The sequence below is a fragment of the Rhinoraja longicauda genome, chromosome 1 (genome assembly GCF_053455715.1).
Source record: "Rhinoraja longicauda isolate Sanriku21f chromosome 1, sRhiLon1.1, whole genome shotgun sequence".
Lineage (NCBI taxonomy): Eukaryota > Metazoa > Chordata > Chondrichthyes > Rajiformes > Arhynchobatidae > Rhinoraja > Rhinoraja longicauda.
Genome location: NC_135953.1, coordinates 96,721,862 through 96,986,634, shown reverse-complemented (window position 1 = coordinate 96,986,634; position 264,773 = coordinate 96,721,862). Strand labels below are relative to the sequence as shown.

General features: G+C 45.4%; 4 protein-coding genes across 7 annotated transcripts; 1 reads left to right on the top strand and 3 right to left on the bottom strand.

Annotated features, from left to right (window-relative positions):
• Positions 1-13,839: 13,839 nt before the first annotated feature.
• On the bottom strand, positions 13,840-76,557 carry LOC144595550 (tetraspanin-5). Its single transcript, XM_078403094.1, has 8 exons — positions 76,226-76,557; positions 31,274-31,324; positions 28,510-28,656; positions 24,933-25,103; positions 23,585-23,710; positions 22,498-22,545; positions 17,156-17,272; positions 13,840-16,112 (listed from the first exon to the last, which is right to left on the bottom strand). Exons 1-8 carry the CDS (start codon positions 76,304-76,306, stop codon positions 16,047-16,049), a joined length of 807 nt encoding a protein of 268 aa, XP_078259220.1. The 5' UTR covers positions 76,307-76,557; the 3' UTR covers positions 13,840-16,046.
• A 23,303-nt stretch (positions 76,558-99,860) lies between these two features.
• On the bottom strand, positions 99,861-132,731 carry LOC144600092 (eukaryotic translation initiation factor 4E-like). 2 transcript variants are annotated; one of them, XM_078411498.1, is made up of 7 exons: positions 132,600-132,731; positions 117,464-117,570; positions 110,477-110,572; positions 105,415-105,478; positions 104,636-104,749; positions 103,577-103,716; positions 99,861-100,959 (listed from the first exon to the last, which is right to left on the bottom strand). In XM_078411498.1, the coding sequence occupies exons 1-7, from the start codon at positions 132,615-132,617 to the stop codon at positions 100,845-100,847; spliced, it is 654 nt and encodes a 217-aa protein (XP_078267624.1). In that variant the 5' UTR covers positions 132,618-132,731; the 3' UTR covers positions 99,861-100,844. The 2 variants fall into 2 exon arrangements, with proteins under 2 accessions (XP_078267624.1, XP_078267635.1); XM_078411509.1 differs by lacking the exon at positions 110,477-110,572.
• A 6,322-nt stretch (positions 132,732-139,053) lies between these two features.
• metap1 (methionyl aminopeptidase 1) lies at positions 139,054-190,368 on the top strand. 2 transcript variants are annotated; one of them, XM_078403074.1, is made up of 11 exons: positions 139,054-139,238; positions 152,893-152,944; positions 156,614-156,720; positions 160,595-160,655; positions 166,187-166,278; positions 168,446-168,529; positions 180,001-180,139; positions 182,275-182,406; positions 183,675-183,818; positions 186,569-186,634; positions 189,225-190,368. In XM_078403074.1, the coding sequence occupies exons 1-11, from the start codon at positions 139,116-139,118 to the stop codon at positions 189,389-189,391; spliced, it is 1,167 nt and encodes a 388-aa protein (XP_078259200.1). In that variant the 5' UTR covers positions 139,054-139,115; the 3' UTR covers positions 189,392-190,368. The 2 variants fall into 2 exon arrangements, with proteins under 2 accessions (XP_078259200.1, XP_078259210.1); XM_078403084.1 differs by lacking the exons at positions 139,054-139,238; positions 152,893-152,944 and adding an exon at positions 154,589-154,710.
• A 4,316-nt stretch (positions 190,369-194,684) lies between these two features.
• Positions 194,685-223,184, bottom strand: LOC144595527 (alcohol dehydrogenase class-3). Of its 2 annotated transcripts, XM_078403052.1 has the most exons (9): positions 220,707-220,781; positions 217,857-217,958; positions 217,249-217,390; positions 215,537-215,624; positions 212,153-212,372; positions 208,879-209,139; positions 200,370-200,505; positions 197,307-197,445; positions 194,685-195,358 (listed from the first exon to the last, which is right to left on the bottom strand). In XM_078403052.1, the coding sequence occupies exons 1-9, from the start codon at positions 220,764-220,766 to the stop codon at positions 195,334-195,336; spliced, it is 1,173 nt and encodes a 390-aa protein (XP_078259178.1). In that variant the 5' UTR covers positions 220,767-220,781; the 3' UTR covers positions 194,685-195,333. The 2 variants fall into 2 exon arrangements, with proteins under 2 accessions (XP_078259178.1, XP_078259187.1); XM_078403061.1 differs by lacking the exons at positions 194,685-195,358; positions 220,707-220,781 and adding an exon at positions 223,110-223,184 and having other exon boundaries at positions 197,303-197,445.
• Positions 223,185-264,773: the final 41,589 nt, after the last annotated feature.

The following is a 264,773-nucleotide window of genomic DNA, read 5'->3' as shown; positions in this document are numbered from 1 at the left end:
TGTGCAAACAACAGAAAGTGCTGGAGGAACTCAGCGGCTCAGGCTGCATCTCTGGAGGGAATGGAAAGGCAATGTTATGGGTTGGGACCCTACTTCATACTGATGGACTTTGCCTGCCGGTTCAAGGTTTCAAGGTCAGTTTATTGCCACATGTACCAATTAAGGTACAGTGAAATTCGAATTACCATACAGCCATACAAAAAAAAAGGAACAAGACACATTAAGTACATAAAAAATAACATCAACATCCACCACAGCGGATTCCCCACGTTCCTCACAGAGATGGAAGGCAATAAAGTCTAATATTCTTCCACTTTATTCTCCCGCAGTTGAGGCAGTCAAACCATCCGCAGTCGGGGCGATCGAAGCTTCCACAGCCGGTGATCGAAGCCTTCTTCTCCCCATATCCCTTGGTTCCTGCCTTCTCCCCATATCCCTCGGTTCCTGCCTTCTCCCCATATCCCTTGGTTCCTGCCTTCTCCCCATATCCCTTGAGTCTGCTAGCCCAGTGGTGTCCAAACTTTTTTCAAAGAGGGCCAGATTTGATAATGTGAAAATGCCCAAGGGCCAATGCCCCCCCCCCCCCCCCCCCCCCCCGGACGTTTAACTAATGCGCTCCCGCCCACCCCCCCCCCCCCTGGACATTTAACTAATGCGCTCCCCTCCCCCCCAGACCTCACGTCTGACAATCCGCAGATCGGGCAGCGCTGACCGCCGGGAGGTGTAGTCGCCGTCGCCTCTCCCGCTGGGGGGGGGGGGGGAATGCGGAATGCGGCACCCGCCCGACTGGCAGGAGCGCCTGCCAATGAGCGTGCGGGGGTGAGGAGAGCTCAGCTGCTGCTCTCCCCCCCCTCCCCCGCACGCACTCAACCCCGCCGCCGGGAAGTGTAGTCGCCGTCGCCTCTCCCGCTCGGGGCGGGGGGATGGGGGAAAGGTTGGGCAGCGCTGACCGCCGGGAGGTGTAGTTGCCGTCGCCCTCTCCCCTCTCCCCTCCCCTCTTCCCCCTACCCCAACCTTCATTCTGTTGGACAGTGCTGGCGGGCCATAAATAATACATTTTAAGACGGAAGCTGCGGGCCGTATAAAATCTGACCTCGGCCGCGATTGGCCCCCGGGGCCGGACTTTGGACATGTCTGCGCTAGCCCTAAGACCTCTATATAACTCTCTTTTGAATGCATCCAGTGGATCGGTCTCCACTGCCTTCTGAGGCAGAGAATTCCACAAATTCACAACTCTCTGGGTGAAAAAGTTTTTCTTCATCTCAGTTCTAAATGGCCTACCCCTTATTTTTAAACTGTGGCCCCTGGTTCTGGACTCCCCCAACATCGGGAACATGTTTCCTGAATCTAACGTGTTCAATCCCTTAATCATTTTTTAAGTTTCCATACGAAACCCTCTCATCCTTCTAAATTCCAGTGAATACAAGTCCAGTCATTCCAATCTTTCATCTTGTCTGATGTTGTCTGACCTGCTGTTCCTCCAGTATGTGTTTTGCTTGAAGCTGGATGGCTCAATGATAATCATGTATTGTTTTTCTGCTGACTGGTTAGCACGCAACAACAGCTTTTCACTGTACCTCGGTACACGTGGCAATAATCTGATCTCATGTCAATAACTTACGGGCGGCACATTGGCGCAACTGTAGAGTTGCTGCCTTATGCCGCCTGAGACCTGGGATCGATCCTGACTATGGGTGCTGACTGTACGCAGTTTGTACGTTCTCCCTGTGACCGTGTGGGCTTTCTCCAGTTTCCTCCCATACTCCAAAGACATACAGATTTGTAGGTTGATTGGCTTTGGTAAAAATCATAAATTGCCCCGAATGTGTCGGATAATTCTAGTGTATGTGGTGATCACTGGTCGGCACGGACTCGATAGGCCAAAGGGCAAGTTTCTGCACGGCATCTCTAAAGTCTAAAAAGTTTAAACTCAACAGAAGCAAACCGCTCAACATGAACACCAGAGGGCAACCAAGGCACAATCACCAGAGACTTGAAATTAAACCATCATTATTGTCAAAATGTCTCCTTGTTACCACCTGCATTTGTGGGACCTTCTGTCTCATTCAATGTTTTGTTAAACCTATTACCTGCAACACATTACTTTAGAATATTTTACGAGAATGTTGCCAGGACTAGAGGGTCTGAGCTACAGGCCGAGGTTGAGTTGGCTGGGACTCTATTCCTTGGAGCGCAGGAGGATGGGGAGTGATCTTATAGAGGTGTATAAGATCATGAGAGGAATCGATCGGGTAGATGCACGGTCTCTTGCCCAGAGTCGGGGAATCAAGGACCAGAGGACATAGGTTTAAGGTGAAGGGGAAAAGATCTAATAGAAATCAGAGGGGTAACTGTTTCACACAAAGGGTGGTGTATGGCGAGTCTGGAAACTTGTTCTTTGTTGAAGAAGTTTATTGCGACAGCAATATTCGATTACAAAGTTTTCTTAACAAGATTACAGACAACCATTAAAACTAACTGTTCTCTTCGAAGACGTCTCCCAACTGACTCTTTTCGGGCGCCAAAAGCGCACATGACCACACTGTCCAATCAGCGGTGTCGCTCTCTGGACCAATCCCTACGGTCGCACCCACACGTGACCTTGCTGGCCAATCTGAGGATTCGACAACTAGGACCACTCTCTATGGTCGCTACATGACCCCCCCCAGAACCCGAGGTATGGAACCTAGCAGGGAGCCGGATTTCGCGACCAGAACGAGTAAGGAGAGGGGCAGCCTGAACCACAGGAGCGGGGGGTCCTGGACTGAGCGGAACTGCAGGAGGCCGACCTCGCCGAGGTGGTTGGCCGACCAGGACCGGGCGGTCCGGATCCAAATGCGCAGGTTTAAGCCTGGACACCGAGACGAGCTCACTCCTGCCGCCCACGTCTAAGGTGAAGGTGACCGTCCCCTTACGCAAAACCCAGAACGGCCCTTCATAGACCCTCTGCAACGGGGAACGATGGGCATCCTTACGCAGAAATACAAACTCGCAGTCTTTCAGGGCAGGCGGTTCGTGCACCATGGGACACCCATGACGTGAAGTCAGAACCGGGGCCAGGGAACCCACGCGTGCCCGGAGAGATGCTAAGACTGACTGAACTGGAGGCAGCTGGCTGGAGGGGTCCGGAAGCAAATCCCCGGGTACTCGAAGTGGCGAGCCATATACTAGCTCCGCGGACGAAGCACCGAGATCTTGCTTAGGATCAGTCCTGTTGGTGTGGGCTGTATAATAACAGGAGCCGTACACCTAGATAATAAACCTTAGACTTTATTAACTACATAGCAGGTATGACCTTATGCCTGCACGTCGCACTTACACTAACTCGAGTCACGCAAACAGCAGTCACTCTAAAGCCAAAGGGGCGTAACTACAAAAGCATGACACATAACATGAGTGACACCATTACACTAATCTACATCCCCCCTCTTAAAGAATCAACAACGATACAGACACATAAACTGAGCACGTCATGTATAACAATCGGTGACAAACTGGAGGAAAGTTAAACATAGTCCGGAAACTTCACAACCGGCCTGCAAACACGACCAGCACGTGTACGATAGAGACCATCTCCATTCCTCTTATCTGGGGAGAGAGCAGGTGATTCCACAGGCGAGGGAGACTGAATCAATGTCCCTGGAGACGAAGCAGCAAACTGTGGAACCGGCGATGAATATGGAGGCGAAGATGGAACAGGCAAGGGAGCTGTTACAGGCATGGATTGCCGTGCTGGCAAAAACATGCGAGTGCCAGTAGGCGCAAACGGAAGCGAACTTGTACCATCTGGATTATATTGAGGAGGAACTGGCTCGTTCACAGGCAGGATGTGTCGCCTGTTACGCCGGTAGGTACCGCCATCGGCACTAACGATATATGAGCGTGGCTCTGAAGCAATTCCAGAAATGACTCCGATACGGTCATGGCCTCTGTCAGTCTATAAGCGGACTACCTGCCCTTTGGTCAGCGGTGGCAGTGGCCTACTTGTCTTGTCAAACCATCGTTTCTGAATGTCACGCTTCTGTTGCAACCTGGATTGAACCTCCTCCGGTGGAAACACTTGTGGGACTAAAGCCTGATTGGCTACAAGCACTGTGGCACGGGTTTGCCTTGACAATAAACGTTGAGCGTGTCAACCCACGATGGGGTCACGGGGGATGTTGCGTAAGTTAAGCAGATCCAGGAATATGTCCGATTTTGCTCTGTGCGAACGTTCCATGAGCTGTTTAGCACTTTTAACAGCCCGTTCAGCCAGCCCGTTAGACTGGGGATATTCGGGGCTGCTGGTGATATGGTGAAAATTCCAGTGTCCAGCGAACTCCCTGAATTGTTGGCTGGTGAATTGACTGCCGTTGTCAGTTAGCAGTTTGACCGGGGATCCGTGGACTGAAAAGTGGCGAGATAGCTTTGAAATCACTCCGCTGGAAGTGGGGCTGCTGAGAAAATCAATGTCGAACCATCCTGAATAAGAATCCACGAGCACCAGGTATTGTTTGCCCTGCCAATCAAATATGTCAGCTGCGACTGTAGACCACGAGAGCTCAGGTACCGGATGTGGAAGAAGTGGCTGCTTTTGTTGGTGAGGGGCCAAACTGTTACACACTGCGCAGGATGCCACATTCTCGGTGATGTATTCAGCCATGCCAGGCCAGTGAAACATGCTTTTCGCCCGTGAGACAGTGGCTTCAGCACCCGGGTGTCCCGCATGGACAGCGTTAAAATACCGGTGGTACAGGGAGGCAGGAACCACGGCCTTGTGTCCTTTTAAAATAATGCCATCTTGCAGCACGAGCTCATCTCGGACAGCAAAGAAGGGCCGGACTGGCAGCGGAACATTGTAGTGCTTGTCTGGCCAGCCGCGCTTAATGACGGAGGTTAGGGACCGTAGTGTACTGTCAACAGCAGTGTGGGCAACCAGGTCCTCCATGCAGGACGAAGGGATAAAAGACACACTCATCACCACAAAGTCGTCATCCGGTGAGGGCGGACCCTCGCAGGTCTTCCGGGGTGCACACGAAAGAGTATCGGCCAGGTACATATCCTTACCGCGTTTGTGGATCAGCACCATGTCATATTTCTGAAGTTGCAGTAACATCCGTTGTAGGCGCGCTGGAGAGGTGTGGATAGGTTTTTTGACAATGCTGATTAGAGGTTGGTGGTCAGTTTCAATTGTGACAGTGTGGCCAAAGACAAAATCGTTAAATTTCTTGCAGGCAAAAACAACCGCTAACAGCTCTTTTTCAATTTGGGCATATCGTTGTTCTGTGTCAGTCATGGTGCGTGAAGCATAGGCAACAGGCTTATTGCCATTGCCATCATTCTGAAGGCATGCAGCGCCCAGCCCGTGTTGTGAGGCATCACAAGTAAGAGTAATCGGCAGTTTAGGGTCAAAGTAAGCCAGAGTCGGAGCATTAGACATCCGCCTTTTAAGAGTGTCAAATGCTGTCTGTTGTTGCTCGTGCCAAGTCCAAGCAGTGTCTTTGTGGTGTTTATTAAAATTAAGAAGGATTGACGCACGAAGAGCAGGGACAGCCGTAGGGTATGCAGCTTCTATGTAGATCGAAAAATCCTCTTCAAAAACACGATACCGCTCCGCAAGATCTGCATCAAACACCAAGATCTCCGGTTTCCTGAGAGCAGAAGCCATCGCACAGAGTAGAAAAATAACAAACTAAGATAATAACAAGAGGAAAACAATAGAATTTGGCGTAAGTTCGTCCACTTCTGACACCATGTTGGTGTGGGCTGTATAATAACAGGAGCCGTACACCTAGATAATAAACCTTAGACTTTATTAACTACATAGCAGGTATGACCTTATGCCTGCACGTCGCACTTACACTAACTCGAGTCACGCAAACAGCAGTCACTCTAAAGCCAAAGGGGCGTAACTACAAAAGCATGACACATAACATGAGTGACACCATTACACTAATCTACAGTCCGGATGCCCAGAAGGACCCAGGGAAGTTGGTCTACCCAGTCCGGGCCTTCCAGCCTCGCACTGAGGGCCGCCTTGAGTTGTCGGTGGAACCTCTCCACAAGCCCATTAGCCTGGGGGTGGTACGCTGTGGTGTGTTGCAACCGGGAACCGTACAGCTCTGCTAGCGTGGCCCAGAGGGTCGAAGTGAACTGTGGCCCCCTGTCGGTGGTAATAACAGTCGGAACTCCGAAACGTGCCACCCCATGGAGGGCCAAGGTCCTGGCACAAGAGGCAGCAGAGGTATCACACCAGACTTTTGTGCCTTCCGACCCGCAGGCTACCTGGGCCAACTTCAACCCCGAAGTGGTGGACTGGTATGCCGAGGCGGTATCCACCAGAAGCTGTGCCTCCGCAAGCTCCTGGGGATCCACCTCGCAGTCCACCGCTGAAATGGGGGAGAAAGCAGGCCGAGACAGGGTGTCAGCAACGGCATTAAGCTTACCAGCGACATGACGGACATCGGTGGTAAACTCGGAGATGGCAGTCAGGTGCCGCTGCTGGCGGGCCGACCATGGGTCGGACAATTTGGAAAAAGCAAAAGTTAATGGTTTATGGTCCGTAAAGGCCACAAACGGGCGGCCTTCAAGGAAATACCTGGTGACGAACAGCTAAATAGAGGGCCAGAAGCTCTCAGTCAAAGGCACTATATTTCAGATCAGCCGAACTCAGTTGCCGGCTGAAAAACACCAAGGGCTGCCAAAAGCCACCGACCTGCTGCTCCAAAACCCCACCCACCGCCACGTCAGACGCATCAACCGTCAAGGCCGTGGGGGCGGAGAGGCTCGGGTGGACCAACATGGTGGCGTCTGCCAAAGCCGCCTTAGCTGCTGCAAAGGCCGACTCCGCGGCCGGGGACCATATCAACTCTACCGGTTTACCCGCAAGGCACTGGAAGAGCGGGCGCATGACCCGCGCTGCTGCCGGGACGAACCTATGGTAGAAGTTAACCATACCTACGAACTCCTGCAGCCCTTTCAATGTGGTGGTCCATGGAAATGCCCGGATAGCCTCCACCTTCTCGGGCAAAGGGGTGGCGCCGGCAGGTGTGATTCTGTGCCCTAAGAAATCGAGAGAAGGGAGGCCGAATTGACACTTGGAGGGTTGGATAATGAGCCCGTGTGCCTGGAGCCGCTCGAATACGGCCCGCAAGTGGGCCCGGTGTTTCTGCACTGAGGGGCTGGCGACCAGGATATCATCTAAATAAATAAACACAAAAGGCAAACCCCGACCCACACGGTCCATCAGTCGCTGGAAAGCCTGTGCCGCGTTTTTTAAACCGAAAGGCATGCGCAACCATTCGAACAACCCGAACGGAGTGATCGTGGCAGTTTTTGGTAAGTCCTCCGGCCGCACAGGAATCTGGTGGTATCCCCGCACCAAATCGATCTTGGAGAACACCACCGCACCTTCCAGCCCAGACGAGAAGTCCTGCAGGTGCGGTATGGGGTAGCGGTCAGCTGTGGTGACAGCGTTGAGACGCCGATAATCGCCACATGCTCCCCACCCCCCAGATGCTTTGGAGACCATATGCAACGGCAAGGCCCACGGGCTGTCAGACTGACGGACAATGCCCATTTCCTCCGTCTTCCTAAATTCCGCCCGCGCCACCACCAGTTTGTCGGGCGGTAGCCTCCGGGCCCGAGAGAAAACGGGGGGGCCCTCGGTGCGGATGTGGTGGACCACGCCGTGCTTGGCCGAAGGGGCGTCGAAACGCTGGATGAGCAGCTCTGGAAACTCCGCCAGGACCTCAGCATACGAGTCGGGGGCCGCGACGACGGCCTGGACAGTCGGGCTGGGCGGGGTGGCGGTTGTCGGAGCGGCGGGCTCATCGTTGCTGGCGGAGGGTCGGAGGTCGTTACCGCGGACGTCGGGGACTAGTGAAAAGGCCCAGAGGAAATCTGCGCCTAGGATCGCCTGGCTGACGTCTGCTATAATGAATGGCCATTCATACGTGCGGAGGCCTAAAACCAGGGACATTTTCCGCGTACCATACGTGCGGATGGGGCTGCCATTAACCGCGATGAGGGTAGGGCCTGTCTTACCCGATCTGGTCTCGAGGTCGGTCGGCGGTACGATACTGACAATGGCTCCCGTGTCAACCAAAATTCTGTGTCCGTGAATCGGTCTCGGACGTAGAGGCGTCGGTTCTGGCCAATCGCAACTGCCTCTATGTACGACCGGCCGAGGCATTTCCCGAGAAGGTACAAGGTGAGCGACAGTTGCGGGATTCTCCACCCCATCGTAGATGGTAATAGCACCAGCCGCGCTTGTGCGGATCCTTTTGGCGGGCTTTTGGAGAAATGGCGGGAGACGCGGCGCCATCTTGATGTTGCTGTGGCGCGGCCGCTGATGTCGAGACCTTGTTGATCGAACCTCTTTCTTTCGATTTGGACGCCATGAGCGCATCAGCTTTTTCTGCATATGCCACGGGGTCCTTAAAAGAACAATCCGTGAGCATAAGTTTGACATCTTCGGGAAGCTTCTCTCTGGAATGCCTGCTCAAACATGAAGCAATCCGTATGTTCACCTGCTAGCGTTAACATTTCAGCCATGAGAACGGACGGCAGTCGATCTCCGAGATCCGGTAGGTGCATAAGACGCTTAGCTCGGTCATGCCTACTGAATCCGAAGGTTCGTAAGAACAGTGCCTTTATGGCCTCGTACTTGTTTTCTGCCGGAGGATTGATGATGAACCGCATCACCCGCGCGGTCGTCTCCGGCGATAGAGCGCTGACGAGGTAGTAATACCTTGTTGCGTCTGCTGAGATGTTTCTTAAGTGAAACTGGGCTTCGGTATGGACAAACCAAGAATGTGGTTGATGTATCCAAAATGACGGAAGGTGAACGCTGACTGCGCTTAGCTCCGGTGTGCTGGGCGTAGGAACCAACAACGAGGCGTTTGATTCACTCATGGTAAGTGATCGGCTGGATCACGTCGGAGTCACCAATATGGCGAGTCTGGAAACTTGTTCTTTGTTGAAGAAGTTTATTGCGACAGCAATATTCGATTACAAAGTTTTCTTAAGATAACGGACAACCATTAAAACTAACTGTTCTCTTCGAAGACGTCTCCCAACTGACTCTTTTCGGGCGCCAAAAGCGCACATGACCACGCTGTCCAATCAGCGGTGTCGCTCTCTGGACCAATCCCTACGGTCACACCCACACGTGACCTTGCTGGCCAATCTGAGGGTTCGACAACTAGGACGACTTTCTATGGTCGCTACAGGTGGATGTACAGTGTGGAACAAGCTGCCAGAGGAGGTAGTTGAGCAGGGACTACCCCAACATTTAAGAAGCAACTAGACAGATACATGGATAGGACAGGTTTGGAGGGATATGGACCAAAAGCTGGCACGTGGGACTAATGTAGCTGGGACATTTGGCCGGTGTGGGCAAGTTTGGCCGAAGGGCCTGTTTCCACACTGTATCACTCTATGACTCTACAACAAGTGTTTAAACGAGGCCAAAATCTAACTTGGTGAAGAAGGACCTGGAAGCCGCTGAGCTCGGCCCGCAGACCGGAGAGTCGAGGAGGAGGGAGCCGCTGGCGACGGCGTACGCGAGTAATGGGCCAGTTGGAGAGGGGCCGGGGGATTGCCTCCAGCACCTTCAAGGTCAGCTGCAGGAAGTGCCCCCAGGACACAGAGGCGGTTGGGCGAGGAGAGGAATGTTGGTTCATGGGCCGAGCCGGTCGAAGACGATGGAAGAGGCCCTACAGCAGCCTGGATCGGGAACCCCTCCAGTACATCAAGCGTGTGGACCGGAATTTGAACTTCTGTAAAAGTCGCCAAAATATGGCGACTCGTGCATTTGTGAGTTATGCAGAAAGATTTTCACCATGCAGTGATTGCACCATTGATACGTGTAGGCCGATGAGAGTTGGTCTTGGCATTATTTCAGCACTGGCATTGTGGGCCGCAGGGCCTGTTCCTGAGCTGTCCTATGCTCCGTATTCTCGTCAGGATGCACATAAGGCTTCATTCACACCTTTACTCCGACGGTTACCATTCTGAACGGCGGCAGGGTTACAGGAGTGGGTGAAGTTGCAGCTGCACTTACGACGTTTGTGTGCTCACCCACACGAGATTGACAAGACATTAGAATGTCAGTAACACTGGCACAAAAGCAGTGCAAACAGTACCAAGCATTTCGGTGTAGAACACAGCACAGGTCATAAGTCATAGGAGCAGAATTAGCCCCATCAAGTCCACTCTGCCATTCAATCATGGCTGATCTATCTTTCCCTCTCCACCCCATTCTCCTGCCTTCTCCCCATACCCCTTAACACTCTTACTAATCATGAAACTGTCAATCTCTGCCTTAAAAATACCTAATGATGGCCTCCACAGCCGTCAGTGGCAATGAATTCCACAGATTCATCATCCTCTTGCTAAATTTTTTTTCTTTTTCTAATTTCCTTTCTAAAGGTACATCCTCTTATTCTAAGGCCAAGGCCGCTGGTCCTGGACTCTCCTACTCGTGGGACCATCCCCTCCACATCCATTCTATCCAGGCCTTTCACTGTTCGGTAAGTTTCAATGAGATCCCCTCACCCTTTTAAACTCCATCGAGTACAGGCCGAGCTCCATCAAATGCTCACCATATCTAAACCTAATCATTCCTGGGATCACTCTCATAAACCTCCTCTGGAACCTCTCCAGCACCAGCACCAGCACATCCTTCCTCAGATATTGGGCCCAAAGCTACTCACAATACTTCAAATGCAGTCTGACCAGTGCCATATAAAGCCTCAGCATTACATCCCTATTTTGGTATGCTAGTCCTCTCAAAATAAATGCTAGAACCACCCTCTGGCTAAAGAAATTCCTCCTCATCTCCTTTCTAAAGGCACGTCCTTTTATTCTGAGGCTTTGCCCTCTGGTCCTAAACTCTCCCACTAAGTGGAAACATCCTCACCACATCCACTCTATCTAGGCCTTTCACTGTTTGCTAAATTTCTATAAGATTCTCCCTCATCCTTCTAAACTCCAGCAAGTACAGGGCCATAGCTGAACAAACAGAAATGGAAAAATGATGGGAGTGTAGTGTTGGGTTCCATCACAGCTTGGGAACAGCTCTGCCCAAGACCACAAGAAATTGCAGAGAGTTGTAGATGTAGTCCTATCCAGATTCCCCACGATTGACTCCATCTACACTTCACACTGTCTCGGGAAAGCAGCCAACAAAATCAAGGGCTTGTCCCAACCCAGTCATTCCTTCTTCTCCCCGCTCCTGTCCGGCAGAAGGTACAGAAGCTTGAAAGCGTGCACCACCAGACTCTGGAAGATCTTCCCCCTGTGTATCAGGCTTCTGAACAGTCCTTCCATAAGATAGTGTACTGTTCAATTCACCTCTACCCATTGCAGACATTGGACTTTGTCTATGGACCTGGTGTGCTACAACATTGAGAATATACACTGATGAGCCAAAACATTATGGCCACCTACCTAATATGCTGTTGGTCCACCATGTGCTGCCAAAACAGTGCCGACCCACCGAGGCATGGATTCTACAAGACCCCTGAAGGTGTCCTGTGGTATCTGGCACCAAAACATTAGCAGCAGATCCTTCAAGTCCTGTAAGTTGCGAGGTGGAGCTGCCGTGGATCGGACTTGTCAATCTAGCACATCCCACAGATGCTCAATTGGATTATCTGGAGAATTTGGAGGCCAGGGCAACACCGTGAACATTTCATCATGTTCCTCAAACCATTCCCGAACAATGTGGCAGGGCGTATTATCCTGCTGAAAGAGGCCACTGCCATCAGGGAATACCATTGCCATGAGGGGGTGTACCTGGTCTGCAACGATGTTTAGATAGATGACACATGTCAAATTGACGTTCACATGAATGGCCGGACCCAGGGTTTCCCAGCAGAACATTGCCCAGAGCATCACAATTGGGAACAGCTCTGCCCAAGACCACAAGAAATTGCAGAGAATTGTAGATGTAGTCCTGTCCAGACTCCCACAGTGCATCCTGGTGCCATGCCAGACTTGTCGTCTTCCCACAGTACATCCTGGTGCCATCACTTCCCCAGGTAAACGACGCACATGTAAACAGCCATCCACGTGATCTAAAAGAAAATGGGACTCATCGGACCAGGCAGCCTTCTTCCACTGTTCCAAGGTCCAGTTCCGACGCTCGCATGCCCAATGTAAGTGCTTTCGAGGGTGGACAGGGGTCATCATGGGCACTCTGACGGTCTACGGCTGCGCAACCCCATAGACAGCAGGGTGCGATGCACTGTGTCTTGTGACACATTCCTCCCGTAACCACCACTCAACTTTTCTGTGACTCGTGCCACAGTAGATCTTCTGTCAGTTCGGACCAGACGGGATAGCCTTCTTTGCCCTCGTACATCGATGAGCCTTGGGCGCCCAACATCCTGTCACCGGTTTGTGGTTTGTCCCTCCTCGGACCACTGTCAGTAGGTACTCATCACTGTTGACCAGGAGCACCCCACAAGCCTTGCCATTTCAGAGATGCTCTGACCCAGTCGTCTGGCCATAACAATTTGGCCCTTGTCAAAGTCGCTCAGGTCTTTACTCCTGCCCATTTCTCCTGCATCCAACACATCAACTTCAAGGACTGTTCACTTGCTGCCAAATGTATCCCACCCCTTGACAGGTGCCATTGTAACAAGATAATCAATGTTATTCACTTCACCTGTCAGTGGTCATAATATTTTGGCTCATCAGTGTATTCTACACTTTGTATCTTCCCTGTTGCTCTAACAATTGTACTTAAGTTTGATGTGATTGTATTTATGTCTAGTTTTATCTAATCTAATCAGAGAGCATGCAAAGTTTTTCACTGTACCTCAGTGCACATGACAATAATAAACCTAAGGATGTTGCCTGGGCCTGTGGACTTGAGTTATAGGGAGAGTTTGGACAGGCTGGGACATTATTCTTTGGGCATAGGAAGCTGAGGGTGACTTTATTGAGGTGTACAAGATCACCAGGGGCATGGGTAAAGTGGATGCTTAGTCTTTCTCCCTGGGGTAATGGATTCTAAAACCAGAGTGCATAAGGTGAGAGGTTTAAGAGGGACTGCAGGGCAGCCTTTTCACTCAAAGGCTAGCTCATATTTGGAATGAGCTACCAAAGGAAATTATAGAAGCAGCTGCAATTATGACTTTTAAATGATATTTAGTCAGATATGTGGATAGGAAGTATTGAAAGGGCAATGGGCCAAATGCAGACAAATTGGACCAGCCCAAAATGCCAACTTGGTTGGCATGGACCTGGGCGACCAAAGGGCCTGTTTTCTGTGCCACATAGCTCCGTGTTGTTAACCTGGAATGGGTGCAGAAAATATTTACAAACATGTTGCCAGGACTCGAGGGCCTGAGCAATAGGGAGAGATTGAGCAGGCTAGCACTTTACTCCTTGGAGTGCAGGGGAATGAGGGATGATCTTACAGAGGTGTACAAGATCATGAGAGGATTATATAAGGTGAATATAGGGTAAATGCTGACTCTTTTACCCCGTGTAGGGGAATCAAGAACCAGAGGACATAAGTTTAAGGTGAGGGGAGAAAGATTTGATAGGAACCCGAGGGGCAACTTCTTTTATACACACAGAGTGGTGGGTGTATGGACAAGCTGCCAGAGGAGGTAGTTGAGGCAGGTACTATCACAACGTTAAGAAACATTTAGATAGGTACATGAATAGGACAGGTTTAGAGGGCTATGGGCCAAATACAGGCAGGTGGGACTAGTGTAGATGGGGCATGTTGGTGGGAGCGGGCAAGTTGGGCCAAAAGGCCTGTTTCCACGCTGTATCATTCCATGACTCTGCAGTTGGTTTTTTAAAAAAAACTTGCACTGATATCCGTCAATATACAAAAAGGATCTCTTTTTATTTAAAAATCAATTACCACCATCCACAACCCAAATGTCGTCTCGATGAAAGTGCACCTTCACCAGTTGTGGACCTTGCTAGTGTTGTTGGCAGATTGGACGAGTCTGCGTTGTCGCCCCCGCGTGAGGGGAGGGGGGTGTTGTGCACTCTTCCCCCAACGCGAGGCGCAGGGGTCACGCTACCGTCTTGCGGGCAGCGCACATGCAACACTGCTCCGTCCGCAGATCAAGCATGCTGACTAAGCATTGAACGTACGGAAGCTGGGCGCAAGCAGGATTAACAAAGTGCAAGCAAAGTATCGGCAGCCTTTGACACAATAATACTGAGTGGTTTACCACAGGGGACCTCATTCATGTTACTATAAGCCCAACTGCTGGGTAACATTGCAAAGTAAAAAGGGCCATCGTCATACTGAGAGGCCAGAGAACAGCCAGGAGATAAGAGATCAATTTGTTGCATTTTTATAAAATACAGTGTAAAAATTACATTATTCGTACTTCAATATTTTACTATTGTTGTAGTATTTTACTTCTAATTATAAATCTGGAATATATTGGGTTTTTTTGTCTCGGGGATGTTGCCAGGACTCGATGGGCCCGTGGTACAGGGAGAGGTTGGGCAGGCTAGGACGTTTATCCTTGGAGGGCGGGAGGATGAGGGGTGATCGTATAGAGGTGTACAAAATGATAAGGGGAATAGATAGGGTGAATGCACAGTCTTTTACCCAGGGTAGGGAGTATTCTTAATTTCTGTTTAGTTTAGAGATATAGGCCCTTCAGCCCATGCTGACCATTTTATTTTGTTATCCCACTTTCTCATCCACTTCCGAAACACTAGCGGCAATTTACAGAGGCCAATTAACCGACAAACCCGCACGTCTTTGGAATGTAGGAGGGAAACCGGAGCACCCAGAGGAAACCCACGCGGTCACAGGGAGAACATGCAAACTCCACACAGACAGCTCTCGAGTTCAGGATTTGGGTCTCTGGCGCTGTGAGGCAGCGGTGCGTGTCACCAGAAATTGACCCTCTGGCGCAGGTTTCATGAAGACGTAAGGACACAGTGCTTGATTACCGCAGCGGGTCAGGCTGCATCTCTGGTGACCTTTCAGGTCGGGACCCGACTTCAGACTGAGTGTAGTGAGGGAGAAATTAAAAGACAGGAGTGACAGAAAAGAGCCTGGTGAGTGATAGGTGGATGCAGGTGAGGGGGGTTGATAGACAGATATTCGGACCAAGGCCAGATTTCTTGAAGAAACAAAGAACTGCAGATGCTGGCTTACACCAAAGATAGACACAAAGTACTGGAGTAACTAAGCAGCATCTCTGGAGGAAAAGGATAGGTGACATTTCAGGTTGGGGGATGGGATCCGACCCGCAACGTCACCCATCCAGAGATGCTGCCTGACCTGCTGAGTTACTCCAGCACTTTGTGTCTATCTGTGCCAATTATACACCTCTAACCATATCCACCTATCACTTGCAAGCTTTGTCCCACGCCCCTCTTTTCCAGCTTTCTCCCCCAGATTCTTTGCCAGATTTCATGACATTTTTTTAAATATAAAGGTGTGATGTTTGACCAAAGTATGATGTGGACACTGGACGAAGAAACAGAGTGGGGCACGAAAAACAGTAGATAAACACAAAATGCTGGAGTAACTCAGCGGGACGATAAACAGTTCCTGACACAGATACAAGATCACCAATGGTGTCCTGTGTTACTGATCCGATGAGAACAATTATATATTTATTTTATGAAGGACCGCTGAGGGTGAACGGTGTTTCCTCTGTGCGTTCCAGTGGAGGGAGAGAGCGAGTCTGCATGCATGGACCTTGGGCGCTCCTCAAACCAAATGGTGTTGAATATTGGCACCACAGCAACGCAGAGAAGAAAGGAGAATCTTCGGCAGGATGATGGTGCATCAGTCCGAATTTCCACCAGCAGTCTGCGATCCAGGGAACGACGCCACATTCTCCACCAGGGCCACAGGTCCAGGCGGCAGTGGGGACAAAGCGCAGGGGGTGAGTGAGGGGGAAAGAGGCCATTTCTACCGAGGGCTCTTTCCCGTGCGTGTCGCTCCCCTCCACGTCCCCTCCCCGGGGAGGCCTCGAGGCTCAGTGCACCGTTAACTGTCCGAGGGTCGGCACGTTCCCACACCGCGTCCCGCCATGGGTCGGGAGCCGGGCATCTAGTCACCAGCTGGCCTTCACTGCTTCAATGTCGCTCACCAGGTTCTGAGACAGGCAGATGCCAAATATCTGCACAGTGGAGAGAGAAAGAAATGAATGAATGAATGAATGAATGAATGAATGAATGAATGAATGAATGAATGAATGAATGAATAAATAAGTTTATTGGCTAAGTGTGCATATACAAGGAATGTGCCGTGGTGCTCTGCTCACAAATGACAACACAAACATGCAGTTAACAATTAAGAATAAAGCATAACCACATCAAAACAATAAGGATACAATATTACGGTCTAAACATGTGGGTGAAAATAAACCAGAGCAAAAGAGAGACTACAGACTTTGGTTATTGAGTAGAACTACTACTCGTGGAAAAAAGCTGTTTTTATGTCTGGTTGTGGCTGCTTTGACAGTCCGGAGTCACCTTCCAGAGGGAAGTGCTTCAAAGAGTTTGTGGCCAGGGTGATCCATTAATGGAGTTTAATGCAGTTCAGTGCAAAGGTGATGTTCTTTGGGAAGTCAAACCAGGGCAGGACCCTCTGGGTGAACGGCAGGGCCCTGGGGGGTGTTGTAGAGCAGAGGGATCGAAGAGTGCAGCTCCATAGTTATGAGGATATTGCTCAGACTCAAGGGTCTGAGGTATGGGGAGAAGTTGAGCAGGCTGGGACTCTAATCCTTGGAGCGCAGAAGAATGAGGGGTAATCTGATGGAGGTGTACAAAAAAAATCATGAGAGGAATAGATTGGGTGAATGCCTAGAGCATCTTACCCAGAGTAGAGGAATCGAGAACCAGAGGACATAGGTTTAAGATGAGGGGGGTATCTTTTTTTTTTACAGGAAGGGTAGTGGGTACATGGAACAAGCTGCCGGAAGAGATGGTTGAGGTACGCACTATAGCAAAATTTAAAAGACATTTGGACAGGTAGATGGATAGTAAAGTTTTGGAGGGATATGGGCCAAATGCAGGCAGATGGGACGGGACATGTTGGTCGGTGTGGGCAAGTTGGACCAAAGGGCCTGTTTCCATGCTGTATGCCTGTATGACTCACAGGAGACCAAGAGGGCCAGAGACGGATTTGAACACAGGGATCCATTGTGGGAATAATCCTCACCTGCAACAAAGCAATTCCAATAAATATTCCGGCAACCACTGTCAAATTCTCCTGCAGCCACTTCTCAAACTGCCCTACGCATCCTTTAGTGTAGATATAATTCTGCTGCTCAAGGACCTGCAACGAGATGAGCACAAGGTTCTATTTAGTTTAGTTTATTGTCACATGTATCGAGGTACAGTGAAAAGCTTTTTTGTTGCGTGCCAACCTGTCAGCGGAAAGACCATACATGATTACAATCAAGCCGTCCACAGCATACAGACACAGGATGAAGGGAATAACATCTAGTGCAAGATAAAGTCCAGATAAGTCTGATTAAATACAGTCCGAGGATTAAATACACTCCAGTGCGGTAGATGGGAGGTCAGGGCTGCTCTCCAGTTGGTGATTGGATGGTTCAGTTGCCTGATAACAGCTGGGAAGAAACTGTCCCTGAATCTGGAGGTGTGCGTTTCCATACTTCTGTACCTCTTGCCTGATGGGAGAGGGGACCTTTTTTTAAACCTTTTGTAAACGAATATGTAGAAGAACCGAATAGAGGACACACCATCCTAGACTGAGGATTGTATAACGAGGAAGGATTAGTTAGCGATCTTGTTGTGTAAAGCCCCTTGGGCAAAAGTGACCATAATATGGTGGAATTCTGCATTAGGATGGAAAGTGAAATGGTTAATTCAGAGACTAGGTTTCTGAACTTAAATAAAGGAGACTTTGAAGGTATGAGATGGGAATTGGCTAGGATAGACTGGCAAATTATACTTAAAGGGTTGACAGTGGAGATGCAATGGCAAAGATTTAAAGACCGCATGGATGAACTCCAAAAATTGTTCATCCTGTCTGGTGAAAAAATAAAACGGGAAAGGCGGCTCAACCTTGGCTAACAAGGGAAATCAAGGATAGTGTTAAATCTAAGGGAAAGGCATATAAATTGGTCAAGGGAAGGTCTGGGAGAAATTTAGAACTCAGAGGAAGACAAAGGGATTAAGTAAGAGGGGGGAAATAGAGCAGGCAAGAAAGCTTGTGGGGAATATAAAAATGGACTCTAAAAGCTTCTTTAGATATGTAAAAAGGAAAGGATTATTGAAGACAAATGTAGGTCCCTTATAATCAGAGACAGGTGAATTTATAATGAGAAACAAAGAAATGGCAGAACATTTAAACTAGTACTTTGGTTCTGTCTTCACTAAGGAAGACACAAACAATCTCCCAGAAATACTGGGGGACCGAGGATCTAGTGGGAGGGAGGAAATAAAGGGAATCCACATTAGTCAGGAAATGGTGTTAGTTAAACTGTTGGGACTGAAGGCAGATAAATCCCCAGGACCTGATGTTCTGCATCCCAGAGTACTCAAGGATGTGGCCCTAGAAATCGTGGATGCATTGGTTATCATTTTCCAATGTTCTCTTGACTCTGGATCAGTTCCTGTGGACTGGAGGGTAGCCAATGTAACCCAACTTTTTAAGAAAGGGGGGAGAGAGAAAACGGGGAATTATAGACCAGTTAGCCTTGCATTGGTAGTGGGGAAGATGCTTGAGTTGATTATTAAAGATGTAATGGCAACGCATTAGGAAAGCGGTCAAAGTCAGCATGGATTTATGAAGGGAAAATCATGCTTGACTAATCTACTGGAATCTTTTGAGGATGTAACAAGTAGAATGGATAAGGGAGAGCAAGTGGATGTGGTGTATCTGAACTTTCAAAACGCCTTTGACAAGGTCCCACACAAGAGATTGGTGTGCAAAATTAGAGCACATGGTATTGGGGGGTCGGGTATTAACATGGATAGAGAACTGGTTGGCAGACAGAAAGCAAAAAGTAGGAATTAACGGGTCCTTTTCAGAATGGCAGGCAGTGACTAGTGGGGTGCCGCAAGGCTCGGTGCTGGGACCCCAGTTATTTACAAAATATATTAACGATTTAGACGAGGGAGTTAAATGTGACATCTCCAAGTTTGCTATTGACACAAAGCTGGGTGGCAGTGTGAGCTGCGATGCGGATGCTATGAGGCTGCAGGGTGACCTGGATAGGTTGGGTGAGTGGGCAGATGCAGTATTATGTGGATAAATGTGAGGTTATCCATTTTGTTGGCAAGAACAGGAAGCCAGATTATTATCTGAATGATGTCAGATTAGGAAAAGGCAAGATGCAAGGAGACCTGGGTGTGCTTGTACATCAGTCACTGAAAGTCAGCATGTAGGTACAGCAGGCAGTGAAGAAAGCTAATGGCATGTTGGCCTTCATTGAGAGAGGATTTGAGTTTAGGAGCAAGGAGGTCCTACTGCAGTTGTACAGGGCCCTGGTGAGACTGCACTTGGAGTATTGTGTGCAATTTTGGTCTCTTATTTTGAGGAAGGACATTATTGCTATTGAGGGAGTGCAGCATAGGTTCATCAAGTTAATTCCTGGGATGGCGGGACTGACATATGATGAAAGAATGGGTCAATTGGGCTTGTATTCACTAGAATTTAGAAGGATGAGAGGGGATCTTATGGAAACATAAAATTCTTAAAGGATTGGACAGGCTAGATGCAGGAAAAATGTTCCCAATGTTGGGGGAGTCCAGAACCAGGGATCACAGTTTAAGAATAAGGAGGAGGCCATTTAGGACTGAGATGAGGAAAAACTTCTTCACCCAGAGTTGTGAATTTGTGTCATTCTCTGCCGCAGAAGGCAGTGGAGGCCAATTCACTGGATGTTTTCAAGAGAGAGTTAGATTTAGCTCTTAGGACTAAAGGAATAATGGGATATGGGGAAAAAGCAGGAACGGGGTACTATCATATCATATCATATCATATACATACAGCCGGAAACAGGCCTTTTCGGCCCTCCAAGTCCGTGCCGCCCAGTGATCCCCGTACATTAACACTATCCTACACCCATTAGGGACAATTTTTACATTTACCCAGCCAATTAACCTACATACCTGTACGTCTTTGGAGTGTGGGAGGAAACCGAAGATCTCGGAGTAAACCCACGCAGGTCACGGGGAGAACGTACAAACTCCTTACAGTGCAGCACCCGTAGTCAGGATCGAACCTGAGTCTCCGGCGCTGCATTCGCTGTAAAGCAGCAACTCTACCGCTGCGCTACCGTGCCGATACGTACCGTACTGATTTTAGATGATCAGCCATGATCATATTGAATAGCGGTGCTGGCTCGAAGGGCCAAATCGCCTACTCCTAAACCTATTTTTCTGTGTTTCTATTTTTCTAAGAGGGAGTGAGACTCTTCTCCAATTATGTTGGTGGCCTTGCCGAGGCAGCGTGAAGTGTAGATGGAGTCGATGGAAGGGAGGTTGGTTTGCCTGATGGTCTGGGCTGCGTCCACTTCTCTTTTCTCCCATTATCTCCAGAAGATACAAAAGCTCAGGAACAGCTCAGGACCAGACTCAGGAACAGCTTCTTCCCCTCTGTTATCAAGTCAAGTCAAGTCAATTATATGTGTATAGCACATTTAAAAACAACCCACGTTGACCAAAGTGCTGCACATCTGATTAGGAAAAAAAAAAAGAAACATTAGACTCCTAAACAGTCCTACAACGAGATCTGGGTGTCCTAGTGCATCAGTCACTGAAAGGAAGCATGCAGGTACAGCAGGCAGTGAAGAAAGCCAATGGAATGTTGGCCTTCATAACAAGAGGAGTTGAGAATAGGAGCAAAGAGGTCCCTCTGCAGTTGTACAGGGCCCTAGTGAGACCGCACCTGGAGTACTGTGTGCAGTTTTGGTTTCCAAATTTGAGGAAGGATATTCTTGCTATTGAGGGCGTGCAGCATAGGTTTACTAGGTTAATTCCCGGAATGGCGGGACTGTCATATGTTGAAAGACTGGAGCGACTAGGCTTGTATACACTGGAATTTAGAAGGATGAGAGGAGATCTTATCGAAACGTATAAGATTGTTAAGGGGTTGGACACGTTAGAGGCAGGAAACATGTTCCCAATGTTGGTGGAGTCCAGAACAAGGGGCCACAGTTTAAGAATAAGGGGTAGGCCATTTAGAACGGAGATGAGGAAAAACTTTTTCAGTCAGAGAGTTGTGAATCTGTGGAATTCTCTGCCTCAGAAGGCAGTGGAGGTAAATTCTCTGAATGCATTCAAGAGAGAGCGAGATAGAGCCCTTAAGAATAGCGGAGTCAGGGGGTATGGGGAGAAGGCAGGAATGGGGTACTGATTGAGAATGATCAGCCATGATCACATTGAATGGCGGTGCTGGATCGGAGGGCCGAATGGCCTCCTCCTGCACCTATTGTCTATTGTCTATTGTCTATTGTCCTCTCATAAGCTACGGGTGTAGTCCCGATCTTCCAACCTACCTCATTGTGGGTAATGAGCTTTTTCTCTGGAACTGTAATGTCAGAATACTGACATCTATTATATACTCTGGCATTTTCTCTTTGCACTCCGTGTTGTACTTGTGTTTGGCATGATTGTACTCATGTATGGCATGATCTGATTTATTTGGATAGCATGCAAACCAAAGCTTTTCACTGTATTTCAGTATTACCAGTTTATGGTATTATTGACTATTGTATATTTATTTGTTGTATTGTTGCGTTAAAGTGCCAGTAAAGTTGCAGCAGGTAAGGATTTCATTGCACCATTCCCGATGCATGTGACAATTCAACACAATTGACCCTTCACCAATCTGGTTCACTTATCCTTTACCAGGTCTGCTCCCCCAGCAAAATGTCCACATGCAGCCACTTGAAACGTCCACATTCTAAATGTACAGCACACGGAATCCAGCAGTGGACTTTAAAGACTCAAGTAACGATGGCTGGATCAGGCACTGCTCCAGAGACTGAGGAGGACGTTGAAAACGGCTGCAAAACTTTGCGATTCGTGCATCCGGTCGGTCTTAGTGGACCATTTTAGTTTCAGTTTAGTTCAGAGATACAGCCCAGAAACAGGCCCTTCGGCCCATCGGATCCTCGTCAACAGCGATTCCCGTACACTAACACTATCCTACACACTCGGGACAAATGACACTTTTTACCAAAGGCAATTAATCTACAAGTCTCTGGAATATGGGAGGAAACCAGAGCACACGGAGAAAACCCACACAGTCACAGGGAGAAGGTACAAACTCCATACAGACAGCACCCACAGTCTGGATCGAACATGGATCTCTGGCACTGGAAGGCAGCAACTGTACCGTTACACCAATGTGCAGAAAAGTATATTTCTATGCACTTTGTACTAATCAGGGATGCGCTTCGGCATGGCAATACTTTACTGAACTGTAGGCAAAAAAGAAACTCAATGTGCATCTGCACATGTGGCAATAAAGAACCATTGAACCATTCAGATCTTTTTAGTATTAGGTTGTCCCTTTAGACTCACCTCTTTCATTCTCACATCGTACCCACACTGGGTGTTAATGACATCCTCCTGAGGAAGAGAGAGAATGAGAGAAAACTGTTAGCCAACGTTAATGTTGCTGGTTAATTTACACCAAATTCCATCAGCACCACATCCCTCCTGTTCACCACATCCCCTCAATCTCTGAGAAAACAATCAGTCATAGAGTCATACAGCGTGGAAAAAGGCTCTTCGGCCCCACTTGCCCACACCGACCGACATGCCTCATCTACACTAGTCTCACCTGCCTGCGTTTGGCGCATATTTGGCCAAACATCACCTACTCCTTTTTTCTCCAGAGTTGCTGCCTGACCCGCTGAGTTACTCCAGCATTCACTCTACACCTTTCCTATGCATGTATCTGTCCAAAATATTATAAAACGTTGTGATATTACCTGTCTTAATACCTCCTCTAGCAGCACATTCCATACATCCACCACCCTCTGTGTAAAACAATGCCCCTCAGATTCTTATTAAATCTTTTTGCCCTCACCTTAAACATGTTGTCTGGTTCTTGATACCCCATCCAAGCACCCCATCTCCAAGCCCCCCCATCTCCAAGCCCCCCCCATCTCCTAGAGCCCCCCATCTCCTAGAGCCCCCCCTCTCCTAGAGCTCCACCTCCAAGCCCCCCATCTCCAAGCCCCACCATCTCCAAGCCCCCACATCTCCTTGAGCCCCATCTCCAAGCCCCCCATCTTCAAGCCCCCCATCTCCAAGCCCCCACATCTCCTTGAGCCCCATCTCCAAGCCCCCCATCTTCAAGCCCCCCATCTCCAAGCCCCCCCATCTCCTAGAGCTCCACCTCCAAGCCCCCCCATCTCCAAGCCCCCCCATCTCCAAGCCCCCACATCTCCTTGAGCCCCATCTCCAAGCCCCCCATCTCCAAGCCTCCCCATCTCTAAGCCCCCCAATCTTCTAGAGCCACCCCATCTCCAAGCCCCCCCCCCATCTCCAAGCCCCCCCATCGCCAAGAGCAAGAGCCCTGACCAAGACTCCATCACCCATGGTTTAAGACCTTCCCAGTTGAGGGGTCAACCAATGCCTTGCGGCTGTCTTGGTGCCTTACGGTAGGGTCCTTGGTGCAGCAGGAGAAGGGAACGCCGCAGCGCTCCCGGCTGGTGTTGCTGTCCGTACAGTTGAAGTAAATGTTCAGGTTCCAGTCGTCGGCACCGTGGGCCCCACAGCATTCCCACTGCGAACGGAAGAGGAGACAGTCACCGTGGCTGCAAACCACCAGTCCCACACTCTGCGCACCCACGCTGCAACGCAGGAGACGCGCATCTTATCGCATTTCAAATTGCAGTCAATGAGTAAAAATGCAACTGAAGCACCCTATTTATTACCAGCTGTAGAGCAGTCCTGAGTCACCATCTACCTCATTGGAGACCCTCAGACTATCTTCAATTGGACTTTATCTCGCGCTGAACTTTATTGCCTTTAACTTGTATCTGTGCACTGTGGACGGCTTGATTGTAATCGGTCTGAAGAATACAATACAATACAATATATCTTTATTGTCATTGTACAGGGGTACAACGAGAAGGTTCCCGACCCGGAACTTCACTAATCCATATTCTGCAGAGATGCTGCCTGACCTGACCTGCCCTTACTCCAGCACTTTGTCTTTTATTTTATACACACTAGCATCTGCAGTTCCTGGTTTCTACTTGATGTATTTTCATTAATGCAATTTCTTACTGACAGTTTCTTCCCAGCTGTTATCAGGCAACTGAACCATCTACCAACAACTGGAGAATGGTCCTGACCTCCCATCTACCTCACTGGAACTATCTTTATTTCTGGACTGTATCTTGCACTCAACGTTATCACGTTTAACCTGTACCTGTGCACTGTGGACGGCTTGGTTGTCATCACGTGTAGTCTTTCTACTGACTGGATAGCACGCCACAAAATAGCTTTTCACTGCACCTCAGTACAGATTGCAGCAACTGCAGTCTCCTGTGTCTCTACCGTTTTTAGTATCTGTTACCTCTTCACAATCTAAGCCACAATGTCAGGTCATCATTCCACAAACATGGCGCGCTCCTTTGAAAGATTACCCCTCGATGACAATGGGAACGAAAGGGCGTCGCTTGTAGGTGAGAGGGGCAACGTTTAAAGGAGATGTGCAGGGCAAGTTTTTTCTCAAAGGCAGAGAGGATGGTGGGTGCCTGGAACGTGTTGCCAGGGGTGGTGGTGGAGGCTGATACAACAGTGGCGTTTAAGAGGTTTCGGTTGGGCACATGGATATGCAGGGAATGGAGGGACATGGATCACGTGCAGGCAGATAAGAGATGGTCTTCACATCATGTTCAGCACAGACATTGCAGGCCGAAGGGCCTGTTCTTGTGCTGACGTGCTCTATGTTATGAGAAGACTCACGTTCAAGATCTCCCCGCAGTTTGACGACTTACATACTCCTGCGTGAAGTCGATGAGGTTTTGGAGATCAATGTCGTCTCGATAGGCTCTAACGTTCTTGTTGATAAAAAAGTTGAGCTGATCTCGAATCCAGTCCTTAAAGACGAAAGCCAGCACTCCCGCAGTAAGCTCCAGGAAAAATATCACTCCTAGGAACACTGAGAACTGTTTCACAATGAAGAGAACAGAGTTACAGAGATTCCACACACTGGCACCATTCTTCTACAAAGCTCAGCCACAAAGCTGCTGCTCAAAACAACCCAACCATCAGAATCTGTGCCCAACGGCGGTCAGCCTTGGTAGAGGGATTAGCGGGGACTTAGAGTCGTACACAAAGACGTGCGGGTTTGTAGGTTAATTGGCCTCTGTAAATTGCCCCTAGTGTGTAGCGAGTGGATGCATAAGTGGGATACATACAGTGCCCTCCATAATGTTTGGGACAAAGACCCATCACTTATTTATTTGCCTCTGTACGCCACCATTTGAGATTTGTAATAGAAAAAAATTACATGTGGTTAAAGTGCACATTGTCAGATTTTAATAAAGGCCATTTTTTTACATTTTGGTTTCACCATGTAGGAATTACAGCAGTGTTTATACATAGTCTCCCCATTTCAGGGCACCATAATGTTTGGGACACAGCAATGTCATGTAAATGAAAGTAGTCATGTTTAGTATTTTGTTGCATATCCTTTGCATGCAATGACTGCTTGAAGTCTGCGATTCATGGACATCACCGGTTGCTGGGTGTCTTCTCTGGTGATGCTCTGCCAGGCCTGTATTGCAGCCATCTTTAACTTATGCTTGTTTTGGGGGCTAGTCCCCTTCAGTTTTCTCTTCAGCATATAAAAGACATGCTCAATTGGGTTCAGATCAGGTGATTGACTTGGCCACTCAAGAACTGACCATTTTTTAGCTTTGAACAACTCCTTTGTTGCTTTAGCAGTATGTTTGGGATCATTGTCTTGCTGTAGAATGAACCGCCGGCCAATGAGTTTTGAGGCATTTGTTTGAACTTGAGCAGATAGGATGTGTCTATACATTTCAGAATTCATTATGCTATTACCATCAGCAGTTTTATCATCAATAAAGATAAGTGAGCCAGTACCTTCAGCGGCCATACATGCCCAGGCCATAACACCCTCCACCACCGTGTTTCACAGATGAGGTGGTATGCTTTGGATCTTGGGCAGTTCCTTCTCTCCTCCATACTTTGCTCTTGCCATCATTCTGATATATGTTAATCTTTGTCTCATCTGTCCACAAGACTTTTTTCCAGCTCTTTTAAGTACTTCTTGGTAAACTGTAACCCGGCCATCCTATTTTTGTGACTAACCAGTGGTTTGCATCTTGCAGTGTAGCCTCTGTATTTCTGTTCATGAAGTCTTCTGTAGACAATGGTCATTGACAAATCCACACCTGACTGCTGAAGAGTGATTCTGATCTGTCAGACAGGTGTTTGGGGATTTTTCTTTATTATAGAGAGAATTCTTCTACCATCAGCTGTGGAGGTCTTCCTTGGCCTGTCAATCCCTTTGCGATTACTAAGCTCACCAGTGCTCTCTTTCTTCTTAATGATGTTCCAAACAGATGATTTTGGTAAGCCTAAGGTTTGGCTGATGTCTAACAGTTTTATTCTTGTTTCTCAGTCTCATAATGGCTTCTCTGACTTTCATTGACAAAACTTTGGTCCTCATGTTGATAAACAGTAATAAAGGTTTCCAAAGGTGATGGAAAGACTGGAGGGAAAACTAGGTGCTGAGAGCACTCTTATACCTGCAATTAAACACACCTGAGCAATTACAAACGCCATGTGTCCCAAACATTATGGTGCCCTGAAATGGGGGGACTATATATAAACACAGCTGTAATTTCGACATGGTGAAACCAAAATGTATAAAAATACCCTTTAATAAAATCTGACAATGTGATTTAACCACATGTGATATTACAAATCTCAAATTGTGGAGTACAAAGGCAAATAAATCAATGATGGGTCTTTGTCCCAAACATTATGCAGGGCACTGTAGTTTGAACAAGTAATCGATGGTCAGCGTGGACTCGGTGGGCCGAAGAACCTATTTCAATGCTGTCTGTTTCAATTAAACCCATGCCCTCTAGTTCTTGATTCCCCTATCCGGGTAAAAGACTGTGCATTCACCCTATATATTCTGCTTATGATTTTATACACCTCTATAAGATCACCCCTCAGCCTCCTGTACTCCAAGGCATGGGTCTAGAGTTTTGACAACATCTTCATAAATCTCCTCTGCATCTTTTCCAGCTTAATGGCTTCTTAAAGAACAAAATGATTCACCATCTGAAAGGCACCCTGATGAGTTCTTGAAGCAAAAAAAAAAATCTGTTGGAAGAACCCTGCAGGTCAGGCAGCATCCATGGAGGCAAAAGGATCGTGTCGATGCTTTGGGTCACGAGTCTGCATGAAGACATTGATGAGCACATGGGGCAAGAGTTGAAAGCAACCGTTTCACTCAGAGGGTGGTGGGTGTAGGGAACAAGCTGCCAGTGGAGGTACTTAAGGCAGGTATTATAACAACATTTAAAAGTAACATTTTAGCAACATTACACATGTTCATTGGCAGGTGCATGATAGGACAGGTTAAGAGGGATATGGGGCAAACACAGGCAGATGGGGCATGTTGGTCGGAGTGGGCAAGTTGGGCCAAAGGGCCTGTTTCCATGCTGTATGACTCTTTACAGCATGGAAACCATATCCAAGGAGCGTTTGGACCCAAAACGTCACCCATTTCTTCTCCAGAGATGCTGTCTGTCCTGGTGAGTTACTCCAGCATTTTGTGTCTATCTGAGGAGCGATGTGTTGCTGTTGGAGAGGGTCCAGAGGAGGTTTAGGAAAATGATCTTGGAGATGAAGGGTTAACGTACAATGAACATTTGATGACTCTGGGCCTGTACTCACTGGAGTTTACAAGGTTGAGGGGGGATCTCATTGAAACTGACTGAAAAGCCTGGATAGAGTGGATGTGGGGAGGATGTTTCAGCCTCAGAATAAATAAATGTGCCTTCAAAATGGAATTAAGGAGGAAAATCTTAAGCAAAGGGTTGTGAAACTGTGGAATTCATTGCCACAGATGGCTATGGAGGCAGTCTTTCCCACATCCCAAAGATGTGCAGTTTGTAGGTTAATTGGCTTCTGTAAATTATATTTGTCCCCATTTTTTAGGATAGTGCTAAGGGGTGATCGCTGGTGGGCGTGGACTCGGTTGGCCGAAGGGTCTGTACCCACAATGTATCTCTAAACTAAACTATGGTGAGAAGATAGACACAAAGTGCTGGAGTAACTCAGCGTGTCAGGCAGGGTTTGGAGACGTTTCGGGACAGGGACCAGAAAAACTTTGTTTTACATGGCATCCGATCAGATAATATTAGCAATATGCAGCACGTTGTGTATTTTTTTGCTCTTTATTAAATGTTTATGTGCCTTACTTAAAATAGTTATGAAGTCATATAGCACGGAAACAGGCCTTTCGGCCCAACTTGTCGATGGCGACCATGATGCCCTGTCTCTAAACTTACTCTAGGATTCACTTACAAACTTGAGGAGAAAGGTGTTCTCTCGTAGAGCTCCAATGCACCCAGCAAATCCCAGGATGAACATCACTCCTCCGACTACGAGGAACAACCAGACAGGGTCAAAGCCCCCGAGATCCGTGATGGACGAGATGTTCGATAACACGCCCTGCAAGACAACACGCAGACACGACCAATCAACCAACGCCACACACACACACACCAACTCCGCAAACAACAACAACTCCAATCCTTCTCTACACAGTGGTGCTGCCGATAGAACCACTGCCTCACTGCGCCAGAGACCCGGGTTCGATCCTGACCTCGGAGTTTCTATGTTTACCCTGTGACCGCGTGGGTTTTCTCCCACATCCCAAAGACGCGCGTGTTTGTAGATCAATTGGCCTGAGTAAATTGCCCCCTTGTGCACAGGGAGTGGATGGGAAAGTGCGATAACGTAGAACGTGTGTGAACGGGTGATCAATCCTCGGAGTGGACTCGGTGGGCTGAAGTTTCTGTTTCCATGCTGTATTTTGCAATTAAATGTATACTCTCTAGTTCTTGATTCCCCTACCCTGGGTAAAAGACTGTGCATTCACCCTATCAGTTCCCATGATTTTATACACCTCTATAAGATCATCCGTCAGCTTTCTGCGTTCAAAGGAAGAAAGCCCTAGCCTGCCCAGCCTCACTTTATAGCTGAGGCCTTCTAGTCTTGGCAGCATCCTGGTAAATCTTCTCTGCACTTTTTCCAGCATAATTATGATCAATGGTTGGCGTGGACTTGGTAGCCGAAGATCTTGTTTCTATGTTGTATCTCTAAACAAAACTAAAACTAAGCACATCCCAGTTCTGTTTTTTTAGACGTATTATTTTTGCCCACGGTTTCAACTGAGGACCCGACGAGTTATGATAAATAGAAAGTCCTTGAAGATTTGGTACTTATAAACCTGGACCAAAATCCAGTGACACATTGTACAGTGACACATAAGAAACTGTAGATGCTGGAATCTTGCGGAAACACGTGCCAAAGGAAGGCAGTAGTCAGGCAGCATCAGCTGTTATCAGGCAACTGATCCATCCTATCACCAACTAGAGAGCGGTCCTGACCTCCCATCTACCTCATTGAAAACCCTTGCACCATTTTTAATCGGACTTTATCTTGCACTAAATGTTACACCCTTCAGCCTGTATCTGTACACAGTGGACGGCTTGATTGCAATCATGTATGATCTTTTAGCTGACGCAATAAAAAGCTTTTCATTGTACCTCGGTACACATGACAATAATAAACTAAACATCCATGGTAGAAATGAACAGTCAACATTTCAGGTCAAGGCCTAGGTTAGGCTGAAGAAGGGTCCCGACCCCGCAATGTCGTCTGTCCATTCACTCCACCGATGCTGCCTGACCTGTCGAGTTCCGCCAGTAATTTGTGTTTTGCTCAAATCTTTACATTGATGCTTCCCTTTGTATTGCACTTTTAAAGCAGTCTTAGCTGCTTCAAAACAATAATTCCGCACGGAACATCTAAGTGATGTTTTGTGCATCGCAAAGAAAATATTAAAGTTGGTAAAATGCAAGGAGTGTGATATTAAGCCCCGCTCCGAGCTGACTGCACAGTCCCAGGTAGGAAATGGCGACCGTGATAGACACTCAGGCAGCGCAGTGGTAATGTTGCTGCCTCACAGCGCGAGAGACCGGGTTCGATCCTGAGTGCGGGTACTGTTTGTATGGCGTTTGCACATTCTCCCCGTGACAGTATATGTTTTTTCTGGGTGCTCCGGTTTCCTCCCATATCCCAAAGATGTGCAGGTTTGTAGGTTAATTGGCTTCTGTAAATTGTTCCCAGTAGGATATCCCCGTGTAGCGTAGAACTAGTTTACGGGGTGATGGTTGGTCGGCACGGACGCGGTGGGCCAAAGGGCCTGTTTCCACACTGCGTCTCTATACTAAACTTGTACATTGTTGAAATGATCTAAATGATTTTTAGTGACTCAGCCTTTATCCCAACCCCCCCCCCCCACCCACCCCCGCTGGCTCGCCTCCCACTGCCCTGCATTTCACTGCAACAAACAGCCGCTTTGTTCTTTGGTTGGTTTCTCTTGTCCAAAGCAAAGCAAAAAAGGAACATTTCAGAATCCATTAACTGTTCATAGTCATAGTGCCGTACGGCATGGAAACAGGCTCTTCGGCCCACCTTGTCCGTGCTGACCAAGTTGGCATACTGGGCTAGTCCCAATTGCCTACATTTGGTTCATCTATATACTAAAACTCTCGTTTGTTTGTTTGTTTGTTCCTGAACTACAGCCAAAACGGTACACGATAGCGCGACAATTTTAGGCCCACCTCACTCACCGTCGTTCCTTTGATGCTAATGGAACAAGTTTCATTGAGATCGGTGTTATATTTTAAAAGTTATTCACATTTTAAAGTTTAACTCTATCTCCTAGGGAGGGAGGGGGTTGGAGGGAGGGGGGAGGGGAAGGGGACAGGGAGGGGGATGGAGAGGGAGAGGGGATGGAGGAGGGGGGAGGGGAAAGGGAGGGAGGAGGGGGAGGGAGGGATGGGGGGGAGAAGAGGGTGCTGCACCAATGCAGGAGAGGTTTGGGCCCAACGGGTCCACTTGGTAGCCTTCTAAATCCTACCTATCCATATATCTGTCCAAATATCTTTAAAGCTGTAATTGTATCCGCTTCGAAAGTTTCCTCTGGCTTCTCATTGCAGAGGGGGGTCTTCAGGCATGCACTTTGTGCAGTTCTGCCGGTGTGATCAGATACTCTTACCTTTTCATTCCAAGCCCAGAGTCCAACTCCTAGAAAGGCCACGCCCAAAAACTGGAAAACACAAAGAAATAACAAAATAATTGATCCTTCCAAAGCCAGTAGCTTCGTAATCAGTTGTAGACTCAAAGAAACACAGGTTAAGAGTGATTCAAGAGAAGTGCTTAGCTAGTTAGTTTTATTCATTGTCACATGTACACGAATGGTTCCTTGGAACCATCATCTCCAAGGATCTTAAATGGGGGGCGACAATCGACACCACAGTCAAAAAGGCCCAACAGAGGATGTACTTCCTGCGGCAGCTGAGGAAACACAATCTGCCACAGGCAATGATGGTCTAATTCTATACTACTATCGTCCTGACCTTCTTCATCATGGTCTGGTTTGGCTCAGCCACCAAGCACGACATCCGGAGGCTGCAACAAATCATTCGATCAGCTGAGAAGGTTGTTGGCTGCAACCTTCCCCCCCATTGACGAACTGTACACTGCAAGGGCCAGGAAGCGAGCGGGCAAGATCATCTCTGACCCCTCTCACCCTGGCCACAAACTCTTCGAAGCACTTCCCTCTGGAAGGCGACTCCGGACTGTCAAATCAGCCACAGCCAGACATCAAAACAGTTTTTTTCCCCGTGAGTAGTAGCTCTACTCAATAACCAAAAGTCTGTAGTTTCTTTTTGCTCTGGTTTATTTCACTCACATGTCTAAACCGTAATGTTGTGTTCTTAATGTTTTAATGTTTTATGCTTTATTCTTAATTGTTTACTGTATGTTTGTGTTGTTACTTGCGAGCAGAGCACCAAGGCACATTCCTTGTATGTGTACATACTTGGCCAATAAACTTATTCATTCATTCATTATTCATTCATTCTTTCATTATAAAGCATGAAATGGGTGCAAATCCAGGTGGGCACATGGAAGGGGAGGGGGGGCAGAAATAAGAGGGGGTAGTATTTATAGGTTAGTTACCTAATATTAGATCATTTTCCAATTTTATAAATTGGAAAGATACAAAATGCTGGAGTCTCACAAGTTCATGTCATAGGGGCAGAATTAGGCCATTCGGCCCCTCGGGTTTACTCTGCTATTTAATCATGGCTGGTCCATCTTTCCATCTCAACCTCACTGTCCTGCCTTCTCCCCATAACCCCTGACACCCCGAAACTCTCAGCCTGAAACATCACCTGTCCATTCTCCAGGGATGCTGCCTGACCCACTGAGTTACTCCAGCACTTTGTGTCTTCCAATGTTCATACCGTTGGGTTGGGAGCGACCCAAGCAGAATATGAGGTGCTGTTCCTCCAGTCTGCATGTGGTCGCGCCCTGGCAATGGAGGAGGCCCAGGACAGAAAGATATCCATGCAACCCAGTCAAACCCTACTGCATTGAGTGCAATGGATCCTCTTCTGGAGCAGTACGCAGAGTAGTCACATTCTCCAAGTCTTCCAAATCTCTGAAAAGTCCGATGGGATGTTGAGAAAAAAAAAAATACTTGTCCTTGCATTAAGAACAAGGCAAAAAAATAATAATTCAGACCTGGTCTCTTCAATTCTGCTTCCCTCAAATGACTTCTCTTTACGGAGGACGTTAATTCGTTGATTAATTATTGTCACGTGTACTGAGGTACATGCTATCCAGTCAAATCTGATCATACTATACACAAGATCAATCAAGCCACACACATGTACAACAGGACATGATACACAAGGAACTGCAGACGCTGGTTTACAAAATAAAACACACAAAGTACTGGAATAACTCAGCGGGTCAAGCAGAAGAAAGGTTGCGATCCAAAGTGTCACCTATTTTGGGGGCAGCAAAATAGTGCAGTGGTAGTGTTGATGCCTTACAGCGTCAGAGACCCGAGGTTCGATGCTGTCTGTGTGGAGTTTTCACATTCTCCCTGTGACTGCGTTGGTTTTCTCCGGGTGCTCCGGTTTCCTCCCACATTCCAAAGACATGCAGGTTTGTAAGTTAATTGGCTTTGATAAATTATCTCTAGTGTGTAAGATTGAACTAGTGTGTATGGGTGATCGTTGGTCGGTGCGGACTCGGGGGGCCAAGGAGCCTGTTTCCACACTGTGGCTCTAAATTAAACTATTCATATTCTCCAGAGATGCTGCCTGACCCACTGAGTTACTCCAGCACTTAGTGTCTTTACAAGAACAGGTAATGCAAAGGTAATGAAAAGTGCCGGAGAGAGTATGAATGAGGTTTTCTAGCATTATAGTGAACTTCCTCTGTAATTGTAACACTACCTCATGCACTGTTTATTTTCTCTTTGTGTACTACTTATTGTACCCATGTGTAGTCTGATTTATCTGGACAGTACACAACATTTTTTTTGTTGCTGTATCTTTGTACATGCAACGATAAAAACCAATGCCTGGTAGGAAAGGGTACAGAGAAGATTTATGAGGATGTTGCCAGGACCCAAGGGCCTGAGCTATAGGGAAAGGTTGAGCAGGCTAGGACTCTATGCCTTGGAGCGCAGGAGATGAGGGGTGGCTGATAGGGGTGTATAAAATCATGAGAGGAATAGATCGGGTGTACGCACGGAGTCTCTTGCCCAGAGTAGGGGAATCAAGAACCAGAGGACACAGGTTTACGATACGATAGAACTTTATTTACCCCAGGAGGGAAATTGATCTGCCAGCAGTCATAAAACACAAAATGCATGAAACATTAAATTAAAGTGACGAGTGGAAAGGATTGGGGATGTGCAAAGATTGGGGAGTGGGGGGGGGGGGGGGGAGTCAATTTACCCCACGACAGAAGGGGGAGGGGTTGTACAGTTTGATAGCCACAAGGAAGAAGGATCTCCCTGGCGAAGTGGAAAAGACTTAATAGGAATCTGAGGGGTCATTAAGGGTGGTAGGTGTATGGAATGAGCTGCCAGAGGAGGTAGTTGAGGCAGGGACTCTTGCATCATTTATATGGCAACATACTAATTCCTCTTCAGCCAAGATTTTGCTCATCTGAAAGATAAAATTTCTGCATATCACATTACAGGGAGCCATTTGGACTTAAGTCCATCCTCGCTCTCAAGGGAACAATCCCAGCAGTCCCTCTCCCTTCTCCTGCTAGGTCCTCCCCACAATCAAAGGGATCTACAGGAGTCGCTGCCTCAAAAAGACAGCCGGCATCATCAGAGACCCACACTACCCTGGCCACCCACTCATATCACTCCTGCCATTGGGAAGAAGTTCTAGGAGCCTGAAAACTGTAATGTCCGGGTTCAGGAACAGCTTCTTCCCTACAGGCATCAGGCTGTGGAACACTGCAACCCTCAACTAAACTCCAAACTATGAACTGTCTGGGTTGAACTAGTTTTGGACCTTGTTTGGTTTTTGCACTATATTGTTTTTTTCAATCAATTGATTTTTGTTTGTTTGTTTATTATATTATCTATTGGGTACTGTGTTTACATCTCTGTAGTGCTGGTGCTGCAATTGTTCCGTTCCAGTACATGTAACAATAAAACAGTCTTAACTCTCTTTATTTCCGTACATCCCAGCTATCTCATCTCTCACACATTTTATTTTGCCACTCACTTACCATAAGTCATTAAACTGGAAAGAAGTCAGAAAGAAAATTATGATGATGTTGCAAGGACTTGAAGGCCAAAGCTATTGGGAAAGATTGGGCAGGTTAGGACATTATTCCTTGGGGATGAGGGGTGATCTTGTAAAGGATTAGAGACCCAGTGCGGAAATAGGCCCTCAGACCCACCGAGTCTACGCCGACCAACGATCACCTGTACACTAGTCCTATCTTATATACGAGGGACAATTTACAGAAGCCAATTAATCTATAAAACCCGCAACTCTTTGGAATATGGGTGGAAACCAGAGCACCTAGAGAAAACCCACTCGGCCACAGGGAAAATGTGTAAACTCCGTACAGACTACACCTGGAGTCAGGATCAAACCCGGGGCACTGGCGCTGTTAGACAGCAGCTCTACCACACCACTGTGCCACCGCCTACTTTCCTTCAAACATCATCAGCGATGTGCATATAAGGTCACAAAAGGAAATAAATAGGGTCTCCCAGTGTAGGGGGATCAAGAACCAGAGGACATAGTTTTAAGGCGAGAGGCGATATATTTAATAGTTACTTGAGGGGCAACTTTTACACACAGTGGGTGGTGGGTGTGTGGATCAAGCTGCCTGAGGAGGTAGTTGAGGCAGATACTATAACAACATTTTAAAATTATTTAGTCAGGTTTTGAGGGATATGGGTCAAACGCAGGCAGGTGGGACTAGTGCAGATAGGGCATCTTGGTCGGTGTGGGCAAGCTGGGCCGAAGGGCCTGTTTCCGTGCTGTATGACTCTGTGACTAAGAGGGGATTTACAGTGGCCAGCTAATCTACCAGGCACATCACCGGATGTGGGAGGAAACCGGAGCAGCCGAGGAAACTCCTGCGGTCACATGGAGAGCAGATTAGGGATCGATACTGGTCCCTGGCACCTCGAGTTAGCAGCTGCAGCGACATTGAACCTGATATCTCCTCGTGAGGCTCAGTGTCAAATTCTGTTTGAAAACAATCCTGTTACAGACCTTGAGATGGTTCACCACATCAGAGCCGCTGGGTAAACATGTTGTATTAAATCACAAAACTGAGACACTTGCATCTTATTTACAACCTACTACTAACCGATGTCAAGGAAGAGCAGTCGGGCAGTGTCAGGAGAGTCAGAGAGAGCAAGGGAGAGGGGGAGAGGGGGGGGAGGGGGGGAGAGGGGAGAGGGGGGCAGGGACACACACACACAGACACACTCAAAACTATTGCATAATGGGCAGTACAATGGCACAGCGGTAGAGTTGCTGCCTCTCCGTGCCAGAGACCTGTGTTCGTTCCTGAATATGGGTGCTGTCAGTACGGAGTTTATACGTTCTCCCTGTGACCGCGTGGGTTTCCTGAAGGTGCTTCGGTTTCCTCCCGCATCCCAAATTCGTGCGAGTTTGCAGGTTAATTGGCTTTGTAAACGGCACCAAAATATGACAACTCGTGCATGTGTGATCTATGCGAAACGAATGTTACTGTGCAGTACACATGTGACAATAAAGCACCACTGAACCATTGAGTAAATAATTCCGTCAATTGTTCTTTGTGCAGGATAGAACCAGTGTACGGTAATTGCTGGTCGGCATGGACTCGGTGGGCCGAAGGGCCTGAACCCACGCTGTATCTCTAAAACTAAACAAAAAAATGCACGCGCACACACACCATCAGGGTCTTGAACCAAGCTGCACAATCCTACCTCTGCAACGCAACACTACAGACCATGCACCTCCTGCACTACCTTGGACTTGTTTACAACGTGGGTTGTTTTTAAATGTGCTATACAAATAAAATTGACTTGACTTGACTTGACTAGCTGTGTTTTGCACGAATGTCTTGTTTTGTTGGCTGGTTTATTTTGAAGTCATGAATAATTTATTTATGTATTCATATGCATTTCTGTCTGTTGCCAAAGTTTATGGGTGGTGGGTATACAGAATGAGCTGCCAGAGGAGGTAGTTGAGGCAGAGACTATAACAATATTTAAAAGACATTTAGGCAGGTACATGGAGAGGGCAGGTTTTCAGGGATATGGGTCAGACGCAGGCAGGTGGGACTACTGTAGATGGAATATGGTAGCCTGCATGGGCAGGTTGGGCTGAAGGGCCCGTTTCCTTGCTGCACGACTCTGACATGAAACTGGTAACGAATTACTTGAAGTCCCCACACACGAACTGCAGAGGGAGCTAAAGAGTCTATAAATCGAAATGTTCCTTCAAAATTGAAATGACTGGGATGGTTATTATTGATCTGTGTTTCTGATTTGATTGTTGAAATGTCCAAGAAAGTAACTAAATGTACTGCTCTGCGCTGTATGACTTTGTGTTGCAAGCTGCCATTAGACTTTAGACCTTCGAGCTACAGCGCGGAAACAGGCCCCTTGGCCCACCTAGCTCACGCCGACCAACGCTTACCCCATGCACTATCCTACACACTAGGGATAATTTACAATCTTTACCAAAGTCAATTAACCTACAAACCGGCACGTCTTTGGAGTGTGGGAGGAAACCGGAGCACCTGGAAAAAACTCACGCGGTCACAGGGAGAACGTACAAACTCTGTACAGACAGCACCTGTGGTCAGGACCGAACCCTGGTCTCTGGAGCTGTAAGGCAGCAACACTACCGCTGCGCCACCATTCTGCCTGTACTCTCCCCTTTCTCGTTGGGGAGAAGATACAAAAGCTTCTTCCCACACAATTCAGGAACAGCTTCTTCCCGGCTGCTATCAGACCACTGAACAAAACACCCACTTGTAAAGGTGTATTGCTGATCTTTTAAAAGAACAAGAATGGACAGGCACCATTTCAGATCAGCACACTTCTTCAATATGTAGAAGGGTCTGAATTCATAACACCGTCTGTCCATTCCCTCCACAGATACTGCCTGGCTGGCTGAGTTCCTCCAGCACTTTGTGTTCTGATTTTCACTTAATCAGGATCGATAGGTTCTCGACCTCCACCACTGGGACCACAGCGATTTTCTGGCTGATGAATCTGTTGTTGGCTCTGGTGGGTCTGTTGGAAGCCCGGCAAGTCTCCTTCGACTCTTTCCCAACTTCTAAAGATGTACAGTGGAAAGCATACTGTTGGGTTGTGTCACCGCTTGGTTCAACATTACTCTGCCCAAGACCGCAAGAAATTGCAGAGAGTTATGGATGGAGTTCAGTCCATCAATGGTCTCAATCTGAAATGTCACCTATTCCTTTTCTCCAGAGATGCTGCCTGACCCGCTGAGTTATTCCAGCACTATGTGTCTATCTTCGGTGTCAACCAGCATCTGCAGTTCCTTCCTACACACAGACCGAAGCCCCCACTACCGGAACAATTACATTCTTATTTACAGCAGTGCAACAGATATATTATGTTTTACTTTACATCTTACATGTCTATTTCTCTGTTGTCTGTTACATATACGTTATACAGGTCCGCCACTGATTTTCCAGCAACAGGTGGTCTGGAACCTCCTTTAATCTGGATAAAATTACAAGAGCACACTTCAAATCTCCACCGGAAAATGGGGCACCTCGGTCGGATGAGGCGGCTGATCCCGATCCGTGGCCGATCTGCCCCCTGTGGCCGTTGCTCTGGAACTGCAGCCCAGCCAGAGCCGGCAGATCCGTTCCCATAGCGCAGAGGCCAACGTTACGGACGGTATCTTGACTCCTCAGCGGCCGAGGCAGACCGTTCGACCCCTCGCTGTGGCCGTGACCTCTGTTGGTCTGACAAAATGGATAATCCGGCAAGGCTTTGGAACCAAGGGTGCTGGAAAATCGGTGGTGGACCTGTATCGCTTACATATTACGTTTACATATCTGTTGTGCTGGTGCAAGAAAGAATTTCATTCTTCCCCTTCGCGACAGATGACAATAAAACACCCGTGACTTGACACTTAACTCCATCTACACTTCACGCTGCCTCTGGTGAAGCCAAACATGGAAAACACTAGTTGCCTCATCAAAGCTAGTCCCATTTGCCTGCTTTTGGCCCATATTTCCCTGAACCTTTTCTATCCATGTACCTGTCCAAGTGTCTTTTAAATGTTGTTAAATTATCTGGCTCAACTACCTCCTCTGGCAGCTCGGTCCATATACTCACCACCCTCTGTGTGAGAAAGTTGCCCTCCAGCTTTCTATTAAATCTTTCCCCTCTCACCTTAACCTATACTGTTTAGTTCTCAATTGCACTACTCTGGGTGAAAGACTCATTCACCCCATCTATTCCGCTCATGATTTTATACACCTCTAAGATCATACTGCGCTCCAAGGAATAAAATCCTGGCTTGCCCAACCTCTCCTATCGCTCAAGTCTAGGAGTCTTGGCAACGTCCTCATAAATCTTTTCTGCATCCTTTCTAACTTAACGCCATTCTTCCTATAGCAGGGTGTCCAAAACCGAACACAATACTTCGTGCAGCCACTTCAACATCTTGTACAATTGTAAGATAATGTCCCAATTTCTATGCTCAATAACCTGACTGATGAAGGCCAAATGTACTGAAACCCTTCTTTACCACCCCAACTACCTGTGACGCCATTTTCAGGGAGCTAGTTTCGTTTAGTTCATTGTCACGTGCATCGAGTTACACTGAAAAGCTTTTTTGTTGCATGCTATCCAGTCAGCAGAAAGACAATACATAATTACAATTGAGCCATCAATCCACAGTGTACAGACACATGATAAAGGGAATCATGTGATTAACGTTTAGTGAAAGATGAAGTAGCATAGGTAAAATAAGAAATGTTGCTGTCGGAGTAGAGATTTAAAGGAGTGGAGCAATTGTAATGCGTGATTGCAGATCCACTCCTGTGGCTACCACACAAAGAGTAGCCTGGGTTGGGCACCATCTTGGATCCTTCCCATGATCCTCCAGAGTGTGGATCTCACTCACATGGGTGGTGGTAAGGTTGGCATTAGAACTACACATGGTGGGGAGTGGGATAAAGACTTGACCCCCCCCCCCCCCCAATCCCCACCTGGTCATTCCTGATTCTCCCCGCTCCTGTCCGGCAGAAGGTACAGAAGCTTGAAAGTAGCACCATCAGACTCAGGAACAGCTTCTTCCCGTCTCTTATCAGGCTTCTGAATGGTCCTTCCATAAGCTAGGGTACTGTTCGATTCACCTCTACCCCATTGCGGACATTGGACTTTGTCTCTGGGACTGAAGCGCTACAATGCTGAGAACTGTATTCTGCATTTTGTATCTTCCCCATTGCTCTACCTATTGTACTTGTGTTTGAACTGATTATATCTGTGCATGGTATATCTGATGTGTTTGGATAGCATGTAAAATAAAGCTTTTCACTGTACCTCAGCATTTGACAATAATAAACTAAACCTCAACATAACCCGACTGGCCTGTAAATATTGTGCAGTGATTTTCCCTGCGGCATCTGACCAAACCAGAAGCACCAAGAAGATTCACTAAACATTATACCCTTTATACCGTGACTGTACACTGCAGTCGGCTTGAATGTAATCAGGTATGGTCTTTTCGTTGACAGGATAGCACGCAACAAAAGCTTTTCACTGTACCTCGGTACACGTGACAATAAACTAAACTAACAACTTGTCTTTCTCACCAAGTCACACCGCCAACAGCCTTGGAAACAAGCTGCATTTCACGCCAATTCACTGCATAATAAGCTGACATTCCACAATTATGCCAAGTCTCTGCAGCCAACAATTGAGTACACTGCTCAGAATTAAATTCCACAAATTCCCTCAAAATCTCGAGGGGTTCAGACTGGATCAGGGCTGGCGAAGAATAACGCACACAAATCTTAATCTTCCCACGGAAAATACTTTGTTTACGAAATTACAGTACTTCACTCTCTTCCCCCTCATCTGCCCCCTCCCCCCCACCCCCCCCCCCCCCCCCCACCACTCGGCCTCCCAACTTCCATCATCTCCACTACATAAAATTATGAGAGGCACAGATAGACAATAGGTGCAGGAGGAGGCCATTCGGCCCTTCGAGCCAGCACCGCCATTCAATGTGATCATGGCTGATCATTCTCAATCAGTACCCCGTTCCTGCCTTCTCCCCATACCCCCTGACTCCGCTATCCTTAAGAGCTCTATCCAGCTCTCTCTTGAATGCATTCAGAGAATTGGCCTCCACTGCCTTCTGAGGCAGAGAATTCCACAGATTCACAACTCTCTGACTGAAAACGTTTTTCCTCGTCTCCATTCTAAATGGCCTACCCCGATTGGGTAAACAGTCCGAACCTTCGTCCCCAGGGTGGAAATGTCAATGGCTAGAAGGCAAAGCATTAAGGTGAGAGGGGCAACGTTTAAAGGAGATTCTCAGAGCAAGTTTCCTTTGTATCATAACCACAGTGTGATGGGTACCTGGAACACGATGCCAGGGGTGGTGGAGGAGGAAGATATGATAGTGGCGTTTGAGGCTTTTAGATCGGCACATGGATACGAGTGGGAAGGAATGGCTGCGGTAATGGCTTTGTTTTGCAAACTATCCAATCAGATAGTAATATATATATAAATACAAACAAGTCAAACTCAAGTACAATAGGTAGAATAAAGGGGAAGATACAGAGTGCAGAATATAGTTCTCAACATCATAGCGCATCAGTTCCTGAGACAAAGTCTCATGTCCACAATGGGGTAGAGGTGAAACGGACAGTACCCTAGCTTATGGAAGGGCCGCTCCTGCCTGCACATGATCCATACCCATACAATCCCTGCATATCCATGTGCCTATCAAGAAACACTTAAATGCTACCATCATATCTACTTCCACCACCACCCCTGGCAGCACATTCTATGCATCCACCACTCTCTGTGCAAAACACGTGCCCCATTCTTCTCCTTTATACTTTGCCCCATCGCTGAAAGCTATGCCCTCCAGTTTTTGATATTTCCACCCTGAGAAAAAGGCTCTGACTGTCTATCCCATCTATGCCTCTCATAAGTTTATATGCTTTGATCAGATTTGCTTGCAATCTCCAGGCAAAAATAATCCAAGTCTGTCCAACCTCTTCTCCCTGTAGCTAATTTCCCCTAACCCAGGACTCATTCTGGTAAACCGCCTCTGCGCCCTTTCGAAAGCCTCCACATCCTTCCTGTAATGGGGGCGACCAGATCTGCACGCAATACTCCAAATGCAGCCTAACTAATGTGTAAGATAGAACTGCAGATGCTGGTTTAAACCAAAGATAGACACAAAAAGCTGGAGTAACTCAGCGGGACAGGCAGCATCTCTGGAGAGAAGGAATGGGTGACGTTTCGGGTCGAGACCCTTCTTCAGACTGATTAGGGATAAGGGAAACGAGATATAGATGGTGATGTGGAGATATAAAGAACAATGAATGAAAGATATGCAAAAAAAGTAACGATGTCTGCTATCTTTACTCTGTTTATGCCTTTCATTATTCTGTAAGTTTCAATGAGGTCCCCCCCCCTCAGCCTTCTAAACTCCAGCGAGTACAGGCCCAATGCTGTCAAACGCTCATCATATGCTAACCCACCCATTCCTGGAATCATTCCTCTGGACCAGAGCCAGCACATCCTTCCTCAGATATGGGGCCCAAATTTGCTCAAAGTACTCCAAATGCAGCCTGACCAGCGCCTTATGGAGCCTCAGCATTACATCTCTGTTTTTGTATTCCAGTCCTCTTGATATAAATGCTAGCATTGAATTTGCCTTCCTTACTACCGATTCGACTTGCAAATCAACTTTTTGGGGGGCCTGCACCAGCACGCCCAAGTCCCTTTGCACCTCCGATTTCTGGATTATTTCTATGATACCACCCACATTCGTGTCACCTGCAAACTTATTAACCATGCATTGCCCATTCTCATCCAAATCGTTGATAGAAACCACAAACAGCAATGGGCGCAGCATCGATCCCTGAGGCACACCACTAGTTACATGTCCCCAGTCTGGAAAAACAACCTTCCACGAAGCCAATTTGCATGATTTCAGATCTGGCCTGTGGTTCCTTTTGTCTCCTTAATTATGTTGGCTGCTATCCCGAGGCAGCGTGAAGTGCAGATGGAGTCGCTGGTGGGGAGGCTGATTTGTGTGATGATCTGGGCTACATAAAATCTCTTTCATAGGTCAAGCATTGCACAATATACCGAATGGTCTCATCTTGAGCTTAAAAACTCTTTCACAAACGGACTCTCGTGCGGTTGACCTTTTACACAGCAGATGCACAAACAATTGTTGGATTCTAGAAGGAAACCCAACTTTTGGCCGCTCTGCCTTAATAACCATCTTAAGGGAAATCAAAACAAACAGCTTTCCACAGGAAAACCATATGCTCAGTTCAGGATGCAGCCTTGATACTTATGATTTGTTATTTTGGAACTAGTCCCAGTCTATTGCATAATTTCCAAACTATATTTAATAAAGAGGGCTCCAGATATCTTATGAAATCATCTGTAGGAGCGGCATAGTGGAGCAGCTTTAGAGCCACTGCCTTAGACCACCAAACACCCGGGTTCGATCCTAACCACAGGTGCTGTCCGTATAGAGTTTGCACGTTCTCCCCGTGTGTGGGTTTTCTCCCATATTCTAAAGATGTACAGGTTTGTACATTAATGATTTTTGTAAATTGTCCCTAATGTGTGGGATAGTGCTAGTGTATGGGGTAATCATTGGTCAGCACGAACTCGCTTGGCCGAAGGGCCTGTTTCCCTCTGTATCTTTAAACTAAACTAACATTGCTCCAAGCCACAAGATGACACATTGGTTACCTACCATACTTCAATCTGCTGACCCCCTCCCCCACCATTTCTAAACCGGCATCCTGCTTCTTCCTTTAAAAACATCAAAAAGTTCATTTTTTAAGATTTCCTGATATCTGCAGAGCAGGACAAACTTTTGTCTAATAATATTTTCTCAACAGCCTCTCACGGTACTAAAGGATTTTTTTTAAATGCACACGCTTGGACTTCTTCCAAATGATGGCTTATATTTATCAGTAGTATAGTTTAGTTTAGAGGTACAGCAAGTAAACAGGCCCTTCAGCCCACCGAGTACATACCAACCATTGATCACCCGTTCAAACTAGTTCTATTTAATTCCACTTTCTCTCTACATACGAGGGGTAATTTACAAAGGGCCAATTAACCTATGAACCCGCATGTCTTTGAGATGTGGGACGAAACCAGAGCTCTGGAGAAAACCCGCGTGGTCACAGGGAGAACATGCAAACTCCACATTGACAGCACCAAAGTGATCTTGGGGTCCAAGTCCATAACTGGCTGAAAGTGGCAACACAAGCAGATAAAGTGGTTTTGAAGGCATATGGAATGCTTGCTTTCATAGGTTGGGGCACAGAGAATAAAAGTCAGAAAGTCATGATGCAGCTTTATAGGACTTTGGTTCGGCTGCATTTGGAGTTCTGGTTGCAGGATGGATGTGGAAACATTGGAAAGGGTGCAGAAGAGGTTACCAGAGTGATGCCTGGATTAGAGGGCATTAGCTACAGGGAGAGGTTGGACAAACTTGGATTGATTTCTCTGGAGGGCGAAGGTTGCTGGAAGACCAGATAGAAGTATATAAAATTATGAGAGGCATGGACAGGGTAGAACCTATTTTGCAGAACGGAAAATCAAATACTAGAGGGCCCAGCCATAGAGTGATAGGGGCAAAGTTTAAAGGAGATGTGCGGGGCTAGGTTTAGTTTATACAGAGCGTGGTGGTGGGTGCCTGGAATGTACTGCCTGGGTTGGTGGTGGAGGCAGATATGATAGTGGTCATTTATGTGTCTTTTGGACAGGCACATGTATATGCAGGGAATAGAGGGATATGGATTATGTGCAGGCAGATAAGGGTTTTTCTTGGTATCATGTTCAGCATGGACATTGTGGGCTGAAGGGCCTGTCCCTGTGCTATACCATTCTATGAATCTTGGAAAATTATGACATGCAATTTTTCTCCCTGTTAGTAGCTCCAGGTGGAAACCATCAAGAGCTGAAGACTTAAAAATTAATTTCCCAATTAATTTTTTCTAATTATATACTTGGAGTTTCTCCCATTAATCTATTTTTAAGTTAGCTCGTGCCCCGACTGTTTTATTCCAACCCTCCACCTCACATATTAATCAGGGTGCCTTCACTATTAATCATCTTTAATATTCATTTGTCATCATTATAATCTGCGATTAAGTAGATTAGGAAACTAACATTAGAAAAAATTGTGCAGCGGCTGAATAAAAAATAAATAAATGTCTTTGGAGTGGCAGAGTGGCGCAGAGTTGCTGCCTCACAGCGCCAGAGACCCGAGCTCCAGCCAGACTACTGGACTATCTGTATGGAGTCTGAACGTTCTCCGTGACCGCGTGGGTTTTCCCCGGGGGGCTTTGTTTTCCTCCCACATTCCAAAGACGTACAGGTTTGTATGTTAATTGGCTCCTGTAAATTGTCCCCAATGTGTAGGATAGAACTATTAGAAACGGGTAATCACTGGTCGGCACAGCCCCAGTGGGCCGAAAGGCCTGTTTCCGCACTGTATCTCTAAACTAAACTAAATTTATAGAAATTGAACAAACTTGAAACATTGGAGGTTACAGGGAGACCTGATAGAAGTGTGTATAATTATGAGAGGCACAGATAGGGTAGACATTCAGAACCTTTTTCCCACGGTGGGCTAGCAAAGACTAGAGGGAAGAGTTGTATTTATTTATTTATTATTATTATCAACACACAGAAGGCGATGAATGCCTGGAACATGCTGCTGGGGTGTTGGTGGAGGCAGATACGATAAGTAGCACGCAACAAAAGCTTTTCACCGTACCTTGGTACACGTGACAATAAACTAAATTGAACTGGTTTAAGAGACTATTAGGTAGGCACGTGAAAAGGCAGGGAATGAGGGATGTGGATGATGTGCAGGTAGAAAGGATTAATTTAACTTAAATTAATGGCATCATGTTCGACATAGGATAGTGGGCCGAAGGGCCTGTTCTTGTGTTGCACTAATTGCCAGGAGCATCTAGTGCAAACCTCACAGTTACAAGCCTTAAGGCAGTACCTTTGAATGGCGGAGGTCTGAACAGATTTACTCTAGCCCTCTGGGCAAGTTGTACCGAATGGCCTGTGTCCACACCGTATGACTCCATGGCCCGCTGAGTTCCTGGCACTTTGTGCCTTGCTGAGACCAGAGTGCTGTCCAACGAGCCTGGGAACTAAATGTCGGATGGGGCAACTCACGTTACAAAGGACTGCAGATTAGAATTGCATCTCATCAAGTGCAGAAGATTGGGAGCGATTTAATTCAGTTGCTTAAGATGATTAAAGGATTTGATGGGATGCATCAAAACTGTTATGCTTAACAAAGTTGGGGGAGGGGTAACCTTCAAACAAGAGCCAGACCTCTCAATGGAAGTCCAGAATTCCCACACTGATACCTGCCCAGGTTGCACATCAGTTAAAAAAATTACGAAACCAAGGCTGATTTTTTTGTTGGACGGAGATTTAGAGGACACGATGATACAGCAGTAGAGTTACTGCCTTACAGCGCCATAGACCCGGGTCCGATCCTTACTACGGGTGCTGTCTGTATAGAGTTTGTATGTTGTCCCTGTGACCTTGCAAGTTTTCTCCGGGTGCTCCGGTTTCCTCCCACATTCCAAAGAAATGCATGTTTGTAGGTTAATTGACTTTGGGAAATTGGAAATTGTCCCTAGTGTGTAGGATAGTGCTGGTGTATGGGGTGATTGCTGGTTGGCACGGACTCGGTGGGCCGAAGGACCTGTTGGAAAGGCACATTGTATCCCTAAAGTATCTCGGGTAGTTCCACCACCTCCATCCATCCAAACTCCCCAACTATTGCTGGGCTTTCACAGCTAACAGAAAGTTAGAAAGTTGACATCGTTTAGCAGCAACAGAAAAGAGGGGAAAGAGTATGGGATGACCCAAGATAGTACTCAGACCAACAGATACATGGCAGCTCTGGGCCAAATGATAATTGGATGAACAGCAACTCATAATCTGCTTGGGGAGATTGCATCCCAATGGTATGAATACTGAAGGTAGCAGGAGTATCTCAGCGGGTCAGGCAGCATTTCTGGAGAATGTGGATCAGACTGATGGTGGAGTCGGGGAGAGGACAACTGGCAGTGAGAAGAGGCAGCACTGAGCTGATCCACGCTGCCCCAAGAATGAACTTAATTGTTCCGTTTCGGTAAATATGGCAATAAAACACTCTTGACTCCAGCAAAGCAGGCTTGAGGGCCAAGTAATTCATGTGAACCCCATCAATACATCCTCCCTTTCCTTCCTCCACGTCTTCTCCCTTCCTTGTGCTATAGTTTTATTGTCGCATGTACTGAAGTACAGTGAAAAACCTTTGTTTGCCTGTTAACCCAAACCCCAAACTCTAAACCTCAAACTCAACTACTGAGTATGGTCACAAGAAGCAGCCTTCTGGAAATTCCTCAAGAAAAATACATTTTGCTCAGACTAACTGGCACAAAACCTCTCTACCATGCCAACCGGAGACCCAAGGGTGAAACCGCTCCCCAAGCCCCTTGTGCTTAGATGGAGATGGGCTGTGTGAAGAGTACTTACAAACTCTTGATGATTAAAAAAAAGTGTTATTCGAGACATTCCAAATCGCTTCCAGACTCTTAAACCAATACGAGCACCAATGGGGTGAAATCGCAGCTATCCTTTCGGGTGTGGAAGGAAACCAGAGCATCCAGAGGAAGCCGCTTTTCCAGAGGGAGAATGCCTGAACTGCACCAGTGGCCAGGATCGAACTCTGGTCGTTGGAACTACCTACTGCACCACTGGACTGTTCAGTAGGGAGATCAGGACACAGGGGGAAAGTCCACTGTTCAAATAGGATGTTGAAGGTGGGGAAAGCGTCAGAGTTACAGGGAGCTGTAGATGTAGCCCAATCCACCCAGAGCAGACTCCCCAACATTGACTCCGTCTACACTTCACGCTGCCTCAGGAAAGCAGCCAACATAACCAAAGACTTGTCCCACCCCAGTCATTCCTTCTTCTCCCCGCTCCCGTCCAGCAGAAGATACAGAAGCTTGAAAGAGCGCACCACCAGACTCAGGAACAACTTCTTCCCCTCTGTTATCAGGCTTCTGTACGGTCCTTCCATAAGGTAGGGTACTGTCCGATTCACCTCTCCCCTATTGCGGACATTGGACTTTGTCTATGGAACTGATGCACTGCAATGCTGAGAACTATATTCTGCACTCTGTATCTTCCCCTTTGCTCTACATGTTGCAATTAAGTTTCACTTGATTGCATTTATGTATAACATATCTAATCTGTTTGGATGCAAAACAAAGCTTTTCACTGTACCTCAATAAGTACATGTGACAATAATTAACCAAAACCTAAAAGTGGTTTAGGGAGGAATTCCTGGGCTTGGGGTTTGGTTGAGCTACCAACTGAGTCAAAGAGATACAGAATCTCATCAGTACCTCGGCCCTCCCTCTTGAATTCTTAAAGTCATCTACACAGTCACGGCAGCACAGTGGCGCAGCGGTGGAGTTACTGCCTTACGACACCAGAGACCCGGGTTCGATCCTGACCGCGTGTGCTATCTGTGCGAAGTTTGCACCTTCTCCCTGTGACCACGTGGGTTTTCTCCGGGTGCACTGGATTCCTCCCATATCCCAAACATGTGCAAGTTTGTAGGTTAATTGGTCTGTAAATTGCACCTAATTGTGTAGGGGGTGGATGAGAAAGTGGGGTACTGTAGAACTAGCGTGAACGGGTGATCAATGGTCGGCATGGATTTGGTGGGCTGAAGGGCCTGTTTCTAAGTTGCATCTCTAAACTAAACACTGGGAGGAAATTTACTGTAACAATCAACCAATGGGTCTTTGGGATGTGGGAGGAAACTGGAGGGCCGGGAGGAAACCCACACACACGGTCACAGTGAGAAACCCACGCGGTCACAAGGAGAACGTGCAAACTCCACACCAACAGTGCCCGAAGTCAGGATCGAGCCTGGGTCTCTGGTGCTGTGAGGTAGGAGCTTTCTTAGCTGCACATTAAGCTACCAATGCAGAAGCTCTGGTCTGTGGTGAAGCTACGAACATCACAGAAAACTCCCCAGATTGGTGTAGTCATCTGTGTGGTGACAGCTTCCCTTTTCCCATACATTTTGTTTGTTCGCCATCAGTTCAAAGGGAGCACTGGATTCCCACAGCTGTGAAGTCACCAAACTGAGAACAGCCACTTAAGAAAGATCAGCCATGATTGAATGGTGGAGCAGGAACAATGGACCGAATGGCCTAATTCTACTCCTATGACTTATGAATGAGCTGCCGGAGGAGGTAGTTGAGGCAGGTACTATCACAACATTTAAAACACATTTGGACAGCAACATGGATAGGATAGGTTTAGGGGGATATGGGCCAAATGCAGGCAGGTGCGGCTTGTGTGGATGGGGCACCTTGGTCGGCATGGTGAAGTTGGGCTGAAGGGCACGTTTCCATGTTGTGCGACTCTGTACACAGGAATATGTTCCACAGTGTCAGAATGCAAACTGTACAAATCTGCACATCACAAAGTCCAATCCCTCATGAAACATAATGCAGCAACATTTGAAATTCTAATGAATTCCTCAGTGGCAACTTTTCTGGGCCTCCACCAGTGCCAGAGTGAAGTCACACAAACTGGAGGAACAACACCTCATATTCCACATGGGGTAGCTTACAACCCAACAGTATGAACGTTGAATTCTCCAATTTTAGGTAACTTCTACAAACACCTCCCTTTCCCCCTCCCCTTTCTCCCACAACATCCCCCCTCCCCCCCACTTTCCTTTGCCCCCTCACTCCCCTCCCCTGAATCCTGGGTGACCTTGTACCGTTTTCTCCCCTCCCCCCTCCTCCTCCATTTTTTTCCCTCAGCTACACAATTCACAACTTTTCTATCCCCGAACTTCACAATTCGCAACTCTTTATCCTTTTGGGTTCACACCTGTTTATTTAAAATCCCTGGCCCTTGTCCAACAATCTGGCCATCAGTAAACCCCTTTGTCTGTGTTCACCTATTACCGACCATGCTTTGTCCTCACCCTCCTCTCTTCCAGCTTTCTTTCCCACTCCCCTCTGCAATCGGTTTGAAGAAGAGTCCCGACCCCAAACATCACCTATCATGTATTGTGTGTAGGGTTGAAAACACATACCTCCAGATTCAGGTGTAGGAAGGAACTGCAGATGCTGGTTTAAACTGAATTGACACAAAATGCTGGAGTAACTCAGCGGAATAGGCAGCATCTCTAGAGAGAAGGAATGGGTGACGTTTCGGGGTGAGACCTTTCTTCAGATTAGTCTGAAATACCCAAGTATTGGGTATTTTTTAAGGCAGAGATTGACAGATTCTTGATTAATAATGGTGTCAAAGGATACGGGGAGAAGGCAGGAGAATGGGGTTGAGGGGGAAAGGTTGATCAGCCATGATTGAGTGGAGGAGTGGACGCGATGGGCCGAATGGCCTAATTCTGCTCCTGTGGCTTATGAACTAATGGGACGGCACTTTGGCACAGTGGTAGAGTTGCTGCCTTACAGCGCCAGAGACCTGGGTTCAATCTTGAATACGGGTGCTGTCCGTATGGAATTTACACACTCTCCCCATGACTGCGTGGGTTTTCTCCGGGTGCTCCAATTTCCTCCCATACTCCAAAGACGTCGGTTTTTAGGTTAATTGTCTTCAGCAAAATTGAAAATTGTCCCTAGTGTGTAGGATAGTGCTAGTGCACGGGGTGATCGTTGATTTGTGCAAACTAGGTGGGCCGAAGGGCCTGTTTCCACGCTGTATCTCTAAACTAAACTTATGAACTTTGTACCATTCTGCATTCATCATTGTATTTATTTTTGTTTTTTCGTTACCATGTACAATGTTTACTCTGTGAGCTTTATGCAAACAGGGAATTCCATTACACCCAAGAGTATATGGCAATAAATAATTTCAATCTGTTTAGAGGGAGAAACGGTTGTAGACACAAAGAACTACAGATGTTGAAATCTTGTGTTGAACACAACGTGCTGGAGTAACTCAGCGCGTCAGGCAGCATCTCTGGATATCCTCCTGATCTGCTGAGTTACTCCAACAGTTTGTGTTCTACGGGAGAAATTGCTGTAGTCGTCTCTGTTTCCATCACTCTTTAAGCCGACTCTTTGCTGCCACACATCGCATTCCATTTCCAACTCAATGACAGAGATTGTTGTCAACAGATTGTTGTCAGAGTCCATGAGTAAAACTGAAGAATGGATTACATTTATCCCTCTGGCTGACTACTCCCCACTTCACGCTGCCACAGGAAAAGCAGTCAACATAATCAAAGCCGAGTTAGATGTGGCCCTTGTGGCTAAAGGGATCAGGGGGTATGGAGAGAAGGCAGGTACAGGTTACTGAGCTGGATGATCAGCCATGATCATATTGAATGGCGGTGCAGGCTCGAAGGGCCGAATGGCCTACTCCTGCACCTATTTTCTATGTTCTATGTCTATGTTTCTAAGCCATGTCCCACCCCAATCATTCCTTTTTCTCCCTGCCCCCATCCGGCAGAAGATACAGAAGCTTGAAAGTGTGCACCACTAGACTCCAGCTTCAGCTTCTTCCCCTCTGTTATCAGGCTTCTGAACGGTGCTACCATAAGCTAAGCTACCGTCCGATTCACCTCTGCCCCATTAGAGGGATATGGGCCAAACACGGGCAGGTGGTACTAGTGTAGTGTGGCCATCTTGGTCGGCCAATGCAAGTTGGGCCAAAGGGCCTGTTTCCGTGCTGTATGATTCTACGACATTGGACTTTGTCTATCGAACTGATGTGCTACAATGCTGAGAACTATGTTCTGTACTCTGGATCTTCCCCCATGCACTACCTTTTGTATTTGAGTTTGATTTCATTTAGGTATCGTATTATCTAATCTTTCTGGATAGCATAGACTGTGCCTTGGTACACTTGAAATTAAAAATTGGTTTAGTTTAGTTTACGGATACAGCCTCTTTGGCCCAACAAGTCCACACCGGCCATCACTCGCCCATACAAGCGTTCTATCCTACACACAAGGGACAATTTACAGAAGCCAATTAATCTACAAACCCGCATGTCTTTGGAATGTGGGAGGAAACTGGAGCATCCCGGAGAAAACCCAAGGAGAACGTGAAAACTCCGCGCAGACAGAACCCATGGTCAGAATTGAACCCGGGACTCTTGCGGCATGAGGCAACAGCTCTGCGCCACTGTGATGGTCTGTTGGTCTAAACTGACAGACATTACTTGAAAAAAAACAGTAATGTCGTCACTTGTTTCCAGCTGCTACTGCAAATGAATTCGTTTCAATGAGTTGCAGAATTGGATAAGCAGTCAGCGTCACAGCAGTACAGTGTGCGGACAAGGCACCTCGCTGCACTTTCCCAAAAGTAGTCCAATTCGCTCTGCAATGGGAGCCTGCTTTAAGAAACATCGCTCCCACATTGTCGGCAGCTGCTCAAGGCACCCTCTGTTTTCAGGGACAATCGGCCCATTCTACCGCACATCATTTGAAACTCTCAGTGAATCTTGCAATTGAAGGCTGTGAACACACAAGGAATCATTGATCCGAAGCTTTCCAAAGCATCCACTTCAAAGGCACGTTTGATTAGTTTATGAGTAGGGACGAACTGCAGATGCTGGTTGCAGAACCAGTCTGCGGAAAGACAATACCTGATGACAATCGAGCCATCCATAGTGTACAGATACATGATAATGGGAGTAACGTAAATAATGTCCAGTAAAGATCCATGTAAGATAATGTCCAGTAAAGTCCGATCAAAGATAGTCCAAGAATCACCAATGAGGTAGATGGTACTTCAGGACTGCTATCTAGTTCTTAATAGGATGGTTCAGTTGCCTGATAACTGCTGGGAAGAAACTGTCCCTCAATCAGAAGGTGATGCCCTAAAACCTAGTTTAGTTTAGTATAGTTTAGAGATACAGCGCCGAAACAGAGCCTTCGGGCCCACCGAGTCCACGCCAACCAGCGGTCACCCCGTACACTAGCACTGGGATACACAGGAGAATTTACCATCTTTTACCAAAGCCGATTAACTTTGGAGTGTGGGACATAACTGGAGCACTCGGGGAACACCTATGCGGTCACAGGTTTCGTACAAACTCCGTACAGACAGCACCTGTGGTCAGGATCGAACCTAGGTCTCTGACACCGTGAGGCAGCAACTCTACTGCTGTGTCACCCGAGTAATTTCACACACAATACGGCACAGTTGTAGTGACCATTAGGCACTGACATCCCTGTCCCTGGATGATTGTCGGCTTGAGTTTACAATGAGTCCAATGTGTTTCCAACATGTACATCCTCAAGGGTCAGCTTCTAACTTGTATAGGACAATACCCTGGCCAAGAGCAAGGACAAAACAACAATGAATAGGTAGGGAGATAAAAGGAACTGCAGATGTGCTGCTGCACGTAAGAATTTCATTGTTCTGTTTCGAGACATACGCTCAGTCCGCCTTGGCCTACGTGAGCTCCCAGTTGCCAGACACTAACTCCCATTCCCATATTAACCTTTCTGTCCTGGGCCTCCTCCATTGTCAGAGAGAGGCCAAACGCAAATTGGAGGAACAGCACCTCATATTTTGCTTGGGCAGCTTACAACCCAGTCACATGAAATTGATTTCTCCAATTTCAAGTAACCCTTGCATTCCCTCCCTCTCACACTCTAGTCATCATACTAGTTTCATCGTTGTCTTGCTTAATTTGTCTGTTCCGTATCCCTTCATTATCACCTCTTCCACAGCCAACAATGGACCATTGTGGGCTCCACCTTTCCTCGATCATTGGTGCTGGCTTTGGTTTGTTCTTTTCCTACCTTTCATTCATTAGTTCTTTGTACCTTTTCATAACCCTAGTTTCCCTCTCTCCTGGTTCTCAGTCTGAAGAAGGGTCTCGATCCAAAACATCACCTACTCCTTTTCTCCAGAGATGCTGCCTGACCCGCTGAGTTACTCCAGCACTTTGTGTCTGTGTTAAGTCTCTATCCAACCCAAGCTGCGGCCTACCATTAACTTTTATTTCTATCTCCCTCACATACATGTAAAGGAAGACATGTAAAGCATGCATGTTCTCTTGCGCAGTTATTCTGACCGGTTACATGTCTTGGCTTTCCAATTGTGTTAGGCGGCTCACCTGCACTGGACAAATCACATCAGAAACCCTACAAGGCACGGCCATTGTTCTGACCACCCTCCCTCCTGACAGCCGAGAGAGCCGCACCACATGTTTTAAGCATTCTCAGGTGCCAACAATATTGTGCCCAAGTGCATCTTGGACGGTCTCTCTGGATCGAGAACTTACAGGTCCAGCTTCCGAACCCGAGGAGGTTTAGTTTAGTTTATTATTATCACGTGCACCAAGGTACAGTGAAATGCTGTTGTTACGTGCTACCAATCAAAGACTATACATGATTACAATCAAGCCATCCATAGTACACAGATAAAGGATAAAGGGAACAACATTTAGTGCAAGATAAAGTCTGATTAAAGATAGTTCAAAGGTCTCCAATGAGGTAGATGGCAGGTCAGGATCGCACTCTTGTTGGTGGGAGGATGGTTCAGTTGCCTGATATCAGCTGGGAAGAAACTATCCCAGAATCTGTTGTGATATTGCAAGGACTATTTTGTTATATCACAAGGACTATAACAGACGGTATAACAGATACCATGAAGTACAACAGAATCTAGAGATGAGCGTTTTCAAACTTTTATACCCTGTGTGACGAGAGAAAGGAGAAGGGAGTGACCGGGGCGAGACTGGTCCTTGATTATGCTGGCAGCCTTGGACATTAGTTATAGTCAGAAGCACAGGAACAGGCCCTTTGGCCCACCTCATCCATTGCCTTTGTCCTCTCACCTTCAAATCATCCCTGTACTTTTAGTTTTGGTTTAAAGATACAGCATGGAAACAGGCCCTTTGGCCCACCGAGTCCACGCCAACCAGCGGTCACCCATACACTACTCCTATCCTACACACCAGGGACAATTTACAGAAACCAATTAACCTACAAACCTGCATGACCTTGGAATGTGGGAGGAAACCAGAGCACCCGGAGGAAACCCACGCAGTCACAGGGAGAACATACAAACGCCGTACAGACAACACCGGTAGTCGGGATCGAGCCTGGGTCTCTGGCAACAACCTGGGTAAAACAGCAACTCTACCGCTGCACCACTGTGCCGCCCCTCTGATATTTCTAGCCTGAGAGAAAGATTCCGACCCAATCTATGCCCCTGACTGAGCTAACACCCAGTTGCAGACACACTCGATGGCAACACCTGATGCATTGCCAGCAACCTTCTGCTCTCTGCTTGGACTTCCTTCTTCCGGGAACTTTATGAGGCCAGCTGTTATTTTTAAGTAGTTGCACTTCTCGTTCTGCAAGGGTATAAATGTTAAAGAATTTAAGTGGCTGCTCAGAGCCTGAGATGAATGGCCAGTCTTGGGTTACAAGGTCATCCATTTGGTCTGGAATGAGGAAATGATTCTTCCCACAAAACTTTCCCCAGGATCGAGAATTCTTAAACTAGAACCTCTCTGGAATATCAGAGGTTATGGGGTGACCTGATTAGAAGTATATGAAATTATCAGAGGCAAAGATAGTGTGTAGACAGTCAGAACCATTTCCCCAGGATGGAAATGTCAAATACTAGAGGGCACAGCTTTAAGGCGAGAGGGTCAAAGTTTAAAGGAGATGTGTGGGTCAACTTATTTTTCTCACAGAGGGTGGTGAGCACCTGGAATGGTCTGCCAGGTACGACAGTGGCATTTAAGAGGATTTGGGGGAACCTGATAGAAGTATATAAAATTATCAGACATAGATAGGGTGGACAGTCTGAACCTTTTTCCAGGATGGAAAAAAGCAAATAGGAGAGGGCATAGCTTTAAGATGAGAGGGGCAATGTTTAAAGGAGATGTATGGAGTTTTACACAGAAGGTGGTGGGTGCCTGGAGCAAGCGGAGGGGTGGTGGTGGAGGTAGATATCATTGTGGCATTTAAGAGGCTTTTGGATAGGAACATGGCTATGCAGGGATATGAATGTTATGTTCAGGCAGATAAGAGTTGGTCTTGGCATCATGTTCGGCACAGACATTATGGGCCAAAGGGCCTATTCTTGTGCATTACTGTTCTACGTTCAACAGGCTTAAGGTGAGAGGCGAGACATTTAAGAGGGACTTTGGGGACAACTTTTTCACTCAGAGGGTGGTCCATATCAGGAGTGAGTTGCCAGAAGAAGCCGATACAATTAAGACTTTCAAAAGACATTTAGACAGATATATGTTGAGGACAGGTTCATAGGGCTATGGGGCCAAATACAAGCAAATGGGACTAGCCCAATATGCCACGTAGGTGGGCATGGACAATGAGGGTCGAAGGGCCTGATTCCGTGGTTCTCCTGGCACACTCTTAGGTCGTAGGGGTTGGGTGACGTTTACTACGGGGAGTGTACTCAACTAGTTCCTCTGGCAGGTCTTTCCATATACCCACAACAAAATACTCAGGTCAGGCAGGATCTTGTTGAATAAACAAGGACCTACAGATGCTGGTTTACAGCAAAGGACGCCAAACATCATTGAAATCAGCTCAATTCATATGAAAACCTTTAGTAATCTTTATGACAAAAAGCCTGAGGACAAAGTTTTATCAGCATAACAAATGTTTTAAACATGCCATTTCATGGTTCAACAGAAATTATTTCTGCTTATCCAGTATTTGTCAATTCTTTCAAATAGATATTTCACATGCTGCTTTGATACTTGGCAGCAAAGGAACTTTCAGCCCCATCTGGTCAAATTGGAAACATATGGACCTCTCTGGGATTAGAAATGAATCAACAATCTGAAGCTAAGAGTTTGAAACTGGGAAACAGATCGAAGAAGCTTTAGTAGTTTAGAGATACAGTGCCTAAACAGGCTCCTCGGCCCACCATGTTGACCGTACATTCCCACTATCCTACACATTTGGGACAATTCTACAATTTTACTGAAGCCAATTAACCTACAAATTTGTACGTTTTTGGAGTGTGGGAGAAAGCCAGAGCACCTGGAGAAAACCCACATAGTCACAGGGAGAATGTATAAACCGGGTGGGGCCGGCAACAGCTGCCTCGCCAACAGTCTGCCTGTCCCTTCCTTCTTTGTGTTTTAATAGTATGTGTTAAATGTATGCTTTTGGTGTTCTTTAGCTTGTTTTATGTGGGGGGGGGGAACGTTTTCTAATCTCTTACCTCGATGGAGATGCGATTTTTTCCGTATCGTATCTCCGTCCGCACTGCGGCCTGACATCGAGGAGTTGGCGGCCTTTGCTGGAGACCAACTTTTGGGAGCTCCACCATGGGGACTTTAACATTGCGGTGCCCGCGATCCGTTTGCCAGGGATCGACCTCTGAGTTCCAGCCATGGGTGCTTGCGGACTTAATATCACGGAGCTCGCGGCCTCTGGTCAGAGACCAACTTCGGGAGCTCCAAGCCCCAGGAGCTTCAATCGCCCCGACGCGGAAGCTTCGACCGCCCCGACATGGGGGCTACGATCGCCGGCTGCGGGAGCTTCGATTGCCCCGACCACGGATAGTTTGATTGCCCCGACTGCGGGAGAATAAAAAGGAAGCAGATTGGACTTTTTTGCCATCCATCACAGTGATGTGGGGAGTCTGCTGTGGTGGATGTTTATGTTAACTTTTTATGTAGTTGTGTGTCTTGTTGCTTTTATTTCGTATGGCTGCATGGTAATTCGCATATCACTGTACCTTAATTGGTACATGTGACAATAAAAGACCTTTGAAACCTTTGAACTCCGTACAGACAGCACACATAGTCAGATCAAACCCGGGTCTCTGACGCTGTTAGCAACTCTATCGCTGCTCCATCATGCCACCCAAACTTCTCAAGAACCCATCTGCATTCTTCTGGACACAAGAAAAAAATAATCTCCCGCTGCAAAGGCAAGACTGGAGTAGGAGTTGAATGAAATCTAACCTATTTGCCTCACGGCACCAGAGACTTTGGTTCAATCAGACACTCGGTGTCTGAACCGGTGCTGTATGTGTGGAGTTTGCAAGTTCTCCCTGTGACCGCATAGGTTTCCTCTGGGTGCTCCGGTTTCCTCCCACATCCCAAAGATGTGTGGGTTTGAAGATTAGTTGGCCCTCTGTAAATTGTTCCCTGCGTGTGGGGAGTGGATGGGAAAGTGGGATAACATAGAACCAGTGTGAACAGATGATCGATGGTCGACAATCCACTTAGCAATTCCTCACACTTAAGTGCATGTTTAGTTTAGTTTAGAAATACAGCATGGAAACAGGCCCTTCGGCTAGGATTTGCTGGAATATAGTCCATCTCTACAGATTCCTTTGGTATTCTTCAAGGTATTTTTAAAGTGGAGATTGACAGGTTCTGGATTAGTTTTAGAGATACAGCATGGAAAAAGGCCCTTCAGCCCAACGGGTCCGTGCCAACCAACAATCACCCCATACACTAGTTCTACCCTACACACGAGGGGATAACTTACAGAAGCCAATTAACCTACAAACCCACATGTCTTTGGAATGTGGGGGGAAAATGGAGCATCCGGAGAAATCCCACGCAGTCACAGGGAGGACGAACAAACTCTTTGCCGACAGCACCTGTGGTCAGGTGCAAACCCAGGCCTCTGGTGCTGTAAGGCAGTAACTCTACCACTGCATCATTGTGCCGCTCATTTAGTAAGGGCATCAAAGAGTCCAGGGAGAAGGCTGGAGAATGGGTTTGAGTGGTAAAGATAGATCGGCCCATGAGCTATTGGTGGAGCAGACTAGATGGTCCAAATGGCCTAATTCTGCTCCTACGTATCACGGTCTTATTCAAGCAGGCATTTCCGAAGGCGCATATCGGCTGGGTGGATGATGGCAGATCCTCGCCTTGGAGCAACACACAGAGTTACTTCGTTCTGCACCATCTTTTAGTGTAGTGTCACCGAGGTACAGCGAAAAGTTGTTTTGTTGCATGTTATCCAGTCAGCGGAAGGAATGTACAACAATCAAGCCATCCAGTGTACAGATGCAGTCTGAAGAAGGGTCTCGACCCGAAACGTCACCCATTCCTTCTCTCCTGAGATGCTGCCTGACCTGCTGAGTTACTCCAGCATTTTGTGAATAAGATAAAGTCTACTTAAGTCCAATTAAAGATAGCCCGAGGCAAACCTCACCCTAGTTGGTGAGTGAACGGTTTAGTTGCCTGATAACAGCCGGGAAGAAACTGTCCCTGAATCTGGAGGTGTGCTTTTTCACGCTTCTGTACCTCCTGCCTGATGGGAGAGGGGAGAAGAGGGAGTGACCAGGTTGAGACTGGTTGTCAATTACACTGATGGCCTTGCTGAAGCAGCATGAAGTGTAGATGGAGTCAATGGAAGTGATGCTGCTTTGCATGATGGCCTGGGCTGCGTCCACAACTCTCTGCAATTTCTTGGTGTCTAGTTGGAGCCGTTCCCAAACCATGCTGCGATTGAGGGGGGTGGGGAACAGATCCATCCAAGGCCACAAGAAATTGCAAAGGATTTCCCCACGGGGGGAAAAAGATCAAATTCGGCATGGGTTCTCTGTATCACAATGACTCACCACTGAATCTGCATACTGCACAACATTTGTCACAGTGCAACATAATAGACTGCCTCGCCAATTGTCATAAGCCACAAGTCCCCACAGACTGATAGCTAATCCATTTCTTTATATGGCCCAGTGATTTACCTGACAATGTCTGAAAAGTCAAAGCAAAACTGAATCATGCCCAAACGCTATTCTTTCAGACAACAGGGAACTATGTCAGATTACCAGCATCAACCATACATCATCCCAGGCTCACAATACATTTCAAGTACTTAGTTTAGTTTAGTTTAGAGATACAGCGGGAAAACAGGCCCTTCAGCCCACCGAGTCCGTGCTGACCAGCGATCATGCATTCGACTAGCACTATCCTACACACTAAGAACAATTTACAATTTTTATCGAAGCCAATTAACCTCCAAACCTGCACCTCTTTGGAATGTGGGAGGAAACCAGAGTACCTAGAGAAAACCTTCAGGGAGAACGTACAAACTCCTTACAGACAGCACCCGTAGTCCGGATCAAATCCGGGTCTCTGGCACTGAACTCGAATGCTGTCTGTGTGGAGTTTGCATGTCCTCCCCATGGGTATACTCCGGGTGCTCCAGATTCCACTCACATCTTAATGACGTGCAGGTTAAATAAGTCTGAAGAAGGGTCTCGACCCGAAACGTCACCCATTCCTTCTCTCCCGAGATGCTGCCTGACCTGCTGAGTTACTCCAGCATTTTGTGAATAAATACCTTCAGGTTGGTAGGTTAACTGGTCCTCTGTAGATTCCCCACTCCCCACTGTGTAGAAAGTGGATGAGAAAGTGGGATAACATAGAACTAGTGTGAATGGGTGATCGATGGTCGGCGTTGACCCAGTGGGCCGAAGGGCCCATTTCCATGCTCCAAACTCTAACGTGCCAGTAAAGTTGCAGCAAGTAAGAATTTCATTCTTCCTGTCCCGGTATACATGATAATTAAACACTCTGAACCCTTGCTGAGGTTTCCATAAGATGATGGTCAAAATACAGGAACAGCATCAAGAGGATAGCAGTTGGTCAAACAGGGAGAGATTAAGGGCATGGTGAGGAGGTGGGAATATGGTATTAAGATAGAAAATCAACCACGATTGAAAGGCAGAACGATTGGGTGTCAGATCAATTGGGAACTGATGCCTTTAGTGCACCATGGCTCAGTTAAACTCTGCTTCCCGGTCCGATATTGTTTTATTCATTGGGAGTCAGTTTAACTTACTTTAGAGATACAGCACGAAACAGGCCCTTCGGCCCACAGAGTCCAAGCTGATCATCGATCACTCGTACACGAGTTCAATCCCATGCACTAGAGGCAACTTACAGAAGTCAATTAACCTACAAACCCGCGCGTCTTTGGAATGTGTGAACCCGGAGAAACCCACGCAGTTACAAGTAGAATGTACAAACTATGTACAGGCGGCATCCGTGGTCAGGATCGAACCCGGGTCTCTGGCGCTGTAAGGCAGCAAATCTACCGCTACGCCATCAAGCCGCCCCTTTACCTGATCGGCTGAGTTACTCCAGCACTTTGTGTCTATCTAAAGATCACCCGTCATTGGATTGAAAAAACAAAAAACCTTTGGGAAAAAAAAATCTTCACTTGACCTAGCAAATCATCACTATAGCAACGGGGAACATGAGAACAGGAGGCGTCAAGACCCTGTTTTTTGAGAAATATTTACCATCACGTATTCAATGAAAGTGAAATAAAAAACTGTTTGGAACCTGGCCTGGTTTACAATGTCCTGTTTCCCTAGCAACCATTTACTCTCGCTGAGCTCCTGAAATGATCCCCTCCCCCTCCCCGGCTTTGGTGGAATGACAATATAGGCGATGTGTCAGTCCTCTTGTACTGCCTGAATCACCTGTCAAGCTTCGAGGACAGGGCAGACCATTCAGCCCATCAAGACAGATACTCAGTTTGAAAGGAAACACAATGAATACAAAAACGGGGATGTAATGCTGAGGCGCTGGTCAGACCGCATTTGTAGTATGGTGAGCAGTTTTGGGCCCAATATCTGAGGAGGAATATGCTGGCGTTGGAGAGGGTCCAGAGGAGGTTTATGAGAATGATCCCGGGGATGACTGGGTTAACGTATGATGAGTGTTTGACAGTCCTGGGCCTGTACTCGCTGGAGTTTAGAAGGATGAGCGGGGATCTTACCATCTAGTGAAAGACCTGGATACAGTGAATGTTTCCACTAGTGGCGAGTCTAGGACCAGAGGGCCTCAGAATAAAAGGATGTACCTTTAGAAAGAAGATGAGGAGGAATATCTTTAGTCAGAGGATGATCTGTGGAATTCATTGCCTTTAAAAGGCTCAATGCAACAATTTATTGAAAAAGTGCTTTATATATTTTTTTCTCAATGGCTTTCTCAACTGTGCCTTGCATCTTTCATTCAAAGGGATCTACAAGAGCCACTCCCTCAAAACGGCAGCTAATATCACCAGACCCATACCACCCTGGCCATGCTCTCATCTCACAGCTACCATCGGAAAGAAGGTACAGGAGCCTGAAAACCGTGACCTCAACAGCTTGTTTGTGGCAGCCATCAGGCTGTTGAACACTGCACCACACTAACCTCAACCCTACCTCAGCAACTGTAACTTGTTTTCACACAGAGCGAGTTGGGTAGATGGAACGAGCTGCCACATGGAATAGCTGAGGCAGGTACTATAACATTAAAGGACTTGTACAGGTGTATGGATATGAAAGGTTTAGAGGGATATGGGCCAAACATGAGCAAATGCGACCAGCGTAGATGGGGCATCTTGGCTTCTCATGGGCAACTCATGGATGATTTGGGCCAAAGGGCCAGTTTCCATGCTGTACGACTCTGCGCCTCTATGACCTACAATGAACTTTGCTATGGGTGCACCATATGCTTTGGTTATGTATTATGTTCTGGTAACCTTGCATTACCTATTATTAATTTATTGTATTGTTGATTATTGTATATTTGTTATGTGCTATTCCTTTTACGGGCCTGTAAAGCAGCAACAAGTAAAATTTTCATTGTTCCATTGCCGGTACATTAACCACGCTTGCGTATTACATCCACACTTGCTGTGCCTCCGTTTTATTCATTAATTTTCTCACCGAAGCATTAAGCTGCAATTCTCCGCATCAATGCTTCAATGGTTTCTTCATTATCACGTGTACCAAGGTACAGTGAAATACTTTATTTTTGCCTACAGCTCAGCCTGACTATCACCATACATAAGCACAATCCCCTGGTTAGTACAGAACGGCCCACTGAGCCATTTGCAGGAGTCGCCGGTTTGGCCACAGAGGCCCGTTGCAGCTGTCGCCTCCATTCCGGTCGTCTCTCTCCTTGCACGGCCACCTTCAACCTTTGTTCCCCGGGGGGTGCCTCCCACAGCCGGCCTTGAGGGCGCAGAAGGCAAGGCCCCTTCTTCTTTCCAGCCCTTTGTCCAGCGTCCGTCGCCATCTCCCTCCATCCTTCTCTCCGGTTCCCGTCTAATCATCTATCTTTCCTTCTCAACCCCATTCACCTGCCTTCTCCCCATAACCCCTGACACTCTTGCTAATCAAGAATCTGTCAATCTCTGCCTTAAAAATACCCAGCGACTTGACCTCCGCAGCGTTCTGTGGCAATGAGTTCCACAGATTCACCACCCTCTGAATAAAGAAATTCCTCTTCATCTTCTTTCTAAAGGAGCTTCCTTTTATTCTGATGTTGTGGCCTCTGGTCCTCCTGTATCCCTCCATTCCCTGTAATTCCATGCGCCTATCCAAAAGCATCTTGAATGGCACTATAGTATCTGCCCCCACCACCACCCCTGGCAGTGCAGTCCAGGCCCCCACCATCCTGGGTAAAAGGCTTGCCCCTCCTTTAAACTTGAACAAATGTTCCCCCTCTCATATTAAAGCTATGCGCTCTGGTCTTTGATGTTTCTTTTCCGGGGGAAAAGGATTCCGACTACCTACCCAATCTATGCTTCTCATAATTTTCTATATTTCTATCAGGTCTCCCCTCAGCTTCCGACGTTCCAGAGGACCTGCTCTTATTTCTGAGTCAATGTCAACATTGGCGCCAACTCACACTGCAGGGTGGATGTTGCTGCCAGGGTGCAGCCCCTTCAGCCCACGTGCCCATGCCAACCACAAGGCCCCATCTACACTACTTTAGTTGATTGTCACATGTACCGAGTTGCAGTGAAAAACTTTATTACCCCCAGTGTAACCTGCCGACATTTGGTCCATATCCCCCAAAACCTTTCTGTGCAAAACTGAGAGGTTTGCAGACAGAAGTGACAGGGGATTAGTGCAGGAACGCGAGGCTGGGTGAAGATCAGATGTTGAGCAGCAGAAGCAAGGGCTGAACTGTCCACTCTGCTGCTGACCGCACACTGACCACCTGCAGTGCACATTCTGGGCCGCAGGGTGCCCTGGATCTGGGGCGGGCATGTAGAACATAGAACAGTACCACAGCTATTTACAATATACATTAATGACTTGGATGAAGGGATTAAAAGAACCATTAGCAAATTTGCAGATGATACAAAACTGGGTGGTAGTGTGAACTGTGAGGAAGATGCTATAAGGTTGCAGGGTGATTTGGACAGGTTGTGTGAGTGGGCGGATGCAAGGCAGATGCAGTTTAATGTGGATAAGTGTGAGGTTATCCACTTTGGTGGTAAGAATAGGAAGGCAGATTATTATCTGAATGGTGTCAAGTTAGGAAAAGGGGACGTACAACGAGATCTGGGTGTCCTAGTGCATCAGTCACTGAAAGGAAGCATGCAGGTACAGCAGGCAGTGAAGAAAGCCAATGGAATGTTGGCCTTCATAACAAGAGGAGTTGAGTATAGGAGCAAAGAGGTCCCTCTGCAGTTGTACAGGGCCCTAGTGAGACCGCACCTGGAGTACTGTGTGCAGTTTTGGTCTCCAAATTTGAGGAAGGATATTCTTGCTATTGAGGGCGTGCAGCGTAGGTTTACTAGGTTAATTCCCGGAATGGCGGGGCTGTCATATGTTGAAAGACTGGAGCTACTAGGCTTGTATACACGGGAATTTAGAAGGATGAGAGGGGATCTTATCGAAACATATAAGATTATTAAGGGGTTGGACACGTTAGAGGCAGGAAACATGTTCCCAATGTTGGGGGAGTCCAGAACCAGGGGCCACAGTTTAAGAATAAGGGGCAGGCCATTTAGAATGGAGATGAGGAAAAACTTTTTCGGTCAGAGAGTTGTAAATCTGTGGAATTCTCTGCCTCAGAAGGCAGTGGAAGTCAATTCTCTGAATGCATTCAAGTGAGAGCTAGATAGAGCTCTTAAGAATAGCGGAGTCAGGGGGTATGGGGAGAAGGCAGGAACGGGGTACTGATTGAGAATGATCAGCCATGATCACATTGAATGGTGGTGCTGGCTCGAAGGGCCGAATGGCCTACTCCTGCACCTATTATCTATTGAAGATAGACACAAAATGCTGGAGTAACTCAGCAGCTCAGGCAGCATCTCTGGAGAACGTGGATAGGTGATATTTCAGGTCTGAACCCTTCTTCAGACCTTCTTGACTCTGGAAAAGGGTTCCAACCCAAAACATCACCTATTCTTTTTCTCCACAGATGCAGCCTGACCCACTGAGCTAGTCCAGGATTTTGTGATTATCTTCGATATGAAACCAGCATCTGAAGTTCGTTCCTACACAGAGAACAGCACAGGAACAGGTGCTTTGATCCACAATGTCTGTGCCAAACACAATGCCAGGTTAAACTAATCTCCTCTGCCTGCCTGTGATCCATATTCCACCATTCCCTGCATATCCATGTGCCTATCCAAAAGTCTCCGAAACACCACTATTGTATCTGCCTCCACCCCTGGCAGTGCATTCCAGGCACCCACCGCCCTCTGTGTGAAAAAACGGCCACATCTTCTCTAAACTTGCCCCTCTCACCTTGAAGCTATGCCCTCTGGTAGTTTTAATACAGGCACCTTGCGTTTAACATGTGGTTTTTTTGTTTTTTTTAGATTTAGAGACACAGCACGGAAACAGGCCCTTCGGCCCACCGAGTCCGTGCCGCCCAGCGATCCTCGCACATTAACACTATCCTACACACACTAGGGACAATTTTTACATATTACCCAGTCAATTAACCTACATACCTGTACGTCTTTGGAGGTACCTTGCTGTATGCATTCCTGAAATAACATGCTTGTTCCTTTAATGCCAAAGTCTGATTTACGCGGTGGTATTTTTGGAATAATGTGCTCAAATTTACTGCTGACAGCATAGTCGGGAATATGTTTACTATACGTATTCATATACGTATAGCGGTCTGGCCCAGAGTCAGGCCGGCTGCTGTAGATTGCTGGCCACTCTCACAGTGAGGCAAGAGCCCTCAAGCTCCCTGGTGCTGCAAGGGTTGCCGTTCCTGTGGCACAGCCTTGGAACCCGTGTTAATGCGTGCATGCTCTGCCTGCTAATGCATTCATTAATGCAGCAGCACAGTACGCTTGCAAACTGCCACCAAGCTCCATAGTCATACGTCACTGCAAACAATCTGCCCAACTTCAAACACCTCCCACACCTAAAAATCAACTGAGGAGGGCTCCGTTTATTATAGACAATAGACAATAGAAAATAGGTGCAGGAGAAGGCCATTCGGCCCTTCGAGCCAGCACCGCCATTCAATGTGATCATGGCTGATCATTCTCAATCAGTACCCCGTTCCTGCCTTCTCCCCATACCCCCTGACTCTGCTATCCTTAAGAGCTCTATCTAGCTCTCTCTTGAATGTATTCAGAGAATTGGCCTCCACTGCCCTCTGAGGCAGAGAATTCCACAGATTCACAACTCTCTGACTAAAAAGGTTTTTCCTCATCTCTGTTCTAAATGGCCTACCCCTTATTCTTAAACTGTGGCCCCCGGTTCTGGACTACCCCAACATTGGGAACATGTTTCCTGCCTCTAACGTGTCCAACCCCTTAATAATTTTATGCGTTTCGATAAGATCCTCTCATCCTTCTAAATTCCAGTGAATACAAACCTAGTCGCTCCAGTCTTTCAACATATGACAGTCCCGCCATTCCGGGAATTAACCTAGTAAACCTACACTGCATGCCCTCAATAGCAAGAATATTGTCACGTGTACCGAGGTTGTTGCATGCTAACCAGTCAGCGGAAAGACAATAAATACATGATTACCATCGAGCCATCCACAGTGTATAGAGAGATGAAAAAGCAAATAATGTGAACAACGTTTAGTGCAAGATAAAGTCCAGTATAGTCCGATCAAAGATAGTCTAAAAGCCTCCATTGAGGTAGATAGGAGCACAGGACTGCTCTCTAGTTGTTGATGGGATGGTTCAGTTGCCTGTTAGCAGCAGGGAAGAAACTGTCCCTGAATCTGGAGGTGTGTGTTTTCATACTTCTATACCTTTTGTCCGATGGGAGAGGGGTGATAAGGGAGTGACTGGGACGCAACCTGTCCTTGATTATACTGGTGACCTTGCTGAGGCAGCGTGAGGTGTAGATGGAGTCAATGGAAGGGCGGTCGGTTTGCAGTTTAGTTGGCGGTTGGTTTAATTTACAGGTACAGCATGAAAACAGGCCCTTCAGCCATCGATCACTCGTTCACATTAGCTCAATGTTATCCCACTTTCTCAACCGCTCCCGACACGCCAGCGACAATTTACAGAGGGCCAAGTAACCTACAAACCAGCACGTCTTTGGGATGTGGGAGGAAACTGGAGCACCCGGAGGAAACCCACATGGTCGAGGGGGAGGGGGAGGGGGAGGAGAGAGTGCTGCACCAATGCAGGAGAGGTTTGAGCCCAATGGGTCCACTTGGTCTAGTAACTCTCTAAACCTTTCCAATCGTGTCTAAGTGTCTTTTAAAGACTGCGGGAGAATAAAGAGGAAGCAGATTGGACTTTATTGTCTTCCATCATGTGTGGAATCCGCTGTGGTGGATGTTTATGTTAACTTTTATGTAGTTGTGTGGCTTGTTGCTTTTTTTAAGTATGGCTGTATGGTAATTTGAATTTCACTGTACCTTAATGGTACATGTGTCAATAAACTGAACTTTGAAATGTGACTCATTTTCTTTGATGTGTTTCTTGTTCTTGCATGTTCCAGTCAGATGCCTCTTCCAGCTAATCTGGTGACTGTAAATGACTCACTGTGACAGTCCAAAACCTCTCCAACCTTTTCACAAACTGAATGGTCATAAAAGGAATAGATCAGATAAACGCACGGAGTCTTTTACCCAGAGTAGGAGAATTGAGAACCAGAGGAGACAGGTTTAGGGTGAGCGGGGAAAAGATTTAATATGAACCTGAGGGGTAACATTTTTTACACAAAGTGCGGTGAGGTTAAGGAACGATCTGCTGGTGGACGTAGTTTGACTTTTTAATATATTAAGGGTGTCAAAGGTTACAGGGAGAAGGCAGGGGAATGGGGTTGAGAGGGAAAGATAGATCAGCCATGATTGAATGGCAGAGTAGACTCCTTGGACCAAATGGCTTAATTCTGCTCCTATGACATGAACGAGCTGCCAGAGGAGGTAGTTGAGGCACGTACTATCATAACATTTGATAGACATTTGGACAGGTACATGGAGAGGATAGGTTTTGGGGGATGTGGGCCAAAGGCGGGCAGGTGGGTCTAGTGTAGATGGGGCATGTTGGTCGGCAGGGGCAAGCTGGACTGAAGGGAATTGTTTCTGCGGTCTACCACCCTAGGAACGCTGCTTCAAGTAGCCCATTTAAACAAAACAAAAAAACAAGCAATAAAATGACATTGCAATTCTTGTCAAAACTTTTTATGTTTTAAATATTAAATGGCATCACCAATTTCCTGGAACACCAAGATTACTGGAGGGAGGAATGGAAGATCAAATGGTTTATCCAGGGATGATTCCCCAGAGCAATCTATTGCACACAGCAGATTTCAATGGATGTTATTCTGGGCTCCAGGAACCCATGACAAAAGTGGGAAATTGTACCACACAGAATAAGTCAATTAAGCCTGGTGGTATGTGCTGGCACTTCACAATCATGTTCCAATCCTACTCATAAGCAGCAGATTACTTAGAACACAGAACAACTGCGTGCAGTTCTGGTCACCGCATTACAGGAAGGATGTGAAGGCTTTGGAGAGGGTGCTGAGGTGGTTTACCAGGATGCTGCCTGGATTAGAGGGTTTCAGCTACAGGGAAAAGTTGGATAGACTTGGATTGTTTTCTCTGGAACGGTGGTTGTGGGGAGACTTGATAGAAGTATGTAAAATTACGAGAGGCATAGATAGGGTAGACGGGGAGAACCGGGGTGCAAATGCCTAACACTAGTGGGCATAGCTATAAGGTATGCAGCGTCGGAGACTCAGGTTCGATCCTGACTACGGGCGCCGTCTGTACGGAGTTTGTACGTTCTCCCCGTCACCTGCGTGGGTTTTCTCCGAAATCTTCGGTTTCCTCCCACACTCCAAAGACGTACAGGTATGTAGGTTAATTGGCTGGGCAAATGTAAAAATTGTCCCTAGCGGGTGTAGGATAGTGTTAGTGTGCAGGGATCGCTGGGCGGCACGGACCCGGTGGGACGAAGGGCCTGTTTCTGCGCTGTATCTCTAAATCTCTCTCTCTAAAAGGTGAAAAGGAGAAAGTTTAATGGAGATGTACGGGACAAGGTTGTGTTCACACAGAGGGGTGGGGACCTGGAACGCACTGCCAGGGGGGGTGTTTAAGAAGCTTTTAGATAGGCACATGGAATTGCAGGGAATAAAGGGATATGGATCATATATTGGCAGATGAAAAATATTTAACAGGGCATTGTGTTTGGCACCAACATTGAGTGTCAATGGGCCTTTCATAGAAACATAGAAAATAGGTGCAGGAGGAGGCCATTCAGCCCCGAGCCAGCACCGCCATTCATTGTGATCATGGCTGATCTTCCACAATCAATAACCCGTGCCTGCCTTCTCCCCATATCCCTTGATTCCACTAGCCCCTAGATCTCTAACTCTCTCTTAAATCCATCCAGTGATTTGGCCTCCACTGCCCTCTGTGGCAGAGAATTCCACAAATTCACAACTCTCTGGGTGAAAAAGTTTCTTCTCACCTCAGTTTTAAATGGCCTCCCCTTTATTCTAAGACTGTGGCCCCTGGTTCTGGATTCACCCAACATTGGGAACATTTTTCCTGCATCTAGCTTGTCCAGTCCTTTTATAATTTTATATGTTTCTATAAGATCCTGTGCTGGACTGTTCTATGTTCTAGAGGAGCACACGGACAGGCACTTCAGCCGACAATATATGTGCCAAGTATGATGCTAATCTCCTCTGCCTGCACGTGATCCATACTCCCCATATCCATGTACCCATCTAAACGTCTCGTAAAAGGCACTATCGTATCTGCCTCCACCACCACCCCAGGCAGTGTTCCAGGCCCCAGCCCTCTACTCTGTGTATAAAAACTTGCCCCGCGCATCTCCTTTAAATTTTGCCCCTCTCATCTGAAGGCTATACCCTCTAGTCCTTGACATTTCCACCCTGGAATGAAGGTTCTTCATTCCATCCCCCCTATTTGTTTCTCCAGCTTCTTAGAGTTAAACATAGGGAGATGGGACTAGTGTAGATGGGAGCTGTTTGGCGTGGGCAGGTTGGTCCGAAGGGCCTGGTTCCACACTGTATGACGATGTGGGGGAAGAACGGCAGGGTTTTCATTTAAGGTCAACAAGAGACACTTCATCACACCTGACAAAGGGTCCCTCACCTGAAACATTAACGCTGTTTTCCACTCTCTGTGGAAGCTGCCTGGCCCAAATATTTCCAACATTTATTTTGTATCTGACACATCTAGAGTACATTACACCTTCACACACATAGTCACAGAGTGGAAACAGCGCCTATGGCCCAACATGTCCACGCCGACCAACATGTCCCATCTACACTCGTCCAACCTGCCTGCATTTTGCCCTTATCCCTCAAAAACTCTCCTATCCATGCACCTGTCTAGATGTTTCGTAAACATTGTGATAGTCCCTGCCTTAACCACTTCCTCTGGCAGCTTGTTCCATACACCCACCACCGTTTGTGTGAAAAAGTTACTCCAAAGGTTCCTATTATATCTTTCTCCCCTCACTTTAAACGTATGACCTCTGGTTATCGATTCCCCTACTCTGGGCAAGTGACTGTGCGTTTACCTCATCTGTTCCTCTCATGATTTTGTACCCCTCTATAAAATCACCCCTCATCCTCCTGCGCTGCAAGGAATAGAGTCCCAGCCTACTCAATCTCTCCCCATAGCTCAGGCCCTCGGGTCCTGGCAACATCCTCGTAAATCTTCTCTGCACTTTTTCCTTAATGCTTCAACTTGTTCTAGAACATAGAACAGTATAGTACAGGAACAGGCCCTTCGGCCCACAATGTTTGTAGTGGATTTTCACTTAAATTGTTTTCATATGCCTTCACATATCATATCATATCATATATATACGGCCGGAAACAGGCCTTTTCGGCCCTCCAAGTCCGTGCCGCCCAGCGATCCCCGTACATTAACACTATCCTACACCCACTAGGGACAATTTTTACATTTACCCAGCCAATTAACCTACATACCTGTACGTCTTTGGAGTGTGGGAGGAAACCGAAGATCTCGGAGAAAACCCACGCAGGTCACGGGGAGAACGTACAAACTCCTTACAGTGCAGCACCCGTAGTCAGGATCGAACCTGAGTCTCCGGCGCTGCATTCGCTGTAAAGCAGCAACTCTACCGCTGCGCTACCGTGCCCATTTCTTGACTGCTTTAGAGAGCATGAATACATACTTTACACAGGTTTCATTTGATGACTGATCCCAATGGATCAATGAAAAGTGAAATGGATGTTTCAGTATGTGAAACAACACATTAGGTTCTCAAAGGAACAAGAATGAGCTTCGTTTAACATTTTCTTAAAATTCGCAATAAAGTGGCAGGGGGCGAGTTTCCATCCTATAATCCTCCATGCCCTTGTTACTGAGCTCAGACATCTGGTTACCACGACCATTGCGATCATGGAGTACATTGGTACCAGCCAAGAAGGAAAAACTTCCCTGAAACCGAAGGTAGACACAAAATGCTGGAGTAACTCAGCGGGTCATGATCCATACCCCTCCATTCCCTGCACTTCCATGTGCCTATCTAAAGCCTGGAACACACTGCCTCCGCCACCACCCCTGGCAGTGTGTTCCAGGCCCCGACCGCTCTTCCTGTACTCTTGTGGGAACGTCTCCCAAATCTGGCCCTAACCCTCACACACATTTTCTCCAAAGCAGCAGTAAGCTATAAACTTGCATCAAATCAAATAAAAATTGAAAACAGAACTTTACAAAACATCATGCAAATTCCCACCTCTCCTGCAACACTTAAATCCACACCCTCCAGCTGCAAAACTGAGCAATAGTGCCGAGATAATTCCAATTATTTAATGCAGAAGGCAGTGGAGGCCAATTCTCTGAATGCATTCAAGAGAGAGCTAGATAGAGCTCTTAAGGACAGCGGAGTCAGGGGGTATGGGGAGAAGGCAGGAACGGGGTACTGATTGAGAATGGTCAGCCATCATCACATTGAATGGTGGTGCTGGCTCGAAGGGCCGAATGGCCTACTCCTGCACCTATTGTCTATCGTTGAAACTCTGAACTGATGCATCAATTAAAAACAAAACTTGTTCTCACTCAATATGAACGCATTCACTGTAGGAAGCAGCCATGTTTCTGACCTCAAAGGGCATATACACAATGGTTTACACTGAAGAAAGACACAAAATGCTGGAGTAACTCAACAGGACAGGCATCTCTGGAGAGACGGAACGGGTGATGTTTCGGGTCGAGTCCCTTCAGCAGTCTCGATGAAGATGAGTTACTCCAGCATTTTGTATCCACCTTTGGTGTAAGCCAGCATCTGCAATTCCTTTCTACACAAGGACATATTGGACGGTGTGGGCAAATTGGGCCGAAGGGCCTGTTTCCACACTATATTACTCTATGACAATGGTTTATAGTTCATGACCTGCCTTACACAGAAACAGGATCACAGGACGATTTACACACACACACAGATGCCTGGCATGGATAAAGTCAACTGGATAGGGAGGATGTGGAGAGGATCTTTCCACTAGTGGGAGCATCTAGAAGCAGAGGGCCCAGCCTCAGAATAAAAGGACATACGTTTAGAAAGGAAGAATTTCTTTCATCAGAGAGTGGTGAATCTGTGGAATTCATTGCCACAGACGGCTGTGGAGGCCATGTCAATGGATATTTTTACGGTGGAGATTGACAGATTCTTGATTAGAAAGGGTGTCAGGGGTCATGGGGAGAATGGGGTTGGGATGGAGAGATAGATCAGCTATGATTGAATGGCGGAGTAAACATGATGCGCCGAATAGCCTAATTCTGCTCCTAACATCTCCAAGTTTGTGGATGACACTAAGCTGGGTGGCAGTGTGAGCTGTGAGGAAGAAGCTATGAGGCTGCTGGGTGACTTGGATTGGTTGGGTGAGTGGGCAGATGCATGGCAGATGTAGATAAATGTGAGGCTATCCACTTTGGTGGCAAGAACAGGAAGGCAGATTATTATCTGAATGGTGTCAGATTAGGAAAAGGCGAGGTGCAAGGAGACCTGGGTGCCCTTGTACATCAATCACTGAAAGTAAGCATGCAGGTACAGCAGGCAGTGAAGAAAGCTAATGGCATGTTGGCCTTCATTGCAAGAGGATTTGAGTTTAGGACAAGGAGGTCCTACTGCAGTTGTACAGGGTCCTGGTGAGACTGCACCTGGAGTATTGTGTGCAGTTTTGGTCTCCTAATTTGAGGAGGGACATTCGTGCTATTGAGGGAGTGCAGCGTAAGTTCACCAGGTTAATTGCCTGGATGGCGGAACTGACATGTGATGAAAGAATAGAACGACTGGGCTTGTATTCACTGGAATTTAGAAGGATGAGGGGGGATGTTATCTATATACTAAAACTCTTGTTTGTTTGTTTGTTTGTTTGTTCCTGAACTACAGTCAAAACGGTACACGATAGTGCGACAATTTTAGGCCCACCTTACTCACCATCATCCCTTTGGTGCTAATGGAAGAAGTTTAATTGAAATCGGTGTCATATTTTTTAAGTTATTCACATTTTAAAGTTTAAATCTATCTCCTCGGGAGGGAGGTATGAGGATAAGGGGGATGGAGTGGGAAGAGGGATGGGGGGGGGGGGGGGGAGGGGGGAGGAGAGGGTGCTGCACCAATGCAGGAGAAGTTTGGGCCCAACGGGTCCACTTGGTCTAGTAGAAACATCAAATTCTTACGGGATTGGACAGGCTAGATGCAGGAAAAATGTGAGTCCAGAACCAGGGGTCACAGTTTAAGAATAAGGGGTTGGCCATTTAGGACTGAGATGAAGGAAAACTTTTTCACCCAGAGAGTTGTGAATCTGTGGAGTTCTCTGCCACAGAAGTCAGTGGAGGCCAAGTCACTGGATGTTTTCAAGAGAGAGTTAGATATAGCTCTTAGGGCTAATGGAATCAAGGGATATGGGGAAAAAAGCAGGTACTGATTTTGGATGATCAGCCATGATCATATTGAATGGCGGTGCTAGCTCGAAGGGCCGAATGGCCTACTGCTGCACCAATTTTCTATGTTTCTATCATTTATGAACGCTCGCAGTCTTTTTCCACCCAGGGTAGAGAATTCTAAAACTAGAGGGCATCAGCTTAAGATGAGAGGGGAAAGATTCAAGAGGAACCTCATGGACAACTTTTTCACTCAGGGGGTGGTCTGTATCTGGAACAAGCCACTAAATGAAGCTATAGGCGGATACAATTATGACTTTTAAAATACATTTGGACAGATATATAGACAGGGTTTAGAGGGCTATGGGCCAAATGTTGTCAACAGAGAGGTTGAGCAGGCTAGGGCTTTATTCCTTGGAGTGCCGGAGGATGAGGGTTGTTCTTATAGAGGTATATAAAATCATGAGGAATAAATCCAGTAGATGCACAGAGTCTATTGCTCAGAGTGGGGGAATCGCAAACCAGAGATCATAGGATTAAGGTGGGGGGGGGGTGGGGGTGGGTGTATGGAATGGGTTGCCAGAGGAGGTAATTGGCCAGTCTGGGCAAGTTGGGCCGAAGGGCCTGTTTACATGCTGCAAGACTCTAAATGAAACTAAGCTCTAAATGCAGACAAATGCGACCAGCCAATTTGGTCCGCAAGAATAAGGTGAGCTGAAGGGCATGAATCCATCCTGCACAGCTCTACGCCTAAATGACAGCTAGAGAGAAAGGAATATAATGCTTCATATTTTCTTATAATGTAGGCTGCTCATCCCATAAAGTCAATACTAGTTCTCAGAGAAATCCCATCAGCCCCACTTATTTCCACCATACTTATTCCCCCTCACCTGCCCACACATAGAATGTATACAGTTATGAGTTGCATACAGATACAGTTGGTTAGTGTGGGAAACTTGGGCCGAACAGTGTTTCCACGCTGTATGACTCTATGGCGAATCAACATCTGCATCTGGGCGGCACGGTGGCGCAGCGGTAGAGTTGCTGCCTTACAGCGAATGCAGCGCCGGAGACTCAGGTTCAATCCTGACTACGGGCGCCGTCTGTACGGAGATTGTACGTTCTCCCCGTCACCTGCGTGGGTTTTCTCCGAAATCTTTGGTTTCCTCCCACACTCCAAAGCAGGCAGGTATGTAGGTTAATTGACTGGGTAAATGTAAAAATTGACCCTAGTGACTGTAGGATAGTGTTAATGTGCGGGGATTGCTGGGCGGCGCAGACTCGGTGGGTCAAAGGGCCTGTTTCTAAACTAAACTAAGCTATTCTCTCAAGGGATAGCTTAGTTCAGCTAGTCAGTTCTTCGTTTCTACATATTTCTACGTACTTTGTTGCCAGCATTTAAAGGCACTGGGCCTGTACTCGCTGGAGTTTAGAAGGATGAGGGGGGTGGAGGGGGGGGGGGGGCGGGACCTCATAGGTCCAGTGTGGTGAATATGTGGAATTCATTGCCACAGATGGCTGTGAAGGCCAAGTCAATGGACATTGTTAAGGTGGATATTGACAGATTGTTGATTAGTAAGGGTGTCAGGGGTTATGGGGAGAAGGCAGGAGAATGGGTTTGAGGGGGAAAGGCAGATCAGCCATGATTGAATTGCAGAGACTTGATGGGCTGAAAGACCTAATCTGCTACTAGAACTTATGAATTTACACAGAACGTCACCAGTTAAACTGGTAAACCACTGCCTCTAATAAACATCACAACCAAATTAACTTTATCTTTCAGGTTATTATTTAACTCACTCATGGTAAAGAACTGCAGATTTGACCATTTCACCATAAAAGTGCGAGAGACATGATTTATGTTAAGATGCCAGGGAACCTTGCATAATCTGCAGGTCGCGATTTGTTTTGGAGTCTGCAATGGATAACGGACACAAATAACTTCTGACGATTTTCACGCAGTGAAAAAAAAAAGACACTGGTGCAATTTCACAAAAAAAAATATTTAAAACTTTTTTTTGCACAAAATGCAAGAATGGGAATGCAGTGTTTGTGGACGGCTTACTCGCAGGCCCTGGGGTTCTCTGTGTTTCACACACAGACACAAAGACTCTCTTGTGCTCTCTCCGTCTCGGACACTGAATGCTGTAAATTTGCTTGTCAGACGCTTCTGTTTGTCACAGACTGTGTCGCCCGTCCTCGTTGATATACCTCCAGCGTCCCGTCCCGTCCCGTCCCGACACCCTGTTCTGCTGTTGCAACATACAAGCTACTCACCCAGAATATGATGTTAAAGCCGAATATGAAGTACTTGATGCAGCAGCTGACTTCAGGCCCTTTGTAATGTTTCCCTGACATCTTGGGCTTCTCTCATGGAGGCAGCGATGGGCTACGGACACAATGTAGCGGAGAGGAGCCGCTACACACAGCGTGTCTGGTCGCTGCTCCCACTGACCCGGGCAAAGGCAAAGGCTCAGGCACAGGCACAGGCAAAGGCTCGGGAAATCCCACGGTCTCCGCGACGTGCCAGGGCGGGACTTCCGGAGATTGGGCACTGGGAGGGAGGTTGATAGATAGATAGGGAGAGCGAGAAGGAAAGGGGGGAGGATGGGGAGAGAGATGATGGAGAGGGAGAGGGAGAGGGAGAGGGAGAGGGAGAGGGAGAGGGAGAGGGAGAGATGATGGAGATGGAGAGGGAGAGAGAGGGGAGATGGAGATGGAGAGGGAGAGGGGGGGAGAGAGAGAGAGAGGGGGGGAGAGAGGGAGAGGGAGAGGGAGAGATGATGGAGATGGAGAGAGAGGAGGGGGAGAGGGAGAGAGAGGGGGAGGGAGAGAGAGGGGGGAGAGAGAGAGAGAGGGAGGGAGGGAGGGAGAGAACGGTGGAATGAAGAAATAAACAGTGGAGAGAGATAGAATGAGACAGAGGGAATAGATGAATGAACAGTGGAGAGGGAGAGAATGAGACAGAGGGAAGGGCAAATAAATATGGGAAAAAAGACCGAATGAGAGCGTTGTCACAAGGGACTGCAAATGCTGGAATCTGCAGCAAAACCTTACTTGGTTTGTTGCTTTATTATTGTCACATGCACTGCGATACCGTCAAAAAGCCTTGCGTGACATCAAATTATACCATGCATGCTGCCGGAGGGGGTAGTTGAGGCAGGTACTACCATAACAGTTGAGACATTTGGACAGGTGCATGGACAGGGCAGATTTAGAGGGATATGGGCCAAATGTGGACCATGTGGGACTAGTGTAGATGGGGCATGCTGTTTGGCACAGGCAAGTTGGGCCCAAGGGTATGTTTCCATGTCGATGAGGACAATCAAGCATACATAAGTACAAAAGGTAGTGTCAAGAGAAACTGAACAAAGTGCAGAATATAATGAGATGGTGTTATGGTATTACATTTACAGGTTACAGGGAAGTGCAGATCAAGAAAAGTGTAAGGGATGGGTGACGTTTCGGGTCGAGACCCTTCTTCAGACCCGTCTCGACCCGAAACGTCACCCATTCCTTCTCTCCTGAGATGCTGCCTGACCTGCTGAGTTACTCCAGCATTTTGTGAAATAAATACCTTCGATTTGTACCAGCATCTGCAGTTATTTTCTTACAAGAAAAGTGTAAGGGTCACAACGTAGGTGGATTGGAGGATTGGGACTACACTCCTAGCTTCGGGGGGGAACCATGAAGTAGTCTGATAACAGTGGGGGAGAAGCTGTTCATGAATCTGGTGAAATGTGCTCTCAATCCTTTGTATCCTCTGCCTGACAGGAGAGGGAAGAGGAGGGGCGTGAATGGTTTTGATCACGTTATAGAATCATATAGCACAGAAACTAATCTTTTGGCCCAACTTGACCAACATGCCCCATCTTCACTAGTCACACCTGCCTGCGCATGGCCCACATTCATCTAATCCTTTCCGATCCATGTAGCTCTCCAAATATCTTTTAAATGTTATTATCGTACCTGCCTCAACTACCTCCACTGGCAGCACATTCCATATACCCACCACCCTCTGCGTGAAAAAGCTGTCCCTTAGTTTCTTGTTAAACCTTTCCCTTCTCACCTTAAACCTTTGGTTCTTGATTCCCCTCCCCTGGGTAAAAGACTGTGTGCATTCATCCTATCTATTACTGTCATGATCTTATCCCCTCTATAAGATCACCCTTCATCTTCTAGCATCTAAAGGAATAAAGTCCTAGCCTGCCCAATCTCTCCCTATAGCTCTGGCCCTCGAGTCCTGGCAACATCCTGGTAAATCTTCTCTGCACTCTTTCCAGCTTAACCACATCCTCCCTAGAGTAGGGTGACCAAAACTGAACACAGTACTCCAAAGGTGCTGCCAAACCGAGCTGTGATGCATCTTGATAGTATGTTTGCTGAGTACGTAGAGGCGTTGGTGTGCTTTCTTGGGCATGGCTTCAATGTAGTTGGTCCAGGACAGATTGTTGGCAATATTTACACCTAGGATTTGCACGTAGGGAAAGGGAGGGGCGGAGAGTTAGTGTTGTGCAGTGTTCAAGAGCCTGATGGTTGTTGGGAAGAAGCTGTTCTTGAACCTGGAGGTCATGGTTTTCAGGTTCCTGTACCGTCTTCATGAGAGTGTGGCCCGGGTCATGTGGGTCTTTAATAATATTAGTTGCCTTCTGGAGGAAGTAAAGTCTAAAGTTCAAAGATGTTGCCTGACCTATCGAGTTCCACCAGCATTTTGTGTTTTGTTCAAGATTCCTGCATCTGCAATCTCTCGTGCCTCTCTCGGACCATGGTTTCCTTGGCTTTATTTGTTCTGTCCTTTTGTTGGGCTTAACAGTCTTCCAATTAGTCTTCCCTCTACCCCCTCATCCCCTTCTATATCCCTCCCTCCAGCAGCACGGTGGTGCAACGGCAGAGTTGCTGCTGTACAGCGCCAGAGACCCAGGTTCGATCCTGACCACGGGTGCTGGCTGTATGGAGTTTTGTACGTTCTCCACGTGACCACGTCGGTTTTCTCCGGATGCACCGGTTTCCTCTCACATTCCAAAGACGTTCAGGTTTGAAGGTTAATTGGCTTCAGTTAATGAAAATTGTAAATTGTCCCTAGTGTGCAGGACAGTAGTGGTGAGCACGGGGTGATCGCTGGTTGTCGTGGACTTGCTGGGCTGAAGGGCCTGTTTCCATGCTATATCTTGCAATTAAACTCATACCCTCTAGTTTTTGATTCTCCTACTCTGGGTAAAAGACTGTACATTTGCCCTATCAATTCCCCTCATGATCTTATACACTTCGATAAGACCACCTCTCAGCCTGGGCCGAAGGGGCTGTTTTCATGCTGTATTGCTAAACTAAACTAAACTAAAAAGTTTAGGAAGACTTGGGTAGTTTGGCATGTCCCCAACAACTCTCAACAACTTCTACAGATGCGCCATAGAAAGCATTTTATCGGTATGCATCACACCATGGTTTGGGAACAGCTCCATCCAAGATCCCAAGAAATTGCAGAGTTGTGGACGCAGCCCAGACTATAACCCAGACCAACCTCCCTTCTATGCACTCCATCTTCACTTCACGCTACCTCGGCAGGGTCACCAGCATAATAAAAGACCAGTCTCCCCCCCCCTTTCACCCTACTCCCATCAGGCAAGAGGTACGGAGGTGTGAAAATGCACAGGGACAGAGGGTGGTGAATCTGCGGAATTCGTTGCTACCGATGGTGGTGGAGGCCAAGTCTTTGGGTGTTTTTAAAGCGGAGATTAATAGGCTCTTGATTAGTAAGGGCATCATAAGTTCATAAGTGATTGGAGTAGAATTAGGACATTCGGCCCTTCAAGTCTATTCCGACTAGGCTTATACTCGCTGGAATTTAGAAGACTGAGGGGGGATCTTATAGAAACATATAAAATTCTTAAGGCGTTGGACAGGCTAGATGCGGGAAGATTGTTCCCGATGTTGGGGAAGTCCAGAACTAGGGGTCACAGCTTAAGGATAAGGGGGAAGTCTTTTAGGACCGAGATGAGAAAACATTTCTTCACACAGAGAGTGGTGAGTCTGTGGAATTCTCTGCCACAGAAGGTAGTTGAGGCCAGTTCATTGGCTATATTTAAGAGGGAGTTAGATGTGGCCCTTGTGGCTAAAGGGATCAGGGGGTATGGAGAGAAAGCAGGTACAGGTTACTGAGCTGGATGATCAGCCATGATCATATTGAATGGCGGTGCAGGCTCGAAGGGCCGAATGGCCTACTCCTGCACCTATTTTCTATGTTTCTATGTTTCTATTCAATCTTTGCTGATCTATCTCTCCCTCCTAACCCCATTCTCCGCATAACATCTTACACCCATACTAATTAAGAATCTATCTTTCTCTGCCTTAAATATATCGACTGACTTTGCCTCCACAGCCTTCTGTGGCAGATTCACCACCCTCTGACTAAAGAAATCAAAGGTTATGGAGAGAAGGCAGGAGAATTTGGTTGAGTGGGAAAGGTAGATCAGCCATTATTGAATGGCAGAGTAGACTCGATGGGTCGAATGGCCTAATTCTGCTCCTGTAGGATCTTATGAACATCCACATCAACCTCCCTCACCTCACACCCCACATTAGCCCTCATGGACACACCTTCAAGCATTTGTTCCTCTGAGCCTTTTACAAATGTTTCGAACTTTTTATGCTTTTATTTCAGATTTCCAACGTTGCAATTTTCTTTTCATTACTACTCTTCACGGCAATGCCAGCTTTCTTAAAGAGTAAAGTTCCCTCGTGGCATGACCCAGTTTCTAAATGTTCTGCGTAAGCTTTGCAAAGAGTTTGGTTAATTCATGAGCTATAGTCAAAATACCCATAAATAGGTCTTTGTCCACACTCGTACAAGCCGACCACAAAGCCCCATGCATCCATTAAGTTCATAAGTCATAGGAATAGAATTAGGCCATTCAATCCATCGACTCTGCCATACGTTCATGGCTGATCTATCTTTCCCTCTCAACCCCATTCTCCTGCCATCTCCCCATAACCTTTGACACTCGTACTAATAAAGTACATATCAATCTCTGCCTCTAAAATACCCAATGATGCGGCCTCCACAGCCATCAGTGGCAACGAATTCCACAGATTCACCACCTTTTGACTAAAGAGATTCTCCTCATCTCCTTTCTAAAGGCACGCCCTTTTACTCTGAGGCTGTACCCTCTGGTCCTAGACTCTCCAACTAGTGGAAACGTCCTCTCCATGTTCCACATCAGACTGGACCATGGCACACACAGATGCCACTCTCTCGGTCGATGCTGTCTCCATAGAACAGAGGACAGAGTTTCCATGCTCTCTGACTCTATGACTCTAAGTACGCCGGCAAAATAGAAAATAAACAAAGGAACAAAATAATCTGAAATTTTGCCATTCCCGAGCAATATGTTTAAAATGTTATATATTAAATTCTTGACAAATCAAAGCACATTAAGGAAAGACCTAAGTCCTTAATGTGCTTTGATTTGTCAAGAATTTAATATATAACATTTTAAACACGATGCCTCAGAACACGATGCCTCAGAAAAGCCACCAGCATCCACAAAGACTCTTCACACCCCTGCAACAGTCTGTTCGAACTCCTTCCATCGGGCAGACGATACAAGACCTTCTACGCTGGCACCTCCAGACTCAGGAACAGCTTCATCCCCAGGGCCATAGCTGCTATGAACCGGTCCTGCTGAGCCGGATGGTCACATCACACAGTGATCCGGCACAGATCAACTTGCACTTTATCCTGTCTTAAAACTGTTACAATTTGTTTCATTGGGTTGTTTAAATTAATACTGACTAGCTAATTAAATTATTGCATCGTATGGGAGGCGCATTCCCAATCTCGTTGTACCCCAGTACATTGACAATAAAGATATATTGTATTGTATTGTATTGTAAACATATTGCTCGGGAATGGCAAAATTTCAGATTATTTTGTTCCTTTGTTTATTTTCTATTTTGCTGGCGTACTTAGAGTCATAGAGTCAATAGACAATAGACAATAGGTGCAGGAGGAGGCCATTCGGCCCTTCGAGCCAGCACCGCCATTCAATTTGATCATGGCTGATCATTCTCAATCAGTACCCCGTTCCTGCCTTCTCCCCATACCCCCTGACTCCACTATCCTTATGAGCTCTATCCAGCTCTCTCTTGAATGCATTCAGAGAATTGGCTTCCACTGCCTTCTGAGGCAGAGAATTCCAGATTCACAACTCTCTGACTGAAAAAGTTTTTCCTCATCTCAGTTCTAAATGGCCTACCCCTTATTCTTAAACTGTGGCCCCTTGTTCTGGACTCCCCAACATTGGGAACATGTTTCCTGCCTCTAACGTGTCCAACCCCTTAATAATCTTATACGTTTCAATAAGATCTCCTCTCATCCTTCTAAATTCCAGTGTATACAAGCCTACTTCTAAATTCCAGTGTATACAAGCATAGAGCATGGAAACTCTGTTCTCTGTTCTACGGAGACAGCATCGACCAAGAGAGTGGCATCTGTGTGTGCCATGGTCCAGTCTGATGTGGAGCCAGCTTCAGGGACAGCTTCTTCCCAGCTGTTATCAGGCAACTGAACCATCCTCTCACCAGCGAGAGTGTGGCCCTGACCTCCCATCTACTACATTGGAGACCCTTGGACTATCTTTAATCGGACTTCACTGGACTTTATCAAGAAATATGTTGCAATCAGTGAAGTTTTACCGATGTACAATTTAGTTTAGAGATAGAGTGTGGAAACAGGCCCTTCAGCCCACCAAGTGCGCGTCAACCAGCGATCCCCGGACCTAAACACTATCCTACACATTAGGGTCAATTTACAATTTTACCAAAGCCAATTAACCTATAAACCTGCATGTCTTTGGGGTATGGGAGGAAACCGGAGCATCCGGAGAAAACCCACGCAGTCATGGGGAGAACATACAAACTCCGTACAGACAGTTACCGTAGTCAGGATCGAACCCGGGTCTCTGGCGCTGTAAGACGGCAACTCAACCACTGCGCCACCGTGCCGCCCATATTTGTTCTGGCAATATGTAGGAAATGTGGCTGGCAATTTGTACACTTGAGATCGCAGAGTGACAAAGATCAAATAATATGTCTCGCCATGATGGTGTCGGAGCTAGGCGACTCTATGCTGGTCCAAGAAGTGGCTCTGCTGTCATTCATTACAATTGCTCCACTCTTTTAAACGTCTATTTCAACAGCAGCATTTACTATCTTTATTCGGACATTATCAGACTTTATCTTACACTAAATGTTGTACCGTTCATCATTTATTTGTACACTATGAACGGCTTGATTGTAATCATGTGTCTTTTCTTTGACTGGATAGCACATAACAAAATAGTTCAGGCGGCACGGTGGAGCAGTGGTAGAGTTGCTGCCTTACAGCGAATGCAGCGCCGGAGACCAGGGTTCGATCCCCACTATGGGTACTGTCTGTACGGAGTTTGTACGTTCTTCCCGTGACCTGCGTGGGTTTTCTTCGAGATCTTCGGTTTCCTCCCACACTCCAAAGGCGTATAGGTATGTAAGTTAATTGTCTTGGTAAATGTAAAAATTGTCCCGAGTGTGTGTAGGATAGTGTTAATGTGCAGGGAACGCTGGTCGGCGCGGACCCGGTGGGCCGAAAGGGCCTGTTTCCACGCTGTATCTCTAAAAACTAAAACTCTGAATATCAAATCCATTCACACCAAATGCATCAACTCTTCCATTACAGTAATGAGCTACTGGATTCACTCTGACTGCTGGACTGCGCTATAATTGAAATCTCAGTCCTAATTCGCACATTTTAGGCACTTAAAAACATTGGAAGGTGATATGTAACCACAAGCCCATTAGTGATTCCTTGTTTCCCTACATTGTTCCTTATTTTCTATTCCACCAGCCAAGCAACGCTAATAATCGTATGCAAGTGGATATAAAGCAGGTTTATCGTGTGCCATTGTGTGCGTGTGCTGTTAATTAGTACATTAATTATGCTGTTGAGTAAAGCATTGCCACTGACATAATTTCACCGATACTAAATTAGCTTTGTAGGATAATAATTGTGTTTCTGGACTAGCAGTCCAGAAATTTGCTGTAATAATCAAGGACCTGGAGTTCACCATAGCACAGGAGGAATTAAATTCAATTCATTAATAAAAAGCTAGTGTTGCTGACCATTAAATTAAAGTATTATTATAAAAGCCACGACTACCATGCTCTCATTTCACTTCTACTATTGGGAAGTAGATTTAGGAGTCTGAAAATCCTGACCACCGTTCCTTCTCAACCTCAAAGATAAAGAAGGGAATTTGTGCTTGGAGTCAGGGGATGTGGGCAAGGTACTAAATGACTACTTTGCATCTGTTTTCACCAAGGAAAAGGGCGTGGAGGACAATGAGATCAGTGTGGAGAATACTAATATGCAAGGGTATATTGCAGCTTTATAGGACTTTAGTTCGGCCTGCATTTGCAGTATTGTGTGCAGTTCTGGTCGCCCCATTACGGGAAGGATGTGGAGGCTTTGAAAAGGTTGCAGGGGAGGTTTACCAGAGTGGTGTCCAGATTAGAGGGCATTAGCTATCAGGAGAGGTTGGACAACCCTGGCTTGTTTTATCTGGAACGCGGGAGGTTGCGGGGAGACCTGATAGACGTATAGAAAATTGTGAGAGGCATAGATAGGGTGGACAGCCAAAACCTTTTCCCAGGATGGAAAAATCAAATACTAGAAGGCATAGCTTTAAGGTGAGAGGGGCAAGGTTTAAAGATGTGTGGATCAGGTTTTTTGCACACAGTGGTGAGTGCCTGGAGCACGCTGCCAGGGGTGGTGGTGGAGGCAGAAACGATAGTGGTGTTTCAGAGGCTTTTGGACAGGCACATGGATATGCGGGGAATGGAGGGATATGGATCATGCACAGGTAGATGAGAGATGGTCTTGGCATCATGTTTGGCACAAACATTGTGGGCTGAAGGGCCTGTTCTTGCGATGGTCCGTGCTACGTTCTATCCTGGAGGCCTCATCAGATATCATTTGACCTGGGAATACCCAGCCCTAGATTTCGCCATCGGTCACGGAGTGCAGGAGGATGAGGGGTGATCTTATAGAGGTGTACAAAACCATGAGAGGTATAGATTGGGTAAATGCACATAATCTTTTGCCCACGAGAATCGAGAACCAGAGGCGAAGGGGAAAGATTTAATTGGAACCTGAGGGAAAATGTTTATACAAAGGGTGGCGGGTGTACGGAACTGAGCTGCCGGAGGAGGTATCATATCATATCATATCATATACATACAGCCGGAAACAGGCCTTTTCGGCCCTCCAAGTCCGTGCCGCCCAGTGATCCCCGCACATTAACACTATCCTACACCCACTAGGGACAATTTTTACATTTACCCAGCCAATTAACCTACATACCTGTACGTCTTTGGAGTAGGTACAATCGCAACGTTTAAGAATCATTTGGACAGGTACGTGGATAGGATAGGTTTAGAGGGATATGGGCCAAATGTAGGACTAATGTAGATGGGCACGTTGGGCTGATGGGCCTGTTTCCGTGCTCTATGAGTCTATGACTATATGATGTGGCACACTGATCTGCTATCCATGGCCAATTCACCTCCTAACTGATGATTACAGACTGAGTCAAACAGGCTAAATTCCTCCCACTGAGAATATTTTGACAGGTTATAAGGTTAATATCTCCAGGAGTTTCCATGAGCAGTATGCTGGAGATGAATCACAAAATGCTGGAGTAACTCAACGAGACAGGCAGCATCACCAGAGAGAAGGAATGGGTGGTGTTTCCTGTCTTCAGACTCTAAACTAAACTAACCACAGACAGGCACAAGCTAAGGACATGTAACCCTTGATGCACACTGAGTCGCTGTGCTACACCCTGGGTCGAGCCAGCAATTTAAGATGGGAGGAGAAGCAGGGAAGAAATGCAAACAAAGTCAGCACATTATGTTTCAGTTCACAATTGCATCCAATTCCAGATAATACAGCAAATCAATCCTTCATTTACAAAGCAGTTTAGTCAGTAATTTCTTAGACATTGCAACAATCAAATCAGTAATCAGGGATCAATAAGAACCATCTCAGTAATGTAAATTTCGAAGGAACGTTTCAAACTGCAGCTCCCTCTGCAGTTTGTGTGTTAGGACTTCAAGTCATTTGTTAATGGTTTCATGTCAGAGTCGTGCAGCACGGGAATAGACCCTTCAGCCCAACTTGTTGACCAAGATGCTCCACCTAAGCTAGTTCCATTTGTCTGCATTTGACCCAGATCTCTCTAAATCTTTCCTATCCATGCACCTGTCCAAATGCCTTTTAAGTGTAGCTGACTGGCCCATTACAGACTGCAGGAGTACATGCTGAGGAATGCACTGAAGCTTGGTGCAGCCAACGTCATGGCTCTGTGGGGGAGGACCACGGTCTTGGGTCCTTCCGCCTCTGGACATTGAGGGGCAGGGTCTGATGGGAACACCCCTTAAACAAGCGAAGGCATATCACAGATAGACACAAAATGCTGGAGTAACTCAGCCGGTCAGGCAGCGTCTCCGAAGAAATAAAATAGGTGACGTTTCGGGTTGGAACCCTTCTTCAGACTGAAAGCCACGAGGCACAAGATGGAGGTGCAGGCAAGTGCCGAGGAAACACACATCACCTCAGGAGCCCGCGACTCGCACGGGTCATAGTCATTCAGCATGGAAACAGGCCCTTCGGCCCAACCTGTGAACACCGACACGTGATCCCACCTGCCTGCATTTGGCCCATATCCCACTAAACCTTTCCTATCCATGTATCTGTCCAGATGTTTCTTAAATGTTGCAATCGTGCTTGCCTCAACTATCTCCTCTGGCAGCTCGTTCCATACACCTACCACCCTGTGTGTGAAATAAATGACCCCTCAGAATCCTATTAAATCTTTCCCCCCTCACCTTAAACCTCTGTCCTCCGGTTCTCGATTCCCCTACTCTGGGCAAGAGACTGTGCATCTACCTGATTTACTCCACTCCAGGTGTTTTGTTTAGACAGGTGAATACTGAGAATGAAGCTATTGAATGTAGAGACACTGCAAATGTATTAGGTTTTTTTCCATGGTTTCTGTTGTGTAGTTTTTATTCTGAATAAAGCCTTTTAAATGTTGTTCTAGTACCTGCCTTAACACCTTTGTCAGCTCATTCCATATACCCACCACCCTTTGTGTGAAAAGGTTCACCACATTATATCCCTCTTGAGATCACACTTTCCCAAGCCAACAATGGGCCGACCAGGACACCTCCCTTCTTGAGTGTAAGAAAATAACTGCAGATGCTGGTACAAATCAAAGGTATTTATTTACAAAATGCTGGAGTAACTCAGCAGGTCAGGCAGCATCTCAGGAGAGAAGGAATGGGCGATGTTTCGGGTCCAGACCCTTCTTCAGACTCTCTCCCTTCTTGAGGTAATTTAGTCGTCTGCCTTAATTGGTCCTTCTCTTTTCTCATCCTGACGTGCTATCTACCCCAGTGGAGATCATCGGTCTATCTTTAATTGGACTTTATCTTGCACTAACTGTCACTCGCTTTATCCTGTGTCAGTACATTGTGCAAGGCTCGTTTGTAATCATGTATTGTCTTTCTGCTGACTTTTTTTTTCACTGTGCCTCAGTACAAGTGAAAACAAACTAATCTAGTCTAAGACCAACAGGCATGTCTCACTAGGGAAGGGTATTCCAAAGATTCTGAATAAAGAATTTTTCTTTATCTGGGCCTCATTGCCAATTTTTTTCCATACCCCGTCCCCTAAGCCAAGGGACACATTCTCTTAGAATCTACCCCATCCATCCTACTCAGAATCTGTGCTGGCTGTTGGAGAAGGATCTGCCACTTAGCTGGGGAAGTTAGGCTGTGTAATAGAAAAGTGTCTCTTCTGCATTTTGTATCTGCTAGCATAAATTTTCAATCATTTAAAATATATCTTGAATGCACAGTCTTTATCCCCCTTTTTAACGTTTTCACTCAGAGTGGTGGGCATATAGAACGAGTTGCCAGAGGGTGGTGGGCATATAGAACGAGCTGCCAGAGGGTGGTGGGCATATAGAACGAGCTGCCAGAGGGTGGTGGGCATATAGAACGAGCTACCAGAGGGTGGTGGGCATATAGAACGAGCTGCCAGAGGGTGGTGGGCATATAGAACGAGCTGCCAGAGGGTGGTGGGCATATAGAACGAGCTGCCAGAGGGTGGTGGGCATATAGAACGAGCTGCCAGAGGGTGGTGGGCATATAGAACGAGCTGCCAGAGGTGGTCAGCATCGTGGCATAGCTTCTGCTTCACAGTGCCGGAGACCCGGGTTGAATCCTGACCTTGCTGTCTGTGTGAAGTTTGCACGTTCCTCTTGTGACCGCGTGGATTTCCTCCAGGTGCCCCGCCCACATCGCAAAGCCTTGCGGGTTTGTTGATTAATTGGCCTCTGTAAAATTGCCCCTAGCGGGGAGTGGATGCAAAAGTGGGATAACGTGGAAATAGCGTGAACGGGTGATCTATGCTTTCATGCTGTATCTCTAAAACAAAGTAGTTGAGATGGGTACAATAATAACATTTAAAAGAACCCTGGACAGGTACATGGATATGAGCCAGGAATGGGCAAATAGGACTAGCATGGATGGGGCATCTTGGTTGGTATGGACGTACTGGGCTGAAGGGCCTGTTTTCGGTGGTGGATGACTCTAATTAGGATGCCCAGTTCTTCTGGCTAAAGTAGCATCAAATGAAGAACAGCGCCATCTGGTGAGATGAGAGGGATCGACAATGAATGAATGAATGAATGAATGAATAAGTTTATTGGCCAAGTATGTACACATACAAGGAATGTGCCTTGGTGCTCCACTCGCAAGTAACAACACGAACATACAGTAAACAATTAAGAATAAAGCATAAAACATGAAAACATTAAAAATACATCATTATGGTTCAAACATGTGAGTGAAATAAACCAGAGCAAAAAGAGACTACAGACTTTTGGTTATTGAGTAGAGCTACTACTTGTGGAAAAAAGCTGTTTTTATGTCTGGCTGTGGCTGCTTTGACAGTTTGTGGCCAGGGTGAGAGGGGTCAGAGGTGATCTTGCTCGCTCGCTTCCTGGCACTTGCAGTGTACAGTTCGTCAATGGGGGGGGGGGGGAAGGTTGCAGCCAACAACTTTCTCAGCTGATCGAACAATTCGTTGCAGCCTCCGGATGTTGTGCTTGGTGGCTGAACCAAACCAGACCATGATGGAGAAAGTGAGGACGGACTCAACGATGGCAGTATAGAATTGGACCATCATTGCCTGTGGCAGATTCCTCAGCTGCCGCAGGAAGTACATCCTCTCTTGGGCCTTTTTGACTGTGGAGTCAATGGTGGCCTCCCATTTAAGGTCCTTGGAGATGATGGTTCCAAGGAACTTAAATGACTCTACAGATGTGACTGTGGTGTTGGTGATGGTTAGTGGGGGGAGGGGAGGGGGAGCTCTCCTAAAGTCTATAATATAGGGAGGGCTTGCCCCCCCCCCCCCATATCAAAAATCTTCTAACACACCACTCTATCTCCAGGTCCCTCAGGTCGGCCGACTTGGGGCTACTGACCATCCCGCGGTCTAGGCTTAAGCTCAGGGGTGACAGCGCTTTTGCGGTTGCAGCACCTAGACTGTGGAACAGCATCCCTCTCCCCATCAGAACTGCCCCCTCCATCGACTCCTTTAAGTCCAGGCTCAAAACCTATTTCTACTCCCTAGCGTTTGAGGCCCTCTGAGGGGGCGCTGTGAACTGTTTACGTATGTGTTGTTAGGTTTGTGTGCTATTGTATGTTCTTTTATAGTACCTGCATTGATCAACTTTGGTCAACGTGGGTTGTTTTTAAATGTGCTATACAAATAAAATTGACTTGACTTGACTTGACTATAATCAGTTCCACTGAGCTCCAGGTTGTATGTCTCTGTAAGAAGCAAGAGGTTGACACGAATGTTTCGCAAGAAAATTATCAGGTCACACTTTAAGAAGTGAATATACAGGTCCATCACCGATTTTCCAGCACCCTTCGTTTCAGATCCTTGAATGGGCGGCGTAGTGGCGCAGCGGTAGAGTTGCTCCCTAACAGCACCAGAGATCCGGGTTCGATCCTGACTACGGGTGCTTGCCTGTACAGAGTCATAGAGTGATACAGTGTAGAAACAGGCCCTTCGGCCCAACTTGCCCACACCGGCCAACATGTCCCAGCTACACTAATCCAACCTACCTGCGCTTGGTCCATATCCCTCCAAACCTGTCCTATCCATGTACCTGTCTAACTGTTTCTTAAACACTGGGATAGTCCCAGCCTCAACTACTTCATCTGGCAGCTTGTTCCACACACCCACCACCCTTTGTGTGAAAAAGTTACCCCTCAGATTCCTATTAAATCTTTTCCCCTTCACCTTGAACCTATGTCGTATGGTCCTGAATTCCCTTACTCTGGGCAAGAGATTCTGTGCATCGCAGGTACGTTCTCCCTGTGACCACATGGGACTTCTCCGGATGTTTCGGTTTCCTCCCACACTCGAAAGAGGTGCAGGTTTGTAGGTTATTTGGCTTTGGTAAAAAATGGTAAATTGTCCCTAGTGTGTGGGATAGTGCTGCTGTACAGGGTGATCGCTGGTTGGTGCGGACACAGTTGGCCGAGAGGTCTGTTTCAGCGCTGTTTCTCAGAAGACTAAAGCCTTGCCAGATTATCATGTTGTCGGACCAATGATACAATACACTTCTGACCCACTAATTATACCCCACTCATGTCTCTAAAGCACCATGGACTGCTAGGAACCTAAATAAAACAGATATTCAATGTAAATTAAATATGCCTATGCTTCACGTCATGACTGTCATTGGACCTTGCTTAGAAGCAATAGCTAGGGTTAAATAGTCATAGAGTCATACACTGTGGAAACAGACCCTTTGACCCAACTTGCCCACACCCACCAACATGTCCCATCTACACTAGTCCCACTTGCCTGTGTTTGGTCTATATCCCTCTAAACCTGTCCTATCCATGTACCTGTCTAATTGCTTCATGAACATTGCGATAGTCCCTGCTTTAACTATTTTGTCTAACAGCTCGTTCCATACAGCCACCACCCTTTGCGGGGAAAAAAGGTATCTCTCAAAGATTCCTATAAAATCTTTCCCCCTTCACCTTAAATCTACGACTAGTTCTTGATTCCCCTGGGCAAGAGATTATGTGCGTCTACCCGATCTATTCCTCTCATGATCTTATACACCTCTATAAGAGCTCCTGTGCTCCAGGGAATAGAGTCCCAGTCTACTCAACCACTCCCTATAGCTCAGGCCCTCAAATCCTGGCAACATCCTTGTAAATCTTCTCCACACCCTTTCCAGCTTGACAACATCTTTCCTATAACATGGTGCCCAGAACTGAACACAATACTCTAAACATGGCCTCACCAGTTGCTGGAAAATTGATGGTGGACCTTTATTAGTAAAGGTGGTGAAACCATAACAATGACAGCTGAACTGAGAGATTATAACGATGAGCAACGATTTCACAGGCTGAATTGAGTCATGGAGCTGCACAGGGCAGAAACAGGCCCTTCGGCCCACCTTATCCATGCTGACCAAATTGGCTTGCTGAGCAACTTCCATTTACTTCCATTTGGCACATCGCTGCTCCCACCCTATGGAACTCACTACCCCAAACCGTTAGAGACTCCTCCACACTCACCACATTCAAAACATCGCTGAAGTCTCACCTGTTCAGTACTGCCTTCCACCACTGAAGGTCACCTCACCTTCTGTCTCCTTTCTCTATTCGTTTACTTATTTACTTATTTATCTATTTATTCATTTCCCTATGTTCTTTAAATCTCTGTAAAGCGTCTTTGAGTATATGAAAAGCGCTATATAAATAAAATGCATTATTATTATTATTATTATTAAACCCTTCCTATCCATATATCTGTCCTAATGTCTTTTAAAAACTCATAATTGTATTTACTTCTCCAGCTTCTTGAGAGAGTTGTAAATCTGTGGAATTCTCTGCCTCAGAAGGCAGTGGAGGCCAATTCTCTGGATGCTTTCAAGAGAGAGCTCTTAAAAATAGCGGAGTCAGGGGGTATGGGGAGAAAGCAGGAGCAGGATACTGATTGTGAATGATCAGCCATGATCACATTGAATGGCAGTGCTGGCTCGAAGAGCCGAATGGCCTCCTCCTGCACCTATTGTCTATTTTTCTGGGACTCATTCCAGATATGAACTACCCTCTGAGTGACAAAGTTGCCCCTGAGGTCCCTCTTAAATCTCTTCCCTCTCACCTTTAGCCTCTGCCCTCCAGTTTTAGAATCCTCTACCGTGGGAAATAGACTGAGAGTGTTCACTTTATCCATGCCCCTCATGGACTTCGACACCTCACACATCTCAGCCTCCTATGCTCCAAGGAAAAAAGTTGCAGCCTATCAAATCTCTCCCTATAACTCAAGCCGCAAGCCCAGGGAACATCCTGGTAAATCTCTTTTGCACCCTCTCCAACTGAATTACATCTATATACTAAAACTCGCGTTTGTTATCTTGTTTGTTCCTGAACTACAGCCAAAACGGTACACGATAGCGTGACAATTTTAGGCCCACCTTACTCACCGCCGTCCCTTTGGTGCTAATGGAAGAAGTTTCATTGAAATCGGTGTTATATTTTTAAAGTTATTCACATTTTAAAGTTTAAATCTATCTTGCAGGGAGGAAATGGGGAGGGGGGGGGATAAGGGGGGTTGAGGGAGATGTAGTGGGAGGGGGGGAGGGGAGGGAGGAGGGGAGAGGGGAGGGGAGAGAGGAAGGGAAGGAGAGGGTGCTGCACCAATGCAGGAGAGGTTTGGGCCCAATGGGTCTAGTCCTTCTTATAGCTGGGCAGATGCCCCTCAAGGGGTCAAGATTTCCTCATTTAGGATACTAGCCATTTTTAACAAAAATAAGGAGGAATGGAAGAATTTTCAGCCACGATTGTACATCAGATCTCAAAGGAAGCTGTCTTTTGAGGGAGATTAAGATAGTCCTTAATTCAGTGGTGTATATACAAATTAAAGGCAATCACATCGGAACATACCATTCTGAGAATGATTTATCATCTACTTGCAGAGGCAGTCTCCTCACAGAGTAATACAGTGGAAACAGGCCCTTCGGCCCACCGAGTCTGTGCCGACCAGCGATCACCTATACACTAGTTCTTTCCTACACACCAGGGACAATTTACAGAAGCCAATTAACATATACACCTGCACGTCTTTGGAATGTGGGAAGAAATCCAGCACCCGGGAAAATCCAACTTAATCTCAGGGAGAACATACAAACTCTGTACAGACAGGACCTGTAGTCGGGATCGAACCCGGGGCCTCTGGTGCTGTGAGGCAGCAACTTTACCGCTGCGCTACTGTGCCGCCTATATACAAGTTGGGCTGAAGGGCCTGCTTCCACGCGACATTACAAAATTATCCCTTCCCTTCTACAGAGCCACAGACACTTGTAGAATCAATTCAACACTGAGATCAGTGGATGTCGGGTAATAAGCTGGGATTGGTTTAGGTTTATTACTGTTACGTGTACCAAGGTACCGTTAAAAGCTTTGTTCGGCATGCTATCTAATCAAATCAGTTAATACTATACATAAAAACAACCAAGCCAAATTCAAGAACAATAGGTAGAGCAAAGGGGAAGATAGAGTGCAGAATATAGTTTTCAGCATTGTTGTCAGTTGCATAGACAAAGTCCAATGTCCGCAATGGGATAGAGGTTAATCGAACATTAACCTAGCTTATGGAAGGACCCTTCAGAAGCCGGATAACAGAAGGGAAGAAGCTGTTCCTGAATTTGGTAGTGCGCACTTTCAAACCTCGGTACCTTTTGCCTGACAGGATCGGGGAGAAGAACATAGAACAGTACAGCATAAGATCAAGCACTTAGGTCTGCATTGTCTGTGCCAGACATGATGCCAAGACCAACTGTAGCGACTTGAAACATTATTCAGATGCCTGATAAGAGGGAAAGAAGCTATTCCTGAATCTGGTGGTGCATGTTTTCAAGCTCCTGTACCTTCTGCCCGACGGGAACAGAGGAGGAGGAATGACCCAGGTGGGAGAAGTCTTTGATTATGTTGGCAGCATGAAGTGTAGATGGAATCAATGCTGGGGAGTCTGGTCCATGTCTTGTATTCACTGAAGTTAGGCTTGTATTCCCTAGAGTTTAGAAGGATGAGAGGGGATCATAGAAACATATAAAATTATAAAAGGTCTGGACAAGCTAGATGCAGGAAAAATGTTCCCAATGTTGGGCGAGTCCAGAACCAGGGGCCACAGTCTTAGAATAAAGAGGCCATTTACAACTGAGGTGAGAAGAAACTTTTTCACCCAGAGTTGTGAATGTGTGAAATTCTCTGCCACAGAGGGCAGTGGAAGCCAAATCACTGGATGGATTTAAGAGAGTTAGATAGAGCTCTAGAGGCTAGTGGAATCAAGGGATATGGGGTGAAGGCAGGCACGGGTTATTGATTGTGGACGATCAGCTATGATCACAATGAATGGGGGTGCTGGCTCGAAGTGCCGAATGGCCTCCTCCTGCACCTATTTTCTATGTTTCTATGTGATGAACTGGGCTACACCCTCAACTTTCTGCAATTTCATGCGGTCTTAGGCAAAGCTGTTCTCAAACCCAGATGCGATGCAACCCAACAGCATGATGGGAAAGTGGACAAAGTAGAGGAACAGCCACAATATCAATGATAGATAAAACAGGCTGGAGGAACCATTTTTGCCTAGTTTTAGCTCTAATGCTCCGAAACATGTGTTCTGCGATAAGGTTACCCCTCAGTTGGATAGGAAGTCCCATCCTATCTAACCTCTCCCTATAACTCAGGCCCGCAAGTTTTTAGACTCATAAAGCACTGAAACAGGCCCTTCGTGCCAACTTGAGATGCCCCATCAAAACTCGTTTCCATTTGCCTGCATTTGGCCCACATCTCTTTAAGCCTTTCCCAGCCATGTATCTCTCCAAGTGTCTTTTAAATATTGTTGTTGTATCTGCCTCAACTACATCCTCTGGCAGCTTGTTCCATATACCCACCACCCACTGTGCCCTGGTGAGTCAGGGACACTCAAAAGTGCAGACATTAAGGCTGGAGATTAGATATACGATTGGGGAAAACACATCAGCCCCCGACATTTCTGGCACCTCCAACGTGATCCTACCACTAATCACATCTTCCCATCTCCATCCCTTTCCACCTTCCAAAGAGACCGCTCCCTCCTCAACCCCTTGGTTCACATCCCTCCCCCCCCCACCCCTCCCCAAACCACCCCCTCTGCAGATACTTTCCCCTGCAACCACAGGAGATGCAATATCTGTCCCAATATTTCCTCCCTCACCTCCATCCAGGGACCCCAGCAGTCCATCCACATGCACCTCCTCTAACCTCATCTACTGTATCCGGTGTTCCCAATGTGGCGTCCTATACATCGGTAAGTCCAAGCGTAAACTTGATGACCACTTTGCCAAACACGCACTCGGTCCGCCAAGGCCAGCTGGATCTCCCGGTTGCTGACTATTTTAACTCCCCTTCCCATTCCTACACCAACCTTTCTGTCTTGGGCTGTCCATCATTGTCAGTGTGAAGCCACATGCAAACTGGAGGAATAGCATCTCATATTCCACCCTGGGTAGCTTACAACCCAATGGTATGAATATTGAATTCTCCAACTTCTACAAGTAGCCTCTACAAAACAACCTCCCCTCCATCCCATTAATCCCCCATTCCACTCCCCCTCCCACCCCACTGACTGACTTTGCACCTATCGCTCCCCTCCCCTCCATCTACATTCCTTCCACTAGCTACACAATTCACACCTTATCCACACAATTCACACGTCAATCCTCTAGCTTCACAATTCACAACTCACTAATCCTTTTGTCTCAGTCAATATACTCACATATTCAGTAGAGAGCATATTGACTGGTTGCATTATGGCCTGGTTCGGCAACTTGAACGTCCAGGAGTGGAAAAGACTGCAAAAGGTTGTGAACACTGCCCAGTCCATCAACAGCTCCGACCTCCCCACCATCAAAGGGATTTATCGGAGTCGCTGCCTCAAAAAGGCAGCCAGCCTCATCAGAGACCCACCCCACCCTGGCCACACACTCATTTCACTACTGCCATCGGGAAGAAGGTACAGGAGCCTGAAAACTGTAACGTCCAGGTTCAGGAACAGCTTCTTCCCTACAGCCATCAGGCTATTAAACACTACAACCTCAAATAAGCTCCGAACTACAATAGACTATTATTATTATTATAATTATTATATTATGTTTTGAGTATGTGTGTATATATATATATATGTGTATGTGTATATATACATGTGTGTGCGTGTGTGTATGTATTTGTGAGTATGTGTATATATATACTGAACTTTTTTTTCTCTCTGGTTTATTATATTATTTACAGTGTACTATGTTTACATATTCTGTTGTGCTGCAGCCAGTAAGAATATCATTGTTCTATCTGGGACATATAACAAAACACTCTTGACTCCTGACAATTCGCAACTCACTAATCCTTTTATCTCACACCTTGAGTGCATATCTGGCCTTTGTCCAACCATCTGCCTTTACAACCCCTCTTACCTGTTCACCTATGACCAGCCATGCTTTGACCTGCCCCTCCTTTCTTCTAGGTTTTCTTCCCTCCCCCCCCCCCCCCACCAACCCCTGCAATCAGTCTGAAGAAGGGTTCCAACCCAAAATGTCAACTATCCATGCTCTGCAGAGATGCTGTCTGACCCACTGAGTTACTCCAGCACTTTGTCTTACCTTTGAGTGATAGGTGGCACAGTGTTGCAGCAGCAGAGTTGCTGCCGCACAGTGCTAGAGATCCAGGTTCGATCCCGACTATGGGTGGTGTGTGTACGGAGTTTGTACGCTCTCCCCGTGACCTGTGTGGTTATTCTCTGGGTGCTCCGGTTTTCTCCCACACTCCTGCCACATTTTGCAATTTGCCTTGGTGGCAGAGGTCAGCATTGTAGGAAATTGCCAGCAGAGGGCAGAGGTTTACTCCAGGCTCTCAGCACAGCAGCATGCAGCCCGAGTCAACATCTTATTTAAAGTCATGAGACATACATACACGCACAAACTCCAGGACCAAGAGATGTATAACAAATCAACGCACTGTGGGGAACCTGCATGGAATTCATAGTGCATAAACAGATCAGGCATCATCTCAGGAGAACATGGATTGGTGACGTTTCAGCTCAGGACCTTTCTCCAGTCTGAAGCAGGGTGCAGACCTAAAACGTCACCTATCAATGTTCTCCTGAGAAGCTGCATGACCTGCTGAGCTATTCCAGCACTGTGCAAATATTTGGTACAGTGTGGTCACTAATAAATCCAATAAGAATGCCACAATGCAGGAACACAAGACAATACAACTTTAAACTTTAGGCCAGGGGCAGGCAGCACACGGTGGCGCAGCGGCAGAGTTGCTGCCTTACGGCAACAGAGACCCGGGTTCCATCCTGACTACTGGTGCTGTCTGTATGGAGTTTGTACGGTCTCCCTGCGACTGCATGGGTTTTCTCCGAATGCTCTGGTTTTCTCCCACTCCACAGGTTTGTAGGTTAATTGGCTTCTGTAAATTGCCCCTGTGTAGGGTAGAACTAGTGTACATTGTTGGGCAGCATGGACTCAGTGGGCTGAAGGGCCTGTTTCAATGCTGCCTGTTGCATCACTACTTTACCTTGCAAGTTACCAGGGGATGACAGCAATTTAACTTGTCCATTGAGAAATTTGATAAAATTGTGCAATGCTGATCGTTACTCACTGTTGAAGTTCACCAGGTTCTGCAAGCTTCACAACGAGTAACTTAGGTAACAATTCATCCCAATATTGCAATGTCACCTGTCTACCCATTGTATAATATTATTTCAACTATGAGATTAACTAGCTGCTAGTTACATTGTTTAATAGAGCATCATTACAGTTATCAATAGAAACAATGATCAATTTTAATAGACATGGTGAAAATGACAGACTGTTACTTGGAGAGTGCCAGCTGTGATTTTACCCTCCCCCTCTCCCCTATCAAGGCATCTTTTTTTTCTACTTGTCAAATACCAAATTAACTTTTAAGTGGTTCTCTAGTTCCCATTCGAAATAGTGTCACACCGGATTCGGCCTGTGTAATATCAATGGTGTGCCCTAATTCACCAATCGTGTTATGAAACGTGTTATAACAGAACTAAAAGACACAAAGTGCTGGCGTAACTCAGCGGGTCAGACATCTCTGGAGAACATGAATAGGCGACGTTTCGGGTCGAGACCCTTCTTCAGATTCAGAACTACATGCATTATGATTTTTTTTTAAAGTTTAGATTACCACAGTCTTCGTGGTCATAAAGACAATGAAATAAGCAAAAAAGTAATTGTTAGAGAAGGAGTGCAGAACCGACAAACTGCAGACCCTGGATAATTCCATAATTTGGTGGGGCAGTCAGCAGCTATGGACATGGATGGGTGAGACTTCAGGTCAGGACCCAGCTTCAGACTCTGCTGACAATCGTGCTCCTAGTAGGAGGTCTGGTCAAACCATGCACAAAACCAGAGGTGGTAAAGAACCAGAAGAAGAAAATTGGAGGTACTTTAAGGCAACATCGTAAGTCGTTACCAAAGGGATTTTATTACTTCGAATAGAAACATGAAATTACAGATGCTGGTTTACACAGTGACCAAAGGTGTTGGAGTAAGTGGAGTTGGAAGGGTCAAGCAGCATCTCTGGAGAACATAGATAAGTGATGTTTTGGGTCCGGACCCTTCTACAGACTGATTGTAGGGGGTGGGGGTAAGAAAGCTGAAAAAGAGGAGAGGCAGGAGAAAGCCTGGCAGGTAATAGCTGGAGTAACTCAGCGGGTGAGACAGCATCCCTGGAGAAAAGAAATAGGTGATGTTTCGGGTCGAGACCCTCCTTCAGACTGAGAGTCAGGGAGAGACATAGGTACATAGAACAAATAAATGAAAGATAAGCAAAAAGCAACGATAATCAAGGAAAGGTGGAGTTTTCAATGGTCCATTGTTGGCTATGGGAAAGGTGATTATAAGTGGTATAAACAATGAAACTCAACGGGACAACAGTGAGACCAGTACAATGAATCGGGTGGGGGAGGGACGGGAGAGAGAGGGGATGCAAACGTCACTTGAAGGTAGAGAAATAAATATCCATACCGCTGGGTTGTAAGCTGCGGCGGGGGGGGGGGGGGGGGGGGGGATTATATGTTTTAGGTATGGATAAATTCAAGATGAGCTATGAAATGAAAACATTTAGCTATTTTACCTTGGCGGTCCAGCATCTAAAACTGTATTAGGATATTGAACAGAATTTATACCACACTATTCTTTAGTGACATGTTACTGCCATGAAATGCTACGTACTTAGTGCCCCATCCTCCACCTTACCCAGTTATTTTAAGCAAGTCAAATTTAGTTGAGGGTATGACCTGGTAATGGAAACCTGCAGCGGTAACAAATAGCCCTAAAACATGGTCAAAAACATTTAAAATTATTCTGAAACAGCATTATTATACAAATGAGAAGTGATGCAAATTTAAAAATCTGATGTTCCAAACTGGGGGAATAAAAACACAAAGTGCTGGAATAAATCAAGTCTGAAGAAGGGTCCTGAGAAAGGACTTCACCTGTCTACATCTTCAGGACATGCTGCCTTATCTGCTGAGTTACTCCAGCACTGTGTTTTTTTAAACCTGCATCTGCAGTTCCTTGCGCGTTTCAAACTGGGAGAAGTTTCATTTGTAAATGGCTGGTGTATCTCCATTAACTGGAAGGCAAACAGCTCAATGTTGTAAATACATGAAAGAGAAAATGAAACCACAGCCTCTGAATGCCAGAAATTTCACTGTACAGTTTTATTTACAGTTTTTGTTTTTACATTTTTAATATGTATGCTTTTTGGGACCATTTTCCTAATTCAGTCTTTATAACCAATGCAAAATAGAGATTCTTCCGAGGATACATGTTTTAAAATACAGAACAATACAAAACATAGAGGATTTCAATATATTTCAACATCTCGAGCAAGGAATGTAATCATATTGCAATTTTTTAAAAAACCAAAATACATTTTTTTAGAAGAGAAACCCACACTTGCCCAAAAAGTAAAAATCACTAAACTGCAAAAGCTTGTTCAAAGTTAAAGTTTAAATCAAACTATGAATTCTGTATTAATGTTGCAGGATTTAAGTAATGCATATGACAAATTTTGAATTCTACTAATTTAAAGTTATATGCCCAGTCCCAAAACACACATTACATCATGATCTAAATTAACCAAGCTGTTATTAGAGCTTTTTTAAAATTTGAAACCAATGAATAAATTAAACCTAACAGCCAACAAATAAGCACAGATTACAGCAAATCTTCCTGTTTGCTGTACAAAAAAAGTCAGAACTGAACTAAATGACTAAGTACTACAACATTCAGACAAGATCTTAACCCTTTCCCTCTCAAAATTACTAAATGCTTATACGAGCCCCAACCCACCAAAAAGTCTAAATTGTGTCACATTTAGTGTAAGGAAATCTACTTTTTTTTTATAAAACCTGCACCTCTTAAAATATTTCACTTTACAAGCTATCTTTAACACTTTCAGAAAATTTCAGGAACCAAATGGATTCATAAAACATTTTGAAGGAAAAGGATCATTTTCACAGAATACTGAACAAAGTCAAAGATAGAAAACTGACTGAAAACTGACACTTGTGTGATGTTAGAATGCAGTCCCATTCTGCTTACTAGAAGCTTTGGTTTAATTTGAAGTGTAGATTGCTTTACGCATCCAGTCTTCTAGTGATGAGCATATAACTGGTGCCTTCTCAAACAACATACCTGTTCTTGGTTGTCGATCCGCTTTTTGTGGCAGTGTCTGTATGGGACTGGTAGCCAATCACTATTTTAGGAGGAAGCCCTAATCGTTCTTTGTACACTCTCCTGTTCCAAAGCAAAATATAAATAATTAAGATATCCAGCTAGAACTCTCGTTAAAACAATTTCCAGTGCTAGACAACCATTCAGCAGGTTTATTTGAACGGCCACATCTTATTTTAAAAACACTTCCCATTAAATAGATCAGTGGTTTAAATAACCAACAAGTAAAACCAGTTTTGCTTCAATACACCGATGCTGGTTTACAAAGTGCTGGAGTAAATCAAGTCAGGCAGCACCTTTGGTGATGAACACATCTGTGGATATGAACACAGGTCTGAAGGATCCCAACCTGAAACATCACCTATTACTGTACTCCGGAGACGCTGCCTGACAGCTGCTAGGAACATCTGAGTTACTCAAACACTTTGTGTACATGTTTTCTAAAAATAGTGTGACTATATTCCCTTGAAGCTATGAAATTTACATGCAAATGGAAAATCATCTAAGGTCCTAGATTATCATATCATATCATATCATATATATACAGCCGGAAACAGGCCTTTTCGGCCCACCAAGTCCGTGCCGCCCAACGATCCCCGTACACTAACACTATCCTACACCCACTAGGGACAATTTTTACATTTACCCAGCCAATTAACCTACATACCTGTACGTCTTTGGAGTGTGGGAGGAAACCGAAGATCTCGGAGAAAACCCACGCAGGTCACGGGGAGAACGTACAAACTCCTTACAGTGCAGCACCTGTAGTCAGGATCGAACCCGAGTCTCCGGCGCTGCATTCGCTGTAAAGCAGCAACTCTACCACTGTGCTACCGTTTAACTTTTAAAAAACAATTCTATTTTACTCATGACTCCATTCTCTTTCCCCCCCCACCCCCCCCATTAGCTGAAAACTCTGCATTTCAAGACCAAATTTCACAAGTCAATGTTTCACATTTCCAAATACAATTACAATCAAAATCTCACAAAGATGAAAATAACACAGCAAATCTTTCTTTGTGGTCACATAATTGGGAGCAAGGTGGGACAACTGGTGGAGCTACTGCCAGACAGCTCCAGAGACCCGGTTTTGATCCTGACTACAGGTGCCGTCTGTGTGGAGTTGCACGTTCTCCCTGTAACCACGTAGGTTTCCTCCAGGTGCTCCAGTTTCCACCAAAATCGCAAAGATGTGTGTGTTTGTAGGTTAATAGGCCCTCTGTGAATCACCTCCTAGTATATAGAGAATGGATGTGAATGAGGAATAATGTAGAATGAATACATGGATGGGTGATTGGTGGTTGGCATGGAGAGCTGGACCAATGGGCCTGTTTCCATGCTAGAGGACTATGACTAATTAAAAATTAAGCCTACATGTTTCTTATTTTATGGTATCCATTGGAATCAACATGAGAACCTTTGTGGCAAAACCTGCCAATTTACAGCCTTCCAAACACTTTTCTTGATACCATTTTCATTGAGGCTATCATGATATATATAGATTTATTCACAAAATGCTGGAGTAACTCAGCAGGTCAGGCAGCATCTCGGGAGAGAAGGAATGGGTGACGTTTCGGGTTGAGACCCTTCTTCAGACTATATATCCAGTACTTGAACTCTTAGCCAGACTATCCCCACTGACCTTCTGCATAGACTTGGCCAGGGTAACATAAAAGATGGTTCTTGAAGCATCCACGCTCAACTTCAAACATACATTCAAGTTGAGATGCATGACTCTGAATGTGCTACCAATTTATTTTCAGCAGATGTTGCTCAGTATGAAAACAACATCCAACTTATTTTATTCATCCCTGTGAACAGCATTCTGGTCATTTTAATTTGATTCCTTGTGGAAATAATCTGGCCGACAGAAATGATTCTGGACTTTGGAATTAATTGCCACTGATTTGGAGGCATTACTTTGGAAAACAATAAGAAAGTGAGAAATTGAAAATATATATATATATATATATAAAATTAGAAGAGGCATAGTTTTAGTTTTGAGATACATCTTGGAAATAGGCCCTTCAGCCACACCAACCAGTGATCAGCCCGTAACCTACAGGTAGGTAGGTTAATTGGCTGGGTAAATGGTTTGTTTTTTTAAAGTCCCTAGTGGGTGTAGGATAGTGTTAATGTGCGGGGATCGCTGGGCGGCACGGACTTGGTGGGCCGAAAAGGCCTGTTTCCGGCTGTATATATATGATATGATCAGCCCGTATACTAGTTCTATCCTGCGTTCTTGAGGACAACTTACAAAGCCAATTAACCCAATAACCTGCATGTCTTTGTAAGGAAATCAGAGCACCCGGAAAAAACCCACACGGTCACGGGGAGAATGTACAAACAATGTCTGGCGCAGTTAAGCAGCAGCTCTACTGCTGTTCCACCCTAGTCAGAACCTTTTCTCCCCAGGATGGAAATGTCAAAGATTAGAGGGCATAGCTTTAAGGTCAGAGAAGCAAAGTTTAAAAGGAAGATTAGTAAGGCAAGCTTTTGTTGGTGCCTGGAAAGCACATTATTATAATCATTACATTACCTGCCATAGTAATGATTACAATGTCAGGTAATGACACATTAAATGCAATAGTAAAGTATGCAACCATAACAACATCTAGCAGAAAATATTTAGGAGAAAACGACGTGTAAGGAAAATGCACCATCTTTTATACTTACTTACCCTATATATGTGATAGATTCCCTATTTTCACAATCAGTAGTCCATATAGCTATTTTGTCACCTTTATTTCTAACATTGACTACTGCACCACATGCGTCATCACTGTGCTCATCAAATGCTTCTCCTATAAGGCACAACAGCTTTTTGAGGTGGAGGGAGGGAGAGAACAGACAAAAATGTAGGAATTAGTGAACCAGTGACAGTTTTACAAACTTAAAGCAAAATAAATGAAACAAAACCAAAAGCATACAAGTTTGACATGCCTCTAAAATCAATAGATAATCTGAGATAAGACAATAAACTGAGGCCCCATCTGCTTTCCCAGATAGATATAAAAGATCCCATGTCACTATACTGAAGGACAGGAGAAATACATTCCAGTCGAGGTCACTATTCAAAGCCAACATTGCTTAAATCGATGAACTGATTACTAAACATTGAATTCTCCAATTTTAGGTAACTTCCTACTAACCCCCCCTACTCCCCCCCCCTTTTCTTCCCCCCTCCTCTGTGCACCTAGACCCTCACCTATTTCTCCCTCCCCCCCCCCTGCTACTTTGCTTCCTCAAGCTATGCAATCCGACACTCTTCAACCAGTCTCACTTTGCTTTTATCGCTGGCCTTTGTTCCAACCTTCTGCCTCAACCCCCACCTGCGTTCACCTATTACCAGCCACGTTTGTCCTGCCTCCCTCCTCTTCCAGATTTCTCCTTCCCCCACCCTCTAAAATCAGTCTGAAGGAGGGATAGGAGGGACTCAACCCAAAACATCATTTATCTATGTTCTCCAGAGATGCTGCCTGACTGGCAAGTTACTCCAATACTTTGTGTCCTTTTGTGTATTAACCAGCATCTACAGTTCCTTGTTTCTACCAAACCACTGTGGAGCACCTCGCTACATTAAAATTGATGGCCTCAATGAAAACCGTAGTGTTTCTGAAGCGTAGTAAATGATGCCATGCACGTACATCTTCACGATGAGAGGATGGAGTCACAGCACCGATTTAAAGAAAACTAGACCAGAATTTTTTAGAAACGGAGTGGAGGAAAGAATACTTACAGTTTCTAACCAAATACGATCCAGATCTGTCTTTCTCTGTTGCTTGGAAAGGGTAAGCAGCCACCTTCCACCTCGCTTGTTTTTCTCATCCTCCCACATAGGCTCAATCCCATCCTTTATGTAAAAGATTTAAAATATCATGTCAGGTAGAGACTTTCATATTCGCTCATGGAATTACATTTTAGATTTCATTTCCCCCCGACAATTAAAACTGACTTTCATCTTAAGGAAATTGTCATGTTACTGAAACCCAAATCATAAAGAAGACCTTCCAAATAGAACTCGTGCTGATTCAAGTTCTCAATGTTGATCATATTTATGGTCAAGTGGTTAAAAATGAACGGTAAATGCAATTATACGATTACTAATTAGCATGAGTATGCTCTTTTTCATTTCTTGACAATTTAAAATTCTCATCCATTTCTTTCTCTTTCTAAACTTCAGCATTCAAACAAAAAAAACAGGAAGTGAAGCAAATAGGTAAGAAATTAGTATTTAAGATGTTGGCAATGGAGAAAAAATATATACTCGTTGGGCTACGTTTTGATATTAGATCTTATAGGTAGAGTTCACATCAATGCCCTTTAATGGACAGGTTATAAATATAACAAAAAATAACCATTGAGGTTTCTCGGTTCAGTATGCTGCAGATGTAGGCTATGAAGATGGATGATGCGTAATCAGTAGAAAAAAGTGTTCAGTTTAGTTTGGCAACTTTAAGGTAATGTTATAAATTTATTGTTAACTTCAAAAGTTAAAGAGCATGACCATCGACTTACCTTGAAGAGAGAGTAATCGCAGCCCGATATTAAATTACTACAAAGCTGGATGTGATTATAAAGGCTGTGAGGTGGAGAAAAGAATTAATTAGAACAAAGAATGCAAAAACATTCCACTATTGATCCAGAATAAAGATCACCAGACTGTGGGTATTTCTATGTATCTAGAGATAGTGTGGAAACAGACTCTTCAACCTATCGAATCCACCATCAATCACCCGTAAACTATTGTAGGAAAATAACTTCAGATGCTGGTTCAAACTGAAGGTAGACACAAAATGCTGGAGTAACTCAGCAGGTCAGGCAGCATCTCAGGAGAGAAGGAATGGGTGACGTTTCGGGTCGAGACCCTTCTTCAGACTGAAGGGTCGCAACCCGAAACGTCACCCATTTCTTCTCTCCTGAAATGCTGCCTGACCCGCTGAGTTACTCCAGCATTTTGTGTCTACCCGTACACTAGTTCTATGTTATCCCACTTTTGCATCCTATACATTAGGGACAATTTACAGAAGTCAATTAACTTACATACTTGCACATCGTTGGAATAGGGGAGGAAACCAGAGCACCCAGAGAAAATCTGACACAATATTTTATACTGATAATTGACCAAGTGGGCCCAAACCTCTCCTGCATTGGTGCAGCACCCTCTCCGCACCCTCTCCTCCCTCCCCCCAAACAGCCATCTTTAACCTCTGTAAAGTCTAAAACGTGAAGCTCGTGCAGATATTTCATTTAGAACAAGAGCAAGTTGTGGTCAACTCTTCTATTACTTAATGTATTATTCACCTTAAGCCATGTCTCCCTCAACAGTTAACTATCCACCTTAAACAATTTCCCCATCAAGTCGCATGTTTTCCAAACCAGGGAAGAGTCAAAAATAATTTCCTTTTGGAGAATTTTGCATTACAATTTCCTCTCCCCTACACTTCTTAATTTAAAAACTGATGGTTTTGCTAAGTCTTTCAAACAAGTAAATATGAAGTAATTAAATCACCAAAATATGATGTCCCAAACCTACATTGTTTGGAATAAAACAGAGGACAGATTGGGGCAAAATCCATGCTCAAAGTAGCTTCCTGCATACATACACATTTGAAATTAGATCTCAACATGCAAAGAGGGCACCCTGATCATCACGCAGAGGCCACAGGAAATCAAAGACATCCACATTTATATTGAATTTATACACAACCACGGTACATGTGTATAAAATCATGAGGAATGGATCGGGTAGACGCACAGTCTTTTGCCCAGAGTACGGGAATCGAGAACCAGATGACATGGGTTTAAAGTGAAGGCGGGAAAGATTTAATAGGAATCTGAGTAACTTTTTTCACACAAAGGGTGGTGGGTGCATGGAACGAGGTGGTAGTTGAGTCAGGGACTATAATGGGTGCGACTGGGATAAACTCTAGATCTCAAAACTGAAACAATCCAGTATTTTCTAGCTGTTCCCTCTCCAGATAGGAACTTTTGTAAGATAAGCAAGAGCACAAAGATGCTAGATGTTCCAAGACCTTTTGAATGATAAATTAAATCTCTTGACAAACAGGATGTATTGCGAGATAACAAAGAATCATGGAGAGGGAGGGAATAGGGGTGATCAGTGACCCATGTTCATTCCTAATGGAACTCCTCGTCTCATACTTCCTCCAGTGGCATCATTGATCACACATTAATGAGCTCTTCAAGTTCAGTCCTTTACAATAAATCAGGAGTGTGGAAAGAACATTACACACATTTTGACATTCAAGGTCATGGCAGCCTGTTTGAGCTGAAGCTGAAAAAGACCTATATAACTTGCATGTTATAGATATTAAGGTAACCAAATAAGGCACCGGAGAAATTCACATCCATGAAGCTATTGGCATACTCTCTTGGTAGGCAAGGGGCTGCACAGTGGTGCAGTGGTCGAGGTGCTGCCTTACAGATCGCGATTACGGATACTGCCTATACGGAGTTTGTACATTCTCCGCGTGGGTTTTCTCCTGATGCTCCAGTTTCCTCCAAAAATCCAAAGATGTACATGTTTGTAGGTTAATTAGCTTTGGTAAAAATTGGACATTGTCCCTAGTGTGTAAGATAGTGTAAGTGTACGGGAATCGCTGGCTGTGCGGAATTGGTGGGCCGAAGGGACTGTTTCCATACTGTATCTCTAAAAAAAAAAATACACCACTAAATACACCACTTGGCTTTTATCCAGGAGGTCCACTTCAGTTCAAATATTCACACAGGCCTGTTTATGTCTTAAGATGAAGAAAATTTCAAGGCAGAAGTGGGCATCATTTCTCCAATGTGACCCACTCTATTCAATGCCAGCGATGACTTGGATGACAAAAGAATAATCCAAGGGTATTTGAAGAAAAGCAAAAATTCTTCCTGCAAATTGTGCATTGCTTCACATGCATGCTTGATTTGTCATCTTAAAGCGGCAGGAATTGATGGGGCAATAGCCCAATATTTGTTGCAAAAATGATCAGCACTCCTTTGCACACCTAATAGTTGCTAAAGCTTTGATTCTTGTCAAGCAAGCCATATCTCCCACGCCACCACCTACATTATTTGTTCCCGGGCAAACTAAGCAAGGCAAACCAGCATCAGGTATATGGAAAATTCGTCTTTCCTGGTTGGAATTTCTCAATTAAATCTTGCATCAAACGTCCAACTTATTTCTTTTTACATAATCTGCCCTATAAGTACAATGCAATTGATTATGTGTCTGATCTATTAAACTTCATTTTTACCATAATTGAAAATTCCTTTTCTAAACAAACACAAAGCATATTAACCAAACACCTTTGATAACGACTTAATCTTATTCATAGAGCCATATTACCCTTCAAAGGAAAATGCAACGGGTGGACAAAATGTTGGCAATGTGATTTTAAAACACAAGACCAAATGACTATTGGATACAATCACAGGCAATAAAAAAATAGTCTGGCAACTGACATCTGTGTACCAGAAAGAATGAGGAATAAATAGTTGGCTGATATTCAAAGCCAAGATGGCAGCTGTTAAAATAACTGAAAGAAACAGAAACTCTGAATCAAGAGAATAAAGACTACTCCAAGTAATTCCAATTTAATTTTTCCTAAATGTTTAAATTAGGCAAATAAAAAAGCAGGAACATTCAAATTGTTCAAACCCTAAATCAAATTAAATATTAAGTGAATTAATTAATAGATTTGAACAGAAATTAAGTTACACCATAAATGGGATCAGATTGATGAACAAGTCTCCACTTTCCATTACATCCAGACAGTATGCATTGTGTTGTTTGAAAAATTCCAATAAGTAACTTCTACAAAACAAATGTTGATTGATCTATGTTTGTGAAAAAGAGAGCAAACCAAACAATAATAAAATAGATCACTGTTGTACTAGCGGTCAATATCCATTACTCCTTGTCGACAATCAATGAAAGAGTTAGACTCATGACTGCTGAGCCAAGAACAGAGTTTGCTATCCAAGAAACAGGAAATAATAGGTTCAGCCATTGATGTTTCAAACATGCAATGCAAGCCTTCAAAAAAATTCAGCATAGAAAAATACTAACACATGTTTCAAAGTGGCAATGCGATCTTATGAATTCTGATAATGCCAATTAAAAAAAACACAAGAACTTCATAAATGCATACAAATAGATTACAGTTCCTCTGACCTGCAGGACCTCAGAAAGAAACATTTGAACTAGTAATTACAAAGAGCCCAAAAGTATGGCAGGCGGCAAGTTGGCTTTTGTTGTAAATTGCTCCTTGTGGGCAGCACAGAACTGTTTCCAAGATGAGAGGAAATTAAGAACTAGAGGGCATATATGAGAGGGGAAAGATTTCATAAGAACCTGAGGTTGTGGATATATAGAATGAGCTGCCTGAGGTGGGCGGTACAGTGGCACTTTTCATTGTATCTCGCTACACGTGATAATAAACTAAAACCTGAACTCAGTCAATGGACCATTTACAAAGAGCAAAATTCTACCAGTAAGGATGCTACATTGCCGATAAAAAGATTTACGTCCAAAATGAATGTGATGAATTGAATGGACTCCTGTCCCAAGATCTTTGGCCTTGTGCACATAAAGCTGCATTTATAAAAAAACTTTATATTGGAATCAGTATGTTTGTACATATTTTTACCTGCAAGATGAATTATGTAACTTAGCACAGCCTGATGAGAAACTTGATCAGGATAATTGCACAATACATTTTAGCTCGATATATAATTCAGTAGTGTCAAAATTAATATTGGTCTGCACGGTTTAAAACAAAAGAGAACCCATTTAGCAAGCATTCAAATATTAAACTTTCTATTTACCTCATGTTGTTATTTATTCTGTAAGGTTTCCCCCCAACCCAAGACTCTTACACTCTCTGACACAGCATCTAAACAGCATCTTTCTATTCTTTTCCTCCTCTTACGCTTACCTGATTTCTCCTTAAATGCATTTGTGCACTACACATCAAATAAGTTCAACATTCCATTCACTCTGGGGAAAGAACTGTTCTGAATGTCATCGTGTTTACTGGTCTTTCTTTTTCAGTTCTCCAATCATCACCTCCTTCTCCCTAAACTACCACCCTCTAAACATTTACTTTTTTTAAAAAATCAACTGCATAACTTTCCCTTTATCACAGAAAACCCCTCAAGCTTGTTCAGCTTAACTCCCTATATTATTATACAGCTATGTTCTCACTAATTTGGCTCTTTGCTCCTTAACTACAATTGTTTGAACGTTATGCATAATAGACTCACATCCCCGTTTCAATTTTGATTCATTCTTTAAAAATTATCTGCATCATTCCAAGAGCATCCACGTTGCTTTACCTTGCAATAAATTGCATTTAAGAGCAATAATTGCTGAAATGTTTCTTTTTATAGAAATATATCAACCCCACCCCCAAATATAATATTCCTACTCACTGATTTAATAAAATGATTTCCTTTCTAATTTATTACATTTGACTGTCTTTCTTACAGGATTTGGGCTTCCATTGTAATTGCCTGGATATTCAATGCTAACTTCACAAAAGTTATTTTTACTTTGCAGGTTTTGACTTACGCCCAGAAGTCTTCCACTGTATCAAATTTGGATATCAGGCGCAGATTTGCTTGCCAAGTTTTGTTTTTGTCATTTTTGAAGAACCAAAGTGCCCATCTACAAGAGATATTATAGAAGATTAGAATCTATGACAGTACAGTTACAAAGAGCAGCCCGAAACCTTTCAAAATCTTAAAATACACATGGGAAATGAGGCTGGCTGGGAGAGACATCGCCTTCTCAATTCAAGAAGCCTTGACAAAATCAATGCCTGAAATAAAATCTATTTTGGTTTGCCGTTAATAGGACCCTCATAGTAGCATTTGAGGGAGCTCATTGCCGCTGGAAATGTTTTTACTAATTTTACCGAGGCAACACAACTAAACGAACTTCAAATGGATATCAGGAGGGCAAAAAGAAGACATGAGATAGCTATGGCAGACAAGGTAAATGAGCATCCTAAGAGATTCTATTAGCATATTAAAAACAAAGAGTAATAAAAAAGAATAGGGTTCCTTAAGGATCAATTTGGTCATCTATACGTGGAGATGCAGGAGCTAAACATTAAATAAACATTTCTCATCTGTATTTACCATGGAGAAGGACATGAAAGGCAAAGAATTAAGGAAAATAAATGCCAGAATATAAAACAGTAACTGTAAACTTTCTCACTCTGATCTTAAAGCTTTGCCCTCGAGTCTTTGACATTTCCACCCTGGGAATAACGTTATGACTGTCTTCCCCGTCTATGTATCTCACAATGTTATACACTTCTATCAGGTTTTCCCATGGCCTCCAATGCGCCATAGAAAACAATCCAAGTTAGTCCCTCTAATCCAGGCAGCATCCTGGTAACCACCCTCTACTTCTCCAAAACCTCCACATCCTTCCTGTATTAAGGCAACCATAATTGCACGCAATACTCCAAATCCCCTGGGCCTGATCACGCATATTCTTAATCAGTGCGAGACGCTAGGGAAGAAAGTGCAGGGGCCCAGGTTAGGTCACTTGTACATTTAGGCTGGGGATCTGGTACAGGAAGACTGGAGGGTGACTGTTTTAAAGTCTTTATTTAAGAAGGATTGCCAGAGAACAACAGTCTGGTGAGCCTAACAATGGTGATAAGAAAGTAACTGGAGGAGATTCTAAGAGACTGTACCTACCAGTGTTTAATTTGGATAAGTGCAATATCTTGTACTTTGGCAAGATAAACCAGGGCACGACTTATATAGTAAATGTTAGGCCCATGGAGAATGTTTTAATGGAGACCTTGGAGTACAGGTACACGGTTCCCCGAAACTGACCGAATAGTGAAAGGCCTGGATAGAGTGGATGTTCCCACTAGTGGGAGAGTCTAGGACTAGAGGCCTCAAAATAAAAGAACATACCTTTAGAAAGAAAACGAGGGATTTCTTTAGTCAGAGGGCGGTGAATCTACGGAATTCATTGCCACAGACAGTTGTGGAGGCCGAGTCATTGGGTATTTTAAAATAGAGATAGGCAGGTTCTGATTAGTAAGGGTGTCAAGGGTTATGGGGAGAAGGCAGGAGAATGGGGTTGCAGGGAAAAGATAGATCAATAGATTCGATAGCTGAGTACTTGATTGGCTGAATGGCCTACTTCTGCTCCTATGATGTATGAACTTAAGAAAATGTCAACATAAGTATTCAGGGTTGAGGAAGGCATTTGGCACGCTGGCCTTTATTGGTCGGGGCAGTGAATACCGGGATTTGGACATCATGTGCAACTGCATTTGTGAGATCATGCTTGGAGTACCATGGTAAGTAGCAGGGCCCTGGAGCATGCTGTTGTGCGCTGTTGTGCAGAGAAACCTACGCGTATAGGAACAAAATTCCACTGATCGACAGAGAAGATTGCAAAAAGTGATGAACACTACCCAGCTCATCACGGGTACTTTCGTTCCCACCATCGTAGGGATCTAAAAGTGTCACTGGCTCAAAAAGGCTGGTGTGTGCGGCCTTGATTGGGATATATATATAGAAATATAAATAATATATATTATCAGGATATATTATATATATTATAGAGGGATTGCGGGCCAAACCAAGGCAAATGGTACGCGATCAAGATGATCTTTTGCTCAGCATAGACGAGTTGGGCTGATGAGCCTGTTTCCATACTGTATAGCTCTAGTACACAACAGCAAGACCACAGATGCAACAGAGGGGAAAAAAATTAAAATCGGAAATAAAAATCATCTTCTGATGATTAAGGGCACATTGCTACAACAAATTTATTTACTTCAGTCATCAAAAATTGGCCAGAATCAAACCTAAAAAATGCTAAATTTCTGGAAGCAATTAGGATTTAATGTAGAAAATGAAAAAGAGAATCAATTCTCAATACATCTTTACTGCATTCATACTTATTATGCTGGACCTGTAAACTAATGAGATTGTTTCATTCCTGTGCAAGATAAGTTTTAAACAAGTCACTTTTGCTTTTTACTTTGGTTATTTTTGGGGGGAAAAGGTTCCACAAAAGAATTGCAGTAAAAGGTGTGAGAGTTAGCTTCGGGAACAGATTAAAAATGTGCAAAACACAATTAGTACATGTCACAAAAAAGCACTGTAAAATGCAAAATGAAATGTGCATTATATACCACTGCCTTTGTTAAGCAAGTGGGTATTGAAATGAAATGACATTTAGGCAAACATATGAGGGCCCAAGGTTCTATACCCAGCAAACTGGAAAATATTTATTCATATGGGAATGTTAATAAGGACATCAATTGCTGTTCAATTTTGAATAATGGTATGGGATCTTTTAGATATAATGAGCAGAAGCCTTGATTTAATGCCTCGAACAAAAGATGAATATCTCATACACTGCGCACACACACTCAAATTACCTTGGGATAGCCAAGGGATTATCGTGTCCTAAATTACAGCAAAGAAGAAACTCTTCCTCGCACAAGTTCTCTATCTCAATGTTGATGGAGAGTCAGAGGGAAATCATAATTGCAGACAATCCACCAGGTAGTCTCACCAATAACCAGTACAGGTATAATATGACGTACTTGTACTTCTAATCAAAGGCAAGAGTGTCATACACTTTTTTCACCATCTTGTGTCGTCACTATGTTCTTACATCCCTCACTCTGAATTCTGCAACATTCTCTGGGGTCCCGTGTGTATGCCCTGCCCTGGTTTAACACTGTGTATGCCCTGCCCTGGTTTAACTTTCTAAAATGCATTAGTCAGTTAAATTCAATCAGCCATTCATTGGCCCACTTCCCCTGTTAATAGAAACATAGAAAATAGGTGCAGGAGTAGGCTATTCGGCACTTCAAGCCAGCACTGCCATTCAATATGATCATCCAAAATCATTACACCGTTCCAGCTTTTTTCCCCATATCCCTTGATTACGTGAGCCCGAAGAGCTAAATCTAACTATCTCTTGAAAAGATCCAGTGAATTGACCTCCATCTGCCTTCTGTGGCAGAGAATTCCACAGATTCACAACTCTCTGGGTGAAAAAGTTTTTCCTTATCTCAGTCCTAAATGGCGTACCCCTTATTCTTAAACTGTGACCCCTGGTTCTGGACTTCCCCAACATCGGGAACATTTTTCCTGCATCTAGCCGGTCCAATCCTTTAAGAATTTTATTTGTTTCCATACGATCCCCTCTCATCCTTCTAAATTACAGCGAATACAAGCCCAGTTGACCCATTCTTTCATATGTCAGTCCCCCCCCATCCTGGGAAGTAAGCTAGTGAACCTATGCTGCACTCCCTCAATAGCAATAATGTCCTTCCTCAAATTAGGAGATCAAAACTGCACACAATACTCCAGGTGTGCTCTCATCAGGGCCCTGTACAACTGTAGTAGGACCTCCTTGCTCCTAAACTCAAATTGTCTCACTATGAAATCTTGTCTTCTTCACTGTTCACCAAATTTCACAACTGTTCAGCAATAGACAATAGGTGCAGGAGTAGGCCATTCGTCCCTTCGAGCCAGCACTGCCATTCAATGTGATCATGGCTGATCATTCTCAATCAGTACCCCGTTCCTGCCTTCTCCCCATACCCCCTGACTCCGCTATCCTTAAGAGCTCTATCTAGCTCTCTCTTGAATGCATTCAGAGAATTGGCCTCCACTGCCTTCTGAGGCAGAGAATTCCACAGATTCACAACTCGCTGACTGAAAAAGTTTTTCCTCATCTCCGTTCTAAATGGCCTACCCCTTATTCTTAAACTGTGGCCCCTGGTTCTGGACTCCCCCAACATTGGGAACATGTTTCCTGCCTCTAACGTGTCCAACCCCTTAATAATCTTATACGTTTCGATAAGATCCCCTCTCATCCTTCTAAATTCCAGTGTATACAAGCCTAGTCACTCCAGTCTTTCAACATATGACAGTCCGCTCCAGTCTTTCAACATATGACATTTGGTGTAACCTGCTAACTTATCATGCCACCTACATTCTCATCCAAATTGTTAAAATATGTGACAAATTACAGTAGACTCCACACCAGTTCCCGAGAAATATCACTGGTCACAGTCTGGAAAACAAATCTCAAGTACTGCCTCTGTCCCTTTCCAACCAAGCAAATTTTGTAGCCAATTGCCAGGCACACCATGGGTCTAATGTGTTCCAACCTTTCGGACTATCCTATCATGTGGGACCTTGTGAAGTCCACACATCTCATGTCTATCGCCCTGCTCTCATCAATCTTCTTCGGCATGTTCAAATTTTCAAATAAATTCTTGAGAAATTATTTCCCACACAAAGCCAGCTGACTATTCTTATTCAGTAGATACACAAAATGCTGGAGTAACTCAGCATATCTGGATAGATGGAATGGGTAACGTTTCGGGTCGAGACCCTTCTTCAGACCGAGTCAGGGGAGAAGGTGATAGAGATAAAGAAGTGTATGGTGTGAAAACAAGACAAAGGGGATGGAGATCAAGAAAACTGTAGAATCGATCATTGCAGGAGAAGGTAACAACAAAGCAAACAGAGATAAAATGTAGACGAGAACAGTCAGACTGCTCGGAGAACTGGGAAGGGATGGGGAGAGAGGGAAAGCAAGGGTTACTTGAAGTTAGAGAAGTCAATACTTATACCGCTGGGGTGTAAGCTGCCTAAGCGAAATATGAGGTGTTCTTCCAATTTGCACTGGGCCTCACTCTGATAATGCAGGAAGCCCAGGACAGAATGGGAGTTGGAATGGGAGGGGGAGTTAAAGTGTTTAGCAACCGGGAGATCATAACGAGAGGATTTCAGTAAAGGAGTAAAGAGGTTCTTCTGCAGTTGTATAGGGCCCTGGTAAGATTACATCTGGAGTATTGTGTACAGTTTTGGTCTCCTAATTTGAGGAAGGACATCCTTGTAATTGAGGCAGTGCAGCGTAGGTTCACGAGATTGATCCCTGGGATGGTGGGACTATTATTATATGAGGAAAGATTGAAAAGACTAGGCTTGTATTCACTGGAGTTTAGAAGGATGAGAGGGGATCTTATAGACATATAAAATTATAAAAGGACTGGACAAGCAAGATGCAGGAAAAATGTTCCCAACGTTGGGGGAGTCCAGAACCAGGGGCCATAGTCTTAGAATAAAGGGGAGGCCATTTAAAACCGAGGTGAGAAGGAACTTTTTCCACCCAGAGAGTTGGGAATTTGTGGAATTCTGCCACAGAGGGCAGTGGAGGCCAAATCACTGGATGAATTTAAGAGAGAATTAGATAGAGTTCTGGGGGTTAGTGGAATCAAGGGATATGGGGAGAGTGTGGGTACAGGTTATTGATTGTGGATGATCAGCCATGATCACAAGGGTCGAAAGGCCGAATGGCCTCCTCTTGCACCTATTTTTTTATTTTTCTATGTTTCTATGTATCAGGTAGGTAACCTGAACCGTATCTCTGTATCTCCCTCTCCCCTGATTCAGTCTGAAGGGTCTCAACCCGAAACGCCACCCATTCCACCAGTAACTTTCCACTACTGAGGCACACTGACCTGTAGTTCCCTGGGTTGTCCTTGTAACCTCTCTATGTGGCGCAATCTTAGCCACCCTCCACTCCATTATCTTACCCAGAGCCAAAGATAATGCAAATATCTGTCAGGGCCTCTGCAATTTCTTCTCCATCGTCCCAAAATGCCCTTGATAAACTTGATCAAGGTTGGGAGACTTAACCTTAATATGTCTCAGGACCGCCAACATTCCTCTTCTGTAGTGCGAGTATGATCTCATATGTCACTATTCATTTCCCTCAATTCCTTAGCTTCCACGGCCTTTTCCACAATAGATGATATTAATTTAACACCTCGCGCATCTCCTGTGGCTTCACACATAGACAAGCACAATGAACCTCAACCCAAAACGTGTTCACCTATTCCTTTTCTCCAGCGATGCTGCCTGACCCGCTGAGTTACTGCAGCTTTTTGGGTCTGTCTTCAGTTTACATGAGATGTTGCTAGAATCCCTTCAGAATCATCTTTACTTTTTTTGCCAAAGCTCAGGAACTGCTTTTTCCCTGTTATCAGGCTTCTGAACAGTCCTTCTATAGGCCAATGTACTGTCTGATTCACCTCTTCCCCCATTGCGGACATTTGATTCAGTCTACTGGTGCACTACAATGCTGATAACTATATTCTGCACTTTATCTTCCCCTTTACTCAACCTATTGCATTGATGTATAGTAATATTCAATTTGATAGGATTGCATGCAAAACAAAGCTTTTCACTTTACCTCAGAATATGTGACAATAATAAATCTAAACCTTTACTTTATCTGCTAAAGCAATTTCATGTCTTTTGCCCTCCAAATTTCCCTCTTAAGTATACTCCTACATCTCTTACACTCATCAAAAGATTAGCTTGATCCCAGTTGCCCATACCTGACATACACTTTTTTCCCTGACCAGTGCCTCAATATCTTATATCCAGATTATAAACATAAAATTTATAACAATTTATAAAATTTGCATCAAGTATGGTCATAATTTTGAACTTTTGCAGGGTAATCTTATGTTTGTTGCTTTACCTATTCTGTAACGGATGTTTTATGTAGTGTTCAGGCTTCCCTATTTCTTGAGTTGCTGCCTCAGTTTTACCTTCTTCTTCTGATGACTGGGGTTGTGTGGTAGTTTCCTACAGAGAAAAAGAATGACCAGAAACGTTTAAACACATCTTAGTACTGGGACAACTAACATCATAGAAAAGGTTAATGACAAATGGAGAACTAACCAAATAACTAGACCTCAAATTTAATTAAATACTTAGATATCTGTTGACAACTTTTGGCAGAATATTCAGGACAAGAACAAGACCTACAGAAACAAGGACCTGCAGATGCAAATTTACAAAAAAAAGGCACAAAGTGCTGGAATAACAGGATCTCAACCCGAACGTCACCTATCCATGTTCTCCAGAAATGCCTGACCCACTGAGTTACACCTGCACTCTATTTATTCTTTTCAAAGCAGCATCCATTTTGTTTGCATTACATGAATAACTGTGCTCCTGGATTGTCTATGCCAAGATTATTTAAAAATATATACATAACTGCGCAGATGATACTGCCATACAAGAACGCCAAATGAAATGCAATGCCTTCTTTGCCCGATGGTTTCATGTTTAACTGTTGGAAGACAAGTTCCCTGAAAGTAACAGGGCAGCAATTGCTAGCAGTTTATATTCCATGGGCAAGGAAAAATGCATTAATATTTAGAAGTTTCCATTAAAAATGACATGCTCGGAGCAACTAGTGCAGAGGGAAGGGACCAACAGTTAGACTCTTGATAATGTATGCAGAAGTTTAAAATTCCTTGATTTGACACGGAAGAGGAAGCCAGAGCACATTGCAAATTATAGTCCGCAGGAACAGCACAAGAAAAATGGTAAAACGCACTCTATCATCACCCTTAAACTAAATATTTTCAATGAAACAATGACCATCTTTAAGCAAAGCAAAACAAAATCATCAACAAATACTCACACTGGCTTGATAGTTCATGCATTGAGTTTTTTGCTCCAATGTATCGGAAGTACACATGCAAGATTATGTCCAGATAGTATCTTGAATTTTGTGGTCATCACTTCCGAAGAGTCCACCAGGGACCATACTGGAAGTATCCTATACCCACTAGGGACAATTTTTTTTAAACACTATCCTACACCCATGAGGGCCAATTTTTACAGTTACCAAACCAATTAACCTACAAACCTGTACGTCTTTGGAGTGTGGGAGGAAACCGAAGATCTCGGAGAATACCCACGCTGGGAACATACAAACTCCGTACAGACAGCAGCTGTAGTCAGGATCGAACCCAGATCTCCAGCGCTGCATTCGCTGTGAGGCAGCAACTCTACCGCTGTGCCATCGTGACCGCCCTATAAGTGATTGTTGTATCCTTTACTATAAATGATTCAAATGACAACTATGCAAATAAGTACAACTTTTTTAGATTAGACTCAATCAGCGTATAGGAAGCAAAAACCCGGAGCTTTGTCAGGAGCCGACAAAGTTACAAAGGTTCACTGAACATCCCTATCTACTGCCTGCAGCCGTAAAGGTGCAGCAGCCCACCGTCCCCCGCTGGGTCCCCCTTCGTTCTCGGTGCCACCCCGTCGACAGTTATAATACATACTAGACCAAGTGGACCTGTTGGGCCCAAACCTCTCCTGCATTGGGGCAGCACCCTCTACTCCCCCTCCCTCCACCGCCCTTTCCTCCCTCCCTTCCACCCCCCCCCCCTCCCTAGGAGATAGATTTAAACTTTAAAATGTGAATAAATTAAAAAATATAACACCAATTTCAATTAAACTTCTTCCATTAGCACCAAAGGGACAACAGTGAGTAAGGCGGGCCTAAAATTGTCACGCTATCGTGTACCGTTTTGGCTGTAGTTCAGGAACAAACAAACGAGTGTTTTAGTATATAGATTTGCATGTCAAAATTGTGTGTGACTTCAAGATAAATGTTCCCATGCACCTGCCGCTCTTGCCCATCTTGGTAGTACAGAATGCAGATGTTGTTGGTGTAGCCTGCGTGAATAACTGCAAAGCATTTTGTAGATGCTGTACACTGCACCAGTGGAGGAGGAAATGAATGCATAGGGTGCTTGATGGGGTGGCATTCTTGATGAAGACAGTCACCATCCAGCACTTTCATGGTATAAATGTTACGTACAACTTATCCATCCCTGCCATATTATTGTTTAGTTCTTGCTGCATGCAGACTTGCGCAATCTGCAAACATCCGAATCTCCTACTTTAGCAAGGAAAGAAGTTCATTAAATGAAGCAGAAGGCGGTTAAGTCTATAATAATGCCCTGAAGATTTCCCACAGTAATCTCCTGGGGCAGGAACAATTGTGGTTGGTTCCATTACCACAACTAACTATATTTCTGCAATCCAACCATAGCAGTGCTTTCGTTGTGATGCTCACCGCCTTCAGTTTCACTGGGGTACCTTGATGCCACACTCAATGAAATACTAAGAACAAACATTACCACCCAACATCTGCAATTTAATTCTGTGACAATTCTACAGTTTCTTAATAGCACATGGAGTGAATAGAATTGGTTGGGGATGGCACTCTGTGACAAATGAGAATCTCAGGAAGAAGCCAAGATGGATCATACCCACTTTAAGCTGGATATGGATGCAAATGTTTCAACATATAGGCTGGGCTCGCTCATCTTTGAAAATGGGGATGTCCTGTAAGTATCATCAACCTGTTAACTAGATGTGGTAGGATTGCAGAGCTTTGATTTGATCTGATCTGTCAGTTTCAAGGTCACTCAGCTGCCTTTAGCATAGTTTTTGTTGTTTAACATGCATGACTTGTAGCTCCACTTGGCTGACACCAGATCATTTTTAGGCAAAACTTATGCACTCCCCACTCACTGCACCAATTGCTGAAAATGCTCTAGTCAGACTGCATCTATGGAAAAAAATTATTTCCAATGACCACGAATCATCATACAACCACATTCTCCATCTCAACAATGTTTCAGAGGTTGGGGGGCAAGAGGTGGAGCTGTAAAATTATTCAAGAGTAATAAAAAAGTGCTTAACAATCTCACGTCAAGTGATCAAACACTGATTTTTGCTATTTTCCTGTTAATTAAAGCCTAATCTCTCTAAAAACTTCTCTGCAGGTATACACGTCTTGAATTTTACTTTTTGTGCAGATAATTTAAAATCTCTACAGATTCCATATTATAATTTTACATCTCAATAAGATCGAACGATCAATAGGTGTAAAGGTATTAGGAATGTTACAATTATATGTATACATCGATGAGCCAAAGCATTATAACCATTGACAGGTGAAGTGAATAACATTGATTATCTTGTTACAATGGCACCTGTCAAGGGGTGGGACATATTAGGCAGCAAGCGAACAGTCAGTTCTTGAAGTTGATGTGTTGGATGCAGGAGAAATGGGCGGGAGTAAAGACCTGAGCGACTTTGACAAGGGCCAAATTGTTATGGCCAGACGACTGGGTCAGAGCATCTCTGCAACGGCAAGGTGCTCCCGGACAGCAGTGGCGATTACCTACCAACAGTGGCCTGAGGAGGGCAAATCACAAACCGGCGACAGGGTGTTGGGCGCCCAAGGCTCATCGATGCGCGAGGGCAGTGATGGCACCAGGATGCACTGTGGGAAGACGGCCAGCCGGTGGAGGGAGTATGATGCTCTGGGCAATGTTCTGCTGGGAAACCATGGGTCCGTCCATTCAAGTGGACATCAATTTGACACGTGTCACCTACCTAAACATCGTTGCAGACCAGGTACACCCCTTCATGGCAAAAGTATTCCCTGATGGCAGTGGCCTCTTTCAACAGGATAATGCGCCTTGCCACACTGCACACATTGTTCGGGAATGGTTTGATGAACATGAAGTGTTCACGGTGTTGCCCAGGCCTCCAAATTCTCCAGATCTCAATCCAATTGAGCATCTGTGGGATGTGCTGGATTGACAAGTCCGATCCATGGTGGCTCCACCTCGCAACTCACAGGACTTGAAGGATTTGCTGCTAATGTTTTGGTGCCAGATATCATAGGACACCTTCAGGGGTCCTTAGAGTCCGTCTCGGCGGGTCGGCACTGTTTTGGCGGCACACGGAGGACCAACAGCATATTAGGCAGGTGGTCATAATGTTTTGGTTCATCGGTGTATAATCAGCCTCTTGAGCCTGTTTCACCATTTATTTGGATCAGTACCTATCCAACATTCCTTACATCCATTTGCTTGCCCTTTTCCCATAATCCAATTCCTTTACTGATTAAAAATATATCTTAAATACATAAGGATCCACCCATACAGTTCTATGCAGTGAAGAGTTTCAAGGATTTGCAACTTTCAGAAGAAATTCTTGCTCATCACAGCGTTAAATAAATATACTTCTCTGGTTCCCATACTTTCAGCATTTACCTTGTATCAATAAGATCATCTCATTCTTTTAAACACCAATGAATGAATTCCCAACCTGTTTCACCTTTTCATTTATATCTGGCATCATTCTGCTGAATCGTGTTAGATTTTTTAATTTAATTGCTTAATATTTTGAATTTATTGTCTTTCTTGTGGGATATTTAACAAAACTTTAATTATGGAGCTATTGCAGAGAACATTTTAAACAACTTTAGATACATACATTAATTGTAACAGGACAAAATAGAGTAAGGATTTTATTATTCAGTAGCAAATGTTGTAATATAGATCATTCACACCATTAAATAATGCAAACAACAACTTGTGCTCCACATCGCATCTTTAAGCTAGTAAAACAATCCATGGCAATTCACAGAAGCATTATCAAACAAAATTTGATCAAGTCACAAATAGAGATATTAGGATAGGGATGCCCTTTATTGTTGTGGGCATTGAATATTAGAGTCAGGAATTAATTATACAGTTCTATAGGACATTGGTTTAGCCGCTTTATAGAATTGCAGCAGTTCTAATTGCCCCATTGCAGGAAAGATGCGGAGGCTTTGGAGAGGGTGCAAAGGAGGTTACCAGAATACTGCCTGGATTAGAGGGTTCCAGCCCCAGGGAGAGGATTGGATGGAATGTCAGATGTTGAGGGAAGACTTAGTAGAAATATATAAAATTATGCAAGACATAGAGTGGGTAGACAGTCAGAACCTTATTCCCAGGGTGGAAATGTCCAACAGTAGAGGGCAAGACTATATGGTAAGAGGTGCAAAGTTTAATGGAGATGTACGGGGCAAGTGTGTTTTTTTTACACAGTGGTGACAGCCTGGAACACACTGCCAGGGATGGTGGTGAGGCAGATACGAAAATGGCATTTATTAGGCTTTTGGATTGGCTCATGGAAGTGCAAGGAATAGACAGATATGGATCACAAATAGTCAGATGAGATCAGTTTAACTTGGCATAACATAACATAACATAACAGAACTTTATTGTCATTCGGTATAAATACCGAACGAAATTTCAGCAGTCACAAGACACAGCAAAAAAGAAAAGAACACAGGATACACGACCCCAACACCAACATCCATCACAGTGACTCCAAACACCCCCTCACTGTGATGGAAGGCAACAAAACTTCCACTCTCTTCCCCCCCGCGCACCACGGACAGGCAGCTCGACCCCTACCGAGGCAACCGACACGCACAGCCCCCGCAAGGGGATGGAAGGCCCCGCGGCCGAGCCGCACCGGGCACTGAAACGTCCCGCGGCCGAGCCGAGCCGGCGATGTTAAGTCCAGCGGCCGAGCCGCGCCGGGCGATGGAAGGCACCGCGGCCGCTGCTAAGTCCCGCGGCCGAGCCACACCGGATACTGAAACGTCCCGCGGCCAAGCCGCGCCGGCGATGTTAAGTCCAGCGGCCGAGCCGCACTGGGCACTGAAACGTCCCGCGGCCAAGCCGCGCCGGCGATGTTAAGTCCAGCGGCCGAGCCGCACCGGGCACTGAAACGTCCCACAGCCAAGCCGCGCCGGCGATGTTAAGTCCCGCAGCCGAGCCGCACCGGGCACTGAAACGTCCCGCAGCCGAGCCGCACCGGGCGATGGAAGGCCCCGCGGCCGCTGAACTGTTCCGCGGCCGAGCCGCACCGGGCGATGGAAGGCCCCGCGGCCGAGCCGCACCGAGCACTGAACCGTCCCGCGGCCATACCGGGCACTGTTAGGTCCCGCGGCCGAGCCGCGCCGGCGATGTTAAGTCCAGCGGCCGAGCTGGAAGGCCCCGCGGGCGATGGAAGGCCCCGCGGCCGAGCTGCGCCCCGGGGAAGAGACCCAATAAAAGAAAGGTTTCCCCCACCCCAGTAGCAAATAGCATGAACTCAAGAAAGTTCAGTACTCCCACTGTGTCCATTGGATTAGGTCTCTCAATCACTGGAGTGCAACATATCAATTTTCACACCAGGTGTAAGATAGCTGCTATTGGGCAATCAATATCTTTATACATAAAAATGAATAAAGTGACTGTTGGATGTAATGTGCCATCATCATACAACATAGAAACAGGTCCTTCAGCCAATTACAATTATGCCAACCAGTGGGCACTCATCTAAAGATTTTCTAGCAGAGACACGAAGATCTCTGGAAGAACTCAGCAGATCAAGCAACACCTATGGAAGCAACGGGTTGGTTGACATTTCAGGTCAAGGCTCAAAAACAGGACTGAGTGTAGAGAGAAGATGCCCAGTATACACTGATGAGCCAAAACATTATGACCACTTGCCTAATAAGCTGTTGGTCCTCCGTGTGCTGCCAAAACAGCGCCGACCCACCGAGGCATGGATGGCCAGACCCAGGGCTTCCCAGCAGAACATTGCCCAGAGCATCACACTCCCTCCCTGCCGTAGTGACCGTATAATAACAGAGGCCTTACACCTGGATAACGATCCAAAGACTTTATTAGCTACATAGCAAGCACGACCTCACGCCTGCACTTTCCACTTACACTAACCCGAAACTCACAAGCAGTGGTCACTCAAAAGCTAATGGGGCGTAACTACAAAAGCATGACGCATAACATGAGTGACACCACTATACTAATCTACATCCCCCCTCTTAAAGAATCAACAGCGATACAGACCCATAAACTAAGCACGTTATGTATAACAATCGATGACAAACTGGAGGAAAGTTAAACATAGTCCGGATACTTCACAACCGGCCTGCAAACACGACCAGCACGTGTACGACAGAGACCATCTCCATTCTTCTTATCGAGGGAGAGAGCAGGTGATTCCACAGGCGAGGGAGACCGTGTCAGTGACTCTACTTCCACCACTGAACACCATCTCTGCTTCTAGCAAACAGTATATTCCAGATACCCACCGCTCCCTGGGTGAAAAGGTCCCCCTTAGATCCCACCTAAATCTCTTCCCCCTTACCTTCAATCTATATCCTCTAATTTTATTCACCTTTGGTGTCTGGAGGTTCCCTACACTCTATCCTATCTAAACCCATCATCATTTTGTCCCTTCTTAATGCCCCCGGCTCCAGGGAAAACAGACCCATCTGCACCAGTCTCTCTTCATAGCTACAACACCTCATCGCATGCAACATCACTATGAATCTCCTCTACACCTACTCTAGAGTTATCACATAGTTCCTGTAGTGTTGTGACCAGAACTGCCTACAATACTCCAGTTGAAGACTAATGTTGTATAAAGTTGGAGCATTCCTTGATGCTCTTGAACTCAATGCCACGATCAACAAAAAACAGATGCCTTTGTATTTACATTATCTACCTGTGCAGCCACCTCTAAAGATCTTTGGACAGGCATGCCAAGATCCCACTGACCCTCAATACTCCCTCAGGCCTTGCCTTTCATGGTTTATGTCCTAAACTCATTAGCACTGCCAAAATGCATCCACTCACATTTATCAGGATTAAGCTGTTTGCCATTTCCATGCTCATTTCACCAACACAATGTCACTCTGTAGTCTAAGACTGCTCACTACGTTGAAAATATCATCACCAATTTTCATGCCATCCGAAAACCTACTGACACTGTCTCCTACATCCACATCAAAGTCTTCACATACATTACAAGCAGGAAGGGTCCCAGCCAATATCCCTCTGGAACATTACTAGTCATGGACATCCAAACACAAAAACAATCCTCTACCATCACACCATCTATTATCAAGCCAATTTGGGATCCAGTTTGCCAACATGCCCTCGCTCCCATGGGCCCAAATGTTTTTTTGAACCAGTCTCTGATGTGGGATCTTTTCAAAGGCTTTGGTGAAGTTCATGAAGTTGCAAGTGTATAAAGGGATGAACCTTTTTATAAACAATGTCTGTTATCAAGGAATTACATTTATAGTAACACTCACTTCCATTACCAGAATATATCTGCACACTTCCACAAGAAATAAAAATATCAATTGTAGTATCATGAAAAGTTCATTAAGTGTTTAAATACTTCCAAATTTGGTGCAATGTTTTGCTTTGGCCCAGGATGTATATTTTTTCTTGTATACATGCGCTAAGCTACATTTAACAATATTCAGTAACTGCAATTTGAAGAAAATAGCAGGGAGCTCTGATAAATCAGGATGTATGACTAGCTTGAGGGCATGCTGTTACAAAATACTCAAAATTAAAAGTATTTTACCATCCTGAACAATGGTAACACAGGCTTTGATAGTTATTCTTACTGTGTCTGTGATTAGAGTATTAAAATTTACACCTTGTAACATTCATTTTTTTTAAATTGCCATTTCTTTGGCAGTCACAAAATAAGTGAAATTCTTTTAGAAACATTTTCTTCAAAGAGGCAATACAAAATAATTACCTTTAACATAGTAAAATTCATTATTTTTAATCACCATTTATTTGGCAGTCACAATACAATTGGAATATTTTCAGAAATTATATTTTCTTCAAAGTGACAGTATGAAATAATTATTTTTAACATAATTCTGTCTAGCTTCCATATGTTGTGCCTTGGATATTTCAAAGCCAACAAATAGTTTTGTGCAAATACAGTAGCAAACTGACACAGCAAAATCCAACAAGAAGTAAATGGGATAAGTGACCTATTGGTTTTTTTTCTTTTCGGGTAATACTGGGATCTCAATAAAACACACAGCTCTTTTTTCCCCTAATTCCACTGTGGATTTTTTTCATCCATCCATCAAATTGCCAGACAACTTTAACTCCCATATTAGTAATAGCACCTCTGACAATCTAACAACAAAGGGGGATTGTGTAAACAAAAAACTGCAGATGCTGGATGCAGACCAAAGAAAGACACAAAATGCTGAAATAACTCAGCAGGTCAGGCAGCATCCCTGGAGTATATGGATAGGTGACATTTTGGGTCGGGTATTGATGAAGCAGCGGATTAACTTTTATTTTCAAGATAGTGAAGAGGAGTTAGAACCTATGGCTTGAATACTGAATCAAGCAGATACTCAAAATGTATTTTGCCCCCGAGGGAAAACTGGTTATACTGGCTTCATTAAAAATTGAGCTTGGTGTATACAGCAAAAGAATGTAAAATTAAGAAAAAGAAACTGTCGTGCAGCTGTTTTTTGAAGTGTAAAATAATATATAAAACATAGCAAATTATGGCATATTAACAGTTCTTTGGCCCACATTGTGGGTTGAATGTGATGCCAAGTTCACAAGTTATAGTAGAATTAGACCTTTGGCCCATTCTACTCCGCCATTCTATCGTGGCTGATCTCTGCCTCCTAATCCCACTTTCCTTCCTTCTTCCCATAACCCTTGACACCTGTTCTAATCAAAAATTAGTCTATCTCTACCGTAAAAATATCCACTGACTTGGCCTCCACCACCCTCTGTGGCAACGAGTCCCACAAATTAACTCCCCTCTGACTAAAGTTCCTCCTCACCTCCATTCTAAAAGAGCGCCCTTTAATTCTGAGGCTATGACCTCTGGTCCTAGACTCCCCCAAGTTAAACTAATCTCCTCTGAATGCACATGATCCTTATTCCTCCATTCTTTACATATCCATGTGATGTAATCCATTTAAATGTAAAATTTACATTATAAAATAATTATTAGAACAAAAATGGAGGTAATAGAAAATAATTCTGTTCACAAGACGTTTAGCTCTTTGAACCCATTACAAAATGCACAGTTAATGCTAACCTTGCAAATTTTCCAGAATTTAACAAGAAGACGCCAAATTACAGGATAGATGCACAAAAGACTGCAGATGCAGTATTTTGGAGCAAAAAGAACATATGTAGGAATTCAGTACGTCAGACAGCATCTGTAAAGGGAACTGGATGGTGGATGTTTTAGGTCAAAACCCTTCGTCTAGACTTTCCCCTCCACAGACACTACCTAACCCACTGAGTTCCTCCATCTGCTCTCCTTTTTAAAGTTTCAGGAAAGATTGTGGCATGGCAGCAAAAAAGAGATGAAGACCATTGGATCACTTTGTATTTCCTTAGGGGGTTAGAGGGGAATTTCCAGGGCTTTTCACTCCCTAAGTTGGTTCTTGTCAATTTCTGGGAATCTGTATGGCCACCAAACACGTGTGTCTTTGCATAAATGACTTGCTGAACAAGCTAGACATGCGTCACCTCTATTCACGTATGTCAACATAATCAGTGCAGTTACAATACCTCTCAGTTAAAAAATCCAGCTCACACTAACTACCCAGAAATACACAGCAAGTACATTTGTTGCATAGGTCACAGCTGAATGAAACTGTTTTTAGAATTGAAATGATTCTGTTTACTTTGTGGTTGTTCCTATAAAAAGGAAGCCTAATTACATAATTTCCAAATCCATCTTCCCTCCTGCCTCATCTCTTCCCTGAAGGTGATGATTCATGTCAGAGATAGAGTTTCAGACACCAACAACCATGAATGTCTCAGTCAAATAACCTTTCATCATGTGCAAGCCCAAAAGCCAAGTGCTAGCAGACCATTTAAAAACTTGAGCTGTTCTTGCCCATGCCCTATATCTTCTTAGGCAGTCATTTGGACTAGAGGATGATTTGTTTTGAAAAACAGAAGCAGTTACTTGATATCCATCGTCAATGGAAAAATTAGTTAATGTTTTCTCGCCCCAGTAAAAGATCTTGGTGCAAATTATTGTACCTTCTTCCTCCCACCCTAGATTCAAACTGACAAATATCTCCAGCGGCTTTTATTTATGCAACAACTTCGACCGTGTCGCAAACTGTACCATCACTGCACATGATCAAAAGCTTGGTCGAAGAGGTGAGCTTTAAGGAACACCTTACAGAGAGAATGTTTTATGGAAGTAGCTCCAGTTGTTAGATCATATTTAGTGGGAAGCAAAACTGAAGATGACATAGTGACTAAATGTGTAGGAAGCTAAAATCAGTATTGATGTTATAATGAACAAATAATAACAATAATAGCATTAGCAGATGAGGGTATAATTTGCATAAACATTGTACGTTCTTTCAGCAATAAATCTTCCACTTAGAAACTACAATGAAACTCCATTGCTTGTATTGGTATGAGCAAAATAGCAAATTTGAGGTAATAAGAAGCTGTTTATACCACAGAAAGACAAAGTGCTGGAGTAATTATGCATCTCTGGTGACATGTTTTGCAGAACTGTTAAGGACTGTTAAGTTAAGTAAATATTCGTTTCAATGTTAACATGTGGTACTGCAGATGCTCTCAAAGAGAAAAAGCTGGACTAACTTAGGTCAGGCAGCATCTCTGGAGAACATGAATCGGCGACGTTTCAGATCGAGACCCTTCTTAACACTTTGAGAAACATTACTTTCAAACACTCACGACTTGATTGCCCCTACTATTGCCTTATACACAGCACATCCATCTGGTGTCACAGAGATAGACTCAAAATGGAGTAACTCAGTGGGACAAGCAGCATCGCTGGAGAAAAGAATGGGCGACATTTCGGGTCGTGACTCTTCTTCAGACTGATGTCAGGGGAGTGGGCAGGACAGATAGAATGTAGTCGGAGTCAGTAAGACTAGTGGGAGAACTTGGAAGGAGGAGGGGATGGAGAGAGAGGGAAAGCAAGGGCTATTTGAAGTTAGAGAAGTCAATGTTCATACCGCTGGGGTATAAGCTACTCGTGAAATATGAGGTGCTGTTTCTCCAATTTGCGCTGGGCCTCACTCTGACAATGGAAGAGGCCCAGGACAGAAAGGGCAGATTGGGAATGGGAGGGGGAGTTAAAGTGCTGAGCAACCGGGAGATGAGGTGGGTTAAGGCGTTCTGAGCGGAGATGTTCAGCAAAAAGATCGCCGAGCCTGCGCTTGGTCTTGCCGATGTACAGAAGTTGACATCTGGAACAGCGGATATAGTAGATGAGGTTGGAGGAGGTGCAAGTGAACCTATGCCTCACCTGAAAAGATTGTCGAGGTCCTTGGATGGAATTGAGGGGGGATGTAAAGGGACAGGTGTTGCATATCCTGCAGTTGCTGGGGAAAGAACCTGGGGAGGGGTTGGTTTGGATGGGAAGGGACGAGTTGACCAGCGAGTTGAGGAGGGAACGGTCTCTGCAGAAAGCAAAAATGGGTGCAGATGGGACGATGTGGCCTGTACTGGGATCCTGTTGGAGGTGGCGAAAGTGTTGGAGATTATATGCTGTATGCGACGGCTGATGGGGTGGAAGGTGAGGACAAGGGGGACTCTATCCTTGTTGCGAATGGGAGATGGGGGAGCAAGAGCGGAGCTGCGGGATATTGAGGAGATCTTAGTGAGAGCCTCATCTCTAATGGCAGTGGGGAACCCCCGTTTCCTAAAGAATGAGGACATCTCCGATGATCTAGTATGGAAAACCTCAACCAGGGAGCAGATGTGGCGTAGACAGAGGAATTGGGGTAGGGGATAGTCTTTACAGGAAGCAGGGTGGGAAGAAGTGTAATCTAGACAGCTATGGGGGTATCAGTAGGTTTGTAGTAGATAAGCCAAGCGCAGGCTCGGCGATCGTTTCGTTGAACATGTCCGCTCAGTCCGTCACCAAGCGCAGGCTCGGCGATCGTTTCACTGAACACCTCCGCTCAGTCCCTCTCAACCAACATGATCTTCCGGTGGCTCAGCACTTCAACTCCCCCTCCCCTTCCCAATCTGACCTTTCTGTCCTGGGCTTCCTCCATTGTCAGAGTGCGGTCCAGTGCAAATTGGAAGAACAGCACCTCATATTTCGCTTGGGCAGTTTACACCCCAGCAGTATGAACATTGACTTCTCCCACTTCAGGTAGTCCCTGCTTCCTCTCTCTATTCCCTCCCCCTTCCCAGTTCTCCTACTAGTCTTCCTGTCTCCGACTACATCCAATCTGACATCAGTCTGAAGAAGGGTCTCGACCCGAAACATCACCCATTCCTTCTCTCCTGAGATGCTGCCTGACCCGCTGAGTTACTTCAGCATTTTGTGTCCACCTTCGGTTTGTAGTAGATGTTGGTCAATAGTCTGTCTCCTGTGATGGAGACGGTGAGATCCAGAAACGGTAGGGAGATGTCAGAGATGGTCCAAGTGAATTTGAGTGCAGGATGGAAATTAGTTGTGAAGTTGATGGTCAGCGAGTTCTGCGCGGATGCAGTCGTTAACGTTGGGGTTGCTGCAGAGTGAGCGGAAGGGTGTAGAGCAAGTAAGAGGAGTGGAGAAGTTAAGGCAGTTGATGTCCCACCAGCAGTTGGAAATGAAAAGGTCTAAAGAAGGTAGAGGGCCAAGAGGAGGGGGTCCAGTAGAAAGGGTCATTACTGGGTGGTGAGGCCTGCTTCCCACAGAAAAAGGCACAGAGGCGGAGGAAGAAGAGCTCTACATCATGGCGACCCAGAACTTGTTCAGGTGGGGGCAGAGGGGAACAAAGGCGAGGCCTCTGCTGAGGACAGACCGTTCTGTATCAGAAAGGGGGAAGGCCAGAGAGGATAGTGAACACTAGGGGGCAAGGGTGGGGGTTGGGGTCGGAGGAAAGCAGGTAAGTAGATGGAGGCTGAGGCAATGTCTGGTGGGGGGGGGGGAGGGTTCAGATGGGGGCATTAGGACTATTGTATGGGTGGGCAACAAGTAGGTGGGGCCACCTGGTTAATAGGGGAAGAAGGAAGAACCAGTGAAACCCCCACTGTCCGAGTTTCCCTGTGGGAAGGGTGTCACAGGGAAATCAGTTTTAAATATTATGTCCAGGTCATTAAATTATATGCTTTCCAGACTGAGAAAAACACACGGAGCATTTGAAGACATGATGCGGAATCAAAAAGAGGATATCGTTTGACGTGGAGGTAAAGCGAGGTGATCATTAATGACAATCAAACGTTAGGGAAAGGTTATAATCCGAGAGGCAGATGTCATTCAACCATCCGTTATGTCTGGACTGCTGGCTGCCCCGTTAGTTGTCAGCATTATACGGCCACTGCCTGTTGGAAGATATCCCGCTATGGAAAACACCCCCCCCCCCCCCCCACCCCACCATTGTGATAAAGTACTTCTTGCCTATTACAGCAACAAGTGAATGACTTCAGAATCGAAAGAAGGGGCGTGGAAAATAAAGCGAACCGGTGCCGAATATAGAAAAGCTGATAACATTTAGAATGTTGAAAAAGTTTCATATTTCATCATAATTATAAAAACGTCAGAATAATTCACTTTTATAATACAAATATTCTATAAACAACTCAGAAAATGACAAGAGAGACCATTAAGTTAAACAAGAACGGACAAATTTTAAAAGAAAACAATGACAAACAAGGGTCGAATTGCCAGCGGATGGTGACGCCGGCCTTTCGTTACTTTGTTTCCCCACCCACCCCCCTCCCCAGCATGAAGAGGTGTGAAGGCACATTTGGGGCTTTCGGTCAGCGACTAGTGGGGGAGTGTTGACTCCCCCATCCTGGGGTGGCCGGCCGGCTGTTCCGCCACCCCAGGGTGAAGGAGAACAGAAAGACCGCTTCCTCCGGAGAACACGGCAGGCGGGAGGTTTAATGATCCCGGGCTGTGTGCCATGTGGTTCCCCTCCCCCGGCGGTCGAGGCCTGGCTCCAGTCAAGCCGCGGCCATGCTGCCTCTGCCGCCGACGGGGTCCCGGTGCCAGAGAACACACGTGTGCGGAGACTTTGTCCCCAGCCTGCCGCCGCCCCCGCTAAAGGGAGACGGGGTGCGGTGGTTAACCGTGCCGCCAGGCTCCCCTCTCCGGCGGTGCGGCTTGCGGGAGGTTCGGCGCACCCAGCGCCGTGATCGCGTGTCACTCACCGACTCCACAGCCGCCATCTTGTGTGTGTGCGCGAATCCAGCCCTCGAGCGCACCCGCCGACTGAAGGCGGGCGCGTCACGTGACGCTGGCCCGGCCAGCCGGCGCGCGCATGCTCCCTCCAACCCGGCCGCCGTGACGTCAGAGCATTTTGAAAGAAACAAGGCGCAAACGGCGGCGGCCGTCGAGGCCCCGCCTACGCCGATGTCCGGGGATTAGTCACGCCCCCAATTACGACGCCAGGCCACCTCCCCCACGCTCTGACGCAGAAGCCCCGCCTCTGCCGTGACATTGAGGGCCCGTCCACTCTCTGGTAACGAGGCCACGCCTCCATTATGACGATCTGCCGCTCCGACGGGCCAGCCCCGCCCCGCCCACTCGACGTTGCCAAGGCCACGTCCAAATTCTGATGTCGCCGCCACGACCTTAATCGCCGGGATGGCGGGACTGTCATATGAGGAAAGATTGAAAAGACTGGGCTTGTATTCACTGGAATTTAGACGGATGAGAGGGGATCTTATAGAAACGTTAAAAGCTATAAAAGGACTTGACAAGCTAGATGCAGGAAAAATGTTATCCAGCAGTGTTGGGGGAGTCCAGAACCAGTCTAAGAATAAAGGGGAGGCCATTTAAAACTGAGATGAGAAAAAACATTTTCACCCAGAGAGTTGTGAATTTGTGGAACTCTGCCATAGAAGGCAGTAGAGGCCAATTCACTGGATGGATTTAGAGAGTTGGATAGAGCTCTCGGGGCTAGCGGAATCAAGGGATATGGGGAGAAGACAGGCATGGGTTACTGATCGTGGATCATCAGCCCCGCCCCTCCCTCTTGGAAGCCACGCGCTTGGCGCTGGCCCTTCATTCATTCTCCAGCAGCTCATGAATTCACAACAATGCCAGACAAGCATGATTAATAGATAGACACAAATTCATAAGTTCCAGGAGAAAAATTAGGCCATTCGCTCCACACTCTGCCATTCAATCATGGCTGATCTATTGTGTAGGAAGGGACTGCAGATGCTGGTTTAAATCGAAGATAGGCACAAGAAGCTGGAGTAATTCAGGGGGATAGGCAGCATCTCTGGAGAGAAGGAATGGGTTACGTTTCGGGTTGATACCCTGATCACAAACTCTTTGAAGCACTTCCCTCTGGAAGGCGACTCCAGACTGTCAAAGGAGCCACAGCCAGACATAAAAACAGCTTTTTTTCCACGAGTGATAGTTCTACTCAATAACCAAAGTCTAGTCTCTTTTTTGCTCTGGTTTATTTTCACCCACATGTTTAGACCGTAATGGTGTATCCTTATTGTTTTGATGTGTTTATGCTTTATTCTTAATTGTTAACTATGTTTGTGTTGTCATTTGTGAGCGGAGCACCAAGGCACATTCCTTGCATATGCATACTTGGCCAATAAACCCATTCATTCATTCATTCATTCATTCATCTATCTTGTTTAAGAAAGAACTGCAGATGCTGGATTAAATTGAAGGTAGACACAAAATGCTGGAGTAACTCAGCGGGAGATGCTGCCTGTCCCACTGAGTTATTCCAGCATTTTGTGTCTACCCTGATCAATCATTCCTTCTCAACCCCATTCTCCTGCCTTCGCCCCATAACCCCTGACATCCATACTAATCAAGACGCCAGTACTGGAGCAAAATGCAGCCGACAGCAAACAATGGACCGTTGTGGGCTCCACCTTAATCATTTTGCTTTTTGCATATCTTTCATTCATTTGTTTCATTTACCTTTCCCCTGACTCTGAAAAAGGGTCTCAACCTGAAACGTCACCTATTCATTTTCTCCAGAGATGCTGCCTGACCTGCTGAGTTACTTCAGCTTTTTGAGTCTATCTTAAAAACTGAATTAACTCAGCGGATCAGGCAGTATCTTTGGAGAAAAGGATAGGTGACGTTTCGGGTCAGAATCCATCTTCCGACTTCAGAATGAAGGAGGTCTCGACCTGAAACGTCACCATTCCTTCTCTCCAGAGATGCTGCCTGTCCCCGCTGAACTACTTCAGCTTTTTGTGTCTATCTTTGGTTTAAACCAGCATCTGCAGTTCTTTCCTGCACATTCAGAATAAAGGAGTTATTCCAGCATATTGCGTCTATCTTTGATATAAACCAACATCCGCAGTTGCTTCCTACACACAAGACTAGTGCAACAGTGTTTAATTGTCATACCGACGATGGAACAATAAAATTCTCACTTGCTGCAGCATAACAGGTCTGTAACACAATACACATAGATAACACATAATAAACAAAAACAAACAATACCCATGCAAAACAAAAGCCCAAAGTCCTTCGTGCAACTCTTAGACATAATTTATCGGTTAGACGATAGGTTAGTTTAGTATAGAGATACAGCGTGGGAACAGGCCCTTTGGCCCACTGAATCCACGCCGACCAGGATCCCCGTACACTAACACTATCTGACACACTATTTACCTGGTTTACCAAAGCCAATTAACCTATAAATCTATGTCTTTGGAATGTGGGAGGAAACCAGAGCTCCTGGAGAAAACCCACGTAGCCACAGGGAGAACGTACAAACTCCGTAAAGACAGCGACCATCATCAGGATCAAACCCGGGTCTCTGGCGCTGTAAGGCAGCAGCTCTACCACTGTGCATGCCGTGCCACCTCAAGGTAGAATATATATTTTAGACGCTGGGAAGGAATAAAACATTTCCATTGTAACAGAAAATGCTATAATGACATAATTTCCATAATGAAACATCACTCCAAAACATGATAAATATGCTAAATCTTTAACATCTAGATGCTGAAAATGTTGATGCAGGATCATGATGCTGCAAACTATATTCTGCACTGGTGTTTTCACTTTGCTCCACCTGTTGTATTTGTGTTTGACTTGGTTGTACATGCATATTATGATCTGATATAATTGGAAAGCTTTTTGTCCGAAGTTCTCGTCTGAAGAAGGGTCCCTACTTGAAACATCATCTATCCATTCCCTCCGCAGATGTTACCCAGCCTGCTGAGTTCCACCAACAAGGATGACAAAAGCTTTTCACAGTATTTCGGTACATGTGACAATATTAAACCAAAACCAATAAATGGCTTGAGATCCCCCAACACATCGTTCAATTTTGCTCAGGATTCCAGCATATGCAGTTCCTCGTATCTCCATGGATTGGTATAGGTTTATTATTGTCATATGTACTGAGATACAGTAAAACAAATATTGAGTCAAATATTACATGAGTTTAATCAAACCATACACACTTCTTTGAAATGTTGTGATCTGTGTTATGACAATATTTCCAAATTGCATTTGGTCATTGATTGAGTTCCAGGAGTGTGATGATGTCAATACAAGGGAGATACTGTTGAAGAAGCAATGACACAAGGAATGGCAGATACTGGTCACTCCAGCACTTGTCTTGTTTAGTAAAACAGCAAGTGCTGTTCCTTGTTTCTAAAACACATGTGCCACATCCCAAAGGCAGGTGGGTTTGTAGGTAAATTGTGATGCTCCTTGAAAAAAGGAAATACTATTAACATATTCCTCTCGGTGCCTGACCACAATAGTGCGATGGGAGTTTAGTTTAATTGTCACATGTACCAAGGTACAGGGAAAAGCTTTTTGTTGCTTGCTAACCAGTCAGCAGAAAGATGATACATGATTACAATCGAGCCATCCACAGTACACAGATATATGATAAAGGAAACAATGTTTAGTGCAAGATAAAATCCAGTAAAGTCTGAGTAAAGATAGCTTGAGGTTCTCCAGTGAGGTGGACAGTAACATAGCAACTTACAAAATAGGTTCAGGAGGAGGCCATTCAGCCCTTTGAGCCAGCACCGCCATTCTGGCTGATAGTCCACATTCAATAACCTATGCCTGCCTTCTCCCCATATCCCTTGATTCCACTAGCCCCATGAGCTCTATCTAACTCTCTCTTAAATCCATCCAGTGATTTGGCTTCCACTGCCCTCTGTAGCAGAGAATTCCACAAATTCACAACACTCTGGGTGAAAAGGTTTCTTCTTACCTCAGTTTTAACAGTATTTCAGGCCTACTCTCTAGTTGTTGGTAGGATGGTTCAGTTGCCTGATAACAGCTAGGAAGAAACTGTCACTGAATCATGCCATGACCAGTTTTGCCCAAGACTGCAAAATTGCAGAGTTGTGGATATAGCCCAGTCCACCACATAGACCAAACTCCCCACCATCCACTCTATCTAACACTTCACTCTGCCTCAGGAATGCAGCTAACAGCTAACTTGGTCTTCCATTTCCTACAGGAAAGAGTTGCAGCCCTTCCTGTTTCTCATTCACACATCACGATGCCTTAGGAAAGCAGTCAACATAATCAAAGACAGCTCACACTCCGGTCATTCCCTTTTCTCTGCTCTCCCGACAGGCAGGAGATACAAAAGCTTGAAAGAATGTACTGCCAGCCTCTCCCCCCCCCCCCCCCCCCGTTATCAGACTGCTAAATTAAGCTAGGGTATAGTCCCAATCTTCCAACCTACCTCATTGTGAACATTGACATTTTTCTGTGGAAGTGTAATGTTACAAAGCTGAAATTCTATATCTATGAAATGTTTCTCTTTGTTCTACCTGCTGAACTTATGTTTGGCTTGATTGTTTTTGTGTGTGGTATTATCTGATCTGATTGAATAGCAGGCAGACAAAAGTTTTTCGCTGTATCTCAGTACACGTGACAATAATAAACCAACACAACCAAGTATCTTGCTCAGCAGAAACACTGTGGTCTGTAGGGCTGTTTTCGTGCTGCAAGGTACTATGAAACCGGTCCTTCAGCACACCAAGACCACACCAACTATTTATTACCCGCTTACACTAGTTCTATGTTATCCCACCTACTCATCCACTCCCAACACACTCAGGCAATTTACATTGGCCAATTAACCTACAAACCTGCGCGTCTTTGGGATGTGGGAGGAAACCGGAGCACCCGTAGGAAACCCACGCGGTCACTAGGAGAACGTGCAAACTCCAGGATCAATCCCAGGTGGGGGCAGGACAAAGCTTAGTAGGTGATGGGAGCATACAGGGAAGAAGAGAAAAGACGTGAGATAAGAAGAGAAGATGCGCTAAAAGTGAAGCCAGAGGAATTGGTGCAGGAAGGGATGTAGGTGGATGGGGTAAGGGTTGATTTCTCCCCGCCCCCCACAAGAATTAGTCTGAAGAAAGGTCCCAACTCGAAATGTCACCTATCCATATTCTTCTGTGATGCTGCCTGACCCGCTGAGTTACCCCAGCACTTTGTGTCTTTTTTTTGTAACCCAGCATCTGCAGTTCCTTATATTTCCTGAAATTGTGAATAGTTTGTGTGTGATCAATTGTAGTGATTCGAATTTACATAAATTTTAATCTGCTACTACAAGGCTCCAGTCTCCAGTTCATTCACGGGATTGCGACTGGTTACAAAGCATTTGTTGGGTTATTCATTGTTGAAGGGAACAGAGCTGCAACAGTTTAGAACTAAGAACTTGTCCTATTGTGCTCATGTGTTTTGAGAGACAATAGACCCGTGAAAGTGGTGTTGTACAGCTTTAACAAAGCAGCCCATGGAACTGAGAAGTCTTCATTCTTACTGAAAAACAAAAGCCTTTGAAAGCACATTGAATAAATAAACACGAGTGCTATCGAAGGAAAAGTGTCTCTTTAAACTATTCAGAGCTGATGAATATCAATTTAAGACACCAACTTCAGTAACACCTTCTATTTATATACCATTTTATATGGTAACATATCTCAAAGGTTTTAAAAGACATTTGGACAAGTACATGGATAGGATATGTTTAGAGGGAAAAACAAGGAATGCAGATGCTGATTTACAAAAAAAAGACACTAAGTGCTGGAGTAATTCAGCGGAGGAGGCCAATTCACTGGATGTTTTCCAGAGAGAGTTAGATATAGCTCTTTGGGCTAAAGGAATCAAGGGATATGGGGAAAAAAACAGGAACGGTGTACTGATTTTAGATGATCAGCCATGATCATATTGAATGGCGGTGCTGGCTCAAAGGGCCGAATGGCCGACTCCTGCACCTATTTTTCTATTACACTGTATCAGTGGTGCACACCCACATATACGTGCATTTACGTTCCCTTGCACATTTTTTTAAGTTGCACTGAATCTCACACTTTATCAGTTGTACACACATGCACAAACATGCATTCGTTTTCCCTTGCACACTTTCCATCCCTCACGCACGTAATCAATCTCGCACTCTTATCGGTGGTACACACACACATATGGATTTGTTTTCCACTGCACACCTTCCATCTCTCACACTCTATCAGTGGTACACACGCACATATGCATTTGTTTTCCGCTGCACACCATCCATCTCTCCCACCCTCAACCTCACACTGTACCGCCAGTGCAGTGCAGTGGCCAGGGCTGGTCTGAGCGCACGCGCCGCTGCCGGGTCCTCCCAGTGCCGGCGCTGCCGGGTCCTCCCAGTGCCGGCGCTACGGCTCCTCCACCTTCCCGACGTCCTTTCGGCCGCTGTCATGGCGTCGGACGGGGAGATGGTGCGGCGCGCGTGTGAGACGGACGGTTGCGAGCGGGACGCGCGGCTCCAGTGCCCCACCTGCATCAAGCTCGGCATCCACGGCTCCTTCTTCTGCTCGCAGGTGCGGCGCGGTGCGGTGCGGCGAGACGCCGTCAGACGAGGGCCCCGCGGCGGCTGCCGGAGGCTCGGGGCCGGTAGTGGGGGCGCGGGGCGGGCGGCTTTGAATGAGACGGTCGTTGGAGGAGGCCCGGGACCCAGACCCCGACCCCGCCGGGACCCAGACCCTACCTTCACCCAGACCCCGCCGGGACCCAGACCCCGACCCTACCTTCACCCAGACCCCGACCCTACCTTCATCCTGACCCCGCCGGGACCCAGACCCTACCTTCACCCCGACCCTACCTTCACCCAGACCCCGACCTTGACCCCGCCGGGACCCAGACCCTGCCTTGATCCTGACCCCGCCGGTTCCCGCCGCCCACTGGCAGTGGCTCTGCCCGGCCCCCGTACCCACTGATCCCTGTATCCACAGTTCACCTATCGGTCTAGCCCGCTCTGGTACCAGCTCTGCTCGGTACCCTCACCTGCTAGCCCTGACCTCGTATTCTGCTCCCTTCCCCACAGTTCCCCTGTCAGTCAGTGTCTCTGCCTGCCTGGCAGTAGCAGGTACCCCTGACCATGGACCCATTGTCCTCTTTGCCACATTCTCCTGTCAGTCCTGCCACCCACAAACAACGCTCTGCCCGGTAGCCCAGACCCTGTCCCCACCACTCCCTTCCCCACAGTCAGTTCCACCTCACACCTGGCAACAGCTCTGCCCTGTACCCTCACCCGGTACCCACAGACCTCTTCCCCACAGTTTCCCTATCTCTCCCACTGCCTGCCTGGTAATAGCTCTGCCCAGTACCCACGATCCTGCACCCACCACCCCCTTCCCCTGTCAGTCCCTCTGCCTATCTGGTAACAGCTCTTCCCAGTGCCCCCCGACCCTTCACCGACAGCCCCCTTCCTCACAGTTCCCCTGTCAGTCCTGCTGCCTATCTGGCAGAAGCACCCATTTGTACCCTTGCCCACTACCCCTGATCCTGTACCCACTGACCTCTTCCCCATAATTCCCCTATCAGTCTTGCCACCCACCTGGCAGCAGCTCTGCCCAGTAGCCTAGACCCGACACCCACAACCCCCATCCCCACAGTTCATCTATCAGTCTAGCCACTCACTGGTAGTGGCTCTGCCCGGTACCTTCGCGCGCTACCCACAACCCTGTACCCACTGACCCCTTCCCCACAGTTGCTCTATTACCCCTCTCCTCACCTAACAACAAATCTGCTTGGTGTCCTTGCTCCTCCACCTGTGGGGAAGAGGTCATCCCCACCATCCCCTTCCCCTATCAGTCCCGCTGCCCACTGGCAGCAGCTCTGCCCTGGAGCCTTGCCTGTTACCCACTAACCTCTTCCCCACAGTTCTCCTGCACTCCCTGTGTCCACCTAGTAACAGATCTGCCCGGTACCCTTGTTCCTCCACCCACCATCCCCTTCCCTTCTTTCTCCCTCAGCCCACCGATACACCTGACTCCTTACCTCGGACTCTGTGCCCACTCTCTCCTCCACATTCCTCTGTCAGTCCCTCTGCCTACCTGGCATCAACTCACACAGTACCCCCGACCCTGGACCCACAATCCCCTTCCTCTGTTGGTCCTGCCGCCCACCTGACAGCAGCGTTGCTCACACCATGACCCTGACCCTATACCCACTGACCTCTAAAGTAAGCATGCAGGAACAGCAGGCAGTGAAGAAAGCTAATGGCATGTTGGCTTTCATAACAAGACGAGTTGAGTATAGGAGCAAAGACATCCTTTTGTAGTTGTACAGGGCCCAGGTGAGACCACACCTGGAGTATTATGTGCAGTTTTGGGCTCCAAATTTGAGGAAGGACATTCTTGCTTTTGAGGGAGTGCAGCGTAGGTTTACTAGGTTAATTTCCAGAAGGACGGGACTGTCATATGTTGAAAGACTGGAGTGACTGGGGTTATATACACTGGAATTTAGAAGGATGAGAGGGGACCTTATTGAAACATATAAGATTATTAAGGGATTGGACACGCTAGAGGCAGGAAACATGTTCCTGATGTTGGGAGAGTCTAGAACCAGGGGCCACAGTTTAAGAATATGGGGTAGGCCATTTAGAACGGAGATGAGAAAAAACTTTTTCACCCAGAGAGTTGTGAATCTGTGGAATTCCCTGCCTCAGAAGGCAGTGGAGGCCGATTCTCTGGATGCTTTCAAGAGAGTTAGATAGAGCTCTTAAAGATAGTGGAATTAAGGGATATGGGGAACAGGCAGGAACGGGAGTACTGATTGTGCATAATCAGCCATGATCACAGTGAATGGGTGCTGCCTCGAGGGGCCGAAGGGCCTCCTCCTGCACCTATTGTCTATAAGTCCAGCTGGTAGCAGCTCTACTCGGTACCCTGGCCCCTGGACTTTGGGCCTGCACCCACTATCCTCTTCCCAGCCCTTTCCATGTGTCAGTCCATCTGCCCACCTAGCAGCAACTCCACACTGTACCCTGAAACCCCGTACCATCATTCTCTTCCCCTGTCAGTCCCCATGCTCAATGTCCCATTATCACACACCTGTTGCTGACCCAATCATTGACCAACTCAAGAGTCGCCTCTCCTCCCCCTCTCTTACCTATGCCCCCCTCACCACCCTGGTGTGCACCCAATTTTTTCCCACTATCCTGCATCCTTCCACTTCCACCTCCACCTTGTCCCCTTCCACCTATCCCCATCCTTCCTTCTGCTTTATATGTGGGATGGAATGGGTGAAATGGGATAGAGGATGCAGATGGGTGTGAGGTGGTGCACAGAGGACCTGCAAATTCTACGTCAGTAGGGAGATTAGTGAACGACATAGAATAGGGTTTGTTCATGTAGAGTTACGAGGTGCACCAGAGCTGATGAGAGAGCCCCTCTCATTTCACTCCTACCATCAGGAAGAAGGTATTCCTGACCATCAGGTTCAGGAATAGCTTGGAGAAACAAGGAACTGCAGGTGCTGGTTTACAAAGAAGGACACTAAGTGAAAGAGTAACTCAGAGGGTCAGGCAGCATCCTTGGAGAACATGGATAGGTGATGTTTCTGATCGGGACCCTTTTCAAATTCCAGCAATCACAGGGAGTGGGAGGCGGTTGGGACTGAGAAAGAGTCGCAGAACTCGGAGGAAAGAGAGAGGAGGAATACCTCGTCAAAGTAGACATACCTTGAGGAGATTTTGCAGTGGACCAGTCAAAATGTTGAAAATTTGTGGCTTGATATATCATGTGTTTTATGTTGGGTCTTGATTTTGAATATAACTCTGCAGCATTCACAAAATATCTCCTCTTCCTCCTCAACATTCTTACCCATTCCCTACCTTCCACAATCATCTCCTTTGCAACTCCCTTAGCAATCATTTCCACCCTAATACACAGATCCACCTTGTTTACATATTTTGAATTGAATGATACAGCATGGAAGCAGGCCCTTCGGCCCACCAAATCTACGCTGACCATCAATCACCTGTTCATACTCGTGTCATGTTATCCCACTTCTAATCCACTCCTTAGGCACTTAGGGCAATTTACAGAGACCAATTAACCTAAAAACCCGTACATCTTTGGGATGTGGGAGGAATCCGGAGCAAACCCATGCGGTTGCGGGGAGAACGTGCAAACTCCACACAGACAGCACCCAAAGTCATGTCCAAACCCGGGTGTGTGGTGTTGTGAGGCAGCAACACTACCAACTGCACCACTGTGCTGCCCTTTTCTCCTGTCTTCTCCAACTCTGTCTATTGTTTTTGTTCCACATAACTAAGTCCCTGGGGGGGGGGGATGGAATGGGCTCTAAACAGACTGACCTTGTGTTCCTCTATGAACATCGGTGAGTTTTAGCTTGACCTTCCCCTTACTTGACACCAGTGTTTGCATAATATTAGATATTTACCAACAAATCAGAGTTCAGTACATCGTGCATTTCATCAGCGAGTCACCAAGGCCAGTTGCAGGGTTGTCTTGGTCATTGGGTAATTCAACACAGACACCAAGCTGTTTACAAATTCTAATTGCATTATATCACATGTAAGGCGAAAGTGCTGCCTTAAACAATTTGTTCAAGCTTATGTGCTGTCTTATCATTTCTTTAAAAAGTTTGAATTTTTAGTTACCCAGTGACCTTGAGGGAGGTGTAGTAATGTGGGTGAGTAATGCGTAGGACTTGAAGGTATGTAGAGTATGCCTGTTGCTTAATATCGAAGTACAGAAACGGTTCTCCTTTACAATGGATTACAGGGAAGTGTTTAAGAAACTTTATTATATAATATCTTGCAAATATGGAAAAAGTAGATTTGTGCATTATTCATTGTACTTTGACAGCGAATAAACTGTCATCTTTGGAAGAGATTACATTTATAGCACAAGTGAGTGGGCTTCATATATTTATTATACTTGCTTTTTATTTTTCTTTGGTTGTTTTGGGCATGGTATCAGGAAGCTGTTTAAACAATTATTATTGATTTGAATAAGGATCCCGACCTGAATGATTTCAGGAAGCTGTTTAAAACAATAATCGCAATCTGAAGAAGGGTCCCGACGCAAAACATTCCTAGCCATGTTTTCCAGAGATGCTGCCTGACCCGCTGAGTTACTCCAGCACTTTGCATCTTATTTGTAAACCAACATCTGTAGTGTGTACATTATGGATTTGGAGTTGCGAGTTAGAAATGCACTGTCCATATTTATTCCCACTCCCCTGCACACACACTAACAATCACCCTTTACTTAGCTCCCTCTACAATCACCTCCACCCATCTGCCAGAAGAATGTCCTCTCACTTAAATTGAGCTGTAAAATTCTTCCTGAATCATAAGAATGCTTTACCTATTGAGAATATCTTGTACTTACTTTTGTTCAAGTTTTCCTTATTTACTTTCTAAATATATAATGTATTCATTTCTTACAGGCTCCATTCCTTGAGCCAATACCTAGCCCTTGACTTAATTGAGTTGAAGATGATTTGGCATCACTTGTTGGATCCAAATTCTTCTATTTTTTAAAATCCTATTAATGCCACTTTCCTCTTTGACACCAACAACTATTTTCCTTCTTTGTTTGCTCCCGATGTCAGGCTCCCTCCTTGCTGTTATTGAAGTAGAATTACAAAAATTGTTACTGATTATCTTTGTGTCCAGTACTTTTGCACATTTCCTATGCAGATTGGATCATGAAATCTCCTCGATGAATTCTTTTTCATCAACAAAAATGTAGTTACTTGACTTGTGGCTTGATGTCATATTTTCATTGTCAACACCTCCAGGAAACATTATAGCGACTTCTAAGCATCTAATTACATCAAAGGCGAGCTGTCGCGACGTATGAAATCTTGAACGTGTACTTTGCTCTTTATTTTATCCCATTTTATTGGCTACTTTATATTTGTATCCACACTCTGCCTCATAAATAAAATAATTGCTAAAATTGTTAGAGCTTTACTTTGGGGTGTAGTGAAGAACATTCCTTGGTAGCGATGGTCACCTATGTACTTGCAATTATGTAGCATTTTAACCTAGTGGTTCAAAATAATATTAAATAAAATTTAAAAATATAGAAGAAAGAATAGTACAGCACAGGAACAGGTCCTTTGGCCCACAATATCTGTGCTGACCACGATGCCAACGTAAACTAAACCCATCAGCCTGTAAATAGTCTGCCTGTTCATAAAATAAATCTTAACTACAGATCTCATTAAAATTCCCCCTCTCACCTTAAACCTGTGTTCTCCAATATTTGACTGTTGCACCATGGGGGGAAAAGACTCTGACAATCTATCCTAAAGGTGCATTCCTTAATTTTATATACTTCTACCACTTTCCAACATTCCATACAAAACAATGCAAGTTTGTCCAACTATTCCTTGTAAAGAGTTAATACTCTTTAATGCAGGCAACATCCTGGTTAACCTCATCTGCACCCTCTCCAAAGCCTCCATCTCCTGTAATGCGATGACCAGAACCACATACAATACTTCAAATGTGACCCAACCAAAAGGATACAAAGTGCTGGAGTAACTCAGCAGGTCAGGCGGCATCTCTGGGGAACATGGGTAGGTGACATTGGGGTCGGGACCCTTCGTTGGATGGACCTAACCAAAGTTTTATACATCTGCAAAATGACTTCTGACATTTTATTCTCAGTACCCTATCAGGTAAAAGCAAGTATGCTATGCTTTTTATTAACCACGTTATCTACTTGTGTTGCCACTTTCAGGGGGCTATGGACTTGCACCCCAAGACTGCTCTCTGCATCCATACCCCAAGGGTCCTACCATTTACTGTATATTTGCTCGTACATTTAACCCCCAATATGTAACAGTACACATTTGTCCAGATTCAACTCCATCTGCCATTTCTCCACCTATATTTCCAACTGCTCTATTTCCTTCTATATCCTTTAACAACCTTCCTCACTATCCACAACTCCGCCGTTTTTGTGTTTTCTGCATGCTTTCTATTCAGCCGCCCCCCTAACAAATAGACATGTTGATTATTGCTAATGTCCATGTTTCTCCAGATGTAAATCCTATTCCTAAAAATCTTCTCAAATAATTTCCCTACCACTGATGTAAGGTTCACCGGCCTATAATCCTAACAATGTCCTCTCTTGCCCCCCCCCCCCCCCAAATAACAGGATAGATCCTATCAGGCCCTGGAACCTATACACCTTAATGTTCTTAAAAATATGCCTCATTTTGATCTCAAGTTGCCAGTGAATATCAGTATGATCCTCATGGACCTCACTATTCCCCGTAACCTTCTCATTTGCCACCAAGTCACAGAGGGAGCGATTGGGTCTGTGCAGATAAACTTGGTCAAAGGCATAAGTTTTAAGGATCACCTTCAAGGAGGAAAGCAAGGCAAAGAGACCTAAAGAAAGAAGACAAATGTAACTGTAGGATTAAATTTGAGGGTGATTAAAGGGCAGGGTAGCTTATAGTACTGGAGTAGTATATTGGGGTTTTGCTTAACTGAGTGAATGTTTAGTAATGTTCTTAACATGTTATCTGTTCTCAGTTGTCAGCATTGTTTGCCATCTTTTATTCTGTAATTGGTCAATGTATCTTTTTTCTTCCTCCTTTTTAACACGCAAGGCCCACTTATAGGTGGCAGTTTGGCATGTAAGTGCTATGTGTAGAGTAGTTGCTGGCTTTTCCCTCCTGTTTTCTGTACAATTTTATTTGTGCTTTACCGGGGGTCAAATGAGATGAACTGAGTGAAATCCAGGTTAGTCGGGAAGTGGTGTTAGGTAAATTGAATGGATTAAAGGCCGATAAATCCCCAGGGCCAGGCTGCATCCCAGAGTGCTTAAGGAGGTAGCCCCAGAAATAGTGGATGCATTAGTGATAATTTTTCAAAACTCTTTAGATTCTGGAGTAGTTCCTGAGGATTGGAGGGTAGCTAATGTAACCCCACTTTTCAAAAAGGGAGGGAGAGAGAAAACGGGGAATTACAGACCAGTTAGTCTAACATCGGTAGTGGGGAAAATGCTAGAGTCATTTATTAAAGATGGGATAGCATCACATTTGGAAAGTGGTGAAATCATTGGACAAAGTCAGCATGGATTTATGAAAGGTAAATCATGTCTGACGAATCTTATAGAATTTTTCGAGGATGTAACTAGTAGAGTGGATAAGGGAGAACCAGTGGATGTGTTATATCTGGACTTCCAGAAGGCTTTTGACAAGGTCCCACATAAGAGATTAGTATGCAAACTTAAAGCACACGGTATTGTGGGTTCAGTATTGATGTGGATAGAGAACTGGCTGGCAGACAGGAAGCAAAGAGTAGGAATAAACGGGTCCTTTTCAGAATGGCAGGCAGTGACTAGTGGGGTACCGCAAGGCTCAGTGCTGGGACCCCAGCAATTTACAATATGTATTAATGATTTGGACGAGGGAATTGAATGCAACATCTCCAAGTTTGCGGATGACACAAAGCTGGGGGGCAGTGTTAGCTGTGAGGAGGATGCTAGGAGGCTGCAAGGTGACTTGGATAGGTTAGGTGAGTGGGCAAATGCATGGCAGATGCAGTATAATGTGGATAAATGTGAGGTTATCCACTTTGGTGGCAAGAACAGGAAAGCAGACTATTATCTGAATGGTGGCTGATTGGGAAAAGGGGAGATGCAACGAGACCTGGGTGTCGTGGTACACCAGTCATTGAAAGTAGGCATGCAGGTGCAGCAGGCAGTGAAGAAAGCGAATGGTATGTTGGCATTCATAGCGAGGGGATTTGAGTATAGGAGCAGGGAGGTTCTGCTGCAGTTGTACAGGGCATTGGTGAGACCACACCTGGAGTATTGCGTACAGATTTGGTCTCCTAATCTGAGGAAACACATTCTTGCCATAGAGGGAGTACAGAGAAGGTTCACCAGATTGATTCCTGGGACGGCAGGACTTTCATATGAAGAAAGACTGGATAGACTCGGCTTGTACTCGCTGGAATTTAGAAGATTGAGGGGGGATCTTATAGAAACGTACAAAATTCTTAAGGGGTTGGACAGGCTAGATGCAGGAAGATTGTTCCCGATGTTGGGGAAGTCCAGAACAAGGGGTCACAGTTTAAGGATAAGGGGGAAGTCTTTTAGGACCGAGATGAGAACGTTTTTTTTCACACAGAGAGTGGTGAATCTGTGGAATTCTCTGCCACAGAAGGTAGTTGAGGCCCGTTCATTGGGTATATTTAAGAGGGAATTAGATGTGGCCCTTGTGGCTAAAGGGATCAGGGGGTATGGAGAGAAGGCAGGTACAGGATACTGAGTTGGATGATCAGCCATGATCATATTGAATGGCGGTGCAGGCTCGAAGGGCCGAATGGCCTACTCCTGCACCTATTTTCTATGTTTCTATGTTTCTATTTAACTTACCCAATGGTAGTGAAGGTAAAGTGCTGGGAAATTCTAGTCAAGAAGATAGAATGTAAGGTGAGGAAGGACATAAGATGAGGAAGGACATCCTTTTAATTGAGGCAGTGCAGCATCGGTTCACGAGATTGATCCCTGGGATGGAGGGACTGTCATATGAGGAAAGATTGAAAAGACTAGGCTTGTATTCACTGGAGTTTAGAAGGATGAGAGGGGATCTTATAGAGACATATAAAATTATAAAAGGACTGGACAAGCTAGATGCAGGAAAAATGTTCCCAATGTTGGGCGAGTCCAGAACCAGGGGCCACAGTCTTAGAATAAAGGGGAGGCCATTTAAAACTGAGGTGAGAAGGAACTTTTTCACTCAGAGAGTTGTGCATTTGTGGAATTCTCTGTCACAGAGGGCAGTGGAGGCCAAATCACTGGATGAATTTAAGTGAGAGTTCAATAGTGCTCTGGGGGCTAGTGGAATCAAGGGACATGGGGAGAAGTTGGGCACAGGTTACTGATTGTGGATGATGAGCCATGATCACAATGAATGGCAGTGCTGGCTCGATGGGCCGAATGGCCTCCTGCACCTATTTTCTATGTTTCTATATTTCTATGTAATGGAAGAATTTTATTGTTAGAATTTACGTTGGAATCAATAGAATTTCAATGTTCCATTATCTATCCAAATGACAATTAAACATACATAACTCTTGAACCAGACATTTGAAGCTGAGGGAAGTTTAGGGTGGCGGTGAGATTTAGAAAGGGAATTAGAGTGTTGGGGGAGTGCGGGGTTAATAGCCAAGTGCTATGTAAGTTGTGTTTTGAGGAGGGTGAAGGAAATTCCATACACTTCAGTTCAAGGCAGAAAAAGGTACAAAAGACCAAAGGTGAGTAGATACAATGGGTCGTGCAGCAATAGAAAGATTTGGACATGCGGGTTTTGCAGCTACAGAAGAATTTGGAGACAAGATGAGTTTTTGCAGATGAGATGTGTAGTTGAGACAAGATGTGTAAATGGATTGTGTAGCAACAGAAGGATTTGGACACAAGAGTTTTAAAATTATTGCCATGGGTATGGAAAACCAAGAGAGGCCTGCAACTGGTGAACAGAATCTTTTATAGTCTTGGACATGGCCAGTTGCATTTTCCTAAATTGAATTCCTTTCCAACAACAGCAATGATTCCACTAACCATTGCACCTTTGTGTGTTTCTAAGACTAAACAAGCCCACAGCCAATGGTTTTGTGCACAGATGGGATAACAGTAGGATTAGAACAAATTCATATGTGGACTGAAGATGGCATTTAAAAAATATCAACGTCAGTCTTTCTCTTGATTGCTGCCACTTACTAATGGCATGGAGAAGTGTGGGCACTCGATTTGCTGTATTTAGTTTAGAGACACAGCATGGAAACAGGACCTTGGCCCACCAAGTCCATGCTGACTATTGATTACCCGTTCACATTAGTTCTACGTTATCCCACTTTCGCATTCACTCTCTATACAATTCACAGCATCCAATGAACCTACAAAAAACCTGCACGTCTTTGGGATGTGGTAGGAAACCGGAGAATGTGGAGGAAACCCAAGTGGTCACGTGCAAACTCCACACAAACAGTACCCAATGTCAAGATCAAACCCCTTGTGTTTGGCTTTGTGAGGCAACAGTCCTATCAGCTGCACCATGGTGCTCTCCCAAAATAATCTATTTTGTCCAATTTTGATGAGGGATAAATACGGTCCAAGAACAGCTATAACTTCTCTGATGCAATTCAAAATATTTTGAAAGGATTTTTCTAGTCCAGAGAGCAAATGTGTGCCCCGGTAGAATGGTTTATCGGAAGACCATTAGAGTTTGCAATGGTGCAACCTGCTCTTAGCATTTGGAGCTTTGGCCTTGGATTTTTCTGCTACAGTGTCAGGGGCGGGACTTGAATCCATACTCTTCTGGCTCACCGTCAAGAATGTTACCCTCTGCCACAGCTGACGCCGAGAGAAGAACTTACATTTTCTTGGAGTTAATGCCTGCTAAAATTAATTGAAACACCTCTCTAAATTATTCTCTCAAGAGCTGATTTTTGTTTTATTTGTATGGTTGATTAATTTAACACAGTCTATTTTTATTGTTTAATTGTTGTAAATGCATTTAATAAATAAATAAAAGCTTGAAGAAGGATCCTGACACTGATCCTGAAACGTGATCTATCTATATTCTACATAGATGCTGCCTGACCCGCTGAGTTATTCCAGCATTTTGTGTCCATCTTTGGTATAAACCAGCATCTGCAGTTCCTTTTTATTATGTTAGACATGAATGCATATTTTGATAGGTTTGTTCATGAACATCATGCCGTCCTATTTAGAACGTTGTACCTAGGATTATTTCCTCTGAAATAAGCACTTTATTGCCCTTTGCAAAGGTTGAGAATCCGTTTTAATATCATATCATGCAATTTAGCACTTAGCAGTGCCACCATAAATCTGACGAGCAATTGCCAGTGCGAATGTTGTAGGAAATGTGATCGGCCCTTGTGCAGTTTATGAAAGCATTTGGTGACATCAATCTCCACTGCTGAATAGATGAAGTTCATTTCCAAAATGCCTCGTCTCATACTAATAAATCTAAGCATTAACGACTACAGTCCTTGCATAAACAAGGGTTAAGTAAATTGTGGTAATGCTGGCGGGGTAATTAGTTCAAGGGATCGCTGAATATACTACTGTGTTGCAAACTCTAATGGCATGATGTGATTTCAGCAGTGGCTGTCTCAGTAATTTATGGAAGGCACCTGTTCACCACATTGTGGAAATACCAGTGATGACATTTGAACTAAGTGCCCCCACGCAGGGAAGGAAAAGGTGCTTAATTTGCAAAACTAATGATGCTGTGTAAAGGCCTGACTGCACATGTAGTAAAGTTGTCCAGTGAAGTTAACTTCTATTGAAGCAGCATTTCAATTAAAAGTGTCATAATTAGTTTGGTTTATTTAGTTTAGTTTATTCTCATATGTACGGAAATACAGTGAAAATATTTTTTGTTGCATGCTCTCCAGTCAACAGAAAGACTATATATGATTTCAATCAAGCTGTCCACAGTATACAGAAACAGGGTAAAGGGAATAGCGTTTAGCGCAAAATAAAGTCCAGTAAAGTCCAATTAAAGATAGTCTGAGGATCTCCAATGAGCTAGATGGTAGGTGAGGACTGCTCTCTAGTTGTTGATGGGATGGTTCAGTTCCTGATAACAGTTGGGAAGAGCTTTATGTAGTTTTGTTTTTTCCGTGTATCTTTTTGAATTGTCCCCTAAATCTGATTATTTTGGTGGTCTAAAATGAAGAGTAGTTGATGTCAAAAATGAGCAGAGAAATCTATACTTTAATTCATAATTTTGTGCAAACTGCCTTTGTATCTTAAAGATGCTGATTACAAACCAAAGCAAAAGCTATTCGATTAAATCAACCAGTATATATTAACTGGTAGAAACAAGGAAATGCAGATGCTGGTTTGCAAGAAAAAGACACAAAGTGCTGAAGTAACTCAGCGGCTCAGGCAGCATCCCTGGAGAACTTTGGCTGTGCATTCAGAGGGGGTGAAATTGGAGTGGACAAGGGCAGTAGAGAATCAAGACAGTTGATGTTGTGTCAGCAGTTGGAAATAAAAAGGTCCAGAGACAGTAGAAGACTAGCAGGGAAAGTCCAAGAGGAAGAGGAATGTTGGAGATGGGAGAAGAGGCTGTGACTAGACAGTGAGGACTGTTTACCAGAGAAAATGGCCCAGAGGTGGAGGTGACAGAGAACAGCTCTATATAATGGCAGGCCCAGAACTCGTTGAGGTGTGGGCGTATATTAAGTGGTGATGTTTTCAAAAGATGACTATCATTTAGTATTGGTTTATTATTGTTATATGTGTTGAGGTACAATGAAAAGTTTTTGTTTGTGTGCTATGCAATTATATCAGATAATATTATACATGAGTCCAATCAGGCCATACACACGAACAAAGAGAAGTTCAGTTCAGTTTAGTTTATTGTCACGTGTACCAAGGTACAGTGACAAGCTTTTGTTGCGTGCTAACCATCAGCAGAAAGACAATACATGATTACAATTGATCCATTTACAGTGTATGGGACATATGATTACATGATATGGGAATAACGTTTAGAAGTACAAAGAAGTACATACCTGTATGCAGAAATAACTTTTCAGAATTGGCAGCATTCCAGAGCAAAAGTCCAATGTCTGCAATAAGATTGGGAGTACACCTTAGCTCATGAATGGATCTTTCAGAGGTCTGATAACAGCGGGAAAGAAGCTGTTGCTGAATTTGGTTGTACGTGTTTTCAAGCTTTTGTATCTTATGCATGACAGAAGAGAGGAGAAGAGGAAATAACCAACATGAAAAAGGTTCTTGATTATGTTGGCTGCTTTCCCAAGGCAACGTGAAGTGCTCAACTTCGACCCAACTCATCCATGCCGACCAAGATGCCCCATCTAAGTTAGTCCCATTTGGCCCATATCCCTCTAAGCCTTTACTTTCCACATATCTGCCCGTGTTTTTTAAGATGCTGCTATAATATTTCCCTCAACTACTTCCTCTGAAAGCTCATTCCATATACCCACCACCCTCTGAGTGAAAAGGTTGCCCTTCAGGCTTATATTAAATCTTGTCCCTTAAACATATTTCCTCTTCTTTTCGATTCCCCTACCCGGGTAAAAGACCATGTTTCCATTGTATTTAAAAATTCTGACTGTTTTGCACCTGTAACTTTTTCTCTTTTACTTTAGTGTTAAATTGGAGTTTATTTGTCATTTTTTTTCAGGAGTGCTTCAAGGGAAGTTGGTCAACTCATAAGCTGCTTCATAAGAAAGCCAGTAAGTATTTTACATGGGTGAGCCCACAACTAACACAAGATAATGTATAATTCTGTATAGAATGTTTACTATTGTCAGGTGTACCAGGATATACTGAAAAACTGCCTGCTCATGTCCCACCGAACTTATTTCCACCTACCCTGGTCAAATCCCTCCCCACCTACGTCCAAGACACCTCACATGTTCTCCATCTCCTCGATAACTTCCGGTTTCCAGGCCCCCACTCCCTCATCTTTACCATGGATGTCCAGTCACTCTACACTTCCATCCCCCACAAGAATTGTCTTGAAGCCCTCCGTTTCTTCCTCGACTATAGAACCAGCCAATCCCAATCTACTAACACCCTCCTCCGCCGAGCAGAGCTGGTTCTTACCCTTAACAACTTCTACTTTGACTCCTCCCACTTCCTCCAAACCAGAGGCATAGCTATGGGCACTCGCATGGGCCCTAGGTATGCCTGCCTCTTTGGTGGGTACGTCGAACAATCCCTGATCCGAACGTACACTGGCCCCATCCCCGAATTCTACCTCCGCTACATTGACGACTACATTGGTGCTACCTCTTGTACCCATGCAGAACTCACTGACTTCATACACTTCACTTCCAATTTCCATCCTGCCCTTAAATATACTTGGACTACCTCCGACATCTCCCTCCCGTTTCTGGACCTCACCATCTCCATCACAGGAGACAGACCAGTGACTGACATCTACTATAAACCCACTGACTCGCACAGCTATCTGGACTACACTTCTTCCCACCCTGTCTCCTGCAAAAAGTCTATCCCCTACTCCCAATTCCTCCGTCTACGCCGCATCTGCGCCTGGGATGAGGTGTTTCACACTAGGGCATCAGAGATGACCTCATTCTTCAGGAGGTGCAACACCTGTCCCTTTACCTCCCCCCTCAACTCCATCCAAGGACCCAAACAGTCTTTCCAGGTGAGGCAGAGGTTCACCTGCACCTCCTCCAACCTCATCTATTGCATCCGCTGCTCTAGATGTCAACTTCTTTACATCGGCGAAACCAAACGCAGGCTTGGCGATCGTTTCGTTCAACACCTTTGCTCAGTCTGCCTTAACCAACCTGATCTCCCAGTGGCTGAGCACTTCAACTCCCCCTCCCACTCCCAGTCTGACCTTTCTGTCATGGGCCTCCTCCAGTGCCATAGTGAGGCCCACCGGAAATTGGAGGAACAGCACCTCATATTTCGCTTGGGCAGCTTGCAGCCCAGCGGTATGAACATTGACTTCTCCAACTTTAGATAGTTCCTCTGTCCCTCTCTTCCCCTCCCCCTTCCCAAGTCTCACTCTATCTTCCTGTTTCCACCTATATCCTTCCTTTGTCCCGCCCCCCTGACATCAGTCTGAAGAAGGGTCTCGGCCCGAAACGTCACCCATTCCTTCTCTCCTGAGATGCTGTCTGACCTGCTGAGTTACTCCAGCATTTTGTGAATAAATACTGAAAAACTTGTTCAATATATATTATCCAATCAAATTACACTACAATGAGTAAATAGATCATCTTCTGGAATGGCACGCAGATAGTCACCATGTTCCAGTGCCATCTTGTAACTTTCAAGTCTCTCTAAAAATCCAATTGTGGCCTAAATGCAATTTCTTTTAAGGTCTGGAGTCCAGGTGACACAGGATCAATCACGTGAGGTTGGCCTGACCCATCGTAATGCCATCAGCTCCTACTGTTGCTCAGTGCAGCAAAGGAACAGAACAGACCCTTCGGTCCACAATGTCCATGCCGAACATGATGTTAAGTTGAACTAATATTCTATGCCTGTACTTGATCCATATTCCTCCATACCCTGCATACCCATGTGCCTTTCTGAAAGCCACAAACACCATCATTGTACCTGGGTCCACCACCATCACCCCTGGCAATGCGTTCTAGGCACCCACCACTCTGTGTAAGAAAAATAAACTTGCCCTGCACATCTCCTTTAAACCTTCTCCCTCTGACCGTAAAACTATGCCCTCTTGCCTTTGACATTTCCACACTAGGAAATAGATTCTGAACCTATCTATGCCTCTCATAATTTTATATACTTCGGTCAGATCTTCCCTCAATTTCCCGACAATCTAAAAAAACAAATCCAAGTTTAGCCAACCTCTAATTGCTAACATCCTCTAATCCAAGCAGCATTCTGGTAAATCTTTTCTGTACCCTATCGACCATCACTTTGCCTTCACATATGCACCCTGACCTGCTGAGGTCTTCCACCAGTTTTTTGCACCAGATACCAGTATTTCCAAGTGTGGTGTGAATGGGCCTGAGGTACATTTTTGGGTGACATGCTTGAAATATCTTTTTTTTTCATGCTTCCTAAACTAGAAAGTTTTCTATTTCCTCAGCAGACGTTTATTCTTCTTAATTGCATTGTGATTCTTAAAATCTTTGATCTTATCAGCACAATCGCCTCCTTAAAAATTCCATTCCAATCAGTTGTGCCTTCTGTCGTATAACCAGACTTAGCTTCTATAATATTTGGTGCTGCTCTAATTTATAATGCAGATATTTAGTGAGCAACAAAAGCGAGCTTTATTTTCCATGTCTTACCAACACTGTCAGGTTAAACATCAATGCCTTTTAATGGGAAAAAATCAAATGTGCTGGAGGAACTCAGTGGGTCAGGCAGCATCTGTGGACATCAAGTACGAGTCTCACCCCAGTCTTTCCCTCTTCTCCCCTCTCCCATCAGGCAAGAGGTACAGAAGTGTGAAAACGCACAACAGATTCAGGGACAGATTCTTCCTAGCTAATCAGCAACGATAGAATGCCCCTGAGCTACCATCTACCTCACTGGAGACCCTCGGACTATCTTTAATTGAACTTTCTGAACTTTATCTTGCACTAAACGTTACTCCCTTTATCCTGTTTCTGTACACTGTGGATGGCTCAATTGTAATAATGCGTTGTCTTTCTGCTGACTGGTTAGCTTACAATAAAACCTTTTCACGTGACAATAAACTTAACTAAACTAAACTGAAGAGGGAATGGACAGATGACGTTTTGGGTCAGGACCCTTCTTCAAACCGATTGGTTGGGGATGGTGGTAGCGGGGGAGAGGGGGAGAAAGCTTGAAAAGAAGTGGTGGTGAGCAAAGTCTGGGAAGTGTTAGGTGGGTGAGGGGTAATTTGCAGATGGGCGGAGTAAGTGACAAAGGCTAGAGGTGAAAAGAAACAAAAGGGTGTCAGCTAAGACGAGAAGTGGAGTGAAATGTAAAACTAGAGGGAGGAACATGGGTGGAAGGGGAGAGGGAAAAGAGGAGGGCAAAGGGGAAATGAGGGACGGGTATAGGAGAGGAACATACAAAAGAGGGGAAAGGAGTAGAATGACTGGGTAGTGTGGGAGCGAGTGGGAGCACAGTGTACATACCAGGGTGTGGGGAGGCACAGGAAAGAAAGTTGGGGTAGGAAGGGTAACTTGAAATTGTTCATACTGTAGGGTTGCAGCTACCCAAGTGGAAATCAAACCATGTTATGAGGAAAGTGTAATACCTGAGAATTGTTTGCTTTTAAAAAAAATGACTTTGCAGTGAAAATTACTGCTTCAATTAATCAATTAAAGAAAATTATTGTAGAAAATGATTCTAGAACACTGTTGCAAGAATTGCAGCAAGTCGTTCACTAAATTGTAACTTGCTTTTCCCTTCAGAAAATGAAAAGTCTAAAGAATCTTTTAAGCCTGAGAAAGGTGAAATGAATACAGATCCCTGGCCTGGGTATCGATACACAGGAAAATTAAGACCGCACTATCCATTGGTATGTTGTTTACTGGCTTTATTCATTTATATAAAACAAGCTGAAAGGAACATTTGTTGAACAATTGGTTCCTCAAGTTAAAGTGGATGATGTACAAGTTAAGTGGATAATATATAGGGCACCGATTCTTTAGAATTTGAGTATCATCGAAGGAGTGCATTTGGTTCATTGTTGCTTTTGCAGGCTCCAGGCAAGAATAAACACAACTTTCCATTTTCTTATGCTCGAGTATCTGTCTAACACCCTTCTAAAATAATTTATGGAATCTTTCCAAGTGTGCCATTCTAATTTTCAAGAACTTTTATTTTTCCTGCAAGGATGTGATACTCTTATTTCACCTGTTAAAAGTGATTTGCTAATTACAATCCTGTTCACCAGGATTATCAATGTCAACATGTAAGTTGCTGCAGATATCCTAGATATTGAATGTATTTACCTCATCTATCAACCACCTATTCTCTTTTATACAGATTACAAAGAGGAAATAATCCAAAACTGAATCTTGGCACACCATACATAGCAAGCCACTTCTCGGTGCAAAAAACAAACAAACTTGGTTTAGGTTTATTATTGTCACGTGTACTGAGGTGCAGTGAAAAGCATCGTTTTATTATCTCAATGTAGTCAGATTATTATCTCAATGAAGTTAGGTTAGGTAAGGGGGAGGTGCAGCGAGACCTGAGTGTCCTTGTACACCAGTCACTGAAAGTTGGCGTGCAGGTACAGCAGGCAGTGAAGAAAGCTAATGGAATGTTGGCCTTCATAACAAGAGGCTTTCAGTATAGGAGTAAAGAGGTTCTTCTGCAGTTGTATAAGGCCCTGGTAAGACCACATCTGGAGTATTGTGTACAGTTTTGGTCTCCTAATTTGAGGAAAGACATCCTTGTAATTGAGGCAGTGCAGCGTAGGTTCACGAGATTGATCCCTGGGATGGTGGGACTGACATATGAGGAAAGATTGAAAAGACTAGGTTTGTTTACTGGCTTTATTCATTTATATAAATGTTGTTGAAAAGACTGGAGTTTAGAAGGATGAGAGGGGATGTTATAGAAACATATAAAATTATAAAAGGATTGGACAAGCTAGATGCAGGAAAAATGTTCCCAATGTTGGGCGAGTCCAGAACCAGGGGCCACAGTCTTAGAATAAAGGGGAGGCCATTTAAAACTGAGGTGAGAAAAATCTTTTTCACCCAGAGAGTTGTGAATTTGTGGAATTCTCTGCCACAGAGGGCAGTGGAAGCCAAATCACTGGATGGATTTAAGAGAGAGTTAGATAGAGCTCATGGGGCTAGTGGAATCAAGGGATATGGGGAGAAGGCAGGCATGGGTATTGATTGGGGACGATCAGCCATGATCACAATGAATGGCGGTGCTGGCTCGAAGGGCCGAATGGCCTCCTACACCTATTTTCTATGTTGCTATGTTTTGTATGCTATCCAAACAGATCAGATTCTACATACAAATACAATTAAGCCAAACTCAAGTACAATAGGTAAAGCAAAGAGATAGATACCGAGTGCAGAATATAGGTCTCAGCATTGTACCCCACCAATTGCAACCTCCACAATGGGGTACCCTAGCTTATGGAAGGACCATTCGAAGCCTGATTACAGAAGGGAGAGAGGTTGTTCCTGAGTCTGGTGGAGTGCCTTTTCATGTTTCTCTATCTTCTGATAATAAGAGTGTGGAGAAGAAGGAGCGAGCAGGGTGAGACTAATCTTTGATTATGTTGGCTGCTGTTCCAAGGCATGAAGTGTAGATGGCGTTAATGGTGGGGAGTTTGGTCTGTGATGGATTGGGCTTTATCCACAACTCTGCAATTTCTTGCACTCTTGGGCAGATCTGTTCCCAAACCAAGTTGTGATGCAACCTGACAGTATGCTTTCTTTGGTGTATCTGTAGAAGTTTGTAAAAGTCACTGGAGACATGTCTAAATTCCTTCAGTCTCTTGAGGAAGTAGAGGTGCTGGTGTGTCCTCTTGGCTATTGCATCAATGTGGTTGGTTCATGATAGATTATTGGTAATATTTAAGCCAAAGAACCTGAACCTATCCACCATTGTCACGTTGACATCATTGACGCATCCTGAAGTTGATAACTAGCTGCTTTGTTCTGCTGACATTGAGGGAGAAGTTGTTGTCCTGACACCATGTGACTAAGTTTTCCTTCCCATATTCCGTCTTGTCACTGTTCACGATGCGGCCCATCACAGTGGTATCATCTCCAAACTTGTAGATGGAGTTAGAGTCATTAGTGTATAGCAGGGTTCTGGGAACACATCCTTGCGGGGCATCTGCATTGAAAACCACTAGAAACCATCATCTGAATCAATTTAACTCCCATTCCAGCACTTTTCCTTTTATTTCTGCTAACTTCGATCTCGTTACTAAACCTCCTTTATTGATTTGTGTTCTGAAAGGTCATATATTTAACATCTATTGCTTAACCCTCAACCTTTCTGACAAATTGAGCAAATTAATCAAATCTTTTGGTCGCGATTTGTTTTTTTAACAAATCCAACAAGGCTGTTCTTGAATCAACCATATCTTTCCAAATTAAATATCATTTTAGATTTTTTAGATTTAGAGATACAACGCGAAAACAGGCCCTTCGGCCCACCGGGTCCGCGCCGCCCAGCGATCCCCGCACATTAACACTATCCTACACACACTAGGGAGAATTTTATTATTATTATTTTTTTTTTAATACATTTGCCCAGCCAATTAACCTACATACCTGTACGTCTTTGGAGTGTGGGAGGAAACCGAAGATATCGGAGAAAACCCACGCAGGGCACGGGGAGAACGTACAAACTCCGTACAGATGGCGCCCGTAGTCAGGATCAAACCTGAGTCTCCGGCGCAGCATTCGCTGTAAGGCAGCAACTCTACCGCTGCGCCACCGTGCCGCCCTTTTTGTTTCCCTGATGAGAGTATCTAACAACTGTCCTGCGATCAATGTTTGCCTGACTCCGTTGAATTGCTGCTCCTGAACAGTAGCATAACATTAATAGTCCTCAATTAATACTGTATTCAGTAGGGGATTGAAAGAGTGCAAACATTGTTTTTGTACTTTCTTTATGCAGGGAACCTGCATTCTGTCTGAAGAGACAAAGAACTGTAGACGCTGGTTTACAACAAAAAGACAGAAAAGTACAGGAGTAGCTGAGTGGGTCAGGCAGGATATCTCGGGAACATGGATATGTAATGTTTTAGATCGAGACCCTTCTTCAGACTGAAGAATGGTCCGGCCCCGAAACATCACCTATCCATGCTCCCCGGAGCTGCTGCCTGACTCACTGAGTTACTCCAGCACTTTGTGTCTCTTTATGCAATCTGTTTGGACTGGGCACAATGCAACCATTCAGTGTTTCTTTTTAGAATGACATACCTATCTAGTATTATAGAATGATGGAAGGTTTTCAACTCAGAAGGAGGCCATTTGGCCCATTGTGTTATTTTCCAGCTGAAAAAGAACAGCACAACTCAATCCTACCTCCCAACAATACTCTGCAGTTTTGTAGTTCGCAGCCTACACACACATCCCAATACTTTTAATGCGATCAGAATTTTTGCATTTATCATCCTTTCAGAGTTAGCTGCCAACTCTGATGAAAATTAATTTCTCTCATTCCCTGTCTATTCTTTTAAGAATTCTGTTGAATTTATGTCCTTAGATTCAGTGTACCAAAAAATGCACAAAGTGCTGGAGTAGGTCAGGACACTTTTTCAGAGTGTAATTTTAAGTTTATATTCCCATGTTCTGGATGGTTTTTCAAACTTGACAATAAAGGAGAAAATGTAATAATATCTATTTGCAAGCATATTTTGAAATTATTAGAACCTCTAATGTTTTGTATTTTATTCTTCATAGACTGCCATGAGGGCTGTTCCAAGTTATATCCAGGGACCTGATTATGCTGATCATCCATTAGGTATCCTAATATTCACTTACAACTAACATAAATGAAAATTTATATAACTTGAGACTTTATTTTAACTGGAACCTACAGTTTGGTATTCACAATTGTTTGGTGTGCTTCACTTCGAATTCACTTTGGGGATTTTGTCACATCAGTGATTAGAGCACAAGGTTTTGTGTATAGTGATTCAAAAACTACAATACATTTGGTGTTTGTTCAGTTGGTGAAGAGGCGAGGATGAATATTGTAGTGGAAACACAGAGATTGCACATGCTGGGAAACTGGAGCAGATAAAAAAACTGCTGGAAGAACTCAATGGCTCAGCAGCATCTGTGGAGATAAAGGGATGATGAACATTTCTGATGCAGGATCCTGATCTAAACACATCAACTATCCCTTTTCCTGCAAAAATGCTTCCTAACTCGCTTAGTGCTACCAGCAATTTGTTGCTAAATTTTGTAGTGAATCAGTATGTGTTTGGTGAGATTCCGCCTGGTCTATATTCAATTTAAAACATGAGATTCCAGTTGTTTGTGACATATTCAAAGGGATGTAAATGTAGATGGTTGATAAGTTTACAGACGACGCTAAATAGGTAAAGTTGCGGATAGTGAGGAACTCTGTCAAAGTATACAACGTGAAATAGATTAGTTACAGAAATGGGCAGAAAATTGGCAGATGGAGTATCAAACGAATGTGAGTTGTAACTCTTTGGGAGGACGAATACAAGGGGAAAGTATACAGTTAGTGAATGGCAAGAGCCCTAACAGCATTGATGTGCAGAGGATCTTGAGGTCCAAGCCCATGGTTCACTGTAAGTGGCAACACAAGTAGAAAGAATGGTAAAGAGGGCAAATGGGATGCTTGCCTTCATCAGTCAGGCACATTGAGTGTAAGGGTCAGGAAGATATATTGCAGCTTCATTGGACTTTGGTTAGTGAGTTGGAGTATTGTGTGCACTTCGTGTCGTTCCATTACAGGAAGGATGCAGAAGCTTTAGAGAGTGTGAAGAAGAGGTTTACCAGAATGCTACCTGGATTAGAGGGTATCAACTATAAGGAGAGATGGGACAAACTTACTGGAGCATCAGAGGTTGACATGGAGACCTGATAGAAGTATATAAAATTATGAGAGGCATGGATGGTGTAGATAGTCAAAACCTTTCTCCCAGGGTGAAAAAGTCCAAGACTGGAGGGCAGAGCTTTAAAAAAGATGTGTCAAGACAATTTTTTTACACAGAGGGTGGTGGATGCCTGGAATATGTTGCCAGTGGTGATTATGGAGGAAGATACAATAGATGACATTAAAGAGGCTTTTGGGTAGGCACATGGAAATGCAGGGAATTGAGGGATATGGATCATGCATAGACAGAGGAGATTAGTTTAAATTTGCATTGTGTTTGGCATAGACATTGTGGGCTGAAGGGCCTGCTCCTGCATATGTTTTGCATATGTTATGCTTTCATCCTACATCTCGCCCTATAAGCATAATCTTTTATACCTTTATCCTCGTCAAGCTTCTCTTTAAATGCGTCTTTGCTATTTGATTCAAAGCAAGTTCCATATTCATCCTGCTCTTTGGGAAAAGGTGTTTTAAATTCCTGTAAAATGAAGCCAAATTTACCTACAAACCTGTAGCACTCGAAGATAACCCATGCAGTCACAGGGAGAACATACAAACTCCATTGAACATCTGCATCCTTAAGCATGTAAAATGAGGTAAAATGACCTTGCCTATTGATATAACCAAGGAAGAGTAGGCCACTCACCCTTCAAACCTGCTCTATCTATCAGACTACCTCTATAACCTCAATTCCACATCCATCTGCCCTCTGGTAACCTAAAGGGCCTGTCCCACTTAGGCGATTTTAAGGCGACTGCCGGTGACTAGGCTGTCGCCGACAGTTCGCCGGGGTGTCGCGTGCATGATCGTGAGGAGTCTTCCAAGAATCGTAGTGGATCTCAGCGCGTCGCTAAGAAATCAACCAGAGTGAAATTTCTTGGCGACAGCTGGCTTGTCGCCAGGTATCGTTGCTTATTGCGGGCGCTGTCGCATGCTGTCCCCAGGTTTGCTAGGTTCTCTTAGATGCATTTAGAAGCACATAATATTAAATTAAGTAAAGTCATTTGAAGATACCATAAAATACTTGTGTTTAACCAATTTATTTACTGTCAGGACATTTGACAGGTGGATTGGAGGCGACAGTTTGACAGTCATGTAAGCGTGGGGATTTTCGTGATGTTTGTGGCCATCAGCGATTACATTTAAAGTAGGCTCCCAACCCAGATATGCAACCCATACACCAGATATGCATCTCCCGTACATTTTCAAAGAATGCCCACACTCCGCACAAAAATCTATTTAACCACTATTAAAATTAAATTTCATAATACTGCTATTTGTAAACTGGAAGTCAATCCAGTTTATGCCTTATTACCGTGAAGCTTGGTTTTCAAGTAACCCGGGCAAGATGTTATATTTCAAAACTCTCAAGTACTTACCGACTTGTCAGTGATTTCAGCGTAAAATTAGGACACCGGAGAAGCATTGACAGCGTGGGAATTTCACAATGTTTCCGAAGACGGTGTAATCTCGACCTGACTCGGCATTGTCGTAGGGTAAAAGAAAATTTTGGCGATCTGCTACGACTTTGACGGTGGCCTAAAAAATCGCCTAAGTGGGACAAGCCCTTAACACCCCGTTGTCGTTAGACTTTGCCTACACTGCCATTTGAAGAAGAAAGTTCTAAGGACATTTAAAAGACATTTGGACAGGTACATGGATAGAAAGGTTTAGAGGGATGGGAACCAAACATGGGCACATGGGATTAGATGAAATGGGGCATCTTGGTCAGCATGGACGAAGGGCCTGTTTCTGTGCTGTATGACGGCCCAAGACGGCACAGTGGCACAACGGTAGCCTTACAACGCCAAAGACCTGCCGAATCCCAACGAAGGGTGCTGTTTGTAAGAAGTTTGTACATTCTCCCTGTGACCGCGTGGATTTTGTCCGGGTGCTCTGGTTTCCTCCCACACTCCAAAAACATACAGGTTTGTAGGTCAATTGACTTTGGTAAACTTGTAAATTGATCACTGGTGGGCAAGGACTTGGTGGGCCGAAGGGCCTGTTTCCACACTGTATCTCTAAAGTGTAACGACTCTACCTTCTGAGGAAGGGTCTCGACCCGAAAAATCACCCATTCCTTCTCTCCTAGATGCTGCCTGACCTGCTGAGTTACTCCAGCATTTTGTGATACCTTCGATTTGTACCAGCATCTGCAGTTATTTTCCTACAAGACTCTACCCTGGACCACTCTTACTAGAGAGGGACAGCACAGTGTAGTAGCCAGAACAGTAGCTGCTGTATAGCTCTAACAAACAGTTCGGTCCCCTCCTGTGCAAAGTTTGCACGTGCAGGTTAATGGGTTAATTGGTCACAGTAAATTGTCCCGAGTATATAAATTAGTTGTAGAATGATTGGAGAGTTGATGGGAATGTGGGGAGAATAAAGTGAGATTAGAGTGGGATTGTGTAAACTGATGCATGATGGTCGGCATAAATTTGGTGGATTGAACAGCCTGTTTCTGTGTTTTATATTTCTGATTCTACACCCAACTCCCGAGAGAAAAAATATTGCCTCATCTCTGCCTTAAATGGGTGACTCATTATCCTGACTCCTAGTTTTAGATTCTTCCACAAGAGGGAAGAACTAGTGGGGCAGCGCTAAAGTTAGGGCTGGATTACGCTAGTGCGCATATGCCCGTAGCATATGTTATAAAGGGGCCTTAAATACAGGATAAGGTGACGTCACCGCCCGTGCCCCACGTGACCTCACCCAGCCAGCGGCCATGTGCCCCCGCTCCACCAACGGTGGCCGCCCGGGCCGGGAGACGGGTTGCTATGCAACCTATGTTTGGGGCACCGATTCAATGCCACTCCTTTTGAAGGAGCAACATTAAATCGGTGCCTCCAAGTTACACAATGGGCCACATTCCACTCAAACTGCCCAAACCTGCGGGGCAGTGATGCGCCAGTTGCCCATTGGTCCGCGCAGCCCCGACAACACATTCTAGCCGCGGCGGTTGGGGAGCGGCGTGCGCAACACAGCGTCCCTCTGTGGGATGCTGATTTCAAGCATTTAGCATGGGGCCTGTAGCAAATGCTACTTTTGCTACTATGTTAACCCAGCCCTGGGTAGAGTTGCTGCCTCACAGCGCCAGAGACCCAGGTTCGATCCTGACTACGCTTGCTGCCTATATGGAGATTGTACGTTCTCCCTGTGACCACGCAGGTTTTGTCCGGGTCCTCCAGTTTCCTCCCACACTCCAAAGACGTACAGGTTTGAAGGTTAATTGGCTTCGGTAAGTTGTAAAATTGTCACTCATGTGAACAGGTTAGTGTACACTGGTCAGCTGGTCAGCACAGACTCAGTGGGCCAAAGGGCCTGTTTCTGCACTGCATCTCTAAAGCCTAAAGAGGAAACATCTCTCCAAATTAACCCCGTTACTCCAAGAACCTTGCCCTCACTCTTCCAAATTTAAAGGGATATTAACCTAGTCTTTCCACTCATTCCTCATAAAAGCACCTTCCCATTTCAATTATTTCAGAGTTCTGACAGAAAGTCTTGAACTTGAAACATTAACTCCGCTTCTTTTTTCTGCAGATGCTGCCCGACCAGCTGAGTATTTCCAGCATTTACTGTTTTTGTTCCTTGCTATTGAAGTGAATTCCACAGGCAATAAATGTATTAATTTTCCCCACTTTTTCTGTGCCTAAATACCAGTCATTTACAAATCATGCATTAGGTCACCAGAATATAGAACATATTCTTGGGCCTTGGGCCCACAAAGTCTGTGCAGAACATGATGCCAAGCCCACCTCTTATCAATGGATAGAATCCATATCCGTACATTCCTTGCATTTCCATATCCCTTTCCAAAAGCCTTTTGAATACCATTAATGTATCTGCTTCAACCACCTCCCCCACCCCGGCAGTGCATTCCAGGCACCCACCACCCACTGTGTAAAAAAAAAAGTGCCTCACACATTTCCTTTAAACTTTGCACCCCATACCTTAAAATATATCTGCACCCCAAAGCTCAGTGTTTTGTCATTTATGTGCAACGTTTAATAATAATTATAATATCTAGTGACATCATTCATAAGTTCATAAGTTATAGGAGCTGAATTAGGCCATTCGGCCCATCAAGTCTACTCCGCCATTCAATCATGGTTGATCTCTGTCCGTCTCAACCCCATCATTGTAAGTCAGATTTGCACCTTCCCTGTGCCTCTATGTTCTTTTTATAATACGGACAGTGCAAGGTTCTCCAACATACAACAATTCTATTTTCAAATTCTAATGCTCTAGATATTAAACCAATGGTTTGTTTGCTTTTTTTACGTGGCCTTGGCAATGGGTTTGAAAATTGTTTTTTAATCTTTCCATCCAACCTGATATTGGACACTATTTTGGCTAGTGAGCATCTTGAAAGGGATTCTATCACAATAGCATGATAATTTGCCTTCCCTCTCTCTTCCAAGGTGTTTCTGAATCCGAACAATCCTTAAAAGGAACATCACAAATCAAAATTCTGCCTCCAGAAGACATAGAAGCAATGCGGCTAGTATGTCGAGTAAGTTGTGAAGCTTCATTTTGTTTTATAAGACGCCAGAATCAGAACATTGCACTGTGTTTTCGGCCCTGCCATATAATCATATCGATTCACATATAGTTACTGTATTATGGAATCCTCCATTTGAGTTTACTGAATAATTCAATATTAATATTTCTGAGACTGCACCATGAAGGGTTACAAAAGACTTTAACTAGAGTATGGCAAACTTGCGCTCTAATGAACTTTACTAGTATAACTACATGGAACTGCAAATAGACTTTAGAGACACAGAGCGGAAACAGGCCCTTTGGTTCATTAACTCCACGCTGACCAGTGATCACCCCGTAGGCTAACACTGTCCTACACACTAGGGACACTTTATAATTTTACAAAGCCAATTAACCGACAAATCTGTACATCCTTGGAGTGTGGGAGGAAACTCGAGCACACGGAGAAAACCCAAGTAGTCACAGGGAGAACGTACAAACACTGTACAGACAGCACCTGTAGTCAGGATAGAACCCGGGTCTTCGGCGCTGTAAGGTAGCAACTCTACTGCTGCAACACCATGCCGTTCTCAATGCTGAAATCTTGAGTAAAACTCAATGTGCAGGAGTAACTCAGCAGGTCAGGCAGCATCTTTAGAGGACATGGATTAGCAACGTTTTGGGTCAGGATTAGTACGAATCAGTCTGAAGAAGGTTCCCAACCTATGTCCTCCATAGATGCTGCCTGGCCCACCTAGTTACTTCAGCACTTTTTAATCAATGAGCGCTACTGTATACTCTAAAAAACATTTTTTTTGGCAGCTTTAACATTCTGATGTTAAAACATTAACAATATACCTAGAGAAGTATATACAATTATGAGAGGCATAGATATCTAGACAGTCAGAATCTTTTTCCCAGAGTTGAAATGTCAAAGACTAGAGGACATAGCTTTATGGTGATAGGGGCAAAGTTTAAAGGAGATATGCGGGGCACAGACAGTGGAGGGTGCCTGGAACGCGCTGCCGGGGGTGGTGGCGAACACCAATAGTGGCGTTTCAGAGGCTTTTAATTGAGCACATGGATATGCTTGGAATGGAGGGATATGGATCACGTGCAGGCAGAGGAGATTAGTTTAACCTAGTATCCTGATGAAGGGCCTGTTCCTGTCCTGCACTGTTCTGTGGTTGATGTAATGGGTTCTAAGCCAATTAACAGGGATGTCATCAAAGAAAATTTGACACTAAGTCCTTAAGAAGCCATTGGGCAATGAGCAGCTTGGTCAAAGTAGTAAGTTTAGAGGGGGGGGGGGGGGAGAAGTAGAGAGTCAAAGTTCTTTGGGGAGAGACTTGAAAGCTTCACAGGGCTATGCCAGTGTTAGAAACCCAATTTCATAATGCTCAAGAAAGCTCATAGTCTTTAATGTCCAAAAATTGTGTGTTGATTTTGTTACCAAATCACAATATAGTCCTTGTGTCAGTGTTTGCTACTGCAGTCGTTTATCGATTAGAAAGTTGCTGCTGCAGTTCAGCTCCCAAGTAAATCATTATTAGAAGTCATGTGAATTCTTTTGATGCTGTTGCATAACACATTGAAAGCAAGTTAAAAGCTTAGAAGTTTCCATTCCATCTGAGCAAGAAAAATCAGATAATATGCCACATTTGTTGGCTTTTCAAGATTACACACAGAGGTTGAATCATTTAAACAACAAATCTTTTTCCATCAAAATGATTGATTGCTGATATGTGCTAGGCAGCACAGTGGTGCAGCTGGTAGAGCTGCTGCCTCACAGCGCCAGAGACCCGGGTACCATCCTGATTTTGGATATTGTCTGTGTGGAGTTTACGTTCTCCCTGTGACTACGTGGGTTTCCTGCAGCTGCTCCGGTTTTCTCTCACACCCTCAAAGACATGCAGGTTTTTAGATTAATTGGCCTCTGTAAATTGCCCCTAGTGTGTAGGGAGTGGGTGCAAAAGTAGAAGGGCATAGAACGAGTGTGAACTGGTGATCGATTGTCAGCATGGACTTGTTCGGCTGAAGGGCCTGTTTCCATGCTGTATCTCTAAACTAAACTAAACGTGACATTAGGAAACAATCAAGGGTGTTGGTTCATATAGTGCCTTAATGCAGTTAAACATTAAAGTGGCTTCCTCGGGTTTTTGTGCTGTTGGAATTCACTCATTTGACTTGTGTTGCAGCTCGCCCGGGAGGTTCTAGATGTTGCTTCAATGATGGTACGACCTGGAGTCACAACTGAAGAGATCGATCGTGCTGTTCATATGGTACGGAGCTTTTATATATGGGATAAAATAACAATAGGAAACAATAGTTGAAACTAATGTGTAGGAAGGAACTGCAGATGCTGGATTGCACCAAAGAAAGACACAAAATGCTGGAGTAACTCAGCGGGTCAGGCAGCATCTCTTGAGAAAAGGAATAGGTAATATTTCGGGTTGAGACCCTTCTTCAGATTGACTCTGTGTCGGGGCCGAAATGTCACCTATTCCTTTTCGCCAGGAATGATGCCTGACCCGTTGAGTTACTCCAGCAATTTGAAACTAACTTCGGCCTGAACCCTATTAATCTCAGGACCGCTCTCTATTTGTTAGTAGGATGGTTCAGTTGCCTGATAACTGTTGGGGAAAAACTGTCCCTGAATCTGGAGGTGTGCGTTTTCACACTTCTGTACCTCTTGCCTGATGGGAGACGGGAGAAGAGCGAGTGGCGCTGCTCCCTAACCCTGATGGAGCTGCTTCCTAACCATGCTGTGGAGCATCCCAATCAACTGTTAACTGTATGGAGTTTGTACGTTATCCCTGTGACGGCATGGGTTTCCTACGGGTGCTCTGGTTTCTTCCCACATCATAAAGACGTGCGGGTTTGTAGGTTAATTGACTTCTGTAAAATTGCCCCTAATGTGTAGGGAGTGAATGAGAAAGGCAGATAACATAGAATTAGTGTGAACGGGTGATCGATGGATGAGGGGAGAAAAGTGAGTGACCGGGGATGAGACTCATTCTTGATTATGTTGGTGGCCTTACCGAGGGAGCGTGAAGTGTAGAAAGAAATTTTGGAAATAAATACTTGTGTTTCGTTCCGTGCAAGTGCAAAGATATGTAAATAACATCTTATTAATGTTTTACTCAATCTCTTGCATATAAACAATCTTAAACCCCTCAGTGGTTGTGGAACCGCAATTTGTAAACAGCCTGCGGTCACAATAGGAGCATGCATAGGAACATTCTTATCAGCAGCTGGCACAGCGCCATCCCCATTATACCAGTCATCATGCCTACTGGGCAAATATCACTCACGTGAACTCCCACTTGTGCCACCAGGGAATATAATGTCTGCTTTAATCTTTAATAGTGGTGTTTTCTTAAAACACCCACATTGATGCTGTGCTGTAAAGCCACAAATGGTGATTTTGTTTTTTTCAATGATTTGAACTGAGATATCATTACAACACTTGCATTGTTTAATACATTTGCCAATTGATCATCTGATATAGCGGGTCCCTCATCTGATGCAGCGAGTCCCTCAGCAGAGAATGGCCAAACCGGGACAACTTGTCATCATTTAGATTAGAAATACTGCGCGGAAACAGGTCCTTCAGCCTACCGGGTCCGTGCCGACCATCAATCAGCCTATACACTAGCTCTATCCCACACACCAGGGACATTTGCAATCTTTTTTTTAACTAAAGCCAACTAACTTACAAATTTATAGTTCTTTGGTGTGTGGGAGGAAACCGGAGCACCCGGGGAAGACCCACGCGGTCACGAGGAGAACGTACAAACTCTGCACAGACAGCACTTGTAGTCAGGATCGAACCCGGGTCTCTGGCGCTGTAAGGCAGCAACTCTCCCGCTGCACCACCATGCCATCATGGTGTAGAAACAAGGAACTGCAGATACTGGTTTACAGAAAAGGACACTGAGCGTTGGAGTAACTCAGCGAGTCAAACAGCAGCATCTCTTGAGAACAAGGATGGGTAATGTTTTAGACAATAGACAATAGACAATAGGTGCAGGAGTAGGCCATTCAGCCCTTCGAGCCAGCACCGCCATTCAATGCGATCATGGCTGATCACTCTCAATCAGTACCCCGTTCCTGCCTTCTCCCCATACCCCCTCACTCCGCTATCCTTAAGAGCTCTATCCAGCTCTCTCTTGAAAGCATCCAACGAACTGGCCTCCACTGCCTTCTGAGGCAGAGAATTCCACACCTTCACCACCCTCTGACTGAAAAAGTTCTTCCTCATCTCCGTTCTAAATGGCCTACCCCTTATTCTCAAACTGTGGCCCCTTGTTCTGGACTCCCCCAACATTGGGAACATGTTATCTGCCTCTAATGTGTCCAATCCCCTAATTATCTTATATGTTTCAATAAGATCCCCCCTCATCCTTCTAAATTCCAGTGTATACAAGCCCAATCGCTCCAGCCTTTCAACATACGACAGTCCCGCCATTCCGGGAATTAACCTAGTGAACCTACGCTGCACGCCCTCCATAGCAAGAATATCCTTCCTCAAATTTGGAGACCAAAACTGCACACAGTACTCCAGGTGCGGTCTCACCAGGGCCCGGTACAACTGTAGAAGGACCTCTTTGCTCCTATACTCAACTCCTCTTGTTACGAAGGCCAACATTCCATTGGCTTTCTTCACTGCCTGCTGAACCTGCATGCTTCCTTTCATTGACTGATGCACTAGGACACCCAGATCTCGTTGAACTCCCCCTCCTCCTAACTTGACACCATTCAGATAATAATCTGCCTTTCTATTCTTACTTCCAAAGTGAATAACCTCACACTTACCTACATTAAACTGCATCTGCCATGTATCCGCCCACTCACACAACCTGTCCAAGTCACCCTGCAGCGTTATTGCATCTTCCTCACAATTCACACTACCCCCCAACTTAGTATCATCTGCAAATTTGCTAATGGTACTTTTAATCCCTTCGTCTAAGTCATTAATGTATATCGTAAATAGCTGGGGTCCCAGCACCGAACCTTGCGGTACCCCACTGGTCACTGCCTGCCATTCCGAAAGGGACCCATTTATCCCCACTCTTTGCTTTCTGTCTGTCAACCAATTTTCTATCCATGTCAGTACCCTACCCCCAATACCATGTGCCCTAATTTTGCCCACTAATCTCCTATGTGGGACCTTGTCGAAGGCTTTCTGAAAGTCGAGGTACACCACATCCACTGACTCTCCCTTGTCAATTTTCCTAGTTACATCCTCAAAAAATTCCAGTAGATTTGTCAAGCATGATTTCCCCTTCGTAAATCCATGCTGACTCGGAATGATCCCGTTACTGCTATCCAAATGCTCAGCAATTTCGTCTTTTATAATTGACTCCAGCATCTTCCCCACCACTGATGTCAGACTAACTGGTCTATAATTACCCGTTTTCTCTCTCCCTCCTTTCTTAAAAAGTGGGATAACATTTGCTATCCTCCAATCCACAGGAACTGATCCTGAATCTATAGAACATTGAAAAATGATCTCCAATGCTTCCACTATTTCTAGAGCCACCTCCTTAAGTACTCTGGGATGCAGACCATCAGGCCCTGGGGATTTATCAGCCTTCAGTCCCATCAGTCTACCCAAAACCATTTCCTGCCTAATGTGGATTTCCTTCAGTTCCTCCATCACCCTAGGTTCTCCGGCCCCTAGAACATTTGGGAGATTGTGTGTATCTTCCTCAGTGAAGACAGATCCAAAGTAACGGTTTAACTCGTCTGCCATTTCTTTGTTCCCCATAATAAATTCCCCTGCTTCTGTCTTCAAGGGACCCACATTTGCCTTGACTATTTTTTTCCTCTTCACGTACCTAAAAAAACTTTTGCTATCCTCCTTTATATTATTGGCTAGTTTACCCTCGTACCTCATCTTTTCTCCCCGTATTGCCTTTTTAGTTAACTTTTGTTGCTCTTTAAAAGAGTCCCAATCCTCTGTCTTCCCACTCTTCTTTGCTATGTTATACTTCCTCTCCTTAATTTTTATGCTGTCCCTGACTTCCCTCGTCAGCCACAGGTGTCTCTTACTCCCCTTAGAGTCTTTCCACCTCTTTGGAATAAATTGATCCTGCAACCTCTGCATTATTCCCAGGAATACCTGCCATTGCTGTTCTACCGTCTTCCCTGCTAGGGCCTCCTTCCAATCAATTTTGGCCAGCTCCTGCCTCATGCCTCTGTAATCCCCTTTGCTATACTGTAATACCGACACTTCCGATTTTCCCTTCTGTCTTTCCATTTGCAGAGTAAAACTTATCATGTTGTGATCACTGCCTCCTAATGGCTCTTTTACCTCTAGTCCCCTTATCAGATCAGGATCATTACACAACACTAAATCCAGAATTGCCTTCTCCCTGGTAGGCTCCAGTACAAGCTGTTCTAAGAATCCATCTCGAAGGCACTCTACAAACTCTCTTTCCTGGGGTCCATTTCCAACCTGATTTTCCCAGTCTACCTGCATGTTGAAATCTCCCATAACCACCGTAGCATTACATTTTTGACACGCCAATTTTATCTCCTGATTCAACTTGCACCCTATGTCGAGGCTACTGTTTGGGGGCCTATAGATAACTCCCATTAGGGTCTTTTTACCCTTACAATTTCTCATTTCTATCCATACTGATTCAACATCTCCTGATTCTATGTCACCCCTTGCAAGGGAATGAATATCATTCCTTACCATCAGAGCAACCCCACCCCCTCTGCCCACCTGTCTGTCTTTTCTATACGTTGTGTACCCCTGAATATTCAGTTCCCAGCCCTGGTCCTCTTGTAACCATGTCTCAGTGATCCCTACAACATCATACTTGCCCATGACTAACTGAGCCTCAAGCTCATCCACTTTATTTTTTATACTACGCGCATTTAAGTACAACACTTTAACTTCTGTATTTACCTCCTCTCTCACATCGTTCACAATTGGCCCTGCCCTTAATTTCTTTTCCGCTCTAGAACTTCTGTTCCCATTCTTCCGAGAGTCTTTTGCAATATCTCCTGTATTCCCTTTGACCTCATCTTCATATTCACAATTTGTTAACCCCTCCCCCCCACTACTTAGTTTAAAGCCACAGGTGTCACACTAGCAAACCTGCCTGCCAGAATGTTTGTCCCCCTGCTGTTAAGATGCAACCCGTCCCTTTTGTACAAGTCACCCCTAGCCCAGAAGAGATCCCAGTGGTCCAGAAATCTAAATCCCTGCTCTCTGCACCAGCCCCTCAGCCATAAATTCATACCCTCTATCTCTCTGTTCCTGGCCTCACCAGCACGAGGTACCGGTAGCAGTCCAGAGATAACCACCTTCGACGTCCTACTTCTCAGCGCTTTTCCCAACTCTCTAAACTCCCGCTGTAGCACCTCCTTCCTCTTCCGCCCGACGTCATTCGTGCCCACGTGCACAACGACTTCAGGTTGATCGCCTTCCCTCACTAGGATTTTCTGAAGCCGGTCTGTGATGTGTTGAACCCTGGCACCAGGGAGGCAACAGACCATCCTCAAGTCCCTCCTGCTGCCACAGAATCTTCTGTCCGTCCCTCGGACTATGGAGTCACCGACCACTACGGCTCTTCCAGACTTCGGTCTCCCCTGTCGTGTATCCTTGCCAACAGGTCCGCCACTCGGACTGGAAACGTCTTCTGCCCCGACAGTTCCCAAGAGGGTATACCTATTTGCAATAGGCACAGCCACTGGGGTGTCCTGTAGTCCACGTCCACTCCCCCCGGAAACAGTCTCCCACCTTCGCTCGACCTGGACCCTTGGCGTGACAGCCTCACAATAGGTCCTGTCGAGGAAACTCTCGCATTCCCGGATGGCCCTGAGGTCATCCAACTGCCTCTCCAACTCCACCACACGTCCCTTCAGGAGCTGCACCTGGACACAGTTCTTGCAGGTGTAGCTCCCAGAAGCTCCCGCGACGTCCCTGTCTTCCCACATCCTGCAGGAAACACACCGCACCAACTTTTCCGCCATCACCTTGTGCCTATAACCAGCTCTGGCTTAAAACAATGGTATCCTCCTCACCTCAGCCTCCTCGCCGAAGACTCGCACTTCCCTCACTGGGCACTTCCCTCACTGGGCACTTCCCTCACTGGGCACTTCCCTCACTGGGCACTTCCCTCACTGGGCACTTCCCTCACTGGGCACTTCCCTCACTGGGCACTTCCCTCACTGGGCACTTCCCTCACTGGGCACTTCCCTCACTGGGCACTTCCCTCACTGGGCACTTCCCTCACTGGGCACTTCCCTCACTGGGCACTTCCCTCACTGGGCACTTCCCTCACTGGGCACTTCCCTCACTGGGCTGCACCTGAACAGGGCTGCACCCTTTTGCAAGTATTGCTTATATTACCAATTAAATTGCCTGATTGTCCAATTTACCTGACTTCTCACTTAAACTAGCACTTACTTTAATGCTCAGCCAACGGGCGTCCTTGCTCTGCTCCCGGACTTTTGAAATTGACTACTAGCTTCCTTTTGGCGCTCTTTTTAAACTGCCTGCTCAACTGTGATTGGCACTTACTTTAGTGCTCAGCCAACGGGCGTCCTTGCTCTGCTCCCGGACTTTTGAAATTGACTACTAGCTTCCTTTTGGCGCTCTTTTTAAACTGCCTGCTCAACTGTGATTGGCTCTTACTTTAGTGCTCAGCCAACGGGCGTCCTTGCTCTGCTCCCGGACTTTTGGGTCCTGAAATGTCACCAATCTATCCATGTTCTTCAGAGATGCTACCTGTCACGTTGAATTACCCCAACACTTTGTGTCCTCTCTTCCAGCCGGACAAGGTTTTGGAAGCTTAAGGAGGGATTTAGTTTATTGTCACGTGTACCGAGGTACAGTGAAAAGTTTTTGTTGCGTGCTAACCAGTCAGTGGAAGGACTATACTTGATTACAATTGAGCCACCTGCAGTGTACAGATCCATGATAAAGTGAATAAAGTTTAGTGCGAGATAAAGTCCAGTAAAGTCCGACTAAAGATAGTCTGAGGAGATATATAGTAGCTCTGCGTCGCCCTCTAAGTGTGGAGTCATGCATTTTGTTACTAGGAATAAAGGCATAGACTATTTTCTAAATGGGGAGAGAATTCAGAAATCGGAGGTGCAAAGGGACTTGGGAGTGCTGGTGCAGGATTCCCAAAAAATTAATTTCCAAGTTGAATCAGTAGTATGGAAGGCAAATGCAATGCTAGCATTTAAAATAGGGATGTAATGCTGAGGCTTTATAAGACGCTGGTCAGACCGTGTTTGGAGTATTGTGAGCAATTTTGGGCCCCGTATCTGAGGAAGGGTGTGCTGGTGTTGGAGGGGGTCCAGAGGAGGTTTACGTGAATGATCCTAGGAAAGATTGGGTTAACATATGATGAGCGTTTGACGGCACTGAGCCTGTACTCACTGGAGTTTAGGAGAGTGAGGGGAGACCTCATTGAAACTTACCAAATAGTGAAAGGCCTTGATAGAGTGAATGTGGAGAGGATGTTTCCACTAGTGTGAGAGGCGAGTACCAGAGGGCACAGCCTCAGAATAGAAGGACGTACCTTTAGAAAGGAGATGAGGAATTTATTTAGTCAGAGGGTGGTGAATCTGTTAAATTCATTGCCACATACAGCTGCAGGAGGCCATTTAGAACAGAGATGAGGAAAAACCTTTTCAGTCAGAGAGTTGTAAATCTGTGGAATTCTCTGCCTCAGAAGGCAGTGGAGGCCAATTCTCTGACTGCATTCAAGAGAGAGCTAGATAGAGCTCTTAAGGATAGCGGAATCAGGGGGTATGGGGAGAAGGCAGGAATGGGGTACTGATTGAGAATGATCAGCCATGATCACATTGAATGGTGGTGCTGGCTCGAAGGGCCGAATGGCCTACTCCTGCACCTGTTGTCTATTGTCAATGGATATTTATGTCGGAGATTGATAGATTCTTGATTAGTACGGGTGTCGGGTTATGGGGAGAAGGCAGGAGAATGGGGTTGGAAAGGAAAGATAGATCAGCCATGATTGAATGGTGGAGTAGACTTGATGGGCTGAATGGCCTAATTCTGCTCCTAGAACTTATGAACTCTAGTTGTTGATAGATAGTTCAGTTGCCTGATAACAGCTGGGAAGCAGCTGGGGCTTGGGGAGTAGACCATTGAGTCCTTCAAGTCATTGAGCTGCCATAACATTTAGCTTCATTATATTTCTAGACTGCTTGCATATGTGGTCTGATGTACAGACTTCCCCAGCCCAAGTCACTTTACATGCAAGTGTAAAGATAGATAGATAGAGCAATGGAAATAGCTGTTTCATAGATGATTCATCTGTCACCCAACATCTTCCTTGGTTTCTTTGTATATACCCATCTAACAAAATAATAGCTGGTGTTTCAAATTATTCATTGAGCTGCTGTCCACATTACTTGGTGTGCTGCCGATCTTTACCCGTTGACAAATGTGGGTGTCCGGTTCTCTATTGTGGCATCTCAGTCATTCATAGATATGAGGAATTGCTGAAACTCACTGAGTCAATTCCCATCATCCTTACACTCCCCCCTCATCTTTATCAGCCTATTAACCTGCAGCACTTTGTCCTGCCTCTCCTCTCTTTCTGTTTTCTTCCCCCCACCCCCATCCGAAGAAGTGTCCCAATCTGAACCATTGCCTATTCATGTTCTCCAGAGATGCTATCAGACCCGCTGAGTTACTCCAGCACTTTGTGTCCTTTTTTGTAAACTAGCATCTGCAGTTCCTTGTATCCACCACATCCTTGCACTGTCTTCTGCTTCATAACTATTCTAATGATCTCAATAAGTTGCCCTAAAATACCTGAGCTTAAATATTAGCTTTCATTTGTTTCCTCAATACTGTAGTGCCTTCTGGAGTTCACGTAAACGACATCCCTCATTATTCTAATTATGCCATCAGTTTAACACACAGTTCTGGAGGAACTCAGCAGGTCAGACAGCATCTGTGGAGGGAAATGGACAGACGACATTTCGGGTCGACGCCCTTCTCATGCTGTTTGACCTGCCGAGTTCCTCCAGCACTTTGTCTTTTGCTCAGGATTCCAGCGTCTGCAGTTTCTTGAGTTTGTTTCTTTGAAAAAAGTTGGCTCGATATACATATTTACAATGGTTTTATCTGATCAAGTCAAATATCTCCAAAGACGTACAGGTATGTAGGTTAATTGGCTGGGTAAATGTAAAAGATTGTCCCTAGTGGGCGTAGGATAGTGTTAGTGTGCGGGGATCCCTGGGCAGCGCGGACTTGGTGGGCCGAAAAGGCCTGTTTCCGCGCTGTATATATATGATATGATATGATATGATCTATAACTGCTCAAGAAATCAGTGTTTAAATATAAAATACAATAAATATTTTGAGTTGAGTTTGAAATCTGCACACTGGCTCGCAGATAATAATCTGCCTTCTTGTTCTTGCCACCAAAGTAGATAACCTCACATTTATCCACATTATACTGCATCTGCCATGCATCTGCCCACTCACCCAACCTTTCCACGTCACCCTGCAGCCTCATAGCATCCTCCTTGCAGCTCACACTGCCACCTAGCTTTGTGTCATCTGCAAACTTGGTAATGTTACCTTTAATTCCTCGTCTAAGTCGTTAATATATATTGTAAATAACTGGGGTCCCTGGACTGAGCCTTGCGGCACCCCACTAGTCATTGCTTGCCATTCTGAAAAGGACCCGTTAATTCCCACTCTTTGCTTCCTGTCTGCCAACCAGTTCTCTATCCATGTCAATCCCCTACACCTAATAACATGTGCTCTAATTTTGCACACTAATCTTGTCTGGGACCTTGTCAAAGGTTTTTGGAAAGTCCAGATACACCACATCCACTGGCTCTCTCTTACCATTCTCTTGTTACATCCTCAAAAAATTCCAGAAGATTAGTCAAGCATGATTTCCCCTTCGTAAATCCATGCTGACTTTGACCGATCCCGTCACTGCTTTCCAAATGCGCTGCTATTACAGACCTCCCAACCCATGAATGTAGCGCAACACGTACGCGCATTTGGCGTGCATACATTTTTTGCTGAAAAGTTGCATTACGCACCATATTATGAATTTTAGTGTAAAATTCTGAATTTAGGACATCAAAATTCTGAATTTGTAAAATCAAATGTTGGGAGGTCTGCTATTACATCTTTAATAATCGATTCAAGCAACTTCCCCACTACCGATGTAAGGCTAACTGGTCTATAATTCCCCTTGTTCTCTCTCCCTCCTTTCTTAAAAAGTGGGGTTACATTAGAACATTGGAAAATGATCACCAATGCATCCATTGTATTTATTCACAAAATGCTGGAGTAACTCAGCAGGTCAGGCAGCATCTCAGGAGAGAAGGAATGGGCGACGTTTCGGGTCGAGACCCTTCTTCAGACTGATGTCAGGGGGGCGGGACAAAGAAAGCATATAGGTGGAGACAGGAAGACAGTGGGAGATCTGGGAAGGGGGAGGGGAAGAGAGGGACAGAGGAACTATCTAATGTTGGAGAAGTCAATGTTCATACCACTGGGCTGCAAGCTGCCCAGGCGAAATATGAGGTGCTGTTCCTCCAATTTCCGGTGGGCCTCACTATGGCACTGGAGGAGGCCCATGACAGAAAGGTCAGACGGGGAATGGAAGGGGGAGTTGAAGTGCTCAGCCACTGGGAGATCAGATTGGTTAATGCGGACTGAGCGCAGGTGTTGAGCGAAGCGATCGCCAAGCCTGCGTTTGGTTTTGCCGATGTAAATAAGTTGACATCTGGAGCAGCGGATGCAATAGATGAGGTTGGAGGAGGTGCAGGTGAACCTCTGTCTCACCTGGAAAGACTGTTTGGGTTCTTGGATGGAGTTGAGGGGGGGAGGTAAAGGAACAGGTGTTGCATCTCCTGCGGTTGCATCCTATGCAACCAATGCATCCACAATTTCTAGGGCCAGTTCCTTGAGTACTCTGGGATGCAGACCATCAGGCCCTGGGGATTTATCTGCTTTCAGTCCGAACAGTTTAACTAACACCATTTCCTGACTAATTCCCTTCAGTTCCTCCCTCCCTCTAGATCCTCGGTCCCCTAGTATTTCTGGGATATTGTTCGTGTCTTCCTTAGTGAAGATAGAACCAATGTACTTGTTTAGCTGGTCTGCCATTTCCTTGTTTCCCATTATAAATTCAAGTGTTTCTGACTGTAAGGGATCTACATTTGTCTTCACTAATCTTTTCCCCTTCACATATCTAGCATAAAACAACATGATTCCAATCTTTGTCAACCAAGCTGCAAGAACAAAGTGCAGGACTTCTCAGTAAGTCAGGCAGCATCTGTGGAGAGAGAAGCAGTTAATGCTTCAGGTCAGCAATCCTTTATTAACCTGTCCATTCCCTCCACAGATGCTGCCTGACCCACTGAGTAACTCCAAAGCTTTGTGGTTTACTCAAGATTCCAGCAGCTGCAGTTCCTTTTGTCTCCAATCCTTTATCTGACCTGAAATGTTAAAATTGCTTCCCCCTCCACTGTTGTGACCTAATCTATTAGACATTTCCAATACTAAACACTTTATTTCAAATATCCAGCATCTGCAGTTCTTTTGCTTTTCAATTCATGTTATCCATGCCATTGGACTGCTGTAAAATGAATTATAGAAACAGTTGGAAGCAGGATATAACTATCTTAATTGTTGTGTGGTCTGGCATTTAAACTGTATGTCGGCAGCCTATGCAGATGTTGATTGAGAAGAGCTAATCGTTGGCCACTTTGATTTATTTAGGCGTGCTTGGCAAGAAACTGTTATCCGTCACCACTCAATTATTACAATTTTCCAAAATCGTGTTGTACTTCAGTGAATGAGGTGATCTGCCACGGAATCCCTGATGCACGGCCCTTACAGGATGGTGATATTGTTAACAGTGAGTATTGGTGCAGCAAATCAAGACTAACATTTCAAAGACATTTCAACATTTCAAAGACATTTGAACAGGTACACGGATGGTTTAGTTTATAGTCACGTGTACCGATATACTGTGAAAGGCATTTTTGTTGCATGCTATCCAGTCAGCGGAAAGATGATACATGATTACAATCAAGCCGTCCACAGTGTACAGATACAGGATAAAGGGAATAACATTTAGTGCAAGATAAAGTCCAGTTAAGTCAGATTAAAGATAGTCCGAGGGTCTCCGATGAGGTGAATGGTAGGTCAGTAATGTTCGCTAGTTGGTGATAGGATAGTTTATTTGCCTGATAACAACTGGGAACAAAACATCCTTGAATGTGGAGATGTGCGTTTTCACACTTCTGTACCTCTTGCCTGATGGGAGAGGGCACAAGGGGGAGGGCCCAGGGTGAGACTCGTCTTTGCTTATGCTGGTGGCTTTGCCGAGGCAGCGTGAAATGTACATGGAGTCAATGGAAGGGTGGTTGGTTTGCGTGATGGTTTGGGCTGGGATAGGAAAGGTTTGGAAGGATATGGACCAAATTCTGGCAGATGGCACGTGTAGATGAGGCATCTTGGTCGATATGGGCATGTTAGGCTGAAGGGCTTGTTTCCGTGCTAATTGTGGGACTAATTGTGGGACCATGGCAGATGAGTTTAGGATTATGTACTGCCTCGTTCCTATCCTTGGTAATATTCTAAAATGCAACCTCAGTTCTTGACAAGATAGGAGTAGGTCAAATGTCAGCTGGAACAAGCTTTGCCATTCAGTGAGATCTGAGCAGATCCTTAACATTTTTCGATCTGTTCTCGAAATACCATTGTGCCCCCAAATATAGATCGTAGAACAGTGAATTCTTCAATTCTAGATAAAATTGAATTCTCCAATTTTAGGTAACTACAAAACCCTCCACGTCTCTCTTCTTCCCTCCCTCTCCCCCCCCCCCCTCCTCTATTCCTCATGGACTCGCACCTATTTCTCCCCCTCCCCTTCCACCTATATTAATTACTCTAGCTTCACATTTTGCAACTCTTCAATACTTTTGTCTCACACCTGTCATTTCATCTCTGGCCTTTGTCCACCATCTGCCTAACAAGCCCGCCTCATCTGTATCAACCTGTTACTTGCCAGGCTTTGTCCTTCCCCCTCCTCTCTTCCAGCTTTCCAAAGCCTCCAAATCCTTTAATGGAGTGATCGAAAGTGCATGCAATAGTTTAAATACAACCGAACCAAAGTCTTATAAAGCTTCAACATGACTCCTGCACTCAGTGCCCTGTCCAATGAAGGCAAGCAGACCATAGGCCTTCTTTGCCACTCTATCTACTTGTGTTGAATGTCAGTAAATATACATGATGATTGAGCATCCAAAATTCAATGGAGGAGAACTGCAAAGATTTACCACATTTTCAGAAAATAAATTTACCCGGGTATAAGTCTTGTTTAACAGGGAGCTTAGACTCCAATCCTAAATTCCCCCAATCTCCATCACACAACACAAGTCCTTGGCTCTTCACAGAATCAGTTCATCTACTGCTAAACCTTTGTCTGTGCTTTAGGCAGTTCCTGACATAACCATTTCAGTTGGAGTCTGAAGAAGGGTCCCGACCCGAAATGTCTGCTGTCCATTCCCTCCACAGATGCTGCCTGAGCCACTGAGTTCCTCCAGCACATTGTGTCATGACCATTTCCAGTATTCCCCATTTGACTCCCGTTTCTACTATGAGACTTACACCACCTCTCTGCTTATTTTTTGAAATCTCTGCATATCTGAGAACACAAACAACTTGTCATTCATGCTTTAGCATTGGTTCCTAAAGTCTGGAATTTACCTCCTACCCCCAAATTCCCTGCCTTTCCTCATTTAAAATGCTCCTATAAGCATGCAGTTACCTACACTACTCACTGTGGCTCATTGCCTGTGCACACTCTGCATTGATGGTGGAAGAATCAGCCTTGTCCTGCACTGCTGGTCACCACAAGCCTGGCCCCAATGTAACTGCATGTTGAAATGTCCATAAGCACTGTTAGTATGTAAAGTTATGACATGCTCTAAATTCACCCAACTTTCTACGTTATATCCCACAACTGAATAATTGTCTTTCTTACAGTTGATATTACAGTCTACCGCAATGGTTTCCATGGTGATTTAAACGAGACATTTTTCGTTGGCGAAGTTGATGAAGGGTCAAAGAAGTTGGTGCAGACGACGTACGAGTGCCTAATGCAAGCTATAGATGCAGGTGAGGGGGTGGCACAGAACAGACCCATCTCAAAACAGGATCAGGAGCAATGCAGGAGTGAATTATACGTACTGGAATATATCCAGACATGCTTCTTAATTAGGTCAGGCAGCATCTCTGGAGAACATGGATAGGTGATGTTTCAGGTGTCGACCCAAAACATGGATCGGGTCTCAACTCAAAACGTCACCTATCCATGTTCTCCAAAGATGCTGCCTGACCAGCTGAGTTGCTCCAGCACTCTGTGTATTAACCAGCATCTGCAGTTCCTTGTTTCTATAAGTTCAAGGAGCAGAATTAGGCCATTCGGCTCGTCAAGTCTACTCTGCCATTCAATCAGGGCTGATCTATCTTTCCCTCTCAACCCCATTCTATTTCTTAATTAGAGTACCTTAATAACATAGTATAAGAAAATAACTGCAGATGCTGGTACAAATCGAAGGTATTTATTTCACAAAATGCTGGAGTAACTCAGCAGGTCAGGCAGCATCTCAGGAGAGAAGGAATGGGTGACGTTTCGGGTCGAGACCCATCTTCAGACTGAAGAAGGGTCTCGACCCGAAACGTCACCCATTCCTTCTCTCCTGAGATGCTGCCTGACCTGCTGAGTTACTCCAGCATTTTGTGAAATAAATACCTTAATAACATACTTCTGTTTAGGTTTATTATTGTCACGTGTACCAAGGTACAGTGAAAAACTTTGTTTTGCATGCTGTCCAATCAGATTTTATAATATTATACATAAATACAATCATTTTTTAATTGAAAGGTATATTTTTACTGCAATTAGTTCAACAGTCATCATTGTGTTCTTTGCCTGTATTCAAAGCATGTAGCAGTTGGAGCAGCAGCTGGGATTGCTTTACATTTTATACTTTAGTTTAGTTTAGAGATACAGCGTGGAAACAGGCCCTTCGTCCCACCGAGTCCGTGCCGTGCAGCAATACCCATACATTAGCACTATCCCACACACCAGGGACAATTTACAATCTTTACTGAAGCCAATTAATTTACAAACCTGTATGTTTCTGGAATGTGGGAGGAAACCGGATCACCCGGGGAAACAGCACCTGTCGTCAGCATCGAACAAGGGTCTCTGGTGCTTTAAGGCAGCAACTCTACCACTGCACCGCCGTAATGCCCACCAGGTTTAGTTATTCAACATCTGTGACTCTACTACAATTTCACTGCCTGCTAAATTTTACATTGATCTATATTTATTTTTAAATAACCCCATTGTAATAAATGTTCTTCAATCTTCCTTGCAGTAAAACCGGGTGTTCGGTACAGGGAACTGGGCAACATTATACAGAAGCACGCACACGCCAGCGGCTTCTCAGTAGTTCGAAGCTATTGTGGGCATGGGATCCACCGACTTTTCCACACCGCACCTAATGTGCCGCATTACGCTAGTAAGTGCTGTCTTAAAACTTGTAGGAATGAAATCCAGTTTAATACTTCCAATTACTATATTTAACCATCTCAGAGATTTGATTCAGCAATTCATTGTTATAGAGGTGTTAATTAAGAGATCATCAGGGGAATAGATAGGGTAGATGCGCACAGAATGTTTTACCCAGAGTAGGGGAATCAAGGGCCAGAGGACATAGGTTTAAGGTGAGTGGGGAAAGATTTAATGGTAATCTGAGGGGCAACATTTTCATGCACAGGATGGTGGGTGTATGGACTGAGCTGCCCAAGGAGTAGTTGAGGCAGAAACTATAACAACATTTAAAGGACATTTGGAAATGTACAAGGATAAGAAAGGTTTAAAGGGATGTGGGACTAGTATAGATGGGACACTTTGGTTGGCATGGCCATGTTAGGCTGGAGGGTCTGTTTCCGTGCTGTATGACCCTATCAGATCTATGAAGGTGAGAGGGTAGATATTTAAGAAGGACCTCAAGGGCAACCTTTTTACCCAGAGGAGGGTAGTCCATATGTGGAATGAGCTGCCTGAGGAAGCGGTTACAATTATGAATTTTAAAAGACATTTGAACAGATATATGGATAGGAAGGGTTTTGAGGGCTTTGATCCAAATGTAGGCAAATGGGAGTAACCCAGCGGGCCACCTTGATCAACAAGGGCCAGTTGTGCTGAAGGGCACGTTTCCATGCTGTGTAGCTCTATGACTATGAAACAAAACCACTAACAAAATATAAAAGAATATAAACATAATTGAGCATTAAAAAATATTTGAAATATGAAAGGACAGGTGATGATTCGGGTCAGGAATCGGTTGTTCATTAACGAGTCATTATCTAGGAACCATTTGCCCAGCCTGAAGAAGGGGCCTGACCCAAAACGTCACTTATCCATGTTCTCCAGAGATGCCACCAAAGTGAATAACCTCACGTTTATCCTCATTTACTGCATCTGCCATGCATCTGCCCACTCACCCAACCTATCCAAGTCACCCTCCAGCCTTATAGCATCCTCCTCGCAGCTCACACTGCCACCCAGGTTTGTGTCATCTGCAAACTTGGAGATGTTACATTTAATTCCGTCGTCTAAATCGTTGATATATAGTAAATAACTGGGGTCCCAGCACCGAGCCTTGCAGCACCCCACTAGTCACTAACTGCCATTCTGAAAAGGACCCGTTAATTCCTACTCTTTGTTTCCTGTCAGCCAACCAGTTCTCTACCCATGTCAATACCCTACCCCCAATACCATGTGCTCTGATTTTGCACACTAATCTCTGAAAACCACTAATATTTTGTTAGTGGTTTTGTTTCATAGTCATAGAGCTACACAGCATGGAAACGTGCCCTTCAGCACAACTGGCCCTTGTTGATCAAGGTGGCACGCTGGGTTACTCCCATTTGCCTACATTTGGATCAAAGCCCTCAAAACCCTTCCTATCCATATATCTGTTCAAATGTCTTTTAAAATTCATAATCTCTAAAATTCACTTTTTGAAAGTCCAGATACACCATATCCACTGGTTCTCCCTTATCCATTCTACTTGTTACATCCTCAAAAGATTCCAGCGGATTAGTCAAGCTTGATTTCCCCATCATAAATCCATGCTGACTTTGACCGATCCTGTCACTGCTTTCCAAATGCGCTGCTATTACATCTTTAATAATCGACTCAAGCATCTTCCCCACTACCGATGTAAGGCTAACTGGTCTATAATTCCCCATTTTCTCTCTCCCTCCTTTCTTAAAAAGTGGAGTTGCATTAGCTACCCCCTAGTCCACAGGAACTGATCCAGAGTCTATAGAACATTGGAAAATGATTACCTATAGAAATTTTCCAATGTTCTAATTTCCATTTCCATTTTCATTCACAAACCATTAATTCTGTGAGACCCTCTCTCACTGCTCCCTCTCTGTGATTCCTACTGCTCTACGACTAAAGCAATCTGAAGAAAGGTCCCGACTCGTAACGTCACCCATCCATGTTCTCTAGAGATGCTGCCTGACCCACTGAGTCATTCCAGCATTTTGAGTTTTTGCAGTTCCTTGTGTCTCCATTGATTCATGGTCAGATTGATAAGACATCTCTTCAAATGAATGTCCTAGATTTATGGAATTTCTTTCTTCGTCCCTTGCTGTGATGTGCTCGATATGTTGTGGACCCTTCCCACTCCAGAGGGGATGGCACAGCAGTGTAGTAAGTAGTGCTGCTGCCTCTTAGCTCTAGCCACCTGGGCACAATCCTGACCTTGCGCACTGCCCATCTAGAGTTAGAACATTCTCCCTCTGGTATCTCCTGCATGCTCTGGTTTCCTACGACATACGTAAGATAAAGAGGGGGAGATTAATTGGCTGCTTTACATTATCCCTTGTGGTAAAAGAATTGATGGGCAAGTGACAGAAAATTAGTGTGGGAATGCTCCGGGAGCCAGTATTCTCTTGATAAGCTGAATATCCTCCTACACATGCAGTTTTATAACATTGCCCAGATCAATCAACGGTATAGATCTTATCAATATTTGATGGCACAGCTGGTAGAGCTGTTGCCAGCATCTCTGGAGAACATAGATCAGGACCCTTCTTCAAACTGATTGTAGTGGGGGAGGAAGCTGGAAAAGAGGTGGGGCTTTTCTTTTAATCAGAATAATCAATCTGTGTTAATTCCTATACAAAACGCTGTGAGAGCAACTATTGATACTGAGATTAAAAAAGCTCAATCATGCCTTTGTTATTGCAGAAAATAAAGCTGTTGGCGTGATGAAGCCAGGTCATGTGTTTACCATCGAACCAATGATTTGTGACGGTGAGTTGTGTAAGATGTTGTTTAATATTTATATACCCCATTAGAAATCTGTGCAAGTCTGATGAAGTCTGCCATATGTTTAATAAAAGGCTGCAAACTGATTTGAAAGCATTCCTCACTGAATGCCTGTCTCAGTGAGTATTTCTTAATTCAATTGGGATTAACTGTGGGTTTTATTGCTGTTTCATTCTTTTAAAATGCTATGACAGATATATGAATAGGAAGGCATTAGAGGGATAGGGGCCAAATGGGACTAGCCTAGAATGCCAACTTGATCGGAATGGACCAGGTGGGCCGAAGGGCCTGTTTCAATTCTGTACAGCTCTGTGCTATGACTGTGACTTGGAGCATGTTTATACGATAATTTGAAAATAACATAATAGTCGAAGCTCTGGTAGACATAAGGAACTGCAGTTGCTGATTCACAAAGAAAGACACAAAGTGCTGGAGTAACTCAGCAGGTCAGGCAGCGTCTCAAGAACATAGAAAGGAACAGGAATCACAGAGGGGGAGCAATAAGAGAGGGTTTCACAGACCTCCCATCGGAGAGAGGAGAACATCTTCAAAGTAGGCATTGCTTGAGATTTCGCAGTGGAGCAGTAAAATATAAACACCCTGCTCCTGTCTGTGTTCTGCGTCAGAGATTCTGCCTGACTCGCTGAGTTACTCCAGTACCTTGTGTCTTTTTTATCTAGACCCTGATATTTCTAAAGGCTTAGAAATGAAAATGTTTTATTCAGTCTTAATTTAGTTACATTAGTGTATAGGACTGTTCGCCGTATTATTATAAAGTAAACCCGGGCGCAGTAGAGTGTGAAAATTGTGCAGAAAAAGTTAGAATTATCAGGAAAGACATGTAGTCTGTGAGACTGTCCCTGGAAAAGAGGTTGTACAATTATGGAGACACAACGATCTGCAAATGCTGAAATCTTGAGCAAATCACAAAGTGCTGAAGGAGCCCATGGGTCATGGGGACGGATTGGGCAGGTGACGTTTTGGGTCTGAACCCATCAGACTGATGGAATAGGGGGAGAGAAAGCTGGAAAAGATAGGTGGGGGTGGGACAAAGCTGTGAGTGATAGGTGGATACGGGTGAAGAGGGTTTGATTTGTAGATGGGTGGAGGAGGTGACAAAGACTAGAGGTGATATCACCTGTCCATTGATGCCTGACTCGTTGAGTTCCTCCAGCATTTTGTGTTTTGCTCGATACAATGATCAGATTTGTTAAGGTTGAGATGGAGGAAATGTTTCAGTTGTGGGGTTAAAACTGCAGGTTGGATATGTGTGATGGTCAACAATAAATTGTCATGGATTAAGAAAAGCTCTCCTCTCCCTCCCCCCCCCTCCCACCATCTCTGCTCCGCTAACCCCCCACCCCAACCATCGGCCCAGGAGTGTAGTGAAAATGCTTTTGTAGAAATGATTGAGACAAATGTCAGAGATGCATTTGAAGGCAAGTTAGCCTTGTGTATGAGGAACAGATTAATGTGGTTTAACAACAAAAATTGCAGATGCTGAAATTCTAACAGAATAGCAATACTCGGCAGGTCAAGCAGTATCCATGGAGGAAATAATAGTTTAACATTTCAAAATATTGCTCAAAACTGGAAGCAATGTGTTGTAAGTTGCAGATAATACAATACAATACAATATATCTTTATTGTCATTGTACAGGGGTACAACGAGATTGGGAATGCGCCTCCCATACGATGCAATAATTTAATTAGCTAGTCAGTATTAATTTAAACAACAACAACCCAACGAAACAAATTGTAACAGTTTTAAGACAGAATAAAGTGCAGAATAAAGGGGAAGGGTGAAGCGATAATATCTACGATAGGCCAGGGACAAGTGAATCCAGATGAGTTGCATGCCATTAATGTTGCACTGTCCATGTTAGTTAAGTTTAGAGTTACAGCATGAAAACAGGCCCTTCGGCCCACCGAGTCCACGCCAACCATCGATCACCCATTCACACTTGGTCTATGTTATCCCACTTTCTCATCCACTCCCTACATACCAGGGTTAATTTACAGAGGCCAATTATCCTACAAACCCACACATCCTTGGGATGTGGATGAAAACCGGAACATCCCGAGGAAACCCTTGTGTTCACAGGAACATGGAAACTCCACACATACAGACAGCACCCAAGGTCAGGATCGAACCTGGGTCTCTGGCATTGTGAGGCAGCGAATCTACCAGCTGCGTCACTGTGCCGGCTTCTTTCAGGGCAGGATGTGCATAGAAGGAGGTAAATGAGACTGGGAGGCACAACTAACCTATGGTTTGTGATGATAAATGGTGATGATTAATATTACTGGAACTGAGATGTAGAACATAGCAGTTGTTAGAAGTCTGAGTAAAAGAGAGGGCTGGAAGTCATAGTCATGCAGCACAAAAACAGACATTTGGGGATGTGCAGGGAAACCCACGCGGTCACAGGCAGAACATGCAAACTCCATAAAGACACCCGGTCACTGGTGCTGTAAGGCAGCGGCTCTACCAGCTGTGCCACCCGTTGCGCATTCTGCGCTCTCTTCGCCGCGTTCGCAACGTTAACCCTGAGATGTGTTTGCTGCTTTGCAGGGGCCTGGCATGATGAGACGTGGCCAGACAGCTGGACGGCAGTGACCAAGGATGGCAAGCGTTCTGCACAGTTCGAGCACACACTCCTGGTCACAGAGACTGGCTGTGAGATCTTGACGCGGCGTCTAGAAGACAACGGCAGCCCCTACTTTGCCTCACAGTTGTAGCCTGGCACCTCTGCTGCCGCTCACAGTGGCATCCCCCTCAATGTCCACACCTCACGTTTGGCCAATGCCTAAAGGCACTGACTCATTTATTATTTTTATTTGTTTCCCTCTGTCGGGAATGTTGAGCTGCTGTGAAGCGCCGGATGCCCGGACAGCCTGTTTGCAACATATCTTTCCTCATCCAGAGTGCCTCTGGTGCTAACATCAGTTCTTACTGCCTGTATCTTAAATGTTTCTTAATGGAATAAAATTTGTGGCTCTATCCGTGGACTATTGTTTAAACAGAAACTGAATATGTTACCAGCTTCTAAAAGCCACTGTCCCGTGAACATGCTTGTGTGAAAATGATGGCATAAACTGTGACATCAGACAAACCAATTAATTATAAACTTGTAATAAAAAAGGAACTCAGATGCTGGTTCATACCATAGATTGGCATAAAATGCTGGCAGCATCTCTGGAGAAAATGGATAGGTAATGTAATAAAGTGCTTAAGTCCACGCAAAGATACAACGCATCATTTTATTGACCTGCAGTACATTACAGCGCCGAGCTGCTACCTCTACTACCTGACGTAGGCGAGTTCTTAATATTATAAAGCACATACTAGGCGGGACTACTACTAACAAGCACTACGATTGGCTGGCATGCAATAGCCCATCTACAGGTGACTTTTTTGGTCAGGGCCCTTCTTTATACTGATTGTAGGGGTAGGAACTGGAAGTAAGAAAAGACCAGAACAAATTAGGGCCAGCAACAGATGAGACAGGATTGTAATTTTAAACTTGCTAATCATACCGTTTCTAATTAGATACAAATATTTAAATCTTAGATGCTTTGTTGACTTTTTTTCATATAAGATCATGAGGGGAATAGATAGGATGAATGTACGGAGTCTTTTATCGAGAATATGGATATCAAGAACCAGAGGACATAGGTTTAAGGTGAGGGGGGGAAAGATTTAACAGGGACCTGAGGGGCAATTTTGTTTCACAGAGGGTGGTGGATCGAGCTGCTGGATGAGGTAGTTGAGGCAGGTACTATCAAAACGTTTAAAAGACATTTGGACAGGATAGGTTTCGAGTGATTATGGGCATATAATAGGCAGATAGGGCTGGTGTTGGTGGGGCATGCAGGTCGTAGTGGGATCAAAAACCTGTTTTCATGCGGTATGACGATGACTGTATCAACAACCTAACTTTTTGCACAGATGGAAAGTTATTAACTTTGTTTTGATTGGACAAGCCATAGTTTTAACTTAAATTAGTAAATTATCGTTTTTTCTTAGTTAAATGCTGCTCTTATGAATTCTGCATTGCTGAAACAAAATTAAAATTTGAAATGGGACAGGATGAGATATTCGCTTAAAAATTTAATGTGACCCTCTTACTGAATTTAAACTTCAGATCACATGATGCGTAGATAGCTGATTACATACTCCTTCCATTATATGAAAAAAACTGTCCATCTAAAACAGCAGAGTTTTAAACACTAAAGAGATTTGGTATTATCCTGGTTACATAGTGGTATTGTTGCTGTATGTGATATTTTGAGCTGAAGGCGTGTTTAAGATAATCGCCTCCTTAACCTGCAAACATTTTGTTCCATGGGACAGAGGTAGAAAAAACATTGTTTGATTAAAACTGAAATATGCCCCTTTCCCCTGTTCCTCATGACAATTGACTGTTTTAAACTTGATTAGAGATGAATATTAAAGCAGGCAATGTGGTCATTTATGAATTACCATCTTGGTGAATTAATGTGAAACACTGCTTTCTCTTAAGCAACAGTTAAAGGGATTTGTTATTCACAAATGCACTGAATTTCCTAAAAATCTGTTGCAATCCTACCTGGCAAAGTTATGGTGGTAAAAACGATGCTGGAATAACTCAGTTAATTTGACATAGGTTGAAGATAATTCGCCAAATGGAATAAAGGCAGCATCTGATCGTTTATTCAGTCATACCTGTGTTTTTGCCAATTAAGGTGTGATAAATTTTTGACTGACATTTTGGCGCAGTAGTATTAAGTTAGTCCATTCACTCTCTGCATACTTAGATTTACAAAATGAATTTCTGATTTTGCATGTACAAAAATATTAATGCAGAATTTTAACATTTTAAAATTTTGCTTGTAATGCCTGGGCTTTAATCAACACATAAAAGTAATGGTTGACTAAGGAAAATGATCATTTAATCTAATCCCAACCCAAAATGCAATGGAAGGTTTACACAAAGTTAACAATATGCATTTCGGTTGAGTTGTTTTTTAACCTTTACTTCTGCACTTCCATTACCTATCCATCGGAAATGCAATTGATCTGCAATTTCATAGAAGGCCTCCAGCCCACTTGTTCACGCCGCCCACGATGCCCTATCTAAGCTAGTCCCATTTGCTTGCATCGGCCCATATTCCTCTAAACCTTTCCTATCAATCTACCTGTCCAGAAGTCTTTTAGATGTTATTGGACCTGCTTCAACTACCTTCTTTGGCAGCTCGTTCTGTATACCCAGGATCCTGTGTCAAAGTTGTCCCTCAGGTTTCTTATTTTTCCCTCACCTTAAACCTATGCCCTCTAGTTTTTGAAAAAGACTGCTTTCATCATATCAGTCCCCCTTATGATTTTATACACCTCTTTAAGATCACCTCTCAGCCTCCTGCGCTCCATGAAATGAGATCCTCATTTCTGTGCACTTAATGTGCCTATATCAGAGTCCATGGCTCTCGCTCCAATATCAAAGGTTGCAAATTGTAGCAGCTTTTGCATTCACTTTCTGATCTTGTCCCTGGCCTCCCTTTCCTCTAACCCCACTCACCACCTGCCATGCAGGCCATCTCGTTTCCTATTCTGATTAATGAGTTCTCAACTAAATTCAGAGTCTGATGTGATGGGTTTTTGTGCCACCTTTGTTTCAGGCCAAAAGTGTCATATGGCACAGAAACGTGCTATTCGACCCAGCTCATCCATCATTTTTGTACAAATGGCCCATCTACGCTAGTCCCATTTGCCTGTGTTTGCCCATATCCCTCTTAACCATTCCTGTCCATGTACATGAACAAGTTGTTAAAGTTCGCTGAAAGACAACAGTACACATTAGTCAGGAGTAGATACCTTATTACGCATGTGGGAGTGGGAGAGCCACCCCTAGTATGCTTGCATACTAATAGCCCCTCGTAACCCCACTCACTTACAGAGCGTTTCAGCAGCATTTTTATACACCACAAAGGAGCCTTACATTTCATCCCGGGGTCACTATTGTAACACCAATGGTGCAACAGATGGCCTGCTGATTGGCCAATAATTATCTAATACAATCAATACTGTATCTAGTCACAAGATCAGTTATTTGCACATTCATCATTTACCATACTTAGATATGGCCAGTTTTAGGTATGGACCCCTGTGTCAATTCCCCTTTTTGCTACCAGTTCCCCGTCCCTTGTCCATCTGCTACCCCTCTGTGGTTAACGGTGCCTTGTGTTAGCCAATCATTAGCAACATGAGATAAGCCATTGGAACTTTTGCAGTTAATTGTCTGATTACACCATGTCTCAACGGTTATGGATAAGCCTTACAAGCTCTTGTGGTTAACGGACAAATTACGCCATATCTCAACCGTTTAGCTTTAGCTGAGTATGCATTAATCCCCCGAAGCTAAGTATGCATTAACCCCTCGAATCCCCTTATACCTTCACAAAGTGTGCTTTAAATGTTATTGCATCTGCCTCAACAATTACTTCGAGCAGCTAGTTCAACAACCCTTAGATCAGGCATCCTCACCTGTTCTGTAGGGTTCATAATTCCCAATCAACCTTCACCCGCACCTTGTGGCCTCTTGCCATCTCTAGACCTATTCATTGTTCATTGCCCTGCTCTAACTTTCTACCCCATAGCTTTTAGTTTAGTATAGTTTAGTTTGTCACGTGTACTGAGGAACAGTGAAAAGCTTTTTTGTCGTGTGCTTTCCAGCCAGCGAGACTATGTGATTACAATCTTACTTGTAGCTCTCTGCATGTTTACGTTCAACCCTGTTGAACAAGGGTGGTACCTTGTGGTTTGGTGAACTGATAACTTCTCGGCCACAAAATAGCTCATTCACAGTATTAATCCATGCCCACACCAATGAATATTAGTCATGGACTCTTTTTAGTTTAGTTGAGAGATATATCACAGAAAGAGGCCCCGTCACCCCAGGATCCAGCCGCGGGCTCAGTTCGACGCGGGGCTCCGCTGCCTACCGTGCACGTTCTGCTGCCTCCATTCCCGTCCAGCCACCTCCATCCCCGTTGTAAGGCAGGAACTCTACCGCTGCGCCACTGTGCCGCCCCTCAATATTAATGAGTGATAAATATTGGCCACTACCAATATTGATCACTACCTGTCTCCATCTACATAGTCCACATGCCTCTGTAGAAGAAACGGCAGTTTCAGCCACTTCATTCCAGCTCATAACTAAACATTTTCTGTACATTACAGCTAATCGCTGTCAATCACTGTGCCATGTGGTTGTTAACATATCAACTAAAAGGTAGGGATCCATCTAAATCTATCATGATTTGTACAGAGCGATGCAGCTGGTAGAACTGCTGTTCATTGTAGATGGCTCGATTGTCATCATGTGTAGTCTTTCCGCAGACTGGTTAGCATGCAACAAAAGCTTTTCACTGTACTTTGGTACACACGACAAACCAAGCTAAACCAGTCACACTAATTCTGTTCTACTTTCTCATTCACTCCTTACACAGTACGACGGCACAGTGGTAGAGTTGCTGCCTTAAGGCGCTTGAGACCCGGGTTCAATCCTGGCTGGGGTGCTTGCCTGTATGGAGTTTGTACGTTCTCCCTGTGACTTGCGGTTTCTGCCCGCACTCCAAAGACGTAGAGGATTGCAGGTTAATTGGCCATGGTATAAATGTAAAAATTGTCCCTTGTGCAGGATAGTGTTAATGTGCAGGGGTTGCTTGTCAGTGTGGACTCGGTGGGCCTAAGGGCCTGTTTCCGTGCTGTATCTCTAAACTAAACTGAGCAGGGCCAATTTTACAGAGGTCAATTAACCTACAAACCCGCACATCTTTGGGATGTGCGAGGGAACCATTGCACCCAGAGATCAGGATCAAACCCGGGTTCCTGGCGCTGTGATACAGCAGTTCTACCCACTGCGCTATCTCCGATTTATCGCAAGTGCTAATAGAGGCCTCCTGCATGTAACACTCTGCAAATGTTGCCATTACTGCAGGGACCTCTGCTGCAGCCGTGATACTCAAAAATCCCACAGAACAAAGTAAATGCGTTTTGAAGCAATTTTAATTTGGAAAAGTGTGTCCGTGACAGGAGTTACACCATTAATGATTGGGTTAACAACAACAATGAAAGAATGCGTCGACTGGGCTTGTATTCGCTGGAAATTAGAAGGATGAGAGGGGATCTTATAGAAACATATAACATTCTTAGAGGATTGGACAGGGTAGATGCAGGGAAAATGTTCCCGATGTTGGGGGGGGTCCAGAGCCAGGGGTCACAGTTTAAGAATAAGGGTTTGGCCATTTAGGATGGAGATGAGAAAAAAAACTTTTTCACCCAGAGAGTTGTGAATCTGTGGAATTCTCTGCCACAGAAGGCAGTGGAGGACAATTCACTGGATGTTTTCAAGGGAGAGTTAGATTTAGCTCAGGGATATGGGGAAAAAGCCAGAACGGGGTACTGATTTTGATGATCAGCCATGATCATATTGAATGGCGGTGCTGGCTTGAAGGGCCGAATGGCCTACTCCTGCACCTATTTTCTATGTTTTTGATGTTTCTATAGATCCCCTGAAACAGATGACAAAGCATTATTAAAGTGCGTCAAGATATAGCAAAAGTGTATTAAGGCAATTTTCCACGTGTTTTTCCCCACTGCTCAAGTCTCCATGGACGGTTAAAAAACCGGTTCCGGCGTGACTTTAAAATAGGAGGACACTTCGAATGCTTTAAAAATAAAGAGAAAACAAAGGATTAGATTGAACTTGAGGTATGATTGTTAAAAAGTAATTTATTTATTTCCCTTGTTGTATCATGCACAGTTAAGCAAGTTGAGCCACGGATTTTATGATGCATCAGTTTTTTTACGTTAAGATTTGCCTTGCTCATGGGTTATTTTAATTGACTCAATATTCTTGTTCACCCTTTTTCCATTTCTGCAGCAGTCCTTGTGCAGTCTCTCCAGCCAGAGTCATTAACTGCTTCTCTCTAGCATGCTGAGTAATTTCAGCCTTTCTCTCCACTCCAGCTTTAGCGATGGCCATAGCTTTGGGTCTGAAGAAAGGTTCCGACCCGAAACGTTACCTATCTATGTTCTCCAGAGTTGCTGCCTGACCTCCAGCACTTTGTGATTTGTATATCAGCATCTGCACTTCGTTTCTGTAGTTTTTGTCCATGTGTACAAGAAAACACCAAATTTACTCCCCCATTCCTCACCCTCAAAAAAAAGCTATTTGTTTTCAACAGCCATATTAAAGTTGAATGTAAAATAACAATCTCAAGGAAATAATATGAAAACACAAAATGCTGCAGGAACTCAGCGGTTCAAGAAGCATCTGTGGAGGGAATGGACAGGCAACATCTTGAATGGAACTATTTATCTGTCTGAAGAATCGTCCTAATGCAAAATGTTGTCTGCCCAGAGATAAACAACGTTTAGCCAAAGATACAGAGTGCACAATATAGTTCTCAGCGATGTAGCGCATCAGTTCCATAAACTAATGTCCGCAATAGGGTAGAGGTGAATTGGACAGTACCTTAGCTTATCAAAGGACTGTTCAGAAGCCTGATAACAAGTTATTCCCACGTCTGGTCCTGATTGCTTTTAAGCTCCTATACCTTCTGCCAGACGGTTGCAGGGAGTAGGAGGAATGACTGGGGTGGGACGTCTTTAATTTATGTTAGCTGCTTTCTAGAGGCAACGTGAAATGTAGATGATGTCAATGGTGGGGAGCCTGGTCTGTGTGATGGACTGGGCTATGTCTAAAAATCACCGCATTCCGTCTTCGGCAGAGCTGCTCCCAAACAGAATTGTGATGCAACCCGACAGTACTCTATGCACATAGAGATACAGCACAGAAACAGGCCCTGTGGCCCAACAAGTTCACACTGACCATCAATCACCTGTTCATGCTAGTTCTATGTTATATCACTTACTCAGCTACTAGACACTAAGCTCCCACAACCATTAATCAGATCATTTTCCACAGCAAATTGAGGGATAAATATCTTTAAAATGTCAATGTCCCAGCTTTACTGCATGGACCTTCTGCATCTACCATGGTGTGATGGTGCAGTCTTGACATCGAGGTTACACCCTGACACCACACTACTCCCCAGAACACAGCTGCAGCAGGCTACAGGCGACACAGCTGGTAGAGCTGCTGCCTCACAGCACCAAAGATGCGGGTTTGATACTGACCTTGGGTACTGTCTGTGGAGTTCGCATGTCCTCCCATGACCATGTGCGGTTTCTCCCATATCCTAATGACACACGGGTTTAAATAGCCTCTAAAATTACCCGTAGTGTGTAATGAATGGATGCGAAAATGGGGTAACATAGAACTTTGAACGATCTTTAATCAGACTTTATCTTGCATTAAATGTTGTGCCCTTTATCCTGTATCTGTACACTGTGGATGGCTCTATTATAATCATGTATAGTCCTTTCTTTGACTGGATAGCACGCAACAAAACGCTTTTCACTGTACTTCGGTACACATGACAATAATAAACTAAACTAAACTGAACAGGTGATCGATGGTCAGTGTGGATTCGGTAGGCAGAAAGTCCCGTTTCATGCCATATCTTAAACTAAGCTAGATTTGAGCTCAGGTTTCAGAACCTCTGTCCACTGAGCCACACCAATCACTTCAGTAAAGACCTAACCACTTACCTTTTCCCAGAATGCATGAGTTCAAAGCTCTTATTGATCTCATTTAATGGGAGCGTGAAAGTTATAAATTCGTCCACCTTCAATTTTTTATCCATGTAATCTTTCACCAGTTTGGGAACGCTCTCCACACTCTTCCATCCTGAGACACAAAGACAAAGGTATCAAACATTAACACAGCTTTACTTTAGAGTTACAGCGGAAAAAGGCCACGCCAATCAACGATCACCTCGTACAATAGCACTCTCCCAAACACCAGGGACAATTTTACTGAAGCCAATTAACCTACAAACGCATGTCTTTGGAATGTGGGAGAAAATCGGAGCACCCGGAGAAAACTCACGCGGTCCCGGGGAGAACGTACAAACTCCATACATACATCCGTAGTCAGGATCGAACTCGGGTCTGTGACGCTGCACCACCGTGCCACTGCTGCTAATGATTGGAATGAGTTCACGAAAAAGGACTGCGGAAGCAGCTCTGATAGAATGTAGAACAGCACAGCCCAGGCACACACTTCAGCACACAATAACTGTGCCAAACATGGGAGGAGTTGGCTGCGCCTAACGGCTGCGGCTCTCTGGCAGTCTGTTGTCTTTTTTTCTTTTTTTTTGTTTGTGTCGGTGTTGGGATGGTTTTTGTTTCTGTTTTTGGCTGTGTATGTGTGGTGGGGGTGTGTGGTGGGGGTGTGGGGTGGGGTGGGGTGGGGCGGGGGGAAACCTTTATTTTATTAGGTCTCTTCCCCGGGGCGCGGCTCGGCTGCGGGCCTTAACATTGCCGGCGCAGCTCGGCCGCGGGACGTTTCAGTGCCCGGTGCGGCTCGGCCGCTGGACTTAACATCGCCCGGTGCGGCCGCGGGACGTTTCAGTGCCCGGTGCGGCTCGGCCGCGGGACGTTTCAGTGCCCGGTGCGGCTCGGCCGCTGGACTTAACATCGCCCGGTGTGGCCGCGGGACGTTTCAGTGCCCGGTGTGGCCGCGGGACGTTTCAGTGCCCGGTGCGGCTCGGCCGCGGGACGTTTCAGTGCCCGGTGCGGCTTGGCCGCTGGACTTAACATCGCCCGGTGTGGCCGCGGGACGTTTCAGTGCCCGGTGTGGCCGCGGGACGTTTCAGTGCCCGGTGCGGCTCGGCCGCGGGACGTTTCAATGCCCGGTGCGGCTTGGCCGCTGGACTTAACATCGCCCGGTGTGGCCGCGGGACGTTTCAATGCCCGGTGCGGCTCGGCCGCGGGACGTTTCAATGCCCGGTGCGGCTCGGCCGGGGGGCCTTCCATCCCCTTGCGGGGGCTGTGCGTGTCGTTTGCCTCGGTAGGGGTCGAGCTGCCTGTCCGTGGGTGCGGGGGGAAGAGAGGGGAAGTTTTGTTGCCTCCATCACAGTGAGGGGGTGTTTGGAGTCACTGTGATGGATGTTTGTGTTGGGGTCGGGTGTCCTGTGTTCTTTTCTTTTTGCTGTATTTTGTGTGACTGCTGAAATTTCGCTCGGTGTTGTGCCGAGTGACAATAAAGTGTTGTTATGTATGTTATGTTATGTTATGTCAAGTCAAACTGCCTGGACAAAATCCATTTCCCTCTATTACCTACATATCCATTTGCCATTATACTATATGCCACTTATTGTATCTGTCTCCACAACAAACCTTGACATCCCCAGGTTTGTGGATGACACAAGCTGGGTGGCAGTGTGAGCTACGAGGAAGATGCTATGAGGATGCAGGGTGACTTGGATAGGTTGGGTGAGTGGGCAAATGCATGGCAGATGCAGTATAATATGGATAAATGTGAGGTTATCCACTTTGGTGGCAAGAACAGGAAGGAAGATTATTATCTAAATGGTGTCAGATTAGGAAAAGGGGTGATGCAACGAGACCTGGGTGTGCTTGTGCATCAGTCACTGAAAGTAAGCATGCAGGAACAGCAGGCAGTGAAGAAAGCTAATGGCATGTTGGCTTCATTGCGAGTGGATTTGAGTTTAGGAGCAAGGAGATCCTACTGGAGTTGTACAGGGCCCTGGAGAGATCACACCTGGAGTATTGTGTGCAGTTTTGACATCCTAATTTGAGGAAGGACATTCTTGCTATTGAGGGAGTGCAGCATAGGTTCACCAGGTTAATTTCTGGGATGACGGGACTGACAAATGATGAAAAAATGGGTCGACTGGGCTTGTATTCACTGGAGTTTAGAAGGATGAGAGGGGATCTTATAAAAACATATAAAATCCTTAAAGGATTGGACAGGCTAGATGCAGGAAAAATGTTCCCCGTGTAGGGGGAGTCCAGAATTAGGGGTCACAATGAAAGAATAAAGGTAGGTCATTTAGGACTGAGATGAGGAAAAACCTATTCACCCAGAGAGTTGTGAATCTGGAATTCTCTGCCACAGATGGCAGTGGAGGCCAATTCACTGGATGTTTTCAAGTGAGAGTTAGATTTAGCTCTTAGGGCTAACGGAATCAAGGGAAATGGGGAAAAAGCAGGCCAGGGTACTGATTTTGGATGATTACCCATGATCATATTGAATGGCGGTGCTGGCTCGAAGGGCCGAATGGCCTACTCCTACACCTATTTTCTGTGTTTCTATGATAGTGCATTCTAGGCATGGGTAAAATACTCTGCATTCCATCCAATCTATTCCCCTCATGATTTTAGACACCTTTATAAGATCACCCTCATCCTCCTGCAGTCCAAGGAATAGAGTCCTAGCCTGTTCAACTTCTCCCTGTAGCTCAGGCCCTTGAGCCCTGGCAACATCCTTGTAAATTTTCTCTGTACCCATTAGTTTATTTAGAGAGATGACATGAAACAGGCTCTTCGGCCCATCGAGTCCGTGCCGACCATCGATCACCCGTAAACAGTAGTTCGACATTATCCCACTTTCTCATACATTCCCTACACACTAGGGGTACTTTACAGCAGCCAATTAACCTACAAACCTGCACGTCTTTGGGACATGGGAGGAAACCAGAGCACCCGGAAGAAACCCACATGGTCGCAGGGAGAACGTGCAATCTCGTGTCTCTGGCGCTGAGAGACAGTGGCTCTACCAGCTTAACGGCAATACCCGGTCGTTACCTCCAAACGCTGTCCCTTTCCAGACACGGCCAGTGATCAGCTGGAAGGGGCGAGTCGCAATCTCGTGGCCGGACGGCGCCACCCCAACGATGACGCTGGTTCCCCAGCCCTTGTGACAAGCTTCCAAGGCCGCTCTCTGCAAGGGTTTATCGTGGCGTTAAAAGGGACGACGGAGGTGGTTGGGGGAAAGGGTCAGAAAAACAGCAAACATTACAACTTTTTTAAAAGTCATGCAGTCATAGAGCACGGAAACAGGCCTGTGGTGTATTATGATAAGAATCGACGAGTGAGACAGGTTAGCATACAACATATGGCTGCTTTACTTCAACACCACCAGAGAGTGTAATCAGGTATCCCACAATGCTTTATACCCGGAACTACGGCAAGGCTCAGCTGCCAAAACACAAAACTCAAAATGGTAAATACACCACATTACCCCCTTTTTAAAATGAAGGTAATCTTAAATAACTGAAATTAGCAAGTGCCTTATTACTAACAATAACCATTCCCAAAATTACTACTATGCAAAGTTACTTGTTATCACTAGAGACCCTCTTGTAGTTTTAACAAGTCTCAGTCCATCTGTGTGTTCATATTAATGAAAACAACTTAAACAACTAAACAGTCCTTCATGCCGAACATTTCCCCTTTTAAAAAAAAAAAATGAAGCTTAAGGGACATAGCGGTCTGGAGGCTTCCTGACCCTTGATGATCAGCGTGGACTCAGCGGCGCAGCAGCTGCAGCTGTACGGTCCACAGTCCCTGGCTCGCTGCATGATGACATGTCCTCCGGCTGTGCGGGTTGGCTCGGTGCAGAAGTGTCAGTGGTTGAGTTTTCAGTGTCCTGATCCAGTCCATCTCCCATGACTCTGAATCTCAGCTGATCTCCATGTCTCCTGTAGGTGATGTCGGTGTCTCCTCCTTGTACTTTGTAAGACACCGGTCCTGTTTGATCCACTATGACTCCAGGAATCCATTTGCGTCCTCCCCCAGCCGTATTGTATAAATACACTGGGTCATCCACTGAGAAACACCTGTCTGCTGCACGGAGGTCATGGTGAAACTTCTGCTTGTACTGTTTTTTACGAACAGCGGCTGCTGTGTCCGGACGGATGAAATCCAGACGGGTGCGCACGTGTCTGTTCAGAAACAGGTCAGCAGGTGACTGACCAGTAGTGCAGTTTGGTGTGGTGCGATACTGCATCAAAAAGATGGAGACCCTGTCCTCCACATCCATTGCGGTGTGTGTCAGCTTTTTCATTCCACCCTTGAATGACTGAACGTACCGTTCTGCCAGGCCATTCGAGGCAGGGTGACCAGGAGCACTTGTAGAATGAAGGATTCCATTCTGCTGCATGAAGTTTTTAAACTCCTCTGACGTGAACTGCGTTCCATTATCCGTGACAATGTGCTCCGGCAATCCATAAGCTGCAAACAGTCTTCTCAGTCGTGTGATAGTGGCTTGTGATGTGATGCTAGACATTTTAAACACCTCCAACCACTTGGAGTAAGCATCCACCACCAACATGAAAGTGTGTCCCAAAAATGGACCAGCAAAGTCTATGTGTAGTCTTTTCCAGCTCTGGCCAGGAAATTCCCATGGATGCAAAGGCACCTGACGAGGCATCCTTTGCTCCAATTGACATGACTCACATGCTCTGCAAACTTGCTCCACCTCTGCATCAACTTTAGGCCACCATACGTACTTGCGTGTTAGTGCTTTCATTTTCACAATTCCTGGATGGCCAGAATGCAGCTCCTTTAAAACAGTTTTTCTCAACTTTTCAGGAATCATCACTCTGGTGCCCCACAGGACACATCCTCGCTCTATTGAAAGTTCACATCTACGCGTGTGGAAAGCTTTCAGAGTCTCATCCACTTCAGCAGGCCAGCCATCCATGACAAATTTCAGCACCTTTGACAACACGTTGTCTGTGCGTGTTGCACGTGCCACTTGGTCTGCGTTCAGTGGAGCCTGCTCAAGATGTTCAGTTAACAGTGTGTATACGCTGTCAGTGATGGCTGTGGTCCCTGCGTCGTTTGTGTCAGGCAGCGGAACTCTTGAGAGGCCATCTGCATTACCATGTTTCCCTGAGGCACAGTACTCAATGTGATAATCATAGGCAGAGAGAATTATTGCCCATCTTTGGATTCGAGCTGCAGCCATGGTAGGCAGGCTTTTGTGTTCTCCAAACAGTGTTAGCAGGGGTTTGTGATCAGTCACAAGTTTGAATTTCCTCCCCCACAGGTATTGGTGAAACTTCTTTACACCAAAAATGAGCGCCAGTCCCTCTTTCTCAATCTGAGAATATTTCTTCTCAGCAGGGGATAATGTGCGTGATGAGAAGGCGATGGGGCGCTCCTCCCCTGTAGGCATTTTGTGTTGTATGACAGCTCCAATGCCATACGCTGAGGAGTCACAGGCCAGAGTGAGAGGAAGCTTTTGGTCATAGTGCACCAGGATCTTGTCACTTGTGAGCAGCGATTTGCACTTGTCAAAAGCTTTCTGCTCTCGACTTTTCCACTCCCACGACACCTGGTCTTTCAGCAACCTGTACAGGGAAGCAAGCACGGTGCTTTGGTTGGGCATGAACCGTCCATAATAATTCACTAGTCCCAAGAAAGCTCTCAGCTCTTTCACACAGGTGGGGGCTGGTGCATCCTTTATTGCTCTGACTTTCTCCGGTGACGGCTGAATGCCCTGGCTGTTTAACACATGACCCAAGTATTTGATTTGTTTCTTTCCAAACTCACACTTTGCGTCCCTGACTCTCAGTCCGCTCTCCTGCAGTCTCTGTAGCACTTTATGCAGGTTTTGCAGATGCTCTCGTTCAGTTTTTCCTGTGATGAGGAGATCATCCAGATACACCACTACATTCAGATCTTTCATGAGGTTCTCCATGATTCTTTGGAAGATGGAGGGTGCTGCGCTCACACCAAAAGCCAGTCTGTTATAGACAAATAAGCCTCGGTGTGTGTTAATGGTCAACAGTTTTTTTGATTCTTCCTCCAGAAGTACCTGCTGGTACGCTGAGGCGAGGTCAATCTTTGAAAACACCTTTCCTCCACTGAGGGTTGCCATCAACTCCTCTATCCGTGGCAAGGGATAAGTCTCTGTAGTGGCAGCTTGGTTTACAGTGAGTTTGTAATCTCCACACAGACGAATGGTATGGTCCTTTTTTTCAACCGGAACAACGGGTGCTGCCCATTCACTATGTTTGACTGGAGTAATTATGTTGGCCTTTTCCAGTCGGTCCAATTCAGCCTCCACTCGTGCTTTCATGGCAAATGGCAGTGGACGGCTTTTGCAAAACTTTGGGCGGGCCCCTGGTTCCACCAGAATTGTTGCTTTGACATCACGCAGAGTGCCAAGTTCATCTTTAAACACTTCAGCGTGTAACTCCAGTACATCCTGTATTGATGTCAGGTGAGGCATCTCCTTAATATGCTTTATGTCTTCCTGATAAGACTTGTCACTGGCATGTTTAATTTCTTTCCAGTTTAAGGTGAGCTTTTTTAACCAGTTCCTTCCACACAAAGCTGGTCCTGCTCCCTTTACCACAATCATTGGTAGCTGCTCACTCTGACTCTCATATTTGACAGTGGTTTCAAACTGTCCCAACACAGGAATAACCTCCCCTGTGTATGTCTTCAGTGTGACTTCAGCAAGCCCTAGTGGTTGCTTTAAAAAGGTGGTCTGAAACAACTCCTCTGAGATAATGCTCACGGCAGCTCCGGTGTCAATTTCTAGTTTGACTTCTTTGCCATTAACCACAAAACATGCCCTGTATGCTTGTTTACAGTTGTTGCCATTTACTAATGAAAACATTGGCAACACTATTTCCTCCGCCTCCACATACTTTGTGTTTTTATCAGTCTGTCGTTTATATCTGCTCTGTGTCGGTGCCGCCGCCACTTTTCCTCTGCATGCCCTTTTAATATGCCCGGTTTTACCACAGTTGTAACACATACAACAAGCGACACACCTGTGGGCTGTGATTTTTGCCGTTACATCTATGGCAGTTCCTCCCCGTTTGCTTAACCGTGTGCGCATCCACTTTATGCACTTGGTTCGGACGTACCTCGTGTCCCCGCAGCTGCTGCGTGTCTCTCTCCGCAGTCTCCATGCTGAGGGTGATTTCAAATGCCCGTGCAAAAGTCAGGTTGGACTCCGACAACAGCCGTCGCTGGCTTGCCTCATTACAAATCCCACTGACAAAACGGTCCCGAAGCGTCTCGTTCAACGTCGCTCCAAACTCACAGTTAACTGCACACTGTTTCAGCTCCGCAACTTAACTGGTCACAGATTCATCCGCCCGCTGGTTGCATCGGTTAAAGCGGAATCTCTCCGCAATAAGCAACGGCTTGGGTTCAAAATGAGTCTTTAAAATGTTCACAATGTCATCGTAGGACTTATCTTTTGGCTTCAGCGGCTGCACCAGGTTCCTTAACAGACCATATGTAGATGCTCCCATCACACTTAACAGAGTAGCCACTTGCTTCTCCACTGCAATGTCGTTAGCCTAAAAAAACTGCTCTAAACGTTCCACATACGCCGACCAAGACTCTGTCTTCGGGGCGAACTCCCCTATGGAACCTATGATAGGCATTTTCTGCTTGTTTTATCCCATCCTCGTCGCCAACTTTAACTGTGGTGTATTATGATAAGAATCGACGAGTGAGACAGGTTAGCATACAACATATGGCTGCTTTACTTCAACACCACCAGTGAGTGTAATCAGGTATCCCACAATGCTTTATACCCGGAACTACGGCAAGGCTCAGCTGCCAAAACACAAAACTCAAAATGGTAAATACATCACATGGCCCTTCAGCACCAACACGTTCATGCTGACCAGGACACCCCATCTATGTTCTTCCTACCTGCCTCTTCCCATCTATGTTTCTACTTCTAGACCTTCTTCCTTAACCTCCTTCAAGTCATACAGCACAGAAACAGGCCCTTCAGCCCATCATCCATACCAAACAGGATGCCCCATCGAATCTAGTCCCATTTGCCCACGTTTCCCTCAAACTTTTCCTATCCATGTACCTGCCCAAGTGTCTATTAAATGTTGATATAGTACCTGCCTTAACTACCTCCTCAAGCAACTCATTCCAAATACCCACCACCTCTGTGTGTGAAAATGCCAAGAGTTTAATAGCAACAGCACCTTGCATTTATAGGTCAAGGAGCAAACCAACCCAATTCCATGATGGATCTATGCTTCCCGCTACCTCAAGAAAGCAGCCAACAAAATCAAGCTCTCCTCACACCCCGGTCATTCCCTCTTCTCTCCACTCCCATCGGGCAGAAGATGCAAAAGCTTGAAAGCCCGTACCACCACATTCAGGAGCAGCTTCTTCCCCACTGTTATCAGACTACTGATCGATCCTCCCATAAACTTGAATCTTCTAACCTACCTGACTGCGTTCATGCACTTTCTCTGTAGCTGTCATGGTACATTGCTGTAACACTATATTCTGCCATCTGGTATTTTTCTCTTTGCGCTGCCTGTTGTGCTTGTGTATGGCTTGATCGTACAGTATTGACAGATAGCATGATTTAACTGGAAAGCAGGCAAACATCTCTCTGTTTTAGTTATTTTAGTTTATTGTCACGTGTACCGAGGTAATGTGAAAAGCTATTTTTGCCACGCCCTATCCGGTCAGTGGAAAGACAATACATGATTACAATCAAGCCGTCCACAATGTAAAGATAAGGATAAAGGGAATAACTTTTAGTGCAAGATAAAATACAGTAAAGTCCGATTAATGATAGTCCGAGGATCTCCAATTGGGTAGATGGGAGGTCAGGACCGCTCTCTAGTTGGTAATAGAATGGTTAAGTTAACAGCTGTATCTCGGTAGATGTGACAAAAATAATTTGATGGAAACGCCCCGGGTTTAGAGTGGCCGCAGGAGCAGCGGCGGCCATGATGGAGACGCCCGGGGTTTAGAACGGCAGCGGGAGCAGCGGCGGCCATAATGGAGACGCCCGGGGTTTAGAGCGGCAGCGGGAGCAGTGGCAGCCATGATGGAGACGCCCGGGGTTTAGAGCGGCAGCGGGAACAGTGGCGGCGGTGTGATTGCTCAGCGGACCTGAAAAGCGGAGTGACGGCCATGATGGAGACGCCCGGGGTTTAGAGTGGGAAGGAGAAGCGGCGGCGGCGCGATGGATTAGTGGGGCTCTGGGGCCTAGCAGTGATGGAGGCACCCGTGGTTTTGAGTGGTGATGGGGCGGGGGGCTCCGGGGCGGAGCGGCGGCAATGATGGAGACGCCCGGGGTTTGGAGCGGCGGCGGTGACGCTCCCCCCACTTGGGCCGCGGAACCAAACGGGCATCTGACGGGAAGTGGGAGCTGAACGAAAATGACGACCCTCCCCCGACTGCGCAGTCACCCGGTGGCCATCTAACGTAAGTGTAGGTGCTGGTCTGACGTGAGGACCAGCCCCAACTGCGCATGCGCTGGATTTTAAAAACTTTAAAATGTGAATAACTTAAAAAATATAACACCAATTTCAATACAATTACCATTTTTACCATTAAAGCGACGACGGTGAATAAGGTGGGCCAAAAAATGTCGCACTATCTTGTACAGTTTTGGCTGAAGTTCAGTCACAAACAAACAAATAAACAAGAGTTTTAGTATATAGATGTGTGGGGCAGGTTTTTTTCTTTTTTTAAAACATAGGATGGTGGGCGGCTGAAATGTGCTGCTGAGGTGTTGGTGGAGGCAGATATGATAGTGGCATTTTAAGAGACTTTTGGATGGGCACATGGATATGCAGGAAATGGAGGGATATGGAATACATACAGGCAGAAGAGATTAATTTATCATGATCGGCAAGTACATTGTGGGCCAAAGAGCCTGTTCCGTGCTATACTGTTCTAAATCTCACATTTCCAGTATGTGCACCATTATATTGTTACATACTGAGTTTTATGGCTTTTTGCTCAGGATGCGAGAGTTATGGAGTCAGGGTGCGTAAATGAGGTTGAAAGAAAGGTAAGCTATGATGTTATCAAGTGGCAGAATAGGGTCGATGGGCTGAATATCTAACTTTTATTCCTGTAAAACTCTTTCACACAGACAAATGCAATGAAACCATGGCAGCTCCACTCAACTACAAAACACACGCTCAACTTTAGCGATCACTATTAACCCAAGAGAGATTTGGAGTATTGTAATCAGTTTTGGGCACCCTGCTAGAGGAAGGAAGTTATCAAGCTGGAAAGAATGCAAATAAGATTTACAAGGATGTTGCCAGGACTCGATGGGCTGAGCTACAGGGAGAGTTTGGACAGGCTAGGACTTTATTCCTTGGAGTGCAGGAAGATAAGGGGCGATCTTTTGGAGGTGTATAAGATCATGAGGGGAATAAATAGGGTGAATAGGGCGAGTCTTTTACCCAGAGTAGGGGAATCCAGAGGACATGAGCTGGTGAGAGGAGAAAGATTTATTAGGAACCCGAGAGGCAACTACTACACAGAGGGTGGTGGGTATATGGAGCGAGCTGCCAGAAGAGATGGTTGAGGCAGATACAATAACATAAATAAAAAGACACAAAGTGCTGGAGTGACTCTGAAGAAGAGTACCGACCTTAAACGTCGCCTATCCATGTCCCCCAGAGATGCTGCCGACCTGCTGAGTCACCAGCAATTTGTGTTTTTTAATGTAAACCAGCATTTGCAGTTCCTTGTTTCAGCATTTAAAAGGCATTTAAACAGCTACATGGATAGAAAAGGCTTAGAGAGATATGGATCAATTGCGGGAAGGCAGGACTAGCTTTGATGTGGCACCCTGGTCAGCATGGATTAGTTGGGCCAAAGAGCCTGTTACTGTGTGTATTACTTTGACTTGAAGGGTGATGAGGAACAAAGTTTAAAAGTAGAAACATAGAACTGCAGATGCTGGTTAATACACAAAAGGACACAAAGTACTGGAGTAACTCAGTAGGTCAGGCAGGATCTCTGGAGAGCATGCACAGGCTGCAAGACATTGCAGAGTTGTGCACGTAGCCCAGACCATCACACAAAGCAATCTCCCTTCCATCTACACTTCACACTTCCTTGGCAAGACGTAATCAAGGTCCAGTCTCACCCCTTGTCTCCCCTCTCCCATCCGGCAAGAGGTACACATATTGAAAACATATACCTCAAAATTCAGGGACAGTTTCTTCCCAGTTGTTATCAGGCAACTGAACCGTTCTCTCACCAACTAGAGAGCAGATCTGACCTCCCATCAACCACACGGGAAACCTCTGTACTATCTTTAATCAGACTATAATGGACTTTATCTTGCACTAAACGTTATTCCCTTTATCCCGTATCTGTACACTGCGAAAGGCTTGATCGTAATCATGTATAGCATTTCTGCTGACTGGATAACACGCAACTAAAAGCTTTTCACTGTACCTCGGTACACATGACAATAATAAACTAAACGAGGCGTTGTTTCAGGTCGAGACTCTTCTTCAGACCAACAATAACAAGGTCTATCACTCACCATGGTAATGACGTTGCCAATACACTCGAAGGAGTAGTCCACTCCACCATCGGTCATTTCCGCCACGACCTCCTGAATGGGTTTGCTGTGGTCCTTGGGGTTCACAAACTCAGTCGCACCAAACTCCTGAGCCTTGGTGTACTTGCTCTTGTTGATATCGACAGCAATGATCCGCGAGGCACCGGCGACCTTGCAGCCCATGATAACTGCAAGACCCACGCCACCCAGTCCAAACACCGCACACGAGGAGCCCGGTTCGACCTAGGGTTCAAGGAGTGGAGGCAAAGTCAGCCGGGCAGACAGAGCGAGGAGTTTAGTCAAGATCACAACGCATTTCCGGAGCAGATCAGCTCTTCCTCCAGTGTAATCATAATAGATCCACTGGTTACAAACCTACAAACTACACGTCCTTGGGATGTGGGAGGAAACTGGAGCACCTGGAGAAAACCCACTGTCAAATGGAGAACGTACAAACTCCATACAGACAACACCCGTAGTCAGGATAGATATAGAGTTTCTGGCACTGCAAGGCAGCAACTCTACCACTGCGCCACCCCAATCCGTACCTCCTCACATACTTACACATAATCACCTGCTCCTATTTTCTGTGCTTCAAATAAATGAATGCATTCTAGATGCTATTTTAACCACCTGCATGCTACCTTTGAGAATGCACGGACATTAGCTTAGCACGCAGCAGTGGTAAAGTTGCTGCCTCATAGAATCAGAGACCAGGGTTCTATCCTGACCACCCCACCAGCGCTGTCTCTTTGTGAGGAGTTTACACGTTCTTTCTGTGACCACAGAGGCTTCCGCCCACGCTCTGGTTTTGTCCTAAATGCCAAAGATATGCGGGTTTGTAGGTTAATTGCCCTCTGTAAATTGCCTCTAGGGTGTAGGGATTGGTAAAATCTGGGGAGGGTGGTGTGACAATGAGGGAAGAGTTTGCAAAATAAAATGGAATTAATATATGATTAGTGTAAAGCGTGGCCGGATTGGATTCGGTAGTTCAAAGTCTGAAGAAGGGTCTCGACCCGAAACGTCACCCATTCCTTCTCTCCAGAGATGCTGCCTGTTAGAGTCACTCCAGCATTTTGTGTCTACCTTCGGTAGTTCAAAGGACCTGTTTCCATGCTGTCTATCTCTATGACTAGTGCAGTATGCTTAGTTAGAATGGTAATTGGGCTGAAAAATGGCAAATGGAGTTTAATTCAGATAAGCGTGATGTGTTGAATTTTGGGAAGTCAAACCAAGGTAGGACCCTTCATAGTGAGCGGTCTGGCCCTATGGAATGTTGTTGAGAGGAGGGATCTAAGAGTACAAGTGTATAGTTCCCTGAAAGTGGCGTCGCAGCTAGACGGGGAGAAGGTGACTTTTCACATGAAGGTCTAGGCCATTGAGTATAGAGGTTGGATGTTATATTTCAGCTGTACAAGTCGTTGGTGAGGCCACATTTGCAATAGTGTGTTTAATTTTGGTCACCCTGCAAGTGGAAAGATGCCATTAATCTGGAAAGATTTACAAAGATGTTGCCAGGACTTGAGGGCCTGAACCAGAGGGGGAAATTGGACAGGCGAGGATGCAATGCTGAGAACTATATTCTGCACTCTGTATCTTCCCATTTGCTCTACTTATTGTACATGAGTTTGACTTGATTGTATTTATGTGTAGTATTATCTGATCTGTTTACATAGCATGCAAAACAAAGCTTGTCACTGTACATCGAAACACGTGACAATAAACCAAAATCCTTTGAGTTTGTGCAAGTTCTCCCTTCTCCCATCCAGCAAAATATACAGAAGCTTGATAGCGCACATCACCAGACTCAGAAACAGCTTCTTCCCCTCATCATATCATCATCATCATCATCATCATCATATCATCATATATCTACAGCCGGAAACAGGCCTTTTCGGCCCTCCAAGTCCGTGCCGCCCAGTGATCCCCGTACATTAACACTATCCTACACCCACTAGGGACAATTTTTACATTTACCCAGCCAATTAACCTACATACCTGTACGTCTTTGGAGTGTGGGAGGAAACCGAAGATCTCGGAGAAAACCCACGCAGGTCACGGGGAGAACGTACAAACTCCTTACAGTGCAGCACCCGTAGTCAGGATCGAACCTGTGTCTCCGGCGCTGCATTCGCTGTAAAGCAGCAACTCTACCGCTGCGCCCTCTGTTATCAGGCTTCTAAACAGTCTTTCCATAAGCTAGGGTACTATGCGATTCACCTCCGACCCATTGCAGACATTGGACTTTGTCTATGGAACTGATGCGCTACAATGCTGAGAACTATATTCTGTACTCTGCATCTTCTCCTTTGCTCTCCCTCTTACGTAGATACATAGGCAATAGGTGCAGGAGGAGGCCATTCGGCCCTTCGATCCAGCACCGCCATTCAATGTGATGATGGCTGATCTTCCACAATCAGTACCCCGTTCTCGCCTTCTTCCCATACCCCTTGATTCCGCTAGCCCCTACAGCTCTCTCTAACTCTCTCTTGAATGCATCCAGTGAATCGGCCTCTACTGCCTTCTGAGGCAGAGAATTCCACAAATTCACAACTCTCTGGGTGAATCCCAGTTTTTCTTATCTCAGTCCTAAATAGCATACCCCTTATTCTTAAACTGTGACCCCTGGTTCAGGACTCCCCCAACATCGGGAACATGTTTCCTGCATCTAGCGTGTCCAATCCCTTAATAATTTTATGTTTCCATAAAATCCCCTCATCCTTCTAAATTCCAGTGAATACAAGCCGTTCCATTCTTTCATCATATGACAGTCCCGCCATCCTGGGAATTAATCTTGTGAACCTACGCTGGACTCCCTTAATAGCAAGAATATCTTTCCTCAAATTAGGAGACCAAAACTGCATATAATACTCCAGTTGTGGTCTCACCAGGGCCCTGTACAACTGCCGAAGGACCTCTTTACTCCTATACTCAACTCCTCTCGTTATGAACGAGAGTTTGTGCTAGAATCTGACGATTGTATAGTATTTTCTGTTCTGATTGGACAGCATGCAAAACTATGCTTTTCACTGTACCTCGATACACGTGACCATAATAAACCTAAACGAGCTTTGATGAATTAAATGGGAAACAGTCAGAACACAAAGTGTTGGAGGAACACAGTGTCTTTGGAGGGAATGGACAGGTGATGTTTCGTGTCAGGACCCTTCTTCAGACTGAGTAATGGCTCATTTCTAGACTCCAGAACTGCATTGAAGATGGGGAAGATCAGAAACATTACAGAGAGAGTTCGTACCTTGGCAGTGTTGAGAGCTGCCCCATAGCCAGTGGAAATGCCGCAGCCCAGCAGACAGACTTTATCCAGTGGAGCCGCCGGGTCTATCTTCGCCAGGGAAATGTCAGCAACAACCGTGTATTCGGAGAAGGTACTGGTCCCCATGTAGTGGTGGAGCTGCTGGCCTTTACAAGTAAACCTGCTGGTCTTATCCGGCATCAGACCCTGCCCTTGGGTCACCCTATGGAAGAGCAAGAAAATAAACAACCCATCAACAAAAAGATATCAATCAAATCACAATTCCACCATCAATAGTTTAGTCTAGTTTATCGTCACGTGTACCGAGGTAGTTTTTTTTTAGAGATGCAGTGTGGAAACAGGCTCTTCGGCCCACTGAGTCCACACCGACCAATGATCATCTGTACAATAGTTCTATCCTACACACTGGGGACAATTCACAGAAGTCAATTAACCTACAAACCTGCACGTCTTTGGAATGTGGGAGGAAACCGGAGCACCTAGAGAAAACCCACAAAAGGAGTACAGACAACACCTGAGGTCAGGATCAAACCGGGTCTCTGGCACTGCAAGGCAGCAACTCTACTGCTGTGCCATTGTGCAGCCCTGAAAAGCTGAAACAGTGAAAAGCTTTTTTGTTTCAAGCTAACCTGTCTGCAGAAAGACTGTACATGATTACAATCGATCCGTTCACAGTGTAAAGATACAGGATAAAGGGAATAACATTTAGTGCAAGATAAAGTCCGATTAAAGATAACCAAGGGTCTCTCTAATGAGATAGATTGAAGGTCAGGACCGTTCTCTAGTTGTTGGTAGGATGGTTCAGTTGCCAAACTACTGGGAAGAAACTGTCAATAAGATACTGCTCTAATAAAAAAGACACCAGGTAGAAACAAGGAAATGCAGATGCTGATTTACAAAAAAAGACAAAGTGCTCGAGTAACTCAGCAGGTCTGGCAGCATCTCTGGAGAACATGGATAGGTGATGTTTTGGGGCAGGACCCTTCTTCAGTCTGAAGAAGGTCCTAACCCAAAACATCACCTATCCATGTCCCCAAAATAAACTGTGCGCTAGAGTAACTCACACGGTCAAGGAGCATGTCTAGAAAATATGGATAGGTGACGTTTTAGGTCAGGACCTTCTTCAGATCTAAAGTGTCTCCAGTCCGTGTTCTCCAGATGCTACCTTACCTGCTGAGTTAATCCAGCACGTGGTTTCCTTTGACAACCTGTACCTGTCTAAATGTTTCTCAAAAGTTATGATAGTACCTGCCTCAACTATTTCCTCCGGCAGCTCCTTCCATATACCCACCACCAACATCTGAAAGAGGGGCAAAGTTTAAAGGAGATGTGCGGGGCAAGATTGTTTTTTTTACCCAGAGAGTGATGGATGCATGGAATGTGCTGCTAGGGTGGTGTTGGAGGTAAATACAATCGTGACGTTTAAAAGGCTCTGGACAGATATGTGGATATGAGGGAATGGAGGGACATGGATCACGTGCAAGAAGAGATTAGTTTAACTTGGCATTATGTTTGGCACAGTGTGGGCTGGAGGGCTTGTTCCTGTGCTGAACAGAGTTTAATACGGTAGATAGGAAGATCAGTGAGATATTTATTAATAATAACTTTACCACCAATCACATTCATAAGATTCAGAACCAGGAGCCACAGTTTAAGAATATGGGGTAGGCCATTTAGAACGCAGATAAGGAAAAACTTTTTCACTCAGAGAGGTGTAAATCTGTGGAACTCTCTATCTCAGAAGGCAGTGGAGGCTAATTCTCTGGATGCTTTCAAGAGAGAGTTAGATAGAGCTCTTAATGATAGTAGAGTCAGGGGGTATGGGGAGGGGGCAAGAACGGGGTACTGATTGTGAATGATCAGCCATGGTCACATTGAATGGTGGTGCTGGTTCGAAGGGCCGAATGGCCTACTCCTGCACCTATTGTCTATTGTCATCCCTGACTTGGAGAAACATGTCCTGGTCAACGAATTTGCATTTAAATTTCTTTAATGAATGTTTCTAGAACAATGCCTGGTCTCGCCGATGTACAGGCCACATCGGGAACACCGGATGAAATAGATGAGGTTGGACAAGGAATCTAGAGGATGCAGAAGATGTGGTTTAACGAGATGCATGTGAACCTGTCTCACCTAGTGCAGGACCAAGACAACGTTCCCACAACCCCCGTGCACACACATTTCTCCCACCACCTGTCACCCTGCTCCTTTCCCCTCCTATGTATACATCTCCCCCTCCCAAGTCGAATATTTCCCTTTTATTCCCCCTCTCACCCTCATCCCTCCGTCCAGCTTGACATTTCACTCCTTCTCTTATCAACCACCCGTTTGTCTCCTCTTTACCTGCGGCCCGTCACTTACTCCTCCCATCTGCTAATCAAACCACTTTCACCTGTATCCACCTATCCCTTGCCAGGCTTCATCCCGTCCCAATATTTTTCCAGCTTTCTCCTCCCGACTCCAATCAGTCTGAAGAAGGGTCCCGATCTGGAATTTAGAAGGATGAGGGGGGATCTTATTGAAACATATAAGATAATTAGGGGATTGGACACATTAGAGGCAGATAACATGTTCCCAATGTTGGGGGAGTCCAGAACAAGGGGCCACAGTTTAAGAATAAGGGGTAGGCCATTTAGAACGGAGATGAGGAAGAACTTTTTCAGTCAGAGGGTGGTGAAGGTGTGGAATTCTCTGCCTCAGAAGGCAGTGGAGGCCAGTTCGTTGGATGTTTTCAAGAGAGAGCTGGATAGAGCTCTTAAGGATAGCGGAGTGAGGGGGTATGGGGAGAAGGCAGGAACGGGGTACTGATTGAGAGTGATCAGCCATGATCGCATTGAATGGCGGTGCTGGCTCGAAGGGCTGAATGGCCTACTCCTGCACCTATTGTCTATTGTCTATTGCCTATTGTCTATTGTCTATTGTCTATTGTCTATTGATCTGCAAGGTCGTCTGTCCATTCCCTCCACAGACGCTGCCTGACCCAGAGTTTCTCCAGCACTTTGTGTTTTGATCAAGATTCCAGCATCTGCAGTTCCTTGTGTTCCGCTTTCCAATTTTGTTATCAATTCACAAAGACAGCATACATTTCCTTGCATCTTAATTCTAGGATTTTGGTTTGCATGCACCAAAGTGCCAGAATAAAAGGATTAAAGATTTGGATTTCAAAGCTTTACAGGAACAGGTGGAGGCTGTTCAGATCGAAGGAACACTCCTGTGGATTTTGGTTGGATGCTAATACATTAAGAGTTCTCCCTTTCACTTTTACTAATCTCATTTAGTTCCTGGAGTGCTCTGTTTTTTGCTTTGTGGCAACATGAAGCTAATTCATTCTCATGAGCGGAACTACGAAGAAGAGTAATTGGTAACCTGATCTTCTGGCAGAGATTGGTCTTGGGATTCAGGCAAAACTTGCATTCCCCACACTGTGGTATGTAAAGTGGAATCACTCGATCACCTGTAACAGAAGGACATTACATTAGACAAAACTAAAGCCCTCATCTCATCCATCCATCACCAAGTGGTGGCTCGGAAAATGTGTTTGTCAGAGTCATGCAGCACTGAGTGTGGAGGAAGAAACTGCAGATGCTGATTTGCACCTAAGATAGACACAAAATGCTGGAGTAACTCAGAGGTTCAGGCAGCATCTTTGGAGAAATGGAATAGGCGATGTTTCAGGTTAAGGCCCTTCTTCAGACTGAGAGTCATGGGGGAGGGAAACTAGAGGTATGAAATGGTTTAGAACAAATCAGAGCCAGCACCGATTACCAAGGAAAGATGGAGCCCACAATGTCCATTCATTGTTGACTGTGGAAGAGGTGATAACAAAGGGATATACAGATGCAAACAGTGGAACTAGCAGGGTGACTATGGTGGGGCAGAGAAAATGCGCCCTTCGGCCCAACTCATCCATGCTGACCAAGATGCCTCATCAATGCGAGTCCCATCAAAGCGAGTCCCATTTGCCCCCGTTTGGCCTTCCAAACCCATCCTACCCATGTTAGACACAAAATGCTGGAGTAACTCAGCGGGACAGGCAGCATCTCTGGATAGAAGGTATGGGTGACATTTCGGGTTGAGACCCTTCTTCATACTGAAATAGGGGAGAGGGAGACACAGAGATAAGGAAGTTTAAGGTGTGAAAACGAGACAAAAGTGATGGAGATCAAGGAAAATATAGAATAGATCATTGTTAGCTAGGAGAAGGTGACAACAAAGCAAACAAGAGATAAAATGTAAACAAGGAGAGTCAGACTAGTCAGATAACTTGGAAGGGGGGAGGGATGGGGAGAGAGGTAAGGGAAAGGTTATTTGAAGTTAGAAAAGTCAATATTCATACGACTGGGGTGTAAGCTGCCCAAGCAAAATATGAGGTGTTGTTCCTCCAATTTGCGCTGCCTAAACAAATAGAAACCAGCACTATGGCATAGCGGTAGAGTTGCTGTCTTATAGTGCCAGAGACGCGGGTTTGATCCTGACTGTGGGTGCTGTCTGCATGGAGTTCTCCCTGTGACCACGTGGGTTTTCACAGGGTGTTCCGGTTTCCTCCCACATTCCAGAGATGTGCAGGTTTGTAGGCCAATTGGCCTCTGTAAATTGTTCCTCATGTGTAAAGCGTGGATGAGAAAGCGGGATAACATAGAACCAGTGTGAATGGGTGTTCGATGGTCAGCATAGGCTTGCTGGGCTGAAGGACCTGTTTCCATGCTGTGTCTCTACACTAAACCTTTTGCAACACTTGTTTAGTTTAGATACAGCTTGGTCCACTGAGTCCGTGCTGATCGACGATCATCCCGTGCACTAGTTCTATCCTGCACACTAGGGACAATTTACAGAAACAAATTCATCTACAAACCTGCACATCTATGGGATATGGGAGGAAACTGGAGTACCCGGAGTAATCCCACGGTGAGAATGTAGAAACTCTGTACAGACAGCTCCAGTAGTCAGGATCGAACCGGGTCTCTGGCGCTGTAAGGCAGCAACTTTACTGCTGCGCCACCGCGCTGCTTGTATTTATGTTTTTCCTTCTTTCGGGGAAGAATGTGAAAAGTGCGAGGCCTTTCTTTGCAATTCTTTACCTGCTTTGAAGGAGGTGACTCCCTCTCCAACACTCTCCACGATGCCAGCTCCCTCATGGCCAAGAATGACAGGGAAGCGCCCCTCTGAGTCCGCCCCGCTCAGAGTGAAGGAGTCGGTGTGGCAGACTCCGGTGGCAACAATCTGTCAGGTAAAGATCACAGCCTCGTTAAACAGGGAAACAGTGAAAGGCCTGGATAGAGTGGATGTGGAGGGGATGTTCCACCTAGTGGGAGGACCAGAGGGCACAACCACAGAATAAACGGATGTACCTTTAGAAAGGAGATTTCTTTAGCCAGCGTGTGGTGAATCTGTGGAATTCATTGTTGCCACAGACGGCTGTGGAGGCCAAGTCATTGGGATTTCTTAAAGCAGAGATTGACAGATTCTTGATTGGTAAGGGTGTCAAGGGGTACGGAGAGAAGGCAGGAGAATGGGGTTGAGAGGGAAAGATAGATCAGCCAGGATTGAATGGCAGTGTTGACCCGATGGGCATTGTCAATGCCCAGTGCACGTGACAATCATAAACAAAAGTATTGGGAACTAAACTATTGAGAAAGAAATGTTTACATCGTTGAAGTGAACCTGAGTGATGGGTTTCATTCCGTACCTGAACCCGAACCTCATGTGCTTTCGGTGGGGCAACCTCCACTTCCTCGATGGACAGGGGCTTCCCCGCCTCCCAGGCCACTGCCGCTCTGCACTTGATGACCTGTCAACATACATACAACCGTTAATGCCAAACACTGGACCCACAGGGGCATCATCTCCTTCCGTTCACACCCCGTCCGTTCAGAAAACTTCTCAGACCATTGGGAATGGAAACCTGGAACTCTTCTCTTCTCCACTCCCCTCACCAGCAAAATGCCAGTGATACCGAAATTGCCAACACGATGAAGGAATGATGAAAGGGCGGCACGGTGGCGCACCGGTAGAGCTACTGCCTCACAGCACCAGAGAGGCGGGTTCAATCCTTGATTGGTAGCCACAGATTGTAGGTTGACGATATCTTCCTCAAAACGACAGATACATGAGGAACTGGCACTGCAGCAAGGACTTTGCATTCGTATCCCAACCATGCCATTCTGACTCTGATGGTGAGAGGAATAGATCAGATCGCCCAACGGCATCTCTTGCCCAGAGTAGCAGGATCGAGAACCAGAAGACATCGGTTTAAGGTGACGGGGGAAAGATTTAATAGGAACCTAGGGGGGGTAACTTGTTTACACAAAGGGTGGTAGGTGTATGCAACGAGCAGCCAGAGAAGGTGGTTGCGGCAGGTACCATCACGAAATTTAAGAAACCTTTAAGCAGGTACATGGATAAGACAGGTTTAGAGGTATACAGGCCAAATGCAGGCAGGTGGGACGAGTGTAGATGGGACATGTTGGTCGGTGTGGTCAAGTTGGGCTGAAGGGCCTGTTTCCACGCTATATGACCTGGAAACACCATGCCACTCATTGAACAAGACCTAAAATCCACCTCCTCACTGAAGGACATTGGCATCACAGATGGGGTGTGCTGGGGGGAGGATCGAAACACCGTCTCCTAGAACTAGACTGTCGCTCTGTGGGTGTAGTGTTATACAGGTTTTTGGTTAATTGGATAGCACGCAACAAAAGGACAAAAAGCTTTTCACTGTACCTCGATATACATTACAGTAATAAATTAAACTAACTGCTGACAAGGCGTTCCTGGCGCCTACAACAAATATTTAAAGAAATCAGCAAATAAAGAACTAGACTTTAATCTATTTCCAGCAAAGGCAAGAAATGCAGACTATTGGCTTCAAATGATGCAAGCTGCATGGAATTGTGCCAAAAGGATAAAGTCGAAAAGGTAGAAATAACAATGATAAAACTTCAAATTATTCGCCAAATTGGATAACCTTTATGATAACTTCCCAAACAAAATGCGTGACAATGCTGAAAATGTAATTTGAATTGAATTAAATTGAACTGAATAAATTTATTAGCCAAGTATGTATACATACAAGGAATTTGCCTTGGTGCTTTGCTCGCAAGTGACAACATGACATACAGTAACCACTTAAGAATGAAATAGTATAATTTAAACATGCGAGGAATGAAATAAAATACCAGAGCAAAAGGAGGCTACAGACTTTTGGCTGTTGAGTAGAGCTACTGCTTGTGGAAAAAAGCTGTTTTTATGTCTGGCTGTGGCTGCTTTGACAGTCCGGAGTCTCCTTCCAGAAGGAAATGCTTCAAAGTGTTTGTGGCCAAGGTGAGAGGGGTCAGAGATGATGTTACCCGCTCGCTTCCTGGCCCTTGCAGTGTACAGTTCACCAATGGGGGGGGGGGGTTTCTGCCAACAACCTTCTCGGCTGCAGCCTCCAGATGTCATGCTTGGTGGCTGAGCCAAACCAGAGGACAGACTCTATGATGGCAGTATAAAAATGGACCATTATTGCCTGTGGCAGATTGTGCTTTCTGAGCTGCTGCAGGAAGTACATCCTATGTTAGGCCTTTTTGACTGTGGAGTCGATGGTGGCCCCCCATTTAAGGTCCCTGGAGATGATGGTCCCAAGGAACTTAAATGACTCCACACATGTGACTGTGGTGTTGATAATGGTGAGTGGGGGGGAGGGAAGCGGGAGCTCTCCTAAAGTCTACAATCAATTCCACCGTCTTAAGAGCATTGAGCTGCAGGTTGGTGTGATGGCACCAGGACGCCAGCTGTGTCACTTCTTGTCTGTAGGCAGATTCCTCCCCATCCTGGAACAGTCCAATCAGGGTTGTGTCGTCCACAAACTTGAGAAGCTTGACAGAGGAGCATGTGGAGGTGCAGTCGTTGGTGTAGAGATAGTACAGGAGAGGGGAGAGCACGCAGCCTTGCGGTGCTCCTATGCTGAGGGTCAGCGGGTGAATTTAATATCCGGACGTACAACGGTTAATAACACATCCCACCTTACCAACAGGGTTTACAACTTATAGTTGAAGCAGAGTTGAAAATAACCATCAGAAGTGATAGGAAACAAACTCTAGTATTTGTTGAACAAAAAGTCCATGTTCAGTGAAAGGTCCTTCAATTTTTAATTAATGAACATGGTGTGCCAGAGAGAGGACAGAGAGAGAGAGAGGGAGAGAGAATAGCTTGTGTGGGACAAACACAACCTATTTGTTAACTACATCATCTTTTACATTTTCTCTCTAAGTTATTACGGATGTAATGGAACATAGAACAGGACAGCGGGGGAACAGGCCATTCAGCCCATAATGCCTGTACCGACCAACCATAATGCCATGATAAACTAATCTCTTCTGCCTGCGTGTGTTCCATATCCATCTATTTCCTACATTTAGTTGAGTTTAAAGATACACCAGGAAACAGGTCCTTCGGCCCACCAAGTTTGCGCCGACCAGTAATCACCCTGTAAACTAATACAATGCTACACACTAGAGACATTTTGCAATTTACAGCAGCCAATTAACCTACAAACCTGTATGTCTTTGGAGTGTGGGAAGAAACTGGAGTTCCTGAGAAAACCCACGCAGGTCATGGGGAGAACGTAAAACTCCATACAAAACTCCGTAGTCCGGATTGAACCTGGATCTCTGGTGCTTTAAGGCAGTAACTCGGCACCACCGTGCCACCCTGCATCCATATCTGTATCCATATCCAAAGATTCTTAAACACCACTATCATATCTGCTTCCACGCGTTCCTGGTGAATATCTCACATTAACCTCAGGAAGTCCCAAGATGGAGGCTGTCGATGTTGTAATCTGGAGCACAATACAAACTGCTGCAGGAAACCTGGTCATGCAGTATCTACTCATGCAAAAGGTTGGTCAATGTTTCAAGTCCAGACTCTGAATTTGGATGGATCCATTTCAACTGTGTAAACAAAAGATGGCCATGTTTCACCAAGTAACTACACTTCAAACTCAAAGAGCAAAAAGGAACTGCACAAAAGGACACAAAAATCTGGACTATCTCAGCAGGCCAGGCAGCATCTCTGGAGAACATGGATAGGTGACGTTTCAGGTCGGGACCTTTCTTCTGACTGATTGTTGGGGGGCGGGGCAGAGGGGAAGGGGTAAAGAATCGGTTTGAAGGGGTCTGACCCAAAATGTCACCAATCCATGTTCTTCACAGATGCTGCCTGACCCACTGAGTTACTCCAGCACTTTGTGTCCTTTTGTGTAAACCAACATCTGCAGTTCCCTGTTGCTAAAAGAAACTACAGAAGTTGGAAATGTGAAACAATAAAAACACTAAATTTTCAGCATATCAGGCAGCAGCCGCAGAGAAACAAAACAGGGGTGACATTTCAGGCCAATGAGCTTTACTGCATTTCTTTTTCCACAGGTGCTGCCATACACTTGAAAAGGTATTTCACTGGCACAAAGCAATCTTCAGGTGCTGAAAGAGGCTTTATAAATGCAAGTTTTTGCAAATTGATGAACTTCGGTACTTCAAAATATAACACAAACATCAAAACGTTCAACTGATCCAGAAAATGGAGAAACAAAGAAATGTAGTCATACAGCATAAAAATAGGCCCAACTTGCCCATGCCAACCAACAAGCCCCACCTGCACTAGTCCCACCTCCCTGCATTTGGCTCATAACCCTCCAAACCTATCCTGTCCATATACTTAAGTCAAATATCCATTATAGATATCCACTGCAGATGAGTGTAAAACACAAAGTGCTGGAGGAAGTCAGTGGATCAGGCAGCATTGAGCAGGAGGGAATACTCATATTTCCCTCCACAGATGCTGTCGGACCTGCTGACTTCCTCCAGTACTTTATGTTTTGCTTAATGTACCCTATTGCTTTGCATTGGGCTGAATGCTTACAAGAATAGAGCATCTGTTTTGCAACCAATCTGGAAATTGTATTTTTTTTAACATTTTTCATTTACGCTCTTGAACTAGAATGCAGTGATGAATACAGTATAAACATCCCATTCACCCAAGTTTGGCCATATCCCTCCAATCCCACCTTTGATTAGGAAGGGTGTCTGGGGTAATGGTGCAAAGGCAGGAGAATAGGGTCGAGGGAACGATAGATCAGCCATGATTGAATAGTACAGCAGACTATTAGGCCGAATAGCCTAATCCTGTTTCTTTGACTTTTGAACAAACCTTTCCTTTCCATGCAACTGTCTGAGACTTATGTAAAATGCTGTAATAGTATCTGCACTGCAGACGTCTGGGTTTAGAGCCAGAAACTGCGGCAGAGTTGCCGCCTGACAGCACCAGAGACTCGGGCTCGAGCCTGACTGCGGGTGTTTGTTGCTGGTGACCCCACCTTGCCCCGCTCCCGTCCGCTCCCCACATTGCCCCGCTCCCGTCCGCTCCCCTCCCCACCTTGCCCCGCTCCCGTCCGCTCCCCACATTGCCCCGCTCCCGTCCGCTCCCCTCCCCACATTGCCCCGCTCCCGTCCGCTCCCCACATTGCCCCGCTCCCGTCCGCTCCCCTCTCCACCTTGCCCCGCTCCCGTCCGCTCCCCTCTCCACATTGCCTCGCTCCCGTCCGCTCCCCTCCCCACATTGCCCCGCTCCCGTCCGCTCCCCTCTCCACCTTGCCCCGCTCCCGTCCGCTCCCCTCCCCACATTGCCCCGCTCCCGTCCGCTCCCCTCCCCACATTGCCCCGCTCCCGTCCGCTCCCCTCTCCACCTTGCCCCGCTCCCGTCCGCTCCCCTCCCCACATTGCCCCGCTCCCGTCCGCTCCCCTCTCCACCTTGCCCCGCTCCCGTCCGCTCCCCTCCCCACATTGCCCCGCTCCCGTCCGCTCCCCTCCCCACCTTGCCCCGCTCCCGTCCGCTCACCTCTCCACCTTGCCCCGCTCCCGTCCGCTCCCCTCCCCACCTTGCCCCGCTCCCGTCCGCTCACCTTGCCCGTCGTCGTCGCCGCCATCTTCTCCAGCTAACCCCGCTGTTCCCCGCCCCTTGCGTGGGACTGCTGGGTTAAAGATCAGGGAGTGGAGTGGAGAAGAGAGAGTGGAAGAGAGAGAGAGTGGAGAGAGAGAGTGGAGGAGAAGGAGTAGAGGAGAGAGTGGAGGAGAGGGGACGGAGGAGAGAGAGAGAGTGGGGAGGAGAGAGGAGGATTGTTGGAGGGGAGAGGTGGTGTTGGAGTGGAGAGAATGGAGAGAGTGGAGAGGAGAGGAGAGGTTGGAGTGGAGGGGTGGAGGTGAGGGGAGAGGAGAGAGTGGAGGGGTGGAGGTGAGAGGGAGAGGAGAGGTTGGAGTGGAGGGGTGGAGGTGAGGGGAGAGGAGAGAGTGGAGGGGTGGAGGTGAGAGGGAGAGGAGAGGTTGGAGTGGAGGGGTGGAGGTGAGGGGAGAGGTTGGAGTGGAGGGGTGGAGGTGAGGGGAGAGGTTGGAGTGGAGGTGAGGGGAGAGGAGAGAGTGGAGGGGTGGAGGTGAGAGGGAGAAAGTGGAGGGTGGAGGGGAAAGATTGGAGGGGAGAGTAGAAGGGAGAGGTGGGAGGAGAGGGTAGAGATGTGCGGTGAGTGATATTGGAAGTAAGTGGAGAGATTGGATGCAAAAGGTTAGTGTTGGGAGGAGAGGGGAGAGGTGGGAGATATGTGAGAGTTACGTTCCCATATTCCTTTTCCACAGTGTCCATCAAGAAGTATATAAAATTATGAGATACATAGATACGGTGGATAGTCAGAACCTTTCTCCCCAGGGTGGAAATGTCAAAGACCATACAGCACATCTATAAGGTGAGAGGGGCAAAGTTCAAAGGAGATGTGCGGAGTAAATATTTTACACAGAGAATGGGGAGTGCCTGGTACTTGCTGCCAGGGGTGGTGGTGGAGGCAGATATGGTAGTGCTGTATAAGATGCTTTTTGATAGGCACATGGATATGCAGGGAATAGAGGGATATGGATCATGTGCAGGTAGAGTAGATTAAAAAAGAAGACACAGAGCTGGAATAACACAGCAGGCCAAGCAGCATATCTTCAGACTGATTTTTGGGAGGGGGAGAAAGCTAGAAGAAATGAAGAGCAGGATAAAGTGTGGAACTTCAGTTTAACTTAGTTCAGTTTGTTGTCATGTGTACTGAGGTAAAAGGTTTTTGTTGCATGCTATCCCGTCAGTGGAGGACTATACATGATTACAATCAATCCACAGTGTACGGATACTCGATAAAGGAAATAACATATAGTGCAAAATAAAGTCCAGCAAAGTCTGATTAAAGACAGTCTGAGTGTCTCCAATGAGGTAGGTAGTAGCTCAGCACCCCTCCGGTTTGATGGGTTGGTTCAGTTGCCTGATGATAGCTGGGAAGAAATTGTCTTGGAATCTAGAGGTGTGCGTTTGCACGTACTTCTTGCCTGGTGGGAGAGGGGAGAAGAGGGAGAGACTGGGGTGAGACATCTTTGATTATGCTGGTGGCTTTGCCAAGGTAGCTTGGTATAGATGGAATCGATGAAAGGGAGGGAACTTGACATCATGCTTGGCACGGACATTCCACCGGGTGACGCTGTCAGCAATGGCAGCCTTGCCAATGGTCTGTCTTTTTGTCCTTTTTGTTATTTTTAGTGTATTTTACAAGTATGTGCTAATGTTCTCTGGTTTGTTTTATATGGGGAGTGGGCGGGGGGTTTCTGGTGAAACTTTTTTCAATCTCTTACCTTGCTGGCGATGCGATTGTTTTCCCGATCATATCTCCGGTCACTCTGCGGCCCAACATCATGGAGCTGGTGGCCTTGCTCGAGACTGACTTTGAACCCCACTGCGGGGCCGTGGACTCACCATCGCAGCCTGTGATCCCTTGACTGGGATCGATGCTCCAACCGCAACCTACGGATTTCAACATCGAGGAGCTCGCAGTCTCGGGTAGAGACCGATGTCAGGAAGCTCTAAAGTCGCAAAAGGTTTGACCAGCCCAAACCCGGGTCAGATCGCCCGGCGTGGTGGGGCTGAGATTCCCCCGTTGCAGGAGCTTGATCGCCCCGACACGGAGGGCCTGACCACAGGCTACAGGAGCAAGGTCGTCCCGTTAATGGAAGGCTCGAGGCTCCCGACCGCTGAAGAACAAAGAAGGGAAGATTTAACTTTTTTTCGCCTTCCATCACAGTGAGGAATGTGGAGGAGTCGCTGTGGTGGATGGTTCTGTTAAAATGTATTCTGTGTGTTCTGTTGCTTGTTATTGGCATGACTGTATGGCAAAATAAATTCCTCGTAGGTTGCAAAACATACTTGGCTAATAAAGTATGATTATGATTATGACATTGTGGGCCAAAGGATCTGTTCCTGTGCTGTACTGTTCTGTGTTCCATGTTGTGTTGACAGCCGTGATTCAGTGAGCAATGTCCTGTCTTTGAATCAGGCTGAGATTTACGCACATCATCTGTGCCAATGCTGCACTGACAGAGAAGCCCTCCATTGGTTAAACCAAAGCCCACCTGCTCTTGCAGATGTTGAGAAACTCCCATGGAACTGCTTTGAGGAGGAGCTGATCCTGAACATCATATCCTGGTGTAAAATTATGAGGGCCTCTGGGCGGCGCAGTGGTAGAGTTGCTACCTTACGGCGCCACAGAAATGGGTTAGATCCTGACTACGTGGGCTGTCTGTATGGAGTTTGTATGTTCTCCCTGTATCCGCAAGGGTTTTCTCTGGGTGCACCTGTTTCTTCCCACACTCCAAAGACGTGCGGATTTGTAGGTTAATTGGCTTCGGTAAACAAATTGTTCTTAGTGTGTAGGATATTGTTTGTGTATGGGGTGCTCGCTGGTCAATTTGGACTCAGTGGACTAAAGGGTGTTTCCTCTCTGTATCTCTAAATCTAACAAGAGGATTGAGTATAGGAGCAAAGAGGTCCTTCTGCAATTGTACAATAGACAATAGGTGCAGGAGTAGGCCATTCGGCCCTTCGAGCCAGCACCGCCATTCAATGTGATCATGGCTGATCATTCTCAATCAGTACCCCGTTCCTGCCTTCTCCCCATACCCCCTGACTCTGCTATCCTTAAGAGCTCTATCTAGCTCTCTCTTGAATGCATTCAGAGAATTGGCCTCCACTGCCTTCTGAGGCAGAGAATTCCACAGATTTACAACTCTCTGACTGAAAAAGTTTTTCCTCATCTCCTATTGAGGGCGTGCAGCGTAGGTTCACTAGGTTAATTCCCGGAATGGCGGGACCGTCATATGTTGAAAGACTGGAGCGACTAGGCTTGTATACACTGGAATTTAGGAGGATGAGAGGGGATCTTATTGAAACATATAAGATTATTAAGCGGTTGGACACGTTAGAGGCAGGAAACATGTTCCCAATGTTGGGGGAGTCCAGAACCAGGGGCCACAGTTTAAGAATAAGGGGTAGGCCATTTGGAACAGAGATGAGGAAAAAACCTTTTCAGTCAGAGAGTTGTAAACCTGTGGAATTCTCTGCCTCAGAAGGCAATGGAGGCCAATTCTCTGGTTGCTTTCAAGAGAGAACTAGATAGAGCACTTATGGTGCTAATGGAAGAAGTTTCATTGAAATCGGTGTTATATATTTAAAGTTATTCACATTTTAAAGTTTAAATCTATCTCCTAGGGAAGGAGGAGGAGGGAGGATGAGGGGGGTGGGGTGGGGAAGGGGGAGAGGGGAAGAGGGGAGGGGGATGGGGGAGTGGGGAGGAGAGGGGGGTGGGAGGGGGAGAGGAGAGGGTGCTGCACCAATGCAGGAGAGGTTTGGGCCCAACGGGTCCACTTGGTCTAAATCTATCCTATCCATGTACCTGTCCAAAGATTTCTTAAATGTTGCGATAGTCTCTGCCTCAACAACCTCCTCCGGCAGCTTGTTCCATACACCCCCACCACCCTTTGTGTAAGAAAAGTTACCCCTCAGGTTCCCATCTTCTGGTTCTCGATTCCCTGACCTTGGGCAAAAACTTCTATGTGTTTACTCAATCTGTTCCTCTCATGATTTTGTACACCTCTATGAGATCCCTCATTCTCCTGCACTCCAAGGAATAAACTTTGTAGCCTGCCCAACCTCCCCCTGTAGCTCAGTCCCTCCAGTCCTGGCAACATCCTGGTAAATCTTCTTTGAACCCTTTCAAGTTTGATAACATCTTTCCTATAAAATGGTGACCAAACTGACAGCTTGCCTGTTCAGACAGATATTGGCTTGACACTAAGTAACAGGAACACTGTTACTTCAAGCTGTTGCCCGTGTCATTGTGAGGTTGTTGAGGCGTCGAGTACAGTGATGTGGGTTAGTGGGCGCGGTGGAGGGGCGGTTATCGCCTGATTCCAAGCTAATACTTCAGAGGTGTCATCCCGAACTCACAGGTGGGGTAGCAGATAGTATTGTCCTCTCTCCCTCCCTCTCTCCCTCCCTCTCTCTCTCTCTCTCTCTGTACGTCTGAGTCGCTCAGAGGGCGGAGAATGAGGGAAACAAAGGTTTATGATGCGTGTTGTACCTAACAGGTTAACAAGGTGACCGACAGCCGCCCCTCGCACAAAGAGAGGCGACACCTCGAGAAGGCACCGCAGGTCTACAAGACCCAAGGTAATGATAGTGAGACACAGTGCTGGACGAACTCAGCGGGTCAGGCAGCATCTATGGAGGGAGTGGACAGGGAACGTTTCGGGTCCGGACCCTTCAGACTGATTCGTAATAATAGGTTGGGAGAAATTAATGCAGATCCGTGTTGGCGGTAATAAAATGAGTGGATTTATTGAATTGGCGTCACCGTTTTATTGTGGAAAACATCAATTGAATAACATTGTGCCTTCGCTCTCCCACACTCTCTCCCCTACGCTCTCTCCCACGCTCTCCCACACACTCTCTCACTCTCTCCCACACTCTCTCTCACACACTCTCTCACACTCTCCCTCCCCTCCCTGCCTCTCTCTCTCTCTCTCACTCTCTCACACTCACCCCCCCCCCCCTCTCTCTCACACACACACACATTTAATATTGGTTTACAATATGTGGGTGAAAAATATTGAGTATTTTCTTTAGATTGGGCTCCAAGGGGTTCCAAATCACTGATCTTGACGAATACAAGGGTCGGGTCTCTTCTTCGGACTGATTCTTAACAGTATCACAAAGTGCTGGAGTAACTCAGCGGGCCAGGCAGCATCTCTGGAGAACACCGAGAGGCGACGTTTCAGATGGGGACCCATCTTCAGCCTCAACTTGAAACATTACCTATCCATGTTCTCCAGAGTCGCTGCCTGACCCGCTGAGTTATTCCAGTGTTTTGCTTCGTAATTCGGTAACTGCAGTTCCTTGTGTCCACACAATAATGCACGTTGGCGGTAATAAAGTGAGTGGCATTATTGTATTGGCGCCTCAGTTTTATCCTTTTCTCTCACACCATCATCAATGGAATAACGTTCTACCTTCACACACGCAATACATCCTGATTGGAGTCTGAAGAAGGGTCCCGACCTGAAACGTCGCCTATTCCTTTTCTCCAGAGATGCAGTGTGACCCGCTGAGTAACTCCAGCGCTTTATGTGTGTCGACCTTCGGTTAAATCAGCATCTGCAATTCCTTCCTACACATCAGAATCAGAATAACCTTTATTGTCATCCGAAAAAACAAGTCTTTTGGACGAAATTCCATTACCCACAGTCTAACAATAAGAGCAATAAAAATAAGCAATAACACACACAATCACAAACCAACACAAAACAAAAACAAGAAACATCCATCACAGTGAGTCTCCTCCAGTCGTCCCCCCCCCCCCCCCCGTCGTCCCCCTCACTGTGATGGAAGGCCAGGATGTCTTTTCCCGTGGTCAGGCTGGTGAAGTTACCATGTTCCAGGCCGTGCCGGACGGTGAAAGGTCCACAGTGCCGACCTGGGCCGACCCAAGCCCCACGATTCGGGGCAGGCGAAGCCAAAGCACCGACATCCCGCAGTCGGAGGGAAGTGCCTGGGGCATGTGCAATAAAAGAGATGTTTCCCCCTCCCCCTCCTCCCCCTCCTCCCCCCAAAAACTATTTCGTAACAATCGCGCTTTCTTCGACTATTTTGTGCCCTGGGTGGTCAGTGTCTGTACATTGAACTCTGCGTTATTGGTGTCTCTGCAGAATGGCGAGGGAGATTGTTTCGGGCGAGTATTCAAGCATTTTCTCCTTTCGACAGATGAGGATTAAATATTAACAGTTCATACTTTTTTCCCCTCTAAAAAGTTTTTAAAAACTATATAAATTCCAAGGCCATTTAAAAGGGATGACTAGATTCATTGGTGACCAGATTTATGGTTGACAACGTATTATGTTCATGGTCCTGGTCTGGCATCTCCTCAGAGGTGAGAGAGACCTGGTAGATTGACATTGCGGTTGCCGGTTTGGAAGAGTGTAGGAGGGTTGAGGGACTATACACAAAGGCAGGAAATAGGCGTGAAATCTATGGGACGGCTTCAATTACATCATAAACCCCGACAGTGAGGCTTGGCCAGAGGAGCTTTGAGACCACAGACAAGAGAGTTGTTATGTCTGGTGTGGTGTGATTCTAGAAATTAGTTGGCAAGTTTTGCTTTCCAAGGTATGGAAATCTTTAATTACTACTGGCCCGCCCTTCATTCCTCATACATAACTCCTCATATTCACGTGTTATGGCTTTGATATCAGGGCAGAACTGAGAGAGTTAAGAGTCAACTAAATTATTGGGCCAGGTTTCAGATGTGTATCTAGTGAGGTTTCCATTTACTGAAGGAAGTTAGTGATCCCACCCAACCCTATGAACATTGAATTCTCCAATTTTAGATAACCCCTCCAACTCCATCTCCCCTTTCTCCCTCACACCACCAACTCCCCTCCCCCTTTCTCCCCCTTGCCCCTGTGTCCTACCTGGACATGTACCTAACAGAGGATGTACTTCGTGCGGCAGCTGAGGAAACACAATCTGCCACAGGCAATGATGGTCCAATTCTGTACTGCAATCGTAGATTCCGTCCTCCCCTTCTCCATCATGGTCTGGTTTGGCTCAGCCACCAAGCACAACACCCGAAAGCTGTAACGAATCGTCGATCAGCTGAGAAGATTGTTGGCTGCAAACTTCCCCCCATTGACGAACTGTACACTGCAAGGGCCAGGAAGCGAGCAGGCAAGATCAACTCTGACCCCTCTCACCCTGGCCACAAACTCTTCGAAGCACTTCCCTCTAGAAGGCGACTCCGGACTGTCAAAGCAGCCACAGCCAGACATAAAAACAGCTTTTTTCCCGCATGTAGTAGCTCTACTCAATAACCAAAAGTCTGTAGTCTCTTTTTGCTCTGGTTTATATCACTCACATGTTTAAACCGTAATGTTGTATTCTTAAAGTTTTAATGTTTTATGCTTTATTCTTAATTGTTTACTGTATGTTCGTGTTGTTATTTGCGAGCGGAGCTCCTTGTACGTGTACATACTTGGCCAATAAACTTATTCATTCATTCATTCATTTCTCCCCTCCACCCACATTCTTTAGATTTCAGAGATACAGCATTGAAATGTATCCTTTTTAGAGATACAGCGTAGAAATGGGCCCTTAGGCCCACCGAGTCCGCACCGACCAGCGACCACCCCGAATACTAGTTCTATCCTACACACTAAGGGCAATTTTCAATAGCCAATTAACCTACAAATCTGTGTGTCTGGAGTGTGAGAGGAAACTGGGGCTCTTGGACAAAATCCACACAGTAACAGGGGGAACGTACAAACTCCATGTAGACAGCACACGTAGTCAGGATCGAACCCAGGTCTCTGGCACTGTAAGGCAGCAACTCTACCACTGCGCCACTCGTTCCTTCATTCCTTTCTCTGGCTTCACAATTTGCAACTCTTCAATCCTTTTCTCTCACACCTTCTGTTTTCATCTCTGGCCTTTGTCCAAATATCTGCCTATCGGGAAGCTCCTTCAATTGTGTCCACCTATCACCTGCCATGTCTTGTCCTGCCCCTCTTCTCTCCCATCTTTCTTCCCCTCCCCCTTTACAATCAGTCTGAAGAAGGATCTCAACCCAAAACGTCGCCTAACAATGTTCTCCAAAGATGCTACCTGACCCGCTGAGTTTTTCCATAATTTTGTGATCCTTATTAGTGATCCTGATGGTAGTTTCATGGTCCCCATTTCATTCCAGATTTATTTAATTTCCTTCTGCTGTGGTGGTGGAATTTACAGTTGGGTCTTTGGATACCTTGTCCAAGGTCCTGGAAGGTTAGTCTGAAACGTTAACCAATGTGCTCCCCACCTGCTGTTATAGCTGAAGAAGTTTCCCGGCCCGAAACATCGCCTATCCATGTCCTAAAGAGATGCTGCCTGGCCCGCTGAGTTACTCCAGCACTTTGTGTTCTATGCAAGGTTCCAGCATCTGCAGTTCCTTGTGTCCAGCTGTTACAACTCTCAATCAGAAGGCGGCACAATAGACAACAGACAATAGGTGCAGGAGTAGGCCATTCAGCCCTTCGAGCCAGCACCGCCATTCAATGCGATCATGGCTGATCACTCTCAATCAGTACCCCGTTCCTGCCTTCTCCCCATACCCCCTCACTCCGCTATCCTTAAGAGCTCTATCCAGCTCTCTCTTGAAAGCATCCAACGAACTGGCCTCCACTGCCTTCTGAGGCAGAGAATTCCACACCTTCACCACTCTCTGACTGAAAAAGTTCTTCCTCATCTCCGTTCTAAATGGCCTACCCCTTATTCTTAAACTGTGGCCCCTTGTTCTGGACTCCCCCAACATTGGGAACATGTTTCCTGCCTCTAATGTGTCCAATCCCCTAATTATCTTATATGTTTCAATAAGATCCCCCCTCATCCTTCTAAATTCCAGTGTATACAAGCCCAATCGCTCCAGCCTTTCAACATACGACAGTCCCGCCATTCCGGGAATTAACAGTGGCGCATTGGTAGATCCGCTGCCTCACAAGCGCCAGAGACCCGGGTTCGATCCTGACCTCAGTGCTGTCTGCGTGGAGTTTGCATATTCTCCCTGTGACCGCATGGGTTTCCTCCAGTTGCTCTGGTTTCCGCCCACAGCCCAAAGAATTACGAGTTTGGAGGCTAATTGGCCTTTGTAAATTGCCCCCTAGTGTGTAGGGAGTAGACATAGAACATGCGTACGGATAGTTGGCGTGGACTCGGTGGGCCGAAGGGCCTGTTTCCTTGCCGTAAACTAAACTAAACTGTTTCCTGTGCTGTACTGTTCCATGTTCAAAGTTGTTCAGCTGCTAATCTGGAGGTTTGGTCAGTGCATTGTCAGCAAAACTCTCGGTGTATTGAGATCCTTCAATTTAAATATCAGAGTTCTGAAATTGTTGATAAAATAGCAGTGTTTAATGACACACAAGTTGCATAATTGTTGCAGTGTGGACCGCAAGCTCAAACTTGAGGATTCTCTATCTTGTATTGTCCTTGACCTAGAAACAGTTTGATAGTATGCAGTGGGGTTTCTCATAGTCTCATCTTTAACCTTGGCTTTATCACAACAAATATTCTTGGGAAACAAGGGTTTAGTTTAGTTTAAAGGTACAGCGTGGAAACAGGCCCTTCGGCCCATCGATTCCACGCTGACCAACAATCATTCATACACTAGTCCAGTTTTGCATCCTATGCACTAGGGATAATTTACCGAAGCCAATTCAAGTGCAGACCACGTTTTTGGAGTGTGGGAGGAAACCAGACAAAACCTACACGGTCACAGGGAGAATGTACAAGCTCTGTACAGACAGCACCCACAGTCAGGGGGTCTCTGGCACTGTAAAGCATCAACTCTACCGCTGAGCACCACTGTGCCAGCCCCAACAGAATCACAATGTTATAGAGTCAGACAGCTCTGAAACAGGCCCTTCAGCCCATCATGTACATACTGACCTTTTTGCCCGCCTGTTTCCCCCTTTAGATCATCAACCCTCCAAGCTTTGCATATTTAGTGTCAGTCCAAATGTCTGTTAAATATAGTGGTTGTATCTGACACCACCACCTCCTCTGGCAGCAGGATATCTACATATCAATCATTCTCCATGAACAAAAAAAATCATCTCCTCAAAAACCGTTCCCCTCACAGACCTATTCTCTCTTAGAGTCACACAAAGCTGAAATAAAAGCAAAGAAGATAGGAAATTGGGGCGGCACAGTGCTGCAGCGGTAGAGTTGCTGCCTTACAGCTCCAGAGAGCAGGGTTCGATCCTGACTGCGGGTGGTATCTGTACAGAGGTTGTACGTTCTCCCTGTGACCACTTGGGTTTTCTCCGGCTGCTCCAATTTCCTCCCATACTCTAGATACATACAGGTTTGTAGGTTAATTGGCTTTGGATAAAATTGTAAATTGTCCCTAGTGTGTTCTAATTGTTCCACGCCGTATCTCTAAAGTCTAAAGTCTAAAAGCTCAAAAGGCCAAGGAGAGAGAGGCATAGAGTTAACATTTTGGCTTGCTAATCCTTTGTCATACAGTCATACAACACGGAAACAGGCCCTTCAGCCCAACAAGTTTCATGGCAAAGCATCCACCCACATTCCTTCCTCGGCTTCACAATTAGCAACACTTCATTCCTTTTGTCTCACATCTTCTGTTTTAATCTCTAGCCTTTGTTCCAAACATCTGCCTATCAAAACCCCCCCTTGCCTGTGTTCACCTCTTACCTGCCACGCTTTCAGCTATCCCTCCCCTCTTCCAACTTTCTTACTTCCCACAATCAGTCTAAAGAAGGGTTCCGACCCAAAAATGTCACCTATCCATGTTCTTCAGAGATGCTGCCTGACCCGCTGAGTTACTCCAACACTTTGTGGCTTCTTTAGTAAACCAGCATCTGCATCCTTGTTTCTACCTGGCAAGTAATAGGTGGAAGATAGACACAAAAAGCTGGAGTAACTCAGCAGGACAGGCAGCATCTCTGGGTCGAGCCCCTTCAGAAGAGGGGTCTCGACCCGAAGCATCACCCATTCCTTCTCTCCAGAGATGCTGCCTGTCCCGCTGAGTTATTCCAGCTCTTTGTGTCTATCTTCGGTTTAAACCAGCATCTGCAGTTCCTCCTTACACAAGTAATAGGAGAATACCGGCGAGAGGAGAATTTGATTCGGAGATGGGTGCAGTAAGTTACAAATGACAAATGCTCGAGGTGAAAAGGAGACAAAAGGGTGTCAGATAAGGAGAGCAGAGGAATGAAATGTACACCAAGGGGATGGATATAGGTGGAGACGGACAGGGCAGGGTGGGTTAAGCGACAGGAAAGTAAGCACACAGTAGATCTAATGCTGCCTAACTGTTTAGATGAAGTTGCTGCCAACCTTTAGGGTTCCCCTCATCCATCCCTTGTATTAGTAATTAGCAACAGAGACAAACCTGAAGGATGCCACCTTTAGACCACTCATTGTAATATAAACTCTGGAGATTATACAAGAACACCACCAGGTTCGTAGACATCAGGCTTCGAGACATAGAGTCATACACCACTGAGACAGGCTCTTCAGCCCAACTTTCCCATGCAAACCAAGATGCCCCATTTGCACTAGTCCCACCTGCTCAGCTTTGACCCATATCCATCTAACCCTTTCCTATCCATGTACCTGTCCAAAAGTTTCTTCATCCAGCACCGGAATTGTCTTTAGCTGCGAATTCACCTTTTGCTTCCTCTTGCTCCTCTGCAGTGGTGTGAACCATGTCTGAGGATGTAATGATGCCGTCAATGAATTTTCAAGTGGGGCCCACCAATTTCAGAATGAAGTAAGTTTGAACTTTTTCTTCACATCTTTTTATGTAAAGATTGCCATTGCATGAGTCAAGTCAACAGTGTTTAATTGTCATACTCACCAAAATATCCTCTTCCTTCTACTCCTCTCCCTGTGGCTTGACATGTCACTCCTCCTCATCTTTCTTTATCTGAAACCCATTTGTCTCCTTCACACCTCCAGCCACTTACTCCAACCATCTGCCAATCACTCCCTCACCCCTGTATCCACCTATCACTTAGTCCATAAGACTTGAGTCTGCTCCGCCATTGAATCATGGCTGATCTATATTTCCCTCTCAACCCCATTCTTCTGCCATCTCCCTGTAACCTTTAACACCCTTACTGATCAGGAATCTATCAATCACTGCTTTAAAAATACTCAATGGCTTGGCCTCCACAGCCATCTGTGGCAATGAATTGACTACTCTCTGGCTAAAGAAATTCCTCCTCATCTCCATTCTAAAGGCACGTCCTTTAATTCTGTGGCTGTGCCCTCTGGTCTAAGACTCTCCCACCACTGGAAGCATCCACATTCAGACTTTGTCCTGCTCCACCTCTCTTTTCCAGCTTTCTACCCACTACAACTGAAGCCTGAAGGGACCTAACTTGAAATGTCATCTGTCCATTCCCTCCACAGAAGCTGCCTGACCTGCTGAGTTCCAGCACTTTGTGTTTTGCTCAAGATTCTATTATGTGCACTTTCTTGTGTCTCCAGTGAAATTCTTACTTGCTGCAGCTTTACAAGCCCACTTATGCAGTAACACAACAAATAAAAATGCAATCACCAATAATGCGATAAACTAATAATGTAATAAACTAATGAAAGTACAGAGTGTAACCAAAGCTAAAGTCCACAGATGAACGTTGCTGAGGTAGAATTGTTGTCAGGGTTGTACAGGATGGGTCAGAGCCCGATAGTTGATGAGAAGAAGCTGTTCCTGAACCTGGAGGCCATGGTTCTTGGGCTCCTGCAATATGAAAACACCTGGATAGCGAGAGTGAGGAGGGTCGTTGAAAGCTACCTGGTGTGGGGCTGCCGAGAATGAAGGGTGACCCAGCGGGGGTGCGTGGGGTCAGGCAGTAGACGGAAATGTTTGATGAACTTTTGTAACTGTCGGCGCCATAAATGTGGCGACTCTTGTGTACTGCGAGGTGAGGTCTGTCATAGAGTCATAGAGTGATACAGTGTGGAAACAGGCTCTTCGACCCAACTTGCCCACACCAGCCAACAATGTCCCAGCTACCCTAGTCCCCCCCGCCGGCGCTTGGTCCATATCCCTCCAAACCTGTCCTATCCATGTACCTGTCTAACTGTTTCTTAAACAATGGGATAGGCCCAGCCTCAACTACCTCCTCTGGCAGCTTGTTCCATACACCCACCACCCTTTGTGTGAAATTGGTACCTCTCGGATTCCTATTAAATCTTTTCCCCTTCACCTTGAACCTATGTCGTATGGTCTTCGATTCCCCTACTCTGGGCAAGAGACTCTGTGCATCAACCCGATCTATTCCTCTCATGATTTTGTACACAGGTTTTGTATGCTGTATGATTTTACCAGGTTGTGTGCAAAACAAAGCATTTCACAGTACCTAGATATATGTGACAATAAAGTATCATTGAATCATTGAATCGAATATTTCTCTCTTCCTCGTGTGTGGCTTCTGTTTCCCTATAAAAAAATTCTTGTTAACCATCTCTAGTTAAAGAGGTTTAATGGTTGGATTAATAAGTGACTCTTGTATGATTACGGACCGATGTCTTGGTTTCTCATAGAGTCATAGAGTGATACAGTGTGGAAACAGGCCCTTCTGCCCAACTCGCCCACACCAGCCAACAATGTCCCAGCTACCCTAGTCCCACATGCCTGCGCTTGGTCCATATCCCTCCAAACCTGTCCTATCCACCACCATCATCTATTGTACAAGTGATGGCTCCCACGGAATGTCGCCGGAAGCTTGTGTCCTTTTCAGGACGGACGATGACAGTGATGTAACATTTGGAACATAGAAGAGAAGAAGAAGACCTGTCTAAATGTTTCTTAAACGATGGGATAGTCCCAGCCTCAACTACCTCCTCTGGCAGCTTGTTCCATACACCCACCACCCTTTGTGTGAAAAAGTTACCCCTCAGATTCCAATTAAATCTTTTCCCCTTCACCTTGAACCAATATCCTCTGGTGCTCGATTCCTCTACTCTGGGCAAAAGACTCTGTGCATCTACCCGATCTATTCCTCTCATGATTTCGTATACCTCTATAAGATCTCCCTTCATCCTCCTGCGCTCCATGGAATAGAGACCCAGCCTACTCAACCTCTCCCTATAGCTCACACCCTCTAGTCCTGGCAACATCCTCGTAAATCTTTTCTGAACTCTTTCAAGCTTGACAATATCTTTCCTATAACATGGTGCCTTTTAATATGTTCCCTCGATCTCTCCTGTCAAAGTATTCCACGATTGTCTTTATTAAGGCAAGGAAATTACCCTTCACAGCACTGAGTCAACACCAACTATCAACCACCCATTTACACTAATTTTATCTTAATCCTATTTTTTATTCTTCTTGTATTCCCATCCACCCTCTGCCAAATTACATCCAATATTAGGGGCAATTTACAGCAGCCTATTAACTTACCAACTAGAACATAGAACACTGAACAGTACAGCACAAGACCACGCCCTTCACCCCACAATGTCTGTGCCAAACATGTTATCAAGACCAGCTCTTATCTACATGATCCACCGTGGATCAGACTTGTCGATCCAGCACATCCCACAGATGCTCAATCAGATTGAGATCTGGAGAACTTGGAGGCCAGGGCAACACCGTGAACACTTCATCATGTTCCTCAAACCATTCCCGAACAATGTGTGCAGAGTGGCAGGGCGCATTATCCTGCTGAAAGAGGACACTGTCATCAGGGAATACCATTGCCATGAGGGGGTGTACCTGGTCTGCAACGATGTTTAGGTAGGTGACACGTGTCAAATTGACGTCCACATGAATGACCGGACCCAGGATTTCCCAGCAGAACATTGCCCAGAGCATCACACTCTCTCCACCGGCTTGTCGTCTTCCCACAGTGCATCCTGGTGCCATCAATTCCCCAGGTAAACGGCGCACACGTACACGGCCATCCAAGTGATCTAAAAGAAAACGGGACTCATCGGACCAGGTGACCTTCTTCCACTGCTCCAAGGTCCAGTTCCGACGCACGCCTGCCCAATGTAAGTGCTTTCGACGGTGGACAGGGGTAAGCCATAACAATTTGGCCCTTGTCAAAGTTACTCAGGTCTTTACCCCTGACCATTTCTCCTGCATCCAACACATCAACTTCAAGAACTAGCTATTCACTTGCTGCCTAATATATCCCACCCCTTGACAGGTGCCATTGTAACAAGATAATCAATGTTATTCACTTCACCTGTCAGTGGTCATAATGTTTTGGCTCATCGGTGTATGTTTTCTTTCCCCTTACATAATAGCAACATCTTTGGGATGTGGGAGGAAACGGGAACACACACTAGAAACTCGTACAGTGACAAGGAGAATGTACAAACTCCACACAGACAACAGACAGCACCCAGGGTCGGGATCGAACCAGGTCCCTGAAGCCGTGAGGCGGCAGCAATGACCGATGTGCCACCTTGCTGTCCATGGCTTTGTAGATTGCCATTACATGAGTCAAATGAACAGTGTTTAAAAGTGCAGCCAGGTACTCCCACATTCTAAATGCTATCAGTGTTTCTACTTCCTTCCCTTCAAGCCGGGGTGTGTGCCTGCTGCCACGTGCTATGGCAGGCCTAGTTTGCCGTTGCAAGTAGAATATAAGACTGTTCAATAAACTATTTGTAACTTTGTCGGGGCCAGACACGTGGTGACGCTTGTTGTACTGCCTGGGTGAGGTCTGCTGTACGATTTTACCGGGTTGTATGCAAAACAAAGCATCACACTGTACCTGGGTACACGTGACAAGTATCATCGAATCATTGAAGCAGGGAGCTCCCTGTCATCAGTGATGGTTGCATTATAGCCACTCAAACCATGAACGAAGAAGACTACTGAGTGCAAACACAAGGAACTGCAGATGCCAGTTTACGAAAAATGACACAAAGTGCTGGAGTAATTCAGCAGGTCAGGCAGCATCTCTGGAGAGCATGGATTGGTGATGTTTTGGGTCGAGACCCTTCTTCAAACTACAAGAAACTGCAGATGCTGGTTTACAAAGAAAGAGACAAAGTGCTGGAGTAGAAAGGCAGCAATCATCATCAAAATCCCACACCACCCTGGCCACATACTCATCTCGCTGCTACCATTGGGAAGAAGGTATAGAAGCCTGAAAAAAGTTGTCTCTACGTTCAAGAACGGCTTCTTCCCAGCAACAACCAGGCTCTTGAACACTAACCTCAACAGCTGAGATCTTCTAGGGATTGGTCTTTGGTTACACTATGGACTTTGGCTTTTGTATTATTATGTTTATCTACTATAGGGTTAGTAATTTATGACACTATGAATTATTTTATATTATCTGCGTGTTATTGTACACAGTCCTGCAAATACGAATTTCATTGTGCTGTTGTCAGTACATATGACAATTAAACTCTCTGGAATCTTGACAGCATTTCCCCCCCATTCCATCTTAATTCTTTAACCAGTTACCTTGTATATACTTCCCTCGGTCATTGGCCTTGCTGCTCAGGGAAATAGTTATGTACAAGCCACTTTTCTGAGCATCTCGTAACTTTGCAAGAAATCCACACAAATCAGTCACTAATTTAAATGACCCCCTTAAAGATGTCCAATAAACCTGTGAAGCTCCAGATATCACCCTGACAATCATAATAACACTGACACGTCCCATTTGCTTCAGATGATCCCCTGTAACCTGTTGTCAATGATTACATGCACTTCATCACCATGGTTGTTAGTGACTGCTTTACAACTCCCAACACTTTTGTTTCATTCTTTTGACTTTCAAGATCATATTGGTGGTGATCGTTGAGTCTCCTTGATTTCCATCTTTGGTTGTGATGTTCTAGTCTTTGGAGTTACCTCCTGGGTCCCCAATAGAGTCGTACAGCATGGAAACAGGCTGACCAAGATGCCCCTTCTAAACTAAATAGAGACAAAGAATTGTGAATTCTTTGAATTCCCTTAGGAATTCCCTTAGTACAACCTTTTCCCTTGACAATCAGTTTTATTATTGTCACATGTACCGAGGTACAGTGAAAAGCTTTGTTTGCAAGCTATCCAATCAAATCAAATCAGATAATACTGTATATGAATACGATCAAGCCAAACATAAGTACAAATGTGGCAATAAGGAACTGCAGATGTTGGTTTCCACAAAAGGATTCAAAGTGCTGGAGTAACTCAGCGGGTCCGGCAGCATCTCCGGAGATCATGGATAGGTGATGTTTCGTTTGGGACACCTCTTCAGAACCGAAACATCACCTGAGTCTGAAGAAGGGTTCCGACCCAAAACGTTACCCACCATTTTTCTCCATAGATGCAGCCGACCCGCTGAGTTGTTCCAGCACTTTGTGTCTACCTTTGGTATAAACCAGCATCTGCAATTCCTTTCTACACATCACCTCACCATGTTCTCCAGAGATGCTGCCTGACCTGCTGAGTTACTCCAGCACTTTGTGCCCTTTTGTGTAAACAATCATCTGCAGTTTCAAGTTTCTATTCCTTCTAAACGAGTTCAGTGTGGGCCATATCCTTCTTAACCTTTCCTATCCATGTGCCTTTCCAAGTGTCTTATAAATGCTGTTATAGTACCTGCCTCAACCACCTCCTCTGACAACCTGTACCATATATCCACCACCCTCTGTGTGAAAAATATCCATCTCAGGTTTTTATTAAATCTTCCCCCTCTCATCTTATTCCTAAGACCTCTAATTCTTGATTCCCCTTGCCTGGAAAAATGTGCATTCCCTATCTATTCATAGAACATGAAAAATAGAATAGTATAGCATAAGAACAGGCCATTCGGCCCACAGTATTCCCTTCATGATTTTATACACCTCTATAAGATCACCCCTCAGCCTCCTGCGCTCCAAGGAATAAAGTCCTTGCCTGCCCAACCTCTCCCTATCTCGCAGTCGCTCGAGTCCAGACATCATCATCGTAAATTTTCTCCACATCCTTTCCAACTTAGTCATCGAGTCATACAGTGTGGAAACAGGCTCTTTGGTTCAACTTGCCCATGCCAACCAACATGTGCCATCTAAACTAGTCCCGCCTCACTGCTTTTGGCCCATATCCCTCTAAACCTACCCGATCCATGTACCTGTCCAAATATTTCTTAATTGTTGCAATAGTACCTGCCTCAACTACCTCCTCCGGTAGCTGGATCCATCCACCCACTACCCTATGTGTTAAAAACCCCCATTTAATTTCCATGATTTTAATTTCCATGAAATGCAGACAGGTGGGACTAGTGTAGATGGGGCATGTTGATCGGCATGGGCAAGTTGGGCTGAGGGGCCTGTTTCCACGCTGTATGACTCTATGACATTCTGAGTGTTTCTGGCCTTTTGTAAAGTTCTGTATTGCCATCGCTGGTGGCTAATGATAAAGTTTATCTTCCAGCAATTTTGAAAATGAGATGCCGCGAAGCAGGAATGGGCTGCCATTACCATCACTCAACAACAATAGGCCTTCAACAGCCAACAGCTGCAAGTATGCTGCAGACACGTCCTTCTACACCCGCAACAACCCTCACCCCAGAAGGGTCTATCACATCAAAGGTAACCTCTGCACGCGCACACGAATTACTCAAAACCTTTCCAGCCATCAAAGGGTCATGGGAGAAAGCAGTTATGATGGAATTAAATAGACTGGAACTCTTAAGTATTGGAACGTGATGTTTCAACTTTGCAAAGCCCAATGTCATAGCTAGTGCAGCTGCTGCCTCACAGTGCCAGAGGCCTGGGTTCGATCCTGACCTCAGGTACAGTCTGTGTGGAGTTTGCACGTTCTCCCTGTGACTCCGTGGGTTTGCTTTGGTTTCCCCTCACATCCTAAAGGCACGTGGGGTTTGTAGGTTAATTAGCCTCTGCGAATTGTCCCTGATGTGTAGGGAGTGGATGAGCAGGTGGGATAACATAAAACGGAAATGATGGCTGGCATGGACCCGGTGGGCTCTTTCGGATCAGCGTCTTTGGGGTGGCAGACAAACATGAAAAAGTAAAAGGTTCAAAAGATAGCAGTTGGCCTATAACTCCTGCTGTATCTTTCAATTCACCTCCAGCCCATTGAGAACATTGGACACATCTGTTGTGCTGCTGCAAGTAAGAATTTAATTGTTGTGTTTCAGGACACATGACAATAAAACACTCTTGATTCTCAACTTTATCTATGGAACTGATGTGCTACAAAGTTGAGAACTACATTCTGCACTCCGTATCTCCCCCTTTGCACTACCTATTGTAGTTGAAAATTAGAATCTAAATGCATCTGAGAAACAAAGGGTGCAGAGTACAAATATATAGATCATTAACAGTGCTACTAAAGATGGTGAAATAAAAATTCACAAGAAGGTTTGCAGAAATGTGTGGTTATCAATAAAATACAAGCTATTTTTTTCTATCTTGTAAAGTAACTGCTGAGGAGTGACTGATAAGGTCTACGATTCTGCAAAATAGAAAAATGTCTCTTGTGGGGAAGAGCAAAACCACAAGGCATTTTATAAGACAACGAGGATAAAAATCAAGAATTTCATTGTTCCATTTCCGTACGTATAACAATTAAACACTCTTGATTCTCTTGATTTTTGACTTGTCTCTGGAACTGATGCGCAAAGGCAGTGGAGGCCAATTTACTGGATGTTTTCAAGAGAGAGTTAGATTTAGTTCTTAGGGCTGACGGAATCAAGGGATATGGGGAAAAAGCAGGAACGGGGTACTGATTTTGGATGATCAGCTATGATCATTGAATGGTGGTGCTGGCTCGAATGGCCGAATGGCCTACTCCTGCACCTATTTTCTGTTTCTGTACTAAAATTCTGAGAACTATATTCTGTACTCTGTATCTTCCCCTTTTCTGTACCTATTGTACTTGAGTTTAAATTGATTGTATTTATGTATGGTGTATCTCATCTGTTTGGATGACTTGCAAAACAAAGTTTTTCACTGTTCCTCGGTACACGTGACAATAATAAACCAACCTACAACCCAGTGGTATGAATATTGATTTCTCTAATTTCAAGTAGTATAAGAAAATAACTGCAGATGCTGGTACAAATCGAAGGTATTTATTCACAAAATGCTGGAGTAACTCAGCAAGTCAGGCAGCATCTCGGGAGAGAAGGAATGGGTGACGTTTTGGGTCGAGACCCTTCTTCAGACTGGCCTCTCTAATTTCAAGTAACCCTTGTATTCCTGCTCTCTCCGTCCCTCCCCGACCCTAGACACCCTGCTGGTTTCACTGTTGGTATCCCTTCATTATCACCTCCTCCACATCCAACTATGGATCATTGTCATCGGTGCCAGCACTGTTTTGTTCTGTACCTTTTCATACCTCTAGTTGCCCTTTCCCCTGGCGTCTGACAAAGGGTCTCGACCCAAAACGTCACCTATTCCTTGTCTCCAGTGATGCTCCCTGACCCGCTGAGATACTTCAGCATTTTGTGTCTATCTTCGGTGTAAACAAGCGTCTGCAGTTGCTTCCTACACACTAAACCTAAAACAATCTATTTCAGTCAACTGAAACGTGTGTTCAGATGCCTCTATTGACTTTATTGCAGGTCTGAACAATGCCCTGGTGTGTAAAGTAGACGATGATCGGGTCTGTGACAGACTCCCGCCCAGGTCCACAATGTCTAAACAGAATCTCTTCAACTACAAGAGGCCAAACGAGGCTAATATTCCCGTCACACCTCCTTACCCAGCGCATATCATCACAGGATTACCACTCTCCCCGTGTAAAGACGAATTGCAGCCAGACCTCAACGTATTGTGTGAGTATTGATGGCTTCTGAAGTGTACAGGGGCAACTAGTTCAATGGGAGAGGAAAGAACTGGAAGGGATGGGATGCATCAGTCAGCAGGTAGTGCTGCTGCCTCGCAGCGCCAGCCACTCAGGTTCGATCCTGACCTCTGCTGCTGCCCGTGTGGAGTTGGCATGTTCTTCCTGTGGATTATCTCTTGTTTCGCCCCACATCCCCAAGACTGGTTAATTGGCGGCTTAATTGGCTGTTGCAAAAATTGGCCCTGGTGTAGGTTTGCGTATGTGTGGTGTGAGAAACGGAGGGGCTTGATGGGCTTGTGAGAGAATGTTGAATTGTTCCTTCATTCAAAAACTCAAATTGTTTTCTCTGGGACATGGAGGTTGAGGGGACCTGATAGAAAGTATATTCTAAGTAATAAGAGACATAGATAGGGTAGACAGTCTGAACCTTTTTTTGCAGGGTGGAAATGTCCTACTCTAGAGGGCATAGTTTTAAGGTGAGAGGGGCAAAGTTTAGAGGAGTTGTGAGGAGGGGAGGTGGTTTATTTACACAGAGGGTGGTGGGTGCCTGGAACGCACTACGAGGGGTGGTGATGGAGGCAGATACAATAGTGGCATTTAAGAGGTTTTGGATAGGCACATGGATATGCAGGGAATGGAGGGATATGGTTCATGTGCAGGCAGGGGAGATTAGTTTCAAGCATCATGTTCAGCACGGACATTGTGGGCTGAAGGGCCTGTCCCCGTGCTATACTATTCTATGCGACATGAGGGATTTTGAATTTGTGGAAGTCAATTACTTAAGCAAGGAATGACAAGTAACCACTTTGTAGAGCTGACCATGAATGCTATGTGGATTTAAAAATAAAGGAAAACATTGTTTTGGAAAGTAATTCCAGATGGAAGATTGATTAGCTTTTAATGGAGCAGTTAATAAAGTTTCAGAAATATTTTAGTGAAAGGTCACAGATTTCCAAAGACATGCTGTCTGGCTAGCTGAATGTTTTTAGCATTTTCTGTTTATAACTCGAACATGCAGCAACTGCAGTATTTTATTTCTGGACAAATCTCTTTGGATGGTCCCAGTGAACTTTGTACCAGGTTCCAATTTTGTTTTGAATACAAGGAACTGCAGATGCCGGTTTACAAATAAAGACACAAAGTGCTGGAGTGACTCAGCAGGTCAGGCAGTATCCCTGGAGAACTGATTTTGTTTCGGGGGACCACTGAGAGAAAAGAGGGAATCGGCAATGAGGCCGCCGTGAGATAATACCGTACTAAGAACTTCTGAAATGTTGTCGATGCCAGAAATGTGGTGACTCGTTGTGTACTACCTGGGTAAAGTCTGCTGTATGATTTTACAAGATTGTGTGCAAAACAAAGAATTTCACTGTACCTACCTATATGTGACAATGTTGTTGTTCGTCCTTCGGGTTTGAAGATGACCATGACTTCACTTTCAAGTTTATTATTTCGACCGCTGATTGGGATTCCCGCCAGCCACGGTATGCTGGCCGAGGTTGAAGTCATGACTTGCGCTTGACTTGGATTTAAGTGAGGGGGAGTTGCACAGATCGTCGGCCTCACTCTCTCGTCCCGGCCTATCGGGCCCCAGCAGCAAGACATAGTCGAGACAGCTGGGGACACGTCGGGATGCAGTGGATGGTCAGAAGTATCCTTCGTATCTCACTCTGCCCTGTTTGCGCTCCACGGCGCTTTGCTGGGATCGTCTTTCTGCCCGTTGAACCTTCTGGTGGTTTCCTCCGCGCAATCCGCCGAACCCAGGCTTCACATGCTAGGTAGACAAGCCCCAAGCCGCTGGAACCAACGACTTGCCAACTGCACTTGTGGCATGCACACAACAGTGGAGACATCGTGGGGGCTGGGGTAGTCCTGCGACTGATCCCACGGCTTGGGGGGACGGTCGAGACCGGGGCGGTTCTCTCCAGGCGGTGGTCCACGGCCCCACGGGCGGGGAATGACATCCGTCGGCTGCTGCTGCTCCTCAGGCCCCGGGTACGCGCCCCAGGCCGCCGGCTCCAGTCCCCCCCGGGGGAGACTTTATGTGACAATAAAGTATAATTGAATCATTGTTTTGCCCAAAATCAGTTTTAACGATTGTTGTTTCATTTCAGTGACTGTCTTTACTTTTTCCGTCCAGACTCCCAGGCCTGGAGGGATGCACTGAAGGATCTGACGGCCAGAATCGAATTCTTCAGGGAACCAGCGAAAGAGGTGATGGTTTTCACTGTTCATGGCAAACATCACTTGCAGAGCCTCAACCCATTTAAAGACACTTTTTTCCTTTTTTAAATCTGCCATTAAACCTAGCACGTAGCATTGAGCAGTGCAGCACAGGAACAGGCCATTAGGCCCACAATGTCTGTGCAGACCATGATGCCAAGACTATTTCTTGTCTACCTGCATATAATCCATTTTCTCTGCACCCTTTTGAAATCCTCCACATCCCTACTATAATTTGAGGTGACTAAAACTACATGTTTGTATCTGTTCATGAACATTACTCTGCCCACATGTGATCCATATCTCTCCATTCCTTTCATATCCATGTGTCTCTCCAAAAATCTCTTCAACACTTTCTAACAGCACTCCTGGCAGCAGGTTCCATGCACTCCCCCCCCTCCCCCCCCTCTGTGATAAAAAATCTTTCCCTGTACCTCTCCTATAAACTTTGCCCCTCTCACCTTAAAGCTATGCCCTCTATGCCCATCTTTGCCTCTCACAACTTTACACTTCGATCAGGTCTCCCCTCAGCTTCAGTTGACAATTCAGTCGACACAACCTCTACTTGTAGCTAATACCCCCTAATCCAGGCAACATTTTGGTAAACTCCACTGCGCCCTAGCTAGGATTGTGTTTAACTTAAAAAACAATGCCCAACTATTTTTTGTAGAAACAAGGAACTGCAGATGGTATTTTACAGTAACTCAGTGGGTCAGGTAACATCTCTGGAGAAAAAGGATGGGTGACGTTTCGGGTCGGGACCCTGAAAAAGTCTGAAGAAGGGTCCCGATCCCAAACATCATTCATTCTTTTTCTCCAGAGATGCTGCCTTACCTGCTGAGTTATTCCAGCACTTTGTATCTATCTTTAAACTTTTTTTCTGTGCCCACTTTGGGAGGGAAGCTTTGTGTTCTGTCAGGTGATTTGAATTGAACTCTCTCACTACATGCACTATGATCGCCACTCCACTTGGACAAATCCCTGTGGTTTTGTCAAATGATTTCCACCTTCCTGTTGACCTCTGCCTGCAATTAGTCACCAAATTATGAGAAGAAGGCAAGAGAATGGGGTTCAGTGGGAAAAATAGATCAGCCATGATCTAATGGCGGACCAGACTAGATGGGACGAATGGCCTGATTCTGCTCCTTTGTCTCTGGTCTTATGGTCTAAATGCGTTCTCAAGACACCCAGCCTTTCCGAGATCGTTCAGAAAGGAACCATACTTTTCATTTGCTGACACATTTTCATGCAGATCATTCACTACCTGTTACGTTCATGAACGAAGTTAAAATTTAATTACTTTTAAAATAGGATGAGAGATGGGCCACCCCGTACTCTGGTGAAAGGGGAAATCTGTGTCCATCACCATCACGCCCAGTGTCACGGAGTTCCCCCAGACCGAGCTCCCGAGCTGGAAACGGCGAGTGTGCGAGACCCGTCCTCTCAACGGCTGAACGTGAAATCCTCGTGAGTATTGCCTTGGTTATTACATAGAAGATAGAACGTACATCACTATAGGTCATTGAACAACCCTTTGGCCCACAATGTCTGTGCCGAACATGATGCCAAGGCTAACTCATCTGCCTGCACAGAACCCATATCCCTCCGCTCCCTGCATATCCGTGTGTTGATTCAAAAACCTCTTAAATACCACTATCGTATCTGTCTTCACCACCATCCCTGGCACGTTCCAGGCATCCACCACCCTCTGTGTAAAAAAGCTTGCCTCACACATCTCCTTTAAATTCAATTCAATGATTCAATTATACTTTAATGTCACATGTACCTAGGTACAGTGGATTGCTTTGTTGTGCATTCATCCCGGTAAAATCATATAGCAGACCTCACCTAAGCAATACATATGTTGCCACATTTTGGCAACACTTTGTCCCTTTCACCTTGTGGCTATGTAATTGAATGAATGAATGGATGTCACATGTGACGTGTCACAGTGAGATTCTTTTGTTTTGCATACACAAGTATGCTAGGAGTCACCGGTGACATATAGGGCACCGGCAAAGTTGCAAAGTATTCCAAAGTCCCCAATGGTCCCTCTTTGTTCTCGGCAACCCACCGTAACAGGTCCCTCTTTGTTCTTGGCAGTGTGTCCTCGACTGACCTCTGGCACCCACCCATGCTTTCTATATCCTGGATAAATGTTTCTGACTTTCTTACCTTATCTATGCCTTTCATAATTGTTAAATTCAAATTATTGTTCCAGACATTTTTCTGATATTTCCTCCCAAATCCATTATGGGTACTTATTAAAGGTAGTAAACAGGCCCATAGGAACGCCATCATGGTCAAATCATTCACCATCCTGCCCTGGTGAATGCAGGGTCCTTCTTCGTCACTGGATCTAAATCCTGCATTCCCCCACCACACTGTTCAGTATCTTCACCATACAGACGGCAGCCGCTGGTGGAGACAACTCAAGATCAATTGGGGATTGACAACTAAGCACCGGTCGTACCAGTGATCTGAACATCTTGGAGAGAAATGGGCAGAGAAATGGCAGATGCAGGTTAATTGGGTTCTGCTAATTGTAAATTATCCCTACTGTGCATAGGATGATATTAGTGTACGGGGTGATTGGTGGCCGGCGCAGACTCGGTGGGCCAAAGAACCTGTTTCCATGCTGCATCTCTCAGCTCTAAAGAGTAAGGACAATTGGTGGGGGATGGACACCAAGCACTGGCCTTACCAGCAATCTGAACATCTCGGGGAGAAATGCCAGAGTTACTCAGCAGGTCAGGCAGCATCTCCGGAGAACATGGATAGATATCATTTTGCGTTGGAACCCATCTACAGGGGCTGCTCAGTGGCGCAGCGGTAGAGTTGCTGCCTTACAATGCCAGAGACTCGGGTTTGATTCTGACTATGGGTACAGCCTGTACGGAATTTGTACTTTCTTCCTGTGACCGCATGGGTTTTCTTCGGGTGCTCAGGTTTCCTCTCATACTCCAAAGACATCCAGCTCTATAGGTTAATTGGTTTCTCTTCATTGTAAATTCTCCCAAGTGTGTAGGATAGTGCTAGTGTACAGATTGATCACCGAAGTCTAAAGTTCAGACCCTAAATGTCACCTACCCATGTTCTCCAGAGATGCTGCCACACCCGCTAAGTTACTCAGGAATTTTGTGTCTTTATTTTGCAAACCAGCATCTGCAGTTTCTTGTGTCTCATAAAATAAATCACTGTTTATTTTGTCTTGGTGTGAGGTTGTTACAGCTCACTAATGTTGCAATTGCTCAATCCCTGTGATCTGAGATCTCGTTCTGGACCACAATGTCCAGAGGTTCAAATGGACAACCCCAGCACAGCTTAGTTTAGTTTACTTTAGTCAAGTCAAGTCAAGTCAAATTTATTTGTCACATACACATACTCGATGTGCAGTGAAATGAAAGTGGCAATGCCTGCGGGTTGTGCACAAAAATAATTACAGTTACAATAAATAAAGTTAATAAGTTACTAAACATAGCACCAAAAAGTGTCGACAAAAATTTAGTCTCTGGGGTTATCAAAGTTGACAGTCCTGATGGCCTGTGGGAAGAAGCTCCGTCTCATCCTCTCCGTTTTCACAGCGTGACAGCGGAGGCGTTTGCCTGACCGTAGCATCTGGAACAGTCCGTTACTGGGGTGGCAGGGGTCCCTCATGATCTTGCTTGCTCTGGATCTGCACCTCCTGATGTATAGGTCCTGCAGGGGGACGAGTGTAGTTCCCATGGTGCGTTCTGCCGAACGCACTACTCTCTGCAGGGCCATCCTGTCCTGCAGAGGATCGCATCGCAGAGGATCTGACGTGGGCAACGCACATTGCCGCACTGGTGGGTAAGGCTAAGCAGCGCCTTTACCACCTTAGACAACTGAGGAAATTCAGAGTGTCGCAGAGGATCCTTCATTGCTTCTACTCTGGGGCTGTAGAGAGCATCCTGTCCGGCAACATTACAGTCTGGTTTGGGAACGTGTACCGAGGTACAGTGAAAAGCTTTATTTGGTGCTTGCTATTCAGTCAGCAAAAAGAATAGATAGAGAAACAAGGAACTACAGAAGCTGGTTTATACCAAAGTTAGGCACAAAGTGCTGGAGTAACCTAGCGGGTCAGGCAGCATCTCTGGAGAAAAAGGACGGGCTATGTTTCGGGTCGGGACCTGTGTGAAGACCTTAAATGTCACCCATCCTTTATCTCCAGAGATGCTGCCTGACCCGCTGAGTTGCTCCAGCACTTTGTGCCTATCCAATCAGCGGAAAGACTATACATGATTACAATCAAGCCGTTCACAGTGTATAGATACAGGGTAAAAGGAATAACGTTTAGTGCAAGATAAAGTCCAGTTAAGTTCGATTAAAGATAGTCCGAGGGCCTCCAATGAGGAAGATGGTAGTTCATGACTGCTTGTACTGAGAGAATGCTACATGCCTGCTTTTGATTGTGATGATAATCAGTGGCACCTGTCAAGAAGATGTAGTGACATGAAAATATATACAAGCTGTGAGGAAGACAGAGGGCCTTCAGTTGATCAGCCCACACATTGGTACAGTAACGGACTTGGTCTCGGCGATGTACAGGAGGCTACATCGGGAATACCGGATGCGGTAGATGAGGTTAGAGGAGGTGCTTGTGAACCTCTAATCTCATTTGGAAGGGCTGCTGGGGTCCCTGGGTGGAGGTAAGGGAGGAGGTACAGGGACAGGTGTTACATCTGCTACAGCTGCAGGGAAAAATAACTGGGGAGGCGATGGTTTGGGTGCGAAGGAATAAGTTGGGAGGAGTTGCGAAAGGGGCAGACTGTGGAAGGCAGGAAAGAGGTGGAGATGGGAAGATATGACTGACAATAAGACAGAGGAGCAGATTTAGGTCATTCGGCCCGAGTCATTGAGGTTGACTTTGTTCCGTGTGATGTGCTTCTTCTCACAGGTCCTGGAGCTACTGTGCCAGATTCTACAAACCGATTCGATCCAAGCTGTACAGCAATGGCTACTTGTAACAAGTCTTAAAGGTTTGTGAAATTGCCCAAGATTACTAGACAGTGACTTCCTGAAGACAATGCCTTTCCTTCATCAGAACTGGGAATGTGAGAAAGTACCCATTTTAAATTGTGGAGACCAGGTGGAGAAAACAGAGGGGCCCTGTGATAGTACGCAGAGCAAAGCTGTTGAGGGAACATTTACTTTAAAAACTGACAGCTGGAGTCAGAAAATAATGTATATTTAGGTTTGTGATACAATCACCTGTGTGGAGAGGAAAAATTGCCAAAAAATTGCAAAATTCAGCGCCCAGTCCTGAGGCCTGCAATGTGTCTAGAGAGAAGATGAAGTGTTGCTGCACAAGTTTATGTTGGACATTATGGTGCAATGTTGGAGTGGACGATCAAGAAAGGTGAGACAAGAACAGCTTCTTTCCAGCAGCTATCAGGCACTTGAACACTGTAGAATACTAACCACAGCCTCAGCAACCATGATGTACTATGGACTACCTTTGGTTGCACTAGGGACCGGTTTTAAAGCCATTGAGCATGGAAACAGACCCTTTACACAACCCGTCCATGCCGACCAAGATGCCTCATCTAAGTTAGTCCCATTTACCCATATTTGGCCCATATATATTCCTCTAAACCTTTCCTATCCACCTATCGGAAAAGTGTCTTTTAATTTTTGTTATTATGCGTGCCTTATCTACATCAACAATAGATCCTCTTCTGGAACAGCACGTAGAGAGTCACCACATTCCAGTGCCATCCTGCAACATAAGTTTTTGAAAAGTCCAGTCTTGGCCTAAGGTGATCCCAAGGATGATTGGGTTAACGTATGATGAGCGTTTGACTGCACTGGGCCTGCACACATTGGAGTTTAGAAGGATGAGGGAGGGATCTCATAGAAACTTGCATCATGAAAGGCCTGGATAGAGTGGATGCGGAGAGAATGATTCCACTAGAAGTCTAGGACCAGAGGGCACAGCTTTAGAATAAAAGGATGTACCTTTAGAAGGGAGATGAGGGGGAATCTTTTTAGTCAGAGGGTGGTGAATCTGTGGAATTCATTGCCACTGATGACTGTGGAGGCAACGTCAATAGATATTTTTAAAGCAGAGATTGGTAGGTTCTTGATTAGCAAGGGTGTCAAAGGTTATGGGGAGAAAGCAGGATTAAATGATGGAGTAGACTCAATGGAACAAATGGACTAATTCTGCTCCTATGACTTAGGAGATTTGCAATTTCTTACTTTCTCACTTGAAGTCCCAGTGTCCTGGCTGCACAGGATTGGTGAAGTAGGGGTGGGCCTGGTCCAATGTGGTGCTGTCGGATCCTTCCACCGCCGCTCCGTGCAGCTGCCACAGGTTGCACTCAATCTGCTGGCTCGCTCTTTTTGTTTGTGACTATACGTGACTTTATGAACTTTATTTATCCAATGACACTTCTCTTTAGTGTGTAGGAAAGCACTGCAGATGCTGGTTTAAATCGAAGGTAGACACAAAATGCTGGAGTAACTCAGCGGGACAGGCAGCATCTCTGGAGAGAAGGAATGGGTGACATTTCGGGTCGAGACCCTTTTTCAGACTGATGTCAGGGGAGTGGGCAGGACAAGATAGAATGTAGTCGGAGACAGTAAGAGTAGAGGGAGAACTGGGAAGGGGGAGGGATGGAGAGAGAGGGAAAGCAAGGTACTACTTGTAATTAGGGAAGTCAATGTTCATACCACTGGGGTGTAAGCTACCCAAGCGAAATATGAGGTGCTGTTCCTCTAATTTGTGCTGGGCCTCACTCTGACAATGGAGGAGGTCCAGGACAGAAAGGTTAGATTGGGAATGGGAGGAGGAGTTAAAGTGCTGAGCAACTGGGAGATCAGGTAGGTTAAGGCGGTCTGAGCAGTGGTGTTCAGCGAAACGATTGCGAGCCTGCGTTTGGTCTCGCCAATGTAGTTTAGTTTATTGTCATGTGTACTGAGGTACAGTGAAAAGCTTTTGTTGCATGCTGATCAGTCAGCGGAAAGACAATACATGGTTACAATCGAGCCATCCACAGTGTACAGATACATGATAACGGGAATAATGTGAATAACATTTAGTGCAACATAAAGCCAGTAAAATCTGATCAAAGATAGTCCAAGGGTCTCCAGTGAGGTAGATAGTAGCTCAGGACTGCTCTCTACTTATTAGTAGGATGGTTTGGTTGCCCTATAACAGCTGGGAAGAAACTGTCCCTGAATCTGGAGGTGTGCGTTTTCACATTTCTTTACCTTTCGCCCGATGAGAGAGGGGAGAAGAGGGAGTGGCTGGGTTGCGACGCATCCTTGATAATGCTGGTGGCCTAGCTGAGGCAGCGTGAGGTATAAATGGAGTCAATGGAAGGGAGGTTGTTTTGCGTGATGGTCTGGGCTATGTCCACAACACTTGCAGTCTTGGATGGAGCTGTTCCCAAACCATGCTGTGATGCATCCCGATAAAATACTCTCTACAGCGCATCCGTAGGTCTGCAGAAGATCAGTAGAAATCTGAAGCAACCAGGACGCTTTATTACAATAAAACCACTGTAAATAAGTGTTATTGTGATTTTCTGCGCATGGTTTAACCAGGTAAGAATTTAATTGTTCCGTTTTCGGGACATATGACAATTAAACACTCTTGACTTGACTCTTGACAAGTGGCCGCCATTTCCAGTATCTTTCCCGAGAAAGGTATGCAGCCAACTGATTAGTAAGGGAGTCAGGAGTTATGGGGAGAATGCAGGAGAATGGGGTTGAGAGGGAAAGATAGATCAGCCATGATTGAATGGCGGAGTAGACGATGGGTCGAATGGCCTAATTCTGCCCCTTTGACATGAACTTATGAAAGTTGGATCAAATTACACACTTTTGGCTGATTATATCTCCTGCCACATTTCATTTCCCTTTAGACAAAGAGGTGGTGTTGGATACGATTCAGATGGCAGTGGCTAATATGAGGGTGGGCAGTCCGAATGGGCCGGTTGGCACCATGCCTAAGGAAGGTTTATTGCGGCAACCATTGGAAGAGCCAGAGGCGTTTTTCCGAGCACCGTCTGCTTGTGAGAGGCGTCGTGCAAGGTCAGTACCACCCGTTAGCCCCACATACGATGCAGACTTACCAGTCAGTAGTAAGTTAGTGTACATCAAACTCCACTGACTGTAGTGACCAAAGAGTCATATAGCGTGGAAACTGGCCCTTCGGCCCAACCTACCTATGCCGACCAACATGCCCTTTCTACACTAGTCCCACTGCCTGTGTTTGGTTCATATCCCTCTAAACCATGCACCTGCTTAATTGCTTCTTAAAGATTGCAATAGTCCCTGCCTCACCTATCTCCTCCGGCAGCTACTTCCATACACCCACCACCCTTAGTGTAAAAATGTTACCTCTCAAATTCCTACAAAATCTTTCACCCTTGACCGTAAAGCTATGTCCTCTGGTTCTTGATTGGGCAAGGGACTGTGCATCTACCCAATCTATTCCTCTCGTGATTTTATATACCTCTATAAGATCAATAAGCTCTATAAAACCAATCTGTTTTACCAATAGAAGGTAGAACTGTATGGGGATAATCTATTTTTCCATTCTCACCTTTGTAATCTTTCTGATGGTCAGACATGCAGACAGAAAATGTTGGAAACCTTAGTTACTGCTTATACCTCAACCAACCAATTGATTGGTCATAATTGTCTGTGTGAATTTGCTGTGCATTAACTTGTCCTTGTTTTCTACATTATAACAGTATCTACATTTAATCGGGAAAGCTCTTAATTGCGTACAACAAACTTTGTCATAAAAGAAGATACCCAAGCACCAATAACTTGTTTTTTTATCAAAGATAAGCACTAAAATTATAATTTACTATTTTGCAGGTCACAGCAACAAAGATTGGAGGCAATCTTGGAGAAGGACCTAGGTAGGTGTGCAATATTGTCCAAAAAATATGACCAATAACAGTTTATTTGCATTGCAGCAATCTCAAGTGGTGTTTAGGAGGCTTTTAGATAGGCACATGGATCTGCAGGATCAGTGGTTCAAGGGTTCCTTTATTATCACGTGTATCACGCTACAGTGAGATTCTTTATTTGCCACTTCTTAGCTCACCGAGTCATTTCTATTCCTTTACCCATCATGTATATATCAGCTTCCCCTACTCCCAACCCTTAACAGGAAAAATTGGAGGCTTTGTAGAGTGTGCAGACGAGGTTCACCGGTATTCTTCTTGGATTAGAGGAAATTGGCTATACAAAAAGTTTGGACAAACTTGATAGACACAAAGTGCTGGAGTAATTTAGCGGGTCAGGTTCTGGAGAAAAAGGATGGGTGACGTTTCGGGTCGGGACCCTTCTTCATATAAACTTGGATTGTTTTCTCTGGAGCTTCGGTAATTAAGGGGAGATCTTTCCCCCATGATGGAAATGTTAAAGACTAGACAAAGGTGAAAGTCAGAGGGGGAAAGTTTAGAGGAGATGCGCAGGGCAAATGTTTTTTGCACAGTGATGAGTGTCTGGAACGCGCTGTCAGTGGTGGTGGTTGTGATGGAGGCAGCTACCATCGTGGTGTTTAAGTGCATGGATGTGCAGGGCATGCAGATATATTGATCACCTACAAGCAAGGGTTATTTGTGAAGCTCAAGATCACAGGAAGAAATGGATGGTTGAGTCAGTTTAGGAAGATAGAAAATATAATTTGATCTGGGGAATTGCATTTGAAAAGGTACAACAATCCAAGGGAAAATATGATAAATAGGAAGATAATGAGTGGAACCTTGGAGAGATCCTTGAGCTAATGTCCATGGATTCTCAAAGTAACATGGTAGGTGATTAAAAAGGCATCTAGAATGTTTTTGTTTATTAGTTAAAAGACAGAAAATAGGAGCAGGGGATTGGGGGATTGTGTGCATATGTGTATGGTGGGAATGAACGGTTAGGGATAGTTATGCTATGACTTTAAAGATTTCTCATTGGAATGGAGGAGGCTGAGTTGCGACAGAATTATACACATTTGAAGGGCTTAAACAGGGTGAATGGGAAGAATCTATATAGGCCATAAGACAAGTCAACTATTTAGGGCAACACAGTGGTGCAGCGGTAGAGTTGCTGCCTTACAGCGCCAGAGACCCGGGTTTAATCCAGACTACAGGCGCAGTCTGCACGGAGTTTGTACGTTTTCCCTGTGACCACGTGGGTTTTCTCCGGGTGCTCGTTTCCCATACTCCAAAAACATGCTGGTTTGTAGGTTAATTGGCTTCTATAAATTGCCCCGAGTGTGTAGGATAGAACTAGGGTGAACGGGTGATCGTTGGTCATCGCGGTGGGCTAAAGGGCCAGTTTCCATGCTGTATCTCTGAACTAAACCAAACATAGGTGCAGAATTAGGCCATTCAGCCGATTGAGTCTACTCCGCCATTTAATCATGGCTGATCTATTTTTCCCTTGCAACCCAATTCTCATGCCTTCTCCTCATAATCTTTGACACCGTTACTAATCTAGAACCTATCAATCTCCTCCTTAAAAATACCCAATAACTTGGCCTCCACAGCCATCTGTGGAAATGAATTCCACAGATTCACCAACCTCTGGCTAAATTCCTTCTTATCTCCATTCTGAAGATATGTCCTTCTATTCTGAAAACCTAATTTTAAATCTACTTTTCTTACCAGTACAGCTATAAAAAAATAGGGTTCATAGATTTAAAGTAATTGGAAAAAGGATTGGAGAGGGGGACAAAACAAATCACATTGCATGAAAGAGTGTTAGAATCCTTTGCCCTTTGAACATGGATGTGTATTTAAAGAGCCATGTCCCCCTCGGGCTACGCACCGAGGACGATGGGATTCAACTGGGAAACTCCTTTTCGACTACCCTGTCTTTAAATTTTCCAATTTGTTAATCAATTAAAAAAAATTTTTTTAGAGTATTGTGTTCAGTTCTGGGCACCATATTATAGGAAAGATGCGAACATTTGAAAGGACACAGAGAAGATTTACGAGGATGTTGCTGTCATACGAGGAAAGATTGGAAAGACTGGGCTTGTATTCTCTGGAGTTTCGAAGGATGAGAGGGGATCTTATAGAGACGTATAAAATTATAAAAGGACTAGACAAGCTGGATGCAGGAAAAATGTTCCCAATGTTGGGGGGGTCCAGAACCGGGGGCCAGTCTAAGAATAAAGGGGAAGCCATTTAAAACTGAGGTGAGAAGAAACGTTTTCACCCAGAGAGTCGTGAATTTGTGGAATTCTCTGCCACAGAAGGCACTGGAGGCCAATTCTCTGGATGAATTTAAAAGAGAGTTAGATGGATCTTTAGGGGCCAGTGGAATCAAGGGATATGGGGAGAAGGCAGGCACAGGTTACTAATTGAATGGCGGTGCTGGCTCGAAGGGCCAAATGGCCTCCTCCTGCACCTATTTTCTCTGTTTCTATGCTAGGACTCAAAGGTCTGAGCTATAGGGAGAGGTTGAGTAAACTAGGACTTTATTCCTTGGTGTGCAGGAGGATGAGGAATAATCTTATAGTTTAGTTTAATTAAAGATACAGTGCGGAAACAGGCCCTTCGGCCCACTGAGTCTGCACCAACCAGCTGTCCAAACACACTTACACTATCCTAGTCATACTAGGGACAATTTTACATTTATACTAAGCCAATTAGTCTGAGGAGTGTGGGAGGAAACCGAAGATCTTGGAGAAAACCCACGCGGTCACAGGGAGAATGTACCAACTCTGTACAGACAGCACCTGTAGTCAGGATCAAACCCGGGTCTCTGGTGCTGTAAGGCAGTGGCTCTACCGCTGCACCTATAAAATCATGAGAGGAATAGATTGGGTAGACGCACAGAGTCTCTTGCCCAGAGTAGGGGAATCGAGAACCAGAGGACATAAGTTCAAGGTGAAGGGGGAAAGATTTAATAGGAGTCTGAGGGGTAACTTTTTCACACATTGAATGGTCGGTGTAAGGAATGAGCAGTCAAAGGAGGTAGTTGAGGCAAGGACTATTGCAATGTTTAAGAAATAATTAGACAGGTAGATGGATAGGACACGTTTAGATGGATACGGGCCAAACGCAGGCAGGTGGGACTGGTTTTGATGGGACATGTTGGTCGATGTGGGAAAGTTGGGTCAAAGGGCCTGTTTCCACTCTGCATGACTCTCTCTCTCTCTCTATGACTCTCTACGTACCCATCACATTTATTATACTTGTGATATTTCAGATAAAAAAGATCTCAAAGTACTGGAAACAACGAAGTCACCGTGTTCCTGCCCACGAGGCACGTCGTCCAAAGCTGCAAAGAAGCCAAAAGCACTTGGATCTATGAGGAAAGTACTCAATGTGCCTTCTTCACCTCTAATGGAAGGGAAGTTATGTCATAGTAAAACTGATTTATATAAAACTTAGAAGAAAAAAATCATACCATTTCGGTTGGTTGCAACAAATAAGCTCACAGAATTGTTATCAGTAAATTTTGTTTTTGAAGATAATGGAAACATTGAAGTGTAGATTTATGTCATCCAACTTCCCAAATCAAAATACAGATTGGTGCAAGCTTGTTCTGCCGTACTATGGAAATGCAGGAATTTAAAATAACTTAAGCATCTTAATTCTGATGTTTAAATAGCAATGTAGTTATCATCTTATGTACTTGTTGCAAGATTGTGTCATTAAAGGTGGCATGTCTTGCTCACAGCTCCAGGAACACAAGCACTTAATTAAATGTAGACACAAGGAACTGCAGAAGCTGGTTTATAAGTAAAAAGGCACAAAGTGCTGGATTAACTCCATGGGTCAGGCAGCATTCCTGGAGAACATGGAGAAGTGATGTTTTGAGTCAGGATCCTTCTGCAGCCTGATTAGTGGGGTGAAAAAAAATGGTAGAGAGGAGGTGCAAAGCCGGGTGTGTGATAGGTGGATGCAGGTGAGGGGTTTCACCTATGACTTGCCAGACTTTGTCCGATCCCCTCTTTCCCCCACCACCACAATCAGTCTGAACAAGGGTGCATGGTTCAATCATAATCATGTGTAGACTTTCCGCTGACTGGTTAGCACACAACAGAGGCTTTTCACTGTATCTTGATACACTTAACAATTAAGTAAACTATACTAAACTAAATGTCACCTATCCATGTTCTCCAGAGATGCTGCTTGACGTGCTGAGTTACTCCAGCACTTTGTGCCTTTTTTCACTTAACGTCAAAGTTTTCTTTCAAGGTATTGCTGTTAGCATTTATTATCTATCCTTACATGTTATAAGAGATCTATCCCTATACGTTGCAAGATATTGCTGGCAGCATTTATTACCTATCCTGACCATTCATTTGGGCATTTCATTGGATATTCACTCTCTTTGCTTTGGGTCAGGAGGGGTGTACAACCCAGATCTAAAACGGCATCAGATTTCTTTCCTCAAAGGCAAGATGTTTCATGGTATTACAATCAGATTATCATCATAATCAGCATAACTGATATGTAACTCAAGTTGTTCACTGAATTCCAATCACCCAATAGCTGTTTTGGAATTGAATCAGTGTCTTTGGATTATTAGTTGAAGGATTTGGATTATCACTGATTTAATCACTAAACCGCAGTACTCCAGTTCAAAGCCCAACAACCCTATATGTTTTAATACATCTTAACAAACCACAAAGGATTAAAATTCCTATGCATGGTTCTTGCTAGGATACATCTGGAGTTCCTTAACACAATCTCTACGAGAAATATCACTTTGTAGGCGGCACAGTGGCACAGTGGCACAGCTGGGAAAGCCGCTGCCTCACAGCGCCAGAGACCTGGGTTCGATCCTGACCTCGGGTGCTGTCTGTGCGGAGTTTGCACGTTCTCCCCGTGACTGCATGGTTTTCCTCCGGGTGCTCTGGTTTCCTCCCACATTCCAAAGACGTGGGTTTGCAAATTAATTGGCCCTCGTTAAATTGCCCCTGGTGTGTAAGAAGTGGATGAGAAAGTGGGATAACATAGAACTAGTGTGAATGGGTGATCAATGGTCGGCGTGAAGGTGGTGGATTGTCGGGCCTGTTTCCATGCTGTTTCTCTAAACTATAAACTAATCATATGAAACCAACAACTGCAACAACTTCAATGGACTTCCTACATTCCTTAAGGTTCTAATTTCTCCTTTATTATTAAACTTATTTTTTGTTCCTACTTATTTGAACAAATCAATATAATAAACAATTTGCCACGAATTACTTTGGAAGTCCTTGCTTTTGTCAACCTTCAGAATAATCTTAAATAATTTGTTCATGTTATTCAAAATGGTACTGGTGAATCAGCATTCATTGACTATCTCTACCCACTTGCTGGATAAGAGTCTACAGTGGCATGTGGCGTAGTTGTAGAGTTGCTACCATACAGAGAGAGAGAGAGCCAGAGACCCGGGTTCAATCCTGACTATGGGTGCTGTCTGTACGGAGTTTGTGCGTTCTCCCTGTGACTGTACGGGTCTTCCCTGTACCGATTTCCTCCCATATCCCAAAGATGTTGGGTTTAGTAGCTTAATTGGCTTCGGTAAAATTGTGAATGGTCCCTAATGTGGAGGACGTGCTAGTGTATGGGACGAATGCTGGTCGGCGTGGACTCGGTGGGCCGAAGGGCCTGTTTTGGTGCTGTATCTCTAAAGTCTGAAGTGTAGGACTGGAGTTGCATAGAATTAGACCAAATAAGAGGGCTCCATCCCTATTGGATGTCAGTGAAGCAGTTGAGATTTTAAGACATTCCTTGATCATCGTTTTTCATATTGATCAAAACAGAGAAGGCCACCATTCAGCCCATAACAAATTCTCTCTGGCATACCCATCAGCTTTACCCCCCCCCCGATTCTCACACCACCCACACACTCATAAGTTTATAGGAGCAGAATTAGCCTATTGAGCCCATCAGACCATTGCCACCATTTATTTATTTATTTATTTATTTCTCTCTCTCTCTCTCTCTCTCTCTTTCTTTCTTTCTTTCTTTCTTTCCTTCTTTCTTTCTTTCTTTCTTTCTTTCTTTCTTTCTTTCTTTCTTTCTGTCTGTCTCTAAAACTCTGTGTCCGTGTGTATGTGTGCAGCATAACTTTTGTCGCTCGCACAGCCAAAACTGTACACCATAGCGCTACAATTTTTGCACCACCATACTCACCATTATCCTCGCCATATATTAAAACCACTCTCATTCAAATTGAAGCTACATTTTTAAAGCTAGAGAGGATTTTAAAGTTTAAATTCTTCTTTTCTAACCCATTTCCTGAAGACCTCCTCAATTCACTGTCGCAACGAACACCACAGCCCCACCCGACTATCCAAGTCTGCAAGAAATTGCAGTAAGGTGGGGATATAGCCCAGTCCGTCACGCAAACCAGGCTTTCTGCCTCTGACTCCATGTGCACTTCACGCAACCTCGGAAAAGCAGCCAACATAATCAGAGACTTGCCTCACCCTGGTCATTCCTTCTTCTCCCTGCTCTTTTTGGGCAGATCCCCATCTGTTATCAGGATTCTGAATAATCCTTCCATAAGCTAGGGCACTGTCCGATTCACCTCTACTACTTGAGATGTGACCTCTACTACTTGAGACTGCTTCTCCATCACGTAAAAGGGCCAGTATCCTTTGATTCATCGAGAACACATGACAGACATATTCTTCCTTCCTTCAAAGACGTCTGCATAGAAAGAGGTTTGTTGCAAACTGACGACCATTGGCAACAGACAATGGAAGATGCTGAACGGACAAGACTCCCCGAAGCAATGAGAGATTTGTTTGTTTTGCTGACGATTGCTAAGATCAACTTTAATAAATCCCTTTTCCACTTCCTGTGCCCGTCAGCCGCCCATGCGCAGCAATACCTCCATGTTCAACGTCACAATGGAAACCCGACGGGCGGGAATGGCGGCGCCGCCAGAGAGCCCCTAAGAATGGAGGGAGGAGATAAGGGGGGATGGAGTGGGTGGCTGGGGTGTGGGAGGGGAAGGGGGGGGGAGTGGGTGGGGAAGAAGAGGGGTTGAGGGGATGGAGTGAGGAAGGGGAGCGTGCTAGACCAATGCAGAAAAAAAAAACAATTTTAAAGAAAAATCGCGATTTTCATTGAGATTTCAAAAAAAATTTAAAGGCATTTATTTTAAAGAAAAAAGTGCGATTTTTCCCAACATCACAATGACAACCCAATGAGTTATGGGCACAATGGGTCCACTTGGTCTATTTAGTCATTAACATGCCCCTCAGCATGTCTTTGGGATCCAGGTAAGCCCTAGGCAGGTCAACCGGCTCGGCCCACGAACCAATGTCCCTCACCTCGCCCGACCGTCTCTGTTTTGGGCATCTCCTGCTGCCGACTTTGAAGTTCCTGGAGGCAATTCTATCGTCCCCAACGGCCCCCTCCTCCTCGACTCTCCGGTCTTTGGGGCCGAGCTCGGCGGCTTCCCAGCTTCCCCCTGCAGACAGCAGCCCGCTGGGTCTTTTTCCTTTGCGGTGGCAAGCCAGGCCTGCTGCTGCTGCCAGGCCCGAGCACAAATTCATGAGCACAGTTATGATTTTATCAATATTTACCTAACATCATTACATGTTAAGTTGCTGATCCGACTGACATTTGATGTTATAAAAAGGAACTGCAGATGCTGGTTTATACCAAAGATAGATATAAAATGCTGGAGTAACTCAGCGGGTCAGGCACCATCTCTGGAGAAAATGGAGATGATGTTTTGGGTTGTGACCTGAAACTTCACCTAACCATTTTTGCCAGACCTGCTGAGTTACTCCAGCATTTTCTGTCTATCTTTGACATTTGATGTTGGTGTGTTTTGGTGGGCCGTAACTAACCATAATTTAGACTTTAGAGATACTGCATAGAAATAGGCCCTTCGGCTGACCGATTCCGTGCCGACCAACGATCACCCTGTACACTAGCACTATCCTACCCACTAGGGATAATTTACATTTACCGAAGCCAATTAACCTACAAACCTATACGTCTTTGGAGTGAGAGAGGAAACTGGAGCACCCGGAGAAAACCCATACAGTCACGGAAAGTACAAACTCCGTACAGACAGCACCCATAGTCAGGATCGAATCTGGGTCTCTGGCGCTGAGGCAGCAACACTACTGCTGTGCCAGCCAATAGCAGCGTCTGTACTCAGAAGCCATCTGCAAGAACGTCTGAGGGATTGTTGCTTACATGGAATACCCAGGGACCAGAAGGGTGTGATGTTCGGTTTTACTTTCTTTAAAAGTTACATTGTGGGAGTATGTTCTACAATAGTATGTTCCAGATTGACCTTTATATTTACTGGTCCATGCACATTCAGAGAATATCTATTGTTAGCTCGGTTGTAAAACTGGAGAAACAAAGAACTGCAGATGCTGGTTAACACACAAAAGGACACAACGTGCTGGAGTAACTCAGCAGGTCATGGAAGCCCATGGTCTTTTTCACATTTACCTCCAGGCCAGTGCTCTGGCAAAAGGTCTGTGGATTTTCATCTTTTCGGCCATTCAAGTGTACGAGTTGCTCAGGATTGCGATGTCATCTGCGAAGGTTGGAGCCACACAGCTAATATACTGAGTAGGAAGGAATTGCTGATACAGAAGATAGATACATTATGCTGGAGTAACTCAGCGGGTCAGGCGGCATGTCTCGAGAAAAGGAATAGGTGATGTTTCAAGTCAGAACTCTTCTTCAGACTCACCAGGTGATGTTTCAGTTTGGAACCCCTCTACAGACTCTTTAATGTTAAGATCTTGGACATTTCTGAGTTAATATTTCAGCAGCCTTCGAATTTCTTTTCGAGATCCATTAGCAATGTCAATTCTTCCTTGGACCAATTGGATTTCCTCCCTGGTTGCCCCTTCACCAGGTGTTCCCAGTTTCTGAGCTCAGTGTGTGTCATTTGTGCTGGCACTGTCCACTTTTGGTAGCAAAAGCTTCTTTGCATGCCTCGCAGATGAAATCCCTTCTGTTCTCTTTATCCTTTGGTCCTTTGCAACTGGAATAGTGACATTCAGTTGAGTGAACCCCACAAATCTTAATACATATGCTGCAACATGCTTTGATTGACCGGATTTGATGTTTTACCTTTTAGATGTTTTTGGTACACACCAAATCTTGTGTAGGTCTCTCCACAACCCTAAAATTGCATGGCATCGCAAGGGTACCGAACCACTGCTTCTGTCTTTGTTTTGTCTGGTCTCTTAGGGGGGGATTGGAATTCTCTCGGTGTCCAAATACTCCTCCACCCGAGAGTCATTCCCCATGTTGATCTTATCCTCCCCTTCACCCAAATGTGGGTATTTTGAATTCCACACGGTGATAATCTGGATCTCCTTGCCCTCTTTGGCTGTTTGAGATTCATTGACGCAGACAGCTGTGGAGGCGAGGTCATTGGTTATTATTAAAGCGGACATCGACAGGTTCTTGATTCGTAAGGATGTCATAAGTTATGGAGAGATGACAGGAGAATGGGGTTTAGAGGGATAGTTCAACCATGATTGAATGGCAGAAGACTAAATGGGCCAAATGGCCTAATACTGCTCCCAAAACTTATGAACTTGTTTCCATCCCTTATTCTAAAACGTTCAGTGGCTGATGCTCTGGAGTGTCTGCTTCCTCTGGTGGTCTCAAGGTCACTTTGCCAGGTAAATATTGTCTCAAATCCTCCTCCTCAGCTTATGTTGTGGATGTTGTTGCTGGTGCCAGGGGTGTAGTACTAGACATTATGCCAGCC

Excerpts from the sequence above, each read along its gene's own strand:
- LOC144595550 (XM_078403094.1), bottom strand. The coding sequence starts at position 76,306 with ATGTCAGGGAAACATTACAAAGGGCCTGAAGTCAGCTGCTGCATCAAG. Across the intron at positions 25,104-28,509 it reads ACACCTTTCTCCTCAAGTTT|TTCTCAGTGTTCCTAGGAGT; the intron begins GTAAGTGAATCC and ends ATTGTGAAACAG. Across the intron at positions 16,113-17,155 it reads TTGGAATTGCTTTGTTGCAG|ATATTTGGCATCTGCCTGTC; the intron begins GTGAGGATTATT and ends TCCACTGTGCAG.
- LOC144600092 (XM_078411498.1), bottom strand. Across the intron at positions 105,479-110,476 it reads ACAGTGGAAGACTTCTGGGC|CCTTTATAATCACATCCAGC; the intron begins GTAAGTCAAAAC and ends TCCACCTCACAG. Across the intron at positions 103,717-104,635 it reads ATCGTATTTGGTTAGAAACT|CTGTTGTGCCTTATAGGAGA; the intron begins GTAAGTATTCTT and ends CACCTCAAAAAG.
- LOC144595527 (XM_078403052.1), bottom strand. The coding sequence starts at position 220,766 with ATGACCTGCGTGGGTTTTCTCAGGAACTCCAGTTTCTTCCCACACTCC. Across the intron at positions 217,391-217,856 it reads CACATGAGGTTCGGGTTCAG|ATTGTTGCCACCGGAGTCTG; the intron begins GTACGGAATGAA and ends TTTACCTGACAG. Across the intron at positions 197,446-200,369 it reads GAAAGGGACAGCGTTTGGAG|GATGGAAGAGTGTGGAGAGC; the intron begins GTAACGACCGGG and ends TTTGTGTCTCAG.
- metap1 (XM_078403074.1), top strand. The coding sequence starts at position 139,116 with ATGGCGTCGGACGGGGAGATGGTGCGGCGCGCGTGTGAGACGGACGGT. Across the intron at positions 152,945-156,613 it reads GCTGCTTCATAAGAAAGCCA|AAAATGAAAAGTCTAAAGAA; the intron begins GTAAGTATTTTA and ends TTTTCCCTTCAG. Across the intron at positions 182,407-183,674 it reads AATGCAAGCTATAGATGCAG|TAAAACCGGGTGTTCGGTAC; the intron begins GTGAGGGGGTGG and ends TCTTCCTTGCAG.